The sequence below is a fragment of the Amphibalanus amphitrite genome, unplaced genomic scaffold, assembly GCF_019059575.1.
Source record: "Amphibalanus amphitrite isolate SeventyFive unplaced genomic scaffold, NRLGWU_Aamphi_draft 000032F_arrow, whole genome shotgun sequence".
Classification (NCBI taxonomy): domain Eukaryota; kingdom Metazoa; phylum Arthropoda; class Thecostraca; order Balanomorpha; family Balanidae; genus Amphibalanus; species Amphibalanus amphitrite.
This window is the reverse complement of record NW_024881528.1, coordinates 1,465,778-1,675,927: the sequence shown is the minus strand read 5'-3', so window position 1 is coordinate 1,675,927 and position 210,150 is coordinate 1,465,778. Positions and strand designations below refer to the sequence as shown.

Here is a 210,150-nt window from a genome sequence, read left to right as displayed (position 1 = left end):
CAGACAGACAGACAGACAGACAGACAGACAGACAGACAGACAGACAGACAGACAGACAGACAGACAGACAGACAGACAGACAGACAGACAGACAGACAGACAGACAGACAGACAGACAGACAGACAGACAGACAGACAGACAGACAGACAGACAGACAGACAGACAGACAGACAGACAGACAGACAGACAGACAGACAGACAGACAGACAGACAGACAGACAGACAGACAGACAGACAGACAGACAGACAGACAGACAGACAGACAGACAGACAGACAGACAGACAGACAGACAGACAGACAGACAGACAGACAGACAGACAGACAGACAGACAGACAGACAGACAGACAGACAGACAGACAGACAGACAGACAGACAGACAGACAGACAGACAGACAGACAGACAGACAGACAGACAGACAGACAGACAGACAGACAGACAGACAGACAGACAGACAGACAGACAGACAGACAGACAGACAGACAGACAGACAGACAGACAGACAGACAGACAGACAGACAGACAGACAGACAGACAGACAGACAGACAGACAGACAGACAGACAGACAGACAGACAGACAGACAGACAGACAGACAGACAGACAGACAGACAGACAGACAGACAGACAGACAGACAGACAGACAGACAGACAGACAGACAGACAGACAGACAGACAGACAGACAGACAGACAGACAGACAGACAGACAGACAGACAGACAGACAGACAGACAGACAGACAGACAGACAGACAGACAGACAGACAGACAGACAGACAGACAGACAGACAGACAGACAGACAGACAGATCATGCAAAAGCCAAGATTAAAACTTAACCCCTGCCTCATCTCAGCATCGGAACAATTTCGGGATAGTATTATTGCAGGTATTATTGCAAATTCAATCGAGTCAGGTACCGATGAAGGTTCCCCGGCGAAATATTACTCTACAAGACTGCCTCCTTGACTCCTTCTTACAAGACTCCTTCTTGCCTCCTATAACTTACCTCTTGGTGATTCTTCATCATGGGGTACATGTGCAGGAACTTCTTTATTGGCGTCGAGAGAGCCACGGCGTGTCGACGGCGGTCCGCGAATGTCAAGTCTCGCAGCGCTTCCCGCTCTTCCTCGGTTAGTCCCTCTTGCCTTAGCCGATTCCTGTGAACTTGCATGTCCTCCTCTGGTTCCGGCGGGAGGTAGTATGTAAAAATGGCAGCTTTTGAGTGTTTTATTTTTGAAGCAAGAAACGGCCTTTAACACGCGGCCCGCTGGGGAGAGGGGGGGGGGGCGAAACGCCCCCATGTTTTCCTGGAATAACTCCAAAATGTGAAGAGCTACCGACTTGTAATTTGGCATACCCCACCAGACATCAATTTTACATCTTTAACACGCGCACTGCAGGGGGGGGGGTTGTTTTCAACCCCCCCCCCTGTGGTTTTTCGCAAATTGCGAGAAAACGGCGGCGCGTAGCACCGCCAAATTTTGCATACCTGTTCTCACAACTTTTGCACACCTTGAGTAAAAATTTTGACCCCAGTTGACCTATGGTCAGGTCACCAGGTCAGGTCAAGTGACCCTACCTCGAAACGTAAATTTCGAAGTTTGCAATCCCACCAAGCCCACAGTTGTTGAGATATGATCTTGAAACCCACAGGAAATAGTAAAGTCATCACGAGCTACAACTTGTATATCTCGGAATTTTTATATCGATGACCTAAGGTCAGGTCATTTTTGCGACCGGCCCATTATAAGTCAATGGGAGAAATTTCAACTTACTCTGAATGCCATCCTATGACTTCAATACGCTCAGGATCATAGTATTACAGGTCTCTGTTGGTGATTTCACCGAAACATATCACTTATGACCTTTGGAAGGTGATCTCCAGGTCATCTTAGGTCACCTGAGGTCACCAGCGGTTTTTCTTCAATAACTTGAGATTGAGTAGAGATAGAGGCTCCGTTCGACGTTTATCGTGTTCTTCTTGTCAATGCGGATCGAATGATATGCAACATGACCTATTTCGGTCAGGTCATGACCTTGACCTGAGGTCAAATTTTCAACTTGACCTTTCGAGGTCATATTATATATCATTCGATGCGCCTTGACGAGCTAAGAACGATGGCGTTCGAATCGATCCTCTGTCTTGTGTGCAAGACAAGTTATTCCAGAAAAACTACCGCGAAATTCCTGCTGTGAAAATCGTAACATTTTGTCTTCGGTGACCTCTGGTGACCTCGTTTTTGACCTGACCCAAAAATGATCTTAGTATTTCTTGTCGATCTCATCTTAACCTATCCAACGCCGTTTACCGCTTGTCGCTACGTTGCGCCGTTTTCGAGATCTCAGGGGGGGGGGGTTGTTTTCAACCCCCCCCCCCCCCTGCAGTTCGTGTTCGGCTCAGACCCGCTGCAGTGCGCGTGTTAAAACAAAATTTAAGATCCTAGCTTCGGGTCGCCAGGGGAGTACAGTGACGTCATCTTTCGCTAATTTTGACCAAAAATAACCCATTGAGCCATCCCGAATGGGACCCATATGGGCTGTAAGTTGGCGAACTGGGCATAGGTGAGCATGGACCACAGGTTGCCGTGTCATGGGCGTCCAGGGTATTTTTTAAACGGGAGAGCCCTTGGCAACGCACGTGCTGCACAACACCCCTGACACGCACCCCATTCGCCAGCTCGATCGGGCAGCGTTTGCCGCATGCCGATCGGCCGTCGGGGCGCCGAGCTACGGGCCCGGGAAGCGACCCCTGCCGGCCTCATTTTGGCGTTTTGACGACGCGTTGCCTTCATTTTCCCATGTTGAGGCAATGGGAGAAAATGCATTTTTTCCAGCGCATGCCACGCACCTCCCCGGGCCCGCATCGACTCGAAACGACCACGGTGCACCGGTTCGCAGCGTCACCTCGGCGCCGTGCAAATTTCAGGCTCCTACCCCCAGCCGTTTAGCCCCGGCGCGTGAGCAAATGCACCCACTGCACAGCGTGATGGGGTCGGGTCGGGTCGGGTCGGGCCGGGCCGGGTCGCGAATACTCAGATTTTCCCATTAATCTCAAAAGAACTCGCTCGTTCGCTGCGCTCACTCGCTCGTAATCATACCTTGATATCCCTCGAAGTTTTCGTAGCGTCTGGACTTCTTCGCCTTCTTCGCCGCTGTCGCCTGGGCCGGCCGCTTGAATGATCCCATGACACCCGGGTCCGGTCGTTTATAGTTCCTCACACGCCATTGAATCTTGTTTTTTACTTGCTCCTGGAGAGAAAATGGGAGAATCCTATGTAATCACTAAATTACCAGTAAACCGCCGTGTTCGGCGAGGGACGGGCGAGCGAAATAACATAAACAAAATTATTTTCACTTTCATCCAGAGAACCATCTTTTGCCGACTTTATCATTTTAATGTCGTTTAACATGTAAAATCATCGAGTCCCTAAATAAATTTGCGATATAATCATATCCACCGACCACCACCCAGAGGCACCATGACATCCTACATCCATGCGCTTTTCATAAATTAAATCCTACATCCATGCGCTTTTCTAATTCATGTCATTCGTGCGCTTACCAGTGCCTGCCTTGAAGTCAAGCCGTGCAGCAGAGCTGGCCACTGCTCGAGCGCCCGGTCCGCTAGATCCATATAGCGGTTATGGGTCATGGTGAGAGATCTGCAAGAGTATGACGCTACTTGAAAAAGATACGAGACATCCAGGTGTTTAGGGATTGGTTTATGAGAAAAGTATTCATTAATATGATAGAGTGGGATAATTCGGAAAAACGAGCGTGTTATGGGTCATGGTGAGAGATCTGCAAGAGTATGACGCTACTTGAAAAAGATACGAGACATCCAGGTGTTTAGGGATTGGTTTATGAGAAAAGTATTCATTAATATGATAGAGTGGGATAATTCGAATAGAGTGCGGTGATTTAACCCTCGCCGTACCAAGTGCTTTCTTACACCTTCCCCACACCAGGGGGGGGGGGGGTTGGTACGACCCCCCCTCGCAATTTCGCTCCTGGTGGAGCTAGAGCGTCGCGGAAAAAACGAGCGTGTTGCTCGTCACGAGACGAGCAATGAAATTTAAATAATTGTGAAATTTAAATAATTGAAATTTATTTAAATGATATTTGGGTTGTACATACTTTACGCTAAACGAGTTCTACCTACTTTCATCCAGCTTACCCCCACTGGTTTGATGAGGACTTTGTCCAAATCTGATACTCCTTCCCTAGTTGTTTCATTTGGCCCACCTACCTGCAAGCGCCTGCAAGATGTTCCTGCTCAGGGCCTTTAAACAGTGTTTGGGTTTGAGCAAATGGGGTGGAGCTCAGAGCTGAGTGGGTCCCAAAGATTTACCCAGTGAATGACTCTATAGGTCATTTATATTCATAAAACCTGTGCACAACTATGTTGTGGTGCTCTGCCTAGAGTGGGCTACAGCCTCACACACAGCAGTCAGGCAAACTGCAGGGAAAAAAATCTAAAATGGATTGATCTTAACTTAGATTATTACATCACAATTTGTGCCCATATTTGGGCATGCTTGCAGACCCTCACTGGAATGGTTAAATCACGGCTCTGGAAAACGACAAGCTTACCACAGCTTCAGATACTAGAGAAAATAATTCAGGCTACATCTCATAAGCAAAAAAGAACCTTTGAAGATATTTTAATTCCACCTACAAGATAAATTAAATAATCAAAATTTAGATTATCTGCACCTGATTCCAGGACAGAAACAAGTGGGTAACCTGCTTTAGATGACGTTGTCAGGTGGCTAATATTAAAATAGATTATGCTAAATTTTAATTTAGATTATTTTGACAGTTGAAATCCAATTTTCAGAGATGTCCTCTCCTATCTTCAGAAATAGCATGCAAAAGATACAACACATCATCATCAGATGCATCATTTAGATAGAGCTGTTCACTCCTTTTAACCACAGTGAATATCTCACCATCATGGGGACTTTGACTGGTGACGAGGGGTTTGAAAGGGAGCAAGTCAGAATTGTAATATTAATATAAATTACATCTCCTTATATGGGCATTGCTCCACCCATTTTTGTGATGTCATATCTTAATTTTGATCAATCCATGTTTGGACTGCTTCCCTGCAGTTTGCCCAACTGACAGGCTTCGGTGTCACCCATGGGTGGAGTTTCTCAAACAAGTTGGTGGGATGAAAATCTTAGGTAAAACCAAAATTGAACCAATGCTGATTTCCAACTAGAATATCAGGGGTACCAACAACCAAACTGATATTCTGGGTGGAGAGAAATTCCACAAAAATACTAAGTTAGAAGCAACCAACATCATAGTTAATATGAAACAAAAATTACAAGCTCCAGAGGCCTTGCTCCAGATACCAAACCAGTTGAGCACACTGTGGTTATTCCGTGCCATATACTATATGTAGAAACGTTTCAGTATATAGAAACAATGTTCCATAGATAGAAACGCTGAGGTGATCATTGTTCCAAATATGGAATAGGGTTTCTGTATGTGGAAACGGAAGGTGCGTGCTCGCCTGTTATTTTAAGTTTTGGAAAAATTGACACCGCATTTCCATCTGCAGTGCTTCCTTGATGCCAATATAAATAGATGGCAGTTAAATGGCAAGGCCATATAACTCCGACCTTGATTTCATATTTTCACGTAGGTAAATTTCAGCATTTATCCATTTATGAAGTGGATTGCTTTGTATTTTAAGTGTGGGTCATGGAGCATGATCACATGTGATTACTTTTCCCCTAAATAAGCTGTGCGTGGTTCTAACATTTTTTTATGTTAGATTGAGATTGGTTGCAGGTCAGTCAGGCTGAGGCACATTGTGGTAGGTAGTTTCGTTCCATCTATGGAAATGCTTCTATTCTTGGAAACATTTCTAAATATGAAAAGTTTTTGATCCATAAATGGAGACTTGCATCGTGCATTGTCATAAGTGGAAACTCTGAACTTCCAGGTGATTTATTTCCAAGCAAAATGTGTAATGTAACTGGATGGCTGATTGCCATCTATTGGCATCAGAAAATAAAGAGGGTTAAAATGTGGAGTGAATTTTGTCAAAGTTAAAAATATTTGTGAAGCCCAAGTCAGTTAAGTATCAGCCCAAACCAGGTTTGGGCTATCATATTTGAAAGGAAACATTTATGGAAGTGTTCCGTCATTCATCCCAGTTTCGCTCCATCTGCAATCACAACCTAAAATTTTATATCACAGGCTGGCATGGAAAAATCTAACCATGGATTTTGACCCACCAACCATGGTACAGGGACCCGCAGTTGCTACTGTACACATATATTACCAATTTAGAATTGCGCTATTATTTGCTAAGTGCTGGCCATTGGAGAAAGGAAATGTAGTGCAAAGTATGGAGAAATAACACATGTTTGCTCATAGGACGTATGTTTTGTATAATTCCTCTTACCACAACAGATATTCTTCCAAAACTACAATCGTGCTATTTTTCCGCGCCGGCTGCCTCCCCAGAGCCCGTCCTTGGTATCGCCTATAGCTTCTGTTCCCGCTACGTGAATGAAAGTCACGTGACTACTACAGGTTTGCGCTCAGTACTAACACACCTAGCCCGAGGGCCGGTCCGTAGCGGGGAGGGGTAGAACGCCAGAGCTCCAGCGCAGTGGAGGTGGTGGTGGCCTGTATCATAAAGAGGTAGCCGTAAGCAGAACTACAATTGCCGCAGTTTAAGATTATGATCAAGTTTTCTTTAGATGTATTGATTGACAAGTAAGTGCAATGCTTATACGATATAATAAAACGGTGTCCAAGGCCTTGGAAGAACTACAAATCATATTCAGCAACGTATAAATTTCTGATACAGGCCATGACCTTTCACCTTGCCTCCGGGGAGGACCGCTCAGGAAGCCACATACCGAACGAATCGAGGCCTCGCAGCGCGGCGGCAGAGGAGGCGGATAAACCATCGCCAGATCTTTCGGTTACTAAATACTAATGTTTCCAGAAGAAGGAGGGGGGGGGGGGGGTGGAGGGTGAGGGCTGTTTTCAACCCACTCACCAATCCTTTCCTTATTAAGTTATAGCTTACCGAAAAATGCAATACAATGGTGGCCGTCAGGAGATGTAGCGAAGAGTGCCTCAGCCACACCGGTTTTGAGTAAACTTTAAGCATTGGAATTCAGGCCAGTGATCCTGAAGCATTATTTTATTTTTGTCGTGCATAAGCTGGGATGACGTGGTTCAAGTTAATAGCGAAGCAACGGTTTTAGTTTCAGAACATTTATGATGCTAGTCGCGCCAAATAGTATACGTTTGTTGCAAAATGTCAAATAGAATGTTGACGTGCTATCCAGATGATGGAATTTATTTGACACAAGAAGTCAAAAAGTGGTATCGTTAGCCATCCTGCATACCTATAAATCGATGCGTCACCTTGGTTCGAGCTCAATAGGTCTTTTCGCGGATGATCGGTTTCGTATTTTCTTTCTTTTTTTTGGGGGGGGGGGCAGATTATGAGCCAGTAACCACCCTCCCCAGTCCCCCAAACAACAATTGTTGACAAATACTGTGATGGCCTAAAAAAATGCCCTCACTCTTTCCTATTTGGGGCTCTCAACTTTGATTTATTAAAGTTTTTTGTCTGTTCATTATAAAAGCTGTCAAATTTGCCGTATCATTAAACTTTTATTGAGTTTGTATTTCACACTTATCTAAAATGAACAATTTTGCCACTGGCTTCTTTTATGAATGGAATTGGATGGTCGCATGAATGAACGAATGAATAGCTCCATCTGAGCATCAGCTGAAATCAATCCTAAAATTTAATCTACCAGTCTGCAACGAAAATGTTTAAAAACCAGTGCAAGTTAGGTGCAGTTTCTAATCTATGCCGTTTTTATTAAGTGTCTCATAGCTCCTTAATCTTGAGCCGCTTCTCTTACGATTCATCTTATGTGGTGCTTACATTGCTCAAGAAGTTATAGTATTCGAGCTCGTTGGTCTTAAAAACTGCTATCGAAGTAAATTAAAGTGCTTCGGGCTTCGGCACTTAAAAACCAATCGATATTTAACCCTCACCTACTTAGGCATTTCTTTCCAGCGTCTAACATGTAGCGGAGGGGCGTATAAACTAGTGGTGTCAATTTCAGAAAACGTATGTCCAAAGTCCGTCCAATGTCCAATGCTTGCGTCGATTGTCCGTCCAAAAATGTCCAAACCAGCCATTTGTCCAAAGATGTCCGACACCTACGCAATAGTTTACACTCAACACTGTTATTTAATTTGCTTTTCATGTACCGTTACAAGCTCAAAAGTGTTAATCATATCGAAAGCTGAGCTTTCTAATAGCCAATCAATGTTAAACACGACTACTTTTTAAAAATGTTGATGTGTAGCAAGCGATTGTCCAAAATTGTCCAAAGCCTGCTGCCATTGTCCAACCGAATTCCGAATTGGACATTGGACAAAATCGGAATTCCGAAGATTCAAGTTCCGAACCACTAGTATAAACCCTCAGCCATTCGGTCCTTGATAAAAATAGCCAGAGCTTCGCTGAAAAATAAAAAAGAGCGAGCTGCTCGTGACGAGAGAAATCCGATGATTTGAGGGTCCTGGTCATCGCTGACGAGAGAAAGCCAATTATTTTTATGTCCTGGTCAATGCTGAGATCCTAGGTCACTGGTTGACCTCCCAGATCAGGTTAATAACCCAAAAGCACGGAAAATTGGGTCCTGCTAGAATTTCTACATGAGTGAAGTTTGCTGGGACTTGGCTTGCTTCTGACTCCGAATTTGCACTTGCTTTGATCAAAGATGATGTATCAAAGCATTTGGGGTAGGACGGGTCACGCCAGATCACCCATTAGGCGTTCTGCCGGCTATCCATAGAATGTTAACCAGCACTTACAGCCTTGCAACATATTGCATAGGCACTATAACTGATACCTAAGTATGCCAGTTTTCAAATGCTAAAATGAGTGCTAAATTTCAAACCAACACTTCCTAAAAACCACTGTAAAAAGGTGTAAATTTAAGACGTTAACCGATATCATTTCAAGTAAATGACCTTAGCCCTGAGTTTCACGTGACCTTGGCACCCACAACAATCAATGAGACAAACATTAGATAGTATATTTCACATGTTGTCACGTTGCTAATCACGAAACGACTATGGAAACACACAGAAGATGTGCGGCTGACTTAAGGTAATTTGGTTCAGGGATTTAAAATTATCAGACAAGATGCAAAAATGATGAGGGCTATTTAATTTTCCGGGAAGTTGTAAATTTGATTAACTCCAGGGCACCAAAGAATCGTCGCAATCCTTCGTTTTGCCGCGAATCGCGATTTATTGGTGAAAAACAGGGGGCGCGGTCTACCTCTACTTATATGTGTGGTGACTGTGAGGGCTAATATTCATTTTATCTGTGTTGATGAATATGCAACAATTTCTACATAAACTGAGACCAGTCCATACTCGTATGAGTATGTTTTTCTCACGGACAATGACAATATAAAAACAATGCGAATAAAACCAAACGTTTCGGATAACAACGTGCCTTCGTCAGTGGAGAAAAATAAGTGTATAGGTTTAACATCGATGAGAACTATATGCGGCACCGTCTCGGTCTGGCCAGCCGGGTTGCCGGTAAAATACACAAATGTTTATTAGCTTCCATGATGTGCTTAAAAAACTGCTGAAAATATATCTTTAAAAAAATAAAGATAACTACTTCATCGATTTAATCGAAAGAAAACATGTATGCCTAATTACTTATTTCTTGCCACTGACGGAGGCACTTTTTGTGCGAAACGTCTGGTTTTATTCGTATTGTTATTGTATTGTCATTCCCTGTGAGAAAAAAGGATAACTCTTCAGTTAGTAACCATAACAGCGAAACGGCTTAATGTAACACAGTTCACTGTGTCTACGAAACCATAAGTCCCTAAAAATAATCCTATTTACAACTTTTTAAAAAGATACAGCTTATACAGCTTAGGCATACAATTTTTTTCTGCATTAAGATAATATTCATTTATCTCCACAGAATATGGTAAATTAGTGCTGCTGAAGTTCGCTTTCGAAGCGTCTCCTCCACGCATTCCACAGCTCTCGTGCCATTTTGGATCACGGAACATGGCTGGGCGCAGGACAGGCCGTCAGCGAGCTTGGACGGACCACGTGACCGACCACCTCCTCCCCTCCCCCTCACTCCCGTCCCCTTCCCCAGCAGGGCGTCCGATCTAACCGCGCCCCAGGCAGTCGGCTCGGTCCGACCCTCCCCTGGTCGAGCCACGGCCCGGTGCCGCCTGAGTTTGTGCCGGGTGCAAAACTGGAGCAGTATCTAGCGCCGGAACTAGTAGTCAGCACGACCATCGTCAGATGGCAGGAGTAAATGGAATAAGCGGTTCCAGGTTTTAGAAGGAATGGGGCAGGAAAAAGCGCTGAAAACAATGTTTTGCTGATATAGTCATAAAAAGTTCACTGAATTAGGAGAGAGCACATCAGTTTAAAGCATTTCAGATGGTGGTTTAAATAAGCACACAATCATTTCCCAATTCGCCTCCAACGGTGTCACAGGCAAAGAATACGCTGAAATACTAGTGTGTACAGAAGCAACTGCGGGTCCCTGTACCTACCCAAGGGCGTCGCCACAGGGGTGTGACGGAGGGGATCTCATCCCCTCCACTTTTTAAAACTTTAACATTACGCCTATTGGCGTTGCATGGAAGACTTGAAATGGTCCTCGTCCCCTCCAAAATGGTCAATGTCCCCTCCAGTCGTCACACCGTGGAGTGGCCCCTGTACCTACCTATCTGTCGTAGATTCAAATGTTAGCTTTTCATTTTTAGAAACAGTGTTGTGCATAGTTTTGCAAGAACTTGCGTAGCTCGTCAAGGAGGTGAGCGTGCACCTTCCGGCTTCCGTTTCCAAATATAAAAATGCAGCATGTCCATATTTGGTACAATGCTCGCCTCAGCTCTTTATGCCCATCAACTTGTTTTGAAAACTATAAGGTACCTCTGACACTAAACTATACCCATTGTTATTGCTCACCTCAGTCTAAAATGGTTGTTCTATCATGAGTAGCCAGTCTGCAAAACATGGCAGGATTTGACGAGATCTCATCGGAGCAGTCATCATGGATCAGGGCAAAAACTGGGGCAGGTTTTAGGAATGTTGGGGCAGAAGTTGAAAAATTGGGACAGAAATACTTTGCTCAGCTCCTCACCACCTTCCACATCATTATAGCGTTAAATAATTTGCATTATTAGGGGCAGGAATTGTGCTGCCCTGAGTCTCAGCATTCTGAGTATTTTGTCTGCCCTGAAAATCTTGTCAAGCTCCCTGCCACATTTTGCAGACTGGATGAGTAGGAGGAAATAAATATTTTACCTGTGACTGGAGAACATAACCAATTTATCATCTATATGTGCAATTAATGTGCTGTACATGGCAAATTGTCTATTGACACTGCCATTCACATGCATGCCTTCCTTGACCGTTGATATGTTTCATAGTTATATAATCGTAATGCACAATGAATACAAATACATGTAATGCATGTGAAAATCACAAGTTTCATTAGACAATAGGTATTTTATCATATTTCTTCACTTACCATTTGAGACACCACTTCGCAAACAGGCCTCAGATGAATGCGGCGGAGTCGCGCGCGCGATCCGCACAAAATGGCGACATTGTTGCAGTAACTTAGCTGCGTGTAATGGTTTACTAGCATAATACGTGTAATGTTACTGATCGGCACGCTGAAGGCAAGTTTGATAACACGTCTCTCGATTTTTGAGCCGGGGTTGTCTTAAACACGCGTATGTGTTTAATAACTCACATCGCAGCACACACTTTATCTTTGTTTTGAAGCACATCAACGAGTTAATCAAATGTATCCGTGTGGTGATTGCAACACCCCGTGTTTCAGAACTCGTTAAATCATTTTCTTCCTGCAGGTTACACTCTTATAACACATATATGTGTTATGACACTAGCGTTATGTTGAATAAATAACTAATGTGTTAGTAAACATTTTTTACAGTGTAGTCACCAATTATGAATGATAATGTTCACACACATCAGCTTGCAAGATAACTTTACTCATGGAATGTAGTTAATATAATCATGTTAACTTTTTATAGGTGTGTAATCATGACCTAATTGACTGAGATGCTTGCTGTTACTGTTAAAATTTGTGCCATAGGTGCTTGAAATGATTATATTCATTGAAAAGAAGGGAGTCATGATTGCCATGTTAATATTCATGCACTTTGAATTGTTCTCAAAATAGTGTAATCAATCATGCTTATTATAGCAAATAGCAATAGACTAAGACAATAACTAGATTGCTATTTTTGCCGGGCCGGGCCGGGCTGGGCTTGGAATATTTGCCAAGAGCGGGCTACGGGCTGGGCCGGGCTCTGAACCCATGGGCCCGGGCCGGGCTGGGCTGGGGATTTTGGGGCCCGTGGCGAACACTGTTGTAGACTGTAGGTGCACACTGCACAGTGTTTCGTCTGCTGTGTATTTGCCACTGTCAGTTGTTTGAGTTGTGGTTTATAGGGAACTGTGACCTGTGAGGGCCATTGGCCAAACCTCTGCAACTGCATGGTTGTCTAACCGTGATACACTGGCTGCTTTGCATCGTTTCGGTCTGCCTGGCCCTGTATACGGTTCCTGGCCCATGCACGCTGTCTGGGCCTGCGGTCCCTCGCCCTCCGCTCTGTCTGAATGCACTCTGTTCCATTAGCCGCGTGTCAGTACGGTCCATCCACGGCCCGCCCGGCACCTCACCTATGTTACCCACGCCGGATGATACCGCTGCCTGCTCACCCGGTCGCGTATTAGCACCCGGTCCTGCTGTATCAGCTCGGCAGAGGTGCTCGGGGGGTTCAGAGACCCGGTGGCCCGGTCGACCCGGTCGGTCCAGACTCGGTCCAGACCTACCGATCATTCAGCGCACTACTGTTGCAACATCACCCGCGGACTGACCCGACGGCGAGACAAAGGAGACAGGAGAGCGAGGAACACAGCCCTGTCGCAGGGACCGCTTAAATTCAGCATTGAATTCCACAACAGTCCAATCAGAGTCAATACGTTTGTTGACTTTTTGTAGGCCTACCTGTATGCCTGAAAATTGTCTGTAAATGCTTAAAAGCTTTCATCTTCCCACCGTTGTTCTGCGCTGCAATGTGAGAAACAGCTTGTTACGATATTTTGATCAGTGTGCACACTTCACACACAACACTCTCGAGCTGCCTTATGGAGCCGACCTTGAATGACGCACCTTTCGATCTAGCTTTATGACGCGATTGTGCGAACCTGGCCGCCGAATCAAGCTCGGCCGAGTGGTGTGTCGGCCGCTATCGGCGCCGTCGGCGTCCTTTCGCTCTCAGCGGTCCGACAAATGACGTCACACGTGTGCCATAAACCTCGGCTACCAGCACCGATACGTACCGACGGTAGCGCGGCGGGCCCCGGGCTACCATGGTTCTCAGGCCCGCCGCGGATACCATCTGACGCCAGTCCGGTCCGAACTCTGTGGTCGGGAAAAGTGCTTACGTTCGTTCAGTCAATAACCATTGGCCATCAGTGTTGTTATTATATCAGCAGCTTTGTCAGTAGCACTGTCTTCAGTAGACATGGTCTTAAACATGTATGCGCTATGTGAATTGTGGATGCTGTTCACAGTCAAAGAAGATTGACATCCGCCTCCTCCGTATGTCCCGGACAGACTGCATTATGCCCGATGCCGGCTCTTCGTGCGCATTAGCATACATCATGCCGATATGGGCAGGCGCGTACTAGAATGGAGTCTGGTGTTGAATGAAGACGGCAGCCGTCTCCACGGTCAGCCGAGTACCTCATGGGGACAGGGGAGCTGTATCTCCCTCCCATAACGGGATGTGTAGACAGTAGAGGAGAGAGAGATAGAGGGAGAGAAAGAGAGAGAGAGAGAGAGAGAGAGAGAGAGAGAGAGAGAGAGAGAGAGAGAGAGAGAGAGAGAGAGAGCCAACAGCCTATCTACCACGGCTTGACAGTGTGTGTGACCGGCTTCATGTCTCCGCGGTCACGGGTCGGGTCACGGCCGGCGTGATGCGCGTCTCGTGACGACGCTGCGTGACACAGTGACGCCAGTGGCGCTCCCACTTAGCGCCGGGGATCGGTGCCACCTGGAGTCGGCGCTGGGGCTCCTCGCCGCCGCCGCCGCCTCAAATATGGATGGGAGGAGATATTTACGGGGCGGCGGGAGGTCTGTTCGACGCCAGACACGGCGACGACTGCACTGTCGACCGCTGAGTGGTCATGAAAGGGACGCAGGAGACTTGCTATGGACTATAGCGAGAGAGGAGGATATCGTTTCTGCTGTTGAGTTTCCAGCTGCCGCAAGTTTTTTTTGCCAAGCTGCAATGGCTTCAGGTTTTGGGTTATATAACTATATGCCCGTTTGTTGTTCTAACATCCACATCGCATGGTCATACTTGAGACAGTGCAACATGTACAAACTTATGTGGTTGCATACACCCTTGTTCACGCATCCGACCGCCCGGGTTCGAGTCTCCACGGCCTGCTATCGATCTTTTGGAGTCGATTCTCCATACATTTGGTACCTGGATTATATCTGCCCCCTCAATTCTCAGCGTGCACCGTCCACAGCTGCCTATCCGCATTGTCGGATTCGTGAAGGCGGCTGGCCGGCTGTGACCGCTGCGTCAGCTGGCACCGTGAAATGGGCCGTCGTCACCGGGCCGCGACGGACGGACCGTCCCTCCGCCATCGTCATTCCACCTCCAGCGACTGCGGCCGTGGTAGTGACCGAGAGTTCTTTAGGTTTGACTGCAGTGACAGTGGAGGTGAAGCTTTCCGAAATGATAGACCCTCATGACTATTCTACAGGCAAGCTGATGCGGATTCTAAGTGCATCTGACGGTTTCACCGCCGCAGAGAAAGTAGTCTCTGATGGGGACGCTAATCGACATGCAACCCAAGTAGCTGATTAGCGACAGTAGCAGGCATTGTGGCCTCAGACAGCACAGCACGCAACTTTCTGTGGACAGTGACTGAAGTCGGAGGGCCTCTTGGATGTCGACATTTTATCAAAGAACAAAACATAAAAAGCATTTTGGGCTACGATGTCTCCAGTTTGGGCTGCAGATAAGATATGCAAATTTAGTCGCATGCGAGTCACGTAATCTTTTTCGATCCTTTCACCCCGGACAGTGCAGTTCCGTTGCCAAGATTTGGCGTTGCAGCGTTTCATCTGAGACTGCGCAGTGCGCACATCACACTGTAAAAAAAAGATTAGCACCCCGGTGTGCTAGTCGGATGCTGCGGTTCTGGAACAAGAGCCCTGGGTGCTTAACCTGCACTTAAAATGTTCTACATTTAGCAGTCTAAGACTCTTAGGTACTTGTCTAAGCTCCGAAATTGACAATTTGCCCGCACTTGAAGCACTTCCCTGCTTCAAGGGTGCTTGGAATAGCACCAACGCACGGATGGTGCTAATCTAAGCATCAGTTTTAAGCACCATGATCAAACTTCAGAGCTGATGAAAGCACCCAAAATATGCTTCATCGATTTTGGCGGGAACATCGCATCCGTTCGGTGCTAATTGGTTTGCTTGTTCAGCATCTGGGTGCTTACGTCGTACGAAAAAAGCGGCGAATTCAGAAAGCGCGCGGGATTCGCGACGCCATTTGCATTTGTCAAGTCAGTTGTGCGGGAGCGCTCGGCCGGGTTGGTTGGTCCATGTGCGTGCGGTCAGTGATAGAAACAGTGATGGTGTTGGTCGTTTGTAGGCGAATACGGGTATTCGTGAGTGACAATACTGAAGTGGGTGTCGTCTTAACTGAAATGAAGACCGAGTCTGAAGTCTGAAACGGAGCATCAATGGAGGAGCTGCGTGGGAACTTTCCAGCCTTGTCGGAGTGCTAAGGTGGGCTTGCACTGACCTGCTGTCGTGCTATGAATAATAATGGATGTAATTCCACACCTTTTTAGGGTTGATAAGGCAAAGTTTTATCGACATTTTACCAGATAGGCGACAGATAACTGATGGCTAATGAAATGAATTATAATCTTTACAGTGAAAGAGACAGTGCAGACTGCAGAATGCAGATGGCATATTTTTCCATTTATCTATTACGGGCATGGTTGACGGCAGATGTGGCTGTTTAGGGCGGCGGCCGCAGCCTGTATAGCGGCGCCGATATGTTGTGATTTATCAGCTTATGTTATAATGCCAGGGGAGCGGCCCTGTGGCACTGTTCGCATGGACGTGCTGATATTCTGTTGTTGTTGTTGTTGTTTTTTAATTTGTAAAAAGGTGCTTTGTGATTAAGAAGTTTACGCTTGTGCTTAAATTTAACTCTAATAACCGTCATACGTCATGTCCATTACCATAAATAAACGACAAACAACTAAACAACTAAACGTGTTTGCAGCATGAGGTAGGCATTAAGAATCGCAATGTTCCTTTCGATTTAGCTCGGCTCCCGGCCGGCGGCTACGTCCCTCGCCGCCACTCTTCAAAATGCGTCTAAGTTTTCTCCGCTCCGAATAAAAGTCCCGGCCTCCGCCAGAGGCTCGAGAAGGTCGGTGTCAAGTACCCATGTGCTTAGCACGTGCTTACGCTGTAGCACCATACGGCAGTAAGCACCCACTAGGAGCTGAAAATTGAACTCGGCACATTTTTGGGTGCTAGACGCATGCTAGGGTGCTTCGGTGCCAATGTTAGCACCCGAGCTCTTAATGAAGCACCCTTTGGGTGCGTGAATTTAGCACCAAAGCACCAAAACGATGCTAGTGCTAGCACCTATTTAGCACCTATGGCTCTTAGTGAGGCACCCTTTGGGTGCGTGAATTTAGCACCAAAGCACCAAAACGGTGCTAGTGCTAGCACCTATTTAGCACCTATGGTTCTTAATGAAGCACCCTTTGGGTGCGTGAATTTAGCACCAAAGCACCAAAACGGTGCTAGTGCTAGCACCTATTAAGCACCTATGGCTCTGAACTAAGCACTCTTTGGAATGTAAGTTGAGCACCAAGATGGTGCTAATGCTAGCATCTAGGGCTCTTGAGTAAGCACTATTTGGGGCATACATTAAGCACCAACAGGGTACTGAAAATTGAACTCTGACTTATGACCCAAAGGGTGCTAATCTTTTTTTACAGTGCAGTAGCCCATTGTGCGGTACGTAGTCCTGTATTCATTGTAATGAGAGCTGTCAGTCGACAGAATGTATGTTATGTCCGGTATGTTGTGATATAATATGGTTCGTCAGAAAACATTTTACTCATCAATGGCCGAATATCTCTGAGTCCACTTTGTAGGCTGCTATGATTTCTGCCCGACTCTGCCCGACCAAGCGACCCACCTGTCCAACTAATTGACCGGGCGTCAGGGTTCACGGCGCACGCACAAAACGGGACCGGACTCGGGCGGCCAGCGCGGCGGAGCGGCGGACCCGTCAGCCAGAGGCACTCCTCGACTGACCGACAGCCGCGAGCTCCAGTCCGAACCACGTTTGGGTTGACGGTAGGCGTCTGTTGGCTCCGAGACTGATCGTTCTTCGATAGCCGCTGTTTCGGACCAGCTTTTACAGTGACGGCGCCGATCTCAATCAGCACTAATGTGCGGCCACTGACCGTCCCGCTCTGCTCTGCTCTGTATTAGCCGACCGATTGGAGAGGCTGGCTGCACTCGGTCCGCTGTGTTGGCTCAGGCTGAAACAGGAGACGGCTCGCTCTGCCCCGCCCGGGACGATCGGTGACTGAGTCGAGGTCAGACAGAGGGAGGAATGGTGGCAGACAGAGGTTCTCGGAACGTTGGGTCAAAATGGTCGACTTTTGTTGAGAAGACGGCATAACATAACAGAATACGCATAAACTAGAGGATCAATGCATTATTTATGTGCACTCGAATAGAGGGCATGTCATGCAATCAACATGAGCTTCACAATTTCTACCTTCGATGCCTGGTTCCTAAAGTTTCGTTGTTTTTCCTTCCTTGATTCTTATCGGCAATAGATCACATGACAGTCTCCATGCAGAGAGGCACATTCCAAGTTTCAGCCGGATCCGACTGACGTGACATTTGAGCCCGGTTTCTAACGCCGGCTCGATGCAGCGCCTGGGCCGGCCTGCGGGAGTTCATCTGCAATACGACCCGCCCGCCACTCGATCCCAGTTTGTCAGTGCTCGGCTCGGAGAATGGGAGCGCCTCTCTCCCCTCCCCCTCCCCGGCTCCCGCGCGCCGCCTGCTCTCAGCGCCGATGACGGCTCGGGTTTCCGGGGGTGGCGTCATCGGCCGACCCGTCATCGTCCCGCCGCCGCCGTTATTTGTATCGCTCGGCTGCACGGCGCTGAGACCGGACCGAGCGGCGCTGCAACTGATGTGAAGGGTGCGAGGAATTCCTGAGGCCTGCAACCCCGCGAAGATTGGGAAACACCTACGGTACACACACGTGGGTAATCACGGAGGGCTGGAACACATAACAGCATAGTGTTATGGCGTATTGTAAACGCGCCTCCCAGAGGTCACGAGGTGAGGGTGCATCGGCACGTGTGCCTTGGCGGGGTTCTCAAGGGGTCGCGAGTATGGGATAATAGGCTTATTATAGGTCACGTGGTGTGGGATAGCACTCTTGCTGCAGGTCACGTGGCATGGGACATGTTTGTTGCAGGTCACATTGATGACTGGGTTGGCACGGGTCACGTCTAAGACTAAACAGACGTTGCATTATGGAAGTCACGCTCATGCCGTTGCTGGAAAGAGGCGGTGCTCTCTGTCGTGTCGCTATGTCCATCGTCTCACCGACAGACGTGTCTGGCGCCGCCCGCCGCGCCGGCGTGGTACTCTAATGACGCCAGCCCCGAGTGCCGCCACGTGCCCTGGTGGACCCCTGCGGTCGGTGGAGTCGGGACCCCTCTGCCGCGCGTGTCGGCGGGGAGTGACGTCCGTCAACCTCACCCTCTCATCACGAGACGCCGCGCACTGCCAAAAACCGACCCCGTTCCTCCGCGTCTGGTCCGTGTCAGCGCGCGGCTCCGTGACCTCTGAGACTGCGTGACCCGCTCACTGTCAGACGGGGACGGTGGACGGGGCTGCAGACGGCGGTAAAAACAGAGGGAGGGGTAAGTTCTGCAAACACTATCCAGCTCGGTCTCATCATAACTGTGTCACTGGGCGGGAGTGGACAGAGATGGGTTAACTTCGTCAGCATCTTTTTAGCTGTTCGTTCTAAATTCAGATGTCGCTCTATTTTCGGAAACACTGACGCAAAGACACAGAAACTGAGCTGCTGGCCACTGTCCACTGCTGTCCACTGTCCAGGAAAGGACTTTTCGTAATTTTCGTTAGTGTCATGTCGGGCACCGAAATCACGTTTTGTCTCAGCATTTCTTCACTATAGACAGATGGTTATGGTTGTAACCTTGTCCGTGACCCCGGCGCCTCACCTCCGCCCTCCTGAGGCAGAACCGAGTCGCGCCGTGACGGTGTGACGGTCGGGTCGTGATGCTCCTGCCGTGACGCCGTGCGGTGCTATCCGTCACGGTGGGCCGCCGCGGCAGTGACTGGTGAGCGGACGCGGAGCCGTCTGTGCTAAAAATGGAAGAGTCTGCCTGTGCTGATAATTATGGAAGAGTCCGTCTGTGCGGGAATGGAAGAGTCCGTCTTGGCCGAGAGACCGAGCCGATGAGAGGGAAATACTCATGACTGCGTGATATAATAACAATGATGAATTACCTACTGACGGACGGCGGCTGTTTGGGAAAGCCTAACTCATGGATAAATATTCAATTAGACATGGGTTTTCTGAAACGAACTTGATCATCTTAGTTCTTAGCTACCGCCTACCGGAAACTTGGCATGAGCCAGCTAAAGTTACGTCGAACTTTTAGTCCCGCTTACCAGTGAAGCAGACTGACCAACTCGGGCACAAAGTTCAGCTTCACCAGTGGCGTGGCGTGAGTGAAGTCTGCCGTGACCGTTCCGTTTTCTGTCTGAATCCGCTGGCTGGACCGCAAGTGGGGTGTTCTGCGAACAGAGTGCCCGTTCCTGCCGGCACGGGCAGTGTGCGGTGCTGACCAGTCCTAGACGAAAATCATCAGTCGCACCCGCGGCGCGTGTAGCGGAGTAGCGGCGTGGGCTGAGGTAGGCACGCAGTTGGAGCTGGTTTGGACAACTCACCGGGCACTGACTGCACGCCGGACGGGACTGAGAGGCTCGGGTCGATCGGGGTAGTTTTGACCGAAGGCCGGCGAGTTGGGGTGGGAACTGCAGGGCGCGAACAGCACCGCAGCACCGCGGCAGAGCACCGGCGACGGCACCGACGAACGATGGGAGCGGGGCGGGCTGGGCTATCTCCGCGGTGTGCGGGAGCTGTGTGTCGAACCAAGGCAGTTAGCCGGCCGGTACGGTAAGGCCAGCGACTACATACTGTTCCAGCTCCTCAATTACTACACGCAGCCAGGAAATTTGCACTTGGCTGCCTTCTCCGGAACGACAACTCACGGTTTTGTGGCCCGCAACCTAGCTCAGCTGGTTTGAATGGCTGAGAACCGAGAATGGCTGGCAGAATCGTGCGGAGTCCGTACCAGTTACAGTTTGTAACGGTTCGCCGCTATTCCGACCGGCGTCTGCCGGGCCTTTGTCTCCCTTATCTCTTATGTATCTTTGTCTACCTCCGTCTCTGGCAGCGCATTGACATGACACGTTTAATGGTGTTCCCTGGTTTGTGTCGGTGTGACTGGAATGACTCAGAGACGGCCGTCGCATTCCTCCACAGCTGATCCTCTCTGGTCCTCCCTCCGCCTTCAGTCGACGTGTGGTGGTCACTTGGTCAAACGGCGTTCCTCGCTTCTACAGGCGCCGTGAAGGAATGTCGGACACCCGGGCCGGCTGCCGAAAGCGGTCTGCAGTTAAAACCGCCGGGATGCACTGTGTGGGTGACCCGGTGACCTCCCATTAGGCCAGGTGACCTGTGATGACCCGTGGTGACCTGAGGGGGCCTGTTAGGCGTCCTACTGTGTTTGAACTGGCTGTTGTCTGTGACTGGTTTGCTGTGGAAGGTCCGGACTTCGATCTATGTCGTGATCGATTGCTGACAGTGCCAGTGTTGGGGCGATTGGATCTGGCACTCTCCGGTGACAATATCTGACTGGACCGGGCTCCGGAGTCTAGGTCGGCATTCCAGGGCGGGGCGGTATGCTCACTATGCCGTCCAGGCAGGGGGAGAGCGGGCTGAGCCGGCTCAGGTGTCGTGGCTCGCTCCCCTCAGCAGTCTCACCACTGCGGCCTGCTGAATCACCGCCAGTGCCAGACGGGTTACCAGGGATTAATTAGACACCTCCGCACCTCGGTACTCGGTGAGCGATGAGGTCACTTGACATGCGCTGTGTCGGCTGCCGCGCGATTGGCCGCCGTTTTCTCTCTCGTGCGCGACACACATCTGCGCTCCGTTTCACCGACCGGTAATTAACGGCAGTCGAGTTTGGCGCCCCGCTCCCGCCTTCTCATGGAAATCGGCCCGGCCGGAGCCAGGACCGGTTGCCGCGGCCACGTGTCCTGCGCACGCCTGTCCTGAGGAGAGCTCACTTTCGCCGAATGCCAGCTTACTGTCTGGACATTGCCTTCTCGGCGACCGTCCGACGTCTCAGCGGCTTGGCGGCCGTTTCTCCAAACGGTCGTGATATCACCAGATGTATACCGAAACGGTGTGACTCATCCAAGCAGGAATGCTCCGTGTAAGCAGGCGACATGCTCGGAAATAACCGGCGGGGGCTGGGTGAGCGGGGTCACAGGCGACCGCGGCCCGCAGTGGAGAAGCCTGCGAAGTGTCAGTCGGTGTCAAACACTCGCTCCCGTCGGTGTGTCACTGGCGCTGTGTCACCGGGTGAGGGTAGGGGGGTGTGGGCAGTGGTCGGACGGATCACAGAGGCCTCGTTTTCGCGCTGCGCCTGACCCCGTTCTTGTGTTCGTGCGTTGGGGTCGGCTCCACCCGAAAGGCCGCTCGTATAAGGCTTCCTCGACCCAGCGAGTCACGAGTCGGAAGGACGAGTGAATATTTTGGATAGTGAGCAGATTACAAAGTACTCATAAGCATTCAGCTATCTGTCCCCTTACCTTACCCACTTCCTCCATCGCCCCCGTTCTTCCGTCATCGTTTGCGAGGCGTCTGCCGGCCGTCGTCCGCCCCCCCCCCTCCCCAGCCCACCGTCTGCCTCCCCCGCCGTCGCCCGCCGCCCGGCGCAGAGGCGCGGCCGACCAGTCCAGGCCAGTCGCGGCTGGCGAGCGCGAGGGGCGGACGTGTGCGCTCTCCCTGTCTGTGGAGTGAGTGGCGAGAGTGATCGGAGTGGACAGAGTGTGAACAGTGCCGGTGGATCGAGACAGAGTGGTGGACGGTGGGGAGTGGGGAGGATTTCAGAAGAGTAGATAAGCGGTGAGAAAGGTGAGAGGGAGGGAAATGGACGACCGGAATTAGTGATTCATCTCGGATGGAATGTGAGGTGGGGAGGGGTCGGGGGATTAACGGAAGGCATTAGCCTTTGAAGGGTGTGTACTGCAACATGCTATTCCCTCCAGCTCAACACGTTTCCATATAAGGCGACGTCTGAACATTTTCCGTTTCCCTTAAGATCGACCTAAGCTCAACTCAAGTTCTTCCGCCTGCGTGCCTTTCTTAATTATTTCTCGTGACTTGGAAAATAAGTTGTGAGAAACCGTTTTTGTTTTTGCTTTGGATTGAAGCATGATTTTCTAAATACACACAGAAACGCAACATGCCCCATCACAAATAGATTCGTGCTTCCTTTTCAATTTTCATCGTTGATACGTGCTGGACAGTGGACATCCTATACTTCGTCACCTTTTCACTGACCGAGCGCATTGTAACAACATTGTATTGTATGGCGTGTGGCCACCCTCCCATAGCATCCACTGGGTGTGTTCCCGGCCACAGCAGCACGTGGGAGCGTCAGCCGGTGACCGCCACCGCCGCCGTGCGTTGACGTTTGCTCGCACCTGGTGCGGTCATTGGCGCCATCGCTGCCGCCGCCGCCGCCGCCGCCGTCACCGACCGCTGCCTCCATCGGCTCATGGTCGATTTCAGACAGTGGAGACGCTGGAGCTGTGACAGCCATTGTGATCTCCCAGAAGGTGCAGCCAAGTTCCTTTCAGTGATGACAGGGTGACGGCAGCAATGTTGGAATTGTGAATTTTGGTCCGGAGGCCAATTTTACCAACAGAAAAATAGCCGCCAGCCGGATTTTTTTTGCATAAAGCCAGCTTCACATACGGAGCATAAACGCGATGGGCACGTAAGCGGATAGGGCTTTACCGTTTATGCTCTGTATATAAAACGGTCTTTAGGCAACGAATTCCGGCAGACGGCTATTTTTCTGTTGGTAAAATTGGCCCCTGGTCCCGGAAAATAAAATATGTCCGGAGAACCGGCCAGCTTTTAGAACACTCCAACGGAAAATTCATATGTTTGGCCTACTAAATGTGACAGTCGATAAAATTTGTTCTCCCAATGCTATAACTGCATGTTTTAGGCGTAACAATAGCAGTTTTCATCACACACGCTGGAAATTTAAGAGATTTCATGTGCCGGAGCATACATTTGTAAAGGAGAACAAAATCGTTTGGACCCGACTGGGACCAGCAAAGGGCAGGGCCCTATTTCCAACATTGGACGGCAGGTATCGGTATTCCGTCAGACTCGGAAATCCGTAGCTCAGCGGTTTGTTATGGGTAATGGGTATCTGCGTGGCCCGATGGATGGTGGCCGTTAGGTCCAGCCGTCCGACACAGCATCTGAAGAGCTGTCGGCTCGACACGGCCGGAGCTGTGCGGTGCTGCACTGAGCAGTAGTGAGGGACCACACACCGTCTGATGACCATGAGCCGTCCAGGCCAGCAGGCAGATGAAACAAAGGACGAACACGACCGTCACCGGACAGCGCGTATCCATACCGGTCTGAGATTACAGACCTCAATCGCAGAGCGACGAGATCGATAAGCGGAAAATATACGACTGAAGAGAACGGAGAAAAAGTGCTGACAGGCCGAGACGGCAGACGTCACGGTAGATGGGAGGATTCCTTCTGACGGATATTGGATTGGTTAATCCTCTGTCTCTGTGCACGGCACGGGTTGCTGGGTGGCCTGGCTCCGCGGCGGCTTCCTTTGATGTCTGGGTGCGTGACTGGCCCGGTGCACCGCGGCGAACGCTCCATTCTGCCGGGCCGGCCCCGGGATTCTCCGTCCACTGCTGCTGCTCTGCCGAGTTTTTCTCAGTTTCGCGCCGGCCGAAGTGGTATTTACCACGGTGGGGAATTTGCCAACGGTCCGCCGCATTGTCTGCCTGCGTGCCCTGCGGACAATGGCCGGAAGGGTGTCTGTGTCTCGGCAGACGCCTGGGTTTGTTTCAGACAGTCGTGTGCTCTCTGTGCCGTAGGTATAACAGGATGGTACTACTGTCTGGGATGCGTCGCTAATAGGCGCCCCTCAGCTACATTCCGCTCGGATCGCTCGCGGGCGCCGTGTAACAGGCTCTGGTGTGTGACATGACATCGAACCGATGACGTCTTCACTGGCAATGGTTTCCGTCGGCAGACAACAAGCCGGCTGGAAATCATACCCATTCCCCATGGCTCCGAGTCATGGCGAATCCATCACGAAGACCTCGAGGCGTTTAAGTCCCCATGCCCATTCGGCATTCCCCCAAGGGTTGAGTCGCATTATCGAACAAGCAGAGCCTTCATGGTGTTTCCAGGGCGGTGTTGCTTTCTGTTTCAGCAGAACTGGTCTGGCTCTCGAGTCCCGAGTCGGTGGCGCCGCCAGCAGACCGTTCGATGGCCTCTCGCGTCTGTGGCGGCAGACACTCGGTCCTGTGAGACCAGACGCCGTCTGGCCGGTTAATCACCGGTGGTAGTCGGTCGCCGGAAACGAACTGAACTGCCGGCTAATCGGCCGCCCCGCCCCCGCCCCCGGCCCGCCCCTGCCGTAGTCCGGGGTCATCATACCCTCACCTGGCCCTTGTTCCGGCGCGTGGGCAGCTCTGACGCGTGGCAGATCACCTGCAGACACACACAGGTAGCTCGGGAAGTGTCTGAAATGGGGCTGCAGGAACGGACAAGCACGTGTCAAAGAGGCTTTGTGGACTGCTGTGAAAGGTGTGCTGGCCGACTGAATTGTCGTGCTGGTTGTGATTCTACCGTGGACGTTGGTTGGGCGCAGCTCCCGTGGTGATTGCGCTGTGTTGTGGACCGCCGCCCATGACCGGGCAGTAACCGGCTGTAACCGATCCATGGGAGCCGGGAGAGATGTGTGGGCGCGGTACACTGGTTCTCCAAAAAGGCTAAATCAAGGCCCAGCTGAATGAAGGCAGAGGCGGAGGGAGACGTCTTGGCGCTGTGTTCCGCTTCTGTCCCTAGCATGGGCTGCATGGTGTCAGATACGGAGCAAGACGTTTGGAGAGGGGGTTGGTTGGTGCTTCTAGCAAACTGCATGGAGGCAGTGGCTGCAACTTTATCGATCCAAACCAGCGCAAGGCTGGCAGTGTTGAGTCTGGACCCAAAAGTAACACAATAGACCTTGCAGGCACCGGCAGAGCATCGTCAGCATAGTGCAGTTTCTGCCAGACTGCCTCTATCGTATCCGACTATCAAGGCGTATCGGCTGGCCACTCAGCTATGAACTCTCAAATGAAAACTAGTTGTGGCCAATAGGCCCTGCCCTACTGAACTGTGGACAGTGAGATTTAGCCCTCGGTGTCTCACGGAACGGTAACTGGTGACCGCGAGCCGCGGCTGCCTGACCTGACCCACTGATCGCTGACCACTGGTCACGTTGACCTGCAGTTTTTAACCAGTGGTCAACGGTCAGTCGGTCAGTTCGGTGAGCGGGGACAGGCGACAGAGCAAAAACGCACCTCTGCCGTCTCCCTCTGCAGTATCCAGGTCAGAGGAAGGGTGGCTGGTCCGCGTGAGGTTTTTGTGCAGTGTGCAGCGTGCAGTCGCCGGTCACTCCGCGTCGCCTGTCATTTGTATTCGGTGAGAATCGGGACAGACGACATGGTTAGAAAGACGGACGAAACGCTGGAGATATGTAGGTGACAGAGGAGGCACTGGGAGAGAAACTCCAGCGGTGATTACCTATATGGGGTTCGTCGTGTTCTGTTCTTTTGTCCCACAGCTTGTGATGTAGTTCGGTATCACGATGCCTGAGTTCTTACCCGTCTACATATACGAGTAGTATGACCCTTTGGAGGGACGGATATGTGAGCTCAGACCCCGATGAGCTCAGAGGATGTTCAGAGGCGGGGGAGATAAGCTAAACTCCGTCCGGGCGGAAGCCACGAGTGCAGATGGCCTAGCCGGAAGACACGGAAGCACAGTAAACGTGATCATAGACCGCTGATACGAGCCAAAACGGAAGAAACCGGCATAGTTGCATGGCAGCTCTCGGGCCAGGCGGCTGTGCTGCTTCTTATGGTCGTATAACTGCGTATGGTCCTCGCTTTCACCCTGTAACAGTGGCTGATTTTTTTTCTGATGGAGGATGGGAAGGGGGCAGTATCTAATGGTCGAATAGGTCTTGTATCTCTCGGGCTATGCCGCTCTGCTGTTGTTTTAGCTAAGTATAGTACCCTTTTGCACCCTTTGCTAGTGACTAAACTCTTGTTTTTTTTCTGATATAGGAGGAGAAGGGGGCGGTATCTAATGGTTGAGTAGTTTTGCCAGAAGGAGCTGAGCTTTTCGTTTATTTTAGCTAACACGGTTCGCTGACGTGTGAGTTTGTTTACGCCTTGTGACTAACTACGCTGACCCAAAAACACTCCCCGCGGCCGATGCGCGCCTCCTCGCCATATATGGCCTCTCGGAGTGCCATTCCAGCATTACGGCCGCCGCAGAGGATGTCAAGGCCGCAGCCGGCCAGAGGGCAGGCTGCGTGCCGATCTGTCCCTCGAACACCGTCCCCGGTCACACAGCTCACCGAGAAAAACCGTCCGTCCGGCTCCGCACACGGGCCATGACCGAGTTCGACTCCACATAAACACACGGCATGATGCATTGCAAAGGCGCGCTGTCCCAATCTACAAACAAGAAGTGGCTAACTGATGGTGCAGTCGCCAGACGCGCTGTCAGCGGGCATGACAAATCGGGGGAGCGGGACCGGCACGGCGCTGGGAGCGAGACTCATGGCTGCACGGCGCTCATCCGGGGGTGCAGTTGCACGACGATCCTGGGCCGTAGCGGGCCGTGAGTAGCTCTCAGCACCGGGGTCGGAGTCGCTTAGCGGTCGGTGGCTGGTTGATTTTGTTTGTCGTATGTACCATTCCTTAGTGGTCAGTGCTGACAGAGTCCATTCACAGAATATATACAAATTAACAGTACTTACACGCGATGAATGAATGTGCAATGTGCATGAGACATGATTGATAGCCCAGTTTGAATGGTTGCAAATTGTTTTTGATTAAAAAATGTATGAACACTTGGAAGTGATGATGGATTATATTTGGACGTTTGTTAAGCACTCAATGCATGCTGGGGGTGTGACCAGTTGATGGGCTTAAAATTTCCTTAGACATTACCAATTGGTCGTAGGGACGTTGCGAGTCATAAAACACAAACATGAATGATAGCACAACGTCCCCTTTTCTGGTGCTGACTCCTTTCTCCCCCTGTTTCAGAGCTGCACGATGGATCGGTCGGACGGGCCGTCCTCGTCGGTGGGCGCTGACGGCGCGCTGCTGACGCCGCCTCTCAGCTCAGACACCAGCCTGCAGGAGCTGATTGAGGCTGAGCTGCGCACCCGGCGCGCCACAGAGCCGGAGCACACCGAGCACACCGAGCACACCGAGCACATGGAGTTCTCTGAGCACACCGAGCCGGCTGTGGTGTCCGGACTGAAGGCCCGTCTCACCGCCGACCAGCCGGAGAGTCTGCTGTTTGAGACGAACGGAGGGGAAGTGTCGGATGAAGAGGGGGACCATGAAGTGACCCGGGTCACTGAGGTCAGCCGACAGACGGCCGGAGAGGCAGCCAAGAGCCGACTGACGACACAGGTCACCAAGGTCACCGGAGAGGCGTCCGAGGTCACCACTGAGGTCACGGAGCAGCTGACTCAGCAGATGTCGGAGCAGAGCTCCGAGCACCTGGTGGAGGAGTTCACTCAGCAAACTACACAGCAAGTGTCTAAGGATGCGTCGGAATACGCGAGCGAGCAAGTCACCAGACAGGTCACCGAGCAGGTCACCGAGAAGGTCTCTGAGCAGGTCACCGAGCAGGTCACCGAGCAGGTCTCGCAACAGGTCACCGAACAGGCCTCGCAACAGGTTACTGAGCGGGTCACTGAGCAGGCCTCTCAACAGGTCACCGAGCAGGTCACCGAGCAGGCCTCTCAACAGGTCACCGAGCAGGTCACCAGTCAGACGACCAGCCAGGTGACTGAGCTGGTCACAGAGCACATGTCCGAGGCCCGGGAGGTGTCTCGCAGCTCTTCCGAGACATCTGAGAAGCTGATAGAGGCGTCGAGCCGCTCGTCTATGGCATCCGAGGAACTCCGAGAGGTCAGGGAGGTGTCTCGCAGCTCGTCTGAGGTCTCAGGGGAGCTCAGGGAGGTATCGCGCCGTTCGTCTGCCGCCTCGGAGGAGCACAAAGAGATCAGAGAGGTAACACGCCGCTCGTCTGAGACATCTGGAGAGCTCCAGGAGGTCAAAGAAGTGTCTCGCCGCTCGTCTGATATCTCCGAGGAGCTACCTGTCGAGCCTGCCGCCGCCGACGCCGCCCCGTCTGTCGACACTGCCGACACAGCCTCCGTGCACAGCAGCGGCAGCAGCCGGCGCTCCTCGGCCGTCTCCGATCGGGCCGGGTCGCCGCTGCCGAGCGGTCGGGACGAGCCGGGTCTGACCGGCGCTGGGGAGGAGATGAGCTCACCTCCGCCGGTGGAGGAGGAGGTGGTGGAGGAGGATCAGGTGGAGGGGGAGGAGAAGAGGGAGGTACTGGCTGAGCTGGAGGGGCTGGAGGGTAAGCCGCAGGCCGTGAAGACGGTGGAGACTGAGGAACCGCCAGCTCCCGGCACTGGGGATAGCGAGCCCCTCCGCAGCCGTTCTCCGTCCGAGCAAGGTGATCGCCTCAGTGACCGAGCCAGCAGCCCGCCGGCTCCGGAGAGCACTGAGCTGCCGGCGACGGACGATCCCGTCACTGTGACAGCTGATAATGACGTCACCGCTCCGGCCACCACAGATGACGTCATCGGGGGCGTCACCGAGGCGTCCAAGGTGACCGATGAGGACAGCGACGAAGGGGTAAGTGGAGCGAGGGGATTAGATTCTCTGCTGTTAGCCATTGGTCTATTATACACGCTGTAAGCCGTATTTATGGGTTCTGAATGATTATCTCTAAAGTTCAGTCCGTTGTATGGAAGGAATGTTTGTTTATTGGGTTTTCCTGCTAGTTTTCCTGTTACTGTTTCTCCCTGTATTATTTCCCCTGTCGAATCAGATATGGAAGTGGTGTGCTGGTGAATAGAAACCGGGACAAGTTTCAGTTGAAAATGACGTCAATCGAATTAGTCGGGAACGAAATTCCCCGGCCTTTTAAATATTAAAAATAATTATTATATTATTATTATTATTAATATAATAATTATTATATTAAGGCGGATTAAAAATAATTAAGGTATTCCTAATCCGGAGAAAGCGTCATGGACCTCTGTACAGCCGCAGTCGTTTTTCATCCCGTAAATGGAAGTGAATTTATGTAACCTCGCTGTTTCCCTGATGCACCGTCCTGTCTGTTGTCACGCGGCCCTCGTACTACCCGCTGATTCGGTCGTCTCTTCATTGTTTGTTCGCCATCCTCAGAGGCCAGAGTACGTTAGGCTTAACCGTTAACCTATATTCTCTGTGCATGTGAACGTGTGAAAAATGATTGAAGCAGGTGGACCGCCGGCATTCGCTAACCCTCGCTTCCTTCACATTTTCCTTTATAATTCTCTTGGTTTCTAAATGAAGGAAGGAACATAGTCGGGATGGGGACTTGAAGCCGCTGTATTACTGCATGGCCCACAAACGGCCCTTGCGACTGATTACGAGCGAGCGAGCGCAGCGAGCGAAGTGAGTCTTTTCAATATAACGGAAAAATCTCAGTATGAGCGGCCCGGCCCGGCCCGGCCCGGCCCGGCCCGGCCTGTAACGCTTTTGAGAGGCTTATATCTCAGCAACCGCTGGACCGATTGGCCTGCGGTCTTTTTTGTTGGGTAGCCCAATCCCTTCTACCCCGTAATTGACTACTTTTGATACATCTCAGTGACCGTCGTGGCACGTGCCACGTGAAAAGCACTGGCGGATCCTGGGGGGGGTCCACGGGGTCATGACCCCCCCCAAAAGGTCTGAGAGGGTCATTTGACCCCCCCCAAAAGCCGAAGACCTAAATGCGCTATAGACGCCGTCTTGCATGCTCAAAATCACCTGTCAAACACTTCTGAGCTAATACCTTTGTTTTTCTGGATCGTGTTGCGTGAAAAGGCGTATTGAAGACCAGAATCTTACTCGTTTTTGTCTCAACCGTGCGAGCACCAGGGGATGATCCAGGAAAACTCCAAGGGGATGGTCATGAATTTAATTCGTGGTGCCCCTACCTATACGCAAAATTAAAAACTCAACGGATTTCGGTCACTTAATTTTGGTGATGTCCTATTTTCATTTTTTATTTTGTTTGTTTTATTTTTAGTGCCCCTGGGCCCTGGCAGGTCAAAATCACGTCTGAGGCGAAAGAAATTCACGGGAATCCCAAAAATCACGTCAGGACATTCAGGGCCCTCTGACCAGCCTGACAGCTAGGGCCCTTCTTACTTCCTGGGGCCTCCAGTGAATAACCGCTAGTGTCTGTGTCTGACCGCTAGGGCCCCTCTGACTCCTCAGTAGGTAGGAGGCCCTCTGTAGAGGAGGTCCTCTGTAGAAAGGAGGCCCTCAGTAGAGAGGAGGCCCCCTGTAGAGAGGAGACCCCTTTAAAGAGGAGGCCCTCTGTAGAGAGGAGACCTGCTGTAGAGAGAAGGCTCTATGTAGAGAGGAGGCCCTGTGTAGAGAGGAGGCCCTCTGTGGAAAGGAGACCGCCTGAATGCAGAAGGCCCTCTGAAGAGTGGAGACCCGCTGTAGAGAAGAGGCCCTCTGAAGAAAGGAGGCCCTCTGTAGAGAAGAGGCCCTCTGAAGAGAGGAGGCCCTTTGCAGAGATGAGGTCCTCTGGCTCTTTGAAGAGAGGAGGCCCTCTGTAAAGGAGGCCCTCTTAAAGGGAGAGACCCTCAGTAGAGAGGAAGCCCTCTGTAGAGAGGAGGCCCTGTAGCTTCTGTAGTTAAGAGGCCCTGTGAAAAGAGGAGGCCCGCAGTAGAGATCGGTGGTCCTCTGTAGAGAGGAGGCCCCCTCTGTGTTTTGACAAATGTTTTTGCAAATTTTTCGCGGCGCTTCGCGCCGCCGATTTATGTACATACGTACAGGTCAATACGAAATCTTGACTGTAATTACATAAACCAACCGTGTCAAATTGAATCAGAATTCATATGTGTGCTGTAAAGGAACTCCGGCTTGTACTGCAATGCTAAAAGGGTGGTAAAATTTGTGTTTTGGAGCTGTGTTTCGACACATTCTTTTGCAAATTTTCTCGGCGCTTCGCGCCGCCGATTTATACACCAATCAATAAGAGAGAAATAACAGTGACTGTAATAACACCAACCGTGTCAAATTGAATCGGAATTCATATGTGTACTGTGAAGGAACTCCGGCTTGTACTAGCATGCTAAAAAGGTTGTAATATTTGTGTTTTAGAGCTGTGTTTTGACAACTTTTTTTTGCAAATTTTTGCGGCGCTTCGCGCCGCCGATTCATACACAGGTCAATAAGAGAGATCGTGACTGTATGCTACTATTTACTAATGCATTAGGCTAAAAGTGAGGTAACTATATCTACTTCTGGGTTTTTAAGTCGGTCGACCCGCCTCCCCCCCCCCCCCAGTAAAAAATCCTTGGCGACGCTCCTATATAGGTGGGTTTCACTAACTAAAACTACTGAGCCGAGTGACTTACGATAAAACTTCATCTTATAAACGACGAAGATCAAATGTCATTTTTTGATCTCGACATACTCGCTCCCTACCCCCCCCCCCCCCCGGTCGTCAGAATTCATTCACCAGACCTGGTATGTCGGCCGACTGGTGACCCCCCCCAAAACGACCCCCTAGATCCGCCCTTGGTGAAAAGTCAAGGGTGTTCAAGCTGGTTTGCAAAAGTAGTGATTTTGAGAGGCTCATATCTCAGCAGCCGCTTGGGCGATTGACTTCCGGTAATTTTTGTATGGTAGCAGCATCCCTTCTACCCAAAATAGGATACTCTCGAAGCATGTGGGTCACCCCCAGTGCACGTGCAAAATACAACAATAAGAGGTGCCAAATTTGTTCCCATTTCAGTAACTCGGTAATTACTGGGGCGATTTCGCTGAAATTTGGCATACAGGTAGGCACTAGGCACCCACCAGGCAATGCATTCCCATGTGTTGCGGTTAGGGTGCTACTGCACGTGCGCACGTGCAGGGGGCGTTTCCAGATCTCGAGAACGGCTGGGCCGATTGCGCTCAAATTTGGTACACGGCTGGGGACCAGTTAGTAGGGTGCCGTGCAAAAGTCATTTTGGACCCCGTTTGCACGTGCGCACGTGCAGAATGCCGCTTCCAGATCTCGAGAACGGCTGGGCCGATTGCGCTCAAATTTGGTACACGGTTGGGGACCGGTTAGTAGGGTGCCGTGCAAAAGTCATTTTGGACCCCGTTTGCACGTGCGCATGTGCAGAATGCCGCTTCCAGATCTGAGGAACCGCTGGGCCGATTGCGTTCAAATTTGGCACACCGCTAGCGACCGGTTAGAAGGGTGCTTTGCACAAGCCCGTTGGAAGTACCCTCTCGCCGTTCCGCACGTGCAGGGCTCACTATCTCGCTCGCTCGTTCTTCGCCCAAAAGGCGTTTTACTGGTATATCAATGGGGCGAACTGTTCGAGGTCGTGCGGGCGGGGATGTTAGTGACCTACCTGTGGAGCGGCATTACCATACTGCGGGCTGGTGATGAATATTAGGCATTCACCCCGTGACAGTCGAGTTAGAGCGTGAAACACCTGACAGACATCTTCATTTGGTCTGCTTTTTCTCGTCCAATTTCCATTCAGTCATTGAAGACTCTGATGATAACACACCAGTCACCAGATGATATGGTGCTTGGCTTCATCCAGTCGGTGCTGGTAACCACCATCCTCGCTCATGCCTGGTATCTGATGCGTTGCCGGTTCCGGCGCCAGTCAGTCATAAAACCCTCCCTCCCTGTCATTACTCTGTACCGTTAGCCGGCCGATGGGAGGATTATTTCTATTTGCACAGGGTCGGGGAGGCGCGGTGCGTCTGTGCTGTGTTTTATCGCCCAGTCCGGCCATCGTCCGGCCGGATGTGTGCCTCAATCTCCCAGTCGTGCCTCTGCATATCTGCGTTTATGACTCTCCTGTCGGTCTGCATTATGGCTGCATGTTTGTTTGTCAGCGTTATGACTGTATAATGTATATCCGCATGTCGGTGTGGGGACTGTCTTCCTGTCGGTCTGCGTTATGGCTGGCCAATGGCCATGTCTGTATGTCTATTTGTCGGCGTTAAAGCTGTCTGCCTGTCGGGCTACATTACGAACTGTGTGTCTGTCTGCGCTATGGCGGTATGTCCGTTTGTTAGTGGGGGATGTGTGTGCCTGACTGTCGGCATTACGGATGTCTGCGCCTGCGGCTACCGCCTGCTATCTGGCCTTCGCTCGCCATCGCCACCATCAACCCCTATCGATGGTGGCCTTTGGTGGCGATGGTGGCAAGATAACGGGTCAAGGGCAAGGGCACTGTTTGTTTACCTACTTGTGGAGGGAGATGCGAGGCATTGTCATAGATGCGAGCCTTTCGTGGCTAAGGAATGCTACCTGTTGATCACACAGGCCTTGGTTCTGGGCGAAATATGTTAATTGTTTCGGACCACTGGCCATTGTATTTACGAGGTCTCAGTATCATCCGGTCGATTGGCGACCGAATTCCGTCCAATCATCCGACCTTCGAGAATTGCTCATCGAACCAAGAGGTGAATGTAATGGCAGGTGGCGGCCTACTGTGTGAGTGTGCCACTCACCACTCAGCGTCGATGCTGGAGACTTATATGCCGACCTATCTGAAGAGGCGTCAACATACTACCGTGCTCAGATGAGTGGAGTCTTACCTGCGCAGCCTCTCCTCACGCCAACGCAGCTGAGCTGGGACTTACCAGCTGTCAAGAGTGTCATGGAACTTTCGAGCTCCCAGAGGTGCTGAGGCTTTGAGCTCTGAGGGCTGTTGAGATATGCTGCAGCACGCTCCACCTGTGGCTGTCGCAGCTGGAATAGCCAGACAGGAGCCAGCTTCCAACCGAGCTGCCACTGGTTGAAGGCTATTGAGTGCTATGCGTCGACACGTTTCGTCAGCTGCGGTCGGGTGTGGTATTAGTGGACGGTTGCTGGGCCCCTCCTCTCCCAGGGGGTCACACGGCGGTCTAGGCGTGCCCCTGTCCCGAGTGGTGCCCCGGGTCCTCTGACCGGCCGCCGGCTATTCACCGTTCAGCAGCAGTCTTCGGAACGTCTAGACACTGAACCATGGGAAGGCATGTAACGGAGCTCTTCCCAATCGGTTCGCCAGGAGCCCAATCAAACCGAACAAAAACGGTAATTTGTGGCCCTTCCAGGCAGCCGAACATTGATGAATCGTGCCTCACTTCCCATCACCGGTGTATGGAACGCCGGGTGGCGCCGCGATAAAAACACCAGACTTAACTATCATATCACCATCTTCTTCAGTGGCCATTGTCGTCTTCTTCAGCTAGCTACAGATCTCAGATGTCACTGTAGACTCGCCTGGTGGATAGGAAGGCAGGAAGCACACATTCAGCGTTTTTGAACCACATTATCCAGTATCCATTGTCGATAGCGTTGGCGGATTGTGGTGACAGCTGGCCTTCTATTGCCGACACTGTGTCCCGCGGTCAGTAGAGTCGCGTTGAATCCGACACCGATGCCACCACTATAGTCACCACAGTCTATACTATGCGCACCTGTTGCCACTCTGAGAGAGGCTGGCCTGCTTTCTCCCCGCGGCTGTGGCACGGAGGCCAAGACTCAGACCACGTGCCACGGCAGGCCATGTGTGCGTATCTGCGGGCATGTTTGCGTGTCTGCGTGAGCGTGTGTGTTCACTGCCCGGTGTTTGAACTGACCGACCCGCCTCCGAACACGGAGTCGACACGCAGATTTGGCGTGCCGTTACCCGGCAGTAGTTCCACGGCCGGGTCCGGCGGTGGCCATCAGACCGCATTCCTGAAGAGCGGGTCGGTGGGGTGGGGCGGACGGGGGCGGGGTGGGCGGAACTATCGGCACCTGCTTCCGGCCGGCCCGCACTGAACTGCCGCGGGTCCCGCTGTCCTTCCCGCTCGTGCCTGGACCGTTCGGACGAGCAGGGGCTGACGAACAGGGCTGTTAGGGAACGGGAGGTCAGCAGGTGGTACGCTACCAGCTGATCGGTAATCGCCTGATGCTGGTTTCGGTGGGTCTGACCGACTCGGCTCAGGTGTGACGTGACGGAGCGTTACGCGGGTGTGACGGGATGTGTCGGATCCGTGACGCGGCCCAGAGGACGGGCAGCGGCCGTGACGGACCAGCAGCGCGCGGTGGCGCCGTGGGACCCCCATGGGAAACGGGCCGCTGTGGGCGCTCACGGCACCCTCTGACGGACAGCAATGGTCGGCGCTGTTTGCGGCCGGACGGTGTTGTTCCCTCGGCCGTCTGTTGTTTCGAGTTGGGCCGTTCTCACCGGAGCGGAGGTTAGCATTGCGGCCGGCGGACATGCAGGAATGTGGTGACTCCAGCAGAGAAGATGACAGGGTAAAAACAATTCCATCAGGCTGTGGATGCCGACAAACAAACCATCGCCGGTTACTGCGAGGCGTGCCATACTCGGAGCATTCGTGCGTGCGCAGACAATTTGGTTCGGTATGTTATGCATTCTGTTTATGTCGGATCGTTGATGTGCCCAATTTAGTTGAACTATGCTTACAATCAGGGATGCGGAGCCGTGGAAATTTCAGACGGCTCCGGCTCCGGCTCCGGCTCCGGAGAAAAAAATCGGCTCCGGCTCCGGCTCCGGCTCCGGGTGAAATGTTATGGCGGCTCCGGCTCCGGCTCCGGCTCCGAGTAAAATGCTCCGGCTCCGGCGGCTCCGACTCAGTACATCCCCTATGCAATCAATTAAATACGGGTGGAAGAAACATTGGATTGGTTATACGCGTTACTCTTTGCCATGGCCGGATCATGACCGCGTCCTCGCGCAAACGCACCTCGGAGAGAACTGGCAGAACAAAGGACTAGGAAGCGATGGCATTGGAAACGCAGTCGCCGCGAATCGGAGTTCACTGAACCATCGTAAGCTGACACCCGTCTCGGCAGAGACGGTGCTGGGAGTCGCAGTCCACTGCACTGGCTTGAAAACAATGGCCGTCACCTGATGACCGGTCCTCATGTTCTGGGGATGCAGTAGACGTGGGGGGGGGGGGAGGAGCAGACAGGAAGTTGATTGCGTACTGTGGGATACTGGGGATATTCGGCTTTTTTCATTCACTTGATGGCCCATGACGAAAGTACATACGATATGTTTCACTGCCTTGTACTGTCAAACCGAACTAGGTCAATTATTTTTTTTCTTCTTCAAAAAATAAAAAGGAGCCGGAGTCGCCCCCTTTTTTGGCGGCTCCGGCTCCGGCTCCGGCTCCGGTCTATATTGTTTCACGGCTCCGGCTCCGGCTCCGGCTCCGGGCAAAATATGCCGGCTCCGGCGGCTCCGGCTCCGACTCCGGCTCCGGCTCCGCATCCCTGCTTACAATCCATCTTTTTGAGCAAACAAGTCAGCCATATCCTTGGTCGTGGGCCGTGGCTGTGCGTTATTGCCCAGGGGCACATCTAGTTATTTATCAGTGCCTGCTTTACAGTTTACCTTGACCTCGCATCATGAATGCAGAATCCAGGCCAGGCCATTGTCAAGAGGCAGACCAACTTTGGACGTCTCATGGTCGGAACGCGTGCCTGCCCGCCACTTCCTACCTGACGGCTGTCGTCCATTCAAACAACTACAAGCTACCAGGGGCGGTCGCAGACTTGGAGTTTGGGGGGGGGGGCCAACTTGTCAAAGGGGCCCCTGCGCTGACCCGGGGGGCCCGGTGCTAGCTTAAAGGGGGCCCAGGGGCCCACGGACGTAGTGCACGGGTGCAGAAATCCAGGCCATGGCCGGTGAAGCGGGGGGGGGGGGGGGGTAGTGAGCGGCACCCGAGAGGAGGCTCATTGCGAAATGCGAGCTTTGAGGGTGTACCATGTCGAAAAGGTACCGATAAGTACATTTTGAAACATTGATATTGTCAATAATTCACGCAACTGTGAATGGACTACCGCAAAAGTAAAGGCGGCGCGGCTAACTTTGCCATTTTCTAAGATCATCGTGCTAAAACTTTTGACAGTGGGTCATCGGTATCTGTTCACTGTTCAATCACATGTGTTCCGTTTCATCTTTCTTTGTTTATACTTGAACACAAATGTAAGTTTTGAAGGCCATTACAGTAGCCAATACTTCGGAAGATGGATAGTGGGCCAAATATCCTAAATTTGTCGTGCTGCATGGAAAGTAGTGTTGCTGAGAAAAGGGGTTTTGTTCCAGATTACTGTGGATGCGGAATACATTGTCTGCACCCACTGCAGAATTATTGTTGGTGCAACTGCGCCCACTGCACCCATGGTTCCTACACTTATGGGCCCATCGATAGCGCTTCGGCGATACCTATCGCCTAGAGGCTGCAATGGGGCCCTTAGAGTACGGTGTCAGACCCCCCAGAGGCCGGCGTTGGACCCAAGGGTCAGCGAAGGGCCTCAAAGGCCCCAGGTAGGGCCCCAGAGGCTGATGTGGGCCTTCAGAGGCAAGTGCGTGACGCCGAAAGGTAAGGCTTGAGCCCCCCCCCCCCCTACCAGAGAACATAATAGGGCCATCAAAGGCCGGTGTGGGACCTTTAGAGGCTGGTTTGGGCCCATAGGGACCAGTTTAGGGCCATCAGAGACCAGTACAGGGCCTGCAAAGGGCAGTTTGAGACCATCAGAGACCGAATTGGGCACTCAAAGGCTAATGTGGGTCCTTACAGGCCAGCATGGAGCCCTCAGAGGTTACCGTGGGGCTCTAAAAGACCGACATGGGCCGGCGTTGGACCCCAGAGGCCAGTAGAGGGCCGTCAAAGGCCAAGATGGGCCCTCAGAGACCGATGCGGGCCCTTAGAGGCCGGCATCGGGTCTTCAGAATCCAGTGTGGGGGGCCCTCAGAGGCTAATGTGAGCCCTTACAGGCCAGCATGGGGCCCTCAAAGGTCAGAATTGTATTGTACTAGAAAGAGATCGAATAAAAGTAAAGCGTTTATCGATTTCAACTCAATACGAAATCCGCCATGAACTCAACAATTACGCTTCTACAATTGCTTCACTCCACTCCATATCAATAAATCCACTTTCCTTCGTTCCTCTACGGCTCCCCCCTCGCCGCCGCGCTGCTGCCCCAAATTGCCGTTCTTGCATTTTTGAATCACGCGGCATATGACATGTGCATATTCACTCCGGCACCTCATAATTAGTGAATGACCTAAATCATGTAGGCACTTCTAATTACTAACATAGTTTGATAATAGAAATAACTCCACATTCCCCCCTGATCTCCGATCATTAAATTGTATGTAGACAACGTTGGAGCAGCGCTATACAACAGCGCGCGTGGGCAGACTTCAGAGGCAAATACTACAATGTCCTTGCCGGGTCCTCACGCTACACGTCTTTGCTGGCATCTGTCTGACGACGGCTGAGGCCGGGCTGTCCGCACTCTCAGTCTCGTTGACCTCAGCCGCTGTGGCCTGAGACACTTCACACTCGAGCTGGGAGGCACCATCAGCGTCATTTATCTGCTCGCAGCCTCCTATCGTTCTTGGAGCTGGTATCTGGATCAGCCACGACTCCTCTGCGTCTTCTCCGGGCTCTTCTCGTTCATACTTGGGCTCCGACTCCTGAGTGCAGTCTGTTGAAGCTTGGCGCAGATCGCGCACATGACGAGGAATGCTGTCGACTTCCACGGTCTGGGCCGACACCACTTTGGTGACCGTTCCCACTGAACTGGGTACGTCACATCGTGTGTTGGGATCTCGAACCCACACGCGATCTCCCAAGCTGAACCGACACACGACTACACCAGGATCGCTGGAGTTCTCGTCGATTCCACGTATTTTCACTTCATATCGGTATATTTGATTCGCCGGAGCAGATTCAGCACTGACGTCGTCCTTGGGTGTCACGTTATACCAGTACAGTGCCTCCTGCACTGAGCAGCTTGAGCGGGCTACAATACACTTCACTGTCCGGTGGCACCGCTCCACTATCCCATTTCCAGAGGGTCGGTGGGCGCTTCGAAATCGCATGGTCACGCCCCATCGCTCGCTGAATTCGGAGAAGGCACGACTACGGAATGCCGCTGCGTTGTCCGTTAGGATTTCTCGCGGCGCTCCTCGTTCAAAGAATATCTGCTCCAGCTGTTCGATGACGCTGCTGCTGTCCTGCCTCTTCAACTTCCGCCACACAGCAAAGCGAGATGGGCCGTTATCTATCACCGTCAGATACTGGCCGCCGTTCACATGTGTTATGTCCATGCTCAGCCGTGTCCACGTTTCCGGAACGCTGAGATCTCCCTTACACCACCTGACTGGAGCTGGATCCAACGACAGGCACTGCTGACACTGATGGACGACGGCGCGCACCTGGCTCTTGGTGACTGCTGGTACGGACTTCTTGCAGAAGTAGAAGGTGCGCCGTATCCCAGGGTGCCCAGTCGAGTCATGTATGCGCCGGATCTCATCTGAGTTGTCATGACTTGCTGCGGCGGCGGCTACACCACCGTCACTTCGCTGGTCGGCGCCACCGACTTCAACACGGACAGCAGAGCCGTCTGATGTCGGAGCGAGCCACTTCTGCGGCACTCTGGTGAGGGCGTCAGCTCTGTTCTCTCTGGACGTGACGAAGCTCACGTCTACCTGGAGACCGTATTCCTCCACCGTGCTTCTGATGGTCTCCAGTCGCCGACGAATCAGCATCTCCCCCGCCGCTTTCGTTTTCACTCTTGCTTTTCCTGAAATCGCATCGCTCAGCCAGTGGTAGACTGTCCGCGAGTCTGTCATCAGTTTCACTGTTTTGACTCCCCATGGAATCACGAGATTGATGCCTTTTAGTGCTGCATCTAGCTCAGCCATATTTATATGGGCGCACTCGTCACGTCTTAGCCAACATGCGTCTTCAACCACTTCTCCCCCGATCTGTACCACAGCACCTAGGGCCAGGGAGCTCGCATCTACCCATACTGTTGCGTCTTCTCCATCCACGTCCCATCTGCCGCGTGCTGGGTCTGCTGCATCCACTCGCTGCATGACTTCTTCCAACATCTTCAGTATCTTCGGGTCCGTCACCGGTTCATCCCACGACGTTGTAGTCGCATTCGCCACTCTCTCTTCATGAAGGAGGCAGCCGGCCTCAGCCAGCCGCAGACCGGAAGGTGACTGACGAGCCGACCACATAGCGAGAACAGAGCCCGCTTTGTCAGTGGCTCTGGGACGTCTCCGACAGTGTTGTCTCGTCTCCAGACCAGATGACCGTCCCCCTCCTGTACCCGAAGTCCAAGGACACGGGTACCGCCAGAGAGGCGCTCCGGGGGCTTGCAGTCCAAGCCATGCTTCTTGAGGTGCGCCACAACACGCTCCGCCGGAACAGCACTCTCATCGACAAAGATGTCGTCGATGTATGCTGAAGTAGCGCGTCTGATGTCTGCGTCCCAGCTCAGGATAGTGGCCAACACCTTCTTCAGCACCAGAGGCCCGACGCTCAAACCAAAGCCAAGACGCGTAAGACTATACCGTCTGCCATGGAAGACAACTGTTTGATAGGGCCAAAGTGACTCGTCTACGTGCACTTGCAAGTATGCTTTTCGGAGGTCGATCATGGCTCCATCAGTGCCCCTTTTCCTCCACTCGCGCAGTTTCTCGGCGCACACGTCTGCGTCTGCGGTATGCGCATCAACGAACGAATTCAGCTGTCTGAAGTCTAGAACTGGTCTCACCTTCTCCTTGTTCCGATTCAGCACCGCCATGAGAGGAATTGTTCCCTTCGGCGGCCCCTGTTTCTCTTCATCGTACGGCTCGAGCCAACCGTTTTCCACCCACTGTTTCAGCTCCTCTTCATATTCCTCACGGCTCTCTGGCGGTATTTTATACTCCGACACGGTGTCCCTCAGCGCCTCAGGTGCCGAGCCATCCGCCCACTTCCAGCTCATAGTCCACTTCTTATCCTTTTCATCGTAACTTGCTTGAAAATCTGCCTCATCAACATGCACTTTCACACGGCTCTCATTCCCACTCAGACCAGTTTCCATGTTTGTCTGTTCCGGGTTCATCACTCCTTGTTTCAACGGTTCCGATTCTGTCAGCTCTGGTTCTGTCGGTTCTGGTTTTGTCAGTTGAACGGCAGCACAGTTGAGCTCACCTCCGAACTGCACTTGACTGGAGTTTACCAGCGTAACTCCTCCCAATGCCTCAATGCCGTCCATGCCAAGCACAAGATCAAAACCCAATGGCTTCTCCATCACCACTAGGACATCAAGATCAGCAGCAGCACCGTTCGGAAGACACACTCGAATAGGTCCACTGCCGTCACATTGGTACCGTTCGCCGCTTACAGTTCTCACATTGATTCTTCTCTTGGTCCAGCCGGGACAGAAGGACTGATCAACAATACTGCGGGAACATCCAGAGTCGACCAGCGCCAAGCCGCTGGTGCCATTGACCTCTAATTGTCTTGTAGGGAGGGCGCCGCTTAGCGCGGAGAGGAGGCTGGCGCTGACGTCTCCCCTCCCTGCCTGTTTTCCGGACAGTGAGCCATCGTGTGACCCGACTTCTGACACCGGAAGCAGACTACCTGTCGGCAGAGGCGTGCGATATGCCCCTCTTCTCCACATCGGTAGCACTTCACTGGCCCACGAGTCTCACCACGCTGGCGCTTGTCGCTAGTAGCACCACGCCAAGTCTGACGAGTCTGAACCGCCGCGGCGGTGTCGCAGTCGTCCGCCAGCAGCGCCCGCGCACGGCCGAGCACTTCACTCAGGGTTAGCGACTCGATACGGGTCCCAGCTCTCATAGTCTGACGCACAGAGTCCGGCAGACCGGCCACAAAGGCACATATCAGACCAGTATCAGGGATTCCTCCGAACAACAGAGCTAGCCGTTTAAGCTCAGAAAGATAGACATCGACGGACTCACCAGCACGGAGTCTCCTGGAGATGAACTGGTCATAAGCCGTGAACTTGTCAGCTGCGAATGCCGTTCGCAGCGCCTCTTTTATCCGACTCGCATCGGCCTTGTCCTCTTCACTGAGCTGCTGGTAAACGTTAAATGCGCCACCAGTTAGACGAAGCGGAATAACGTTTTCCAACTCTGTCACTGACCTCAGTCTGCAGGTGAGTTCCACTTTTTCCAGCCACTCGAGCACTGGTTGTCTTCCATCGAATTCTGGGATGATCCTCAAATCGAAAGTATTTGTGTCCATTTTGAAGCGAGCCGAAATAGCTTGTATTGTACTAGAAAGAGATCGAATAAAAGTAAAGCGTTTATCGATTTCAACTCAATACGAAATCCGCCATGAACTCAACAATTACGCTTCTACAATTGCTTCACTCCACTCCATATCAATAAATCCACTTTCCTTCGTTCCTCTACGGCTCCCCCCTCGCCGCCGCGCTGCTGCCCCAAATTGCCGTTCTTGCATTTTTGAATCACGCGGCATATGACATGTGCATATTCACTCCGGCACCTCATAATTAGTGAATGACCTAAATCATGTAGGCACTTCTAATTACTAACATAGTTTGATAATAGAAATAACTCCACAAGAATAGGACCCTAAAAGACCGGCATGGGCCGGTGTTGGACCCCAGAGGCCAGCGGAGGGTCCTCAAAGGCCAAGATGGGCCCTCAGACGCCGATGCGGGCCCTGAGCGGCCGGCATCGGGTCTTCAGAAGCCCGTGCGGGCCCTCAGAGACTAAGGTGGGTCCTTACAGGCCAGCACGGGCCCTCAGAGGTCAGCGTGGGGCCCTAAAAGACTGGCATTGGCCGGTGTTGGACCCCAGAGGCCAGCAGAGGGCCCTCAAAAGCCAAGATGGGCCCTCAGAGGATGATGAGGGCCCTTAGATGCCGGCATCGGGTCTTCAGAATACAGTGCGGGGCCCACAAAGGCTAATGTGTGTCCTTACAGACCAGCATGGGGCCCTCAGAGGTCAGTGTGGGGCCCTAAAAGACCGGCATGGGCCGGCGTTGAACCCCAGAGGCCAGCGGAGGGCCCTCAAAGGCCAAGCCATGGGCCCTCAGACGCTGATGCGGGCCCTGAGCGGCCGGCATTGGGTCTTCAGAATCCAGTGCGGGGGCCCTCAGAGGCTAATGTGGGTCCTTACAGGCCAGCATGGGGCCCTCAGAGGTCAGTGTGGAGCCCTAAAGGGCCGGCATGGGCCGGCGTTGGACACCAGAGACCAGCGGCGGAGGGCCCTCAAAGGCCAAGATGGGCCCCCAGAGGCCGATGCGGGCTCTTAAAGGCCGGCATCGGGTCTTCAGGATCCAGTGCGGGGGCCCTCAGAGGCTAATGTGGGTCCTTACAGGCCAGCCAGCATGGGGCCCTCAGAGGTCAGTGTGGGGCCCTAAAAGGCCGGCATGGGCCGGCGTTGGACACCAGAGACCAGCGGAGGGCCCTCAAAGGCCAAGATGGGCCCCCAGAGGCCGATGCGGGCTCTTAGAGGCCGGCATCGGGTCTTCAGAATCCAGTGCGGGGCCCTCAGAGACACTTAAAGTCTAGTCTTGGGACTCGAGAGACAGAAATGAGGCCACCAGAGGCCGGTGTGAGGCTCTCAGACGCCGGTTGGGCCCTTGAGGCCGGTTTAGGGGCCCTCAAAGGCCAGTGGAGGGCCCTCAGAGGTCAATGTGGGTCCTCAGCGGTCAATGTGGACGCTTGACCGCCACTGAAAGGCCCTCAGAGGTCAGTGTAGGACCCTCAAAGACTGGTATGGGAGCTGTTAATAGCTGGCGTGGGTTTCTCGAGCCTCGTGACAATCGAATACGGGCCAGGGCCCCATACGGCCATGGGGGCCCATCGGTTGTTTGGGGGGGGCCAAATGATATGATGGCCCCCCTGATTTGGCTTTGGGGGGGGGGCCATGGCCCTGATGGCCCCCCCCCCTGCGACCGCCACTGCAAGCTACTCAGAACAAGCCTTGAGCGGATGGAATTGTTGCTAACGAGAGGCTCTTACCTCCCAGAAATGACCGGTATGGGCTGGTTACTCTCGGCCGTGACCGACGTTGGCAACCGGGCTTACGAACTCTGCGATAAGCGAGATATGACTTATCCTTAGTTCACGACGCCGATTCGCCGTGCTACCTGAGTGTGCAGTGCTCACCGCCACTGGCTACCAATTTACATTGAGATGTGAATACCAGTGGGCACTGCCAAGCCGCGGAGGGTGTATAAGACGTTCGGTGATGTCCAGATGGAAGCAGGAACTGAGGATTGTTTGTCCCGCTGTCTCTGAATCCGATTTGTTTCCGGAGACGATCTGTCGACTGTAGTGTGTGCTGCACTCTGTCACAGTCAGTTACGACACCGGTTGAATATGAGCGAACGCACAGATTTGTCGGGAAGATGAAGGGCGGCCGGGCGGCGCCCTGGAGAGGACAGTGGCAGTGCACCGGCCGACATTCGGCCCGCACGGGGTCGACGTATAAACAGGTTACAACACACTGGACCGGCGAGTGCGCAGTCCAGTGAAACGGTGCGGCAGTGTGTTTCTGGGGTGAGTTGGGTTGTCCTAACCGTGTAGGAACTAGGAAGGTCGGAACTAAAGCACGAAGCGGTGAATAATGCGACTAGGTGGGGCTGTCAAAGAGATTCCATCGTTCGCTGCACGGGTGACTAATGAACCTTGAGTTCACCGGAATACAATGCTAGTGAGTCGAACTGATTGTATGAGCACATCGCAGTGTGCTCTGTACGCACATCGTGAATGTACTTACCTATATGCGGCTGCATACAATGCGGGTGACCTCACTCGCTCTCTAACGTTTGCGCAGTCAGTAGCGGGGTTACGCGGTCTGAATCGGCACAAAAGTGCCCTTTTCTGTCTATCTGTGTGGTTTGTTTTGACACATTTGATTTGGGAGAATGTGCTTGCGATGCACAAAAGGTCTGTATCATCTGTGACCGGTGGGTCCTGTTTGTCGGTCAGTGGGTGAGTGATGCTGCCGCACGTTACCATTACCTTCTGATGATCCATACGTTCGGATATGTATTGAAGGCAAAATACTCTGTTATAGGTAGTTTCAGAATTGTGAACTTGCAAGCATAGGCACGGGGACCGGGGGGGGGGGCAATGGGGGCAGCCTGCCCTCCAGCTCTGGGGCCGTGGGGGCGATGCCCCCACAACTTTGAGAGTGAGACGGAATATCACACTTTTTTTTGCAAATGTTTTCTTTTTTGTTGAAAAAGCCAAGGGGTGAAAAACAAGTGGCCGAAAACCGGTGAGAACACTATATTTGGGGGTACCCTAGGTTGATCTCAATTAGGTATGGTGTGCCCCCCCCCCCACTCTGAAAGTAGTTCCCGCGCCCCTGATTGCAAGCCCTTGAACACCGCACGGAGTGACAAGCGGTTGGGATGGGTTGGCACCGCGACTAATGATTCCGTGTGAACCATGACGCCGCGAAAGTTATGACCAGGCGGCACCTCGTTTGTGCCCGTCACCCTTTCCATCCTCTCAGCGAATCACCCATTCTGTGTGGCAGTCACTCTTTCCACCCTAACTCACTTAAACCACTGCCGCCTGTGCGACCATCGCCCACCCCAGTAAACCACCCCCTCTGTGTGACCGTCCGACCCATAAATCGCCGCCGTCCTTGGACCGGCTCGGCGTTTTTGTCACACCCCTTTCCCGGCAGGCGGTGGGCTCGTCCCGGCTCGGCTGTGACTGCCGCGCCGAGCGCCGTGCCTGCCCATTGCCCGGCCGTGACGCCCGCCGTTTTTACACCCCGGCTCGTCTGTGTGACCGACAGGTGGGAGGAGGCTCGGAGTGGCGCGCCGGTGCCAAGGACGCCGCCAAGAAACTCCGTCGAAAGAAGAAATCGGACGGCGCCGACACCGAGACCGGCCTCAGGGTAGGAACACCGCCCCGCGCGCGCCATTCTTTGGCGCCTTTCTGATGTAAAGTAACGCTAACACCCGCCACCAGAGTCCGGTCAGGTCCCGCCCGGGTGGGTGGTGGGCGGGGCGGGGTTTCCTTCTTTCAGGAGCGACCTTTTCAGGTGGTGGGCGAATACGCCGGAGGAGGAGGAGGCTGTACCAGCAGGGCCAATAATTGGCCGCTGATTGACGGCCGTCCACGACAGCCGGCCGAGCGACACCGAACTGGAGACAGCCGCTCTAAACACAGAGCCTCGAGCTCCGAGTTCAGTGCGGAACTCAGAGACAGCTCTGAAACAGCTCTACGAAGGTTGGAGCTGTGTACTGTGCTATACCCTACGCAACTGTGCACCGTCTTCAGTAATCAGTACAGCATCTATGATAGGTGTTCCTAAATCCTAATGCCCTCACTGTCAGGTCTACTTTGTATGTTTCGTCTTATGTTTGTCATGTCCGATTTCACCGTCCTTCTATGGTTCCCTTTTTCCGTTGCTCATCCATTTTTCTCTCATGCTCTTCACTCCCCTCTGTTCCCCTCACGTCTCTTATTAACCTTCTCCTTCGTCAATCTCTTGCCCACTGCAGTTCACAGTTCTCGTTGCTCTCCGTAGCTTCTCGCAGCTCTTAGGTGGCAGCTCTCCGCCGCTGAGATCGGTCCCGGATAATCCGAGCCGGTCTTTGCCAACCACCGGAGGCTGTTCGGTTCAAAGTCCCAGTCGGAGCGGTTCGGTGGTCTCACCTGACCGCGTTCGGCTGCCGGTGACCGGATGCCTACGCGATCAGGAAAGCGCCAATCACGGCTCCGTTTTCACGGCTTTCCCTCAAGAAGGGCGTGCCCTTTGACGTTCTATCTCGGACAATGAGGCGTGAAGATCTAGTTATGCACTTTCTCTGTTATTCTACTTTCGATTCGCTATTTATTCAGAGCTTCCCGCAGACAGTAGATTGTCAGGTGCCGATTATTGTAAAATTATTTATTGTTATCTGCGGTCTGCCTCGAGCTGTCAGCATCTCGTCGACTTTTGCTGACAGTTTGTCCCCGGTCGGACTTCGTCTCAACTACTGGTATGCTGCCTGGCCACCAGGTGGCAGGGAGGTGCGCACTGCGCCGGTGGCACCAAGCTTATGATTCACAATATCGGGGCCTAGTTCCTCAGGTGTTACTTATCGCCATGCCTCAAATTGAAACGCATTCAGCCTGATGGTTTAAGATTGTTACAAGTTGTATCGTTTACTGTTCGGAATTAAATTGATGGCTGCGTTCAGCAACCGCCCCATCACCACAACCGTGCAGATGGGTGGCGCCATCGTAAGAAGCACTGGTTACACGGCGGCCGTGCAGGTGGCGCTGCCATCGAGAAAGGGACTGGCCTAACTGGCGACTGTCGTCGCTCCCATCTGAAGAGGTTAGTTCTCCGCAGATCTAGAGGTCATTTATCCATCAGCAAACTAGGACCTCCCCTTTGTACCCTCGCATCTCTCGCTAAGCTCAAACCACACAGCATTCCTGCTGCCACATTGCACCCTTCCTTGATGGTCCGAGCGGGGCCCGTTACCGTCCACACCGCAGTCAGTCTGAGCACCGTTCCATGCTTCTATCCTCAGGATACTGAAATCCTTCTCCTCCACACCGCCTCCCCCTTCCGGGCTGGACAGGCAACTTTATCTCATGCGGGCTACTCCCTTGGAGCGGCACCGCTGCTCCCGAGGGAGCGCACCCCGTAGCCGGGTGCAGTGAGTGCCTTGGGGCTGGGTGGCCTGTCTTCGGACGGGCTCAGCCCCGGCTACTCACTAGGGTGCCTGCCCAGACCAATGTCTCTCCCTATATCCTATCATCCTCCCGGCTCTGAAATGGTCTCATTGGACCGAAAGGGCCTAACCCAACAAAACCCAAACTCAGTCTGAGCGGCCCGCTGGTCTGGTGGGAGCGCCACCGTCCCGGTTCCCACGGCAGTTCATCTCCGCCGACTGGCTCTCCAGGAGGCGGTCTGCGACTGGAGCACCTTCTGTGGCCCACTTGGAGGCAATGGTAGTGGGCTCTGTCTGCTTGGGGGAGAGGCTGCCATCTGATGACGGGCTAGACGATAGAGTAGGTGGTCACTGGTCAGTGGTCGTAGCCCGCAGACTCGTTCATTCAACTGCTGACGTGCTAACGGGAGGATGCCAGACAGCGCCCGGCAGTCGGACACTGTATCCTGACGCTTTGCTATCACTTATAGTCCTATCTGTTTATTGGAAACGTTATCAGCCGTGGAATGGCGAGTGACGACACCTTCCCGTAATTATGTTTTAATCGGAAATCAGAGCTCTGGTTTACCTGGGCTTACTATCTTTACAGCTGAGATATAGTTTAATTGATACCTTCGCGATGCCGCTGAATGGAGATGATAGGTGTCTTGTCACATTCGTGTAGTGGTTTAAGTAAACAGTGACACGAGGCCACGGTAATCTATATTATGGCCTGAGGTCAGCAGGTGTCTTCCGTGAGTCGTGACCCAGGCTGAGACGGTGCCCATGCTGGGACCTGGGGTCAGCATTCAGAAGTTGCTTAAACTCTATCGAGATATCACCATATTTATACCGTGACCGGGGGCCAGGTCGGCTTACGCTCATGTCGTGACCTGGGGACATGGTGAAGCCGTGAAGCCGTCAGATACGGCCGACCCCCTGTTTTGTTGCCGAGGTACCGTACGGCTTCTGACAGGCTGAGGTGCGTACCGGCCGACCGCGGTCAGGGTCCGACGCCGGAGGGCTTCCTTCAGTGGCACCAGACGGCTTCCCGCAGAGTGCGGTCACGGTTTTTACCTGATCTTACGCTCGTTCTAGGGTCTCACATTACGCAGCCCTCTCCTCGCCTCTCCTCCGAATAAACAAACCATTATACCTCCTACGTTCCTATCTAATCAGACGCCGTTTCCGTTTTCTAGGTCATCCGCATATCAACCTCTCCCATCTCACTGGGCGCGGCTAATTCCTCCGCCCCTCCGACCCTTCCTCACCATCACCGTACCTGTTTGTCTATCACACCCGTCTGCCTCTGGTCTGTTTGTCTGACGGGCTCACTATCACCCGCCCCGCCACCGTCCCCCATTAGGTCGACCCCGATCCCCAAGCGGCCCTCCGTTTGCGCCGTACCCGGGAGACCATTCCGGGCCGGTTCACACCACCCCATGATGGGATAACTACGGAGGTCTCGGAGATGAGAGAAAGCTGCAGTTATAGCACCACCAGCAGCGGTGCTGGCAGGCGAACGTGATGAGCAGTAGAGGCGCTAACTGAGCCGTATTCTGACCAGTTGAGACGGTGCCGGCCGGGCAGAGAATGCACCTGATCTGTTTTTCGCGGCCTGCGGACTGTCGTTGGTATGCATATAGTCTCGTCAGACTCTAGAGCTTCAGTCATCACTGACTCAATACTGTGTTCTGTGCAGCTTTGTGTAGCTGAGCTCCATATTTGGTGATCTGTTGTGTTTAACAAATCAGATGAGCAGCCATAGATGAAATGCTCGTCATTCTGAAGAAAGGCGGCACTTTGTTTGGCCAGGTGTTGGCTGTCAAACGGTTCGCGTTTTTAACAGGACTCTAAAGAAGGCGATGTTCCACTCACGATTTGTGCCTTATTCACGACTTCGTGAATAGGACGAACACGGGAAACTCGGCCAGTTGACAATGCCGATTGTCCCGCACCGTTCCGCTGATATTCTTTGGAGAGAAGTCGCGTCCCATTGTCATGAACTGGACCCAGTGTTGGGGACTGTGGGATTTGGAACAATTCATCTTCGGAGCGAGGAACTTATTGGAAGTTTGGTAGGATAAATGGTTCGAATATCAAATTTGGCGCACGTCATAACTACATAATAAAAACCGCTACTTTTCTCATAATATACTGGCCTGACCCAATTATTGCGTTGGTTACGATTCAATTATTCATTTTGCGTTTATTACCCGTACCTATGTGAACAGTCACGCCCAGCTCGAGGGCCTACCCTGAAGTGGTTTCAGCTCCATACGAATCCGCCCAATGCGTCACACTCGGAGATGAGTGTCAGTGTGCCTTTGGGCCCGTCGGTAATAGTGTGTGCGTGTAAATCACACACCGTGACAAACCCTGGGAGCCGGCGAGCCTGCTGCTCACTACAAACCACTGCAGTGGGCAGTTTGACGGCGAGGCGCCGCTCCGTTACCGCAGGCCGGAGAAAAGCCTGGAAAGCCGCCTCTCGGCCAGTGATGGACGGGACCGAGCTGTGACGAAGCTGTCGTGTCGGAGACGGTCCGGACAGCTCGGCCGAGGGGAACGTCGGAACGCCCACCGGTCATAAAACAAACGGGAACATTGACCGCGTTTATGCTAATGCGGCGGAGAAAACACCCATCCTGAGACGCTTCATCAGTGGACTCCGGACCTTTGTCGCAAGGCGTAATGTATGCAGTTATGGTCGGGGTGCTGTCGATATTACAATTACTGCCGTCCAATGAAGGCATACGACTTTATTGTTTAGGCGTCTAAACGGTCGAACGTCCATCACCTATTGTCTGTTCGGCTTTTGATTCCAGCGTGTCTTACAAATGGCACGGGATGGTGATAAAACACATATTGGTAAGACGTGCCGTTACCGTCGACGTCTCTTGAGCCGAAGTTTGCCGTTTAAAAGCAGCTCTCGCCGTTTGGTCCCACATACCAAACACTGCTGGGTGGAGCGTTGTTTGAGGGAGGCTCCACTATAGACCAATTAACTGCCTGACACAATGGGCTGCTCTACCTATCAGATGAGTTTCGCCTCTATCAGCTGCACTGCTGGTCAGGGGTCGGTAGAGCTGTGTAATGTATGAATACTTGCTGCTGCCCCCATATCCAGGACGCCGTATCCGTGTTGCCTGTGCTATGGGTAGTTTGGGTTTCACTGGAAATGGGGTAAACGGAGCAGCTAGTGTTCTGTGGAATTTATGCACGTCGTTATCCGTGCAGACTCGCTGGGGACTCACTTTGACGGCTGCACGGGCTTGTTGTGAGGTCCCTGCGACTCCGCCGGTCCAGCAATCGGCGCTCACCAGACCAGACAGTTCGTCATTCCCTCGTCGGGCCCGTTGTGAGCTGTCGTCACCGCCGTGCTAACGTCCGTCCCCGGAGCTCTAATCGGTCTGTTTACTGAGGTGGGCCGCCCCATCCGCGCGGTACCCCGCGGTGTAACCCGGCCCCGTGAACCCTGGGCCGGGACGGACTGACGCGGTGATCAGTATCCATCGAGCAGGATGAAGTGTCAGCACCGGCTGCCGGCCGCCGCGGTGGGCCGGACGGCCGATCAGCCGAGACCGACTCGCTGAATTTGGACCGCCGAAAACGGCACCGATCGCTCGCGGAGGCGGGTCGGATCACAGCAGGGGTCATCATCGGTCAGTGTCGGTCATTGGAGGTCACCATCGGTCATCGGATGACCTTACCATAGAGGACACCGGTCGACGGGCGAGACCAATGCGGAATGCCGCTTGTAGTAGAATCCCCTCTGACACTTTATACAACTTATATTCTGATTTATGAGTGTCCTCATGGCCTTTCGACATATAATGTGCGTGACACCTGAGCGTGAGCATCATTGGTGCTGATGGGATGATCCCAGAAAAAAAGGCACCCAGCCACAGTGATGATAGTTCAGCCTTGATGACTGGGAACTTAGAGAAAGGCACAGAGTGTAATTGAAATAGAAAGGGAGAGCTGGTGATAAGGCACGTGGCGGAACGGGGCCGGGGTGCTGACCGCCGCTGGCTCGTTAGTGCATGCGCTGACCGACTGGGGTGCCGGGAGGGACAGGTGATGTGTCGTCACGGGTCTCTGTCGCCGCCTGCCGCTATCTCTCGCGCCCCGCCCTCTGCTGTCTCCGAGTTCCTAACATGCCGGCGGACGCCGATAGGATCTGGATGGGACGCGGCGCCGTGGAGATATAATCTGGTCGCGGCCTGATGGCTGTGTGATACCATTATGGCAAGCTGACCGCACGCCGCCGCTGTTACCGCTCCGTCCGTCTGGGGTACGGGGAGGGACGGTCCATGGAGTCGGACTGGGGCCGGCTGTGACCACCGACATTGCCTCAGCGGTCAGGCACGTTGTGTGTCGCCACCAGCGCCTTCTCGCGGGCAATTGGTGGAGTCGTCAGGCCGCATCCTAGCGTGCCGCTGTTCACGAGCCCAGGACACACACACAGCGCAACCTAAAGGCTCACCACCACGTAGCCTTATCTGCTCTACCCAGGCGCGGAGCGAGAGCTAAGGTGACCGAAGACCGTTTGACGGTCTGAAGTGGTCGGAGCTGATGTTTTACAATGATCTCCAGACACAATGCCGACCTGACCCGCTAAGTCTATGCTGACCCCGCCCAGTATGAGTCCCTTCCAACCAAACAACACCATGTCCAAACAGCGCCCGTGTGGGAGTTAAACGGTCAAACCGTTCACGGAACTGAGCGCGTGGGCGGCGGCCAGCGGGCGGCTGAAGTCAGTCAGACAGACGGACGGTCGGACAGAGCTGAGAACTGAGAGCTGAGAGCTGAGAGCTCGGACTGAGACGACCCGACACGGATCGGCACAGTCTGGTCGGCTGAATTCAGAGAGACAGATCTACTGATGAGATCAGACATGGGCGACTCGACTTTGGCCCAACTCGGCCGTCTGACCCAGCCCGTCCCGGCCGTGTGGTTCCCTCCCAGCCAGCCCCTCCAGCTGATCAGTATTCAGGCTGTGTGTTTGGCAGGCACGCGCGGCGCCGAAGCGTCCCGCCCTGGCCAGCTCGTGCCGCTAATGTTTCTCCGGTTTGGTCATGACTGCGATGCAGTCTGCGATGGGTTCCCCGCGTTGTACGGCCCTCCAGGTATTTAGTGGTTGGTTGCCAACATCACAAATAAGCGATCTGCATTGATGAATACGTCTAATGGCTGTTGAAAACCATTGCCGAAGTGTGTGCACGAACCCTCTTCTCATTTCTATTGAGACATTTTACAGGAGTGTCTCTATCATTCAAAGTTATTACACAAAAAGCACATAGGCTAACCAACCACTCTTTCGCTGGAGGGCCGTACATACGCCGTCCATTCGGTACCCTGCTGGGACAGACAGCCCTCTTATGGTGAACAGCGCCCGGAGGGCCGTGCCGTGAGGTGGCGGCCGGCCGCTTTCTCCGTCGTGCCCAATGAGTTGTGACGTCGCGGAATATGTGGGTGAATTCTCCGCATGCCAAGACGCGAGCGGACGGAGCGGCGGGTCTGACGAGATGGTTAGGGCGATAGCACGAGTGATGAGTGCTGGGACGCACTTTGACATCTTTGGACGACTTTGTTCTGAGTAATTAGCGAAATTGCTGGTTAAAGACGTGATGAATTCATGATCTATCGGCTCTGGTCCCGGCTCCGCCCATCTACCGATATAAACAGCGACTTCGAAATTCGTGGTATGCTTCTGTGTTCAATTAAGAAAAAAGTGCTTGCCTTGTTATTCATTTAATTACGGACCACTAAATTGTCAATGGATTATTCGGTGCAGATCGTCGGTGCATTGCGTTCATATCCCGCGTCGCAGTCCTGTGTTTCGCCGACTGGCCGCCAGGGGCGCTGAGGTCTGCCGTCGCTGGCGGGCCCGCCGCTCGGCTCCGTGCGGCGGAGAGGGGCAGTCCGGCGCCGCTGGTCTGTCAGCCGGAGCGGACCGTCCGCCGCTCGTCGCCGTGCCTCCGATCCCGCCGTGTGTGACCGAGCACGTGTCACATTGTGTGACACCGAGTGATATCGCGTGACATCGTGTGACCTCGAGTGACCCGAGTGAGCCGACCCGGCGGCGTCGGCGCCATGGCGGCCGCCAGCGGGCTGCTCTCGCCCTCACTGGTGAAGAACGCGCTGCGCTCCATCTCGGAGGAGCGCGAGCTGTCCTTCGGCGGTCCGGGCCCTCTGACAGTGCTGCAGGAGGAGCTGGGCGGCTGGCGGACCTCGGCGCCCCCGCCCCCGCCACCGCCTTCGCAGGAGGCCCCCACCTACCTGCCGCTGGCGGCCAAACGGGTGCGGGAGGCGTGCCGCCGCCGGCCGAGACACGCCGCCACCAACAAGGTCAGCAGGTGATCCGGGAGGTCATTTATTGATGACCGCTGCATTTTATACTTTTTACTCACTGCATGGCCTTATGAAGCTGCGCAGCAAACAGCCGCACTAACATTATCATGATTCATTTGGGATGAGTCGTGTTCATAATTGACTGTATTTAATAACACCAGCCTGCATTCCTGTCATGTTGCAAGCTCTGCGCTCCATCCGGCGCTACCCAGCCCAGTTCTCAGTTCTGCTCTGTTGTGTCCAGTTTCCCTAACTCACTCCCGTCGACCGCCGGCGGCGCGGAGTCCAAACTCCGTTGTTTCCGGGGCATGTCACGCATGCGAGCTGGCCGGGGACCGCTGCACGTGCCTGGACCGCAGCTCTCCCACGGCACTGGTGTACCACGGACGGACCATACCGACGGACCAGCTGACCGGACCGGACCAGACCGGACTGTGTGTGTGGGTCTGTCCGGGCCGTTTGCACTGCAGGGACTGCAAAGGGCGAGGCTCTGTACTGCCATTGTTTGACTCTGAGTTGGCCGTGCCGAATGAGCGCATTGTCTCCTATTTTTGGTGGAGCGGGAAACTCATGCGGAAACAAACAAATCCTGAATGACTGGGACTTGTCGACGCTTACTTTTTACGTGAATATTAGTGGTTAAATGTCAAATTATTCGTGATAATGCGCTGTTGAATCAGCAAATGCACGAACAGTAACTTCGTGTGAGATCCCGAGTTCTTACGGAAACGTTTGCCGTTTAATCATTGGGTTTTCGTGAAACCTGTTACACCTTTTTCATACCTTCATAGTGCATGCAAGCTGTCGGGCCGGAAAGGTTGCGCCATAGGAGGTTGAACGATCTTCCTTAGCTGCTCGTCCATTTCCTTATTGCTATGTTCCATTCCGGACGTGTGCTCTGTGTTTCTCAGCTGCAGATGTGGCGGAAATGGCAGTCAGCCAGTGTGCAACGCAAACGATTTGTGTAAGTGGAAAGCAAAGCACGATTATTTCAGGGATCGAGTTACCGCTCCGGGGCCACATGATGTCGAGTTACCGTCGCAGACGATGGCCAGTGCAGCCGCCGGAGTCAACTTTCACGGACGTCTCTGGTCTTCTCTGTGCAGGACAGATTTTGGTCATGGTCAGCTGAAGGCATCCTTTCTTCCTTCAGTGTATCCGAGTGAGACGGTGTCAGTTTGTGTCATCAGTGTGCACGGGTGGAGAATGTTTGAAAAAGTTACCCCGGCCGGCGACCGAAAGTCAGAAAGACGATGATGCTCAAATATTTGTCAACGGTTATCAACAAACCCCTATTCTGTGGCATAGAATAATGGATGTCTGCCGTTTGTACGTTTTTAGGGAAAACTGCTGTACGCAGGTGCGGAAGATTTCGTAATTGTAACAATTTTGCAACACGCCTTAAAATTTCGGACGCATGTCACTAGCTAGTGCTAGGTCAGGTCATCAGGTCAAATTTGCTGGATGATCGTGCTAAAAATGCCATCATGCCCTTTGCAAAGCTTATTCCGTGGAAGTTGCAACCTTCCCACACAAAACAAAATGTCAAATTTAACCGTTTTGCATGACCCTTTATTGATTTGAGCTCGCACCTGAAATATTATTCGCGACCGAGCCTTAAACGAGTAATCGAATGCTTTGTTTGCAGTGTTTAAGCTCCGTTATGTTCATGAACTGTGAGAAAAGTTGTCGGAGAACGCTAAAATCAGAGAAATTTGGCTTTTGATGATCTATGGTGATTTTATTATTGAGCTTGCCTAAAGCATGACCTGATTTCTCTGATCACGTTTGTCGCTCTTTCAAACGTCGTTCCGCTTCTCGCCTCGTAGCCCAGTAACCGAGTTAGAAGGAGCGTGAAAAGCCCACCTCTCGACTCAACGTGTTACGGATAAGGCCACCACCCTGGCGCAGGAAGTTGGGGGAGCCTTGAAGTTGAGCCCCAGCAGCTCGTCCTTCTATCTCACTGATATTACCCTCGTCCTGTCTTGTGATGTTATTACAGTGCCATCTTACGATAACGGCCCTTAAATATGATTTACTTCTGTGTGATGAAACATGTCGGGCTCCGCGATGAAAAGACTTAAAAACATAGAAGCTCCAAAATGAAAATAAAGTAATTTTCAAGAACTTTTCAAGGTAGATAAGAATAATGAGAGACGCTTTTATAGATGGCAGTTTTTTCGTATGGAGACAGCTTTTAGGATTTACAAAAGTGGAAAAAGTTACCCCGGCCGCGCCGGGGTCGGCTGAAGGTTACCCCGGCCACGGCCGGGGTGGCCGGGGCAGGTTCTCCACCCATGTCAGTGTGCCACGAGTGTCATCGGTCCATCGATGTCACCTTCGGTCTGACGGTATCAGTTCTGAGGCTGCCGCTTGCATTGGACAGCTGAAGACAACGCGCACTGTCGTTACCTAGCTGAATGGCTGCCGAATGCCCGCGAACCGTTCGACTTTCCCGGAGGATTAGCTGCTCCGGTCAATCTGTCAGTGGTATCGTACCGTCACTGTCCGGCGGCCGGGCGGCTCGGCATTCAGCACATTTCCTCCTCTGGCCAGTGTCCGGTCAGACGCGGCCCGGCGCATCGTTCGACCCGGTCTGGCCAACCCGTCCTGGCGACGACGTGTGCCATTGAATGATGATCCGTACCGTTTGAGGTCATTTCCGTTCAACAAACCACTTTTGTACCGTTTGAGATGGTGAGTTATGATTCGACCGTTTTCCTGCAGACCGTTCTCCGCAGTTGGATCAGGCTGAAATGTTGCCGAATATTGCATTGATTTTATTATTCAAATTGGGAAGCATGCATTGCAATCAAAGCTTCATTTATCTGATGGTGCAGTTTGCCTTCAGTGAATCAAGAGTAGTTGGAAAGAGATTCCAGTATTACGATCGGCATGCCAAGCGTTCAGCTTCACATGACGTGATTTTCCCAAATATTGTATCTCCTTAAACGTTATTGGTGCCAATCCCGGTATAGATACCGGTCCGTGCGCCGTTCATGTGAGCGCCGGTAATAGCTTTGATAACCGTTCAGCCCTCTCGCGCCCACCACACCGTTCGTATCTCGATGCTGACCGCTCCAGCCTCCAGGCACCGCTCCGGGCGGCGATGGCAGCGGTGGTGACCGAGCGGAGACGATGTGGGTCGGATGGTGTCTCACCGGCCACCCGTGGTGTGCTCTGTGCGGGCCACACCACCCCGGTCAGACGGTCTGATCCCGCCCCGCCCCGGGTGGGTGTTCACTGTTCACTGTTCACACCGAATCCCAGCCCGGCGCGCGGCGGGGACCCTCCACCGCCTCCTCCGCCGCCGCCACGGGAGGCTGACCGCACGCAAACAAGGCGCGATGGGAGACCACATCCGACCCAGCGGTGGTGCGTTCGATGGGCGCGGCGAGAGGTGAGATCAGGTCAGCCTCGGTCACTCACCGACCTGTTTCGGACTGCAGGCCAGCATAAGCTGCTCTGAATAATCAGTGCATGTGGTGAGCTTATACGGTACGGTGTTCACTGCTTGGGACGAGTCTGTTTGACTTCGGCTGCTGACCGAAGCCATTCAATGGAATCAGCTATTATCACTCCGTTCAATCAGCTTCGCCCCGATTCCCCGGGTCTATTCTTGCTCTGCTCTATACCAACAGTCTGCAGAAGCCGCTCTCTCAGCCCCAGGCAGTCTACATTCAACGGTCCGTGGTCTGAAACTGAGTGCACTCTGCAGACAGCGGTGACAGTCCCCTGTCACTGATCCGTGGGAGCATCGCTCTATCAGCGGGCCATCAGTCCAGCAGCTGCCCTCTCAGGTCCTGCGGTGTCTGCCGATGGACCGCAGCTGCACATCAGCCTGTCGAAAATCACCCAGCCCTCAACAGATCTCAGACCGGCTGGTGAAGGGCGCAGCATCAGTAAAATGTGTCATCCGTGATTACCTGGAGTGATACGGGTAAGCTAAGACTGTGGTTGGCATCGTTCTTACTACGTGGGGACCGGTTTTGTCCCCCTACTACAGCCCCGCTACGTTACACGCTATTCCCTTCTGGGGGCGTCAACACTGCACCAGTCGGCCCCACAATATCACCGCCACCGGTCCTGATCACTATCGATAGCCGCGTTCGGCGACGACAGCGGCTGATAGCAGTGGTGATTGAGCCTGGACCGGTTCCACCCTGCCATATACGTATGTGCGACGTGTGTACGCGGCCCGGGACATGCGATAGCGCGGCGCACCTGTCATTAGTCACTCCAAGGGCAGGGGCGACGACCGGGTGAGCCGTCCCATGTCGCGGTATTCGGCTCCCGGGGCAGCCCAGATGTCTGTCATGCTACTCCAGGATCTAGTGATTGTAATGCCTCCGATGAGCTTGTGCCAGCAGGCAGGGAATCGTTTTGGCCAACATGACGCAGTGCAGACCCCGGCGGGTGCCTCCGGCTTGGGTCGGTCGGCACTCGGCACACTTCAACGGCGCGATGGGCGCTCTCCCCGGCCATCATCACATCGTCTCAGCGGCGCGGTGGGATATCTCCGCGGTCAGCACTGGTGGACGTTCTACGAGTACTCTACGCTCCGGACTGGCGATCCAGGTCAGCCGCTGTGAGGAGCGGCGGCCAATTATTGTCCGGTGATCCGCGGACCACTGACCAAACGACGCACTGCCGAACATAGAGGCCAACGGATGGACCGTCACCGCAGGACCACGGGCAGACCTCTTGTCTCTACCAGTGCACCTGAAGGGATTAGTTTCTGCTGCCGATAAATTGTTAAAATTTCTTTATAAAGATGAGCACCTCGCTGTATCCACGGGTGCAGCCCATTTCTCCCTTTTCCTGACGGAGAGCTACGAGGAGCCGTGGCGACCCTCTGTTTCGCTCCTCCACCACCAGTGAAGCAGGCCGGGCTGGTACCCGACGCGGGCCGTTCGTCCCATATACGGAGCGGCACGGCGCTGGATGAGGGATCGCCTCACACTGCGCGGCGCCGGCGCAGCTACAGAGAGGAATCTCACCACGACCGAGAGGCCCATACAGGCCTGAGGCTATGAAAGAGACGGCGGCGCTACATGGCTGTTGTCCATTACATGGTCCGCAATTACAGGGCGCTGTGCGGATGTTTGGTGATCTGCATAAGGGGATTTGATTCGATTACTTGAAGTACCGACTGGATCGGTAGTCGGTACTAGTGGTGTCATTCGGAACTTGAATCTTCGGAATTCCGATTTTGTCCAATGTCCAATTCGGAATTCGGTTGGACAATGACAGCAGGCTTTGGACAACTTTGGTCAATCGCTTGCTCATTTTTATAAAGTAATCGTGTTTAACATTGATTGGCTATTAGAAAGCTCAGCTTTCGATATGATTAACACTTTTGAGCTGGTAACAGTACATTAAAAGCAAGTTAAATAACGGTGTTGAGTGTAACCTATTGCGTAGATGTCTGACATCGTTGGACAAATAGCTGACTTGGACATTTTTGGACGGACAGTCGACGTAAGTATTGGACATCGGACGGACATTGGACATACGTTTTCTGAAATTGACACCACTAGTCGGTACACAAGTCTGTGTTACGAGTGAAACGCCCAGGCCCGAGGGACCGCAGGAATCACGAACACTGTCGAATGAGCACGAGCAACTCGGCGCACACAACAACGCCGAAGGTGTTTGATTTGTATTCATCGTGCATACTTTCACATTCTGCTGATAGCCCAGGGCTCAGGCAGGTCCGTGTGGAGTGGAGTGAAGCTCTAGGCATTTCACCAGTACGGCTCCCGCGGCTGTCGTGGGACGGCTGTGGACCCGCCAGCGGAGTTGTATATAATGTACTATCCTGCGGCTCCCGGGTCTCCGGAGAGGACCTTGGAGAGGCGGCCTTCAGGTCCGCCATGACTGCGCCTCAGGCTGATTGGGCGGCTGCCACATAAGGCAGTTTTTCATCAGCGAACGGCGGGGTAGTTAATCACATGGCTCACAAACTGGTACTGTCAGGTGGTGTTACTTCTCCTCTGATAGCGCCGGTAACGTAATAGGCTGTAAACGGGCTCAGTAAATCATGTCAGTGTAATGTGACAACCCATCTGTAAAACATGTCGGTTGTTGAGCTGCTGATAAACTCGAGGCATTTAACCCGGCAGTATTTGATAGTGAGGTCATGAGACCTCGTCTGCACGGCCGGCCTCTCATGAAAACTATCCGAGAGTTATCACTCACATGACCTTTCATCAGAACGTTTTTCGTGCTTCTACGTCCACTGTTATGTTGAGTTCAAAGCTGAGGTGCCTATGCAGCGGTAGCGCTGCACCTCATGCCATTTTTGTTCGTAGCGACGTCCGCATCCATCGCTCGCTTCCTCAGCGCATATATATTATACATATGTATATTTATATTATATATATTTATATATTATTATATATTTATATTATATTGTATTATACATATGTATATTTTGTTTGATCTCCTGGCAGCGGCCGAGCACCTCTCGATCTGAAGTGTCCGCTATGCTACCGGCGTCGCCGATATCTCATCAGCTCTTCTCAGCCGTTATCTGTCATTCTCCTGCACTTATCCGCAGGCGGTATCTACCTCCGGCTCTCTGATATCTCAGTGATGTGCTCAAACTCGTCCTGCCATCAAATTGGCAGGACGAGTTTGTCATCGCAACAATCTCCAGTAACTCGAGTAACTCTCCATGAACATCCATCGCAACAGCCTCCAGTAACTTCACTGATTCCCACAGGCATATAACCTGATGACTACGCTGGGGTCGGCACTATCTCTGAGATAGAAATAACGCTGCAAGACGGAACTCCTCAATCGGGTCGACTAACAACGCGCTAGGTGCCGCCCCGTCCGACCAATTCACCTTATCATCCACTAACGACGTTTGTACACTTCTTCAGTCATCCTCCCGTCCGTGACATTCAAATTTGGCGGTCTGTTTGTAGAGATCCTGCAAGGCGGCCACTCTTTGTGCCATTCTGCTGCATTAAATTGCATTGTGCTATAATTGCAGGACCGTCCGTCCGCTGGCACCCCTCCCTCCCTGTGCAATACGGCCTCCTGACTGCACCCCTTCCTCCCTCCTCGTGCAGTGCACTTCCGACCGACATGACCAGTCGTCCGGCGCCGCGCCGGAAGTCACGCTACTGGCCGGTGCCGTGGGTACGTCCCGGCACGCGCCGACCGGATACATCGCCCTCAGGGGCCCGGCAGCGGCGGCGGCCGAGTGTTGCAGACTTGGGAACCACCCCCAGGAGCATACGGCACCGCGCCGCCGTCCGCTGCCGCCGCCGCGGGCACTGCCGGGACCCGTGGCGGTGATTGGTGGTTTTACTGCGGCCGTGGGTGTGGTGTGTTTCATTTCGTGGACTGCCCGCACGGTAGCGGTGGAATGAGCAGCATGTGGCCAATTAGCGGTGACGTAGTGGGTTCAATATTAATCAGACGCCGACTGAGCTGCCTGTGGAGATGGCCACTGGTCAGGTCAGGTGTTGGTAGGGAAATGAGGAGGATGGTACCTTGCATCCACTGATTTGTTAGATATGTGGTGTTCGACTGAAAAGCATCTGCTTCACGAGTCAGACCTGATGTTCGCGTTGTGGTCTCCTTTCGGTCGCTTGGCTGGTCGGTCGGTGGCCTGTAGCGTCTGAAATGGGCCCGGCACGGTGTTGATGACCGACGGCAATGTCAGCTAATGGTCAAATTGAACAGTCCCGAACGTGGTCTGCTCCCGGAACTGCCATTATCGACGGTCGAACTTGGCATTCAGATGAATAAGCAGCCAATAGTCGGCAATAAAACACATTCATGCCGTTCTCGGATAGGGCGACAGCTGTTTGATAGACCTGTTAGTTTGATCAAATGGCTCCGTGATTGGGTTGGACTTGGTTATACCGTGTAGTTAGTCGCATAGATCAACATTGGTATTTGGGGAAGACCGTAGAAGCCAACGCTGAGCTGCCTTCCGTGACCTGTCATTGACACGACAGGCTCGATCCAAACTGTCCTGGCTCTGCCAGTTGTATGGTATCTGCACCGAGTCGAGCTTTTCCGTATTTTATTGTCTTGACCTGACGCCCTGAGGAGTCCCTCCACCGAGCCCATCTGTCCCAGTCTCCCTATCGCTCATATCCAACACGGCACCAGTGGCGGATAGCCGGCACCTCCGCCGACCTGACCCGCCGCCCGGCACATCTCCCGAGACCCAGCGAGCGTCTGCCGCCGTCAGCCGTCCGTGTGACCCGCCCGCGGCTCTAACGGTGTCCGTCTCTGGCCACGCAGCTCCGTCTCTCCGCGGCAGACCCAGCAGGCGCCGACACGCACGATACGGGCTGACGCCGTACCCGTGTGTGCATGTGTTTTGTGTGTGTTTGTGTGTGTGTGCTACGAGACTGTTCGTCGGTCGTTGTCCACAGTCACCCGTAGTATATGTGAACTGACCCGAACCGACCGACCGAAGACGTCCGTCTGACCAACTACACACCACTATACACGTTCCCCCATGTCCAACACCATTGACTGCTGCTTCTGACCACTGACCACTGCCTTGTGACTAGTGATGTCTGACCACTGACCACGGCTCACCGAATGTTTGACGTAAACCACCGAACCAGAAACCACCCTACCGCCACCCGTTCCGTACTCACTCTGACCACTGACTGGGCTGGTTAGCTACCAGTTACGATTACACATACCAGCTACCTATCGGCGTGTATATACCTCGCCAGCGGGCTATCTGAGGTGCCGTTTCAGCCTATCAAATCTCTGCACGGCGGTCAGCCGGTGGAATTTAGCAGCAGTCGCACCCCTGGCCGCTGCCGGTGACACGCCAGTTCTCTGTGACGGGAGGGCGCGGCGCTGTCCGTCCCCGTCGGTCTATCTACCCGTGGGGTGGTGGTGTGGAGGTGGTGGCTCTTCCTCTCCGCTCGATGTAAGTGTTTGTTGTCCTACCTCGCTGTATCGCGCTGCTAGGGGAGGTGCTTTTCTGCTCTTTGCCTGCTCGATGCTAATCTGCTGCCGCTTCGCTCGGTTTGCTATAAGCTAGATCGTTTTTTTCTGATTTCTTCTAACCTCTGGTTCGGATGCTTACTGGCCAGAATCTGACATCAGACAATCGACCTGTCGGGGTATATCCGCCGCCCAAAGAAGGACCCCCATGCCAGTGCTGTGACCTCGGTCAATGGTCGTAGCTCTGCAGTGGTAGTGGGGGAGCTAGTGCCACCTCTCAATGTGACTGTGCCTTGTACCGAACCTGGGGTGTCTCATCCCAATAATCAGGGCTAGAGCGCGCTGAAAAGCCGTCAAAAGCATGGGTGCTGACTGCTGAGTGCTTCTGCTGGTACCTGCTGTCGTAGCTAGATTTTTAACGTGATAAGATTGCGATTCCTAGAAATGAATGCTACAAATGAATAATGTGCCCTTTGCAGGCTACATATCGCTGTAATGTTTGCATTTGGTCGACTACCTGCATACGTGCTGTGAATGCCGCCACTACCCGCTTGCCAACCATCACCTATTCGACGCGTGATACGACGGTTTCACTGTGGCGTCTCACATATTTTGGTGCTGCGAAGTTTGATCAGAATCAGCAGTCAGCGGTGATGCTCGCTTTTTTGCTGCGCTGACTCGCATATTTTGTAAAAGTTCAAAGCTCTATCATCAGCGTGGGAACCGCTTATTCATACACATGTAGAAAGACGGCCTTGTATTTCCGTCAATAATAACAGGAATTTATCCGTCACTTGTCCCAAAGAAATGCATGCACATGGAGATAATCGGCGATGATTACCTTGTTTCTTGTAAGCACTCTGACTGAGCGAGTCACTGTTGGCTGAAGTTTCCTTGCTCATGACTGATAACATTTTCCAGCGTGAAGACGGCTGGGGAGTGGGGATCACTATTCACTACCATGCGACTCTAACTCCACTTGCTACATGCGTTTCTTCTGTTTAGCCCACGGAATTGACTCCCCTGCCCCGTGCTCACGGCCGTGTCTGACCGTGACTCTGTGACTCGGCAGAGGCCGGCGCTGGACTCGGAGGGCGACTCGGACATCAGTTCGGAGGGCAGCAGCGGCGCCAGCTCGCTGCCGCCCAGCCAGGCGAGCGGCGGCGCCGGACAGGGACGACACCGCAGCTCGGACAGCTCCGACGGCGACCACGAGCACGAGCACGACCACCACGACAGCGAGCAGCTGGCCGGCGTCAACCTGCGACAGCTGGTCAGTAGCCGGTTAGCGTCAGTACCTGCCGGATCACCGCTGGGCCCACGGCCCTCGGATGGGTCATAGGCTAGGTCAATGTTAGGTCAGTGGACTATGGCCCTCGGTCGGGTCGCTGGCTGGATTAATGTCAGATATATGAGCGGGGCACCGATTGGTCACGGGACAGGCCACCGATCCAATGGGTCACCGCTACGTTGATGATGATTTGGGGGTCACCGCTATTGGTTACGGAAGTTTGAGCTGATGGGAATATGGAACTGAAGGCAGTCCGTTCTGTAGACGATGCATGCAGTTTGTGTGATTGGTGAGGCTTGCATGAACATTGAGAGTAGCTCAGATGAATGTGCAGTGTGCTGGTTCTACTGGTTCTACAAAGTTGCTCTGTTTTCGGTGATATATGCGTTCCACATTCACTCGTGTTTAGCTGTGTTCCTCGCATGTCTGTGATTTATGCTCATCTGTGAGTGTTTTCTCGACGTTCTGTCCGACTTGCGGTGGCAGCTGTATGGTTGTCGGTGCTCGTATATTCCCCATCTATCTCTGTAGAGATGCATGCTCTGTGGTGGCTGATTTCGCCCGTCTGGCTCTCTCCCTCTCTCTGTCTCTCTCCTCTCACGGCTCTGGCCCTCTCCGGTCGTATGCGGCTCTCGGCTCCCACACCTCACCACTCGCGCTCGCAGCAACCACCGATCTCTCGTCTCCCGGCCCGACTTTCGTCAGACTCTCCGCCACCGACCGGCGCCGGTAGCACCAACATTTTCTCACGTGGCACGCCGGTGAAGGCCTCTCGATCGGGTGCTGGTCGCACGTTCGCGCCCCCGCACCGTCCACAATGTGACCTTGGTTTGGTCTCGTGAACCCCCAACCACCGTGCTCTACTGGGGTCGGGACAGCGTTTGCTCAATTACCGGTAGTTGCATCAGATGATTAAAAATATTCCGATGCTGTAGTAATGCAATTACTTTTTATCGTGCGCTATGGAAGTGGTATTTAGTCATTTTTATTTGAAGCAGTGTAACTATTTTTATGCGTGAGGATTTTTCTCGGTTACGCATTGCTTTGTCAATGTGTTATTTATTTTGCATTATAAGTGCTGAATGAGAACTGCGCTGGACAACTGTCAACTCGCTCAGGAGAGTAGGTACTTGGTAATAAACACTTCCACAAGTCACGTCCATCGTCGCGTCGAGCCGATTGTCACCCATACGTCACCCGTTACGCGATCGACGATCAACAGCTCGGCCTATCGGCCCTCTTTCAGCGCTCGAGCTATCTGACGAACGTGAGTGCGCCGAGGCCGACCCCACGGACGGCGCTGGGCCCCGCCACCGGCGTGTCCATCAAAAACCTGGTACGTGCGGTCGAGTTGGGCGGCGCTCTGAGTCATACCTATGCGGGGAAGAGCTCTAGGAGAGGGAGAGAGACAGAGGGGTCGACTCCTTCCCTGTTGTCCGTTTGTTTCGTGAGAGTGATTTGTCAAGCTGTACCATTGTGTCAAGTACAGGGATGTTCACGAAAAACTGACACATTTTAAAACGACTTTGTGAGCATGTGAGAGCTCACGGAGACTTGACTTGCATGCCATTCGAAAGCCTGTTGAAAAAAGTTTTGTATCTGCATAGCTCCTTTAGTTAGCATCACATGAGCTTCCAAATAAATAAGAAAGCGTTAAAATGGGGAAATTTGACTTGGCGACAAAACTTAACGGAAAAACAATGAAGCTCTCGCGGCTGCCATCTGCCACCACGACTGAACCAGTCTACGAATTCGTCTAAAATTTGACATATTAATGTTTCGATGGATTATGTTTTATACTATTGGCATATTGTGGGCAAATTCCTAAGGAATGCCAAAATTGGCAGGCTTGGAAGTGCTGATGTCAGAAACCATGGCCGCATGCTGGCAGTCACTGTAGAGTGGTACCGTGCCATCTTTTAACAGCTTCTGTTAGCTACTGTAGCGGAAATGGGTCGACGTCTACACCATTTGGTGGTTCTGGCACGTCAGGGCCACCCTACGTACAGTAACGGCGATCATCGGTCTCACACGAGAACAGGGGGGAGGGGGCACTTGTCTCGCGCATCACCTCTCACCCATAGCCGGCCATTTCGCTCTACCTCAACTCCGTGGACTATTCCTGTGGGGTCACGTGAGTGACATGATCTGTAGCAGCGGCCCAAAGGACATCAAACCTCCCGACGAGTGCAGTGAGAGGTGTTGCAATTCTCCAGGCACGTGCCCAAAAACGGGGAATAATTTCCTGTTTCGGGCTGAGTCGTGCACTGCTCCAAAAACTCGTCATCTGCAAAATACGCTGTAACTTCTTAGAAACGAAAATGACATGATCCCAAAATATGTCAATACAAACTTAGAAGTCCACTCTATTGGCCCATAGCATGATCACCGTTCTGAGGGCAAGTGTTTTCTCGTAATTCGGAAATAAAATGTGTCAGTTTTTCGTGAACATCCCTGTATGTGCTACCATATTACATATATCGACTTGTCAAGTAGATTCAATACGTGGTTGTGACAACGTTGCTATACGTCATCGCTTGGGCATGCCGCCATCGTGGCCCGGTACTCCTGTAGCCTCAGTGTGATAGCTGCCAGTCGTGTGTTTGGCTAGCCAGGGTGTCCCTAAATGTGGATTCATTGTTGTCCGTTGCAGTTTTGCGCTATATCCCGCGACCTGGTGGGGGGGGGCTATTTTTTGCCCCCCCCCCCCTCCAGACTTTTCGATATATCTCCAGAACCACTGCGCCGATCGTCACCAAACTTTCAGTACCCTCCCGGACATCAATTTTACACATTGTGACCAAAAATTTTTCCAACGGCTATGATAGGTTGGCCGTAAATGACGTCAGAGTGACGTCATGTTCTGCCGTTTTCGACCCAAAAAAGGGTTTCGCGGGAAGAGCTGTCAGGCCTATAGCTTTGCAAATACAGAAAAATGATACAGACATAAAAGCTGTAGAATGGACAGGGCTACAAAACTGCTATGTCGGATTTTTGAAATTTTTGGATTTTGACCCCCAAAAATCAAAAATAGATTTTTTGAATATAATAGCAAAAAAATCCAAAAAGTTTTTTGAATTTCGAAAAAAACCGGAATATATGTGATAGTCCTAACCGCCTTCTATCTACATACCAAATTTGAGATCGATACCTCTTTTTTGGCCAAGTTATAGCGAAAAAACTGTTCAAAATTGATGACGTCAAATTTTCAAACTCAATTTTCAGCAATTCTAGACCTCGTAGCGCAAAACAAAGACCACCATTAGACTCCCCGTGACGAGCTGCATCGAATCAATACCCATTTTATGCAAAAATATCAACTTTGAAATTTGACCTTTTTTGACCTGACCTTGACCTGACCTCCACCAGAAACTGACCTAAACCGTACCTGATGGTCTTATAACCAATACCATTGAGTTGGAAATGAAAAAACTGGCCATAAAACATGCATCGCATAACCTTAGTAAAGTTGGGTTCATGTGGTGACCCTTGGTGACCTTTGGTGACCTGACCTGTGACCTGACCTGGTATGACCAGTGACCTCTAACAGCAACATATCTACTAGGCAACTGACGCCCTATCGCTGATTCCCGACAAAATGCGTTTTCCTCGGTGTTTAGCGCATTCCCTAGAAGACCCGTGAACGGTGAAACATTTCATCTTTGACCTGACCTGTGACGTCATCGGTGACCCCGAGGTCAATAAAATTTGGTTTCCCTCGACAAATTTGACAGGCCTTTCGAACGCCGTTTGAATTTTTCGGATCCGTCCAGTAGTTTCGGAGATACGAGGGGGGGGGGGCAAAAAATAGCCCCCCCCACCAGGTCGCGTTATAAACAGACCCCACCAGGGCGCGGGATATCGGAGAATGAATGAGTCTATGTCTTAGTTATCAGGCGGTTGCGATAATATGCCCAGTCCCGGTGTGGTATCAGACCGTGGCATGATAGCGACCCTGTCCTGTTAGTCCACCGTCCAGTAGTACCGCCGTTTCATCCAGGGGTGCGGCCCTGCTCCCCTAACTACGACCCCCACGGACTGGAAACTGACCCCTCACTGTGACCGTCCCGCAGAAGAACTCGTATAACGCGCCGCCAACGCCAGCAAAACGCGGATCGAAGGACAGCGGCGATGGCCGACCGAGAGAGCTGTCCAAGATCAACGTCAATATGGCTTCACTGGTGAGTAGCGAGGGTTTGGCTGTGCTTTCACGATGTATTTAGGTTGCCACCGTGGTTCATTGATCACGATTAAGTGGTGCTTAGCTGTGTCATTCAGCTGTGCCGTGGCTGTGCGCAATGACGCACGCTTCAGTTGCATCACATGCGCCGGAGAGAGGAAGACAACAATCAGAGACCAATGCGGGCAAGTAGGGAGTGGTTGAGAGGCGACAAAGCGTCCAATCGCTGTACCGACCTGCTGCGCAATGTCACCATCTTTGCTGTCACCGAACGGCCGCGGGGTTGCGCCATCAATAAGCTCTGTGGAGCTGCGTTTCCTCTCTCCAGATACGCTGTGTCACCAGTGATAGCGTCACCAAGTACCCCGCGGTGCTGCCATCTTCCCCGTGGGGGACACGTCCCCCACATGTGGCACCTCCCGCCTGTCAATGACGATAGGCGGTCTGCCAGTGACATCTACTGAGCGTTGTCGTTTCACCACATCCTAGTCCAAGCGCTGTCTGAGGCTGTTACACGTATAACACACCTCCGACTTCCGAGTCATACGTAGTAGGTATACACCGGTCGGCCGTTGCCCCGTATTGTATGGAATGACCTGCATACCGCCCTCCGGTCCGTCTACCGTCGGTCTGGTGGACATAACGTGACGGGACCGTCACGGGCCGCACTGGTGGTCACGCTGCGTGACGGCAGTGATGAGACGCGTCGCTGCCGACGACTGCATGCCATGCTATCCCGCCGCCGGGGCTGTGACGGGCGGCAGCGCGAGCCGTACCGCTGCACGGTGCAGCGCTGTAGCACGGTGTCTGGGCCTAACGGGGTGGTTCACCGCGGGCACCGTCAGCCCCGGGGCAGACAGACAGTAGCGGGACGGTTGTGGAATCGCTGACAGTGAGCGATCGGTGCCGTCCGCGCAGAGAGACGCGATAAAGAGACAACGAGCTGGACCTCCACTCGGAGAAAGGTGTTAAAGAGACAGCAAACTGAGTGTGTGATGTGTAGGTGAGGCACTACACCCGGCTGTGCTGTCTGAGTGAACGCTGTCGTTTTATTCAGCGTCCTTCTCATCCGTCCGTCATTCGTCCGTCCGCAGAAGTCGGTGTATTCCTCCCCGGACGGCCACCCAGCCGCGGCCGTACAGAAGCCGGCGGCGGCCGACCTGCCGTCAGGCCTGAGCCTGCCGTCCATCCGGGCGGCCTACGTACAGCAGACGACGGCGGGAGCCGGGCCGGCGGCCGCCGAGACCAAGCACGCGCCGGCCGTCCGCACCGGAGTCAGCATCGACAAACTGGTCAGTCGACGGAGGAGCTAAGGGAAAAGGTCAGCCGTGCGTATCAGCCGCCGGGGATCCGCGGGAAGGGTCACGCTGTAAACTAGCCAGTCGGCGTAGCCCGCGGAAGGGGCCGCAGTGACTGGGTCGAAAGTTCTCAACCATTGTCCTTTTTATGAAAAATTATTTGTGATGTTTCTGAATTGAACGGGTTCTTTTCATGGCATCTTATCTGAATGAGTATGGTATAATTAGCTCATGAATTGTTGAGTTTTTGAGTCGTTTTCGTATTTCGATACCGATCAGACTTTTTGCGTTCACTTCCTTCTGCCGCCCCTGATTCATCACGCTGGCTGACCTTGCCCGTCTCCCGGACAAGTTTATGCCGACTGCCGGGTCCCTGCTCGATGTTTACTCTCTATTGGTGATCTCTGATTGATGAGACTCCATAAAACTGCTGGTATCTGGCGGGCGATCTGGACGAGATATGGGCCTATCTGTCGGGCCCTGTTGAGACCATTAGGGGCGAATTGCCGCTGAATGGGACAGATTGCCTCTGAATTGGACACCGGGGCACCGAATTACCCATTGTACTGGGAGGTTTGAAGCAGCGCGGGACTTGGGTCGGGGGTTTCAAGGGCATTCAAGCTGATATAGACACGTTTTTAGGCGTTATTCAGTCTTTGGGACTCGCCAATAAAAATTGGATCATTTACTTTGCTTTTGTTCACTTTCTTACCCTCAGTTCTCATGACATTTGCTTCCAATGCTGTCGATACCATTGAGCCTAAGTAGTTTCGTATCGTAACACGTTTGAACACCATATTAAATATGCTAGCATTTGCTTTGTTTTGTAAGGCTGTCGGGTTGAAGATGTTCGGGAGGTAAGCTGGTGCTTGCTCATCGTTTTGAGGCTAGTGACATTCTAATTCAACATCCGGCAGACCCATTAATTTGTTTTCTCTGGTACACGTCTCATCCATAAAGTGGGCGCGCTGACGGCTCATTAGTACGAGAATGCACGATGTGGGTGTGCTTGAATGATGTACAAATAATCATGCTTCAGCTACATAGAACGAGTTGTTGGCTCTTGTACCGCTAGTTTTTTGCCTGCTTTGACGGCGTTTGGGACTGACCCTGCAGGAGCCAACTGCGGATAACCCGTGCAGACTGTGTTTTATCTACGGTGTGCGGTGCTGTGTTTAACCCACGGTGCTGGGTACTTTTGGTACGGGCTCTCACTAACCCGCTAACCCCGTAGCGCTCGAGCTGGACCGACCTGGCTAGAACGGCAGAGACGCCTGGCGGCGATCACTGGAACCAGCCCGACTCGCTCCGAACGGCGTGCATGGGTGTTTCGGTCAGAGCCCTCGTAAGTCCGAGAGGCCTCTATTTTCAGTCGGTTTATCGTAGCTAGCGTTGAAATGGTCGCTCTGTTTACGTTGTTTTCCCCATCTGCATAGCGAAGCTAATGAAATGGCTGGTGCAAATATGCTAAAAGTTTGAGAAGATGAAATGGTGACTTGCATGCTTTTGTGACTCGTTAAGTTGTGGTGAGACCATAACCATTTAATACTTATGGTAACTAATGTCTTAAACAACTAACCCAACCAATGCTATCTAACAACAATTTGTCGTTGTCCAGCGACAACTGTGTTGGTGACTGTGTGTTGTGTTCACTGTGGTTCTGACTTCTGAGGACGGACACCGACGTATGATGACCTGGACTGACCATAACTTGTTGATCTGCTGTAACCCCCGGTGACCTGAGCGACCCTCCTGCAGAGGGCCAGCTACGGTGACCTGAGCCGTCTGTCGGACGGGTCGGGTCACGACCCCGAGCCGCGGCCGGTGGCCCCTCGGCCGGCCCCGCGATCCCACAGTATCCGAGACCTGGTAAGGACGGACCTCGCCCACCCACAGACTTTACCGGGGACAGAGACAGACCGCTGGCTCCTCCATTGCAGAGTGTATATTATGTTTGCAAAGACGCTTGGGAATGATGCTTGTTGTTTCAAATATGATTATTTTTATCGCTTGCTTGATGCTAAGGTGCTTGCAACCGGCGTTGAAACGATGTTGCCTTGTTTGCTGTTCTTATAACGCTTTATAATGCGTTCATTTGTTAAAACTGCTTTGGTTTTGTCCATATGCGTGCAATTAACTGTTGTACAACGGCTTAGCATCTAATTGGCAGGTTTGCTGGTCCGTCCATGGTCCCAGCGGGATGTAATCGCACTAACATCTAACGTCGAACCCGTGCCATTGCCCGCTTGGTCTCCCGTTGCCGTCCCTCTACTAACGGTCTGCGCTGTGCCTGTCTGTCTGTGTGTCTACCTGTCCGCGGGGCGGTACAGAGTACCAGTACCACGGACCTAGCCGGCCTCCAGGCCTCGCCGGTGCCGCCCTCCTGGCTTCAGACGCCCGCCGAGGCGCGGCGCCACCGGCGCGCAGAGCAGGTAGGTGGTAGCGCCAGTGCCGTCAAATTCCTGCCTAGCTTGACGTTCCTCATCCAAAAAGAAACTCCAACTAGTCGTGGGCTGTTGATATAACTTGGAAATGAGGTTATTAATTGTGAAGGAGCCCTTTGCTTTACTGACAAGATGCCTAAAATAAGGTTGTTTCATTCGCGAGTAGCTTGATGCATAACCGTCATAAGCAAAAAACGTACAGTGTAAATACGCCTCGCCCGTGGCCGACTCCTGCAGCGCGCTGTGCCGCTAACGCCGCCACTAACGCCGCCTGCCGCAGGACCATGACACGTCCCCGCCGAGCGCCCTGACCAAGAGCCGCTTCAAGTCGGAGGGTGACCTGCTGACGGCCTCGGCGGCCGGCCGGCGGTCGGCAGCCGCGCCCCCCGCCGACCGAACACTCAGAGACTCGGAGGTGTTCTCGAGAGTCTCCGTCAAGGCGCTGGTACGACGCGACGCGACCTGACACTGGCACGACATGGCATGACCTAGACACGAACTGACACCGGACGCAGCATGACATGACCCCTGACACGACCTGATAACCGCGATCCTGGTCTGACAGCATGACGTGATCCGACCTGTACGGGGCGTGACCTGACCTGGCTCTCATCGGATACTAGTTGGATCTTGACCTGACCTGACGTAACCTGACTCGGTGCGGTCCGTCGTGACGTATGTCAGAGGACGGCGGCTGTCTGACTGTCATTAGTCTCTACTATGTTCTGTCTCGGGTCTGTGTCCTGAGATGTTACAGTAGTCGACGTTCTTCCTTAGTGTATAGCGCTGACCGGTGCCGGGATATTAGCGGCGAATGTAGGCTCTGTGTTTAACTGACTGCTAGATCGCTGAAGCTCACTAACGACCTCGGAAAGGTGCTGCTTTGAAGTAATATCTAGCCTATCTGGCAAGCATGTTTGTGTGAATTTCTACACCATGCTACTCCAGCCAGGAAGTGTGCTAGTGCCACCCGTGTGTCAATGTCTCAGTGTGGATGTGTCAGCGGCTGTGTCTGCCGCAGAGGGCCAGTTTCTGCGACCTCAGTCAGCTCCGGCCGTCCCCTCCCTCACCGGGGAGGGAGCCGAGACTCTCCCCGGCCAGGAGCGGATCCGCGCTGGTAAGACGGCGAGGTGTATAATGTCCCGACCTTCGGCTTCTCTGGTCGGTCGTCTTGCCACAGCTGTCTGTCTTTACTCGGCCGTCGACAGTGTATCTTACCCTCGGCTGAGCTGTCTTGGTGTTGTCTCGTCACCCGTCTCGCAGCTCTGTGGTATAGGGTGCGGCAAAAGTATTGATACCTTCCGTCTTTTTGTAATAACTCAATGCATTTCCAACATGCCCCCGAATATGACATTTCTGAGCGCGCCCTTGCGTACCCGCATCCTTCCCCGAGGCGGGGATTAGCTGAACAGCTGACCTCGACCCAGAGGGTCGCCGGCCGGGGTCATTATCCACCCGGTGGCCGCTGCAGTAGCCACGGCTGAACCATGAAGGTCAAACAATACAGTTTGGAGGCTCGCAGCCGCGCCATTGGCATGCTCCAAGCCGGCAAGACGCAGAGGGACGTTGCCTCACACTTTGGGGTCCCAGTCCTCACCATCAAACGCTGGTGGAAGAAGTTTAAGGAGGCAGGGAGCGTCGCAGATAGACCGCGGTCAGGGCGCCCTTCCAGCATCTCGACCGTCGCCAAGATCGTGATGAAGAAAGCGGCTGGAAAATCTGGCCACTCGGCGAGGAAGCTGTCCAAACAGCTCACTCGGAAGAAATATCCGGTGTCCGAGAGGACTGTCCGCCGGTACTGGAGGAACACCCTTGGACTGAAGGCCTACAAGATCCGCGTAAGGCCAAAATTAACGGAAAAACAGCGAGCACAGAGGCTTCAGTTTTGCAAGGAACGCAAGAACTGGACTGTGGAAGAGTGGAAACGGGTACTCTTCAGCGACGAGTCTCCCTTTCAACTCTTCCACCACCCAAACCGCCAGAACGAGCGAGTGTGGGCTGAGAACCCGGCTGAAGTCCCGAAGGCGTTCAGCGTCAAATTCCCGCCGAAACTGACGGTGTGGGGCATGATGTCCTACGAGGGACTGAGCCAGCTGCACGTGATCCCACAGAAGACGTCAGTCAATGCCGAGTACTACGTGGAGCACATCCTCGAGGAAGTCTGCCTCCCTGCCATCAACAGGACGGCCACGACGGGCTCCGTCCTCACGCGCCGCATGGTCGAGCGCAGGTCGGACAGCATTTTCATGCAGGATGGCGCTCCAGGTCATCGGTCTGCCAGAGCGCAGAAGTGGTGCCGGGAGCACCTCCCCAACTTCTGGGCTAAAGACACGTGGCCAGGGAACAGCCTTGACCTGGATCCAATTGAAGAGCTCTGGGGGATAATGCAGCAGGAGCTGGACAAGAAAAAACCTCCCAGCAACCTTGGACAGCTCGAGAAGGCGCTCAAGAGGACGTGGGCGAACATCATCCCACAGACTCTGAAGAACGTGGTGGCCAGCATGCCCGCACGTCTCTCACTCTGTGTCCAGCTTCGTGGAGAATACATTGACCGCTGAAATGAAACTGTTGTTTTAATTTTACGGGAGGGAGGGAATGAATGGTAAGGTATCAAAACTTTTGCCGCACCCGGTATTTTCGAGGCACCGAGTATCCGTCTGCTTCCTACATCTGTCCGCACAGCTCTCGAATCGGTTCCATTTGTGATAGTATCAGGCAGGTCGATTTGCACATTTGCACCTAGAGATTCTGTGTATGCTTGTGGGTCTTCCAGCAGTTAATCCGTTATATTTTCTGGGTCGATTCCTCGTTCGATTTAACGATGGTAAGTAACATGTTCTGTTGAATCATCCTCTCTTAGGTGCTCAGGTGTCGTCGCGTCTTATTTCACCTCGTGTTCTCTAACTTCGTTCTCTCTGTTGCAGTAGTCAGAATCACGCCCACCGGCTACCCACTCTGACTGCCACGAACTCTCGTCTCACTCCCCTAAAACGTATATCGTTTTACTCACATTTGTCGGTTGTTGTTGCTTATTTTTGTCGTGCATGTTATCGTCTTTGACTGTGCCGTTATTGTCTCTTTTGTTTGTTTTTTTCCCGTCAGTTCTTAGTTTGATTGACCTGTATGTTGGGTTGGCCATTTTTATATGCAGTTATATGAACGATTGGTGATGGTTTCTTTACTAACGGTTTATCGCGGTTAGTGGGTTTGATTCCTGGAATGCTCTGGTGGCGGGTGTTTGATTTGCTACAATTTTGCCGCGTGTGCTGCGTCGCTATTTGCAGTTTTATCTGCTTTAATGGTCCCCCGACTCCGTTGATACGCTGTCCAACAGTGACATCTGTGTCGCAGCCTCTGCTTCCCCCGTCCCCTCTCCCCCTCCTTCGGTGGCCGGGATCTAACGTCTGCTGATGTGGCCGACTGTTGCAGAGGTCCAGTTTCGGCAGAGCAGAGTCGACCGACCACACCCGCATCCACGTGCGATCCTTCGACAACTCCGCCGTCATCAGCCGCTTCAACAAGGTAGGGAGGCGCGACGTACTGAGGTGGGGAGACGCGGTCATTGGCGCAAACGGTTAGTGGAATAAGCGTGTGGATGTAACGGCGGTAGAAATCGACGCTGCCGACTGCCGTTGGCAAGGGATTGTGTATTTTGCATGTTTATTGTCGATAGAAAGTAGCTACCTTTGCAGGCTAGGTATGGATATGAAAAAAATCGGATGCAAAATGCTTCCTAAACTCGATATTTCTTAAGGACATTTTAGTTCTAAAACTCAAATAAATCTTAGTTCTATCGAAGTCTATCGGTAATTTGCAGATTAACATTTTAGCGTTTTACACCACTGCTGACGCTCGGCGCCCAATGCGCCTTAAAATGGCTGCTCTTTACTCTACCGCAGTCCTGTACTGACTGGCCCGGCGTGCACTGTGGACAGTCTTAACGGTCTGATCAGAACTCGGCAATCCGCTCCTGCTACCGCAAACCGTATATCAGCGTGTGTTTTACCGCCTTTCGTTCGACACTGTTCTGCGGTCACTGTGTCCGCTGCTGCACCCGTCCGGTCTGCGGGTGACGCCTGCTTCTGACACGGATAGCTGGTCCGGCCGGTCAGACTGAGCCTGTGCCGCCCTGTCGCGTCAGATCTGTCCCGTCCAGTCTGGTCCCGTCCGGCCGGCCCGGCCGGCTGTTTTGGGGACGGCTGCAGCCACGTCGCGCACGCCGCTGTTACAGCATTCTGCAGAGGGTTTCGACAGCGGTGCTCTGGGGGCGGGGAGGGGTGTTTTCGAACCGGCCTGTCCGTCGCGGTTAGCTGTTGCCGTCGCTGTGCCCTTGCTTGTCCCCCCCCCCCCCCTCCTCCAACTCTGTGGACTGTGCTGTTGACAACGGCGTGATTGCCATTGCCATTGCTGTATTGGTGTACCAAAGCAAGGGCAACAAATCCCGTCCCCGAATCACACCTGCATAGCTACGAGCGACGCCAAAAATCGGATCCTGCCCCTGTATTATGAAATTGCGTTGCCCCGTGCCCTCTGTGTAACACCCCTCCCTGTCCCCTGTTTCTCAGGATGGCGGCGAATCGTCCAGCTCGGAGTGCCGCGCGTGCGGACGGAAGGCGTACCAGATGGAGAGCGTGCACGCCGAGGGCGCCGTCTGGCACAAAACCTGCTTCCGCTGCTACCAGTGCAACAAGCAACTGACGTGAGTGCCGGCCCGGGGATGACCGGGTTAAATATATGGTTTTGGTAATCGTGACACCAGCGACGTCACTTAACCGTTGTTCAGCTGGCAAATATCCCCGCAGCTTACACTATCGGAGTTTTTAGACTAAAGTTTTGGCATTCATATATTCCAACTGCGTTTTTGGGGCGATACCAGACTGTCTTCTTGGAGCATCGGTGATGTTTTGTAGCCTCCATCAGTCGGTCACACCTGTATATACTGTACTGATTCAGGGGTCACTGGCTCCAGGTGTGCCCGATACCACCTCTGTCGACCGCTCTAACGGTCACACCGGATCCAGCATCAAACATTCCTGGCCACGGGCCGTCCAGCCGGGTCAAAAACTGGCCCTGTCGAAGTCGCTCTGAATGGATTGTTTTTGTCGGCGCTCAGTGGGCGGATTTCCGTCCGCGATGTCGGAAACTAAACGGACCAAAGAGCCGTGGCATCGACTAAAACCAACTCAACATGATTAAAATTGTTGCTGTTTGATTGAAATTATTGTTTACGTCTCACTGGTTGGAAGTATTTTTTACTTCTCAAAACGTCTGGACACTGCACATTCAGACGTGTGCAATGTGTCCTATGCGAAGTGCTCAGTGCTAGCGTAATTTATGATGAACGGGCGACATTCCTCCGTGATCTGTCACGTTTTTGTATTTAGAACCTAGTCCGCCAACCGGTCCGTGTGGAACTATGTTAAGTCACGAGTCGTGAGTTAGCGCTCAGGATCCGTGAGGAGGCTGCTGACGACAGCAGTTTCATCGCGTACCCGCGGCTCCCCTGTCGTGGCGACATCTGACCACTGGTCAGTGCTAATCGCGAACATGTTTCGCTGTGTGTCTGGCTACATAATACCTCACCCAATGTCCCAATTTGTGTCTCACTGGGTGCCTCGTCCGATGTCTCACCGATCTACTCCTCTGTTTCAGTGTGGACACGTATGCCAGTCACGACGGTCGGCTCTATTGCGTGGTTCATCAGCGGCAGCTGTTGAAGGCGCTGGCCGCTGCAGCTGCCGCCCCCGCCTCCGCCGCCACAGCCACCACAGCCGCTGCCGCGACCGTGGACGCCACAGACTCAGGTACGGTTCCTAGGTGTAGGGGTGTCAAACAAATAGCATAAAACTCCAGCATTATATATTGTCACAGAAGCTAAACCCATTCACGGTTAGTCAATAATCCCTTAAATTTTGTATTATGTAATTGTAAACTGCTGTTGGTAAATGGGCATACAAATATTTATTTGAATTCAATTCGTCGCTATATTTTACTCAGAAACAATGTAAAGTATGTCAACCGGCGGGAGACACAAATGTGTCGACTTCCATCGCAGACACAGCCCAAATTCCAAGTGTGAGCAGCTGACCCAGCCCTCGCCCGATGGCTTCCCCATTACCGTTGGGGTTCAAGTACGGTCACCTGAGTGTTTCTCATTACCAGCATATGGTTGGCAATGAGAGTACGGAGGCTGAATTACACCGTAGGGCGTGGGTTCAGTCAGTCTGTCCCTCCCTATACCACCACTCCCACCGCACCCGTTCCGTGCTTCTATCCTCAGGAAACTGAAATCCTTCTCCTCCACGCCGCTACCCCCTCCGGGCTGGACAGGCAATTTTATCTCATGCGGGCTGCTCCCTTGGAGCGGCACCGCTGCTCCCGAGGGAGCGCACCCCGTAGCCGGGTGCAGTGAGTGCCTTGGGGCTGGGTGGCCTGTCCTATGGACGGGCTCAGCCCCGGCGACTCACTAGGGTGCCTGCCCAGACCAATGTCTCCCCCTACATCCTATCATCCTCCCGGCTCTGAAATGGTCTAATTGGACCAAAAGGGTCTAACCCCCCAAAAAAAAAACTCCCACCGCCCACCGCGGCCCGTTCTGACCAGGTGCTGGGACCGGGTGGTGGATGGTTACGCTATGGCGGGCTGGCCTCGGCGCTAAATTGACTGATAACGAGCCCGTGGCCCGGAACCCGGCCCACCGCGGGTACCACGAGACTTCGGCTTGACCGATAGGTTTGTCCCGGTTCTGGTGTGGAAGCGAAATTTGATCGGGAAATGTAGGTGTTGAGTGATAAAATGTTAGGTGGTGAAAGCACATTAGAATAATGTTACATTCTGAAAAGTAGTTTTATTGCATTCGAAAGCAGTTCACAATCTTCTCGATATCAGGCATGCATAAATCAAGAAACATCGTATTTCTGTCAGCTACACATACACCCGTACCTTTTATCACCGTGTTGCTATTCGGAGACGGTAGACGGTGCGGTCAGTTCCAGTCCGCTGCCCGGGGACCACTGACCGTGCAGCGGCCGGGGCGGCCTGACCCGGTCGCGCGCCAGCTCTGATCCCATCAGCTGCCGCCGTGTCGGTCCGGTCCGCCGTGCTGCCGCCGCGCCGCGCTTCCAGATTTCGACCACCGCTCCGGGGTTGTTTGCCTTTCCCGGAGACTGAGTTCGAGCCGCATCGGTCGGGCGGGAGGAGGGGGGGGGGGGAGGGGGACAGCGACCGTGTCTGCACTGGCAGAGCGTCACGTCAGTGGTGACGGGAATGGTATGATATCACGTATACTGGCGATGTTGGTATGTTATGTTTGCAGTGACTGAGGAATGCTAGAATGTCACGGATGCATGATAAAATCTGGGTATGCAGTGGTAGGTGTGACATTTGGTGACGGGACGAGAGGGTGACCGAATGTCATGTTTTGTGTCATTGGTTGGTAGAATTTCGTACTTGGTACCATGCCCATTGCCCGTAGGCCGTAACGTCCGGTATGGTTACTGGGTAGTGTGATTGAGATTGATAGTCACGCATGGCTACCGACGTATGACAGCCCATCACATCAACTACGGACACGTTACAGGATGGTTTCCAATGTTAGAGACACACGACGTCAGGTAGGAAAAATCAGGGAGCGATGGATGGTCCATATGTACCGCCGCCCCGTGAATATCCGCCCGTTAGCGGTGATTCCCGGCACGGTGTCTGGAAGTCGGCCGCTGGCTTCCTGCCCGTGACCCGGCCCCCGTCCGTCACAGCCGGTTCGCTGGCCGGGCAGGCGCCGGGGTGGGTCGGTAGGGTCACCGGGGCGGTGGGACCGTGATCCGGACTGAACTGGACAGCCGTGAGTCGTGAGTCAGTCACGGAACGGACGGTACAGCCGTGATCTTTGTCACTGACGCTGTATATGTGTGCCGGGAGGCGGCGGAAACGGTCATATGAGCCTGTCTAGTTTCGCGGGGGCACTTAACGGCAGAACAGCCCGCCAGTGGCGGCGGTGTGATTGGTGGTTTGTCACAGTTCCCGGCTGCGATGATGCGGTCATGAACCGTGACTGGGGACGGCCCCAGCCGAGACCATTGACTGAGACCATGTCGGACTGTCTCTTACCGCCGCGCCGGCTTGGCATGGAACTCCCGGGTCTGAAGTTTGTAACCGAGTATGGTCCGAACTAAAGACGGCCTTCACATATAGTAAAAGGGGTTAACCCTTCCTTCCTCCACCGGTAACCGTAGTGAACAGCTACAGATGCGACCGCTAGGTTCTAACTTTTAAGCCTGCAAGAGAAAGGTGAACCTGTTCTCACTGCTCCATGCTCTCAGGGCAAGAAAGCAGGGCGGAGACTAAACCCACCAACCCATCGCGCGAACTGTTCGCTCAGTTTCACCCAGATTGTCGAGGCTGCATGCGTTCATCACGTTTGGCAACCAGAGCGGATAGGGCGGGCGAGGTCCCGTAGCTCGGCCGGTTTTCGTCTGAGAAGTGGGTGGGCACGCCTCAGTTCTGTCATGCCACACCAGCATACCACTCAGCGTGTCTTTAGAGTGGAGCAGTGCCACCTTTGGCCGAGAAAGCCGGTAGGTGTGTTGTGTTGCACGTGCTAATTCACTGCACACCAATGCGTCACAATGTAGAATGCCGTCGGTAATTTCATTCAGAATGATAGGGGAGAGTGGGGTAATTTGGCCGGTGCGTGGTGTAAATTGGCCGCCCCCACCTGTACGCTGTCTAATAAAAGTGAGTGAAATAGCTCTAGTCTCTATTCATTTGTCATGGGTAGAAATAACTGGAGGACAAATGTCAAAACTTTGCCCCTCGTAGTTTTATTCAAAATTAATAAAACGTTAATTTCATTAGAAAATGGTAACTTTTACTTCTGTTTACAAAGTTGTATAACATGTAGTATTTGGGCTAAAAACGAATTCAGACATTATAGCGCCATTCTTGGGGGTGTTCAGCGGTTCCAAGAGCAATTTTATCTAATTCCGTATAGCCGTGATGACTTTAAAGACAAAAATTTTCAGAATGACAATATGGGGTAATTTGGCCGGGACTAGCGGGGCAGCTTGGCCGGTGCGCTCATGGTCTATATGCTGGAACGGCCGAGTTTTCATGGTCAATTGTACCATAAATGACATGATTCATGACCAACTTTGACTACTTTGATGCTGTTGTGAAATGCGACCACCTTAGTTTGTGAGCTCCAGCCGGGCCGGCCGGCGACGCGCGCGCGAGTTGTGAGCCGCTGTGGACACGTGACCGGCCGCCTGCGGGCGAATTGGGCGGAGCCGACTGCGGCGGCGGCCGCTGATCAGCGGTCAGTTGGCGTCCTGATCTCGAACCCGTAAGGTACGGCCTTTTGCGGCTGATCTTTGCACACGGGTAGAGTGACGGCGCGACTCAGGCACCGGGAGAGTGCGGCCTTGAGGCTGACTCCTTGCACACCGGTTGCTACCGCTGGTCGGCTAGGCTTCGAGGAGGGGTGGAGGGTCGGCTATCGGTGGCGGCGCGGGGTAACCCGGTGCCAACCCCAAATTGGAACCTTTGTGGTGTAGTGTATTTCTGGATCGGATATCGGTAAGGTCAGCTAATGCTGTTTAACTCCGACAATTGTCGTTTAAAGGGTGGCTAGTCACGGGTTGTATTTAATTGTGCTTATCATCACAATATATCGCGGCACTTCAACGCATTTCTTTAAGTAGTCGGTTGAAACTTACAGTCGATCCGGTCTTAGGGTTTGTCTGAATACAGTCCACACTTTTTATACACGGCCAGAGTCGCAACATAGTCCTCCGGGCCGGATGTAACTGTACCTTTGGAATTTTTCGATCAGTCATTGTCGGTCAGTAACTGCTTTTTTTAGACTTCCTTTCTGAACATTGCCTGTCATGGAGGAATTGATCGCCACTAGGACTAGACTTCGCTCAAAGGCCACAAAGCTCTGCAACGATTTAAAGGCTTGTCGGCAGGAGGATCAAAGATCCTTGGACCAGGATCAGCTGGCATTGAAAATCCACCATGTCGAGAAGCTGCTGGGCGAGCTTCAAGGCACCCAAATTCAGCTAGATAAGGTAGGGCAATCGGATGAGACCAGCCATATCCAGATGATGGAGGATGAGATATTTCTGAGTTCTCGAGTTCTAGCCCGCCTCGAGAAGGCTGCCGAGGCCAGGGGCGTGCCTGTGCCGGGGAACTCGACAGCGAACTCTGAATTCAAATCCTCTCTGGCTGTCAAAATCCCAGTTTTCGGTGGCGACATCATGAAATGGTCAGAGTTTTGGGAGTTGTTTATGGTCTCAGTTCATCAGAATCCTGGTTTCGAAGATGTTCAGAAGTTTGTCGTGCTGAAATCGCATTTAGCTGGTGCAGCCCTTCAGGCCATTCAGGGTATCCCAGTCTCTGGCAACGGCTACGCCGAGGCTGTGGCAGTTCTCAAAGAGAGGTTTGACCGAAGTGAGCTCTGCCGAGAGACGCTCATGAGAGAGCTTTTGAACATGCCTGCAGTCCGCTCCAATGATCTGAGGGCCCTGCGGTCACTGACGGACCATATCGCTGCCCACACCAGAGCCTTAAACTCACTCGGTGTCACGTCAGACAGCTTCTCTTCACTCTTACTGCCCATGGTTAAAGAGAAGCTTCCAGAGAGCTGGCGAGTTGAGTGGGCAAGACAGGGAAAAACACAGTTCGCTGATTTTCTTGAGTTCCTTCAGCAGGAGATACGGGTGCAGGAGTATGCGAGAGGTGTAGCGGCACCAGATGCTCCCTCAAAGTCTCCAAACTCCGCGGCCTCTGTAGCTGCCACCCTTAATGCACAGCGCATGCCTCGCGCTTCAAACAAACTGTGCCCTGCTTGCTGCAGTGGGACGCACCCGCTCCCACAGTGCCGATCATTCTTGAAAATGGATCCTGAGGCTCGGTGGAGAGTTGCGTCGGCATCAATGGCCTGTTATTGTTGCCTAATAGGGGGACATCGCGCTCGAAGCTGTCGGGCTGGAGGCTGCAGCGAATGCGGACGGAATCATCACGTCCTGCTGCACCGCCACTCCGCTGCCCATTCTCCGCAGAATCCTGGTGTTGGGGTGGCACCCACGACTGGTGCAGATGGGCCCTCGCCGGCTGGTCTGCGGCCGAGGGGTGCAGAGGTGAGGCCCCAGGACGGCCACTTGGAAACAGTACAGCGTCCATCCAGCTCAGGCCCTCCGCAGCCCGCTGCTGCTGCGCAGGCGCCGCCGGTAGGTCCGTTCAGGCCAGAAACGGTCCCAATCAGCACGGCTGGGGCAAGGACAGAATCACGTGATTTCAATGTCGGACGGCATCGCTACCAGGCTGGTGGGGGGAACATTGGCAATTGTTTCTTCCAGACAGCGCTGGTCAGGGCCGGTGATCCCCAGAACGGTCGAATGGTTCGGCTTCTCTTGGACGGGGGATCAGACTCCTCTTACATACGCAGCTCCCTGGCGGAGGAGCTTGGACTGCCGGTCGTTGGCACCGGGACCTTCTCCTGCATCGGTTTTCAGGAGAAGCTCGAGGAGCCACGGGAATACGACCGAGTCAGGATCGATTTGAACAGCCGGTTCGATGACGGACATGTGACTATTGACCTATGGAGCACGGAACGGGTGTGCTCTCCCCTTCCGGTGCCGTCCCTCTCGAAGTTGCCCGGTCAGATGCCCGAGATGATGGCCGATGATTTTAAGGGAGGTGAGATTGACCTGCTAATCGGTATTGACAACCTCTATAGAATCGTGCAGTGGGAGCAAGTCGGTGTGGGTGACGGACTTCGGGCTGTCGCCACCGTTTTCGGCTACGTGATGCACGGCTGCCACACGCACAGTGACAGATGTGAGGATTCTCTGTGCCGAAGGACGGAGAATCTCGCCATGAGGACGACTGCTGGAAGACTTGGCGAGGAGAGCGTCGGTCCACATGACGGCGAGATGACGGACATGCTGGTTGATCCTGTCCTCGAACCGGGGAGAGGACTGACGGTGACCGACTGCGTGCCGGCGTCCCATAAGGAACCACCCATCACTGAAACGGGGGGAGGACGGACAGTGGCCGACTGCGGACTTGCGTCCGATTCGGAGCTGTCTCCGGCCTCAGACGGTGTCGCGTCTCTACATCGAGGGGCTCGATATGACAGAGTTGATCGGGTCCGGCGGCGGCGCCGTCGCCATCGTCGTGTCGATGCTCATTTGACAGATTGCTGGAAGCAGGCCGTGTTGCGTGCCTGGACTCTGTCGCCGCGAGGAAGACCTACCCGTTTACCCAAGGTGGGCGACGTGTTTCGAGTTCATAGCGACAGGCACCGCGGTCGCTGGCCTTTGGTCCTGGCTGAGCGGCGGATCTCTGGGCCTGGCAGGCACGGACGAGCGGACAGGAGATGTGTTCCGGACAACTAGGTGGCCAATGAAGAAGCTGAATCCTTAACTGTTTTGATGATTCTAGACTGAACAGCAGTTGTATTGAAGTGTTTGAAAAATGTAAATGGCCTTATGAATGTATTTATGTGTGTCCTGACCTGAAATGACATTTATCGGGTTGCGCTTGACTTTTCTTTCTTTTTGCAACAGACCCTGTCCTGACGCGTGAGCTCTCGGTCAGCGAAGCAGCGGCATGGTGCTCTGCGGTGCTTCACCGGAACGGTCTTTTGGACTGTCCGGTCACAAGCAATGGACAGATGGACCGGTACGGCGGCTGGACGGTGACACGGCGGCCGGACGCTGATCGCACGAAGACCGGGCGCACTGGACTTTCCCGGAATGGCTCAAGCTGAAGCCAGGCGAAGCGAGTGCGGTGTGCGTGTGCCTAGCTGGACACTGGGCAGTGACGTGCAGTGACGATGTGTACGTGATGCGGCGGACGCGGTGCTGACGTCACGGTGATATCGGTGATTCATTGCGTCCAAGATGGCAGTTCATTTTGTGTTGAAAATTTGTTAATTTTCAAGGGGGGAGTATGTTGTGAAATGCGACCACCTTAGTTTGTGAGCTCCAGCCGGGCCGGCCGGCGACGCGCGCGCGAGTTGTGAGCCGCTGTGGACACGTGACCGGCCGCCTGCGGGCGAATTGGGCGGAGCCGACTGCGGCGGCGGCCGCTGATCAGCGGTCAGTTGGCGTCCTGATCTCGAACCCGTAAGGTACGGCCTTTTGCGGCTGATCTTTGCACACGGGTAGAGTGACGGCGCGACTCAGGCACCGGGAGAGTGCGGCCTTGAGGCTGACTCCTTGCACACCGGTTGCTACCGCTGGTCGGCTAGGCTTCGAGGAGGGGTGGAGGGTCGGCTATCGGTGGCGGCGCGGGGTAACCCGGTGCCAACCCCAAATTGGAACCTTTGTGGTGTAGTGTATTTCTGGATCGGATATCGGTAAGGTCAGCTAATGCTGTTTAACTCCGACAATTGTCGTTTAAAGGGTGGCTAGTCACGGGTTGTATTTAATTGTGCTTATCATCACAATATATCGCGGCACTTCAACGCATTTCTTTAAGTAGTCGGTTGAAACTTACAGTCGATCCGGTCTTAGGGTTTGTCTGAATACAGTCCACACTTTTTATACACGGCCAGAGTCGCAACAGATGCCTTACTTCCGATTGGTCAACTGTAAGAGCATGGGACGTCATCAAAGGTTACCAAACGTTTTTTGCTAATAAATCCTTACATAAAAATGGTACAGCCGCACAAATGGTCTCATTCTGTTCAGCTCGCCAAGGCGCATCGAATGATATGCATGATGACCTTGAAATCACGTGACCTTGAGGTCAAGCGACCATATGCAGCGTGACCTGAGGTCAACCTTTGACCTTGACTTCTCAAGGTCAACACATATATCTTTCGATGCGGACTGACGAGAGAATTACGATGGTACTCGAAGTTTTGGCCTAGCTTGATTACTTCAAAAGTTATTCGTAAAAAACTGTTTTTGCATCTAGAGCCGCTAATTTGGCTATTTTGACCCCTGTGACCCCTGAGTCAACCTCCAAAATGCGGCAAATGCGTCATAGGACACACGTCATTGCTGAATCTGAAGCTGACTCGCAATATAACATAAAATCCCGACCGCAAGCTAACACCGGCCAAATTGCCCCACACCCCCGGCCAAATAACCCTGCTATAGTGGGGCAATTTGGCCGCCTTGCAGACCTTTGTAATACGTCACAATTTCAATATAAGTAATTACTCTATCATTTCAAGTTCACTGTCCAGTAAAGTAAAATGAATACGACACCTGCCAGCGTTGAGAAAATGCAGAAATGTGTCGTCAATTTTAAGTTATATCGTTTTCTAAAAAAAGCGGCCAAATTACCCCACTCTCCCCTACCCAGCGTGACACTGAAGTTGAACTACCCACTTTTGTAACGATGGTTATCATGCCTGTTATAATTCAAATTCATCATCGCTCGGCCACCACCATGGCTCCACGTAAATTAAATGCGCCGTCGCAAGGCGGTGTCGTTTTTGCTGCGTTTTTGTTAATTGATGTGTTATCTACACCCGCCCACAATACACACGGTAATGTGGTGATACACACACAGCTGTTCTAATAAGGGCCATTAGTGACGGTGTGAGGCGTCTGTGGCGCCTCTGTGACCGCGGACACACACCTGGCAGACACCTGACGGCTTGATCTGGCCACACAGTCAATGTCGCAGTGGCTATTGCGGGTCAGGATCCACCGAGGCTCTACCCGGGGGTCGTTGTGGTCGGCCGGTGCCGGCGGTGCCCTCCGGACTGAGCACAGTGCTCACTGCTCACCTGCGGCTCACATCACCTGTCCCCGTACCCGCCGACCGTCCCAGTTCATCGCCACCCATCACCCACCAGCCCTGCTGACCGTCTCAAGCGGACCCAGCTTTCTCCGCGGGCGGTCCTCGGCCTGCGCCCTGCCGTCGCGCGGTCGGCCGGCCGACCCGGTGACCTGCGCGTCCAGGAAGCGGCGACAGCGGCCGGGCGGGGTCGGCGCGCCGCTCAGCGCGGCCGCCGCATCCTTCCGCTGCCGGCCGGACGCGGCGCCGGGCTATGTGGAGCGGCGGCAGCCACCAATCAGCGCCGCCCGCGACCGGCCGGCCGCGCGGCGCGGCGCGCGCTGTCACCTGGCCGGGCGCTGGCGGCGGCGCGGCGCGGCGCCGGCGGCAGTGTGCGCCGCTCCGTGATGGTGATCGCCCGTGTCCCCGGTGTTGCAGGGCCCCGAGCCGGCGGCGAGATGGTCGGAGCCGACGACGAGCGCACCGACGGACCGGCCGGCGCCAACGAGATCGTCAAATGTGAGTACCGATCGACGAGGACGGCAGTGTGGACCGTGTACTGTGTGGCGTGTACCGTACCCGCGGGACTCTGCGCCTGAGGCAGCGGAGACTGTGGGGCTTCTGTTGAGTCCGGTCTCACGTTTCAGCCCATCGCTACACGACAATACCGTAAGCGTTTTTGACTTCAGCGAGCTCCTATCGCGAGTTTCCATCGGCGGATCGTGCGGGTTTTTCCATTTTTCTTTGTTTAGTGATCGTTCGCACGAGGTCCATTTTTGGTGCTGGTTCGCTCGTAACGACAGCCGGTTGTCACTCCGTAACGTGAGCCGTGGTGACGCCGGTGCGGCCGTGACGGTCGCGCAGCTGGTGTGTGCCGCCGGCGGCGAGGTCGGCGGTGACGCTGTGACATGACGCCGGCCGGGACGCCGCTCGCTGGGAGGCAGCTGGGGAGCGTCGGTCGGCGGCCCGGCGGCAGCTGGTGGGGCAGCTCCCGACCCCGGGGGAGCGGCGGGGAGGGGATGACTGGGGGAGGGTGCAGACGGCCTGCAGGGACCGGCTGGGGCACGGACCGGCAGGGGAGCCGGCACGGACCGGCCAGGGTCGCCCTGTTACCGGGCCGCCGCTGCTGCACGGTAGCCGGCCGGATTAACCACCGTACCCCGGCGCCGGCTGCCCGGGCCCGGCAGCTGCTGCGGTCCCAGCCGACACGCCAACCCTGATCCTCTCCACCAGCCGGGCCCGGCTCCGACGGCGAAACCTGCGGCCCGACCACCGGAACGTCGCAGCGGGACCGGCGACACGGAACGAAGCGCTCCGAGACGCTCCGACCGCGGGACTTTCTACCCACTGCGCTCGATCCGTCTCCCTCACCCGGCTGTGAGCCGATAGCTGGTCCAGAAGTGGTCTTGTGGTCTCGTCAGGCGGACCAGGAGACCGTGAGTCCCCACAGCTGGTCTCGTGACGCGTTCTCACGGCTCGACTGCCATGCCACCGCTTAGATCACCGCTCCGTAATGAACCCCGCCCTCCCCGAATCTCAGCAAACTCGTGTTTGTCTCTTCACTGCAGCGCTCCATGGGGTGATTTCATAGCCATGACGTCAGATTCAGCAAAGCTCAGGGATTTTTACGTCCGTCCTTCGGTGTGATTCGTGTGCACTTATGTCCATTCAGCACTGTGCAGTTTGCAGCGTGTACTGTAGTCCTCCCTATCCAGCGTGCCGTCCATGCTGCACGCTCGTAATTTGCCATATATGCCGTTAATTTTCCACAGTCCACACAGACAAACAAGTCTGCAGTCCGCCCGTTGTAACTGCGCGGTACCGTTTTGATATTCGTTTGTGGGGGCTGCAATGGCCGCGTCCTGCAGTGCACGTTGGTGCTAGCCATAGCGATTGAGCAGACAGGTCATCCCAGAAAGAAGGCGTATCAGTGTAATTGATTGAGGTTATCATGACCCCTTCACTCGGTAGTCATCAGATGTTTCAGTAGATGTCGCGGGTTCAACGATCGTCGTGACGTATATTGATACCGTTTCTTATAAAATGACCGCATAGAGCGCTAGAGAACAGTCAGTAGATGCGCAAGTTATCGACCTTAGGCTTGTCAGAGGGATTGGAGAAGAGTGACTCGTTGGCCTACTACGGGGTGGGGGAGCCGCCGAGTGCACCCTCCTCCGACACGCGGTGGATGAGTCACCGCCACAGCCCTCGAATATGGCGGCGGCGGCGGCGGTGTGCTGCCATGTCTGCCCTGAACGGCGTTATATACGGCCATATTTGGGCCGTCGGCAGGTCTCAGCCCGGTTCCTTGGTCCTCTATATAGAGGGACAGGGACGGACGGCCGGCGGCCGAATGTGATATCGCCTCGCCTGGCGCTCCGTAACGGGCGTCACGGCCGGCGCCGTGTGACGGTCAGGCAGCCGCTCCGTAAAGGTGGCCGTCACGCACACCGTCACGGGTCGTGATGAGCTCCGCGGCGGCCCGAGCGGCCCTAATGAGGTCGGCCGGGTGGTCAGCGGTCGGCCGGGGTCGGTCAGCGAACTGTGAGTGGTGTGACTGGTGACGGTGGTGCTGATGGGACTGGACACTGGTGATGTCCATGCCGGCACCGCTGTCAATGTTGGTGCCTTGTTAGTATCGTTGTAGGTATTGTCAGCCGATGCTGTTTGAATGACATTACAACGGGTCCACATTGTTCTGTGGTGGCTGCGAGCCTAAAGGGTTGTATTTTATACATAATTACACATGCTAGTCAGTGAATCAGCTCAGCTTGAGCCGTGAATCGTCAGAGCTCCCACCTAGCTGATCCAGTTTCCCGGAAGGTCTTATCGCTCTACGGGTTAATCTGCGGAGAGTATGTGGCCGCCACTGCCGGCGGGCAGGTCCCGCTGACCGGGAGATGGGTCTGATTGAGCCGTCCGTCGGTCCGTCCGTCCGCCCAGCCGGCGGGTGTGGAATGCAGATGTGTGTCTGACTCTCAGCTGACTGGCACCGACGGCCGATTGCTGATCCGGCGGCCTCTGATGGTGGATGACCGACCTCGGCTCCAGCGCTGCCGATGGAGGCCCAGATACTGTGTTATAACCAGACGGGGTGGTCCGGCCGGCTGGACGGCGACCCCACTCCGGTAAACCGCGCCGTACAGTGTCCACCAGCTGTGACGGCCGGCCACCCCGCTCTTCCTGCAGCACCGCGCCGTGTTATAGGTATCGGTGTGCGGCGGCACACCGTTCTGCCTGGCCGCATATAGGGCGAGCCGACCACCGAAGATGGGTGAGAGTCGCAGGCGACGGAGCTTCACAGATTGGGAACCGCTGAGCTGACCGACCGCAGTCCGTCCGTCCCTCCCCGGTCTCCCGAAACGCCACGGCACACCGCTGTGACGCGTGACGATCCGTCAGCCGAGGGTGACGCCGTGCTGTGACGGTCGGCGCCGGCCGGCCAACAATGGGCCGTGATAGCTGTGTGATAGCCGTCGGTCGACCACGACCCCGTGCGCCGGATGCATTATTCATCGGCGTCGGCAACTGTCATCGCGTCGCGCCGCCGCCGGTTTGGGCTGCGCGAGCACAAGCGAGCTTGGTGTGCCGCTCTGGAGTCTGGAGTCCTGGACCCTACCTACCCTTGCACCGTAAACCGCCAGCTTAGTCTATCACCACCCCCGCCAAGCCGGCGGCGGCACGGCACGTGCTGCATTTGCGGTGCATTAGCGCCCCTCAGCCGCCCAGACTGACAACGCCGACCGGGGACGCCAAACAGCCGCGAAAGGGCCGCAAAAACCTGCAAACTGCTGATGGTCGTTAGCTGGAACTGAGCAGACCGTGTTGGTGTCGTGACGAAAATAGCTGGGATGGTGTAGCGAAAGTGGGCGGGAGCAGGGGCATCGCTGATGCAGGTTTCGAAAGAAACGACGGAGTTCACCGTTTTTGCTTTTCACTTGAAGCGCTTGTCCTATAAGCATAATAAGCATATGCATCTGCAGTCTTGCAGTCATGTGCGCTGTCAAAGGCCAAATGGTTTGTCTTTTCTGCCGGCTGGCGGCCAGCTGCCGCTGCCCGGAAACAGGGCGGGTCCTGTGGCACCGATGTCGGCACGTGCCCCCCCTTCCCTCCCCCCTCCCCCACACACACCGGCGGGTGGCACTGCTGACATATCCAATCAGTGCCGCCCGCTGACAGCGCATACATCGCCGTTCAAACACGGCTGATGACGTCATTAATGCCGGACCTCGCGGACCTCGTCATTAATGCCGGACCTCCTGGACCTCGCGGTCCGCCGCAGGACCAGCCGCGTTTGAACGATCCGATTTGACCCCGAGAACGGCCTGACTTCCGGGGCTGTCGGTATAGTGGGTCGGTAATTGAAGGCCTGGAGCAGGGGCCGTTGGAGCCAGAATGCCAAAACCAATTTTCAGCGGCCCTCGTCAACATGGTTCGTAACAGAAGGCGCAGTCACCGTTGCTTGGCTCTCAGAAGTAGCGGAAAGATGTCAGTCACATGGTTATTGGTTATGCTGCTTATGAATCGCCCTTTCGTGCAATCGACACGGATGGTCGGAGCCAAGCCGACACTCGACCTATGGAATGGTTGTCAACTGTCACCTTCGGTCTCATCGATGGACGGCCACAGCACGCTGCTCCCAACAGCCAACTCTCCAACCTGGGTTCGACGGGTCCGACGCTCGGAGCGCCGCGCCAATTCAGTCCGCTCTTCTGCCGACAGGCGGCGGTAGTGAGAGCCGGCCGTGTGTGTGTGTGAACAGAGCAGGGCGCGCTCCGGGGACCGGCGCAGTAGCCGCACATAACGCCCGCTCAGCTGTCGCCGGCTGGCGGCACACGCCGCGGTATGTGCGGCTAGTGGCCCGGTCCCGATAGCGCACCCCTAGTTGTTGTTCACACACCTCTCTCCGGTCCTGAACCGAGCTAACTAACCGTGCCCATCCGTGTCGGCTCCGTTGTCCGGCGCCCAACTCTGGGCGATTCTGGGCGCACGGGGTCGGCGTGAGACAGGAACAAGGGTGCGTCTGGGGACCAGCTCACTAGCCGCTCATAACACAGCTGCCGGCCTGCCGGCCGATGGCGTCACACATCCTCGGCTGGTGCTCGTCGGCTATGTTATGGGTAGCTACTGAGCTCCGTAACCGAAGCACCAATATGGCAAGCAACGTTTTCGCCGCACCCGGCGACGACTGACTCTCTCTCGCCCGTCTTCTTTTTCTTCTAAGAGACTAGTCTATAAAGACGTTTATAGCCCGCGTGCAGATGCGGGTAGGTGCCGGGTGGGATTGGCACAAGCGAACTGTGAAAAAATGAAGATGAAAATGATAAAAGGCATTTTTACTTGCATTGGAAGTGAGTGGCGCGCCGTGCCGGGTAGTAGAAGAGGCCCTCTCTCCCTTTGCTGCAAAAACGAAATACGCACAGTGGATGGCGCTTTTTGTGGCGAAAAATATTAGGCATTTTGATTATTTTCCCCGTTTCATGATAAATCAATCGTCAATGGCCAGCGGCGTATTTAGAAAATCGCGAAGGGGGGGGCCAAGGGTTTGGAGGGCGCCACCTCACCCAAGGAGGGCGCCATACGGTCGCGAGATAAAAAATCACTCAACGGGGGGGGGGGGGGGGTTGGGAGGCGTTTTTTACCATGCCACCAGTTTTTTTTTTTGCGTAACCTCGTATAGGTCGTGCTGCATTGATTTTGCATCGTGTGTATTCTTTATACTCCAGGTCACAAAAGGTCGAGTGGTCTTGAAATGCTGCGCCGAAGGCGCGCGAAATTTTTGAAAACAACCTTTTCCTCCGCTTTTTAGGCACGCCTTTTATACGATCACTGTTCAAAGCTCCTCTCGCTCTTTTACCAACTTTGAAGGTATAAAAAATACCTAAGGTTTGGTCGGGCCGCTGCCACACAAACTGTATAGAAAGCTTGGCTCATGGGTGTCGATGTATAAAAGTTTATTAGCGGTGGCATATCTACGCACCAGATCACCGTATCGGATTGATACCGGAGCGCGAGATGCGTAAACATCATCCAAATTACCTCAGACCAGCCTTCATAGCCTTCTCACAGGTGCATACAGTGTACACTGTACCCACATAACCAGTTTCAATCACCGAAACTTCAGATGCCTGCTGTTGCGGCCGAACCTGTTGACAATACTTAATCGTAATGCATATAGATGCCATGATGCACGTAAAGTAGGATCAATCCGTTAAGACCAAAGACGTGTTTTATGCATCGTAGAGCGTAGATAGTTTTGGTAGGTATAGGTACTTCATTCATTGTGCTGAATGCACGTTCATTTGTGGCAGTTTTCACAGGCAAGACATCAACTATGTGCAATAGAACGACTAAGTTGAAGAACATGCCAAAGGAGTAAATAAATGATAGGAGGGCAGCGATCAACGGATGTTGCCAATAGGTAAAAGGGCTGCGATCCACAGGAGGGCGCTAATAGGTAGAAGAGCCCCGATCAACATCCCGAGTTTCGACAGTAGGGCACCGATAGGTAGGAAGTTGGCGAGCAGCAGGAGGGCGCAAATGGATAGAAGGGCAGCGATCAACAGGAGGGCACCAATAGGTAGGAGGGCCCCGATCAACAATCAACAGGAGGGCGCCACCAGGTAAGAGGGTGGCGAGGAACAGGAGAGCACCAATAGGAGGGTGGCGATCAACAAGAGGTCGCCAATAGGTGGGAGGGCGGTCATCAACTGCAAGTCGCCAATGAGCGGAAGGGTGACGATTAAAATGGGGGTGGCAATGGTGAGGAGGGCGCCTTTGCTCAAGAGGATGACACGAACAGGAGGGCGTCTGTGCGGAGGGCGCTGGTCAACAGGAAGGTGCCAGTAGATAGGAGGGCGGTGATCAACAGGAGGGTGCCAGTGGTTAGGAGGGCGGCGATCAACACGAGGGCGCCAACAGGAGAAGGGCCCCGATTAGCATTCAACAGGAAGGACTAGGGAACCAATAGGTAGGAGGGCGGCACTGAACAAGAGGGTGCCAAAAGGGAGAAAGGCGGCCTTCAAAATTTCACATGAGGGCGCAATAGGTAGAAGAGCGCCAATAATTATGAGGACGCCGATCAGCAGAAGGGCGGCAATGTGTAGCAGGGTGGCGACCTACAGGAGGGCGCCTTCGGGTGAGAGGGCGCTTATTTACAGGACAGCGGCTTACATAGGCGACCACCGTTACGCTTAGAGAGCTACAGCCTACAAATGTGGTTGGAGGGCGCCCGAGGGAGCCCTCCAACCGTATTTGGAGGGCGTATTTGGAATGGGCGTCCTCCGAGGGCGCCCTCCATCCGTATTTTCCCTGTAAACACATTCGCGATTGGAGGGCGCCCTCCAGTCGCGATTGTTTTTCGATTCGATTATATCACAATTGCATTTGCGATTGGAGGGCGCCTTCGGCGCCCTCCAATCGCAAAGGGCGCCTTCGGCGCCCAAGGGGGGGGCCATGGCCCAGTGGCCCCCCCCCTGCCTACGCCCCTGTCAATGGCAACAGCTAATCAATAATCAATCAAAAGCAATCAATAATAGGTATTCACCTTGGGATGTGCGGATCCGCGATGCTCCAAATTGCCATTGGGTCAGCCGTTCATTTTGTCGGAAATGGCCGCTGACCATCCATATTCCATAATCTATTTGTCTGCAAATCTGACCGGTCTCCGTGCCTAAGTAGTCACAGGAGCCAAATCAGGGAGGGATGCCACCAGCCAGGCCGTGGCGGCAGCTTGGGAGCGTCGTGGCGGGCAAAAACGGCTCTCACCTGGCCTCACACCGACCACCGAGAAACATACACTGGCAGCTGGGGGCAGCAGGTTGGGCAGGTGGAGACCCTCCCCACCCTTTGCCGGCGGACAAAGAAGGGTTGGCCCTGCGAGTGGCGGCGCAGGCGACCGGACTAGGGACGTCGGTAAAAACGGAAATGCGCAGCCGCGGAGTTCGGACCGGACTGGTGATGTTGACGGGGTAAAAGCGATGCTCATTGCTCTTTGAAACAGACACCGCTGCTGGATCGTTACAAGTCCTCATAAGTTGTTGCTTTTTGAATTAGGTGTGTTTTAATTTAACAATGAAAAAACTAAAGATGCAAGCTGTATATACTGTATAGTTAATGAGCTACAAGAACCGCCCTCGTAAACAATTAATAACATGCTGCGCCTGCGACATTCATCTTGACAACCAGTGATTTATAATTATGTTCTTTTTTTGCGGTTGATCTTGGCTTTCAGCTCAACCAATTTAGCTTGGAATGTCCGATGTTCAGTGGACTTGATTCACCGACTGATAACACCGGCTCGATTCCGTTCCGAAACATCGAAAGGGCAGCTTCTAAACATCGACTAAACATGACCCAAACACGGCCAGATAATTTATGTAAACACGGACGTCGGGTTGCTCCTCCCACTGGAACCCCAGCGGGGGCCGTGATTCCAGTGCGGCTCCGTGCACTCGGACCGCCACCCCTCCCCGGGGACACGGCAGCTGGAAGGCAGGCCGCGCTGGTCACGGCGGCAGCGGTGACATGTTTGTTTGGTTTCGGCGGTCGTTTTCGGGTCTGCAATGCCGTCTGCTCCCCTGCATGGCCTCGTCGTGCGCTACGTCAGCCCCCTACTACGTCTATCCGTTCGTCCGCCCGCCCCTCCGGTGTATCCGTCCGTTCTTCCGTTCATCACTCTGTCAGTTCATCTTTGAGTGGTTCCTTCAGCAGGGATCTGTTTGGCTCCTCGCGGGCCCATTGACAGACGTCCGACGTCCGGACCGTTAGCTGCACCTGTCCCTGCTCCGTCTCCCCACTCCCGTCCCCTCTCCCGTCCCCACCTCACTCATCTTCCCCGTCAGGAACGCGCCGCCCGGGGCCGGTGCCGGCAGCCCCGGGACGCCTGCTCGCGGCTCGCTGGAAAACACAAACAAGGGGTGGGTGCCGCGGGCGGCGGCCGCCGCTCAGACGCCGCCGCCGCCCTCAGGAATGCGGCCCGGCCGGCGGTGCTGGGGTCGCCGTCCCCTAAAGACGGTGCACCCTTCCCCACCTCTGCCTCACGGGCTACCACTGAATCTCAGAAGGCCCGGCGGCCTCTTTACCCCTTCTCCTCCCCCTCAGTTTCTGGTACGGCGTGGAATGTGATTTAGACTCGCAGGGTCTGCCGGTGGTCATGCCATGTGCCCGTCGTTATCGTTTGCAGTGCTGTCCAGTAGGTACTACCCTGCACCCTCAGCGGCGGCAGACGCCCCTCGGCGGCAACTGTTATTCTCCGGCGGCTGACGGAGAGGGGGCGGGCGCCCGAGTCGAACGGAGGCTGGAGAGACTGCTGGGGCGCTGCAGTCGCCGGACGTACCGGAGCGGCGCTGGAGCTGAGCTGAAGGGAACGACGAGGATAGTCGGAGCCAGGAACAGGAGCAGGAGTTGTCAGATCAGGAGCGGTTGGTAACTGTCAGGAGCAGCCGGAGCCAGGGAAAGGATCGGCCGGAGTCTGAGACCGGAGTGGATCTCCGCTCTGAGCTGGCGCCAGCTGCGGTGACCGCCGGTGTCAAACTGCTGGTCAGACCCACTCGGTGATCGGTGGGGCGTGACGAACGGCAGCGGCGGGCCGGGACGGCTGCTCCCCGGCGGCCAGAGACGGCTGTTATCCCGGCGGGCCCACCCCTCGCAGAGCCGAGCGGACCGGGCGGGCAGTCGCGCTGAGAGGGTGCCGCGGTGAGGCCGGCGGACTGAGAGGGTGCTGCGGTTAGGGCCAGTCGTACTGAGAGGGTGAAACGGTGAGGCGGGAGGACCGTGTGCTGCTGAGAACGCAGTCTGTGGCGCGTCTAGGACAGACGTGCAGTGACGAGGAGACTAGTGTCGTTGGACAGTGTTGGACGGAATTATGTCGGCCACGGCGTTCTCGTCTATGGACCGGTCATGGTACCGGGAACTACACGGGTTTCCGACGCGCTCCCTGACCTGGGACGGAGCTGACACGCATAGTGACACAGGTGAGAACTGAGACTATCACTGTCGCTGCCGCTGGTCTGGGGTGGGGGTGACATGCTTCGACTTTCGATGCATGCTGTCCGTGTTGAATGGGGTTTACACGATCTATCCTCTCTTTAACCCATGGGCAAGGAAAGAGGCAGGCGCATCGCCCTTACATTGGTTCGAGAGGGGGGGGGGGGGCAACGAAACCTCGATGTCACTGTGGGAGCCCCAATACCTTTGTGAAGAAAGTCATTGCAGTTTTGCGCTTATCTCACCTTGCTGAACCATTTCCTGCTCTTATTTTTGTATTTAAATAAAAAATAAAAGTTTATTTAAAAAAGGTTGAAAAGTGGGGGGGGGGCATGGCCACCCCCTGTTCCTACGCCTCTGCGAAAAGACGGCATGCTCCTCAATATTTTCTCAATCGGGAATTGTGACAAGCGTAGCTTATCCATATTTGCTTCCCGTGATCACGAAGGCTCGCCAAGACTAGCCCCGGCTGTCGAAGGATCCATGTTACCACCCAGACGTTTGAACATTACCCCTGCAATTCCCTGGCAGGGCAGGAGGCCACATTCCTGCAAGGCGCCTGTCAGCCCCTTGGGGCGCCCGCCGTTCCGCCCTGCACTCTGTATCACAAGGCGCAACCCCAGTTCGTGTGGTCACTGTCCCACGGGGCGCCCATCGCAGTTCGCCCGGTCCCTGTCCCACAGAGCACCTACTGCACGTCCCCTGCCCTGTCCCACGGGGCGCCCACTGCACCACTGCCCTGTCCAAAGGGCGCTCTCGCCCCGCTCAGCCCTGTCCCGCGGGCGCTCACTGCCCGCTCTTCCCTCCACGGCCCGTGTTTGCACGGAGGGCGGCACCGCAGCCTCCCGGAACCCGTCCCTCCATCCGACCGCTGCCGTGCGCCGGCCCCGACACGGCTCATTCCTGTCCTGTTTATGTTTACGGGCGGCTCTGTGCGCCCGCCCCGGACGGTGGGCGGCCGTTCGGAGTCCCGCGGCGACATGAAACCAACATGAGCTCCAACGGCGAGACAAACGGTCTGCCGGAGTGGAACCGGCCCGGCCTTATACTGTGGGGGGCTAAACGGTCTGTTGGTGAGCTACATGCTGCTGTTGGTGGCTGTTAGCTCACCTGCTGAAGGCAGCTTAACAGTTGCCGTTCCCTCGGAGAGAACCGAACCGACCCCTGTCCCGGTGACTGCGGAGAGAACTTTTAGTGGCCGGCTCTCTGTCTGAGCGGAGAAGCACAGAGCGGTTTCTTGCAGAACCTCTAACCGCAATCATCTCGGCCGAGGGCTAAGCGACCCCAGGCGTCATGACTAACCCGCCTTGGTTATTCTTCAGCGAACCGTATCATCGAAAAGAGTGGCAATTATGTGTGAATTGGAGCCGCGATTGGTGACGGATCACCGCTGGGAAAGTGGATTAGTGTGACACCACCCGGGCACCTCCTCCTGACTCCGCCTGACCGTCTGACCGGAGCTGACCCAACGACAGCCACTCAGTCCGACAGTCTGCCGAAATGGACCCACTGCTCAGCCAAGTGAGACGGGCCACTGGTAAAGAAGGGAAATCCAGCACGACTTCCTTGGCGAAATGGCTCTTGCGATTCCGACACCTGGCCGGGTCCCATGGGGACGGGAGTCTTGCGGACTGGGGTAGGAAAAAGTTGTCACATGCATGCTCCGCGCTCAAATGTACCGGCGTGTTCCCAGGTCGTTATCGTCCAACTGAATTTGTAAGTAGCTCTCAGCTCTGGGCTGTGTTGTCGGCGGCTAGTTCCGTGCCCTCGGCGACTGTGCACTTTAGGGAATGTGCGTGCAGTCTCAAGAGTTCGGCCTTACGGCCGATTCGCTCTCGGTCTCGCTCCATTGACCGCGGGTCACGGCACGCCGGTTCGTCGGCTCACCCGCCGAGTCACGGCGGAACGAGTGCAGTCGTCACGGTATACCGGGCTGCGGAACGGCTGGCTTGGCTGAACCCGGTCCGACCCAAGGCTCTATAGAAGTCATACCTGCCGTCAGCGATGATAGATCTGTCACCGTCTTGTCATTATGCGCGACTCGGGACGGGGCAAACCAAGTTTACGGACGGTTCTTGGTCCTTAATGATCGTGTCAATCTGTCGCCTGCTGATTCACTTACTGCATCGTCCACTCCCATTCGACTTTCGAGCACGAAATAACTCACTGCTTATTAGAAATTTCCTTCAATCACTCGCTTACTCCATGTAGCGCTTGATGACTCACGGTGAGTTGCTGTCTCTTACTTCCCTCGTAACACCTGCTACATGTGCCGACGCTGACATACGATCTGCAATCGCGCTGCATCACGCACACGACCTCCGCCCTGCGGTCCGCACCTGTAAAAGTGTCCCACCACTCACTATTTCACCGAGAATGTTTGTGTGCCGACAACTGTGCCCAGCTGTGCGCCGTGACCTTCCCCGGCTGACGGCTGAATTGACTGACTGACGGCAGGCAGTCGCAGCCGTCTGCCGCCCGCAGTTTGTCGCCGGTCGCCGGTCTTGATCGGTTCCGCCGGCGCCGCGTCCGTGTCGTTCGTTGGTCCCGCGTCTCGTGTGCTTGCTGTGTGTGTGTGTATTCCGGATTGGCAGGGTCGGGGGTTTTATGTGACATGTCCACCATAACGGCAGGTCGTTTTGGACTAGTTCAGTAGACGCTCATAACCCGTCTGTCCGCCGTCCGCCGGCCGGCTCGCTGACAGTGACGTCACTGTGGCCATCAGCGGCTCTCGGGCGAGGCCCCGTCGGCCGGCTGCAGTAGCTGTTCATAACACAGCCGGCCAGGACCGAGGCGCGGACAGGGACGGCCGAAATGAGCCGGCGCTCCGACCCGCGCCGGCCGCTGTTTGAGCTGCTTGGAACTAGTCTGCGCACCTGGCACCACATGGACGACGATGAGGAAGAAGAGGAGGAAGAGGGGATGCCAGAGCGGGGTCGATCGAACCCCGTTCGGGAGGGGCCGCCCGTCACCCCGCGGGATCAGAGGGCCCGCCGGCGACTGCATGTCACCTGGAGCGCCGAGCTGTGCTCTGAGGTGCCGGATCTGTCCTCGGCGAATATTGAGCACCGGGAGCGGGCCTGCTCAGAGACGGAGCGGCGGGGTGATGATGTCTCAGACTCCCGGGCTGGGATACCGGCCGGACCAGTGGAAACTGAGTTCCCCTCTCTGTCAGTGTCCGACCCGGAGTCGGACACCCGGAGCTGGTCCTCTCCCTCCGACACAGAGCCGGCGCCGGAGACCCGCTCCTCCCAGCCCGTGTATAGTGATAACATTGAGCCGACTGTGCACGGTGTGACGGACGGCGGCGGGCGGCGCCCGTTCTATTACGGAGATGTCGCTGCCGACTCGGTCGGCCCTCCGTCCGGCGTCCGGTCCCTGGAAGGACTGGAACTCAGCGGGCCGGGACCGAGTGACAACTGGCGACCGGTGCCGAGTCCCCGCCTCCAGCGGTCGGGCAGCTCCTCATCAACAGGGTCAATAAGTCGCGATTTGTACGAGGAGACGCATCTCCACTGCGGCAACAGGGTGGCCAGCAGGTGGCGCCCCGCGCCGGTCGTCGGTGAGTACCGTACAGGTGGCGCTGTAGTCGCGGGCTGACGCTGGCTGTCCGCCTTGGTACGGAAGGTTTGGTCGTTATTGAGGTCGAGTTGATCATTTGGATAAGGTTTGGTATTTTGTATGTGTGATGCATTCCCATGCATGTGATCTGCTTCACGTTCACTACTATTGAAGCCTGGGAGTGTCTGCTCAACACGGGGAAAAAATAACCGCCTGGAAATTACCTCGGCACAGCATTCATTTTGCAAAATTTCCACCTTTCATTTTCATTCACTTTACGCCTTTTAGGTCTCCATACAAATTTTACAAACCATTGTATCCGCACTACGCTTCCCGGATTCAGTTTGCTCCTTTCTACGGGTGAGCACGCGAAGCATGCCTGCCACCGAGCCCGATCGCAGCCGTCACCTGAGGACGATCCCTCCCTTCTTACTCCCTCCTGTCGCCCCTGTGCTGACCTGTCTGATCACGTGACCTGCGTGGCCGAGGGCGGCGATGGGTCAGGGTCAGTTGAGTGCTCCGGGCGGGTCAGTCAGGGTCGCAGGTCGGTGTCGGGAGGTCGGTTTAGCGGTGGAGGTACGGGGCCATGCCATTTACGGTGTTACGCGTCTCCTTAGCCAGACTCACCGTCAGTGTAGAGGAGCTGACCCGACTGCAGCAGACGCCAGGTATGTCAGAGACCTACCGAGCTAAACCACAGCGTGGTGCAGAGATCGGGCCATTTGTGAGGAGCTAAGCGTCTCTGTATCCCGCGTGTGTGTGTTCCATTAGGGGCTCGGTAATAGTCGGTCAGCGCACGGCTGACGCTCCCGGGTTCCAGCGATACACAGGTGTTTACTGGTTCCCGACCATCCGCTTATGAAATCTGGAACGGCTGTGGATTGAAGGATTAGAGAGAAACCAGCGTCCCATCTGGCCGAAAGGCCGTCTTGTTCGCAGCTTCCTCGACTAATGTGTGCCGGCTGCCGGCCTGCCATCTAACGGCGTCATGCCGAACCTACTCCGAGAGAACTCCGTTTACCTGAGCTGCTGTAGCTTTCTCCATTAGGGAATGTCGTTAATCAGCGGCCTCCTGCGCTCCCGCGTTGGTGTGCGGTGCTGCTCAGACCCGGTGTGCGGATCTGGCCGGTACTGAGTGGGATGTCCGTGAACTTAGCGACGTATACGTATACGTATTCAGCGACGAATTCCAAATCACTTCAGATTCATGGCATGAGTTAAGTTGACCATGCTGAACACGAATATGACATTTATTTTAACTTTTGAGCTGATCTTCATGGTTAAAATCCGGTTTAAATGACGGGGAACCGCATAACGTCGCGAAAATAAAAACCCACGAATTCCAAAGTATGTGCAAAATGTAGAGCTCATCCAGATCTAACGTCCGTGGAAGAATCCAAGCTCGTGGCTCAACGCCGTCATGGTTAAAATCCGGTTTAAATGACGGGGAACCGCATAACGTCGCGAAAATAAAAACCCACGAATTCCAAAGTATGTGCAAAATGTAGAGCTCATCCAGATCTAACGTCCGTGGAAGAATCCAAGCTCGTGGCTCAACGCCGTCATGGTTAAAATCCGGTTTAAATGATGGGGAACCGCATAACGTCGCGAAAATAAAAACCCACGAATTCCAAAGTATGTGCACAATGTAGTGCTCATCCAAATCTAACGTCCGTGGAAGAATCCAAGTTCGTGGCTCTTTAAGTTCATGGTTAATATCTGGTTTAAATGACGGGGAACCGCATAACGTCGCGAAAATAAAAACCCACCAATTCCAAAGTGTGTGCAAAATGTAGAGCTCATCCAGATCTAACGTCCGTGGAAGAATCCAAGCTCATGGCTCAACGCCGTCATGGTTAAAATCCGGTTTAAATGACGGGGAACCGCATAACGTCGCGAAAATAAAAACCCACGAATTCCAAAGTATGTGCAAAATGTAGAGCTCATCCAGATCTAACGTCCGTGGAAGAATCCAAGTTCGTGGCTCTTTAACTTCATGGTTAATATCTGGTTTAAATGACGGGGAACCGCATAACTTCGCAAAAATAAGAACCCGCGAATTCCAAAGTATGTGCAAAATGTAGAGCTCATCCAGATCTAACGTCCGTGGAAGAATCCAAGCTCGTGGCTTAACGCCGTCATGGTTAAAATCCGGTTTAAATGACGGGGAACCGCATAACGTCGCGAAAATAAAAACCCACGAATTCCAAAGTATGTGCAAAATGTAGTGCTCATCTTCGCGACGTTATGCGTTCTCCGTCATTTAAACCGGATTTTAACCATGAAGGCGTTGAGCCACGAGCTTGGATTCTTCCACGGACGTTAGACCTGGATGAGTTCTACATTTTACACATACTTTAGAATTCGTGGGCTTTTATTTTAGCGACGTTATGCGGTTCCCCGTCATTTAAACCAGATATTAACCATGAAGTTAAAGAGCCACGAACTTGGATTCTTCCACGGACGTTAGATCTGGATGAGTTCTACATTTTGCACATATTTTGGAATTCGTGGTTCTTATTTTCGCGACGTTATGCGGTTCCCCTTCATTTAAACCAGATATTAACTATGAAGTTTAAGAGCCACGAACTTGGATTCTTCCACGGACGTTAGATCTGGATGAGCTCTACATTTTGCACATACTTTGGAATTCGTGGGTTTTATTTTCGCGACGTTATGCGGTTCCCCGTCATTTAAACCAGATATTAACCATGAAGTTAAAGAGCCACGAACTTCGATTCTTCCACGGACGTTAGATCTGGATGAGCTCTACATTTTGCACATACTTTGGATTTCGTGGGTTTTTATTTTCGCGACGTTATGCGGTTCCCCGTCATTTAAACCAGATATTAACCATGAAGTTAAAGAGCCACGAACTTGGATTCTTCCACGGACGTTAGATCTGGATGAGCTCTACATTTTGCACATACTTTGGAATGCGTGGGTTTTTATTTTCGCGACGTTATGCGGTTCCCCGTCATTTAAACCGGATTTTAACCATGACGGCGTTGAGCCACGAGCTTGGATTCTTCCACGGACGTTAGATCTGGATGAGCTCTACATTTTGCACATACTTTGGAATTGGTGGGTTTTTATTTTCGCGATGTTATGCGGTTCCCCGTCATTTAAACCAGATATTAACCATGAAGTTAAAGAGCCACGAGCTTAAATTCTGCCACGGACGTTAGATCTGGATGAGCTCTACATTTTACACATACTTTGGAATTCGTGGGTTTTTATTTTCGCGATGTTATGCGGTTCCCCGTCATTTAAACCAGATATTAACCATGAAGTTAAAGAGCCACGAACTTGGATTCTTCCACGGACGCTAGATCTGGATGAGCACTACATTTTGCACATACTTTGGAATTCGTGGGTTTTTATTTTCGCGACGTTATGCGGTTCCCCGTCATTTAAACCGGATTTTAACCATGAAGGCGTTGAGCCACGAGCTTAGATTCTTCCACGGACGTTAGATCTGGATGAGCTCTACATTTTGCACATACTTTGGAATTTGTGGGTTTTTATTTTCGCGACGTTATGCGGTTCCCAGTCATTTAAACCAGATATTAACCATGAAGTTAAAGAGCCACGAACTTGGATTCTTCCACGGACGTTAGATCTGGATGAGCTCTACATTTTGCACATACTTTGGAATTCGTGGGTTTTTATTTTCGCGACGTTATGCGGTTCCCCGTCATTTAAACCAGATATTAATCATGAAGGCGTTGAGCCACGAGCTTAGATTCTTCCACGGACGTTAGATCTGGATGAGCTCTACATTTTGCACATACTTTGGAATTTGTGGGTTTTTATTTTCGCGACGTTATGCGGTTCCCAGTCATTTAAACCAGATATTAACCATGAAGTTAAAGAGCCACGAACTTGGATTCTTCCACGGACGTTAGATCTGGATGAGCTCTACATTTTGCACATACTTTGGAATTCGTGGGTTTTTATTTTCGCGACGTTATGCGGTTCCCCGTCATTTAAACCAGATATTAATCATGAAGTTAAAGAGCCAGGAACTTGGATTCTGCCACGGACGTTAGACCTGGATGAGCTCTACATTTTGCACACACTTTGGAATTTGTGGGTTTTTATTTTCGCGACGTTATGCGGTTCCCCGTCATTTAAACCAGATATTAACCATGAAGTTAAAGAGCCACGAACTTGGATTCTTCCACGGACGTTAGATCTGGATGAGCTCTACATTTTGCACATACTTTGGAATTCGTGGGTTTTTATTTTCGCGACGTTATGCGGTTCCCCGTCATTTAAACCAGATATCAACTATGAAGTTAAAGAGCCACGAACTTGGATTCTTCCACGGACGTTAGATCTGGATGAGCACTACATTTTGCACATACTTTGGAATTCGTGGGTTTTTATTTTCGCGACGTTATGCGGTTCCCCATCATTTAAACCGGATTTTAACCATGACGGCGTTGAGCCACGAGCTTGGATTCTTCCACGGACGTTAGATCTGGATGAGCTCTACATTTTGCACATACTTTGGAATTCGCGGGTTTTTATTTTCGCGACGTTATGCGGTTCCCCGTCATTTAAACCGGATTTTAACCATGAAGGCGTTGAGCCACGAGCTTGAATTCTTCCACGGACGTTAGATCTGGATGAGCTCTACATTTTGTACATACTTTGGAATTTGTGGGTTTTTATTTTCGCGACGTTATGCGGTTCCCCGTCATTTAAACCAGATATTAACCATGAAGTTAAAGAGCCACGAGCTTGGATTCTTCCACGGACGTTAGATCTGGATGCGTTCTACATTTTGCACATATTTTGGAATTCGTGGGTTCTTATTTTCGCGACGTTATGCGGTTCCCCGTCATTTAAACCAGATATTAACTATGAAGTTAAAGAGCCACGAACTTGGATTCTTCCACGGACGTTAGATCTGGATGAGCTCTACATTTTGCACATACTTTGGAATTCGTGGGTTTTTATTTTCGCGACGTTATGCGGTTCCCCGTCATTTAAACCAGATATTAACCATGAAGTTAAAGAGCCACGAACTTGGATTCTTCCACGGACGTTAGATCTGGATGAGCACTACATTTTGCACATACTTTGGAATTCGTGGGTTTTTATTTTCGCGACGTTATGCGGTTCCCCGTCATTTAAACCGGATTTTAACCATGACGGCGTTAAGCCACGAGCTTGGATTTTTCCACGGACGTTAGATCTGGATGAGCTCTACATTTTGCACATACTTTGGAATTCGCGGGTTCTTATTTTTGCGAAGTTATGCGGTTCCCCGTCATTTAAACCAGATATTAACCATGAAGTTAAAGAGCCACGAACTTGGATTCTTCCACGGACGTTAGATCTGGATGAGCTCTACATTTTGCACATACTTTGGAATTCGTGGGTTTTTATTTTCGCGACGTTATGCGGTTCCCCGTCATTTAAACCGGATTTTAACCATGACGGCGTTGAGCCATGAGCTTGGATTCTTCCACGGACGTTAGATCTGGATGAGCTCTACATTTTGCACACACTTTGGAATTGGTGGGTTTTTATTTTCGCGACGTTATGCGGTTCCCCGTCATTTAAACCAGATATTAACCATGAACTTAAAGAGCCACGAACTTGGATTCTTCCACGGACGTTAGATTTGGATGAGCACTACATTGTGCACATACTTTGGAATTCGTGGGTTTTTATTTTCGCGACGTTATGCGGTTCCCCATCATTTAAACCGGATTTTAACCATGACGGCGTTGAGCCACGAGCTTGGATTCTTCCACGGACGTTAGATCTGGATGAGCTCTACATTTTGCACATACTTTGGAATTCGCGGGTTTTTATTTTCGCGACGTTATGCGGTTCCCCGTCATTTAAACCGGATTTTAACCATGAAGGCGTTGAGCCACGAGCTTGGATTCCTCCAAGGACGTTAGATCTGGATGAGCTCTACATTTTGCACATACTTTGGAATTTGTGGGTTTTTATTTTCGCGACGTTATGCGGTTCCCCGTCATTTAAACCAGATATTAACCATGAAGTTAAAGAGCCACGAACTTCGATTCTTCCACGGACGTTAGATCTGGATGAGTTCTACATTTTGCACATATTTTAGAATTCGTGGGTTCTTATTTTCGCGACGTTATGTGGTTCCCCGTCATTTAAACCAGATATTAACTATGAAGTTAAAGAGCCACGAACTTGGATTCTTCCACGGACGTTAGATCTGGATGAGCTCTACATTTTGCACATACTTTGGAATTCGTGGGTTTTTATTTTCGCGACGTTATGCGGTTCCCCGTCATTTAAACCAGATATTAACCATGAAGTTAAAGAGCCACGAACTTGGATTCTTCCACGGACGTTAGATCTGGATGAGCACTACATTTTGCACATACTTTGGAATTCGTGGGTTTTTATTTTCGCGACGTTATGCGGTTCCCCGTCATTTAAACCGGATTTTAACCATGACGGCGTTGAGCCACGAGCTTGGATTCTTCCACGGACGTTAGATCTGGATGAGCTCTACATTTCGCACATACTTTGGAATTCGCGGGTTTTTATTTTCGCGACGTTATGCGGTTCCCCGTCATTTAAACCGGATTTTAACCATGAAGGCGTTAAGCCACGAGCTTGGATTCTTCCACGGACGTTAGATCTGGATGAGCTCTACATTTTGCACATACTTTGGAATTTGTGGGTTTTTATTTTCGCGACGTTATGCGGTTCCCCGTCATTTAAACCGGATTTGAACCATGACGGCGTTAAGCCACGAGCTTGAACTCTTCCACGGTCGTTAGATCTGGATGAGCTCTACATTTTGCGCATACTTTGGAATTCGTGGGTTCTTATTTTCGCGACGTTATGCGGTTCCCCGTCATTTAAACCAGATATTAACCATGAAGTTAAAGAGCCACGAACTTGGATTCTTCCACGGACGTTAGATCTGGATGAGCTTTACATTTTGCACATACTTTGGAATTGGTGGGTTTTTATTTTCGCGATGTTATGCGGTTCCCCGTCATTTAAACCAGATATTAACCATGAAGTTAAAGAGCCACGAGCTTGGATTCTGCCACGGACGTTAGATCTGGATGAGCTCTACATTTTGCACATACTTTGGAATTCGTGGGTTTTTATTTTCGCGATGTTATGCGGTTCCCCGTCATTTAAACCAGATATTAACCATGAAGTTAAAGAGCCACGAGCTTGGATTTTGCCACGGACGTTAGATCTGGATGAGCTCTACATTTTGCACATACTTTGGAATTGGTGGGTTCTTATTTTCGCGACGTTATGCGGTTCCCCGTCATTTAAACCGGATTTTAACCATGAAGGCGTTGAGCCACGAGCTTGGATTCTTCCACGGACGTTAGATCTGGATGAGCTCTACATTTTGCACATACTTTGGAATTCGTGGGTTCTTATTTTCGCAACGTTATGCAGTTCCCCGTCATTTAAACCAGATATTAACCATGAAGTTAAAGAGCCACGAGCTTGGATTCTTCCACGGACGTTAGATCTGGATGAGCTCTACATTTTGCACATATTTTGGAATTCGTGGGTTTTTATTTTCGCGACGTTATGCGGTTCCCCGTCATTTAAACCGGATTTTAACCATGAAGGCGTTGAGCCACGAGCTTGGATTCTTCCACGGACGTTAGATCTGGGTGAGCTCTACATTTTGCACATACTTTGGAATTCGTGGGTTTTTATTTTCGCGACGTTATGCGGTTCCCCGTCATTTAAGCCGGATTTTAACCATGAAGATCAGCTCAAAAGTTAAAATAAATGTCATATTCGTGTTCAGCATGGTCAAGTTAACCCATGCCATGAATCTGAAGTGATTTGGAATTCGTCGCTGAATACGTATACGTATACGTCGCTAAGTTCACGGACATCTGAGTGGGTCTGAGGACGATTAGTACCGCCGCCGGTCCGTCCGGCCGGCCGGCTCGCGGGGTGTCCGGCCGCCTGGACCGCCTGTCCCAGTTGCCGGGTGTCCGGGAGCGGCGGCAGACACCCGGTCAGTCAGCGCGCGGCGGCTGGTGGTGCTGGTGCTGCGGAGAGCCTTCCAGTGTCTGTGTGTGAGGAGCTGCGGGTGCCCTAGCAGCCTGGTCAGAGATGCGGACCGTCAGCCTGCCCAACCTCAGCCAGGAGACGGAGGAGCTCAAACTCGCCAACGGCGTGGTCATCGTCTTCTCCCACCTGCTCGGTAACGGAAACATTGCTTTGGTTGGAATGATGTGCTTTTCTTGTTGAATGGTGTCTCTTTCCTTTTCCGTTGTTCTGTATTGGTGCAAATTTTCAAGCCGATTGCCCAGACGCTGGTCTTTTCAGACCATGCAGGGCCAGTACTCAATGGGGCGTCTCAGGTGGGATGGGCCCGGACTTCAACTTTTGTCAGTCAAAGCAGGGAACATTCTATATTAAACTAGCATGATGGGTCTAAAGCTGGTTTCATCTCTCTGGAAAATAATGGAAAATAATAAAGCTGGTTTCATCTCTCTGGAAAATAATTGCGCCTCTGACAGCCGGGACACGACTTCGAAAAATTAATTCCATCTGCAGAAGTTAGAAAGGACAACGTGATATCCACTTGCGGAATATGTCATGAACGACACAAAACCGCTACGCCGAGGAAGACCGAGTCTGGTTATGTGCCCTTGCCATGATTGTCACGCCATTAGCTCCCCATGACCGTGTTGCTCTCGATCAGCCCACGGTAATAAGCCGTAGTACGGTGTGCGGTACCAGGACCGGAGTTGGGGGGCAACTCTTCCTCCATCGGGCCTTACCCTGCGCGAGTTTCCGGCAAACTCTACCCACGGCCGCTGCGGTGACCCGGGCACCCGACTACGGCGAATTTCCGGCCCAGCACGGCCTTGGTCGTAATGAATCGATACCGAAAACGCCACTGACACATGTTCGAATGCACATTAGACAACTGATGTTGACTGTTGTAGGATAAATGCTTTCTCCTCAACTATTTGGGCACATCCGCGTTCTTTCTTCTGCCGTCGGACCTGGTGATGCTGCCGAGTACCGTTCGTTCCTGGATGGCCGATCGGAGGATTTGGCTTATCTGTGTCTGACCGCGGTGCTCGCTGTATTGGCGAGGAAAGTAATCGGGCGCGACACGGTGTCACCGACGGCAGTGGCCGTATATCACACCCGATTTGCACCGTTATCGGGCAGACGTCTCCGCCGAACCGCCGCCGTCCGGCCCTGTTTGTCCACATCGGTGCAGTTTTTGACTGGTTTAGGGGTACTGGATTCTTATTTCACTTTGATTGGCGCGGGTTTTCCTGGATTGATTCCGCTCCATCAGCTTGTCAAACTTATCACGATGATTTTACATTGGCCGATTCGGCAACCATGTGCAGTTAATTAAATACGACACCAAGTAAACCGATAAGAGCAAGCTCGGTTTTGACGAGACCTATCTAAATAACCCGAGACCGCTTTAATTCAAGGGTCTCTTTAAGACTTTAAATGTCTGTTGTTCCTTCCTCACATTGTTAACGTTCCCGTAGCTCTATCTGCATACAATATCTAAAGCTGACGCCGGGCTTGTCAAGAAAGGAAAATATTTGTGGGAAGTCGCTATTGCTACGACACAATGCTAAAACGGTAGGTAGATTTATTTGCAAAATTGTTTGAGTGCTGAATAGCTTTCTTTATTGTGAATTAATTCGAAAGGTTTTGATAAAGTATGCACGGCTGTCTTATGTTGCTAGCTCTCCATGGAACTCGCAACAACTAAATCAATTTGCGATTTACTCCATCTTGGATGTTATAAGCAATATGCTGTGCAGGCATTCTTAAAAAATCGCTCTCTGTTCCTTTTCAGTGTGGTTGATATTTTTTGTTTCTCAAGTATACCACAGCTCGGTATTTATCGGCTACCTTCCACTTTCACCGTCCTCGGTCGGCCCCTTGGCCAGCGGACCAGACGGTATACACCAGCCCGCACGCAGCTTATACCCGCGTGCCGCAGCCGGCCGGCTGTCCGCGGCGGTGACCGTGATTTCCCGTCTCCAGCGCTACACATCTGCTACCGCCGGCCGGCCATATGCAGCGCTGGTCCCGGGAACACGCAGACCGTGGTAATTAAACTGCCCACGGCTCTCTGCCTTATTCTTTCTCTTCATATCGCTCTCTTTCTTCTCCCTCTATCCGTCTCACTCTTCAGCCTCCTGTCATGAACGGTTGTCCATCTCCACTGTCTCTGGGCTCTGTCGGCCGGGTCTCCCACTGACGAGAATAGTGGTGCCCCGGTGGCCCAGTGCTGACCGTACTGCGGGTTTGCAGCGTCATCAGGTTGTCATTATCACCTTGATGATTATTATTGTGGTCGCAGTGGGTTCCCACGCTGGTAACCGCAAATACCAGGAAGGTGCGGATGGAATTTGTGCGATGTGGGCCAGTTATGCCAAGGAGGTCTTGGGGTACTCTGAATTCTTTTTCATTGTTATTGATTGTCGATGGTCTTAATCTGTGCTCAGATGATGCTCGGTATTGCCCAAATGTGGGCACGCACTAGCTGGTGAGGATCCACTCGTTTTTCGTCCGAAAGCCGGGATCTGGTTCATGCTTATCAGCTTCCACGTTCGTTTTCGCCTTGCGGTTAGGGATAGATCTGAAGCCTCCCTGCTCGAGGCTAGGTCAGAGACGCTCCCCTATCAAGGCTATGTCGGCGCTGCTCCCCGTCGCTCCCCGTCGCTCCTCCGAGCTCAGCCGTCGGCGCCGTCAGCGCGGGCTGGAGTTCCCGCAGCGGCCGCCGGGCGGCGCTGCCGTCGCGCCGCTCCGGCACCTCTGGTTGCAGCTCATCTGCAGACGCTGTGGAGGGTCGGACTGTGTGGGCGGCGGCGACCATGGCGGTCCGACGGGGCAGCAGCGGTGGCGCCGACCAGCTCATGGCGCAGATGCGGGAGAACCTGGTGCGAGAGCTGAAGAGCGTCCAGCGGTCCGCCAGCCTGCGAGTCCGCAGCACGGCGCCAGATTCCGGACATTGCCCGAGAGGTTGGTTAGACCGGAGGTGTGTGGCATCGCTGGAATGGCCTGCTCTTCCCATCTCCTAGAGGTCGTTTGTTCAGAGGTCCACGGCAGCTGTGTGGCATCTGCTCTATTTCCGGAGCACAGAGCTCTTTCGGATCTGAGATGCAAGGTCATTGGAGACTACCTAAATACGTAAAATCTCTTGTTTTCCAGAAGTCCATGATCTATGGTTTAGTGCCCCATCACCCCTCGGTCGTATCTCAGCTTCTCTCCTCCCGGAGATCGGCAAATTGTTACTGTCAGACGGTGGCTGCTTGTCAGGCTCCGTATCCGCTTTGCTGACGTCTATAAGCATGTGCTACTTTTGCTCTTTACTTTCGTTGCGCTATCAATCGTTGGACAGCCGTCAGTCAGTGTCGTGACCGGTTACGATAGGCATCCTCCTCGACTCTGCATGATTCTGATCAGCACGGCACATGGTTGATGATGATTGATGATATAACCTTTGCGATGGATACGCGTGCGATCACAGGAATATCCCCTTGCTTTGTGCGTGTATCTGGACCGGCGGTGGTGCCCGCGGTGTCGCCCGTTGGACACGGTCCACGGCGACGCCAGCTGCTGCTCCGTTAGTGGCGCACACAGTGGCGCATCTGCCGCCGTCTGGGCGCCTGCAACAGTGACTCGGCTGGCGTCGGTCGGGTCCGGCCGCCGGAGCTCGTACACGGCTCCCGTGCGGCGCGAGCAGATGGCGGGCTGCGGCCGGCGCTGTGGGTAAACCGCTCGGGCTGCGGTGGCACGCCGCCGTCCCAGCCTCCACCGCCGTCCCAACCCGACCGCCGGCTCCGCTCCCGGCAGACCAGAGCAGGGAAGGGTGGGGAAGTGCTCCGACGCGCTGCTGGCTGGGAGGTGTAAGGGTTCTGAAGTCCAGGTCCTATAGGCTAACTCCTCGATATGAGAAGTTAAGTTCCTATGCGTCTACTGGGGCATTTTCCTTTGATGAGCCGTGTCAGTGGTTGTGCGTAGCGGCCATAGCAGGTCAGCTCGAGCTGGGTAGCCGTCTTCTGCCGGAGCCACCGGGGACTGAAAGGTTCAACCATGAAAATGGTCGGGCGCTCCTATATTTGTCACGCAACGCCCAGGCGTAGTGTTAAAAATCGGGTCTTCGGGTCGGGTCGACGCTCATACCCCCTTTCCCCATCGGCTGAATGTGTCCGTGTGACGATGGCTGAAAGAAGCGGAGCTATCGCTTGTTTTCTAAATACGAAAATCGGTAGCTCTATCGTTAATTAGCCCACTTGCACGATCTTCGAGACAGCATCTGTGGTTTACGCTTTCACGGTGCACGTCTGGATAGAATCATTGTAGAAAGATATGCCTGACAGTGAAACGGAAGCCCTCATAAATGTGAGATATTGCTTTTCATGACATTGTTTTCACTGCGGCTTATAGTTGGCCGCGCGTTATGGGAGCGCCAGCCGAGGACCAGCTGCTAGGTATAGCTCTCCGATTAGAGCACTTCATGGGCCGGATAAATCCGTTATCCACGGATAAATCCGCGGACCGGATAGGATTGGATTCTAAATTTGTTAAAAAAGAACGGATATGGGCGGGCCGGATTTGGGAATTGAAGGTTGAACCCGGATCAAAACGGATCAAAATTTTAACATTCAACATTGAAGTTAAAAATTGATACCTAGTTTACCAATGTGGTGATTTTCATGTGGTTTTAGGTTTATAAGCATGGTTTTTGGAACCATGATGGTCTGTGAGATGTATGGCTGTCTGGTCCCTTAGATTGAATTTGTTAGTCCAGTTTTGGTGAAACCAGTTATTGGTGAAACGGATTATTACGGATATTTTTTGGAAGTTTGGCTGCAATACGGGCCATGGGTGGGCCGGATTCTGATATTCAAAGAAAGGCGGATAATGGGCGGATCTGGATATGACTTGCCGGATATGGGCCGGGCCGGATCCTAAAAAGCCTATCCGTGAAGTGCTCTATCTCCGATATCGCCTCCTGGGGAGGCAGCTGCGCGCACAATTAGGTGCCGGCCCCGGCGGTGTTTCGCTTTCTGCGCCCGGGTGCTACCTAGCAAGTGTGCGGAATGTGCTGGTTCGGTTTAATTTAGAAGCACTCAGCAGCGCCTCCATAACGCCCTTTGTGGGTGAAAAGCGATCCGGAGTATCAATAGAAGAGCTGGTGTGAACCGATGATACCGTGCTGTGGTCTTATTTATCTGGTCTATTGCCCTAACTGTCTCAAGATTGAGTCAGTCAGAGCTTTATAATGACCTGTCAGCCGGGACGCGTGAGCCTGATTAGTGTTTAATTATTCACGTCCTCCTACCTGAGTTCGTGCGTGGCGTGTGGCCCACATTCTCCCGCGACTCCTCTTTTAACGGCACGCCACAGCGCGGCGCTCTCCTTAGAATAGCTGCATTTATCCTTAGTGTTGTTGACCGAGTTTTGGGTGCCGCCCCTGCTCCCTATCCCCACGACCTCGGTCTTATCCATTCCATATCTACCTATTTCCAGTAGATGCAGCCAGAGGCAGCTTGATCGGAATGTGATCGGCTGGGCCCGCCGACATGCTATTTATCTCAGTCTGCCGTTGTGCTCGGTTTTCGGCTGGTAATTTAGAACCCTGCAACCGAACGAGCGGTCTTGGAGAGGGGGTGTAGAGGAGAATAACTACGTCACCGTAATACACATAAAACAGCGTATTTCTCCAGCAGCCGAATAACTGAGAGGTGCCATTTGTTCCGACTTCCGGGGCGCTGTCGTCTCTGTGTCACTCGGCCCCGTCCCGCTTGGCTGCTGTCCCTCATCACCGCGCCTGCATTGTGTTACAAAAGTCATCTGGTGCTGGGGCGGCGCCGACACCGACTCATAAAAGTTGGAGCGCCATGTCTGCGGGAGACGTCCCCGTCAGTCCTGACTGCGGCGGCGGCCGGCGAGCCGTGAGGTCGACCCGACGAGCCGTGAGATATGGAGTCGGGCGGGCTGTGATGGGCGGAGGCCGGTTCCGACCGGTACCACCCGTGCCAGGTGCCCCCCACGACCCCCGCCCGGGCCTCACGCAGGTCACGCCGGGTCGCGCGGCCGACGGAACGGCGCTGTCCCGGCTGAGTGGCTGCCTTTGAGTCCGTCGGGCGCTGCGCGGCCCTAATTTGGGAGACAATCTGCGCCTCTGACGGCCTGACGAGCCCGGCGTGCGCCGAGGCAGTTCAGAAGTTGTGTGGGGTAGAAAGTGGTCCAAGGAGACGGCAGGTCGTCGGTGCGGCGAGCGGTGCCTCGCTGCGACGGCTCCATACATGCTCGTTAATTTAGTTCAGACCTTTCCACAACTTTTTTACTGCCGAATATTAATTTGTGGGGACAAAACGTTCCATGTTGAGGGGATTGAATAGGCTGTCTCACGGTGTGTGGGCTGACGTTGGCCATTTGTCTGCTTTCAGCCTCGAACAAGGCCGACTACGGTCTGGACGAGCTGCAGCACCTGAACGTGAAGGACCGCTTCTCCGTGTTCGAGCGCGCCAACAGCGACGAGCTGGAGAAGACGCCCACCTCGGTCGAGGTCAAACGCTCCCAGAGCATCCTGGACAAAATGAAAAAGTAAGTTGACTACCCGAATCGTTGTTTGTTGCCTTTCTCTGGTCCAGTAATGTGGAGTGTAATTGCCAATGGGCACTCTGATACACCAGAGTCACTTGAAATTAATTTTCCACTAACAATTAAAGGTTTGCCTTCATTGTCAAACTAGCTTGCAAGCTCAAATTAGATTGCTGACTCTGGAGTGTCTGAATGGGGTAAGGTCAACAGTGAGAAGAAATTCGTGGAGAAAAAGGCCGTCATCCGTCATGCCAGTGTCGATATCTTCCCTGTTTCCCTGTCGGCGCCGGCGGGTATCAGTAGTTCCCGTCTTTGCCACTAGGTTCGACCGGACGGCGGCGCGGGAGGCGGCCTCTCCGGAGGAGTCCGAAGACTCCGGGGACGAGGGACGAGACCGAGACACGGTGCGCTCCTCCACCAAGAAGGAGCGACCCATCGGACTGGCCGGACTGGGCGACGTCAAGAGCCGCTTCGAGCGGGGCGGCGTCGCCAATGACTCTGACCCAGACCCTGCTAAGGGCGAGGCAGCCAAGCTGCGCGGCATGATCTGCGGCGTGAGTACCGGCGGCGGCCGCCAGAGGCGCCACATTCGGCCTGCCGTGACCGTGCGGCGTGGAGGTAGACGAGAGAGGAGTAGTTGCTGCTGAAATGAGCTGGTAGTTCTAGCCATTAGCCAAGCTCTTTGGATAGCAAACAGAGCGACAGTATCGAGATTAATGTAGCGAGAGCAGTGCTCGCAGCCTTAGAGATGTCTTTCGCTGTAGCGTAGCTCGATAAATGCCCGATCCGTCAAGTGTGTTGTAATGTGTATGCTTTATTTCACATAGTGATTTTGTCCGTCTGTTCGTGCGTCGTCTTCGCACGTCTGCACGCGCCGTTTGTGAGGCCGTTCTTTGTGGCACGGCCTATAGCTGAGTCTGTAGTCTATATCGGTGAATGCATGCTTCTTCGCCCTTCCATCACCCCAGCTCCTTCCGTTCGAATTCTACCTCCTCATCTCTCCTCTCTCCTCGAACATGTCCCTCTCCCTGTGCCCTCTGCACCGCCCTCCTCTAACCCCTCCCCCCTACACCCGGCGGTGCCGGTAGGCGCGCGAGCACAAACTGGCCTATGAGGAGGCGCTGCGTGGACGGGAGGCGGAGGCCGAGGCGGCGCGCCGGCCCAGGGACGACCCGAGCCTCGTCATCCAGGTAGTACAGTGTTGTCGGGTGCCGCATGGGGTACCGGGCAACGGTGGACGGCGGTGGTGGGTCGCGGGGGGCTTGTTACGTCGAGAGAGCAGGGTTTCTGGCATGGTGTACGAAAGGGAGGTTGACGAAAACGAGAAATGGTTGAAAGAGTAGCGTGACGGTATGATTGGTTTAAAGACGATGAGTGTTTTCCGTTGGTGGATGAAGTCGTGCCCCCACGTCGGAAGGAAGGTAGAACTGGCGGAAGTTCATAGAGTTTCCTGCTCAATGAGTCAGCCTGTCAAAAGGAGAATGACTTCCTTAAACGCTGTGCGGCGAGCTCTGTCATCATTAGTGATAAAATCGGAGGACAGGGGTGCCGATTTGGAGCTGTTGATTACCAGTGCGATTAGCTTTCGGCTGGGACAGTTACGAGGAAACCGTGTCAGCCGAGTGGCTCTGTGGTCTGCCAAGCGGTTCAGCATTCTCTCATTCCGTCCTATTCCGCCGAACGCTGGCTATCAGTGGCCCATTCCGTGTATGCAGCTATCCGATACTGGGACGCGGGTCTCCCGGAATCTATATGACGCGTCACCCCGCCGTCACTAGGGTCCCGCTGTCACTGCAGTCAGGTCGGCGTGGATGACACCCCGTCACCCCGGTGTCTGAGTCACCACTGGCGGCGACAAGTGTCGGTAGTTCCGGCGACACGGCACACCTGCGGTGCCTGTCAGACAGGGCAGCGACCGGCGAAGTCCCCTCCCCTACCCTAACACGCTGCCGCAGCAGCTGCCTGTTCTGATACCTACTCATTGTGGCTGATACTCAGTGGAGCCAGGCGACGGAGATAGGTGGAGGAATCTGATGGCTGAGCGGGTGGGGCTCGGAGGACAACTTGCCCAGGGCGATATTATTGACCCGTGTTCTTTTGCGAGTCTTACTGAAGTTGCAATGGTTTGTGGTTATCCATGCTCTCCTCAAAACACATCGCCGGACCGGACGAAGGGGGCGGGGTATATCGCGGTTTACCAGGAAATCAGCGGCCTAACGGGCGGCGCTCGACGCGGGGTGGTCATCCTTCCTGTCGGGCGTCCGCCCATTCCCAGGGCGGTAGATTTGTGGCGTCACTGGTGTGAAGCGGGCCCGACCGGTCGTTAGTCAGTCGGTCGGCCGTTCTCAGAGCGGTAGGTTTGTGGCTTCACTGTTGTGACACGGGCCCGGCCAGTCGGCGGGGGCGGACGGGTGTCGGTCAGTCAGTGTGCAGTCTGAGTCAGCTGTGACCGGTGGGCTGAGGTGCTGGGAGGTTAGTCCCACGGAAAAGGTTGCATCCCATCGCATCAGTCCCCTTCCCAGCCGAACCCAGACTGAGGCTCCCAGTGGTGACGGCTCTGGACGTATCCCTGCGACTTTGTGAGTACTGCGTGCGGGTGAGACCGGTAAGGTGTATTTCGCTGCATGCGGTATCGCTCTGCTGGTGAAGTACGAAACGGTCTTGCTTAGTCATATGATTTTGCATGTTTTGACATCGGGATTTACCTCGCACAATTTCAGTGTATTTTTCTTCGCGTTCCTGCTCTAATTGGCTTGTATTATTCCCGCACCTTCCACGTTAAATTGAAATCAATATTAAGCTTTTCCTGTGAGGTTATTTCTCTTGATTTTACTCTGAAATGTGATCAAATGTGTCACTGTTTCGTAATGTTATATGCTGTTCGTGGATTTTTGCGAGCGAATGACGTTGGATTGCCCCTGTTGCTTCTTATGCTGACATCGCTGTTTTCCAATGTTTACCCCATAATGTCATCTGTGACATTGCTCATCTGTATTACCGTATACGGACGTGCTTGCCGTACTTATCGACTGACTGGCGGTGTACTAACGTATGTCGTCCGGTGGCAGGGTAACCTACGTGAGACGTACGAGCGGGCGGTGCAGGAGGCCGAGTCTCCGCGGCCCTCGTCCCGAGAGGAGGCCGTGGTGCGCGGTCGGGCGGCCGACATGGCCTCACGCTTCGAGCGAGGACAGCTGGAGACCGAGAATGGCGACGGAGCTACGAATGGCGACGGAGCTACCCAGAACGGTACGGCAGCGGCTGTGGTGTGGGCGAAGGCGTTACTTTGGAACATTTCGAACAACTTTGACAGTAGATGGGCGAGAACGAAGCGAGAACGCACAGAGTCATGAGCGAAATAGGACAAAAGACGGAGTATGTAGATTGTTGACCAAACCTCGAGAATTGGGCTCTTGAACAGCGATATTGGACAGCTGACATTGACTGGCTACCCGTGAGTGTGATTCCATACCGAGCAGGAAATTATGACGAAACTAAGACGGACATGCCAGTGAGGCTGTTGACTGCTGAGTGTATGCTGTGGGAACAGGACACATTATGATTTACCTTCTGATGCGCCAGCTCTGTTTTCCCTTGTTAGGAAGGCGCGATGATTGCCTTCAGCTGCGATTTGCCTCGTTCTGTGGCCCGTGAAGATTCATAAAACGAGAATGGCCCTGACTAAACACACCCGACTCGAAGGCTCTAATCCCATGGTGTTCGGCTCTAAGCCCGTGTAGGCACTGGCGTGTCCGCTGTTCGCTGACACAGTCACACATCTGATATCCCTGTTGACTCTGCCGCCATTCAAACTATGCTCGCTATCTAAATCCGTTGTAAATTCGCTGGGCCTGCCCGTGTGATGTCTCGATAGCCGGGGCTGGCCGGTGAGTGTGCTGTGACGCCGTACTGGCTGTGTCGCCGCCGCTCAGTGCCGCTGGACCGGCTGTGTGAACGGGTGCGACCTCTGACCTCGTCTGACCTGTGACCCGGCGATGTCGGCAGGCGTCTCGACCTCCGAGGAGCTGAACGGCGCGGCCGATACCAGCCCGACCTCCGATACCGGCTCCGGAGAGGTGGCTCGGGTAAGTGCTTGGGAATGGTGTCAGTTTGACCCTGCTCTGACCTCACTGTGACCTCACTGTGACCTCAGCGACCTGATTGACCTTAAGGGGACCGCCGAGCTTGGTTGGTGATAGTGATCTTGGTGCTGGTGCTGGTGTTTGGGTGGTATCAGGTTGAACGAATGGCCCGAGCTTTGTCTAATGCCAGGCCAACCGCAGATTTCATGACAATTTCGAGACCTTGATTCCCACTACATTCATCCTGTCATTTTAATGGCTTGCCTCGTTTTTTTTAATGACTTGAGATTCAATTTCCTTGTATTCGCCATTCACGAATGCCAAGGTGTCTATTTCCTTGTTCCCAAGAATCCTGTAAATAGAAATATACCTTGTTATCCGAAGACTTTCTCTTCCCATCCTTCTCTTCCTCCGACGGTGTCGGGCTATCCTATCCGTATTTTCCCTCCCTTTCCTCCAGCCTTGCATCTGTTTCACTCACTCCTTGTCCAGCGTCTACTGGCAATTTCCCTCATTTCCGTTCTCTTCTCTTACCTCTCTTCACCTCTCCTGTCCCAGCCACCTCCCTCCCTCCTCTCTCCCGTCCGTGCTCCTCACCGCCGCCGTCCTTACAGAGCGTGCAGCGGGGCCGGGCCCCGGCGGCCGCCCGGTCGGCCTGGGGCGGCCCCCGCGCGCCGCCAGCCGCCACCTCGGCCATCGCGGCCCGGTTCCAGTTCTTCGAGGCGCTGCGCTGTCCTCAGGAGCCGCGCCGCACCCGCTCACTGCGACTGCCGGCGGGCCGGCCGGCCGCGCCGCGAACCAAGGTCGGAGCTGCGGCCACTCCGGTACTGCTGGGGCTGCCGCTGTCTCACCTACCTGCCTGGCCAGCCGATAGAGCACCGCTAGTGCTGCTCAGCCTCACTATCTCTAGCTGCTATTTCCAGCACACTGACACACGGGGCACCACAGAGGACTGAAGAGCTGAGACCTCGCACAGACGTGCTGTAAATACGTTCTGATCAAAGAGCACCGAGAGCCTCCTGGTTACATTTTCCCGGAATGATTCTATGAATTTAAACGTCACATGTACATAATTCACATTTCTAAGATGTTTGTAAATATCAATGAGCACGACTTTTCACTAGAAGGTAATTGAGTCATAGCTCGAGTGCGACACACCTTTGAGAATCTGGTCTCCTATTTTTTTCTTTTTTTACCACGCCGAAGAACAGGACCTGTGGTCTCTGTCAGGGACCCACGTACCACAGCCGACTGTTTGTGAACACTCCTCTCACCAGATGACGTTTCAGCACCCGCTCATATCGCTCGTGCATCCTCCCCCTCCCCGGTCTGTACATAACCCCAGTGCAACACCCGACGCCAACTCTCGGCTCGAACCCGCAGCCTATCTCGGCGGCGTCCGTTCGTCCGTTCTATGGCCGGCTCTCAGTGCCGTCGTGCTGCGTTGGCCCTGTTTGCCCAACGAGCCGTATCCTGTCCGGCCGAGCGAGATCTTTATTGACCGCATTTGGCGCGCTCTATTGACAGTGGCGTGGGCTGGACACCAGCCAAGTATGTGAAGTGATTTGTCTCCGTTAGGGTTGAGTGTCTTGCACAGTTTATGTGCAGATCGCTGCCCTCTGTGGATATCTACATGTTGTGTGGCTTTTTGTGTCACTGTCTTTCCTGACCTGACCTGACCTCGGCAGGTGGAGTCGCCCGAGCAGCCGGCCGCCCCCGCCCCCGCCCCGGCGGCCGACCCTGAGCTGCTGAACAGTGACACCACCAAGCGGATGCTGAACAAGTTCAAACAGCTCGAGCAGAACGCCGGGCACGGCGACGAAGGTACGGCGCTGACCGTGTCCCGTGGTCCTAACTCTGAGCTCGGCCCTGACCTTCCTGACCTCTGACCTGACTCTGGCCTCGACCCTCATCCCTGGCCTCGCCACGCCAACGAGGGTACGATGATAACCCTATCCATATCCGAGACTTCTAAACTCTCTATCCGAATCTCCACCCTGAAGTCCGGCCACTCTGGCTCTCGGCTCTCGACTCACGTCCCCTTGCTATTTCTCATCTTATCATCTTGATCCTGATCCTGGCCCATGCCATTGGTTCCTGCTATCGAGGCGGTACCGGTATCCGAGTTTGAACGGGTAGATATTAGGGTTAGACAGACGTGTTTATTTTGCTTATGTAGTGTGTATTCGGCTTTATTGTGTGTTGTTTGCAACCACTTATCAGAGTGTGAGCACACGGTTGGATTTCCTTGTTTATCTTGAGGATGACACTAAGCATTAGCCACTCCAATCCCATCCTCGAAAACGAGTCATCGCGAATAGTAAGACAGCTGGTTGACTTTTTCAATGCAGAAAAAGAAAACGAAGCGAAAACGGTTCAGGAGCGCATTCAAGCCTTCATTGGACTACAGAACAGAAAGAGTAAAGTTGCTCCGAAGCCGTTGCGGGAGCTCAAAAAGGCCGCTAGGCCTCTCTACATTCGTTTCATTTAGTTAGCTTTGTCTGATCAATTTCTATAAGTAGCCCGCACCCTGCACCCTACCGTTAGTTAATCGTACAGACTGCGCACTCACTAACCGGAGTGGAACCGGCAGTTCAGTCCGTAGATCACCAGTGCTTGGCCTCGTATCGCTGTATTTATCAGTTGCTGATCATGGTCTGTTCTACAGTCAAACTCGCGGTGTTTTGTTAGCTGTGTTTTAGCGGCACGATCCGGTCCGCGCTAGAGCTGATTGCTACTGAAGTCAGGCTGCTTCAGCCTCCCTAAACTGCCTGCCTGTGTCCTGTGCGCCTGGCTTTGTCGCGGCACGGTCTCCCGTTGTGTTAGCTCGTTTCTGATTGGTTGCTGTGCGTGTGACGTCAGCAGCCGCGCACGGGGAGCTGAGTCCGCAGCGCGAGCGGCCGCAGGGCAACGCGCGCCAAATGCTCTCCAAGTACCGGCAGATGCAGGAGGCGGCGCAGCGGGAGGACCTGCCCGACGGTGAGGTCCCGAGACTCGTTCGTGCTCCCCCGCCCCATTCCCCGTCCCCCTCCGCCCCTCACAGACAGCCAGGCTCATCGGGGGTTCAGTTGTGACCGCCCACTCTGCACAGATAGGGTCAAATAGCCGCAGTTATCGTAATGCAACACTCGAACTCAAGTGAAATGCGCGTTCGGGCCAATCCCCGTTAGCGATGTTAAGTGGCTGTGACATACGCTTCGCTTATCTAAACAACAGCAGTGATTGTTCTTTGTTGGCATAATTGATCGATAAAGCACTCCATGTGCCGCCGGTGCACGCGATAAACCCTGTGTGATTGCGCTGAAGAGGTGTATTTCGTGTCTACCTCTATCGGTCGGTTGGTCAGTTGGCTCTGACGTGTGCCCGGGTGCGGTCGGACAGGCCCGCGGCCGCTCAAATCGTTCACCCCGCCGCCGGAGGAACCGGTGCCGTCCTCAGAGGACCCCGAGGACGCCGGAGAGGACATGGAGCCCGAGGAGGACCCCGACATCGTCCGCGCCAGCTCCAAGGTGCCCGACGAGTTCCTGAACAAGGTAGGGGTTTTAGACGGGAGTGGGGCAGGACGGAACGGGGCGGGGTCTGCTAGGAATGGCAGTCGGAGAATCTCATACCGGGCGGCGCGAGCGCGGTGACGTAGCGACCGATCTGGCATCACCAACCCATCTGGCAACGGATCGCGCGGTGCGTGACCTTCCTGTGAAGCGGTTATAAGAGGATAGATGACGCAATGCCAGGGAGGTCGAAATGCCGTGTCGGTACGATATAGGGAGGTGGTGGCCGGTCTGTCGCCAGTAGTACGGCAGAGTGATTAGCGGGAACGTGGCAGAGCGGGCGCAGGTCGCAGATATGGTACGGCCAGTGTGAGTGAGTGTGCCTTTACTTGCTCGCTGAGCGAAACGTACTCCTAAGCCGAGTGACGTGATGGCGTTTTCTGGTCGCCACCTGATTACAGGACTGCCAGTCCTCTGACTGAGTCTGGACTGAATCGCCATCTGAGTCCGCTGACTGACCCGTGTCCTCTGCCGTCCGCCAGAAAACCGACCAGGCTCGCAGCCTGCGGGAGAAGTTCGAGAGCTGGTCGCCGCCGGCCGAGCGCGGCTTCACGGTGGAGGAAGACTGCAAGCCCACTCCGGAGATCACCAGGAACCTGCGCTCCAAGTTTGAGTCGCTCAAGGAGCAGCCGAAGCCGCAGCCACAGACGCAACACCGCACCAGCAAGTTCATCGTGAGTGAAATGGATCGTTGGAACGGCGGGGGCGCCCGGTGCTGGGAGTGAAATGTGTCAAAAAAAAAAGGGTGGAGAGGTCACAGGAGTGAAAAGGTCATAATTAAGAAACATCACGATGGGAGCGGTTAGGTAGCTTAGGTGCACTCGTCATGATCTTGCTGCCGGATCATAAGTATCTGTCCGGGATGCAATTGAGGTCTTGCCTATTACCACGTTTAGCTGATTACATAGACCAGCACAGCTCCTGTGATGCCCGATGTTTTTTTTTTTTTTTGGAGATTCAACTAAGTAGTAACTGATCTGGCAAATCCGCTCAGACTCTGTCCATACCTGCTAACATGTCGAGCTGTCAGTTAACCATAGACCTCTGTACACCTCTGACCATAGACCTCTGTACACAGAGGTCTATGATTGGGTAGACCTATGCGCGTGCTGTGAGGCAGCCGTTGACCTGACCCGCCTCCGCCCCGTCTGCCAGCTGGAGCCGACCCAGGCGGCTGAGATGTGCGGCGCCTGCAATAAGCGTGTGTACGCCATGGAGCGACTCGAGGTCGACAAACGAATCCTGCACAAGAACTGCTTCCGGTGCTCCAAGTGCAACTGCGTGCTCAGGTGAGATTGGAATCCCGGCCGCGCTCAGGACGAGAACTGCTAAACCATGGTGTCCAAAGTCCTATTTATGATGTTCTTACCTTTGAGATGAGCACTGAAGGTGCTTATAATACTAGGCATGGCTACTGGCTAGGCATTAGTGACTGTGAATACGCCAGGTTCAATCGCATCTAATTCGTCGTGCTTTCATTGCAGAATGGATACCTACACTTTCAATGCAGGGAAACTATTTTGCACGCCGCACTTCAAGCAGATGTTCAAGACCAAGGGCAACTACGACGAGGGTTTCGGTCTGGAGTCTCGTGCCAAGCACTGGAGCGGCGTGGCCAGTCACAACGAGCAGACCGGCGAGCGGACGGGCGCCGGCAGCGCCTCCCCGCGGCCGGCCGACGAACCAGCCGACACCAACGGCTCCTCCAGCCTGCCGGACACCAACGGAGCCCACAGCCCGGAGCGGGAGCCGAGTCCGCAGCCGGAGCGGGAGCCGAGTCCGCAGCCGGAGCGGGAGCCCAGTCCGGAGCCGCAGCAGCCGGAGCCGGCCGAGGAGGCTGATGTGTTCCAGCAGGTTTACGAGTCGACAGTGGCCGACGGCCTGTGATGAGGGAGCGACTGTAAGGGCGACTGTGAGCGCGAGTGGACTGTGTATGTGTGTGAATGTGTGACGTTTTACCGCTGGGCCGGGCGCTGGACCGGCCCGGTCCGACGGCTCGGACCGAACGCCGGCAGAGTTTTACCGAGAGATGGAGAGTGGCCGAGTCAGTCCGGCGAGCGCCGAGTCAGAGTCACCGGCGGAGTCACGGCGCGGACTCCGCGCGAGTGAGACTGCTGAGAGACGGACCCAGAGTTGTACCACCGCAGACAGCGAGACTGTGAGACGGGCCGATAACACGCAGCGCGAGCGACCGCTTCAGTTCCCGCTTCTTAGATGAATTTTATCAGTCTCGCACTTCGTATTTTGTTATTTTAAAGTGCTTTGTATACGATGATCGAGAGCCATTTAAATATAAGTTAAAGTCTTAGCCGATTGTTTGATGTATGCGAATGTGTCGGGCAACTGTCTACCAGATCGTGGCGGTCAGTAGGCGTTGCAACGTCTGTAAGTTAGTGAAGATGTTCCTTCCTTAGCCTTTCCACCGCTATTTGTTCCTTTTTGTTCACAACATACCGGGTCGCCAGCGGATCGCTGGGCGCAAGAGACGGTTAGAGGTTGGGATGAACCGGTAAGACCGTTGACTTCTGACAGCGCGAGCAGACTGGTCACTGCTGAACCGTAAAACGACACGAGACGCTCGGCCGCCGACCGGGCCCTGGCGCCGGTCCTTTGTTTGTGTTTGATAGGCGTGGATCCTGTCTGTCTCATACCCCGCTCGGGGACTCCTGCCGGGCCTCTGTCGCCGGATTCATAACCCGCTCGACAGGAACCGTGTTCTGAATTGGGGTCGGACGAACACCTGCTGCGTTCAGCACCTGGACGGTCTTTCGAAAATTCGAATGCTTTGAATGGGTTGATTGACGAGGTCAGAACCCATAATAAGCATACCTTGTCGCGCAGGCCCTTGCTTCCATATTTCGATCAGGGAGAATGAGGAACACGTGCTCCGTCCCTCACAACCGAGCGAGATCCATCCCACTCGACAGACTGCTCCCTTTAACCGCAAGACCATCCCCGCCAGGAGTTGTATATCGAGCGTCCGAGCGACTCGAACCAGAGTCCTCATCATTGGCAATCAGACATTTTACCAACTGAGTCGCCACCGTTCGTACATTTTTTATAGATATTTCCAGGTGGATGAAACACGATCTTCACCACGGCTGCCCACAGTGGCGTACACACCGCGACCATAAAATCAATCATGTATTGCTTACATGTCTTTAAGTACAAAGCTATCTCACCAGTATTCAAAGTACAAGACTGTAATCACTAGCGATCACAAAATCAAGCTCGGCGGGTCCGGGCGGCCCCACATCGGCCCCGCACGGGGGCGGGGCGGACCGGCCCGGCCTCGCCCCATATATGAGCATACAATGCCGCACCGTTTCGCCGCTGTGGACGGCGGACGGCCCGCCGTAATGAGGGACGATGATTGACTGATCAGCCGCTCGGCCCGTCACAGAGATACGAAACACAACACAAGCACCGGTCAAAACGGCCTAAAAAATGTGCGCCGCCGGGCGTCGGGAAGCGCTAATGCACATGGCTGCGGTTGGGAGCCGGCCGGCCGGAGCGGGTGGAGTGGGCCCCTCGGCCGGTGAACCGCGGGGGCCCGCTCCGTGCAGCCATCTCCCGACGGAAGTGCTCACGGCTCCGGCCAGCCCCACTTCCGGTCAGCGCGCTTCGCGAGCAGCCCGGCTTCCGTTGAGCATTGTCACAGGCCCGCCCGACGGTCGGCTAAACTAGACAAAACACTGAACTGGGCGCGCGCTGCGCCTCTCACTGATATCACACGGTAGCGCTCCGTTCTGTCGCTCGCAAAGCATACGTACTCCAAAATAGTAGCGCACATAATCGTTGTGGTCCCTTGGACGTCAGGATCCGCTGGACTAGGCTGTAGGCAATCTGTGGGCACTGTCCGCCGGCAGCGCAGTTCGCCGGGCACGGCGCGGCACCACTCGCACATTCACAGGGTGTGACGCCACGGCGTCGTCACTGTCACGGGACGCGGCGCCGCGCGGCACTGTCCTCGGCGCGCGCCGGCCGCTCAGTCCGTCCGCCCGCCCGCCGCAGCCGACTCCACTGGTAGATCTCGCAGTCCCTGATTGGAGAGACGCCGCCGCCGCGGCCGGCCAGCGCCAGACTAGATCTGCTTCATTTTGATCTTTTGCGCGGCGGTGATGTTCTTCTTGAGCGCCGACACGTCTCCGGCGATGGTGAGGAAGGAGTGGGCGAGCAGGTCCTCGGCCGAGGCCCGGTTATCGACCTCCACCTCCAGACAGGCGTCCAGGAAACTCTGCAACAGAGCAGGGATGGCAGTGTCAGTCACAGCGCAACGAACAGCTCGCGATTCAGTCCAGGGCGGTGTCGGTGTTACATCAGTACCGCCAAAAATACACAGCCAGCCAATATTCACGAGCAATCATTGCAAGTTGCAGCACATAGCAATGTAAGCTAGGCGTCAATACGTCGCTGAAATTTACAGAATCACTAAAATAATCTACAATCCACACATACCAGACTAAACACATCACACTAGCCTCGGCGGGTTCAGCTGTAGTGTACTGTAAATGTTCAGCTCTCGCTGTAACACTGCTGTCATTCGACATTCATCATATGACAGAGCATTTCACAGGACAGCTGCTTGACATATTCAGCGTGCAGCGTGGAGAAACAGCCGAGCGATGATGAAAAGATATGAGAGATCGCTCACTAATCCAGCTGCAGAGCTGCTGCACGGGCCGACGGCCGTGGCCGATTCCCACCCGCCCAGCCCAGCCACCCGAGTGAAACCGTCTTCCCACGTCAGCTAACTTCTCAGTTTGACAGCCGACTCGGATCAAAAGTCCGCAGAACTGCGCCCGCCCCGCTGGGGGCTCGCTCAACTCCGTCCGGCCCCCAGCCGAGATACTGTTAGCAGGCCGGGCGGGCGCCCGACGGACCCCGCTCCGTGATGAGCCCTGGAGGAGGGAGGGGACACCCTCCGACGGACTGGAGCCGCTACAAAGGAAGGTGACTCATCGATCAGCGACCCAGTCACGGGACCCAGCCATCTCTCCGCTCCCCCGCCGATCGACCGCCAACTTCTGCGGACGTAAACACAGCTAAACGGGCCGCATAAACGGGTGGCTGCTCGTTTCAGCCTCTGGAAACAAAGATAGTGTTCGCCGTTCGGTAGCGGGCAGATGGAATAAGAAATCCTACATGACGCATCGTCACAGCCCGGTGTATGGCCCAACGGCGTAAAGGCCGCCCCACATTGGAACTCGCATGCGGGTTGAGGGTTTGCGGGTTTTGGGTTTGCGGGCATAATACTAATTCATAGAGTGATTGGACCGTTTCCTTGTAGTAACTTCATGAATGCAGTGAAGCCGGTACACCTTCAGAAACTTACATATAGTCACAATACCAGCGCATCGAACCAAAATTTGACTCCAACGAAAAACCCGCAAACCTCGCAGAACTCGCAGACCTCGCAGCGAGGAAAATCAAAAGTTGACTCAAAACCAACTTTTGGAATGCAATGCAAGGTCGCTCGCAAGCTAAAAACATGCAGACTCGCTTGTTAGATGGTATGGTGGGTCACTCAGCTTAGATTTTATTTGATTTTGAAGAAACCCGAAAACCCAAAAACTCGCAACCCGCATGCGAGGTCCAGTGTGGGGCGGCCTTAAGGCTCCGTGTCAGTCCGTCTGTGTCACCGTGTCAGTCCTGCGTCAGTCCCTGTCTGTGTGTCAGACCCTGTGTCGGTGACAAGCCAGCTCGTTCTCTGAGAGTGTCGGCCGACTTTGACCGTGTTTTTCCTGTTCGTGTCACAGCCGGGAGTCACGACATCAACACAGGCGCCGCCGCCGGTCGCGGCTCGCCGGCCGATCCTACCCAGACACCCGGTCCCGGCCCGCCTGGTAGTCCGACCTCTGATCGATAACGAGAGGAGAGGGAGGCTGCTGCACGAACGGGAAACGATAGCGGGCGCCAGCCCCGGCCCCCGACAGTAGCGCTAGTTCTCCTGCAGTCGACTGTCGACGTGAAATCTGCACGAACACCAATGAAATTGTGCGAGGCAGTTATGTGCGTAGAGAAAATAGGGCAAAGTTGATTGGCAGTAAGTGTTACGACATATCCGAGCCAACGCAGCCAACTCGTTAGAAGCATACGCCAATCGATGTTTTAGCGGCCAATGCTCCCACAAGCAGGACGAGGTCTGCAACCACCTAACAAACCACAGACGGCGCTGATGTCACAGCACCTGTACTTGACGTCCACTCGGCTGTCCCCTTCCGGAGCATCTCCCCCCGTGTTCCTGTCCTCCCCTCCCCCTCCCAGCTGCACGCACGGCACTGTGCCCCGCCCAGCACTCGCTGAGCTCGGGTGTTTGTATGACGTGTCTGCGGCCGGTGGCGGCAGTTTTCCTGTCGCCGCCGGCGTCATAAGCCGGCCGGCGCCGCCGTAAGCAGATCAGCCGGCGGGCACGGCGGAACCAGCGACCGGCCGTTGTCACCGCCCGCACAGAGACGGCCAACGTCGACGGCCGACAATCCACAGACGGTCTACCGCCCATAAAGACCCGATAAATGTCCACACGAGACGAACTACCTATCGTCCACGCGGAGACGGCCTTATGTCCTGATGTACTCCTAAAGTTGTCTGCCGTCCACAAGGAACTGGTGTAACGAAGGAATGTCCGTGGCCGATGTTATAAATAAAAGCTATTCATGAGAGTTGGGTATTGGCGAAAACGTTTGTGGCCTACCTGGCAATTACAATCCATTCACTCATTGCCACGCGCGACCATCTACTAACGAAATTGCACTCGGAACAGAGTGCGACTCTTAAAAAAGCCATAAGCACTGCTGCACTGCCAATTTTTTCCCGGCTGAGTGGTAGCTACTCACCCTGAACGGGTCTGAGGCCGTGTATCCGGAGCTGATCTCGGGGAGGGGGAGGGGAGGGTTTACTGCCACTGTCCTACTCACCCTGAAGAGGTCTGAGACCGTGTACTCGGAGCTGATCTCTGGCTTGCCGTGCGTGGCAATCAGGTACAGCGCTCGCAGAGGCGCCTCGTTCAGGTAGGGCGGCTCGCCAGTGATCATCTCAATGGCCATGATGCCCAGAGACCAGATGTCCACCTTCTTGCCGTACTTTTTACGCGTCACCACCTGTGGGACGGGAGGAGAGGGACGGCCACAGGTCAGCGTGGCTCAGAAACCCAGAGAATCAGACCACTCACACCAGAACACGGCTGACAGAGCACGCAATCTGATTACACCTAACCACATCTGATGTGCTGACGTTTTTACAGTCCGTCGGCGGCAGCTAGCACGCTCCGGCTCCACCCACTGACATATCAGGCCCTGATCAACATTAAACCGCGGCCAAAGCCATCGATAGGGAGGGGATGGGTGCTCCAGAAACGGGCAACCTAGGGCCGGAACACATGGCAAAAGTCACGCGAGCTTCACTAACTTTTAAAAAAGGATGGCGAATCTATTCCAAGGGAGGAAAGTGATTATACGCATTACGTATGCTCAACTCCAAAAGTTACAGGGCCGAATAAACATACATTATTATTTTAAAATCCGATAACTACTCAACTATTATCTACAATCAGGGATCTGGCGCATATCAGCTGAGGCATTTACTGATAGAAATTTAGCAGCGATCGCCACCCACGCCGGTACACGGGCCGTACTCTGTCCGTTCTCACGGCTCTCCAACACACATACCTCCGGCGCCATCCAGTACGGCGTGCCGACCATGGTCTGTCGCTTCTCGTCGCCCTGGATGTTGGCGCAGAAGCCGAAGTCGGTGATCTTCACGGAGCCGTCCTTGCCCAGCAGGATGTTGTCTGATTTGATGTCGCGGTGGACGATACCCTGTGAGGAGCAGGACGACAGGTCGTTACGACCAATGCGGCTTACACGATGCACAGCACACATTGTACTCGTAAGACTTGATAATGAACTTAGCTGACCAGCATCAACCAAGAGCTTTCATCCTAGACATTAGACAATCTAATCAGCATACACATCGCACAAGTGGATAGCTATTAGCTACACTCAGCTGGCAGCTCACATTTCGGCGTAAGTCACGTAGTAGTATACAGTAGTAAATTATATAATTCAACCACCCAACATCCACAACATGCATGTATGGGATTCGGGGTGACGGCCTGACCATAACATCTATCTAGCATTGATTTCGTTGAAGTATATAGTTATTCATCATAGTTAGCACCCATCGCTGTTTAGAGAGATCCCTCGGACAACTCACCAGCGAGTGTAGGAACTGCAGTCCCTGCAGCACCTCTTTGACAACCGCCGCGATCTGAGACTCCTTCAGTACCGTCTCCATGACAACGTCGGTGAGGGGACCTCCCTCCAGCAGCTCCATCACAACCTGGCGACAGAAATGGACCAGTGAGATCATATGACGTAAAATGACAGATGAGAGGACCTCCCTCCAGCAGCTTCATTACAACTTGAAGGCAAATACAAACCAGGAGTCGTGTAAGCACATTAGTGAGATTTAATTTGATAGTGAAAAAAGCGCAGACTGCAGACACACGTAACCCGTAACCCAAGCCTACATCTTCCTGCTACACACTTTCCGAGACTCGGCGTGCTCTGTACTCACGTAGAGGTGCTCGCCGACCAGGTGAGCGTCCAGGAAGTTGACCAGGTTCGGGTGGTGCACATCGCGCATTACCCTGATCTCCGTCAGGATCAGGTCGCGCCGCGGCTGCTTCGTCAGGTCAATGTCCTTGATAGCCACCCGCCGGCCGGTGGCCCGCTCCGTGGCCAGGTTCACGATACCGGACGCCCTGCGCAGAGGTTTAAGGTTAGGTTAGAGGTCAGGAGAGATCATAGGTCAGGTCACAGGTCTGGGCAGCGGCTGGGTAATGTATGAGAAATAAGACGCGTCTGAGATCACGTCGATGTCACAATTTAGTTAGAATGAGAGGCGTGGCGGGTCTGCCGGTACGGTACCAGCTGAGTAGTCACGGAGAAGTACGAAAGGCCCCAATGTGTCAACTGATCGCGGTAAGAATCTGAACTCGCGAGACGAATCACGAATAAGGATCTGATACAATACTGATCGCGACTCACAGTACCTGTCACGACTCACAGATCGAATCATGAATTCATGACTTATGGTCCCGACCACGATTCGTGGAAGGAGTTACAAATCACGATACACATCACGGCTCACGATACCAATTCACGGATCACGGATGTCGGCGAAGCCCTACGAGGACACCATAAATGGTTCCAGCCGCGGTGACCTTCCTTCCAAGTTAAGACACCTTCCCCATCGCCGACTATGGACACCGTCCCGACATCATACTTATGCAGTCAGCTCTCAGCACCGCACAAAGCCCACTGGTGATGCGGCGGCCGTCGACACACTGAGGCCGGAGCGGCGACTTACCATGCGCATACCAATGATCGGAGCGGCCCCGTCTATTCAGGCCCCCTGGTTTGAACGCAGATCACATCCTGGCGCTAGCTCCGGCACGAGCGGCGGTCAAAACGGACCCTTTCCTCCCAGCCACTGCCGCCGAGGCTACACCCGTGACCCCAGACCACTCCGTGGTGTCTTCCACCACCACCATCACCCCTTCCCCACCCCAGGTAAACCGTGGTGTCTTTGAAATGACGGCACCGGGGCTCCGATGACGCGAGACCGGCTCAGGCTCGCTGTCACGGAATCCAAACGTCGTTACGAGTAGCTCCAAATCCGAGCCGGGGGCCGCCGGACCGACAGAGCGTCCCACACTGTCACCAAGTCGGTGGATTCAGCCCAATCCCGGCCCGTCCAGGAACGATCAGACACCGCGGTAACCGTCATGTCAGAGTTCGTGGTCTGCCGTCCAGTCACACAGCCCGCGAATCTCAATAGAAATTTCGCGAGCATACCCATCGAACTATTCCGCCCAATCGTCATAGTTCCGTAAGCTTCTCGAATGTCCAGCCCCATTGTAAGCTACCCCCTCCCTCCTCCATCCCACCTCACCAAGCATCACCAGACCCCCTCCCCTCGTTCGTCCCCCGCCCCCACTCACCCGGCGCCGAGCTCCTTGTCGAAGGCGAACCTCTCTCGCGGGTCGCCCGGCGCGCATATCTCCCGCAGAGCCTCGTTCACGGCCGCGTTGGACATTTTCGGCTTTTCGACGGTGCGTTTGCGGACCATGGGGCTGGGCGCGGTGCCGTTGCCCTCTCCTCTGTGGCCCACCTTGTCGGGTATGGGCGGCGGCACGTCGTCCTCCGGAGCCGGCACCAGTGAGGTGGGCGGCGCCGCCGGCGGCTGCCGGTCATACCACGGGGTCAGTGCGCGGACAGGGCAGTCAAAGGGGTGACGTGGAATAGGTCAGGTAAGATGTCACACAGTAGCCATGTCGGAACTGAAAGGCGCCGTGACAAAAGCGCCATATTAGTTAATGCATGCAAGTCGACGATTTCATGATAATGATGGCACGGATTTAAGCTGTCGGAAGACGTCGATCTCGTCAATTTTACCGGAAAATATTTATCCGTTATAATGTCTAGACAAAGTGTCACAACTCACAAATCAATGCAGCTGATCATGGAGGTGAGGCAACATTGCATATTTGCACGGAATGCTCGCCATGCATGCATACCCCGACCTACCTCATCGTCTTCTTTGGTCTGCTGTTTGACCTTGTTCAGGTTGGCAGGCACCTCGGGAGGCACGGGCGCCGTCGACTTCAGCGAAACCTTCGAGTCTAGCCAGAGGCAGAGGGGACAGGGGGTGAGGTGAGTGGCCAGTGAGGTAGGTGGTACAACTGCAGATATTGCCCAATGATGGCAACAGTGGGATTATACATTTGCAACACCCACCAACGGGTGCTGCAGCTTCATGAACAAAGCAAGTGGTAGGCACCTACACTGAACACACTATGAAGGACATATTACAACTACCACAACAGATGCTAACATAATGAATTTCTCGTTTTCAACAACTCTTAACTGAAGCCCCAAGGCCCAATCTGAACAGGATCAAAGAATATGAAACACTGCTTACCAAGAATGTGATTGATTTCCTCCAACTCTTCATTGATGGTGTCTTGTGTGATGAAAGGCTTAAATGGAACATTTTGATTTGGCTTCTTCATGGAATAGTTGAAGAGCTTGAGTGCATTAATTGCAGCATCTGGATTTTGTTTTTGTTCATCTTTGCTGGAAAAGGTAAGCAATGAAATCATGAAATGAATGTACAATGCCCTACAACTCAAAAGATCAAATGAAAACAAACCACAAGAACATGATAAAAAGCATGCCTGACAGGGTACAATTATAAAGCAAACATGAACTATAATGAACTTCAAGCTGCTCCTGAGACAATATACCTATCATACTAGACATAATCCAGACAAAATAGCCCCTTGCCCCCTTGCTAAAGAGCAAGGAGTAAGGACTATCTTCAACTATGTTACTGGGCAGTGGAACTGGACAATGGACTTACCTGAGAAACCTATCAATGAAACTCTGCCAGGACTCTGGCAGGCCCTCTAGGTCGCCGGCCTCATTCTTCCCGACATGTACTGTGTGAGTGACATTTGTGGGCAGACCAATCTCAGACGGGCCCTCATCCTTGGGCCGGCGGTGCACTAGGCTCTTGCCCAGCAGGCTCTTAAACACTTGAGGCATCTTCACTGGCTGAAAACATGAGATATTAAAGGTTAAAACAATACCTTTTAAGTTTTAACCATAATGTTATTTTCCCTAAGTGGTTATTTCTAAAGTATTTGAATGTCCAAAAATAAAATCATGAGAGGTTTTGTTTATAACATTATTAACATGAATAAAACATATATATGAAGTAGTTTAGTTACATGAAGAATCACTTCAATCAAGAATCAGTACAGATTGATAATGATTACTTGACACCCATGATTCATGTTTATGACGTTTAAAAATACAAAGGCAATACTTCAGCAAGCAATATACCTACATTTATATATTAGACAAAAATTTGACAAGCACTAATATAAACACAAGCTTTCTGGGAAAATCATTCACACAAAGAAACAGAAAACAGAAATGAAATGTGAGCCCAAAACAGAGTTGATCGATATTCGAAAAAGTCAGGCAGCGTGATGACCCGCCTTCGACAGCAGATAAATAAATGCACCTACAGTGAATTGTTGATAAAATATTTAATAAAGAAGCAACAAGAATGGATAAAATGCTAAGTTGCACTCTTTATTCACACAATTACCAACACAAACCTAAAACACGCAGCACCCAAAACCAGTCACACCCAAACGGCGCATGCAATGTAAAATAATGGCAACAAACCATGAAAGATGGTCGACAGATATGACGCAGTTGTTTCTTTTCTCTCGAAACTATCTGCTAGTAAATTATATTTTTTTCGAATATACGCGCTCTTATGAAGTTTACTTATGTGAGTTGAGTCAAACCAAGGCACGTTATTGCAAAAACGTTATTGCGCTATCGGTAACAATAGTTTTTCAGTGGTAGAACAAAACCAGCTTACCTGAGAAGTGGTCATTTTGACAGAACTTCAGACGAATCTGAACACCACTATCACGAAGACAAGCACTTCACGATCATTTAACTACTCAACAGAAAACCGATGCTGATTGTGTGGGCCGTGATTTCGAGCTACAATCAGTTCCTTCCCAGGGAGCACCAGACTCTTCCGTAGCACACCCCCTTCGAGCGTCCAACAGAGACTGTCTGGCCGGCAGCGCTGCCGCCAGGCTCCGCGGGAGGCCCGTTTACCTCCCAGGCGGCGGTCCCCCACTCAGCGGGGTTCTGTGGTTGCGTGGAAGCTTTATTTTCGTCACCAGCGCCCTCCGAGTAAATGGTTCCCGCTTGGGGTACTCACGACGCCGCAGCCTCGCCCTCGGCCACCCAACCCCACCGCCCCAAATACTATGCATGCTCAAATGAAACGAAGCCAAGAACGAAGCTAAGATAACGCCGGTAAAGGGCCACCAGAGCAGCTGCTAGCTTACTAAAAAAAGACACATGCTTTATGAAACAGAATAACTTGAGTCCCGTGACGTTATCCTGCTAGCTAAGATTACTGGTAAGTCAGTAGAGGTGGCAAAAGATGAAAATTTTGGGAACCAGACTCGAACCAGACCCGGCTGGACATTTCTGGAACCAGTCAGACCCGGCCTTAGTTGGAATCGGAACCAGTTGGACCCGGTTCCCCAAAAGTCGATTAATACAAACTACTTGTAGGTATCATTAGTTGCATCATGTAAAGCAGCCTATTTCCCACTCATGAGCTACTGTGTGCCAAGAAATATTCACTTCATTCACTTCATATTTTGCAATAATGTGTAGTGTGCAAGATGTACAGTTTATGGTAGGACCCGGTTGGACTCGTCAGAAAATTTCCAGGAACCGGTCTGGACCCATATGGGTCCAGACTGGTTCTTTGGACCGGGTCCTCGGGTCCACATTTTGCCACCTCTATAAGTCAGCTCTTAAATATTTTTATTTCGTTTAACACTAGTCATACCGAGCATTTGAAAGCGAGAGTAGGGTGCTACCGTCCTGCATGGGCAGTGCCCTAGTACGTGTTCGTGTTCCTTCAATCAAATCTGCAGCATAATTCCAAGTCATTCATATTCTTCGGACTACGCCTTTTCCTATACAGACTTCTACAAGTCTCATCAGCCTCGATTAGGTCTCAAGGACTCTACTTCGAAACAACTAACAGGAAGGCACTGTGCATTCTATTTACAATAAAGCCAATGTAGTCAACCACCCGCCAGTGTAACCGTATTGCATTGCTCATTCATAGACTATCATGTTTTCCCAGAGACAATTCTGGCGGCGTCCCTTCCGTCAAGGCCGTTTTACCGGCGCGGCGTGTCCTCGGACTATCGCCGTACTATCGGTGACGGCAGCGCTATCACGCGGGCGACCCGGCAGCAGCACGCACAGAGGTCACGACGCGCCCATATTCCGATACTACACGCGGGCAAGGTCACGGAAGCAGCGAGTGCATGCTACCCAAGATGCTACCGAGAGTAAACCGGCAGCGAGTAATCACTGACCAGCGGCAGCAGTGGCCGCCTCAGCCGGGTGGGAACCGATCACAGCGCCACCTGCACCTGCAGGACACAGCCGAGTGAGAAAGCAGTGTGAGCCGAATAATATCCGTAACGCAGTCAAACGATAACATATCGCGACTTTTACTGAAGCTGGCGTGTCAATGAATGTGGCGTATGAAATGATCACCCTAACGCCACTACAAAGTCCACTCCCACCGAGCGAGGAATACGAGGACGTCATCAGTTACATTGTCGTTCTCAAGGTAAAGGTCCTCGGACCTTTATCGGTGATCTCAACATCAACTCTCAACATATCGGTCTCTCAACTCTCAACATCCGATTCGCGACATCATTCATAATTTCATTGAGAGACAAGAGGAATTAAAACCCAACTTTATTCAGTCCCGAGGTCATGATTCGCGAGCGCTCTCCACATCAGTTACCACGGCGAGGAGCGTCCCCGGCTGGTCAGGCCTCTGACCAGGGACGCCCCACGCCGTCACGAATGGGGTGAATCAGATAACCGGCGCCACAGAAACATAAGGGCCATTGCCCGCGCTTTGTCCTTTGGTATCACTTCGGTCGCCGACTCGCCAGTCATGGTAAATGACTGACCGTCCCATGACGACTGGCAGAGACGCTCTCCCGGATAACGGCGGCCGGGGCCTGAAACAAACACAGAGACGCTCGGTTATTATACCTTCACAGATAAGGTCCTCGGCAGGACCCAGACATCCATCAGAGCTTGTTGTTCTAATCAGGGTACTCTCATTGGCCCGGACACAAGCAGAGATCATCATGACAGTAAAAGTTCAAATCTATCCATATTTGCAACGCTGCAGGCCACTACTGTAGTGCTCGTAAAATATTCGTAAAATTCGTAAAGATGCCATATTCTGACCAAACAACCACGACAATCAGCGTTGCTATGGTGGTGTCAAGGTAATTAGAATATCTAAGCAATATTCTGGCATGGGCCGACACTGAAAGCCACCAAATTAGCGTTACGATGCATACTTAAAGAAACTTATGTACATATTAGCCGTGGTTCCGCAGTCCCCTCGCTCACATGGACCTTGCACAGCTGCGTATAACTTACTAGTATTTTTCAGCCGACAGACGATCACCACGATGCTGAGAACCACCACTGATTCAGAATACATGTCGAGAGCTGAAACAGACCACCCAACGTTTGTCAATAGATTAGCACCTAAACACACCGTTGAACCAGACGTTACATTCTTCAGAGCTTGTTGTTCTAATCAGGGTACTCTCATTGGCCCGGACACAAGCAGGGATCATCATTTGACGGTTAAACAGGTCATCGTGATGTTCATACATCGCTTCCCAAGCGGAGCATCAAACTAGCGTTCCAGTTAAACAACTTTGAAATAAAAATGGATTGTGCAGATTCATCGCTTTCATAAATGACTTAACTTGCAGTTTTACTTAAAAAAGTTAAATTGGATATTGTAAAATATGATATACTTTTATCCCCAATAGTTGCGCTGGGTTGGTAAATTAGACTGGTGTTATGCCCCGCATCAATAACGGTCCTTACCTTGTATGCAGCCACGTAACGGCCTGCAGAAATCCTCAGGTATAAGTGGTCTTGAATATTACGTGTACCCATCACTGGATGCCTGGGAGAAAGAGACAGACAAAATGTCAGCGACCTCTTCCGTCCGAATTAATTTCACTTAAACTGAAAGCCACTTCAGAGAGGGCAAGTTCAGCTCATCAAACATAAATGTCTGCAAACTTAATCATCATATTAGCAAGAAAGTCGTAAGAGCATGTTGAATCAGAAATTTGATTCCATTTGGCTTAGACACGATGCCGACTGCCAATGCATTCAAAATAAAAATGTGTGTCCCTGACTCAACAGTCGACCTTCAGCATTTAACATACCATAAACGACAGATCCTCTTCTGACGAGCAGAATCCACCGTGCAAGATAAGCCATCGCCGTGCTCTGAAACCAGAGGGTGTTCATCAAAACACTGCGCAGGGCACCATGAGTGCATTCAGATAGCGTTTACATTCATCAGAGCTTGTTGTTCTAATCAGGGTACTCTCATTGGCCCGGACACAAGCAGGGATCATCACACGAGTTTCTCTCCCGTTGCCCTCGTCCCACTAGCCTCCCAAATACATCACCGGTTAAAACAGAAACGGCTGTCAATATACCACCAATTCCCACCACATCCACACAATACACACCTGGCTGTGTGGAAGTCTGGTTCACGTCAGCCTCGGTACCGGCCAGGGGCGGACCGGACGACGGCCGCAGTCTCCGCCGCTACTCCCGGCACCTGCGGTGATGTGAACAGACCGTCAGCTGGCGGACACGGACATCAGAGGCAGCAGGGCACCAGAGGAGCGTTCTCAGAGAGGGCAAGTAGAACTCGTCACTCGCAGCGCGTCAGTTAACTTAATCATCATTTCAGCAGTTTTGGCCATTACGGGTGGTCAGTACCGATACAAGTTCAGTACGAAAAATTGGAACGAGACTCACCTGTGAAGAATTTGCACCGTATCAGGAACATTTCGCCTATCACCCAGGAGACCATATTTACACGATGTCCGTGTAGAAATCATACGTGTCTTCCGGAAAGCGACCTGGAACACAGAGAGCATAACGTCAGATAATCCAGACAGGGATAATTTGAGCAATGGCGGATATTTAGTGGTTTATCAGAGCTTGTTGTTCTAATCAGGGTACTCTCATTGGCCCGGACACAAGCAGGGATCATCATTATCAAGTCGCATAATTCAAAAAGTAAAAAAGCTGATGAGATACACGCAGATGTGACCCCCGGTACCATTTGTTCCCAATACATACCTCTACAGCTATGATCCAATCGCCACTGAGCATATTTTCTTGCACTGAGTGCTTCGAAATCGATATTTTTCTGGAAAGGAGAACTGCACAGCATTAGTGTATGAACCAGAATCCATTAAAAAAAAATGTAGGTAATCACCTCAGAGAGGGCAAGTTCGACTCATCATACTGATGTCTGCAAACTTAATCATCATGTTATATGTGAAAGCCCGGGTCTAAATGTGCCGTGTCAACCTCATTTCGCCGTCTTATTATAGCAAAGCTTTCAGTAGTGTCAGCTATTAAACACCAAATGAAAAATGACACCGAGCCATGCAAGCTCGCCTTCCCCATAGGGATAAGTCAATAAGCTTGAACACATGGAACGATAGCAAGTTGCGGGACTAGAGGTGCGAGGATCGCTAGCAACCGTGAGTTAACTACACTTTACTGAACTACCAAACACAGCCGACGAGGCCTCTGATGGTTTCTTACAAATGCCCGTCATTCATGCATGGTTACTGCCAAAATTAGGATGGAGTGATTCAAAGGCTGCACCGAGACAAGACAAGAACACCAGCAAAATTTAACATTGAAAGTCCACCGGCTGTTAATTGACATGCCAGAGTCAGTAATGTAAATTGACACCAAAGCCAGACATCTAAAACTTTGTTCCACATACTTTATATCTACAGTGCACAGTGCAGATAGAAACACCCCAACGACGGGACAGCCAGCATATGAAGACACACTCCAATGTAATATCGTTAGGACCGGCCGCACGTCCATTCATTCTTTCACGCACATACTGTCGAACAAACCACATTATATCTACGCCCAACGGCACGTTAAACTTTCGTCCAACACCGCGGCAAATGTTCCATCGGCGAAGCGGGTCGTCCCCAAAGTCGCTATCCCTGATTAGCCACCGCCGGCATGCTCACCAGTCCAGTCTTGAACGAAGCCGTCACGCCGCAGTCGGCGCCACTCCGGCCGGGCCATGGAGTGGTCAGCACAGCGATGGAGCGGTCAGTCTGATCAGCAGCACCCGGCAGACCTGAAAAGGACCGCGTTATGCTACTCCGTACTGACAAATCAAGACTGCCAGAATGCGAGCGGTAGCATTACAAAACTACTGAAGGGCTGGTACCGGTAGTATCGTAGCATTTCAATGCTCGATTTTCACTAGAAGTCATTAGCATTGCTGGAATCAAAAGCATAGCGCGCTATACCAATTCCCAAATCCCACAGTAGCACCAGCCACGCCACCCCTCCCTCCGATGGCATATCACGTACCTTATTTGATGTCAACCTTACAAAGGTCGCTTGTTGCTCCCAGCCGAGCCCGATCGTCTTAGTTTACGGCAGGCGGCAGCACGCCGGCCGGGAGGCCCGGGCAAAACCCGGTCCCCGGTCCCGGAGGCCCAGCCGGCCGCCCCAGACATCAATCACACAGTCCCACGCGAAATGTCAACTGCACCCTCTAGTGAACCGGACCCCATAATCAACAAGAGATGATGTTCTTAGGTTCAGAAAAGCAAGCTAACTTGAATCTGCGTTACATTGAAGTTCCCTAAGGTTCCCAATACCAGGCACCCACAACACCCTCCCATCGGCTGCAGAAACCTTAAGTGCATACAATGAAGAGAAAACAACAAAAACCGGGCATTATAATATATTGAAAGGCAATGTCTTAGCCTCAGCCGTGGGGACAAGTTTACTTCTTGCCCTTCTTGGCCTTGGACGCGGCAATTTTGGCCTTGACGGCTTCAAGTTTCTTCTTGCCGGCCTCCTGGCGGGCCTGCTTACGCTTCTGTACCTCCTCGTCCACCTTCTTGGGCTTCCGGGAGGCGGCCGCCTTCTGTAATGCCGAGACAGAGGGCCGCACCTTCAGCAGAGGCGACAACGGCAGCCCGAGAGGGCGCCCTCCCCAGGACAGACACAGACCAGACTAATTGACACTGCGGTGAGCGATTTAGCACCGGTCGGCATCTCCCGTGGAACATGCACGCACCCCACAGCTATCGGTCGGTCGGTAACAAGCCCTTCTAAAGACACTCGTGTTCCGTTGGCTTCAGCTGTTTGTGCCATCATAGATAAAAGGACGATGTTGACATACTTCGGGGAGGGCAACTCGTCCCCAAACTAATGATTGAACATGGGGTTGCACCGGTTTACGCCGAGACAACCGTAAAGAAAAACAATGCGGAGAAGATATTTGAGCTTTCCAGTCGTCTTTTTAGGGATCATGGAGTTAAGTAATGCTGAGTTATCGAGAATTCAACTCAGACGCACCCTTGCAGCTGAACCAGCAGACGTCACCATTTTACGTGCTCCGTTAAAAACCTGTGCATTATTGGAAAACGTCGTACCTCACTGATTTTAACATTGCTAGCCAAGGACAGAATGAGACAAGACCAAAAGCTGATGGGCAAAAAGTAAAAAACAAATAAATTCAGGCGATTTCGCGATTTCTCCGAGTGCCGCCGGGTTGCTTACCTTGGCCTTGTCGGCGCGCGCCGCCTTGAGCTCAGTGGCCTTCTTCTCCTCGCCGAGCGCCGCCTGCTTAACGACAGCCGCGTACGGGTTGAGCCGCAGCATGGCGTGCACGTTACGCAGCGGGTTGCGCTTGGACTGCCGCTTGGCCACCACCTTGCTGCGGGCGCAGACAGACGGGAACAGAGCGTCAAACCACGGCGTGGAACTGCTAATGTCGAGGATACGACATGGATACGTCAGAGAGGGCAAGTAAAAGATCGTCAGCCTGCACTGTCGGATAACTTAATCATCAGTTGAGCGGGAAACATGCCACCGGACAGATTGGCCTGACCAGCCACCAGAGTAGCGGCGGAGAGGGAGGAAGGTGAACGTACTTGGGCCTCCTGCAGACGCGCAGGATCTCCGGCGCCTTGAGCAGAGCAGCCAGGTCGGTGTTGGCCATCTTGGTGGAAGGCAGGTTGAAGCCCTTCTTCAGGGTGGAGGGAGCACGCCACGTGCCGTACAGGGAGTCCAGCTTCTTGAAGGCTGTGGATGACATTCAAACAGCATTACATCACGGAAATCAAGCAATGAATAAGAGCAACAGCATATTAATCTCAGAGCTTGTTATCTAATCAAGGTACTCTCATTGGCCCGGACACAAGCGGATATCATCATGTAATTATTATCCCCCCCCCTCCCACTTACGACACCCAATCGCCCATGCAGCATGACAACATCGGACATCCACACTGCGCCCTCCCGGCCCAACGTACCCGACTCGGTCCAGATGGTGAAGCGGCCGACGTGGCCGCCCGGCGCCAGCTTCAGCAGGTTCAGCGCCTCCACGTTGATGGTGTCGATGCCGGGGATGTTGCGGAACGCCAGGCTCAGGCCCTGGTCCTTGGCGAACACCACGATCGGGCCCTTGCGCTGCACGCGGCGCCGGTTGCGCAGCTTTCCCTTGCCGGCACGCGTGCGCTGCGACTTGTACACCTTCTGGATGTCGGGCCAGGAGTTGGTCTGGCGGAGGAAGCTGACCGCCTGCTTGGTGGTGGTGAACTCCTGCACCTTGTCGCTGACCACCAGCGGCACCTCGTTCGTCTCTTGGATCATGTGGCCCTTGGACATGACCAGGCCGGGCACGCCGGTGGCCGCCACCGCCGAGCACACGGCATAGCGCTTCATGTTGACGCTGATCTTGCGGTGCCAGCGGCGCCACTGCTTGGTGGGCGCGAAACGGCGGCCGCCGCGGCACATGTTGCCGAACGCTCCCTGGCCGGAGCGGTGGGTACCGCCGCCGCGCACACGCGGGATACGCGCCACGGCGCGGCCGGTGCCCCACGACTCGGCCGACGTCTGGTGGCCGGCCAGGCGGCTCACGCAGTACGGCTGGCGGGCGTTCTTGGACATGTTCTGGTGGACAAAGTTGACCACGTCGGGCCGGATGGGCGCCCGGAACACGGCCGGCAGAGACACCGTCTGCCCGGTCTTCTCGTTCTTCTCATCGTAGACGGTGATCAGGGGGCGTGCCAACGCCTGCAATGGCACACGCAGCACGGGGGTCAAATGGTGCGTTAAGACTCACGAATCAGTAAGGTCGGCTGGCGGCCAGACTGTATGTACGGATACTCATATCGTCCGCAGAGTGCGACAGCCTTATAAAACAAGCAACCAGAGGTGGACGCCACTACCAACCAACATCTTAGACGTCCACTACCGTTACCTACGCCAAATGGGTAAATGCAAACTGTTACATGTATAGTATGCTATTACTTTTTATTAACCCGCGCAAGACTGCGGTAGTTTTCATAACGCGAGTAACTGGTGGGAGGGGACGGAGCTCTGCAGAGTCCCCCCCCCTCTTATCTTCGAATTCACTGGGCCGATCGTCAAAATTCAACGCCGCCTGATAGCCCTGGAAAAACTGTCGATGGAACCCTAATTTCATTGGCCTCGAGGTGACCCGTGACCGATGAAGTCACAGGTCAGGTTAAAGTAAAAATTATCAGCATTTTGGCTTGTTCACAATTTAGGCGCTGGCCGCCTGCCGCCATCCAAGTCAGATCAGGCTCATTTTTGGTTTACGCATTCCTTGATAGATGCCCCAGATACCCTGAGGGTACCAAAACGCTACAGTAGCTCTATTGGTTCCCGAGTTATGCGTTGGCTTCTTGGAAATTGTCGACATTCGACCTGGAAATCGGCGAAATTTTGCCTTCTATGACCTCTGGTGACCTGACCAAAAGTGCCCGAAGTGATTTCATTATTATTTTTGGCGCTCTTTCGAACGCCGCCTTCCGCGTATCGCTATGTGGCCCAGGAGCCGAGTTAGAAGGGGGGGGGGGGGGGGTGTTCAAACTTCAAACACCCACCCCACCCCCCCACCCCCAGCAGGGCGTGGAAATCCAGGACCCCCAGCCGGGCGCGGGATAACAATAATCACTTAACCCGCGAGTTGCTGGGGGGGGGGGGGGGGCGTTAAACGCCCCCAATTTTTTCGCCGGGCCATAGCATAAAAACGGCGCGCCGCAGGCGCCAAATTTTGGGTACCTGTAGAGAATTGATTGAAGTTTATTGTGACAAAGTTAAAAAAAAAATCGGTCGGAAAATTCTTAAGATATCGAGGTTTTAGTGACGTCATGATTTCTGAGTTTTCGACCAAAACGGCATATGTTCAAAAAATCATATAAAATCACAGAATAGACATACAGACATGCCGTAAACGCCATTAGACAGCCAATACCATGAACAATCACATGGCTATCTTCGATTATTGATTATCTTTCCGCATTTTCCAAAATCTTGAACTGAATCTTGGCAATTTCTCGTGACTACTTCACGACCATGATACATGCATTTCTTAAATTCAACTTTTTGAGCCAAACACGTACACATATGATAAAATGAATGTCACCACCGTGTTCTACGCCCCAAATTACCCATGAACATGTGTCACAGGCTGTGAATATCAGTTTTGATTTTCGGGGATGTGCCTACCCGGTTGACCTGACCTTGACCCTGACCTATGCTTGACTGACCTCTACATGGAGCTGACACTCTTGCAGGCCTTATATATGATGGATTGTGCACCGTTTTGACAGAGTTTATGACGAGAGGCGCCCATTGCAAAGTCCTGAAGTCCATGCTACTGAAAGCCTGATTCAAGGTGTTTGACCTGGCCTTGACCCGACCTGTGACCTCAAAATTCAACTTCAAAGTACTCATCTGAAGCGTCTAGTCGCGTTCTTTCGTTTGCCGCCTCGTGCATTTCGCTGCGCCTATTGGTTCTCGAGTTATCGGCTGGGGGCGTTTAACGCCCCCCCCCCCCCAGCAAACGGTGGGTGGCGAAATACCCCAGCAACTGCCGGGTTAACACATTGCTAAGCCTTCATCCAACTGGGAGTCTGGTGGCTGGACAGTTTTCACTAACTCAGTCGGGAGAGGTTTGGTCAATCGTCGTCATTTTTAGCACGTGCTATTTTAGTCACATGTGCCAAAAAGGCAACGATTCCGTTATTTTTTACACCGACGAAGCCGATTTCACTCCTCAGCGAGAAAATCACGATTTTGGAAAGATAAGCAATAATTTTCGAAAAGAAATGCTGCCACCTGGTGCAAGAAGAAGCCAGCTTTAATATGCCCGTTGTTTGTATGGTAGTTTGTTATGTGGCCTGACATTGGAACTTAACCCGCGCACCGACGGGGGGGGCGGATATCCGCCCCCCCCCCCCCTGAGGTTAGCGGGAAAACCGCGGCGCGTAGCGCCGCGAAATTGGTAACGACTATTCTCTCATCAATTTTACACATGGTGTGCAAGTTTGAACCTCCTAACTTTTAAGGTCAGGTCACCAGGTCACTTTGAATGACCCAACCTCAAGTCACTTTTTTGCAACTTTGTCACCGTGCCAGAGCTACAGTACATGTCGGAGGCCTTTGAAAGTCGCAGGATGTTATTAGGTCATTAGTATCTACAATTTGTATATCTCGGAATTTTGATGTCGGTGACCTAAGGCAGTGTGGCTAAATTCATTTTACGTTAGGGGGAGGATGTAGATAAAAAGGCCGGAAAGGATGTCGTTATTATAATACATTTTGACTTCGACCCTTTTTAAGCACTGTTTTTATACATGTCACGAGAAAATGATGTAGAAACTGAACTTTGAGGGCATTCTGATAGTCGGGATGTTAAATGAGGTTTTTAAGTCGGGTCATATATTTTATCATTTTGGTTATTCGAATGGTTGTCTTGGCGTGTTGTCAGAGTTTGCGAAGTTTGTGTTTCTCTTGCTCCTAGACGTTTGGGTTCGAGGTTGTTATTATAAGTCGTGACTGCCGTGTGGATGTTTTTATTTATATTTTTAGGATGTCATTATGCTTTTCGTTATGGGTGGATTTCCCCGCAACATTACGATTTTGGACACACTGACCTAAGGTCAGGTCAATTTCGCGACCTCCCCATTATAAGTCAATGGGGGAAAAATCAACTCCCTGTTTTTACCACTAAAACGCGTCGGAATGGCCCCATATACCATACATGACTTCATATAAGATCAATCTTCACTACCTTGAGGTCTGTTTTGCTGTTGGGCAGCTGTAAGGTCATGTGACGTCATCAAAGGTCACCAAAGGTTTTTTGCCAATAACTCCGTACAGGAACAAGATACAGCCGCGCGGATGGTCTCATTGTGTTCAGCTCGTCAAGACGCATCGAATGGTATACATGATGACCTCGAGGTCACGTGACCTGAGGTCAACCTTTGACCTTGACCTTTCGAGGTCAACATATATATCATTCGATGCGGATTGACCAGAGGATCACGATGATGCCCTTAGTTTGTTCCTATCTTGACTAATTCGAAAGTTATTCGAGAAAAACTCTCTATATCTAGCGCCGCCATTTTGACTTTTTCGACCCCTGTGACGTTATCTTTGACCTGACCTGAAAATGACCTTAGTAAAAATTGTAGACCTTGTCCGTGCGTATCCGATGCCGTTTACCGCTTGTCGCTATCTTGCTTCGTTCTCGAGATCTCAGGGGGGGGGGGGGCGGTCATCCGCCCCCCCCCCGTCGGTGCGAAGTTGGCGCAGACCCCCGTCAGTGCGCTGGTTAAAATCAGAGCTGGGCGCGTTCCTCGATTTTCGGTAGTGCGTTAGCGTTCCTACGTTCCTCCGCCCGCGGTTAGTGCGTTCCTGGAATAGCGTTCCTCAATTTTTTTCGCTCGGTGCGTTAGCGCTCCTGCGTTCCTCCCTCAAAAATACCGCCGAACCACGCGGCGCGGGCCCAACCAAACACGGGGCGAATCGATCACAGAATACCCAGAATGGCGACGCGGGGCCGAAAAGCAACTCGACATCTCTTTTCCGAATAGAATATCTGAAATACGTTTTACCAATATCATCCGTAGGGTTTTCAACAAAAATACGACCTGCTTAAAAACAATAGTTAAGTTGAAAGATGTATCTAAGTAGGTAAAAGTTATCATATTTACTTTACACATTTAATGCCTGAAACCGAATCGCATAGTAAACATCACCACTAAATCTAAACAAGCCTTCCTTGATTCGACCGACAAGTGGCGCCTCTACCGGCAAACACACGTACTCGAGATTCAAACATTTGACACAGAGGTCATTGGCAGCAATATCCAACAACTCATCTACCTATCTGGGGGTTCTGAGTTCTTGTTACATCGGACAAATTCTAGTTCGGGCACTTTTTTTTCATGGTATAGCAGGGTTCGCACTTCACAAAATGAGGAACGCTTCAAAATTTCGGGTGGTGCGTTCCTCTTACTTGCGTTCCTTTGAAAAAACTTTGCGTTCCTGCGTTCCTAAAAAGGCGGTGCGTACGTACGCAAGAACGCAGGAACGCACTAAAGGAACGCACTTGCCCAGCTCTGCTTAAAATTGAAGCATCCGAAAATGACCGATATTGATCGAAAACATGATGTTGATGAGAAAAAAATAATATGTTAAGCTGAGAGGTCATTTTATTCAGATGCGGTGGCTTACTTCTTGAAATTATTTTTGCTAACTGACGGCCAGGCATCATCCGTCATTACATGGCGATGGTCATTTACAAAAAAAAATTCAAGAAAAAAGCCACCGCATCTGGATGAAACTGCCACCTTGACTTCTTTCAACTTCAACACTTTTTTCATCAAAATTATGTTTTCGATCAATATTGATCATTTTCAGATGCTGCAAATTGAGGTACCAACTTCAGGCCACAAAAAAGGGTCTACATCAGCCATGGACTACCATACAAACAACGGCCATATCAGTAGGCGGAACTATGGTCAAGCGTACCCATTTTCGGGAACGCATTTTCGTTCCCATGTTTGGGAACGATAAACCCAAATATGGGAACGCCATGAAAGCATTATTTAAAACAAGAAAAAGAACTGTTAAATGACGTCCAAAAAATATAAAACGATCGTGAACCGCCTAATATTTGTCTCAATATTGTTGGGAAAGAGTTTGATATTGTAAGGCCCATCGTAGTTTCAAATCGTTCCCCTATTTCTAAAGCAGTCCATCATCCGGGCCGCGAGCCCAAATTTGGGAACGCTCTCGTACACTGGCGCTGCAAGCGTTCCTTATTATGGGAACGGCGTACCCAAAATTGGGAACGATTTCACCGACGCCTTTCAGGGGCTCTTTTCATTAACAAGCATCACGTCCAACGCCGCAAATTATTGTTAACGCAACAATCATCAGATGACCTTTCCGGCAAGACCGTCGCATGTTTCGCCCGGTCTTCTGCGCTTTTATTCCCGTCGATCTCGCAGCGGGCACGCCCCCCTCTGCAGGATTACGTAATTCACAACGCTCAGCGATGTTCAACAAGGTCTTCCATACCTATATCCACCGTCCGCGCCGAGGGTGGAGACATGTCAAGCACCTGTCTGTTTATCACCGATAGTTGACGAGCACAAGGAAGTATCCAAAAATGGGAACGCTGAATATGTTGCACCCTCAAAACACCTAGTCCCAATGAAAATCTAGTTTTTTCCTTTCTTAATGAGAGTAAGTGGCAAAAGGCCTGGTAGGATGGGCACGAGGAATGATCGAAATCAGCATAAAAATTATAAATAAGCCACACAGAGCGACCTATATAAGAGAAAATTCCCCCAAACGATCATGCTTAGAAACACGGAAGACAAAAACCACGCTCATGACGCTCCTTATAAAACAACGCTAAACAGCTAGCATCCAAATAAAATATGTCTTTCAGGGCTGATAAAATACAGCTGAATAATTTTCGAACACTTAAACTGAGTTTACAACAGTAGTTCGGTAAAATCACGCACGTTCTACGCGGTCGTCCGCCTCGACACCAAATGTCAACAATATTACCTGGGGACTGTCCGCGTGTTCGCTTGCATATGTCAGCATCTGGTGTCGCTAGTATGAAACTTCATAACCAGGCGAAAATTATTATACTTGACCTCAAAATGTAAAAAACGCTTCATTTTCCTTAAAATTGCATGTTAAATGTAGTATAACCCATGTTTTCACCATTCCGTCATTTCAAAAAATCATTAAAAATGTCATTCAACGGTCAATTTCCTTGTTCAACGGTCAGATTAAAGATAATTTTATAGAGACTTAGCAGATACTTAAATTAGTGTGCACTTTTTTTAGACGCGATGCACTAATGAGTTTTAATGGGCGAACGGCCGAAAAATTACCTTCCGTTCTCATAAATGGGAATGCCCGTTCCCATATTTGGGAACTCCGTTCCCAAAAATGGGATCGTTCCTATATTTGGGTACTCATGACCATAGTTCCACCTACTGATATTAAAGCTGGATTATTCACATAAATACCAATTATTCTTCTTGCACCAGGTGGCAGCACTTCTTTTCCAAAATCAGTGCTTGTATTTCCAAAATAGTGATTTCCTGGCTGAGGAGTGAAATCAGTCGGGGAAACTATGGCAAAATCTGCCATTTTTAGCAGTCTGCTATTTTTAACAGAAATCTGCCAAAAATGGGTACACATGTGGCGTCATCGTACCCAATTATAGCAGATTTGGGTGCAGCCCCATACAAAAGCAGATCTGCACCCTAATTGAAGCAAATGCGCATCAAATGCCTGGCAGGTTCATGATGAGAATAGTGCTGAGAATGTCCTCTGATATTTTTGTTCAGATCCGACTATTTTCAAATTCATCATTTAAAAATAGTCGGATCTGAACAAAAATATCAGAGGACATTCTCAGCACTATTCTCATCATGAACCTGCCAGGCATTTGATGCGCATTTGCTTCAATTAGGGTGCAGATCTGCTTTTGTATGGGGCTGTACCCAAATCTGCTATAATTGGGTACGGTGACGTCACATGCGTACCCATTTTTGGCAGATTTCTGTTAAAAATAGCAGACTGCTAAAAATAGCAGATTTTGCCATAGTTTCCCCGACTGAAATAGGCGGCATTAGTAGAGCAGACGTCACACGAAGGTTTTCCAACCAAGGAGAGGCGCTGTAGGTTTGAGGTTTGTAGGTTGTAGGGTAGGTTTTTAGGATGTAGGTTTGTAGATTAGGTTAGGTTTGTCTAGGTTTTGTTAGAAAGAAGTGCCTCCAGGCATAGCGCCTCTCCTTAGTTGGAAAACCTTCGTGGGACGTCCGCTCTACTAATACCAAATAGGCTTCACGTTGCCAAAAATAGCTGATATCTTGTCATTTTTGGCAAATGGTTGCCAAAAATGGCATGTGCTAAAAATAACAACGATTGACCAAACCTCCCCCGACTGAACATATGCATGAAAACTGCTAAGTGATTACCTTCAGTATAAGGTTCGCAAGAACATTACCCAAACATCTGTCTACAAAACATGGAAATCATGTAATGCATTCAGAAGTCAAAATTTAGGTCGTGAGAAGTAGCTTTAATGAAAATACGGCGACTTGCTCTCATGATTCCTGTTAAAAGCCCATACAAAACGCATAGGTAACCTAACCCGACGCATGCGGCGAGACGGGTGACAGACCGCCACTCATTTACTGCTCCCCAGAGAAATAATTTGCTTTCGTGTTCATGGCACTTCAGGGGAATAATCATCTGAGCAATAATTAATCCAACCAGACCCAGAATCCGATCAAAACTCACCATGCTGAACAGTTCACTGGGGACACCCCGCCCCCAAACGCGTCGAAACGGAAAAGGAAGTGAAAGAGCTAGTGTTGTGAGAAATCAGAAAATATTTTTTTAGTTAAAAGGAACATGGATTTAAGACTTGTTAGCTTAAAAAGTATAAATGCCTTTTTCAATAAAAGCAAGACAAATTGTTTGCCAGACACAAGTTGGAAATCGAGGCACTGAAAAGTGATGTTTGCTCCTCTCAGCACTAGGAAATAGTTAGCCAATTTAAAACTTTTCGTCTTTGGCACGAAGTGAAAGAAGAATTGTGGCAATTTTCATCATAAGAATGTATTGCCACGAGCCCAGATACCCTAAAATGAAACTGATAGCTAGTTTTAAAGTCAACCAAGGTCAAATTTGACCTTTTAGACTGATGTCAGTTGCTGCCGCTGGTCTTGTTAGTTGCCCGCTAAATGGGATGGGGGTGAGACTAAATGCTTACTTCGAAATCTAAGCTGTGTTGCGGCATTGGCGGTTATGTGCGGCGTGTATGCCGCATGATTAGTAAGCGGCGACCACTAAATTAAAGACTTAAACGCTCCAACCTGTTTTCAATGAATAACACTGCATACCAAAAATGCCAATCGCTCTCGTCATAAGATATTTAGATTTAAATAACTAAGTTATCTGCATCATCATTTTGAACCAAATTAATGCTTTCAACTTAGTACTCACTCATTCCTTCCTTCGTTGGCTCCAAACAGTCTTTCGATTGTCTGGAAATCGTATGCCAAATCCGGCACCTATATACGACTGGTGCATATAAAGGCCGATGTAAGAATTTCAATAGGCTCTCGCATGCGATTTCCTGGCTACCCAAAAAGTCTGTTTCAGTCATGCTATCAAAACATGGTATGTCAGCCCTGTCACCAGCTTATGACTGCTCTGCTTGTAGTGCCCCTGACCGTCACCGACTCCCTTCCCTCCTTAAAAGCCTAGTTTCCATCCATCATCTCTACTAGATTTAGGTGATGCTCCGACAAATTCACAAACAAGACCGAACTTGTTCGGAGTTCGGACTGTGAGTTAACCCTCGCCCTTTAGGGGGGGGGGGGTCGAACGGACTCCCCTCGGTTTTTCGCGAATAACTCGCGTAAAAAGCGGCCGATCACGACGTAACTTTTAGTACCCTCGCGTTGATCAATTTTACACCTACCCTGAAAATTTCATGACCCTGACGCAAATAACCCTTGACCTGTGACCTACTTTTCGAGACCATGTTTGGCCGGAACCGCGATTCAGCGTATGTCGGCTCGCATTAGCAGCGCGTTTGCAGTCTTTTCGTGGTTTCAAGCGTTCAAACATGTGATATGATCTTGCCCCCATGCATTAGGGTGGGTGTCAAGGTCATCTGAAGGTCAGGTCAGGTCACTGACCTTTGGTGACCTCGGTTCACTTTTTCGAGTTTGACATGTTTCTAGACCAGTTTTTCGAGCTGAATTCGAATTTAGCAACCACATGAACGTTTACAAAGTAGTTTTGGTGCCTTCGTAACATGCTACGAGGCTGTCAGAGGTGGTTGACACCTACTACAAATACCCGGCAGGACCTCTACTGGTTGACCTGACCTGACCTGACCCGACCTGGCCTAAATGAATGAAGACATCATCTGTGATCAAAACTAGCATGATATTCGTGATCAGCACCCCGAAAAACCCCATAGCAGCCACACTACGACGTTCTAACAGGTCCTGATTTTCCCGCCTTTTGGGTCATTGACCTGACCTGGAAGGTCAACCGATGACCTAGGACCTTAAAATTGGGTATCATCGGCTTCCTCTCGTCACGGGCAACACGCTCGTTTTTTTCCGCGAAGCTCTAGCTTGATCAGGAGCGAAACGGCAAGGGGTTATACCTTATACGTTCGCAGCTGGAAAAACACCAATACGGGCGAGGGTCAAGTTGAAAGTATTAATTTGGTTCAAAACGATGATGTAGATAAGTTAGTTATATAAATCTAAATATCCTATGACGAGAGCGATGGACATTTTTGGTATGCAGTGTTATCCATTGAAAACAGGTCAAAGCTATTGAGTTTTTAATTTAGTGGTCGCCGCTTACTAAGCATGCGGCATACACGCCGCACATAACCGCCAATGCCGCAACGCAGCTTAGATTTCGAAGTAAGCATTTAGTCTCACCCATGGGATGGCAGTATCTGGAAGAATCTAGGGCGGTACTACCTACTACCTGTTGAACTGCGTCACTTCACCTCCACCCACCATGAAAAATTAGGATCCACCTGCAGAGCAGACCTGTTGCCTGCATTAAAGGAAATAGTTCACATTTTAACATGGGTTTTGAACTGGAATAGCAGTTCCGTAGCTTGGGCTGAGACGAGCATAAATCAGGAGCTTTTACAGCCCAACGATCACCCTAGGCAAAGATATTCTATTTTTCGTCCCGAAAAAGGTGTCTTGCGTTGAGGATGTGTGCCTTGCATATATTTGCATCCAGTATGAAACGAGCATGGGTCCCGAAAATTCTTCAGAAACTAGAGAAATTATCTACGAGAACTCTAGAGAAATTCTCGTACTGATCAATAAGGACATTCAGGGGAACATTATCGCCCTTGCCAGTAAAACTAGTAAAAGGGCTAACTTTGCATGGTTCTTTAATCCTTAATGCATTATTTCACGCACTGGCGGATCCAGGGTTTCAGCGCGGGGGGGGGGGGCATACCAGGTCACGGAGCCAAACCTTCTCCTAGGGTACCCCCAAATCCTGTCTTCTCATCGGATTTAGGCCACTTATTTTTCGTCATAGCCGTGATACGATAGTTTTTTCTTAAAAAAAAAAACAAATGGTAGGCCACCTGGGCCCTGTTTCACCGGTGATAGCAACACGCTGCTATTACACGTGGGGCGTTCCACGACAAATCGACAAATAAAAAATTAAATTTGCACCCTCATATTTTATTTTGGTGTAAGGGGGTGTGATGGGCGGGGAAGCCAGCTGTGACAAGGATTTTTTTCTTCGAACAACGGTTTCCGAGATATAGCCTCGGGCAATTCCAGCAGGTCGCGCTGCAGCCCTATGTTTGGCGGCCTATAACTCAGAAACTATTGGTTTTCTACGATAAAAACTTTATATGGTTCAACTCACAATCAGCCAACAAACATTTTGGCTATCTCGCATTTTCAATTTTTGAAAATTTTGATCACGTGACCTTTTGACCTATTTTTCGAAGAGTGACCTTGATATTTTCCCCACTGAAAGTTGTAATTTTGTCTGATGACGATTAAAGCCTTATCAATTGTCATTCATATGCGAAAGTAAAAAAGTGGATATCGCCCTGCGTTGACCTCAGGTCAGGTAATTTTTATGACCTGTCTATTATAACGAGCGGGAGCGACAGCGAGATCTCGAGAATAAAGCAAGATAGCGACAAGCGGTAAACGGTGCAGGGTACAAATGGATAAGGTCTATAATTTTTACTGAGGTCATTTTCAGGTCAGGTCAAAGATGACGTCACACTTGCCGGCCTATCTTGCCGGCCCTCACTTGCCGGCCCTCACTTGCCGGCCTATCTTCAGGAGCCCTGTGGAGTCCTTATAGATCGGCATGGGACTCTCAGGCGTCGCTGCAGCGACGCCTGAGGGCTCTCATGGGAGGACTCCCTGGGAGCCCTCAGAGTCACCAGTGTGGGGCCCACAGAGTTGCAGGTAAGTAGCCGTCAGATGCGCTTGTGTAAAACCTTCAGAGGCGCCAGTGTGGGGCCCTCAGAGCCGCCGCCGATGTAGGGCCTTAAGAAACATTGGTGTTAGTCCCTCAGATTGGTGGTATTGGGCTCTCAGAGGCGCCGGTGTGAGGCCCTCACAGGCGCCGTTATGGGCCCTCAGAGACACTGGTGTGAAGCCGTTCCATGCGGGTATGGGTCAGGACCCTAATTAGAGCTGAGCTGACGCTTAATGGGTCAGCAAGAGCACTCAGAGGCCAGCACAGGGCTATCAGAAGTCGGAGTGGGGCCGTTATGGAGATGTGTGATGTGTGGCGACTCAGGAGCCCGTGTCTCCGTGAGGTGCTCTCACGAGTCCTGCGGGTCTTATATCAGTCGAAATGAGGCACGCTTGGACCCTGAGCGGCCACTAATTGGCACTGCAGGGCCTCTCGGGCCCATAGGGCACCATGCATCTAATGAGGCGGCACGCGCCCCTTGTGTCCCCCCCCCCCCTTACGCTGCGCTGGCTGCGGCCATACAGGTAAATCGTATTCTAACCGTCCCTATTCCCAAGCATAGGTGGCGGCCGATTCCTGGCTTGCGCAATATGACTGCCGTCGTTACGCAATACGGTCAATAGGGTTGAAGCGGCATTGCTCCCTTGTGGTAAGAAGCAACATATTTTTAGACAAAATAAAGGCAATGACAACTAAATTAAAATATAACTAAAATACTAAAACGACTCTGATCACAAAAGTACCTAGTTACTAGGAAGGCTTTCTAATCAATTTTTATTTAGTTCCTCGTTATAGGCGTAAGAAGTGTACAGGGTGTCCCATAAGTTCGTTCTCACCTTTTATTTGCATGTAAAACATAGTACATTGCGTTTTGATATGTTTATAACCCCTCAATGTGCTCCCCATTTCATAGGCAAACACGTGATGACATGCTGCGACATGCCAACCGGCATGTTTGGCAGCATAGCAGGCTTGAAGTTAGCCCAGACTGACTTGGCATGCGCCGTGAGCTCCTCAATGCTGGAACACCGCTTCGCTTCGACGAGCCTCGATTTCAATATTCCCAACACATTTTTATGAAATTTGGATCCGATGAGTTGCCTGGGATGTGATCTTGCCACACACGCCTATCACAGTCTCCTGGCACTGCTTTTATGCTTTGCTTGACCTCTGCACTGATGCACTGTCTTGCTTGAAGATGGGCCTACGACCTCCCGGATGCCATTTTCTTCTAAAAAAATGTGGTCATACTTGCGGTTCGAGTTAAGCTAGAAAGCTGAAACTCCTCCTAGATCTTCTTGGAGAAGCATTCTGCGTCCCAAGACTGTTTCTGGAGCATCAATCGCAACGTGATCAGTGTCTGGACGCATATTACTCCACATTACCGTGACCCTGGCCTTATGCATAGGAATAAAGCTGGATGACACAAAGGCCTTTTCCGTCGCCCATATGGGACCGTTTTGGGGTTTGGACGGGTGTTTTATCTCGAGCACGGACTAGGTAGTCCAGATGACCACATTGATGTTATCGGCCCTCCAGTTTTTTTAGCCTCAGGCATAACGAAACACATGTTTGGCCATTTTAAGACGTTTTTGACTGTTTTGAGCCCTCCAGTAAGTAGAGCTTAAGTGACCTTGAGTTAGGTACCCCGAAATGATACTCTTAGACAGCTGGCAATGCATCCTGAAAAGCCTGTTTACCAACTTTCTAACGCTAAGACCTTTTGACGGCCATTTTGGCGCCACACAGTTTTGGCCACATGGCTCACTCGTGAAAGCTGACAAAAAAAGAGCATAAACTTGCAGCGATTGACTCCCGACAAATCATCGGCGTCACTTGTTGACTGTGCGTCCAGTTAGCGACAGACATTGGCTACATACTGGATGGCCTCAATCACCCTCAACCGTCGTGAATGGCCCAGTGCGGTCTAAATACCGAGACGTTCCCGTATCAGAGACCTCTATGTTGCGGCGTAAGCCGTCTCCAAAGGAAGTGAACTCTCTGGCAAAAAATATTTTGTCTAGACGAATTATTTACCGAGGAGCACATTCACAGTTGCCATGGCAACCCCAAAAGCTCAGTTACAAAATAAATTAAGCGTGGCTTTAAATAAGAGAGCCTCTAAAAGAAAAATTTAGGTGAGAAGGAACTTATGGGACACCCTGTAAGTCTGAATGGGGGGGGGGGGGCATACTTGTACTGAATGCCCCTCAGGCTCCTGTCCGGGGGGCATATGCCCCTAACCTATTAATTTGAGGACTCGTTTTAGGGCCTTGGGCGGGCGGGCGGGCGGATGGGGTCTGGGGAGACAGATAGACGGACGGACGAACATACGGAGAGACGGATGGACGGACGGACGGAGAATGGAGAAACGGACGGATGGATGGACGGACTGAGAGACGGAAGGGCGGACGGACGGACGGAGAGACGGACAAAGAGATGGACAGACGGACGGGTAGAGAGAGAGAGAGAGAGAGAGAGAGAGAGAGAGAGAGAGAGAGAGAGAGAGAGAGAGAGAGAGAAAGAGAGAGAGAGACACACAGAGGGAGAGAGAGAGAGAGAGACACAGAGAGAGAGAGAGAGACACAGAGAGAGAGAGAGACACAGAGAGAGAGAGAGAGAGACACAGAGAGAGAGAGAGAGAGAGAGAGAGAGAGAGAGAGAGAGAGAGAGACACAGAGAGAGAGAGAGAGAGAGAGAGAGAGAGAGAGACAGAGAGAGAGAGAGAGAGAGAGAGAGAGAGAGAGAGAGAGAGAGAGAGAGAGAGAGAGAGAGAGAGAGAGAGAGAGACTGAGAGAGACTGAGAGAGACTGAGAGAGACTGAGAGAGACTGAGACAGACTGAGAGAGACTGAGAGAGACTGAGAGAGACTGAGAGAGACTGAGAGAGAAAGATAGAGAAAGAGAGAGACTGAGAGAGAAAGATAGAGAAAGAGAGAGAAAGAGAGAGAGAGAGAGAGAGAGAGAGAGAGAGAGAGAGAGAGACTGAGAGAGACTGAGAGAGACTGAGAGAGACTGAGAGAGAAAGAGAGAGAGAGAGAGAGGGGGGGTGAGAGAAAGGAGGATAAGACTAATGAAGGAAAAGGAAAAGACTAACAGAGACTTCAGGGAAGACGGCAAGGAGACTGATACCTACAGAGAGGAACAGTAGCGGCGGAACACTTTCAATTAAGGAGGGGGGGGGGGGGCACTGCCAACTTTTGGTCCCATTCTTTCCATGCAACGCCCATAGGGCTAATGTTAAAATGCCAAAATCAAAGGGGGGGACGGTGCCCCGGTGCCCTCCCCGTTCCGCCGCCTATGGAGAGGAAAGATGAGTGAGCAAGGGATTTGAGAGATAGGTAAAGAGACAGGGGAGAAATGAGATTTTATTGCTCCGCTCCTAATAACACTTCCTAAAATAAAATATAATTGGCCGTAATTATCGAATAAGAATCGGAAATTGTCAATTGAACGTCTGATTCGCTTACATCAATCGATAATCCGCCCTATACCATGTTTGACATGTTTGCAGTTTGCACCAAAGCCAGCTTGCAGGCTATAGCCTATACATCGAGGCAGTGGTATATACTATACATCCCGGTGAATTCCTGCATATAGCCGAGACCTCCGGCGGTATTTTCCCACGATCAGCCGGATTTCAAAGTCGTGTATTTTTCGTCCATGGCAGGCGGCCGGCGCAATCTCGGGGAAAGAGGCGCTCCAGTAACAAAAGCACGAGCAGATCGCCCAAATGCCGGTGGCCGCGATAATTTCTCTAGTTTCTGAAGATTTTTCGGGACCCATGCTCTTTTCATACTGGATCGCGGTGCCTTACAGAAACTGAAAAGTTCTTCCTATATCAAAATATAGAAAATCATCTTTTGTTATAAAAAGGTTTTATTTTCTTTGCTGATCATTTTGAACATAAAAAATCATAAATCCATTGCAAAAAAAATAATTTCGTGAAAGTGAACTATTTCCTTTAAGGCGGCCCATAAGAGTTCATAAGATAGGTAAGTACAGCCCTCTGCAGACTGTGTGGTAGGTATTTTTTTTCGACAAAACCGGGAATAACGCGAATACTATGCTATCGGCCACTCGGAAATCGTAACAGCAGGATGGGCGAGACTCCGCAGCTTAGATTGGCATCATCACCGTATGCATTTTCCATCCAGTTTGGCAACAAAACCCAAAAGTTTATATTGCCCCAAAACGAACTTTTACATTTTGTTGCCATGGCCTAACGGCACGGCATGGCCCAATAGAACTCTCAGAGCCTGGAATAAAACCTTGAATAGGTCGACAGTGGGGCCACACGATGTCGGTTTGGATTTTGGGTCCTCATAAACCAATATTGTCTCTCACGCTGCTGTGTTGCCTTCAGACCGGCAAGAGAACCTAAGACATGGTCTATGCATGTCGACTATGGTCATCAGGCCGGGCCGCCGGCGTTTCGATGTGGAGTCCTCATTCTCCACTCTCCAAGGACCGATATGGGCCATCAAAAGTCTGCGTGGTTGTGGGCCGCCGGAGTCTTGAAGGGCTCTCAGGACTCAGATGACTGTGGTGTAGTGCCGTGCTGTGTAACTGTATACTACACTGTAGAGTCCACAGAGACCGATATGACTCCATAGGCGATCAACACGTGGCACTGCCGCACTGTCTGAACTCTGAAGCCGGCGTGGGGTCCTTTCATGTTGGTAGGCTCGCCAAATTCTCTCAAATTTCATTGAAGCACTCGACTCTGACTGACAACGGGATTGGTGTTGGAATCAGTCGTCAATGAAATTTTAACACTTCTCATGTGTAGATGAAGCAGCACACTTTTCCTTAACCTTCGCCGCAGTGGGGGGCGGGGGGGCATATGTTACCACCCTGTCGCGTTTTTTGCGTGTGAATAAAACACCGCGGCGCGGAGCGCTGCGCCGCTTGGTATAGCTTTTTGTACATCAATTTTAGACAACATGTGAAATTTTTGACCCCAGGTCATGTCAGGTCAGGTCACCAGGTCAAGGAGACTGACCAAGCCTAAAAAACTTTGCAATCATGTCCAGCCTGCAGTGTTTGTCAGAGAGGTTTTCAACTTGGTGGATTGCATGATGTTATGGGCGCCTAAAATTTGTATATCTCGTATTTTTTCTATCCGTGACCTAAGGTCAGGCCAGGTGGCGTGACCTTACCATTATAAGTCAATGGAAAAAAATGAAAATGCCTCTATGTAGATCCATGTGTACGCATAGGTACGACAGTCCAAATATTTCAGAATCACAACGATTTGGACCACCCGTGACGACCAAGGTGTCTTTTTTGCTGATAGCCTCTAGAAAGGTCATCCGAAGTCATTTGAGGCTACAAACATATTTTTGCCAATAACTCTCGATTGGAAAGAGATAGAACGCTGGGGATGGCCTCATTGTGTCTGTCTTGTTGAGACGCATCGACTAATATGCAACATGACCTTTTCCGGTCAAGTCATGACCTTAACCCGAGGTCAAATTTTCAAGTTGACCTTTCAAGGTCAAATTATAGTTCATTCGACACGTCTCGGCGAGGGGAACACGATTCTGACAGTATAAATGTCGTGTTTTTTTTTTGTCAAAAGTTATTGTCGAAAAACACTTTTCGTAAAAACAGCTATTTTTGGAGTTTTTGCCCTCTGGAGGCTAAACCGTTGACCTGGGGTCAATTTTGATTATGACCTTATCAAAAGAAGAGTTCAAAAGCTATCGATTGCTTTCCATGCGTTTTTCTAGCTATCATAGTTCCTGGGATAACGGCATGTTTTCTGAAAAATATAATGACAATTGGCAAATTTTGACCTTTGATGACCTCTGGTGACCCCAATATTGCTCTAAGATGAAAAATGACTGAAATACTTGCAAACGTACGCATTGAGAGCTATCGACTGCTTTTTACAATTACCGCGTCTTTCTAGCCCTCTTAGTTTTTGAGTTAGAGGTGGGTGGTAACATATGCCCCCCCCCCCCACTATGGCGAAGTTGGTTGAGACCGCCACTGGGGCGCGGGTCAAATAAAAGCTAGTCGCGATCTCTTTTGAATGAAACTTCGGTTTTTATCATTTTTCTTGTTTTGACAATGAAACACTGGGTCCTATATGTGATCCGTTTGGCACTTTTGACATTTTAGCAGTTGTTTATAAGTAGGGCTTCCACCTTTCGATTAAAATGTATATCTCTTTGCTTCTTTGCTTTCAAATTCAAAAAATTGGTGCCGAGTGTCCCGTTGAGAAAAGGGCAATGCAGGACTCGTCCCGTTTTGTCACTTGAACTCTCTCTCCCTCACTCACAACTAACTGCACACACAGGAATCTAACACCGGGCCGGGCGACTACCGCCTCTGGCTCGAAGCCACCGCCCGGAGACAGTGTCGACTGCCGAGGCTGACGGCCGCTGGGGTCAGGCGCTCCGCCAATCAGCGTCCAGGATCGCTGTCTGCCTGCCGACCGCCGAGCGCATGTCACGTGAGACGGGAGGGGGGGGGGGAAGGAGCGAGGGAGGTGTCTGCTGGATTCAGCAGAAGCGCAGTGTTGGCGTAGGGGGTGAGGATTGCGGGTTGTGCGGGAGGTGTTGTGACGCAGTGGATATGGCGATTGACTTCGTGTGGATTTGCTGAATGCTGTTCCAAGTGTTGGTGAAATATTTCAGATTTCAATTTTATCCTGATCCAAGTGCTGAGGTTTGTGTAGAACTTATAATTATGGCGCGGCTTCTGGTGGGAACTAGAAAGCCAGAACCGTCTAATTCTACTCATGCAGCAGGGTGATAATGTCAAGCCATCCAGACAACTGAAGAGAGAACTGAACTGCCGATGGCACCGACGCAGCTGGACAGCTGGACTCATCACGGTGACGTACCGAATTCGCATTTATATTTTGCATCGCTCTCTCCCCACTCTCTATGTCTCCCTCTACCTTCATCTCCTTGAGCCTTCGTCTTTTGCACCCATACACTGTCCCCTCTTCTGTTCCGTGTTTCAGATGTTCCACCTTCGACAGCCCACCGTGACCGGATCACCATTCTGTATCGCCCCTCACTCTGCCCTCCCCCTCCCCTGCCTCGCTCTGCCCTTCCCCTCCCCCGCCTCATGCCGCCATCCCTCACCCCATCGGCCTCATGCACACATGCGCTGCGCACCAGTTCATTAACTTCCGTACGCATGACATTGGCCGTGTCTGTCGTTTGAATTTCACCTTGCATTCGCAACTTGACATATTCAGTGTCGTGGGCCCGCGTGAGATGAGTAACGATGCGTGGGTGGGATGCTGCCGATGCCCCCTCCTGTGAGGACTGCGTACGCGTAGCAGCATTGAAGAGGCGGGAGGGGGAGGCGTCATCACCAGCGGCGCTGAAGTGATGCATGAAGCGGCTGCTGGTCGCTCGACTATGGAGCGCCGTTTGACGTGTGAGCGGGCCCGTGGGATGGTTAAAACGGCGATGACGGTGCCTCGGTGGTCTCGCACCAGTGTAGGAAAATTGCGGAATATCGCTGTTTTAGAGACGTGCCAGTCCCTCGGCAGAAATGGCGGCCCTGTTTCCACTGCGACGAGTGAAGGAGAGTTGCTGGCTCTCCAGTAACTTACCAGGTCTTGGAATTATACGCAGTGCACAGTTTTACTTTTTTCATTTTCGGTAAAAATGGTTATTGCAACGCCCGCAGCTTGCCAAAAAGGATAAAAATCAGTTTTACCCCGCTAGAAAACATGTAGGTAGGTATTCACTGTTCCCATCACATTGCTTCATCAATACTTTGACGACCTGTTTTCACTAAGCGGTTCTTTTCACCGCGCCGTCAACTTCTTTTAATGAACCAAATAGCCTCCAAATATCGGCAATTGTCCTCCCTAACGTTTCACGCTAATCTGAACCGTCTGCGGTACGAGTGAAGACGATAAATCAAAATGGTCCCGTCTCTCGCATTAATCACCGAGCAATCTGCATAACTCTACCATGAACTATTAAATGATTGGGGCAGAGCGTTTGTCGCCGTGATAAATTGCTTGTTTTTCGACTGCGTGGGAGGAGCCGGTTAAAGACAGGGCCGAATGGTGAGGACGGCTGCGACGGACGGCACAGGACCGCCCCCGTCCCCGCCCCGCCCCCGCCCCCGCCCCCGCCCCCGTGCCGAGCCGACCCGAGCTGTTTTTGTTTCTGATCGTTCGATGGAACAGTTCAGCGCGTCATCGGAAGGGCATCTTTGGAGGCGCAGTGAGCCGTGACCGAAGCGGATCGTTGAAGTGCTGTCTGGGTCATTGACTGAGTGATCAGTTCAGATACGGACCGGGGTAAGAACGTCATCGATTCAGGTACGGGCTAAAAAGTCTATCTTCGACTGACTAGCCTTGTCATCTGCAAGCCATTCTTGTGAGTCGTCACATACCTACGCACCAACTTTTTGGCAAGTATGTAGGTATGTAGGTACTTATCAAGAAGTGTGGAGCTCATCCTGATGAACAAGTGCAGAGGCTCGGACAGCCTTTTTCTCTGCCGTACTGTTGACGCCTGCAGGTTTTTTAACATGGTAACTGATACCTTTGGCTGAGTCATGATCCCTAGGCCCTAAACTGATGGGTTCAGATGCATGGACTGTCCACTGTCAATGTCCAGTATCCGCGTTTCCATCCCTCAAAATATCCGACAGCCCCACTAAAAGCGCAGAAACACAGCCAACTGTCTATTGGGCGGGCCACTATGGAGGCTCCACTTCCAACCGGCCCAGCGAATGAAGCTCGTTCACGACAACACGGGTGTGTTGGCGCTCTGAATCGCCTCAGTTGCCGCGAGGGTTATCCCATTCGTGGAAACGCGGCTCACATCTCTGCGGGGAGCGGGCGGCCGCGAGCCGGGACCGTGGCTGAGCCTCAGCAGCTCATTTCCTCTGACCAGTCGCCTCAAAGACCTCGGTTGGCTAGTGAAAGTAATTAGATGGGTATCTGATGTGGTGTGACCACTGCCTGCTGACTTCGCTGTAATAGTGCACGGGAAATCAGAAGAAAATGCATTCCATATTTCGCCAGCGCGCGTCCAAAAAGCAGCCGCCATTGTTTTATTGCAAGTTTACTGATTGCTATTCGATTTGTTTTTTTTTATGCGTGCATGAACCAGTCTGTCATTATTTTATGTAAATACAGAAAGCTAAAGCTATTCTTATCACACAGATCGTTCAGATGCGGATTTACCGAACGCCCCTTTATTGGTGTCCAATGACGTCGGGATGTGATAACTAGCCCTTAATTTGGCTTCCTTAAAATTTGACCCAATCTCCTTGCCTTCGCATCTATTCTCCTTGACATTCGACCCAGCCTCCTTGACCTCTGAGTCAGTCTCCTGTATACTCGTACCTACACCTTTGTGCGCCCATCCGGTGATTTCTTGGACACTCCCTGTTGATGACGCCTCTCCGGCAGGGTATTCCACTAATTAACCATGCAGTGTTTCCGTCCTGCGCTGCGGCTCCCTCTGCTCTCTGAAAGGTGCTTCAAAGGCCCTCCCCGACCCGATCCCCGGCGTAGCACCACGCCCTTCGCTTGCTGACAGTTTGCCTAATGTTCGGACCTTTGCCGCGACACTGCGTCGCTCGCGAGGCGGCTTGGTGGCAGCCGGAGAGATCAGAGAAGACAAGAATACCAAGGACATGTTTTGCTGAGGATAAGGCCAATTGAGATGTGCATTATGCAATGCATGCAAAGGCAGACATCAGGAAAGAAGCCAACTGAGAGAGTGGCTGTTCGGCATGATCATTGATCGTTGCTCGTTACAGATTTTTCTCGGTGACCTTGTCAGCGTTACTAGTCCTACCTATCTATCATGCAATTGCCTTGAAAATTTCTTCGATGACTTTTCGTAGCTGACGAAACTCGTGTATTCGTGAAGTGTGCTTTTAATGACATTTTGTGAACATAGTAAAAGGAAGCATGCCACTCTGCACAGCGATAATTGAATGCAAGAAATTTGGAGATGCAGCACCCTCAGAAGTACTTCTACACGCCGGTTCTCTTTCATTTCTTTGTCTGTGGCGATTGAGCGCTGAATGCCAATGTTATGGAAGCGTCGGCATGAATGATTGGCTCTGATTTCTCGGGACTTTGGGGCCATACGTTCTCTCTTCTGAAAGCTCAGTTGGTCCCCCCAGCGTGTGATTTTCCTAGGATGGCTCTCAGATCGCAGTTCCAAAGCTCACCCACCGGACATTAAATAACAGAAATAGTCCGCAGAGCATTTTATAGTCATCCGAACGAGTCATTTTGTGCCCTCAAGCAGTCCCGAATATTTCATCATGTTTGATCGTCGATCGTCGTTCTCCATAAGTGTGCGAGTCAGATAGATTCAAAGCTATTGAATCGTCTGTTTGGAATACGCTCCGGGATTCAAAGGCGTTTGCTTCACGTAAGTCCCTATACTCGTACGCATTTGCCCTATGAAAAAAATTATACAACGCTCAGTTATTGCCATATGCTTCAGGCCATATACTTAAAAAACGACAGTTAAGGTAGTAAATCCTTCTTTAATTTGACCATTGCGAAATCACTTAAGAAAAAAATAATTGGCACGGATGACCCCGTTGAAAGCGAAAGGATGAAATGTGTTTGTACTTACAGCTGTAAAACGAATTCCGGCCACAACCACTCTATGACAAACGATCATTAGCATACAAAACTAACGACTGAAAGGCGACACATGTTCATACTCTCAAATTGTTTGAGGTTGACATCGGCCACCTGCGAAGTCCGCATAGAAATAAAATAAAATAAAAAATATCCATATATTTATACGATATCTGCAATCCTATTTGGGCGTCTGAATTGGGCTATTCACCTATAGAGCATCATAATTTCCTAGATGAATGCCGGCATTCTGATGCGCTCGATCCCATCAACAGGCCGCAGAGTATTCCCACAATCGGATGGATCCATTACCGCCTTACACTGACTGAATCCACACAGATCGATGACAACAACCGGATGTATCCCCAGCGCTGTGATCGGTCAAAAAGTGCCGGCTCCTGCGGCTCAACTCTGCCCAATTGTTGTGCCTCCAACGTTTGGCGACGGGGACTCTCTCAGATGATTTTTTTAGATTATGGTGAAGAATCACACCAACAGAAGGCGACCAACATTCAACAGGACCGGGACTCGAGGAGGGGAATTGGAGAACTGAAACAGACATAATCACCGTTTGAAAGTAACACGGTTAAAAGAAAAACAATATTGTATGTAGATAGAAATAGAAATTGTTTGTCGGTCGGCTTGTATGTGGCGTCGTTATACTCTCGGTCGATAGATTTGTATGTATATGTCTGGCCCCCAGGCCCCGTCCTTCCCTTCCCCCTACCCTGCCCCTGTACCGCCGCGCCGTGTCGACTGTCGCTGTCTCATGAGAAATCAGCCCGTCTGGCCGTGCTCCGGCCAGGTAGCGCCGGAAACGGTATACATAGAGGCCGACTGCAGCGGCGGCGGGCGGCGGCGGCGACGATCCCCTAAATCTGGGTCCACACAGGAGCGGCCATCGGTACAGCAGCCGAGTCTGTCTTAGTGAGGAAGAGGCACGCCACCGCTCACCAGCAGCCGCAGGGACATATAACGGGGTCGTCGAGGTTAAAGGGCCTGTAGAGGCAGCCTGTGGCACGCGCTGGGCCTGGGGCGTTATATTTCTTAAATTGAATAAAACAATAGATCATGTTAAACCAGTGGCGCAGCCAGGATTTCATTTCGGGGGGGTCATCGCCTCCAAAGCGGGCCCCCTAGTGTGTGGGCCCCCCACCCATTTTTCAGAATCTCTCCATATTTAATACGCATTCTGCTGAGCGGGCCCCCTTTACCTACACGATAACCCTGAGCGAGTTTGAATCGGAAAGTTTTGATAGAACAATAGCTCGGTAATCACCCGGTGTTTAATTTCTGCGCAAATTGACCACGACAGAAATATACTGCTACTATGAAGTATGAATTGGTATCTTTCGAGGCCGAAATGTGCCCCTTCCGCAATATGCATAGCATATATGCAAACGGAACTGTGGCCTGCTTCCGTCGGAGTCGGTACCTGTGGGCCCAATCGGCACGGGGAAAACAGCATCGTATAGAAAATCGAACGGGCTAACGAAAGGTGTGCGGTGCAGGGGATGGCACGTGCCACGTGCATCCGGGAGAGCACTATTGCTTGAAAAATTGACATTTCGGACGGATTTTGGACTTCATGCTATTTCCGGGTATCTGTCAGACGGAGCGAGTTCAAACAACGCCTATTGGTAAAAATGTGCCGCCTCTCGTGGAAAAATTCTGAAAAGCTAATTGATCAAAAACAAGGTGGAACAAATCGCTGGAGAAAATGGTATTTGTCCATGATGTGCCACTTACTTAATTACACGGATTTTGCTGCATAGCCTGATACATTTAACGATTGAAAATGGTTTATTTGGAAAGAGCATTCAATTTTCTCCTGGATCCACTCATCAATTTTGTATGACTAGCAACAGTAGGTATTCTTAAAAAAAATAAATGTTTCAAATTTCTGCATAGCCATTTTAGCGAAATTCATGTACGGCTTTTATTTTTATTTTTAATAATCTACGCAGCACTGCTATAAAACACACTTGACATGTTCTGAAGTAGAAAGCATGCTTATTGCTTATCAGGCACGGGCACGTCGATGCAATGGATACTTTTCCCAAACCAAAATGGTTACCCGTCAAAAAGCAATCGACCGAAATGGATAGTAGATCCATAACCCCCGGGCACAAGACCAACCAAACGCCCACCGGTCGAAAATACTCCTCATTTGCGTTGCGGAGCAAGCGGGTCACCCTAGCGGGCCCCATCCACCCGGGGGCCCGGGCCCCATCCACAGGGGGGGGGGGGGCGTTCACCCGGGGCTCCGGGGCCTGTCCACCAGGGGGCCCGGACCCCATCCACCCGGGAGCCCGGGCTCCGTCCACCCGGGGGCCCCGGGCCCATCCACCGGGGGTCCCGGGCCCATCCACCCGGGGGCCAAAAGCAATCGACCGAAATGGATAGTGGATACATAACCCACGGGCACAAGACCAACCAAACGCCCACCGATCGAAAATACCCCTCATTCGCGTTGCGGAGCAAGCGGGTCACCCTAGCGGGCCCCATCCACCCGGGGGCCCGGGCCCCATCCACACGGGGACCCGGGCCCCGTTCACCCAGGGCTCCAGGGCCCGTCCACCAGGGGGCCCGGGCCCCATCCACCCGGGAGCCCGGGCCCCGTCCACCCGGGGACCCGGGCCCATCCACCCGGGGGCCCCGGGCCCATCCACCCGGGGGCACGGGCCCCGTTCTCCCGGGGGCCCAGGCCCATCCACCCAGGGGGCCCGGGCCCGTTCTCCTGGGGGCCCGAGCCCATCCAACCGGGGGTACGGACCCCGTTCTGCCGGGGCCCGGGCCCCAAGCACCCGGGGGTCCGGGCCCCGTTCTCCCAGGGGCCCGGGCCCATTCCACCCGGGAGCCCAGGCCCCGTCCACCCGGGGCCCAGGCCCCTCTCTCTCTCTCTCTCTCTCTCTCTCTCTCTCTCTCTCTCTCTCAGAGCGGGCCCCTGACAGAAATTTCGGGGGGGTCAGCTGACCCTCTGACCCCCCCCTGGCTGCGCCACTGTGTTAAACCATACCTACCGCAGGTTATCTTCATTATCATTCTCGGCTTTTTTTGGTGAAATTAAGGCTCCTTACTGCCATTAATATAGACCATTCTTGGTGATCATCTTCTCGCAGTATTATTATTTTCGGTGGAGCCTGTGCGTGTCGTTCCTCTGTCGCTGATCCGTCTTAGCCTGCCACTGTCATCAGTACATCATTGTCGCCGCCATTGTCGCCATTGTCATCAATAACCTCTCCCACGCACATGGTCGTACCGCCAATATACCCGGCGCGCTCCCGTCTGCAACATCGATTTTGTAGACTTATAATTACATAGGAAATGACGACACTTTATAATGATAAACTTTTTCTAATCCTTCAGATGGACACAGTAGCTTACTGTGGTGATCCCATGGAACTAGCGCTGCTCTTGCATCATGCTCTTTTTTCTTTGTTCTAATAGCGCCTGCGTGCATATACGGTCCACATCTCGACACGTGTTTGTCTTCCCTGCATGCCGTCACGTCTGCGTGTTAATAATGCTTTCCATATTATTTATTCAGCTTAACACTGGTTCTGTTGAATGAACAATTTCATTGAATATATTCCTAACACAGTTCATTAGTAGTAAATCAGCTATATGACAGTGAAGCGAGGAATAAATTGACGGGAGATGTTCACCACTATGCAGAATTTCTACTGAGATGCTATCATTCTTGGATGACTTCGAAATACAATTCCTTCAATGTAAGACATGACTAGAGAAGGGAGTGGTTCTGGGAAATGTATGTAGATATGCATTGTCCATAGATATTTCCTGTATAGATAATTTATAATGTAATGTATTGTTTCACTCGAGTTGGAATCTAAATTGCTTATCATGGTGTTTAGAAAGGTAATAAAACCATCTAATTTCCTTTTATAAATACAGCTAAATTTTGTATGGTTAAAACAAAATGTTAAAAAATAAGCAAATGTTATGCTATTATTACCCGATGAGTTATTCAAAGAAGAGTCAAAGTAATTTGGTTTACCAGTGGTGCTTGTGGAAGTTTAAGCTTCATAGCGTGGGATCATTAACTTCATTATGATTTGTAGTTTGGGTATTCGAGGCAATTGTTTCCTACAAATTTTCTGAAAGCATAAATAGTTACCTACTGAGAAGGCATTGCTTTAATTCTCAAATGATTTATAAAGTCAAACAGCGCTAACGCTTATAAATGACAGGATGTTTTAGAATATTTATTATTATTACTGAACGACTCTACATGAGTGTAGAGGAATCCAATCATTTCCTCGGACAATTCCCGCAGCCACACATCATTGCGATGCCAGGTCGAGCGTGCAGCGCGTCGGTGGTTGTCCTATAGGGGAGGACACTGGGTGGGGTGGGCACTCGGGAGCAGCTGCGGGGCTGCCACCGGTCTGCTGCGGCGCGAGAGGACCGTCTACTCCCAACCCGGCCCGGCCCGGTCCCTCCCGGCAGACTGCAGCGCTGTTCGCTGTACGGAGTTCACCGCCTCTGCTCACTGGCTCGATCGAGCACGTCGCCAGTCCAAGGTGTAAAGGGTTGATGAGAAGCGTTTGTTTTGACGAGTAGTTACAAGACTTCTCTCTCGGGTTACCCAGGATTGACTAGCTGCCATTTGCTCTCAGATGATTCATCCATGAAAGAGTTGCGCGCTCCGATACGCGTTCTGTGCAGACCGTAGGTACTCGCACAATAGTCCGTGTGGGCCGCTATCGGTTGGTTACGGCCCCACGCGACCATTACCTACTGCGGGCCGTTACAGGCCCAGTCCCGATATACCTGCGTGGGGACGCGCGGAGGGAGCGATGGTGCCGGAGCTGAAGAGAGTCGTGGTGCCGCAGATGGAGAGAGACGTGGTGTTTGAACTGAAGAGACCTTTGCTATATCGGTCAAAGTCACTGACTGCCGTGGCCGTGGAGCGGCTGTCTCCGTGTGTGGATGTGTCGGTGTGTCTACTGTCTATGCCTGTCTGTCTGTCTGTCCGTGTCTGTGTGTGTGTGTAGGTATTATTGACCGCCAGACGGGCCGGGCACAGCGCGCTGCCATGAACTATGGGGCCGTCCCGGGACGGCGGCACGCCTCAGCCCGACATGCAATCCCGTAACTCGCTGCTCAATGGCCATACATCCCTGCTTCTCCGCGCCAAATGGCGCAATGTCTTAGATAGGAATTGTCAATATATCCGCGGCAAATTTGAATATTGGACTGTTATAACTGCGAGAACACGCCCAAATAGAATGAACGGCTCCGGAAAACGAAGGTGCTAATTGTGGGAGCACTAAACTAATTCTATTTTAGGTACATCTACCAAACTAATGCATGCTATTCGTATCAGTACAATGCATGGCTGTTGCATTACAAATACACAATTTTAAGTACTAAAATGACATTAATATTTTAACTTCTTATTCTAAATTCTACCATAGACAGGAATTGCTCGATCGGAGGGTGGAGGGCAGGGCCAACGCAACAAGCTCTGCTTATTCATATATTGATACAGGTTACACAACATACATCACATTCGGGTGCGCGCGTTTCGTCTAGATGACTTTATCGACGCCCTTTCTGCTGCACGTATTTGTCTATTGCTACTCGAGCTCTGCTTAGCGGGGGCTCTGTCCTGGCTAATCCCTCCATTCAAAAAGGTTTGGACTAAATTTGTCAATAATATTTTTTATCTTACATGTGATGCAGCTTACGAGCATACCCATCAGTATCTAACCTAGCAGGGAGTATATCCTTTTGGGACTTGGCATATGACTTGATTGGCAGTCTTCACCCAAATGTTTTGATAGCTTACATAGTCTGTCGGTTAGTGTAAATATATGCACAGACAATTGTGCATGTAGTCGGAGAAAAGACATGGATCGTTCTCACTGACTGTGCCGGAGAGTCCCATCGTGCTGAGTTGTGAGTTCCATGCTTAATTTATTTTCAGGGGACTGGCAAACTGAACCGGTTACCGCTTTCAAACTCACAATGTTTATGCGATCTGCAACAGATCCGTGGATCGATATAAACCTGGCTGCATGTCTGTGAAGATTGTACCGCTTCTGAAAGCGATTCTATTGTAAGAAGAATAAAACCACGAGTTTAGGCAGTATTTGCGCATCTACAATGTCTGAACGTCTTTATATGTAAATTGCTGGCAATGTCTCACTTAGCCTTCAGGTTTCTGGAATTTTGTAAATAAATAATAAATGCATGTTTTACCTGCCATTTTACGGAAGGCGAAGCTCTAATCAATTCCTCAGAATATGATGAAAATGATTTTGCAGAGAGTAAGGGCCCTCAGGCCTCAGACCCAATTCATTTTTATTTTAGGGGGGGGGGGGAGGTTGCAAACCTTAGGTCCAGTATTCATCTTACAGTCGGCATTCCTTGACCTTGACATTATCATCTCCTATAAAGCGTTTGCAACTCTATCTGACGTGTGTCCCAATCCCGGTCGGCGGCGTCTAATTTATTCGCCGCTCGCCGGAAGCCCCGGGCATTAAGGCGCATTAGTAATTCATGTCAGGTCCCATTTCCGATCACGTCGCGGTGCCGCCTGCCGGGACCGACGGGCGACGAGCCTCTCGAACGGCATCGGTGACATCGGCTTCGACGGCGGTGACGTCACTGACGAGCCAACTCCATCCCCAGACACGCTGTGTTGTGTTGGCTGGATACTCGGCTGGTGACCTTGAACTAAATGTGTGCATCTTCTGTGTACCTAAGAAGCAGTCACACAATTTGGCGATGAAGAGGTCCAAACTGCAAACGCGCCGTACTTAGAAGGTTCGGTTGAGGGTTTTGAGATAGGTGCACTTCAGCATCATTTATTTTCATGCAAAGACCCTGTTTTGTTCTCAGCAAGCTGATAATGCTCCTTTTTTGCGTCATTGGTAGCGAAACGGTGATCCCTTTAGCTGCACTATGTAGTTGCATTGTTTTTGTCACCTCACATAACATAAGGTTTTGTTGGAATATCAGAATGTATAGCATTGTCTCAATTTAGCTACCATTTCACCATGCTGTCTTATTAACTCTCTAAGAACACATCCGGTATTTCAGGGAACGATTTTCCCTGTGATACTTACCTTTTCCAAAGGATTTTAGCCAGCACATTAATCCACAACTTTTTGGGCCGTGCACCGTATCCGTTTCCTGGATGAGATGTCACGTCAGCAGACAACTCCGGCGCGGTGGAGAGAGAGGGCGACTGAGCGAGTTCGGACGATCGGCAATCGATGCACGAGACCTTTAGCGCAGATAGGTCACGGATGGTGCTGGAGCGGCCGTCCCAGCTAAGACTTGTGCGACAGACCATAGCCGGCTACAAACGTACCCCAAACATTTACTTTTAACCCTCCCGAGAACCGAGAATCTCCGTGTCGAGCGATTGCGTTCAGAATCTGCGCAGCAAGTGCTGTATGTCGCGGGGTTTCACGAATGGCGTTTCATTACGACGTACAATGAGTTATGGAACTAAATTGATCAAAGTGTCATTCCGGTAAAGTGACAGTTAGGCTCACATTGCTTCTGTGTGGTTCCCGTTAAAAGGCACGGTGCACACATTTCCTGATTTTGCGCGGCTGTGCGTTTTTGTCGTCCATTCGGCCTGTTGAAGCGTCTCTGCAGCTCTCTCAATTGCCTCTGGTGCTGATGACTCAGCCGCTGCGCTGCCAATGTTCACAGAGGCGCTGGAAACGCGATATTGACACAATACAAATGATACCTTCGACTGTCTCAGCAAAAACCGGCTTCAATTATCAGCCTGTCGAGACAACAAAGCAAACCGCTGAGCTGGTGGATATTAGAGACGGGCCGCCACGAGTGGCGACGGCAGCGGCGGCGGCGACACTCGGGCCGATACTTGGGGGCGAGTAGCAGCCCATCCGGCAGCTGACCAAAGTTTCGTCGTCCGTCGAAGGGTTTACTGGATTTGTGTCCAGCTCCAGGCATCCAAAACGCTAGCCGCCGCGCTTAGAGTTTAGAGTTCAAATTTCTGGATCTTTTGTCACGCATGCATATCGCATATACAACAGCTTAAATAGAATTTTTTGGCAAGGAACACAAAAATGTAAAAATTGATATTTGCTGGCAACCACAGTACCTACACCACAGGGACCAATGATATGCACAGACGCGTGTCATGCTTGTGCCTTAATTTTGTGTTCTGCCGTTGAAGGCATGTGCACGTAATAAGTATTACGTAAGACACATTTCCACGCTGTAAATCAAGACTGTCAGTCCCCAAACATCCAAGCCACATATGTGCGAAAATGTGTACCTTCGCGGAACCTGAAACAGCTGTTTATTTTGCAAGTCGTGTTACCTTGTTAGAACCTCGTTACATATTGATGGTTCGCTAACACCTCGAAGGCGTAGGTTTGTTACAGTAGCCGTTAGTTCTTCCTTGGTAACCTACAGTTGACTTCCTATGATTCCCTGGTGATGATTCGGCCTGCCAGGACCTCCCGAACTATATCATGGACGGTGGGTTTCCTTTCGACGCCCCGACCTCGGCCCGGCGCGATATTGATTCGCCGTACTCGACTGCAGCGAGCGGCCGCCGCTCCGTGTCGAGATTATGGGGTTTCAATCACGAGTGTATCACATTGCAGGCCAGTCGGACAGTGTCCGGTGCATATTTCATCGCGAGCGGCGGCGTGCATGCACGACCGTTACGTGGCCGGCTAATTGTGCCGGTCTGCAGCTGAGCCACGGCGGCCTCCGGTCACAAACCTGGCCCTCCCCACTGCACCGGTGTGCCCAGTAAGTGGTTTGTGACACCACAAAGAAGCTAGCCGTGGTCTCAGCGGACCAGCCCTGTGATAAATTATACAAAGACCGGCTAATGAATTTTAAACGATGAGTAAACATGCCTGGTCTGCAACAATGTATTAGCACAAGAGTTTATGAAATGGATATTCAGTGTGCACCCAAGGCAATGTAGGTGATGATTAAAGGCTACTTCAGACTGCCAGTAGGCGTCGGTGGTCATTTATACTCCTCGAAGCCGAGACACCGTCGCTTATCTGTTTTGATTCAGGCTGGCTCTTGACCCCAGATTAGTGAATCGTGTTAAGTAAAGTAAACCACGAACTAACAGCTCGCTCCCTTTCTCTCTCGGACCTCGGTCTCTCTGTCTCTGTCTCTCTGTCTCTCTGTCTTTCTGTCTCTGTCTCTGTCTCTCTGTCTCTCTGTCTCTGTCTCTGTCTCGGTCTCTGTCTCTGTCTCTTTCTCTTTCTCTTTCTTTCTTTCTTTCTTTCTCTCTCTCTCTCTCTCTCTCTCTCTCTCTCTCTCTCTCTCTCTCTGTCGCTCTCTCCATTTTGTCCGTCTGTCTGTTTGTATGTCAGCCTCACTCGCCACGCTAGGTCAGCGCTGTGGATGTCTTCTGTTCTCGGCAGATTAGTTTGGGAATGGCCTGCTCTTGAATATAGCTCTGCTGCAGTGGTCGGGCTGTGGCATCGTTATGAAACCGACATGCCACAGGCCAAAGTCGGCGCAGCCTCAAACCAGATTGAGAACAGGCCTGGCGCCACAGACAACAGTCCAGGCGAGATACTAAATTACTTGTGATGATTACTAAAGCTACAACGCTAAGGTGTTGGTGCAAACAAGACTGTTGATTATTATGTTGACGTAATTAGTATGCCTATGAGTTTCTCACCCATTCGAAATAGATATACTCTCTTTGGTGTTTTTTTTTAAATAATAAATTTAGTCCGAACCTTTTGATAGGAAGGATTCACAAGGACAGAGCCAAGGCTAAGCGAAGCTTGTTGCGGTAACCCTGCCCTCTACCCTCCGATCGCGCAATTCCAGTTCAATGGCAGAATTTAGAGTCCAAAGTTTAACGTGCGCACATAGCCGCGCACGGCCGGTTCCCTCACTGACTTCGCCTGGCTACGGCCTGCCACCAACCGCAACCATACCTGTCAGGAGACCCATAAATGTCTAGTGCCCCGTCGCGCTTCGAACCCGGACCGGGAACGCGTGCTCTCACCACGCGGAACCCAACGCTCTACCAACTGAGCTACGGGACCGGCAATCGTGTTCGTTATGCAATTGCCTTTTGATGAAGTAACACATACTGCAGAGCTCAGTCTCCTGCTGGTCCGGATGCTCCCGCGGTGCTCATCCACCACCAACAGTGGAACTTTTGTCACCAAAGTATACCGATGACCCGGAGTTCCGCGCTAACAGCTTGGGGTCCGGTCCACCGAAACAAGCGTCGCTAAGCATCGTTCCTGATCTGGAAAATCCCTGCGATCGGAAACACGGCCGATGATGAGTGGCGCTCTGAGCTGGTGTACCCTTTGACCCACAGCGGAGCGCCGCGCCGCGGCCTGAGTTAAACGCCGCGGGGTCTGAGGTAATGCCGGGTACAGCGCCGGGCAGAGGTGGAGATCTCGGGGGGGGGGGGGTCGGGGGGGGGGGGGGGGGGGGTCAGGACCCCCTGAAAACGAATTACTGCTATGTTAGTCAATGGTACTGCATCCAGCTCGCCTCCATTTGCCCGGCCTGGCCCCCCTGAAATTTTGACAGATCTCCACCCCTGGCGCCGGGTCCTGAGGTGTCAGGAATGGCTATTCCTGCTCAGTGTTGTGTCCCCCCGTTGTGTGGCGCTGGGCGCGCCTCTGCCCTTCTGTGGTGTCTGTGGTGCTGAGCGCGCCTCTGCGTGTCTGACTGACCGGTCGGCCGGTCGCCGCCGTCCGGCGCGCGGCGGAATACAGTTGGATAGCCGCGTCCAAGGCGTTTGGAACGGCGTGTGTACGAGCCGGGCGAAGCCGAACCCACGGCTGGAATAGTGAGAGACGCTGACATGGTGGCAGCGTGGGCGTACTCACAGCCATGACGGACACAGTGAGTGTGACCGTGTCGGACTTCCCGTGTTTCGACGGGTCGACATCGGCGGAAGATTTTCTGACCCAGTGCAAGAGACTTGGTGATCTGGGATCACTGACGCCGGTGACTCTTGGCAAGGTGATCGCGGCACGATGCACGGGCAGGGCACTGCAAGTTGTCAACGAGCTGGAGGGCTGCAGTGGAGGGCTGACGTTCGAGTCAATTTCGGAGGTTTTGCAGTCCCACTTCTCGTCTACACCAACGGCAGATCAGGCTGCAGTTCTGCTGTCTCGCCTTACCAAAGGCTCTCTCTCTCTCTCTGCTCGAGAATATGGTCAGAGAGTGAAAACTCTCGTGCGTCACGCCTGCCCAGAGTTCTTTTCGGGCGACCAAGTCAAGAAGATATGCGTACCGGCTTACGAGGCGGCGCTATACCGTCATTTCCTGGTGGGTCTCAGCCCTGGTGAGACCGCGCTGCTTTCTCGCATGAAGGCCACGACGTTCGAAACTGCCATCAGGGAGCTAGTTCGAGAAGAAACTCTTACGGATTACCCGAATGATGGTGACACGTTTTCTGCAGCTCACGTGTCTCGCGGAGACCGGCCCGCAGTGAGGTGGGCGTCTCCTGTTCGCCGGGTCCGGCCGGACGAACCCGGCTGGAGTGAGCAGGGATCCCCTCCACGTGAGCGGTCCCGGGACAGTCGGGCAGGATGCTGGCGCTCGATGGATGAAGAGCACGAGTCTGATGGATGGATGTCGTCCGGCGGCCGCGACGCGTCGCCGCGGTGGCGGTCTGGTGGTGATCGCCCCTGGCGTGGCCGCGGGCGCTCCCCGTCCGGCCGATCGCCGTCCGGGCGCGGCGCGCGGGGACCGGCTCAGTGAGGCTGGGCACAGCGTCAGGGCCTGAGGCAACGCCGGGCACAGCCCGGGGCCTGAGGTAACGCCGCGGGGTCTGAGGTGATGCCGGGTACAGCGCCGGGGCCTGATGTGAGGCTGGGCACAGCGCCGGGGCCTGAGGTGAGGCCGGGTTCGTCGCCGGGCCCGGAGGTGACGCCGGGTACAGCGCCGGCGTCTGAGGTGACACATGGTGGAGCACCGCGTTGTGAGTGTGCCGCGCCGAGCGCAGGCTCTGATACAGGCCCCGCTGGCCGCTTGACGGGCCCGATAGGAGACCCATGTGCGGCGCCTCTGATGGAGGGTATAGGGATAGACGCAGCGCTCCTGGAACCGTGCATACAATAGTCGCTACCATCCCCTTGGCTTCCATCCCGACACAATTGCAATGCTGCGCCTGGAACTATAGCTCTCTTCACACTAATGCCTTGGAGCAACCATGAGCCTCGGCTGCTATTCTGAGTCCGACCAACTGAGTGCTCTGAATAAGGCCGCCCTCAGTTGATATACATAATGTCAGTATCGACTCTGTGCGGTGAGGCACGTCGGTCGGGCTGTGGCCTGTGTGAATGTCGGTAGCAGCTGGCGTTTGACAGTAACAGTTTGTGATGTAGTTACTGCCGTCTGACATATAGCATTTGTATCGGTCAGTCGCAACCGCACAAGCCTTCCATACCTCTAGCTTACGAGGGTCGTACCGTAAACGGGAATGACTTTGCCATGTTTTCAACTTTAGACGCTTGTATTTTTTAAACTTGTTAACTTATTGGGATGGCTCTATGTTTAAAACACGGATGACGATTAGCTCTTTGGGTTTTGTTATTATCGTATTTATACCTTGCCTAAAAATATAATTTTTTTAAGGAAAATGAGTCGTGGTAAAGTTAAACTGAAAAAGGGGTGACTTTGCCACTATGCCAAATAATGGTTTCTTAACGCTAACAAATACTTTTCAAGCATTTTTGTTCCATTGTATGGGGAAGGGCAACCATCCTTTATTGTTTTATAGGAAAAAATAAAGCAATTCGAGGTTTTTTGCTCTTAAACGATGTACAAAAAAGGAGAGATACCTTACTTTTTATAATACATTATATTTGTTGAGAATAATTGATATTTGATAGCAAATAGATACTGAAAATGGTTCAGAATCGATAAATAAGCAAATATTATTGTATCGGTACTCTAGGACCTTGCCGTTTTTTTCCAGCGGCATTAAGAGGAACAGAAAGAGGACGTTCTTGCGGGAACTGACCGACACAATTGTTATCAGCGTTTTGATCTACAAAATGATACAGATTTCTTCAGCTAGTCATACTGGCAAACTCAGGAGTTGTAGATGATCATGGATGTGCTGAAAAGTTGGGTCCAACTTCATCCATTTTTTTATTTTGGTAATTTTTGCCTTTCTATACTCCCACTGTGCATTCCTGTGCTAACTTTCAACATATAAACTTGTACTTTCTAATAACCAGTTTGGAGATCAAAATGATGCTGTATTGAAAACTTATTTTGAATTGCATCGGATAAGTATTTCATTTTTGCATTGATAACATGGTGGCAAAGTCACCCCATGTGGCCTGCAATTCACTTGGAAGAATCGCCACCAAAAAATTTAGCTAAATGAAGTGACAAATGCCAGTTTTGTTGGATATACTAACTTAACTGCCTTGTCATGATCAACCATACCAAGTTTCAGCATCGCGGTTGGTCTAGAACATGGTTAGATAATACAAAGTTCGGACCTCTTCAAATTTGACCATTTCAATGACTCCAATAAAATGGAGCCCAGTTAGGTATTTAGTGGTAACTCATCTCTCAGTGTTGGTTATTTTGGAAGGCCCATCAATTATCTTTCATTTGTGCATTAAAAATTATTACATTCTTCGTAAAATATCACTAGAGATCACACTAAAGCATTTTTTGAGAAGCATGGCAAAGTCACCCAGCAAGGCAAAGTCACCCCCGTTTACGGTACCTAACAAGCGTGACGACTCACGTCACGAGTGCGTATCGTCAGACGGCTCCGAATCCTGAATGGTGGCTTACCTGGCACACGTATCAACCATGCCACTGGCTGACGCCTGGTGGTGACAGTTGACACATATCAATAACCGTTAGCAGAGATCCGATGTAAGCTCCGTCAGTGACAGCGGGCGTATGTCCACAACAGATGACGGCCACTTGACAGCGGCTGCGGGCTGTCTGTGGGATCAGCTGATGTCGGCAGTACCGGCCGTGCAGAGTGATCGATCGCTGTTCACCGGCCAGTCCGGGTCCGTCACTGGGTCCTGGCCGGTGGAGCAATGAGCTGCCGCTTCCGGACAGCCACTGCTGCCCAGTGGCGGCGGAACACCTTCAATCAAGGGGGGGGGGGACACTGCCGACTTTTGGTCCCATTCTTTCCATGCAGCGCCCATAGGGCTAATGTTAAAATGGCGAAATCAAGGGGGCCAAAGTGCCCCGGTGCCCCCCCCCCCCCCGTTCCGCCGCCAATGGGCTGCAGCTGAACAGTCGGCCATTCGCAAATGAACAGAGCATCTATGTTCTGTTCATTTCCAATGTGGCTATTACCGCATCAATGGTACACGTTTTCCTATCCAATAATGGAAACACGATATTTAATATCCATCTCCTACGCACGCACTTCCTGATGCTGCGGCGCACATTGGCTGGATGATGGCTGACATTATCCGATATAGTTACTTCGTCTGATGTTTGCCGATGCAGGTTTAGTCGTAGCGGACACGTTATTCATACCTTGGTGCGGACATATGAGCGGGCTGATCCTGGAGTGACTGGCCTTAAATCCTCTCAGCTTAGGATATCATCAGCGCGGCCGGCGAGTCGCCAGGAGGATCCCTATCCCGCCCTGATCCTCGCGGGCGGACTTTCCCTCCAGCCGGAGCGGTGTCCATTTGCAGTTCCCGCGCGCCGCCGGCCGTGTAGGGAGCTTCATACACGTGCCTGGTGCAATATGACATTGAACCGGTCCAGCCCGCCGCTTCGAGAGCTGTGAATTGTGTGACTTATTGTTACCAGGACAATATTGAACTGTGAATGAAACACTATATGGCCGTAATATCGCAGCATCTAGACTCGACAGTAAAATTTAATCAGAAACGGTCAATGCATGAACCCAAGAACGGTGGGATACAAAATAGATTAAACAATGACTCAAAACTTGCAAAAGCCATGATTTATGGATGTGTCTCATGATTTACATAAAAGGAAAAAGGATACAAAGAAAAACGTTGGTAGATGTTTGTTACTCAAGTCAAGAATGACGACATTGTCGTTTCAACTCACTTTGTCCGTCGCCATTTAGCAATGCTTTTCAACGAGTTGTATTTAAAGCAGCTTCGTTGTTTCATTACATTGGTGACGGAAATAATTGATATGCTATTGGTATGTCTTATTGATGCTAGCTGTTTGATGCTATGATAGCATTTTGATGATGATGATTGATGTAAGTTAAAAACAACTGGAGCCCACGAAAGTCAACAGCAACAGTAGGAGGAATTTTTTTTTGATGATCATTGTTGAATAAAAAACGGTTCTGAAATCTAAACAATACCAAAATTTTATTGCTTAGATAAATGTATTTTTGATTTTGTTTTAACGGACTGACCTCCATAACCCTGTAGCACTTCACATTCATGTAATATGTATATATTCTGCGCGAAATGTTAGGCATAGGTATCTTTTTAAGTGTCATGTGCTAAGCTGCTACCTGCAGCTGTTGTGACAGTTTTTTCTGTTCTGTTGCTATTGGAATGACAAACTATTGAGTAACCCTGACCATATGCTGTCCTGTGTCAAGTTTCGCCTTTGGTCTGCTGTCAGATGACCTTGCCCTAGGGAAGGTGTGTGTATGTGAGGGAATGTAGGTAGGCACGTTTGTCCCTGTCACCGAGGTGGCATCCATTATTAATGCTCCTGACACCTAATATTAATGGTTGTTAATGCGTGGTCGACGTGCAATATGCACACAAATGATAAATATTGGTCCCGCTTACAAATACCAGGCCACATAGGTATCTCTGATTGCACTGCTCGAGTCGGTATATTGCGGAATCAAATTGGCCATGCTCTTCTCATAGTTCAGAACACCCAAGCTGGGCCTACTACAGGCGGTGTGTTGTTATCGTTTATTCAGCCTGTCACTTGATGCAAAATAAAGTCGTGATGAATAGCCCTACATTCTGATACCTCGTGTATCCAAGTTTGCATCATAATGGAGATTTATGTCAAACCTCAGACACTTGTCGTCTCGCGCGTGTTGGAATGGCCACTTTCGGCGGTCTGAAATGAGGGCGCGTGAACTCATGGCGCACTAACGAGTGAATAATTTAGCAGTCCCGACCAGGTGTCTCCCTTCGAAAAGGTGGCCTCCACACAGGTGGGCAGGTGACCTGCGGTGGGTGAGTTCCACTTCCGGGCAGCTTCTAGAACCAGTTAGCTGGGTCAGCGCTCAGCGACTGAGCTCCGACAAAACCATTCACAATTCGTCACTATACAAAAATACAAATACTCCAGTCTAGGAGGTGACTTACTTCGGCCATCGTGATAATCTTCTGATTCTATTTGCAGTTGGGATCACTTTTTGCAACTTTGTCACCGTGTCAGAGCTACAGTAGATGACGGAGGCCTTTGAAAGTCGCAAGATGTAATGAGGTCATTGATAGTTCTACAATTTGGTTATCTCGGAATTTTGATATCGACCTAAGGTCAGGTCAATTTCTTGACCTCCCCATTATAAGTCAATGGGGGGGGGGGAGGAATCAGCCCCCTGTTTTTCCACTAAAAACGCGTCGGAATGGCCCAATATACCACGAATGACTTCATACCTCATCAACCTTGACTACCTTAAGTCTTTTTTTGCTCTTGGGCAACTGTAAGTTCATGTGACGTCATCAAAGGTCAACAAAGGCTTTTTGCTAATAACTCCTTACAGGAATGAGAAACAGCCACGCAGATGGTCTCATTGTGTTCAGCTCGTCAAGGCGCATCGAATGATATACATGCTGGCCTTGAGGTCACGTGACCTGAGGTCAACCTTTGATCCTGACCTTTCGAGGTCAACACATATATTATTCGATGCGGATTGACGAGAGGATTACAATGGTGCCATTAGTTTGTTCCTAGCTTGGGTACTTTGATAGTTATTCGAGAAAAACTCCTCATTTCTAGCGCCACCATTTTGACTTTTTTGACCCCTGTGACGTCATCTTTGACCTGATCTGAAAATGAACTTTGTACAAATTGTAGAACTTGTCCGTGCGTACCCCATGCCGTTTACCGCTTGTCGCTATCTTGCTTCGATCTCGAGATCTGGGGGGGGGGGGCGGTCAACCGCCCCCCCCCCCCCACCGTCGGTTCTAAGTTGGCGCAGACCCCCGTCGGTGCGCGGGTTAACGAAGCCGCTGACATCTCCACATGCCTACTAATCATACCATCTTGGAATCTCAGTGTAACAAACAGTGTTCCACAGCAGCCAGCGATCTGCCTGCCAACCAGCCTGACCTCTCGGGTCATCGGCACGCCGGTGGACAGGGAGATAGACTCCGCCCGCCAACCAGCCTGACATCTCGGGTCATCGGCACGCCGGTGAACACGGAGATAGACTCCGCCCGCCAACCAGCCTGACCTCTTGGGTCATCGGCACGCCGGTGGACACGGAGATAGACTGCGCCCGCCAACCAGTCTGACCTCCCGGGTCATCGGCACGCCGGTGGACACGGAGATAGACTGCGCCCGCCAACCAGCCTGACCTCTCGGGTCATCGGCACGCCGGTGGACACGGAGATAGACTGCGCCCGCCAACCAGTCTGACCTCCCGGGTCGGTGGACGCGGAGATAGACTGCGCCCGCCAACCATCCTGACCTCTGGGGTCACTGGCAGGCCGGTGCACACAGAGATAGCGAGCAGCGGTCAATGGGTGCCATCCATTGCGTGCCCCGGCCGCATCTCTCTCGGACCAACAGGCCGGACCGGACTGCGAGCCGGCTGACCGATGGCCGGAGCTAAATCCTCGCCGGCGCGCCCGTTCCGCTCCATTGGCCACCGGGCGGCAGCGCGTGCCGTGAGAGAGAGAGTGAGAGAGAGAGAGAGAGAGAGAGAGAGAGAGAGAGAGAGAGAGAGAGAGAGGGAGGGAGAGGGAGAGAGAGAGAGAGAGAGAGAGGGAGAGAGAGAGAGAGAGAGAGAGAAAGAGAGAGAGAGAGAGAGAGAGAGAGAGAGAGAGAGAGAGAGAGAGAGAGAGAGAGAGAGAGAGAGAGGCGCTGACCGGCGGAACGGCGGCGATAACTGCCGTGTTGAAAGGGACGACTTTATTGGAGAGATACTTTTCTTGACAATCGTCAATCTCGATAACACTGTCATGCCTCAGTTTCTTGATTGATTCATTTATTGATCTTTCTTTTCGAGATCACTATCTCATACCCTTCTATATATCGTTTTGTTGTATCTTCGTTTCTTCCATCATCATCTTCCTTTGATTTTTAATTCTCCTTTTTATGTTGTTCCTGTATGCTTCCTAGTTCCTAAAGTGGTTATCATTCACACAGCACTAACCTGTGTTCATATTTAGTCTCCCACCTGCACCGTCAAGAGCTGCTTCCAGTGCGATTCTGAGTGCGCTCTTATCTGGTGGTCTCTTATGCAACGCACGTCATACCACCCATGGTGGCGCTATCAATGACGATCATCGTCGGGGATCAGCATTCAGTACACATTCATATCGCTTTGGCCGTAACGCTTGGCTAACGGATTGCCGCTGCAATGAAAGGAGCCAGCCGATCAGAAGTCGGTCGTCCTTATGTGGATGCAACTGCGTAGGTGACATACCCCGCTCCTGTGTCAGCGGAGCCTGAGAAATGGCTGGGGCCATGACGGTGTGTAGACGGGCGACTAATGCGTCTCCCATACCGACGACTAACGCGTCGACACCCTCCACGAACAAGTAATTGGTTTCATTCGAGCGGCGACGGGGACGGCCGATGCCGCCGCTACCCCCTCCCCCCTCCCGGCTCCCATTGTCGCTGATCCATCAAATCCCGAGTCAGTGCCTCTGTCGCGGCCGGCCGCACAGGCCGTTATGTAATCATGACACATTGGACGGTGCTAATTACATTGCAACATGAGTGATATAGTCAAGAGACTGAATTTAAAATCGTATAAAAAATCGATATGATTTAGTAGTTCGCAGTAGCGGCGGAACACCTTCAATTAAGGGGGGGGGGGGGGGGCACTGCCGACTTTTGGTCCCATTCTTTCCATGCAACGCCCATAGGACTAATGTTAAAATGCCAAAATCAAAGGGGGGCACGGTGCCCCGGTGCCCTCCCCGTACCGCTGCCTATGGTAGCTCGCAAATTGAAAACACATTACGTGTAGACTAGAGATGGCAAAATGTGGACCCGAGGACCAGGTCCAAAAAACCAGTATGGACCCATATGGGTCCAGACCGGTTCCTGGAAATTTTCGGGTCCAACCGGGTCCTACCATTTTAACCATAGGTACATCTTGCACACTACACATGATTGCAAAATATGAAGTGGATGGAAAGAAAACATTTGCTCATGTATGTTTCTTTGCACATTTTAGCTCATGAGTATTCCCAGTGAAAAAAGGCTGTTTTACATGATGCAACTAATGATACCTTCAAATAGTTTGTATTAACCCGCGAGTTGCTGGGGGGGGGGGCGTTAAACGCCCCCACTTTTTCGCCGGACTATAGCATAAAAACGGCGCGCCGCAGGCGCGCCACATTTTAGGTACCTGTAGGCAATTGATTGAAGTTTATTGTGACAAAGTTTCAAAAAAATCGGTCGGAAAATGATTGAGATATCGAGGTTTTAGTGACGTCATGATTTCTGAGTTTTCGACCAAAAAGGCATATGTTCAAAAAATCATATAAAATTACAGAATAGACATACAGACATGCCGTAAACGCCATTAGACTGCCAATAGCATGAACAATCAAATGGCTATCTTTGATTATTGATTATCGTTCCGCATTTTCCAAAATCTTGAACTGAATCTTGGCAATTTCTCGTGACCACTTCACGACCATGATACATGCATTTCTTAAATTGAAGTTTTTGAGCCAAACACGTCCACATATGATAAAATGAATGTCACCATCGTGTTCTACGCCCCAAATTACCCATAAACTACATGGAGCTGACACTCTTGTAGGCCTTATATGATGGATTGTGCACCGTTTTGACAGAGCTTATGACGAGAGGCGCCCATTGCGAAGTCCTGAAGTCCATGCTACTGAAAGCCCGATTTCAGGTGTTTGACCTGACCTTGACCCGACCTGTGACCTCAAAATCCAACTTTAAGGTACTGATCTGAAGCGTCTCGTCGCGTTCTTTCGTTTGCCGCCTCGTGCGTTTCGCTGCGCCTATTGGTTCTCGAGTTATCGGCTGGGGGCGTTTAACGCCCCCCCCCCCCCCCCAGCAAACGGTGTGTGGCGAAATACCCCAGCAACTGCCGGGTTAACTGGCTTTTGGGGAACGGGTCCAACTCGTTCCGATTCCAACTAAGACCGGGTCCGACTGGTTCCAGAAATGTCCAGTCGGGTCTGGTTCGAGTCTAGTCACCAAAATTTTCACCTTTTGCCACCTCTAGTGTAGACTTTCAATGCCTTTTATCGCGAACGTTGGGGCGGCATCGTGGCAGCAGGGCCTTAACCCAGGGTTACGTTCGTCCAATTTACTAAAAGCCTATTGGTTGTGTTTGTTGGAACTTGTGAACAGTCACGTGGCTGTCAGTCCGTCAGCAACTGGGAAACTCTATGCACCTATTGGCATTCAGCTCGGATGTTGTGATGGGTAACAGTAGTGCGCTGGCGAAACTCAAATCATGCAATTATTAATCGATTAATGCCTACCACTCAAAGGTCAGATGAATGTGACAATTCGTCGGACTGGCAAATTTCATATCGCCCTGCCTGCACGGTATTTCCATAACGAGACCACGCGTTTTATCATTGGCGTAGAAAGCAGGGAACGGGGGACGCATTCCCCAGTCGAGGAATCCGGGGGGGGGGGGACGTCCCCTCCAAAAATCATCCACAAATGTGTTAACCCTCGCTCTGGCAGGGGGGGGGGGGGTACGATGCGATCCCCCCTAAGGCTTTTCGAAGATACTGTAAAAACAGCGGCGCGCAGCGCCGCCAATTTTGGCACAGCCTATTGGGTAACCTTTTTACATATGACCTAAAAATTTCAGGTCCGGGTGACCCTGGGTCAGGTCACCAGGTCAGGAAAACCGGTACAAGGTAATGGTCAAATTTCAATTTTCTTTATGCACCGGTCCAACTCACAGTTTTGGACTGATTTTGGACTTCAAAATTTCAGGATGTGCTAAGCTCACCGAGTTGTATAACATATAGTTCGTTTTTTTATGTCACTGACCTGAGGTCAGTTAGAGGTCATTACGTCGTAATGTTAAGCCTATGGGCAAATATTCAATTCGGAAAATACTGGAGATATCCGCTTCGTTCTATCACTTTTGTGCTAAGAAACCTCAATACTTAACATTATGTCACTTGGTGCCTCTTTGTTTGGTGTATTTATCCATGGGTCAGGTCAAATGAGGTCAACTGAGGTCAAATGACGTTTGTGCCAATAACTTGTCACATAATAAAGATACAGCTTTCAAAATGGTATCATTCTGTTCCTCTTGAAGAACCGAGTCGAATGATATGCAACATTAAGCATTTTGACCATTCTTAAGACTTAACCCGCGCCCCGCTGGGGGGGTGCAGAATCTGCCCCCCCCCCCTCCCGTTTTTCGCCAATAACTTCTAAACGCGTTACGCCAGCAACGTCAAACTTTCAGTACCTTATCATACATGAATTTGACACGTTTTCTGAAAATTTGAGCGAAATCTGTCGGAATTTTTTTGAGAAATTGACGTTTTAGTGACGTCATGGTCGCCATTTTCGCCTCAAAAACGGCAGAATTTCAAACGCCGCTAACACCTTCATTTTTAAACGAATCAAGACGTAACAAAAAAAGTTATACGTGATTCTACTTTGTCTATCAAATGGCTATCTCGGTTTTCAGAAATTTTGGATTTTTGCCCAAATAAAAAAACTGACTTTTTTGGGAAAATAATTATAAAATCCAAAATTTTGAATGTATCGAAAAAACCGGAATATATGTCAGACAAGTGGTCTATGTGCACCTACATACCAATTTTTAGAAGAATCGGTTCAAAAATGTGGGAGTTATTCAAAATTTATGACGTCACGAAACACAATTTTTTTTAATGATTTTTTTTTGAAGTTCTAGACCTCGTACGGAAACAAAAATAGCACCATTCGATTTGCCGTGAAAAACTGCATCAGATAGACACCTTTTTAGGCCTTAACAACCAACTTCAAAATTTGACCTCACTTGACCTGACCTTGACCTGACCTCGACCTGAAATTCATCCAGAGGTGGTCCATATCACTTATTGAGTGTGCCTATTGAATTCTATGAGTAAAATGACCCATAAAACATGTGACGCACATGCTCTTTTCTATATTTTGTTTTTGGTGACCTGACCTGACCTGACCTGACCTGACCTTGACCTTGACATTTGATTGACATTGTATGCAACGAATATTGTCTTGGTAGTCTAAGAACACGTTTCGGGCAATCAGTCTCAGTCCATTCTTCGGCAACTACGGTGCAAGGCCGATACTGTAGAAACTTGCATTTTGTACCCTTGACCTGACCTTGACCTGACCTCTGACCTACTTAAGCAAAAAAAAATTGGGCACTTGAGATCTGCCTTGTTGAGAGCTTTCGATTGCCGTTTTCCCCGTCTTTCTACGACCATCGGTTCGGAGTTAGACAGGGTGGCAGAATCTGCCCCCCCCCCCCCCCCCAGCAGGGCGCGTATGGCTGAATAGCCCAGCGGGGCGCGGGTTAAGTTGTACTTAAGATGTGCTTAACTTTTTAAGTACACTTAAGCAAGCAAAAAAGTATATCATTCGACGCGCCTTGACGTGCTGAGTTCACTGGTGCTTTGCTTTTTGCTCGATCGATGCTCTATAATCAGATCAAAAGTTATAAGCGAAAAACTGTTGGCCTGTTTTTAGCGAAATTTTTACATTCATACCCCCAAAACCCCCTAAATATTGACCTAGAGCAATCAAATTTGCACAGGGGTAAGAACTTCAGGGGGCCCACCTACTTACCAAATTTGGTGTTTCTAGGTGCCATAGGAGCCAATTGCGAGGGGGGTCGCATCAACCCCTCTCTTTCCTCTCTGTGTTATGAAAAATGCCCTGTGGGCGAGGGTTAAAAAGGTTAAGTTAGGCTAGGTTAGTTTAGGTAAGGCTGGGTTAGATTGGGTTAGGAACTACCATTCTTCAGATTTATGCTGTTGAAACTATTATTTTGTTGTCTCGTGCAATTAATATTTTTGTTTATGACTTTTTGTAATTGACTTTTTATCATTTGGACTTTTATCGTCTTCGACTTTTTTCCTTTTGACTTTCTGCTTTTGACTTCCTGACATTTGGTTTTTATATTTTTGACTTATAGCTTTTTTGACTTTTTGCATTTGACCTTAAGCTTATTTGACCTTTTTTACCATTTGACTTTTATTTTACTTTTTGCGGTTTTGACTTTTTGCTTTTGACTTTTTGCATTTTTACTTTTTGCTTATTTTCCTTTTTCCTTTTTGACTTTTTGTCTTTTGGCTTTTAGCGGATTTGACTTTTTGCCATTTGACTTTTATCTTTTTGACTTTTTGTCTTTTGACTTTTTGAAATTTGACTTTTGTCTTCTGACTTTTTGTCATCTAATCGTACTGGTGGTTGTGTGTCGTATATGCATACTAATGGATGCATGTAGACTAGTTTTGGGTAGGTAGCCTGTTCCGCAGGACACCTCCGTCCACCGGCACAGCCTACCACTGCTCTGTGTAGTTCCACGGTCCATAGGCCGCGGCACTTCCGAGACATGGAATTTTCAACCCCCTACGTAGATCGTGAACGAAACTGATCTATTCAGGTGTTGTGGTTGTCAGCATATCACTGTCCCAAAGCTCGAGACGTGTATGCTATTTTTATCTACCAATTTGTGTAACATACGAACCATTCTGCGAACCTTATGCGAACAATCAGGTTTAATGTCAGATCTTACACAGAAGGAGATGCTGAACGAAGCCAGTTTTTGTGTTCGGTTCGGTATGTGTTGATGCAGTTCGCGGTAGCAACTATTGTGTCTGTTGCAGCTCTTTTACCTATATCGGTCTGTCGTTAGGGTAACCAGCGAAACATCCGTTTTGTTGCGTTCTCGCTCTGTCAGAGAGGTGTAGAAGAGGCCAGCTCATTGAGTCATCCTTTATTGCTGAGGAATTGGATTTAGTTTTGGGAATGTGTAGGCTACTTTCTGTTAAATTTGTATTACCGCTGACTTTCAAATGGTGAAACAAGGCTTGGTAAGCATTTTTATAAGTTCTGCCAAGTAGTGAGACAAAACAACAGTTTTGAAGATTTGAAGAAAAAAAAGTGACAAATGTTTTATTTCTAAGGAAAAAAACAGCCGGTCGAGAAAACTGATAACAATAGGTCACAGCCTTCTTTCTCTTTTCTCTCTCTTTCCTTCTCTCTCTCCCTCTCTCTCTCTCTCTCTCTCTCTCTCTCTCTCTCTCTCTCTCTCTCTCTCGCTATGTTGCAGCCGCGAAGGTGTTTGAAGAGTTTGGGACTGGAATAAGTGCTTCCATAGTGTGTTCGTCCTCACCTTATCAATTGTAAGCACATTTGCAGGTTATTTATTGCCTTCCAAATTGCCAGTCAACGTGTTGCAGAAGCTTATGCTTTGTCGAAATAGAACTTGTTTTATTTGAGTTTTCAATGTTGTATGACCTGTTTTTTACGTTTACTATTACCTCATGCTATGCAAGTCTAATATGAACAGCGTCAACAAAAACGTGCTCAGGGTTGTGTTTCGAATGTGTCATTGTAGCTTAGTTGTGCGTCGGCGAGTGGGCCTGAATTAGTACTGTTTCGTTAGCGACAGAGACACGTGGAGGGACGGAAGAAGGGCGACGTTGTTCATGGGCGGAAGCCGCCTGCTGGCCATGTGTGGACGGGGTGAGAGGCGGCAGTGAGGCAGAGAGGGGGCAGGCGAGAGGACGGGTCCGTGTGTGGTGTTGGTGCCGTTGGAATGGAAATAGAAGACTAGACCAACTGTGCCGCAGTATCGCGTGCCGGCCGAGGCGCAGGGACAGTTCGATGACGAGTTGCAGTTGTGGATAGATGAAGGTTGGCTACAGCCGTACGATGAACGAGAGCACGGACCGGTGCGAGGTTTGATCCCGCTCATGGTGGCGATTCAGGAGGCCAAGAACAAGGTCAGACCGGTGCTCGACTACAGAGAGTTAAATGAGCATCTGGTGCCTCATACGGCTGATGCCGATGTTTGCCGTGACCAGCTCCGCAAGTGGCGCCGTCATGGAGCCAATGTTGCTGTGATTGATCTGAGGAAGGCCTTTCTGCAGCTACACGTGGCTCCAGAGCTGTGGCCATTCCAGACAGTGATTGTTGGTGGCCAGAGATATGCTTTGACGCGCGTCGGGTTCGGTCTGTGCATTGCAAGTGACGTCATGCGAGCAGTGGTGCGGGAGGTATTAGATCAGGACCCCGATATGGCAAAGGCTGTGCTACCCTACGCTGATGACCTGTTGGTGAACGAGACGTATGTCTCGTCCCAGCAGGTAGCGCAGCATTTTGCCAGGTACGGACTGGAATGCAAGCCGCCGGAGCGCGTGACAAATGAAGCGGGAGCGAGAATGCTGGGACTGCGCGTGAAGCAAGGCCTCGACGGCGCACTGCGATGGACGCGGGACGACGTGACACCGTCAAAGCCACCTGAGGTGTTGACCAGGCGCGCGGTTTTCGCTTGGACAGGTCAGCTGACGTCACATATGCCTGTTGCCGGGTGGCTGCGACCAGCCGCTGCCTGGCTAAAGAGGACGGCGAACAAAGCGAGTGACGACTGGGACTCACCGATCGGTGACAATGACTTGCTCAAACAGGTCACTGACGTGGCCCGGCGGGTGACGGAGCGCGACCCAGCACGGGGACAGTGGTGCGTCTCCGGCGAATCTGTCACCGTGTGGACTGACGCCAGTGCCATCGCCCGCGGCGTGGTCCTAAGTGACCCTGACACGGGCGAGGTGATCGAAGACGCCGCGTGGCTGCGCACCGAGGTGGACACCGACATGCACATCAACTTGTCTGAGCTAGATGCTGCGTTGAACGGTGTCAACATGGCCGTGGCGTGGGGGTTCAGACGGCTGAACCTGCGCACGGACTCCGTAGCCGTTCAGCGCTGGCTTACCGACGCGCTGACAGGCCGAGCCAGGCTACGCACCAAGGCGCAGTCTGAAATGCTGATACGGCGGCGGGTGGCAGTGTTCATGCAGCTGGTGACTGAGTACGGTCTTGCCGTGTCGGTAGAACTTGTGCCGTCAGCGAATAACCGAGCCGATGAACTGACAAGAGTGCCAGGGGAGTGGCTGAAGGTCAAACCGCCAGAGGCCGTGGGCGTGGTGGCCGCTGTGAGGACAGCGCGTGCAGAGGACATACGGGCGGTGCATGAGAGCGTGGGCCACCAGGGGGTGCGCCGGACTTGGTGGTACGCGCGCCGAGAGCTGGGCAGCGGGGCCGTGACGAAGTCAGCGGTCCGGGCGGTCGTCAAATCGTGCCAGGTGTGCACGTCTATCGATCCTGCCCCGTCGCGGTGGAAGCACGGCACCCTGGAGGTCGACCGTACCTGGGAACGGCTAGCCATGGACGTCACACATTTTCGCGGCAAGTCGTACCTGACCGTGATCGACTGCGGACCGTCGCGGTACGCAATGTGGCGCGAGATTCGCCGCTCTGACGGCAGCGAGATCGTCGGGCAGCTAGAAAGCATCTTTTTAGAGCGAGGGGCGCCGGCCGAGCTTTTGATGGATAACGCGACGGAGTTCAAAGGACGAGAGTTGAAGGCGTTCGCGGCGCGATGGGACGTGAACTTGAGGTACCGCGCAGCATATGAGCCTGGCGGGAATGGTATCATCGAGCGCTACCACCGCACCATCAAAGTGATGGCCACCCGTCAGGGCTGCACCGTGCCGGAGGCTGTGCATCGTTATAATGTCACGCCCAAGGACGGCTGTGATATCGCGTCGGCCCCGGTACACGGCGTGTACCGTCAGGCTGGTAGGGACTTGTGTGTACAGTCACATGGAGGCACATCTGTTCCGACTGCCCGCCAGCCTGGCGTATTTCAGCTCGGAGACGCGGTGTGGATTCGGAAACGGGGTGATCGGTGCACCGCGGTGTCCAGGGAAGGCACGGTCACTAAAATTGTCTCACCGCAGACGTTAGAGGTGGACGGTGTGCCGTGGCACGTCCGAAACGTGCGGCATCGTCTGGTCGATGACGCGACAGTGATTGCGACAGAGGACGAGCACGGGCAGATGGACAATGACGTGCCTTGTCCGGTTCCGACCGTCCGGGCGCCCGGGCGGCTGGCCATTGAGGCCCCGGCGACGGCCCCGACGGTCGCGCCGACTAACGACCCTGCCGAGGACCCGCAGACTGAGACGGGAGGTGACGTGAAAGTGGAAACGGACACCGAGGGCCAAGGTTCGGCTTTGGAAAATGAAAGGCCAAGTGACCGCAGGGATGAGGCTGAGAGACCGGTGGAAGGTGGGGGTAGACCGTGTAACGATAGTGAGACACTGAGAAGGGGTGCGCGCTGCAGACGGGCGACACAGCTGTACGGTGACCCCATCCCGAGCGAGACGGTTGAGTGAATGTGTTCCTTTAGGAACAGGGGGGAATGTGTTTCGAATGTGTCATTGTAGCTTAGTTGTGCGTCGGCGAGTGGGCCTGAATTAGTACTGTTTCGTTAGCGACAGAGACACGTGGAGGGACGGAAGAAGGGCGACGTTGTTCATGGGCGGAAGCCGCCTGCTGGCCATGTGTGGACGGGGTGAGAGGCGGCAGTGAGGCAGAGAGGGGGCAGGCGAGAGGACGGGTCCGTGTGTGGTGTTGGTGCCGTTGGAATGGAAATAGAAGACTAGACCAACTCGGACTTTTGTCGGAAACTCTACAAGGGTTTATCAATTTTTGCAGCGACGTCTCACAAATAAACAGAGCTGATGCGGTGGAGCTGTGTCGGATGGCTGACTGGAAACTATAGCGCCGCCAAATGCCGCACTGGCGCTGCCGAATGCCGCACTGCTCCGGTCGACAGCTGAATCCGCACCGGGCTCCCAAGAACTCATCGCGTGTTTTGGAATGCATGAATGCACCGTTTTGACATCGACGAGGTTACTGCCGCGCTATACCAATGTGGGTGGCCCATAAAGCCGACGCTCTGGGTCGCCGGGTCCGATGCCCTCGCTCTCCTAGCAGACACGTCAAGAGGCTCCCGTCGCAGTGTGATTGTTATGAATGGTGTCCTCTGTCTTGGCTCATGAGCGCTCATCGGACTTTGACGAGGCTTTCGCCGCAGGAGCCGCGTGTTCTCGGATCGAAGTGTCGATCTGAGCCCGGCCCGAGCGCGCCGGCGGACGACCAGCCCGAACCCCGGGATTGTTAGGACCTCTTTACCCGGAGCTGCAGATGACCGACCCGGCGGTGAGATGGACTCTTCACAGGGCGGGGCGTGACCTCTCACCCAGTGACAGAGCTGGGTCAAATGGAGCAGGCGACTCGCTGTCACGGGTGCCACCATTGATTGGTCGGTTGGTTGGCTGATGAGTTTGTTTGAGGTTTGCGAACTTGTGACACTTATTCCCACATGTTGCTTTCTACTCCATGTGCTAACCAGTACCCGCCCATGCCTCTCTCTCTCCCCTCCTCCTCCCTCTCCCCGGGAGCCTGTTGGCAGGCTGCCAGCTGCTGGCGGCGGTGGGCGCCCGACCTCTGCCGCCTGCTCATGCATCAGTCGCGGCGTCCCCATGGTGGCACCTCGGCTAATTACTATTTAGTGGCGCGCAACGACAGATGTGGCACACCGCTCTCCGTCCGCACCTAGGCTGCATCGATCGGGCGGGGCGGGGCGTCCGACCGGCGAGGGGTCACCCCCGGGGGCTCAGCGAGGGAAGGTCACCACCCGCGGGGATCACTGCTGGGTGAGGGTCGCCACCCCCGGGGTAGGGGCTCTCTACCGGGCTAGGTCACCACCCGGGGGCTCAGCGAGCGAGGTTCACCTCCGTGAGAAGCTCACTGAGTGAGACTTCCCTCGGAACGGGGCTTTCCGATCGTGGGCGGGCTCACTGGGCGAGGATCACCAACTCGTGGGACTTAGATATACAGTATGCACTCCTCCAGCTAGAACGGATGTACCTAATATTTTATCAAGGCCGAAAAGTCTTTCAAGCAAATAGCATAGAAACTTGACAGCGTTTGCACCGCTACCATTGCGAAAGTTCATATGCATATTTGTAGGTTATAAAGGAATTGCTCGAATATTCTCTGGAAATGTGCTCGAGCCCGCTATATCTGAAGCACCTGTCCCCGTCCACTGGGTGCCCATCAGGTGCCCCACCCCTGCAGGTCCCACTGGCAGCCCTGTGGAGTTCCGGTGGCGACGGTGGTCGTTTCAGATTACACTGTCTAGACACCCTGTGACGTCATCCCGACGTCTGTGCCGGCCTGCTGATGGCGTACTGAGGAGCGTCACGCCCCGACCCGCTCATCAGAGAGTTTGAGTAGTTGGCGACCCACGGCGGCCGCCCGAACCCACGAGGAGCGCTTTGACGACCTGCTTAGTATGAGTCAGATATGATGTAGCCTGCTTGCACGCCGCCACTTCGAAGAAACTAGTGACGTCCCGCGCTGATGAAACTCGGAGATGATAGGACTAGGAGTAAATTAGTTACCTCAGCCGGGACATAATTAGGGTTTCCGTTTGTAGGTGAAAAGTTGACGGTGAGTAAATGCCGCTGCAGACCACCCGCTGACCCCGCTGCCTCCGATGAGCCGCTGTGAACGCTCCTCTGTGACCCGTTCGCGGCAGGGCATCCCCGTGAACGCCCCGTTCTCGGCGGTAATTAGCGTCTGGCCGTAAATACCAGAGCCATTACGGTCGCGCGGAGAGCCGGCGGGGCTGCCGGGGTGGCGGCGCACCTCCGACCGCCTCCGGGAGCACAATGGCGCGCGCCACCCGCTCCTCCCTCTCTATTTACATTCATTGTCACGTTTGCCGACAGAGAGAATGGAACTGGCGGGGACCGCGCACCGGAACCCGAATAGAAATACATGCAAATGGAGCCGTAAACAAAGGAAGTATTAGGCATAATGGCGGCGGGACTGCGGCGGGATACCGAGCGGAGTGGGGACAGGACGGGACGGGACGGTCCGCAGGATTAGAGCCGATGACCCTGGATGGGCAAGGACAAGGTGCAGTAACGCGACAAGGGGTCTTGATGTTTGCTTTGTTTTATATGTTGCATACAGCTTGAGATGCCCTAAGTCATTTGATGCATTCTTTAGAGAAGATGTAGCTTACTGGTACATTATGCACATTAGCTGAAAATAATTTCATTTGTTCTGGCTGTTGCATGTCGAAGTCTTCTCATCAATTATTCAAGTAAGGGAGCTCAACATTTTTAGTCGGCACATGAATATTCACCCTAATTAAGGAAATATCCATACTGATAAATTAATTCTGAATTCGTATTACGGTGATGAAGTGACTGTATGGACGTGTTGCCTAGAGGACGCTTTTCTGTGAAGGTTTGCCACCACAGTTCGACTCCCACTCTCCCTCTCTGTGAGTAACGCGTTCCCCCACACTGGCTAGCTCACCGTGGAACAATCGGACTAAGTGCCCTAACTAGGAAATGGTAGCACCACTGGACATTTAGCTGACGTAAGCTGGCAGTAAATAAAAAGTGATTTGTACACAGTTCCGTCCATCAATCTTTCCTATACGAGCGATGTGATGTGTGGTGTAAATGGTAGTTTGATTGTCCTATCGAACAGCACGCGTTACAGAAGGACATCCGTTATTTTGGCGACTGACCTCCCGCCGCCAGTGGCCATCAATCAGCAATGAACAATGAAAGCTCATGCAGCTGTTATAAGTTTTCTTAGAAGTTAGCAGGTGATGATCCCTTTAGCGGGAAGAGTTTGGTACGCAAGTCGCCCGTATTCACAGTACTACCCGTGACCGTGACCTTTACCAACCGGTCTACCAGCCGTCACAGTACCCGTGACGGCCATCTTACCGTGACCTTTGGCAACCGGTCTGGCCAAGCACTCCATATCCGGAATCGTCACGCTCTCTCTCCCTCTTCCTCTCTCCCTCTCCCTCTCCCTCCCCCTCTCTCCCTCTCCCTCTCCCTCTCTCACTCTCTACCTCTCTTTTTCTCACCATATGGTCCTTGCATAGGTGCCTACTGCCTCGCAATTAATATCTGTTTCTTTTTCGTCATATGTTTCTGGCTCTGACACTGCTATTGGCTTGGCCGCTGACCGTGCCTGGTGGCGTATAATTCTAAAAACACGTTTCTCGTTTGTATTATTCTGGTCTGAGAAACACGTACTGGGCTGGAATACGTACCAATGCCTTTATGATATCCTCCTGCCTTCTTTCAGCCATTTCTCCGAACACATTCGTTAATTGGGTTTTATTTTGTTCCAGGACATGTCATACGTATGAAAAGAAACAAGTTGTCTAATAGGGATGGTTGAACAAATGTAATATTATTATTTTGTGTCTGATTCTCCTTGGCATAATGTCTTTGTCTATTAAGGAAACACAAACAGAAAATCGAAATATCTATTGTAAGCTTAACTTCATCGAATGTCTGCATGTTTGCAATTTATGCAAATGTGAACTTTGCCACTAGCTATGCTGAATCGTTTGTGCTTTCCGGTATGCACCAAATTGCCGAGATGCTTTAGAAAATGACATGAATAACAGACGGGTCCGTCCACTGCATTCGTCAGGGAGCACGGATGGGTGCTGCGGCCGAGTCACCGTCTGGCTGCACCTCAGCCGGCCGGCCGGCGCTGAGCGTCACTGGAAGGTAGGCTGTTCCGCACGACACGGCTGCACTGCGGCACAGGCCGAGAGCGCTGTGCGCGCTGTGCCGGCCGGCTAGGCTCCGCGCCGGCCCGGGCCGTCACCATGCCGACTGTTGAGCCCCTATTGAGCCCCCCCCCCCCCACCCGCAGTGCATGCCCGGGGCACCGGGCCAGCGTGGGCAGTCCGAGGGCCGAGCTAAATGCAATAGGCAATAAGTCTCCTAAGTAGATCGCATTAAGGTCGAGCTATCGATATACGTCGGTCTATTGAGCGGCTAAAAGTGCGCCTCTCCGGGCGCGAATACCACCGAGTAAAATCGAATTATCGACGATGAACTTATGGTTATTGGGCCTGTGCATAAGCCCGTACCCTTGGTTTTCGGACGGCTATGGATACTGGACACTGACAGGAAACGACGTGGCTATACGAACTTTTGGGAAACGTTGGCGAGAGAGCAGGGTTTTAAGAGCAAATGTTTGTGTCTATCCCATTTTGTTACATTGATTAATATGCTCAATCTAATTAAAAATCTGGAGTGCCTGTCTATACGGAATAAAATTAATTTAAATGTTTCCAAGCGTGTATCATAGACTCCTTCTTAGAAAGATGCTCAAGCTTTTTTGTTTTCGTAAAGGGAGCTTTCATGTAGCGGCAATAATACTTTTTCTGATAATTGCAATATTTTTTCGTTGATTAACTTGAGTGTTCTTGATGGTGGATTTGTGTGACCTGAAAGAGTTTGAATATTTGTGGCCTGCACTGCCCGATGGATGCGTGATTCAGGGAAGCGTATAAATCCGTTTGGCCTATTTCATGACGATTGAAGGTGCCCCTGGTTATCTATTTCAAATAGGCGATCCAGCCCCGTTCCAGGTAGCCCGGTAACAATAGAACGGCTCGTTTCCTGCGCCACCGTACCAGCAACACAGCGGTCCAGCGTTTTCCGGGAAACAGTATTACTGCTGAATCCTGATGGAAACGCACGTAATCACCGCCTCGCTGGCCGGGCATGTGCATTAAGCCGGCTCACCGGCATAGCTGGAGCCGGCACATCTGCTGAACATATCTGAAATTGACTACTGCAATTCCCAGACTGCAAACTTGTGCGTTAATGTGCTCCAGAATGCACCAAATTCAACTCCATCCCATTTTGAATGGCACAAGGCATTCTCTATGTAGGCCTCGTTAATGTGCGCGTGCGTATAAACTGGGTCAGCTAACGACCTTACCCCTTTATGGCATGACTGACTCGGTTCCCTGCATATGTAGAGATAATTCACAATTAACCCGCGCCCCAGTGGCGGTCTCAGCCAACTTCGCCCTAGTGGGGGGGGGGGGGGCATATGTTACCACCCACCTCTAACTCAAAAACTAAGAGGGCTAGAAAGACGCGGTAAAAAGCAGTCAATAGCTCTTAATGCGTACGTTTGAAAGTATTTCGGTCATTTTTCACCTTAGAGCAATATTGGGGTCACCAGAGGTCATCAAAGGTCAAAATTTGCCAATTGTCATTATATTTTTCAGAAAACATGCCGCTATCTCAGGAACTATGGTAGCTAGAAAAACGCATGGAAAAGCAATCGATAGCTTTTGAACTCTTCTTTTGAAAAGGTCAATATCAATATTGACCTCAGGTCAACGGTTTAGCCTCCAGAGGGCAAAAACTCCAAAAATAGCTGTTTTTACGAAAAGTGTTTTTCGACAATAACTTTCGACTACAAAAAGCCACGACATTTCTATTGCCAGAATCGTGTTTTCCTCGCCGAGACGCGTCGAATAAACTATAATTTGACGCTTGCGCTTCGCACGGAGCGAGCGAAGCGAGCGGAGTCTCATACTGAATTAAGGGAAAATCCTGAGTATGAGCGGCCGGCCGGCCGGCCGGCCGTGGGGACGCTCTTCAAAAGCTAATATCTTAGGAACGGGACATCCGATTGACAAGCGGTCTTCTTTACTGAATGTCACTTGGACGTAAAAGTTCTGTGGTGTGATGGCCATCATGCGTTCTTGCCAACCACCGCACGTGGCGCGTGGTAAAGTTGGACATTTTTTAAGAACCCCCAAAATTGCAACCTCAATAACGGCACAACGGTTGGGCCGATTGAATTGAAACTCGGTACACAGTTAGGTCTCCATCAGATAATTCATCTGCATGTGTTAAGGTTGGGGTGCTACAGCACGTGCGCACGTGCAGGGGGCGCTCCCAGATCTCGAGAACGGCTGGGCCGATTGCGCTCAAATTTGGTACACGGTTGGGGACCAGTTAGTAGGGTGCCGTGCAAAAGTCAGTTTGGACCCCGCTTGCACGTGCGCACGTGCAGTGTGCCGCTTCCAGATCTCGAGAACGGCTAGGCCGATTGCGCTGAAATTTGGCACATCGCTAAAGACCGGTTAGTAGGGTGCAGTGCACAAGTTAGTTGGAGGTACCCCCTCGCAATTTCGCACGTGCAAGGCCCATCCTCTCGCTCGCTCCGTTGGTCGCCCCAAAAGGCGTTTTACTGGCTGGTAAGCCCCTCAGCCCCTCAGCACCCTACTAACCGGTCTTTAGCGATGTGCCAAATTTCAGCGCAATCGGCCTAGCCGTTCTCGAGATCTGGAAGCGGCACACTGCACGTGCGCACGTGCAAGCGGGGTCCAAACTGACTTTTGCACGGCACCCTACTAACTGGCCCCCAACCGTGTACCAAATTTGAGCGCAATCGGCCCAGCCGTTCTCGAGATCTGGGAGCGCCCCCTGCACGTGCGCACGTGCTGTAGCACCCCAACCTTAACACATGCAGATGAATTATCTGATGGAGACCTAACTGTGTACCGAGTTTCAATTCAATCGGGCCGACCGTTGTGCCGTTATTGAGGTTGCAATTTTGGGGGTTCTTAAAAAATGTCCAACTTTACCACGCGCCACGTGCGGTGGTTGGCAAGAACGCATGGTGGCCATCACACCACAGAACTTTTACGTCCAAGTGACATTCAGTAAAGAAGACCGCTTGTCAATCGGATGTCCCGTTCCTAAAATATTAGCTTTTGAAGAGCGTCCCCACGGCCGGCCGGCCGCTCATACTCAGGATTTTCCCTTAATTCAGTATGAGACTCCGCTCGCTTCGCTCGCTCCGTAATAATTTGACCTTGAAAGGTCAACTTGAAAATTTGACCTCAGGTCAAGGTCATGACCTGACCGGAAAAGGTCATGTTGCATATCAGTCGATGCGTCTCAACAAGACAAACACAATGAGACCATCCCCAGCGTTCTATCTCTTTCCAATCGCGAGTTATTGGCAAAAAACTGTTTGTAGCCTCAAATGACCTCGAATGACCTGTCTAGAGGCTATCAGCAAAAATGACACCTTGGTCATCACGAGTGGACTAAATCATTGTGATTCTGAAATATTTGGACTGTTCCTATGCGTACACACGGATCTAGAGGCATTTTCATAATGCTCCATTGACTTGTAATGGAAAGGTCACGCCACTGATCTGACCTTAGGTCACAGATATAAAAAATCTGAGATATACAAATTGTAGGCGCCCATAAAAGCATGCAATCCACCAAGTTTAAAACCTTTCTGACGAACACTGCAGGCTGGACATGATTGCAAACTTTTTTTTTAGGCTTGGTCAGTTAACTTGACCTGGTGACCTGACCTGACATGACCTGGGGTCAAAAATTTCACACATTGTTCAAAATTGATGTACCAAAAGCTACCCCAAGCGACGCGGCGCTACGCGCCGCGGTTTTTTATTCACACGCAAAAAACGCGACAGGGTGGTAACATATGCCCCCCCCCCCACTGGGGCGAAAGTTAACGTTGACGCCGCCGGCGCCTGGGTGATGTGATGTGCCTGAGATAAGAGCCTTACCCGTCTCTTACCTCGATATCTGGTAGGATTTGATGAGGTGCGGTCTCGACCTCCGCCAGCGCCTTAAGCGTGTGTTCCAGCTCTCCCTAGCTGAAAGACGCCTAAGGGGTTGGCGGAAGTAGACTGAAGAAAAAGAAAAAAACATGGATAAAAGAACAAAAAACGTGAAACGTGAACATACACAAAACACGTGACGTGAAAAGACCATTAAATCAACTAAGAGGCCATGAAGCTGTATGAAAAGACGCTGTGCAAGTGCACTTATGAGTATGACCGCTGAAAATATAATTTAGGAAACAATGCTTTGCAGGTCTAATGACATAACTTTTACTGTATGCCTGGCCTATTCAAATACATTAGCCTGAGGGGTGTGGTAATAACTGGTGTAAGCAAAGTGACCACGGTCAAAAACGAATTACCAAGTCAACATTTTGGGATGTCCTCGTTCAAAAAACAGCTAAGAGCTTCGGTCTAGACAATTATTTTATCGTTGGCATACAGTAAAATACATACCAAACTCGGCCGGTGATAAATTTTCAAGACCTCAGTCCTTACTGATTTTTGAACTCGGCCTTCGGCCTCGTTCAAAAATTCAGTAAGGACCTCGGTCTTGAAAATTTATTTACACCGGCCTCGTTCAGTATTATATAACACCGATTAGCTTCACTTGCAATCATTTCCTCGTCTGAGCAACTCCTGCTAATCTGCTACGTACTCGGTTCTCTCAGTCTGCATCGACCACCACCGTCTCACGGACACCGGGTATCGTCGATCCTGACCTGACCCCGTCATGCTGCCCCAAAACGCGAAGGGTGGCGACGCCACTGGAAGAACTGGCGAGACTCCCCACTTCCCATACATCCGGCTCAGCTCTCCCACAATTTGGATAGATGCAGACCAGAGCAGGTCAGTCACTGGCCGTCCCCATCCCCGCCCTTACTCGGCTCCGCTCCGGTCTGCAGCCCTTCCCCCGTTGCCCACAAACCCCACCAGTCGTACGGAGCCCTCAGCCCCCTGTCGGCAGCCCCCGCCCCGACCTGATCCCTCTTCAGGCCGCTTCCCCGCCCCCGACTTGACCCTCACCGTCCTGATCCCTCCCGGACCGCCTCCCCAACCCCGATCTGACCCCGTCACGGGCCGCCTCCCCGCCCCATCCCGACCCCGCCACGGACCACCGCCCAGCGACCGGCTGGTCAAGGTCGCGGCCTGGTGTTGCTGGCTGTTGCTGGGATCGGTCCGGTTGGCATCGTTCGGTCAGCTTCCGACGTCAGTGACGATGACCAGAGGCCAGCGGCAGGCGCCAGGGGCGACCTGGGGCAAGGAGAATGGCCGTGGGGAACCGCTGGGGACCAGGGGAGCTCTGGGCTCACCATGGGCGACCTCGGGTAGGGAGAATGGCCGTGGGGAACCGCTGGGGACCAGGGGAGCTCTGGGCTCACCATGGGTGACCTGGAGTGCCGGGTGGTGAGATACGTATTTTTTATTGTTTCAAGACTGATTGGTTCTACTAGTTTTAGTTATTTACGGGTTCGGAGATTATTTAGTATTTTATTGGTTTTCCACCAAGTTTCTTTGAATCATGGATATTATGAAACAATGCTTGTGGTGAAAAGGTAAAATGTTTCGCTTCTGCTAACCACAGAAAGTCTCCGTTTCGGGCTACGACCGGTTTGTACAGAAAGTTGCGGATCCGTGTCAATCAGAAAATAGTGAACGGGATCGCCTTACCCCATACTGAAGAATAGTCATAGCTCAGTAGCTAGCCAGCAGACTTGTAAACGACTCAAATTTTTTTGAGTCGATTCTTTGTTTGAGTCTGGAAATTTGAATCGATTCATCAAACGACTCATGATGTTAAATTTAATTGATTCGAATCAACTCATGACTCATCAAGTTCCTCGATAAAATGATTCGAATCAACTCATGACTCGAGCAACTAGCCAACGGAATGATTCGAATCAACTCATGACTCACACATTTTGATGAATCGATTCAAATCAACTCATGACTCACACGACATTTTTATTGAACTTATTTCATTCAACCCATGACTCACTATAGGCATTTGTTGATTATTTGACTCAAAGCTATGATAAAATGAATATGCCGCATACCACAATTGTATTAAGCAGCATAGTAGCCTTGACCAAAGATTCAAGCAGCTACCATAGTAGGACTAGGTACATAGGTACCTACCTTACACCTACCTATCTTCAACACTCAACAGTCAACAGTGCAATGTCAGATAAATTTGTAAGTAACTCTGAGAGACAATTATAATATAAGTAAGGACTAAGGAGTAGCATAGTAACCTATCTCTTATTATTACCTAGAAAGTCTTATTTGAAAATTCAAAAGCACAAGTTTCGAGAGGCATTCATGTTTTTTTTTTATTCAAACTTTTTCTGCATGATAATGAGACAAATGTTACTACTTCTTACTTATCAGATAAAATTATTCAAACAGTACAACCTCAAAAATAGTATTAGTCCCACCTGTGAAGCATTCAGCATCAGCAGGGACTCCATGGGCCACGAGGAGGCCATATGACCTTGCATGAGTGGCTCAGGCCTCAGAATCAGATATGATCTTGAGTTGAGACTCATTGAAAGTAGTTAATGTAGGTATACAATATACATTCTCCAAACGGCACCTAGTTTAGCAGTGCCAACTGGCTGCCAGCTAGAGCCCATCCGTCACTTACCATTTATGTTGGCTCAACCAAGGCTCAACGTGGAGATTAAAATGAAGGAATATAAAAAAAATATTGTTAGTCTACAATTTTAGATTAAAAATGACGTCATTGAATATTAATCGATATCAGGAGCACCGGAGCACTGACCAAGTGGCTCTTTTGGTAAAAATAAATTGTCATTGGTGCGCCATTATTGTAGTTTTCTTAAAACATACTATGACTTTCACATTCTATTCTCGAATTCATGACGTCACTCATAGTACATATTTTAGGCGAATGGAGATCGCTGAGGAAATATTTCAAAGCCGCTCCTTTACATTATTCTGAAGATTCTATGATGTCATAAAACAAGTTTCTTTTTAAACTTCTATTTCATGGAAAAATGTGCATTTTGTGCCTTGGTTTATTGGCAGTTGAGCATCGCAATTTTGCGGTTTATAGGTGAGTTTATTTATATTATAGCATAGCCTATAGGTAGTTTATAGGCTATAGAGGTAGTTTGGGCGTATTTGATTCTATAGACGCCCAAACTCTTATGCTGTTGATTGATTATTGGGACCAAATTGGGACTGGGAGAAGGGGAGGCAGCCGCAGGTGTCAATTCTGACTTCTGACATGTAAAATGTAGGTACCTAGGTAGTGTAGCAGGCACTTGGTTTGGTAAGACTAAGTACCTACCTACCAACTGCCAAATGCTTTTGGCTCAATAGGCGCCTGTGCCTGAGCCTCTGAGGCTCTTGTAAGTCTGAAATATGGAGTTAAGTGATGGCTAAAGCTGAGGGGGTGATCTAGCATTGATTATTAGGGTGTTGATTGTGACTTGTAAACGACTCAAATTTTTTTTGAGTCGATTCTTTGTTTGAGTCTGAAAATTTGAATCGATTCATCAAATGACTCATGATGTTAAATTTAATTGATTCGAATCAACTCATGACTCATCAAGTTCCTCGATGAAGTGATTCGAATCAACTCATGACTCATCGAAAAACGGTTTGATTCTGAGTCGATTCACGAATCAACTCAAAGTCGTTTACAAGTCTGCTAGCCAGGTCTGAGCAAATTGCATTTTCCCGCCAGTGTTACGTATAACGATGATACCTAACACGCGCTACCAGACGTATGTTCGCTCATTCCCTCACACGGATCTGTGGATTGTCAGACCGCACACATTCCAAGAGGCACGTCCTTGCTGAGCGGGGTTATCCGAACTGCTCTCAAAGCAAGTATTGGGTTGCTTTATCTATGATGCGTATAATGTTCTTGGGCACTTGATTATGACACACACTGTATAGGACTCACAATATACTCATATTCAAGAGTACCTACTGTGCAATATATTCATCTGTAATTTATGTGCTCACTGGTTTAGTGTTATCCCGTCACACATATGTCAAACTTTCCATTCTCGGATAGCTACATACAGATGAAACATCCGGTAGGCATTATAGTTACGCCACCGGCGCGGCAGTGGCGCCGGTGGCCGGCGGGCACACCCAGCCGGTCGGTCATACCTCGTCCGCTGTATATGTACGTACTGCCGGATACGGCCTGTTGGATATTTAGACGCCGTAAGAGCGATGGCCCGAGCGGCCTGCCCCGCGCACGCCATCGACGCATATATCAGCCACTCGATACAGCCGGCCGACACTATAGATCAGCGCCGCGGATGCAATCAACAGCACAATGACGGGTCCGCTCACAGGCGGCGAGTTGAACGCTCGAGTTATCACCGCGGGTCGCGCCACTGCAACTGAGGCCGGCGCTGTTCATGGACTGGCCGAGGGCTTCCAGCTACACACGCTTATTGAATCAGAACCTGGAAATCGTGTCAAGAGCGTATGTAATATGAACTCCAGACTACGCTTCGACATTCTGTCGACGACAAGTGTTGCCATTTACGTGACTTTGAATTCAGTCAGTTCCTTGAAGAGTCGGTAGACGGTATGGATAGCTATGTAAAACATGCAAGCATATTGAATAAACCAATTATGACGAAAAAATTGGAGTGTGACCTTGACAGGGCACGTCTAAGTGTGCAGACGCGGCACTGAGACCCCTCCTCACCATTCTCCCCAAAAGGGTGATACCTGGTTTTTGGACCATGCTTGACTGAACTATTGATATGAGCACATTCCATCGTCCTGTTATCACATTCCAGCAGCCGGGAGTTGCGAGGCTCGGCACTCGGCAGAACCCCTGACCCCTCTGCCTCGACCTCGGGTACGTCGCGCGGCTCTCTGCCAACACATCGTGACCTCACAATGGCCGCGGCCGGCAGTGTTGTTCGCCTGCGGCTAACTTTAGCTAACGGGCACAGCAGCAGAGTGATGCTGTCCATAGAGGATGGGCAGTGGCCTGAATAAGCACAGCTTGGCAGCCGTCAGATCGGGACGATGTGAGGCGTCCAGTGTCGCTGTGGCCTATGAGGAAGATGATCTGGGTCTCCGTAAAGAAACTGTATCTCTGGATACTGTATGTCGTCTGTCTGCCACTGGGTATGTATGTTCTATTATCGGTTCCCGGTACTCCAAACACTGAAAATGGGTGACGCCGGCCGTCTTCGGCCACTGGTGGGCTCCGCTCACTATATCGGTGGCTGGGAAACCTAGCAGATGTTCTCAGATATCTTATGACAGCCATGCAGGCCGCCCCCGAACCGAAACAGGACCGAGACAGGGCATGAGACGTCGCCGGACCCATCTCGTGCTGGATAGAACTTCCGGTGCTGTCGGCTGACGCCATAAGAGAAAATTGAAACGTCTACCTGACATGTATTCCGAGAGCGTCACAAAGACTCTGATCTACAGAACGATGGCTGTGTGGGAGGCGGAGGAGGCGGCGGCGCCGGTGGAATGGACGAAGAGGGAGGAGGAGTGAAGCAGCGGTTTATTCCTTGCCATCCTTCTATTCGTCGAATTGTTTTGTGATTAATTTTTTCCATAGCCCTTGGCATTAACCCTCGCCCCGTTGGGGGGGGGCCATTTTGGCCCCCCCCCTGTGGTTTTTCCTAAATAGCAAGAAAACGGCGGCGCGCAGCGCCGCCAAATTTTCAGTACCTTCCCGGGCATCAATTTGACACCTTCACACAAAATTTCAAGTCTTAGGTCACCTTAGGTCAGGAGTTATTGAGGTCAAACTGAGGTCATGTTCGAGCAAAAATGAGCAAAAAACATGCAATCTTGAAACGCTCACCAAATCTACAGTTATCAAGCAATTTTAAAGTTCTTTATATGGTCTAGTAGACAAAAAGCGGCGCTACAAAACTGCTATCTCGGATTTTCAAAATTTTGGGTTTTTGACCCAAAAAAATTCAAAAAATTGATTTTTTTAGAAAAACTTTAAAAAAATCCAAAATTTTTCCGAATTTCAAAAAAACCGGAATATACGTGATAGTCACTGCGCTCTTCTATATACATACCAAATTTCAGATCGATATTTCGTTTTTTGGCCAAGTTATAGCAAAAAAACTGTTCAAAAATGATGACGTCAAATTTTTGAACTCAATTTTTAGCGATTCTAGACCACGTACGGCAAATAAAAGACCACCATTGAATGAACTCCCCGTGACGAGCTGCATCGATTCGATACCCATTTTATGCAAAAATATCAACTTTAAAATTTGACCTAATTTGACCTGACCTTGACCTGACCTTGACCTGACCTTGACCAAAACGTGACCTAGGCTGGCCCCAAAGGCTGCCTGACCCACATAATCGCATTTGTCATGTGAAATGGACCATAAAACATGTATCACACGACACTTTCATATTGTGACCCCCCAGTGACCTGACCTCTGTGACCTGACCTGGTATCAGTGACCTCAAATAGCAAAATATGTGTTTGAAGAACATTTCCCCATCGATGATTTTCAATGAAATGCATTTTACTCGATTTTACAACGCATTTCTTGAAATGCCTATAAACGGTGAAAATTGGACCTTTGACCTGACCTGTGACGTCATCGGTTTGACCTAGGTCAATAAAATTGGGTCACAAGGTAGTTCCCTGATAGGGCTATCCAACACCGTTTGCCGCTTGTCGCTAGGTTGCGTGGTTCTCGAGATCTTAGGGGGGGGGGCCAAAATGCCCCCCCCCCCCCCAACGGGGCGCGTTGCTCGGCAGAGCCCAACGGGGCGCGGGTTAAAGCAAGTATACTGTAAAATCCTTGAAGACTTTAATCGCAGTTCCCTGTTCTCTGTAGTACCTCGGTTCAGGCGTCGTTCTGTAGAGCGCAGAGTCCCTGGTCGCCGATGTACGGCCCTCCAGGTATTAAGTGGTTGGTTGCTAACATCACAATAATTGATCTGCATTAATGAATACGTCTAATGGCTGTTGAAAACCACTGCCGAAATGTGTGCACGAACCCTCTTCTCATTTCTATTGAGTCATTACGGAGCGAGCGAAGCGAGCGTAGTCTTTCCTTAGATTAACGGAAATTTCTGAGTATGAGCGGGCCGGCCGGCCGTGGTCACGCTTTTGCGAGGCTTATATCTCAGCAACCACTTGGCCGATTTACATGCGGTCATTTTTGTAGGGTAGCTTCATTCCTTCTACCAAGTATTATACTATTCCCGATGCATGTGGGTGACCCCTTATGCACGTGCCACGTGCAAAACGAAGAGGTGTCACTTTTGTAATAGTTGCAATATCTCGGTAACTACTGGGCCGATTGCGCTGAAAGTTGGCATGTAGGTAGGCACCCACTAGGCAATGCATATCCATGTGCCAGAGTTGGGGTGCTGCTGCACGTGCGCACGTGCAGGGGTCGATTCCAGATCTCGAGAACGGCTGGACCGATTGCGCTCAAATTTGGTACACGGTTACGGAGCAGTTAGTGGGGTACCGTGCACAAGTCAGTTGGGACCCATTTTGCACGTGCGCACGTGCAGGGTGCCGCTTCCAGATCTCGAGAACGGCTGGGCCAGTTGTGCTCAAATTTGGCACATCGCTAGAGACCGGTTAGTAGGGTGCCGTGCACAAGTCAGTTGGAGGTACCCCCTCGCAATTTCGCACGTGCAAGGCCCACCCTCTCGCTCGCTCCGTTAGTCGCCCCAAAAGGCGTTATACTGGTTTTACAAGAGTGTCTCTGTCATTCAAAGTTATTTCACCAAAAGCACATAGGCTAACCAAACCAACCACTCTTTTGCTGGACGGCCGTACCTACGCTGTTCCCGCCAGACGCTGCTGTTCGTGGGTACCTTCCCGTCGGGAGTCGCCACGTCCACTGGCGTGACCGACAGCTCATCGTGCCGGCGACCCGGTCACCTTTTCGACAATGGAGTTGGCCACACTTTTGATTACCATCGCATTATGTCGAACAGGTCACCAATCTGCCTAGAGAATCGATACTTATTAATTGGCTTTGTTTCAAATTTTCTTCTAATAAAGTTCCAAGTAGAATTGAAATTCATTTAAATTCTATACATTACTCATTAGGTCATCGACTTTATTTTGACAAACGTAGGTACCTTAATCTTACAAAAGCAATGCAGGCACTAGTGACATTTAACGACCTTCTAGTTACGAGCGAGCGAGCGCAGCGAGCGAGCGAGTTCATACTGAATTAAGGGAAAATCCTGAGTATGAGCTGCCGGCCGGCCGGCCGGCCGTGGGGACGCTCTCCAAAAGCTAATATCTTAGGAACGGGACATCCGATTGACAAGCGGTCTTCTTTACTGAATGTCACTTGGACGTAAAAGTTCTGTGGTGTGATGGCCACCATGCGTTCTTGCCAACCACCGCACGTGGCGCGTGGTAAATTTGGACATTTTTTAAGAACCCCCAAAATTGCAACCTCAATAACGGCACAACGGTTGGGCCGATTGAATTGAAACTCGGTACACAGGTCTCCATCAGATAATTCATCTGCATGTGTTAAGGTTGGGGTGCTACTGCACGTGCGCACGT

The 210,150-nt window shown here is 52.0% G+C and overlaps 3 protein-coding genes and 2 long non-coding RNA genes across 26 annotated transcripts; 1 reads left to right on the top strand and 4 right to left on the bottom strand.

Moving 5' to 3' along the window:
• Window positions 1–3,171: 3,171 nt before the first annotated feature.
• Window positions 3,172–3,760, bottom strand: LOC122368750. The gene is made up of 2 exons (XR_006254289.1): window positions 3,563–3,760; window positions 3,172–3,249 (listed from the first exon to the last, which is right to left on the bottom strand). It is a non-coding gene; the product is annotated as an uncharacterized LOC122368750 (long non-coding RNA).
• An 18,519-nt stretch (window positions 3,761–22,279) lies between these two features.
• On the top strand, window positions 22,280–125,466 carry LOC122368568. 19 transcript variants are annotated; one of them, XM_043342623.1, is made up of 27 exons: window positions 22,280–22,436; window positions 27,683–29,299; window positions 46,276–46,377; window positions 64,494–64,694; window positions 65,959–66,048; window positions 68,786–68,893; window positions 69,987–70,184; window positions 71,425–71,535; window positions 71,949–72,059; window positions 72,521–72,622; window positions 72,915–73,079; window positions 73,656–73,751; window positions 76,064–76,156; window positions 77,200–77,333; window positions 78,287–78,438; window positions 87,812–87,892; window positions 115,372–115,528; window positions 115,848–116,079; window positions 116,614–116,715; window positions 118,594–118,774; window positions 119,531–119,610; window positions 121,296–121,431; window positions 122,470–122,586; window positions 122,989–123,140; window positions 123,641–123,832; window positions 124,314–124,447; window positions 124,643–125,466. In XM_043342623.1, the coding sequence occupies exons 2-27, from the start codon at window positions 27,692–27,694 to the stop codon at window positions 125,043–125,045; spliced, it is 5,238 nt and encodes a 1,745-aa protein (XP_043198558.1). In that variant the 5' UTR covers window positions 22,280–22,436; window positions 27,683–27,691; the 3' UTR covers window positions 125,046–125,466. The 19 variants fall into 19 exon arrangements, with proteins under 19 accessions (XP_043198558.1, XP_043198568.1, XP_043198547.1 ...); XM_043342633.1 differs by having other exon boundaries at window positions 116,614–116,718; window positions 122,473–122,586; XM_043342612.1 differs by having other exon boundaries at window positions 116,614–116,718.
• An 821-nt stretch (window positions 125,467–126,287) lies between these two features.
• Window positions 126,288–135,805, bottom strand: LOC122368761 (serine/threonine-protein kinase PAK 1-like). 3 transcript variants are annotated; one of them, XM_043343004.1, is made up of 10 exons: window positions 135,624–135,805; window positions 134,586–134,779; window positions 134,145–134,299; window positions 133,751–133,845; window positions 133,165–133,406; window positions 131,736–131,922; window positions 131,373–131,498; window positions 130,826–130,975; window positions 130,076–130,258; window positions 126,288–127,395 (listed from the first exon to the last, which is right to left on the bottom strand). In XM_043343004.1, exons 1-10 carry the CDS (start codon window positions 135,636–135,638, stop codon window positions 127,243–127,245), a joined length of 1,500 nt encoding a protein of 499 aa, XP_043198939.1. In that variant the 5' UTR covers window positions 135,639–135,805; the 3' UTR covers window positions 126,288–127,242. The 3 variants fall into 3 exon arrangements, with proteins under 3 accessions (XP_043198939.1, XP_043198946.1, XP_043198953.1); XM_043343011.1 differs by lacking the exon at window positions 135,624–135,805 and adding an exon at window positions 135,352–135,422; XM_043343018.1 differs by lacking the exon at window positions 135,624–135,805 and adding an exon at window positions 135,384–135,414.
• A 1,729-nt stretch (window positions 135,806–137,534) lies between these two features.
• Window positions 137,535–141,495, bottom strand: LOC122368742. Of its 2 annotated transcripts, none has more exons than XR_006254284.1 (8): window positions 140,929–141,495; window positions 140,006–140,075; window positions 139,679–139,782; window positions 139,384–139,475; window positions 139,072–139,135; window positions 138,722–138,803; window positions 138,260–138,331; window positions 137,535–137,826 (listed from the first exon to the last, which is right to left on the bottom strand). It is a non-coding gene; the product is annotated as an uncharacterized LOC122368742 (long non-coding RNA). The 2 variants fall into 2 exon arrangements; XR_006254283.1 differs by having other exon boundaries at window positions 140,006–141,041; window positions 141,281–141,495.
• Window positions 141,496–141,643: 148 nt separating this feature from the next.
• On the bottom strand, window positions 141,644–151,663 carry LOC122368735 (60S ribosomal protein L4-like). The gene is made up of 5 exons (XM_043342952.1): window positions 151,580–151,663; window positions 143,239–144,001; window positions 142,858–143,008; window positions 142,484–142,640; window positions 141,644–141,845 (listed from the first exon to the last, which is right to left on the bottom strand). Exons 1-5 carry the CDS (start codon window positions 151,580–151,582, stop codon window positions 141,702–141,704), a joined length of 1,218 nt encoding a protein of 405 aa, XP_043198887.1. The 5' UTR covers window positions 151,583–151,663; the 3' UTR covers window positions 141,644–141,701.
• Between the last annotated feature and the right edge of the window lie 58,487 nt (window positions 151,664–210,150).

Bases quoted from the DNA above. Each gene is read 5' to 3' on its own strand.
- LOC122368735 (XM_043342952.1), bottom strand. The intron at 142,641-142,857 runs GTACGTTCACCT...CTGCGCCCGCAG, and splicing joins CGCGTCTGCAGGAGGCCCAA to CAAGGTGGTGGCCAAGCGGC. The intron at 141,846-142,483 runs GTAAGCAACCCG...TCGGCATTACAG, and splicing joins CGCGCGCCGACAAGGCCAAG to AAGGCGGCCGCCTCCCGGAA.
- LOC122368761 (XM_043343004.1), bottom strand. The intron at 134,300-134,585 runs GTAAGTCCATTG...TACCTTTTCCAG, and splicing joins TTCATTGATAGGTTTCTCAG to CAAAGATGAACAAAAACAAA. The intron at 130,259-130,825 runs GTATGTGTGTTG...CCCGTCCCACAG, and splicing joins CGTACTGGATGGCGCCGGAG to GTGGTGACGCGTAAAAAGTA.
- LOC122368568 (XM_043342612.1), top strand. From the start codon at position 27,692: ATGGATCGGTCGGACGGGCCGTCCTCGTCGGTGGGCGCTGACGGCGCG. The intron at 64,695-65,958 runs GTCAGTAGCCGG...GCCCTCTTTCAG, and splicing joins GCGTCAACCTGCGACAGCTG to CGCTCGAGCTATCTGACGAA. The intron at 77,334-78,286 runs GTGAGTGCCGGC...CCTCTGTTTCAG, and splicing joins CAGTGCAACAAGCAACTGAC to TGTGGACACGTATGCCAGTC.